The sequence below is a fragment of the Scyliorhinus torazame genome, chromosome 16 (genome assembly GCF_047496885.1).
Source record: "Scyliorhinus torazame isolate Kashiwa2021f chromosome 16, sScyTor2.1, whole genome shotgun sequence".
Lineage (NCBI taxonomy): Eukaryota > Metazoa > Chordata > Chondrichthyes > Carcharhiniformes > Scyliorhinidae > Scyliorhinus > Scyliorhinus torazame.
Window position 1 is genome coordinate 89,934,463 of NC_092722.1, and position 288,358 is coordinate 90,222,820.

At 48.8% G+C, this 288,358-nt stretch overlaps 1 protein-coding gene across 2 annotated transcripts; it reads right to left on the bottom strand.

Annotated features, from left to right (window-relative positions):
- Nucleotides 1–33,553: 33,553 nt before the first annotated feature.
- LOC140392938 (KIF-binding protein-like) lies at nucleotides 33,554–240,252 on the bottom strand. 2 transcript variants are annotated; one of them, XM_072478722.1, is made up of 8 exons: nucleotides 239,852–240,252; nucleotides 238,133–238,264; nucleotides 235,148–235,246; nucleotides 233,371–233,450; nucleotides 188,343–188,526; nucleotides 182,602–182,695; nucleotides 54,860–54,972; nucleotides 33,554–34,524 (listed from the first exon to the last, which is right to left on the bottom strand). In XM_072478722.1, the coding sequence occupies exons 1-8, from the start codon at nucleotides 240,215–240,217 to the stop codon at nucleotides 33,646–33,648; spliced, it is 1,947 nt and encodes a 648-aa protein (XP_072334823.1). In that variant the 5' UTR covers nucleotides 240,218–240,252; the 3' UTR covers nucleotides 33,554–33,645. The 2 variants fall into 2 exon arrangements, with proteins under 2 accessions (XP_072334823.1, XP_072334824.1); XM_072478723.1 differs by lacking the exon at nucleotides 238,133–238,264.
- Between the last annotated feature and the right edge of the window lie 48,106 nt (nucleotides 240,253–288,358).

Below are 288,358 nucleotides of genomic sequence, written 5' to 3' on the forward strand. Positions count from 1 at the left end.
AATTTGCCGATTGGTTTCAGAACGTCTTGCATTGAAGTTTCCTATTTTTTGCTAGACATTCATTGTGGAACAAAAGTGATTTTCTCAGCGAGTTAAGCATTTTGAGTAATTTGCCGCTTGGTTTCAGAACGGCTTGCATTGAAATTCACTATTTTTTGCCAGACATTCATTGTGGAACAAAAGTGATTTTCTCGGCGAGTTAAGCATTTTGAGTAATTTGCGGATTGGTTTCAGAACGGCTTGCATCGAAATTTACTATTTTTTGCCAGACATTCGTTGTGGAACAAAAGTGATTTTCTAGGCGAGTTAAGCATTTTGAGTAATTTGCCGCTTGGTTTCAGAACGGCTTGCATCACAATTAACTATTTTTTGCCAGGCATTCATTGTGGAACAAAAGTGATTTTCTCGGCGAGTTAAGCATTTTGAGTAATTTGCCGATTGGTTTCAGAACGTCTTGCATTGAAGTTTACTATTTTGTGCCAGACATTCATTGTGGAACAAAAGTGATTTTCTCGGCGAGTTAAGCATTTTGAGTAATTTGCCGATTGGTTGCAGAACGACTTGCATTGAAATTCACTATTTTTTGCCAGACATTCATTGTGGGGGGAAAAGTGATTTTCGTGGCAAGTTAAGCATTTTGAGTAATTTGCCGATTGGTTTCAGAACGGCTTGCATCACAATTAACTATTTTTTACCAGGCATTCATTGTGGAACAAAAGTGATTTTCTCGGCGAGATAAGCATTTTGAGTAATTTACCGCTTGGTTTCAGAACGGCTTGCACTGAAATTCACTATTTTTTGCCAGACATTCATTGTGGAACAAAAGTGATTTTCTCGGCGAGTTAAGCATTTTGAGTAATTTGCGGATTGGTTTCAGAACGGCTTGCATCGAAGTTAACTATTTTTTGCCAGCCATTCATTGTGGAACAAAAGTGATTTTCTCGGCGAGTTAAGCATTTTGAGTAATTTGCCGATTGGTTTCAGAACGGCTTGCATCGAAATTAACTATTTTTTGCCGGCCATTCATTGTGGAACAAAAGTGATTTTCTCGGCGAGAAAAGCATTTTGAGTAATTTGCCGATTTGTTTCAGAACGGCTTGCATTGAAATTAACTATTTTTTGCCAACCATTCATTGTGGTAAGAAACTGATTTTCTCGGCGAGTTAAGCATTTTGAGTAATTTGCCGATTGGTTTCAGAACGTCTTGCATTGAAATTTACTATTTTTTGCCAGCCATTCATTGTGGAACAAAAGTGATTTTCTAGGCGAGTTAAGCATTTTGAGTAATTTGCCGATTGGTTTCAGAACGGCTTACATTGAAATTTACCCTTTTTTGCCAGACATTCATTGTGGGGCGGAAAAGTGATTTTCCCGGCAAGTTAAGCATTTTGAGTAATTTGCCGATTGGTTTCAGAACGGCTTGCATCACAATTAACTATTTTTTGCCAGGCATTCATTGTGGAACAAAAGTGATTTTCTCGGCGAGTTGAGCATTTTGAGTAATTTGCCGATTGGTTTCAGAACGTCTTGCATTGAAATTAACTGTTTTTTGCCAACCATTCATTGTGGTAAAAAACTGATTTTCACGGCGAGTTAAGCATTTTGAGTAATTTGCCGATTGGTTTCAGAACGTCTTGCATTGAAGTTTACAATTTTTTGCCAGACATTCATTGTGGAACAATAGTGATTTTCTCGGCGAGTTAAGCATTTTGAGTAATTTGCCGATTGGTTGCAGAACGACTTGCATTGAAATTCACTATTTTTTGCCAGACATTCATTGTGGGGGGGAAAAGTGATTTTCGTGGCAAGTTAAGCATTTTGAGTAATTTGCCGATTGGTTTCAGAACGGCTTGCATCACAATTAACTATTTTTTGCCAGGCATTCATTGTGGAACAAAAGTGATTTTCTCGGCGAGTTAAGCATTTTGAGTAATTTGCCGATTGGTTTCAGAACGTCTTGCATTGAAATTAACTATATTTTGCCAGACATTCATTGTGGAACAAAAGTGATTTTCTCGGCGAGTTAAGCATTTTGCCGATTGATTTCAGAACGTCTTGCATCAAAATTAACTATTTTTTGCCAGACATTCATCGTGGGAAAAAAGTGATTTTCTCGGCGCGTTAAGCATTTTGAGTAATTTGCCGATTGGTTTCAGAACGGCTTGCATCGAAATTAACTATTTTTTGCCAGACATTCATTGTGGAACAAAAGTGATTTTCTCGGCGAGAAAAGCATTTTGAGTAATTTGCCGATTTGTTTCAGAACGGCTTGCATTGAAATTAACTATTTTTTGCCAACCATTCATTGTGGTAAGAAACTGATTTTCTCGGCGAGTTAAGCATTTTGAGTAATTTGCCGATTGGTTTCAGAACGTCTTGCATTGAAATTAACTATTTTTTGCCAGCCATTCATTGTGGAACAAAAGTGATTTTCTAGGCGAGTTAAGCATTTTGAGTAATTTGCCGATTGGTTTCAGAACGGCTTACATTGAAATTTACCCTTTTTTGCCAGACATTCATTGTGGGGCGGAAAAGTGATTTTCCCGGCAAGTTAAGCATTTTGAGTAATTTGCCGATTGGTTTCAGAACGGCTTGCATCACAATTAACTATTTTTTGCCAGGCATTCATTGTGGAACAAAAGTGATTTTCTCGGCGAGTTGAGCATTTTGAGTAATTTGCCGATTGGTTTCAGAACGTCTTGCATTGAAATTAACTGTTTTTTGCCAACCATTCATTGTGGTAAAAAACTGATTTTCACGGCGAGTTAAGCATTTTGAGTAATTTGCCGATTGGTTTCAGAACGTCTTGCATTGAAGTTTACAATTTTTTGCCAGACATTCATTGTGGAACAATAGTGATTTTCTCGGCGAGTTAAGCATTTTGAGTAATTTGCCGATTGGTTGCAGAACGACTTGCATTGAAATTCACTATTTTTTGCCAGACATTCATTGTGGGGGGAAAAGTGATTTTCGTGGCAAGTTAAGCATTTTGAGTAATTTGCCGATTGGTTTCAGAACGGCTTGCATCACAATTAACTATTTTTTGCCAGGCATTCATTGTGGAACAAAAGTGATTTTCTCGGCGAGAAAAGCATTTTGAGTAATTTGCCGATTTGTTTCAGAACGGCTTGCATTGAAATTAACTATTTTTTGCCAACCATTCATTGTGGTAAGAAACTGATTTTCTCGGCGAGTTAAGCATTTTGAGTAATTTGCCGATTGGTTTCAGAACGTCTTGCATTGAAATTAACTATTTTTTGCCAGCCATTCATTGTGGAACAAAAGTGATTTTCTAGGCGAGTTAAGCATTTTGAGTAATTTGCCGATTGGTTTCAGAACGGCTTACATTGAAATTTACCCTTTTTTGCCAGACATTCATTGTGGGGCGGAAAAGTGATTTTCCCGGCAAGTTAAGCATTTTGAGTAATTTGCCGATTGGTTTCAGAACGGCTTGCATCACAATTAACTATTTTTTGCCAGGCATTCATTGTGGAACAAAAGTGATTTTCTCGGCGAGTTGAGCATTTTGAGTAATTTGCCGATTGGTTTCAGAACGTCTTGCATTGAAATTAACTGTTTTTTGCCAACCATTCATTGTGGTAAAAAACAGATTTTCACGGCGAGTTAAGCATTTTGAGTAATTTGCCGATTGGTTTCAGAACGTCTTGCATTGAAGTTTACAATTTTTTGCCAGACATTCATTGTGGAACAATAGTGATTTTCTCGGCGAGTTAAGCATTTTGAGTAATTTGCCGATTGGTTGCAGAACGACTTGCATTGAAATTCACTATTTTTTGCCAGACATTCATTGTGGGGGGAAAAGTGATTTTCGTGGCAAGTTAAGCATTTTGAGTAATTTGCCGATTGGTTTCAGAACGGCTTGCATCACAATTAACTATTTTTTGCCAGGCATTCATTGTGGAACAAAAGTGATTTTCTCGGCGAGTTAAGCATTTTGAGTAATTTGCCGATTGGTTTCAGAACGTCTTGCATTGAAATTAACTATATTTTGCCAGACATTCATTGTGGAACAAAAGTGATTTTCTCGGCGAGTAAAGCATTTTGCCGATTGATTTCAGAACGTCTTGCATCAAAATTAACTATTTTTTGCCAGACATTCATCGTGGGAAAAAAGTGATTTTCTCGGCGCGTTAAGCATTTTGAGTAAATTGCCGATTGGTTTCAGAACGTCTTGCATCAAAATGAACTATTTTTTGCCAGACATTCATTGTGGGAAAAAAGTGATTTTCTCGGCGAGTTAAGCATTTTGAGTAATTTGCCGATTAGTTTCAGAACGGCTTGCATAGAAATTTACTATTTTTTGCCAGACATTCATTGTGGAACAAAAGTGATTTTCTCGGCGAGATAAGCATTTTGAGTAATTTGCCGATTGGTTTCAGAACGGCTTGCATTGAAATTAAATATTTTTTGCCAGACATTCATTGTGAAAAGAAACTGATTTTCTCGGCGAGTTAAGCATTTTGAGTAATTTACCGCTTGGTTTCAGAACGGCTTGCACTGAAATTCACTATTTTTTGCCAGACATTCATTGTGGAACAAAAGTGATTTTCTCGGCGAGTTAAGCATTTTGAGTAATTTGCGGATTGGTTTCAGAACGGCTTGCATCGAAATTAACTATTTTTTGCCAGCCATTCATTGTGGAACAAAAGTGATTTTCTCGGCGAGAAAAGCATTTTGAGTAATTTGCCGATTTGTTTCAGAACGGCTTGCATTGAAATTAACTATTTTTTGCCAACCATTCATTGTGGTCAGAAACTGATTTTCTCGGCGAGTTAAGCATTTTGAGTAATTTGCCGATTGGTTTCAGAACGTCTTGCATTGAAATTTACTATTTTTTGCCAGCCATTCATTGTGGAACAAAAGTGATTTTCTAGGCGAGTTAAGCATTTTGAGTAATTTGCCGATTGGTTTCAGAACGGCTTACATTGAAATTTACCCTTTTTTGCCAGACATTCATTGTGGGGCGGAAAAGTGATTTTCCCGGCAAGTTAAGCATTTTGAGTAATTTGCCGATTGGTTTCAGAACGGCTTGCATCACAATTAACTATTTTTTGCCAGGCATTCATTGTGGAACAAAAGTGATTTTCTCGGCGAGTTGAGCATTTTGAGTAATTTGCCGATTGGTTTCAGAACGTCTTGCATTGAAATTAACTGTTTTTTGCCAACCATTCATTGTGGTAAAAAACTGATTTTCACGGCGAGTTAAGCATTTTGAGTAATTTGCCGATTGGTTTCAGAACGTCTTGCATTGAAGTTTACAATTTTTTGCCAGACATTCATTGTGGAACAATAGTGATTTTCTCGGCGAGTTAAGCATTTTGAGTAATTTGCCGATTGGTTGCAGAACGACTTGCATTGAAATTCACTATTTTTTGCCAGACATTCATTGTGGGGGGAAAAGTGATTTTCGTGGCAAGTTAAGCATTTTGAGTAATTTGCCGATTGGTTTCAGAACGGCTTGCATCACAATTAACTATTTTTTGCCAGGCATTCATTGTGGAACAAAAGTGATTTTCTCGGCGAGTTAAGCATTTTGAGTAATTTGCCGATTGGTTTCAGAACGTCTTGCATTGAAATTAACTATATTTTGCCAGACATTCATTGTGGAACAAAAGTGATTTTCTCGGCGAGATAAGCATTTTGAGTAATTTGCCGATTGGTTTCAGAACGGCTTGCATTGAAATTAAATATTTTTTGCCAGACATTCATTGTGAAAAGAAACTGATTTTCTCGGCGAGTTAAGCATTTTGAGTAATTTACCGATTGGTTTAAGAACGGCTTGCATTGGAATGTACTATTTTTTGCCAGAAATTCATTGTGGAACAAAAGTGATTTTGTCGGCGAGTTAAGCATTTTGAGTAATTTGCCGATTGGTTTCAGAACGTCTTGCATTGAAGTTTCCTATTTTTTGCTAGACATTCATTGTGGAACAAAAGTGATTTTCTCGGCGAGTTAAGCATTTTGAGTAATTTGCCGATTGGTTTCAGAACGGCTGCATTGAAATTTAACATTTTTTGCCAGACATTCATTGCGGGGAAAAACTGATTTTCTCGGCGAGTTAAGCATTTTGAGTAATTTGCCGATTGGTTTCAGAACGGCTTGCATCCAAATTAACTATTTTTTGCCAGACATTCATTGTGGGGAAAACAGTGATTTTCTCGGCTAGTTAAGCAATTTGAGTAATTTACCGATTGGTTTAAGAACGGCTTGCATTGGAATGTACTATTTTTTGCCAGACATTCATTGTGGAACAAAAGTGATTTTGTCGGCGAGTTAAGCATTTTGAGTAATTTGCCGATTGGGTTCAGAACGTCTTGCATTGAAGTTTCCTATTTTTTGCTAGACATTCATTGTGGAACAAAAGTGATTTTCTCGGCGAGTTAAGCATTTTGAGTAATTTGCCGATTGGCTTCAGAACGGCTGCATTGAAATTTAACATTTTTTGCCAGACATTCATTGCGGGGAAAAAGTGATTTTCTCGGCGAGTTAAGCATTTTGAGTAATTTGCCGATTGGTTTCAGAACGGCTTGCATCCAAATTAACTATTTTTTGCCAGACATTCATTGTGGGGAAAACAGTGATTTTCTCGGCTAGTTAAGCATTTTGAGTAATTTGCCGATTGGTTTCAGAACGTCTTGCAACAAAATGAACTATTTTTTGATAGACATTCATTGTGGAACAAAAGTGATTTTCTCGGCGAGTTAAGCATTTTGAGTAATTTGCCGATTTGTTTCAGAACGGCTTGCGTTGAAATTTACTTTTTTTTGCCAGATATTCATTGTGGAACAAAAGTGATTTTCTCGGCTAGTTAAGCGTTTTGACTAATTTGCCGATTGGTTTCAGAACGTCTTGCATCAAAATGAACTATTTTTTGCCAGCCATTCATTGTGGGAAGAAAAGTGATTTTCTCGGCGAGTTAAGCATTTTGAGTAATTTGCCGCTTGGCTTCAGAACGGCTTGCATTGAAATTTACTACTTTTTGCCAGACATTCATTGTGGAACAAAAGTGATTTTCTCGGCGAGATAAGCATTTTGAGTAATTTGCCGATTGGTTTCAGAACGGCTTGCATCCAAATTAACTATTTTTTGACAGACATTCATTGTGGATAAAACAGATTTTTTCGGTGAGTTAAGCATTTTGAGTAATTTGCCGATTGGTTTCAGAACGGCTTGCATTGAAATTTACTATTTTTTGCCGGACATTCATTGTGGGAAAAAAGTGATTTTCTCAGCGAGTTAAGCATTTTGAGTAATTTGCCGATTGGTTTCAGAACGGCTTGCATCAAAATTAACTATTTTTTGCCAACCATTCATTGTGGGAAAAAATGATTTTCTCGGCGAGTTAAGCATTTTGAGTAATTTACCGATTGGATTCAGAACGTCTTGCATCAAAATTAACTATATTTTGACAGACATTCATTGTGGAAAAAACAGATTTTCTCGGCGAGTTAAGCATTTTGCCGATTGATTTCAGAACGTCTTGCATCAAAATTAACTATTTTTTGCCAGACATTCATCGTGGGAAAAAAGTGATTTTCTCGGCGCGTTAAGCATTTTGAGTAATTTGCCGATTGGTTTCAGAACGTCTTGCATCAAAATGAACTATTTTTTGCCAGACATTCATTGTGGGAAAAAAGTGATTTTCTCGGCGAGTTAAGCATTTTGAGTAATTTGCCGATTAGTTTCAGAACGGCTTGCATTGAAATTTACTATTTTTTGCCAGACATTCATTGTGGAACAAAAGTGATTTTCTCGGCGAGATAAGCATTTTGAGTAATTTGCCGATTGGTTTCAGAACGGCTTGCATCCAAATTAACTATTTTTTGCCAGACATTCATTGTGGGGAAAACAGTGATTTTCTCGGCTAGTTAAGCATTTTGAGTAATTCGCCGATTGGTTTCAGAACGTCTTGCAACAAAATGAACTATTTTTTGATAGACATTCATTGTGGAACAAAAGTGATTTTCTCGGCGAGTTAAGCATTTTGAGTAATTTGCCGATTTGTTTCAGAACGGCTTGCGTTGAAATTTACTTTTTTTTGCCAGATATTCATTATGGAACAAAAGTGATTTTCTCGGCGAGTTAAGCATTTTGAGTAATTTGCCGCTTGGCTTCAGAACGGCTTGCATTGAAATTTACTACTTTTTGCCAACCATTCATTGTGGGAAAAAAGTGATTTTCTCGGCGAGTTAAACATTTTGTGTAATTTGCCGATTGGTTTCAGAACGTCTTATATCAAAATTAACTATTTTTTGACAGACATTCATTGTGGAAAAAACAGATTTTTTCGGTGCGTTAAGCATTTTGAGTAATTTGCCGCTTTGTTTCAGAACGGCTTGCATTGAAATTGACTATTTTTTGCCAACCATTCATTGTTGGAAAAAAGTGATTTTCTCGGCGAGTTAAGCATTTTGAGTAATTTGCCGATTAGTTTCAGAACGGCTTGAATTGAAATTTACTATTTTTTGCCAACCATTCATTGTGGGAAAAAAGTGATTTTTCTCGGCGAGTTAAGCATTTTGAATAATTTGCCGATTTGTTTCAGAACGGCTTGCATTGAAATTTACTATTTTTTGCCAGACATTCATTGTGGAACAAAAGTGATTTTCTCGGCGAGATAAGCATTTTGAGTAATTTGCCGATTGGTTTCAGAACGGCTTGCATCCAAATTAACTATTTTTTGCCAGACATTCATTGTGGGGAAAACAGTGATTTTCTCGGCTAGTTAAGCATTTTGACTAATTTGCCGATTGGTTTCAGAACGTCTTGCAACAAAATGAACTATTTTTTGATAGACATTCATTGTGGAACAAAAGTGATTTTCTCGGCGAGTTAAGCATTTTGAGTAATTTGCCGATTTGTTTCAGAACGGCTTGCGTTGAAATTTACTACTTTTTGCCAACCATTCATTGTGGGAAAAAAGTGATTTTCTCGGCGAGTTAAACATTTTGTGTAATTTGCCGATTGGTTTCAGAACGTCTTATATCAAAATTAACTATTTTTTGACAGACATTCATTGTGGAAAAAACAGATTTTTTCGGTGAGTTAAGCATTTTGAGTAATTTGCCGATTGGTTTCAGAACGGCTTGCATTGAAATTTACTATTTTTTGCCGGACATTCATTGTGGGAAAAAAGTGATTTTCTCAGCGAGTTAAGCATTTTGAGTAATTTGCCGATTGGTTTCAGAACGGCTTGCATCAAAATTAACTATTTTTTGCCAACCATTCATTGTGGGAAAAAATGATTTTCTCGGCGAGTTAAGCATTTTGAGTAATTTACCGATTGGATTCAGAACGTCTTGCATCAAAATTAACTATATTTTGACAGACATTCATTGTGGAAAAAACAGATTTTCTCGGCGAGTTAAGCATTTTGCGGATTGATTTCAGAACGTCTTGCATCAAAATTAACTATTTTTTGCCAGACATTCATCGTGGGAAAAAAGTGATTTTCTCGGCGCGTTAAGCATTTTGAGTAATTTGCCGATTGGTTTCAGAACGTCTTGCATCAAAATGAACTATTTTTTGCCAGACATTCATTGTGGGGAAAAAGTGATTTTCTCGGCGAGGTAAGCATTTTGAGTAATTTGCCGATTAGTTTCAGAACGGCTTGCATTGAAATTTACTATTTTTTGCCAGAGATTCATTGTGGAACAAAAGTGATTTTCTCGGCGAAATAAGCATTTTGAGTAATTTGCCGATTGGTATCAGAACGGCTTGCATCAAAATGAACTATTTTTTGCCAACCATTCATTGTGGGAAAAGAGTGATTTTCCCGGCGAGTTAAGCATTTTGAGTAATTTGCCGATTCGTTTCAGAACGTCTTGCATCATAATTAACTATTTTTGCCAGACATTCATCGTGGGAAAAAAGTGATTTTCTCGGCGCGTTAAGCATTTTGAGTAATTTGCCGCTTTGTTTCAGAACGGCTTGCATTGAAATTTACTATTTTTTGCCACACATTCATTGTGAAACAAAAGTGATTTTCTCGGCGAGTTAAGTATTTTGAGTAATTTGCCGATCGGTTTCAGAACGGCTTGCATTGAAATTTACTATTTTTTGCCAACCATTCATTGTTGGAAAAAAGTGATTTTCTCGGCGAGTTAAGCATTTTGAGTAATTTGCCGATTAGTTTCAGAACGGCTTGAATTGAAATTTACTATTTTTTGCCAACCATTCATTGTGGGAAAATGTGATTTTTCTCGGCGAGTTAAGCATTTTGAATAATTTGCCGATTTGTTTCAGAACGGCTTGCATTGAAATTTACTATTTTTTGCCAGACATTCATTGTGGAACAAAAGTGATTTTCTCGGCGAGATAAGCATTTTGAGTAATTTGCCGATTGGTTTCAGAACGGCTTGCATCCAAATTAACTATTTTTTGCCAGACATTCATTGTGGGGAAAACAGTGATTTTCTCGGCTAGTTAAGCATTTTGAGTAATTTGCCGATTGGTTTCAGAACGTCTTGCAACAAAATGAACTATTTTTTGATAGACATTCATTGTGGAACAAAAGTGATTTTCTCGGCGAGTTAAGCATTTTGAGTAATTTGCCGATTTGTTTCAGAACGGCTTGCGTTGAAATTTACTTTTTTTTGCCAGATATTCATTGTGGAACAAAAGTGATTTTCTCGGCTAGTTAAGCGTTTTGACTAATTTGCCGATTGGTTTCAGAACGTCTTGCATCAAAATGAACTATTTTTTGCCAGCCATTCATTGTGGGAAGAAAAGTGATTTTCTCGGCGAGTTAAGCATTTTGAGTAATTTGCCGCTTGGCTTCAGAACGGCTTGCATTGAAATTTACTACTTTTTGCCAACCATTCATTGTGGGAAAAAAGTGATTTTCTCGGCGAGTTAAACATTTTGTGTAATTTGCCGATTGGTTTCAGAACGTCTTATATCAAAATTAACTATTTTTTGACAGACATTCATTGTGGAAAAAACAGATTTTTTCGGTGAGTTAAGCATTTTGAGTAATTTGCCGATTGGTTTCAGAACGGCTTGCATTGAAATTTACTATTTTTTGCCGGACATTCATTGTGGGAAAAAAGTGATTTTCTCAGCGAGTTAAGCATTTTGAGTAATTTGCCGATTGGTTTCAGAACGGCTTGCATCAAAATTAACTATTTTTTGCCAACCATTCATTGTGGGAAAAAATGATTTTCTAGGCGAGTTAAGCATTTTGAGTAATTTACCGATTGGATTCAGAACGTCTTGCATCAAAATTAACTATTTTTTGACAGACATTCATTGTGGAAAAAAACAGATTTTCTCGGCGAGTTAAGCATTTTGCCGATTGATTTCAGAACGTCTTGCATCAAAATTAACTATTTTTTGCCAGACATTCATCGTGGGAAAAAAGTGATTTTCTCGGCGCGGTAAGCATTTTGAGTAATTTGCCGATTGGTTTCAGAACGTCTTGCATCAAAATGAACTATTTTTTGCCAGACATTCATTGTGGAAAAAAGTGATTTTCTCGGCGAGTTAAGCATTTTGAGTAATTTGCCGTTTAGTTTCAGAACGGCTTGCATTGAAATTTACTATTTTTTGCCAGACATTCATTGTGGAACAAAAGTGATTTTCTCGGCGAGATAAGCATTTTGAGTAATTTGCCGATTGGTTTCAGAACGGCTTGCATCAAAATGAACTATTTTTTGCCAACCATTCATTGTGGGAAAAAAGTGATTTTCTCGGCGAGTTAAGCATTTTGAGTAATTTGCCGCTTGGCTTCAGAACGGCTTGCATTGAAATTTACTACTTTTTGCCAACCATTCATTGTGGGAAAAAAGTGATTTTCTCGGCGAGTTAAATATTTTGTGTAATTTGCCGATTGGTTTCAGAACGTCTTATATCAAAATTAACTATTTTTTGACAGACATTCACTGTGGAAAAAACAGATTTTTTCGGTGAGTTAAGCATTTTGAGTAATTTGCCGATTGGTTTCAGAACGGCTTGCATTGAAATTTACTATTTTTTGCCGGACATTCATTGTGGGAAAAAAGTGATTTTCTCAGCGAGTTAAGCATTTTGAGTAATTTGCCGATTGGTTTCAGAACGGCTTGCATCAAAATTAACTATTTTTTGCCAACCATTCATTGTGGGAAAAAATGATTTTCTCGGCGAGTTAAGCATTTTGAGTAATTTACCGATTGGATTCAGAACGTCTTGCATCAAAATTAACTATTTTTTGACAGACATTCATTGTGGAAAAAAACAGATTTTCTCGGCGAGTTAAGCATTTTGCGGATTGATTTCAGAACGTCTTGCATCAAAATTAAGTATTTTTGCCAGACATTCATCGTGGGAAAAAAGTGATTTTCTCGGCGCGTTAAGCATTTTGAGTAATTTGCCGCTTGGTTTCAGAACGGCTTGCATTGAAATTTACTATTTTTTGCCACACATTCATTGTGAAACAAAAGTGATTTTCTCGGCGAGTTAAGTATTTTGAGTAATTTGCCGATCGGTTTCAGAACGGCTTGCATTGAAATTTACTATTTTTTGCCAACCATTCATTGTTGGAAAAAAGTGATTTTCTCGGCGAGTTAAGCATTTTGAGTAATTTGCCGATTAGTTTCAGAACGGCTTGAATTGAAATTTACTATTTTTTGCCAACCATTCATTGTGGGAAAAAAGTGATTTTTCTCGGCGAGTTAAGCATTTTGAGTAATTTGCCGATTTGTTTCAGAACGGCTTGCATTGAAATTTACTATTTTTTGCCAGACATTCATTGTGGAACAAAAGTGATTTTATCGGCGAGATAAGCATTTTGAGTAATTTGCCGATTGGTTTCAGAACGGCTTGCATCCAAATTAACTATTTTTTGCCAGACATTCATTGTGGGGAAAACAGTGATTTTCTCGGCTAGTTAAGCATTTTGAGTAATTTGCCGATTGGTTTCAGAACGTCTTGCAACAAAGAACAAAGAACAAAGAACAAAGAAATGTACAGCACAGGAACAGGCCCTTCGGCCCTCCAAGCCCGTGCCGACCATACTGCCCGACTAAACTACAATCTTCTACACTTCCTGGGTCCGTATCCTTCTATTCCTATCCTATTCATATATTTGTCAAGATGCCCCTTAAATGTCCCTATCGTCCCTGCCTCCACTACCTCCTCCGGTAGTGAGTTCCAGGCACCCACTACCCTCTGCGTAAAAAACTTGCCTCGTACATCTACTCTAAACTTTGCCCCTCTCACCTTAAACCTATGCCCCCTAGTAATTGACCCCTCTACCCTGGGGAAAAGCCTCTGACTATCCACTCTGTCTATGCCCCTCATAATTTTGTATACCTCTATCAGGTCGCCCCTCAACCTCCTTCGTTCCAGTGAGAACAAACCGAGTTTTTTCAATCGCTCCTCATAGCTTATACCAGGCAACATTCTGGTAAATCTCTTCTGCACCCTCTCTAAAGCCTCCACATCATTCTGGTAGTGTGGCGACCAGAATTGAACACTATACTCCAAGTGTGGCCTAACTAAGGTTCTATACAGCTGCAACATGACTTGCCAATTCTTATACTCAATGCCCCGGCCAATGAAGGCAAGCATGCCGTATGCCTTCTTGACTACCTTCTCCACCTGTGTAGCCCCTTTCAGTGATCTGTGGACCTGTACTCCTAGATCTCTTTGACTTTCAATACTCTTGAGGGTTCTACCATTCACTGTATATTCCCTACCTGCATTAGCCCTTCCAAAATGCATTACCTCACATTTGTCCAGGTTAAACTCCATCTGCCATCTCTCCGCCCAAGTCTCCAGACAATCTAAATCCTGCTGTATCCTCAGACAGTCCTCATCGCTATCCGCAATTCCACCAACCTTTGTGTCGTCTGCAAACTTACTAATCAGACCAGTTACATTTTCCTCCAAATCATTTATATATACTACAAAGAGCAAAGGTCCCAGCACTGATCCCTGTGGAACACCACTGGTCACAGCCCTCCAATTAGAAAAGCATCCCTCCATTGCTACCCTCTGCCTTCTATGGCCTAGCCAGTTCTGTATCCACCTTGCCAGTTCACCCCTGATCCCGTGTGACTTCACCTTTTGTACTAGTCTACCATGAGGGACCTTGTCAAAGGCCTTACTGAAGTCCATATAGACAACATCTACTGCCCTACCTGCATCAATCATCTTAGTGACCTCCTCGAAAAACTCTTATCAAGTTAGTGAGACACGACCTCCCCTTCACAAAACCGTGCTGCCTCTCACTAATACGTCCATTTGCTTCCAAATGGGAGTAGATCCTGTCTCGAATAATTCTCTCCAGTAATTTCCCTACCACTGAAGTAAGGCTCACCGGCCTGTAGTTCCCGGGATTATCCCTGCCACCCTTCTTAAACAGAGGAACAACATTGGCTATTCTCCAGTCCTCCGGGACATCCCCTGAAGACAGCGAGGATCCAAAGATTTCTGTCAAGGCCTCAGCAATTTCCTCTCCTGCCTCCTTCAGTATTCTGGGGTAGATCCCATCCGGCCCTGGGGACTTATCTACCTTAATATTTTTTAAGACACCCAACACCTCGTCTTTTTGGATCACAATGTGACCCAGGCTATCTACACCCCCTTCTCCAGACTCAACATCTACCAATTCCTTCTCTTTGGTGAATACTGATGCAAAGTATTCATTTAGTACCTCGCCCATTTCCTCTGGCTCCACACATAGATTCCCTTCCCTGTCCTTCAGTGGGCCAACCCTTTCCCTGGCTACCCTCTTGCTTTTTATGTACGTGTAAAAAGCCTTGGGATTTTCCTTAACCCTATTTGCCAATGACTTTTCGTGACCCCTTCTAGCCCTCCTGACTCCCTGCTTAAGTTCCTTCCTACTTTCCTTATATGCCACACAGGCTTCGTCTGTTCCCAGCCTTTTAGCCCTGACAAATGCCTCCTTTTTCTTTTTGACGAGGCCTACAATATCATTCGTCATCCAAGGTTCCCGAAAATTGCCGTATTTGTCTTTCTTCCTCACAGGAACATGCCTGTCCTGTATTCCTATCAACTGACACTTGAAAGCCTCCCACATGTCAGATGTTGATTTGCCCTCAAACATCCGCCCCCAATCTATGCTCTTCAGTTCCCGCCTAATATTGTTATAATTAGCCTTCCCCCAATTTAGCACATTCATCCTCGGACCACTCTTATCCTTGTCCACCAGTACTTTAAAACTTACTGAATTGTGGTCACTGTTACCGAAATGCTCCCCTACTGAAACATCTACCACCTGGCCGGGCTCATTCCCCAATACCAGGTCCAGTACCGCCTCTTCCCTAGTTGGACTGTTTACATATTGTTTTAAGAAGCCCTCCTGGATGCTCCTTACAAACTCTGCCCCGTCTAAGCCCCTGGCACTAAGTGAGTCCCAGTCAATATTGGGGAAGTTGAAGTCTCCCATCACCACAACCCTGTTGTTTTTACTCTTTTCCAAAATCTGTCTACCTATCTGCTCCTCTATCTCCCGCTGGCTGTTGGGAGGCCTGTAGTATACCCCCAACATTGTGACTGCACCCTTCTTATTCCTGATCTCTACCCATATAGCCTCACTGCCCTCTGAGGTGTCCTCTCGCTGTATAGCTGTGATACTCTCCTGAACAAGTAGCGCAACTCCGCCTCCCCTTTTACATCCCCCTCTATCCCGCCTGAAACATCTAAATCCTGGAACGTTTAGCTGCCAATCCTGCCCTTCCCTCAACCAGGTCTCTGTAATGGCAACAACATCATAGTTCCAAGTAGTAATCCAAGCTCTAAGTTCATCTGCCTTACCCGTAATGCTCCTTGCATTAAAACATATGCACTTCAGGCCACCAGACCCGCTGTGTTCAGCAACTTCTCCCCGTCTGCTCTGCCTCAGAGCCACACTGTCCATATTCCCTAGTTCTCCCTCAACGCTCTCACCTGCTGACCTATTGCTCCCGTGCCCACCCCCCTGCCATACTAGTTTAAACCCTCCCGTGTGACACTAGCAAATCTCGCGGCCAGGATATTTATGCCTCTCCGGTTTAGATGCAACCCGTCCATCTTATACAGGTCACACCTGCCCCGGAAGAGCTCCCAGTGGTCCAGATAACCGAAACCCTCCCTCCTACACCAGCTGTTTAGCCACGTGTTTGTCTGCTCTATCTTCCTATTTCTAGCCTCACTGGCACGTGGCACAGGGAGTAATCCCGAGATTACAACCCTCGAGGTCCTGTCTTTTAACTTTCTGCCTAGCTCCCTGAACTCCTGCTGCAGGACCTCATGCCTCTTCCTGCCTATGTCGTTAGTGAACTATTTTTTGATAGACATTCATTGTGGAACAAAAGTGATTTTCTCGGCGAGTTAAGCATTTTGAGTAATTTGCCGATTTGTTTCAGAACGGCTTGCGTTGAAATTTACTTTTTTTTGCCAGATATTCATTGTGGAACAAAAGTGATTTTCTCGGCTAGTTAAGCGTTTTGAGTAATTTGCCGCTTGGCTTCAGAACGGCTTGCATTGAAATTTACTACTTTTTGCCAACCATTCATTGTGGGAAAAAAGTGATTTTCTCGGCGAGTTAAACATTTTGTGTAATTTGCAGATTGGTTTCAGAACGTCTTATATCAAAATTAACTATTTTTTGACAGACATTCATTGTGGAAAAAACAGATTTTTTCGGTGAGTTAAGCATTTTGAGTAATTTGCCGATTGGTTTCAGAACGGCTTGCATTGAAATTTACTATTTTTTGCCAACCATTCATTGTGGGAAAAAATGATTTTCTCGGCGAGTTAAGCATTTTGAGTAATTTACCGATTGGTTTCAGAACGGCTTGCATTGAAATTTACTATTTTTTGCCGGACATTCATTGTGGGAAAAAAGTGATTTTCTCAGCGAGTTAAGCATTTTGAGTAATTTACCGATTGGATTCAGAACGTCTTGCATCAAAATTAACTATTTTTTGACAGACATTCATTGTGGAAAGAAACAGATTTTCTCGGCGAGTTAAGCATTTTGTCGATTGATTTCAGAACGTCTTGCATCAAAATTAACTATTTTTTGCCAGACATTCATCGTGGGAAAAAAGTGATTTTCTCGGCGCGTTAAGCATTTTGAGTAATTTGCCGATTGGTTTCAGAACGTCTTGCATCAAAATGAACTATTTTTTGCCAGACATTCATTGTGGGAAAAAAGTGATTTTCTCGGCGAGTTAAGCATTTTGAGTAATTTGCCGATTAGTTTCAGAACGGCTTGCATTGAAATTTACTATTTTTTGCCAGACATTCATTGTGGAACAAAAGTGATTTTCTCGGCGAGATAAGCATTTTGAGTAATTTGCCGATTGGTTTCAGAACGGCTTGCATCCAAATTAACTATTTTTTGCCAGACATTCATTGTGGGGAAAACAGTGATTTTCTCGGCTAGTTAAGCATTTTGAGTAATTTGCCGATTGGTTTCAGAACGTCTTGCAACAAAATGAACTATTTTTTGATAAACATTCATTGTGGAACAAAAGTGATTTTCTCGGCGAGTTAAGCATTTTGAGTAATTTGCCGATTTGTTTCAGAACGGCTTGCGTTGAAATTTACTTTTTTTTGCCAGATATTCATTATGGAACAAAAGTGATTTTCTCGGCTAGTTAAGCGTTTTGACTAATTTGCCGATTGGTTTCAGAACGTCTTGCATCAAAATTTACTATTTTTTGCCAGCCATTCATTGTGGGAAAAAAAGTGATTTTCTCGGCGAGTTAAGCATTTTGAGTAATTTGCCGCTTGGCTTCAGAACTGCTTGCATTGAAATTTACTACTTTTTGCCAACCATTCATTGTGGGAAAAAAGTGATTTTCTCGGCGAGTAAAACATTTTGTGTAATTTGCCGATTGGTTTCAGAACGTCTTATATCAAAATTAACTATTTTTTGACAGACATTCATTGTGGAAAAAACAGATTTTCTCGGTGAGTTAAGCATTTTGAGTAATTTGCCGATTGGTTTCAGAACGGCTTGCATTGAAATTTACTATTTTTTGCCGGACATTCATTGTGGGAAAAAAGTGATTTTCTCAGCGAGTTAAGCATTTTGTGTAATTTGCCGATTGGTTTCAGAACGGCTTGCATCAAAATTAACTATTTTTTGCCAACCATTCATCGTGGGAAAAAATGATTTTCTCGGCGAGTTAAGCATTTTGAGTAATTTACCGATTGGATTCAGAACGTCTTGCATCAAAATTAACTATTTTTTGACAGACATTCATTGTGGAAAAAAACAGATTTTCTCGGCGAGTTAAGCATTTTGCCGATTGATTTCAGAACGTCTTGCATCAAAATTAACTATTTTTTGCCAGACATTCATTGTGGGAAAAAAGTGATTTTCTCGGCGCGTTAATAATTTTGAGTAATTTGCCGATTGTTTTCAGAACGGATTGCATTGGAATTTACTATTTTTTGCCGGACATTCATTGTGTGAAAAAAGTGATTTTCTCGGCGAGTTAAGCATTTTGAGTAATTTGCCGATTGGTTTGAGAACGGCTAGAATCAAAATTAACTATTTTTTGCCAGACGATCATTGTTGGAAAAAAATAATTTTCTCGGCGAGTTAAGCATTTTCAGTAATTTGCCGATTGGTTTCAGAACGGCTTGCATTGAAATTTACTATTTTTTGCCAGACATTCATTGTGGAACAAAAGTGATTTTCTCGGCGAGTTAAGCATTTTGAGTAATTTACCGATTGGTTTCAGAACGGCTTGCATTAAAATTTAACATTTTTTGCCAGGCATTCATTGTGGAAAGAAAGTGATTTTCTCGGCGCGTTATGCATTTTGAGTAATTTGCCGATTGGTTTCAGAACGTCTTGCATCAAAATGAACTATTTTTTTGCCAGACATTCATTGTGGGAAAAAAGTGATTTTCTCGGCGAGTTAAGCATTTTGAGTAATTTACCGATTGGTTTCAGAACGGCTTGCATTAAAATTTAACATTTTTTGCCAGGCATTCATTGTGGAAAGAAAGTGATTTTCTCGGCGCGTTATGCATTTTGAGTAATTTGCCGATTGGTTTCAGAACGTCTTGCATCAAAATGAACTATTTTTTTGCCAGACATTCATTGTGGGAAAAAAGTGATTTTCTCGGCGAGTTAAGCATTTTCAGTAATTTGCCGATTGGTTTCAGAACGGCTTGCATTGAAATTTACTATTTTTTGCCAGACATTCATTGTGGAACAAAAGTGATTTTCTCGGCGAGTTCAGCATTTTGAGTAATTTGCCGATTGGTATCAGAGCAGCTTGCATTGAAATTTACTATTTTTTGCCAACCATTCATTGTGGGGAAAAAAGTGATTTTCTCGGCGCGTTATGCATTTTGAGTAATTTGCCGATTGGTTTCAGAACGTCTTGCATTGAAATTTACTATTTTTTGCCAGACTTTCATTGTGGAACAAAAGTGATTTTCTCGGCGAGTTAAGCATTTTGAGTCATTTGCCGATTGGTTTCAGAACGGCTTGCATTCAAATTTACTATTTTTGCCAACCATTCATTGTGGGGACCAACCCTTATAGTCCCCAGGGGCTTCCTGCCTTTTGGGGCGGACCCTGTACCTGGTCCCAAGTGATTGGACTTTGTCCCAATCGCTTGGTTCGATTTTCTCCAATACTGGAGTGGTTCCCTGATTGATGGGCCGTTTTGAGGTGCTCGTTCACCTCCTTTGTGTTGGCTCCTGCTGGTGCCGAGGAGTCTGGCTTTGCTTTGTGTCCAAAATGTTACTTATTGTTCCAGGTGATTGCTCATCAGTATGCAGATGACTTACTTTGTTATGCTGATGGTTGCTCGTATCGATGTTGTCTGGCCTTTGCAGAGGTAAATACACAGCAAACCTGCAGCTGCTGGCGTCTGTCTATGTTGGCTGACTTTCCCATCAGCCTTTGCCGTTCGCCATTTTAAATCGGGAGTTGGCCAATTTAGGTGGCTAAACCCCCTCCTTGTGATCCTAACGCGAAGCATAAAGGATCACATAACTACGTTGCTTTCCATTCCCTGACCTGGGGAGCATTTCTCTCATGGCCTCGACACTGACCATAACTATGCAAGAACATTTTTTAACTGACGCCTTTTTAACTAAGGGGCGCAATGTCAAACAGGGACATGCATTACAAAACAAAAAAGTGGGAACCTCTTAACTACTCTCACTTAAACATTTCATCATTCTAACTTCCTCAACCATACAAACAAAATCATAGCAGTCTATACACATTTTTCCTGGCTTGGCAGTCAAGCTCAGGATCGTACAATTGCTCATGATCATTTCTTTACATTTCTTTATTTACATTAAAACCGCAAATGAATGCTCTTTATTATAGATCGCGGGAGTCAGGGGTCTGGTCGTAGCCAGAAATAGGGCATCAGATCCTATATACCGGGGTGCGAGCGTGGTAGGCTCTCCTTCTCCATTTTCTTAGACGCATAGTCTGCATGATGCAGCAGAGTATTGCCAATACCAACAAGGATTTGATTACGTAGGACAGGGAATACCAGGTTATAAACCTGTCACACCAAGATGGTGCGGTGTCGCTGGTGACTGGGTTCTGGGTACTGGGGGAAGTGAAACATTAACGGCTGGGGGGCTTGAGGTCATGGGGTTCGTGTTCACGCACAACCAAATGTCCATTGTGATGAGGAACCATCATGTTCCTGGGTGAATCATGTTATATGTTCTATAACATTGAGGGCATTTAAATGTTTATTGGATAAACATATGGATGATAATGGCATAGTGTAGGTTAGATGGCTTTTGTTTCGGTGCAACATCGTGGGCCGAAGGGCCTGTACTGTGCTGTATCGTTCTATGTTCATGGTGCTTCTTCTTTCCCTTCTCTTCTCCGGTCCTGGAGCTTCTGGAGTTCTGTGGAAATCAAGCATAGTGTCTGTAACTATCTTGGTTTAACATCTCGTACAATAGTCTGTCTGTCCTTTAGTGCCAATTACTCCCTTTATAATTGGTCAATATGTGTGACTCCCTCATTTTTTTTTCTTTTTTACAAAAACCGTATTTTAGGGCAAGACACACTTTCCCTAACTTGCAGGTGTACCTGAGCTAGCAGACAAGCTGAAGACAAGCATCCAGCAGAGGGCAGTAGAGCGGAGCAGCTGATTGGTGTGGCATACCTCCGTCGTGGTCACCCTAATTTGAAGGTAGTTTGTGGACCCTACCCCCTCCTCTAACCAAAAAAAAAACCAACCACTGTGAAGATCAAGAGGAAGGCTCGAGGTCAGTGACTGGTAAGTAGTGTTTCTGTTTTCTTTTCATTGGTATATTGATATTTTTTTTCTTTGTTGTTTATTTATTTAATTTTTGGGGGTAAATTGTAATTGTTGAAGTTAACCGAAGGTTTAAGACATGGCTGGAGATCTCAGACCCGTGCCATGCTCCTCGTGTGCAATGTGGGAGCTCAGGGACACGTCCACTGTCCCTGACTCCTTCACGTGCAAGAAGTGTGTCCAGTTGCAGCTCCTGTTAGACTGCTTGACGGCTCTGGAGCTGCGGATGGACTCACTTTGGAGCATCCGCGATGCTGAGGACGTCGTGGATAGCACGTTTAGCGAGTTGGTCACACCGCAGGTGAAAGGTACTGAGGGAGATAGAAAATGGGTGACCAAAAGACAGAACCAGAGTAGGAAGGCAGTGCAGGTGTCCTCTGCGGTCATCTCCCTGTAAAACAGATATACCGCTTTGGATACTGTTGAGGGAGATGGCTCACCAGGGGAAGGCAGCAGCAGCCAGGTTCATGGCACCATGGCTGGCTCTGCTGCGCAGCTGGGCAGGAAGAAGAATGGCAGGGCTATAGTGATAGGGGACTCAATTGTAAGGGGAATAGACAGGCGGTTCTGCGGACGCAATCGAGACTCTAGGATGGTATGTTGCCTCCCTGGTGCAAGGGTCAATGTCTCGGAGCGGTTGCAGGACATTCTGGGGGGGGGGGGGGGTGAACAGCCAGCTGTCGTGGTGCACATAGGCACCAACGATATAGGTAAAAAACGGGACAAGGTCCTACAAGCTGAATTTAGGGAGTTAGGATTTAAACTAAAAAGTAGGACCTCAAAGGTAGTAATCTCAGGATTGCTACCAGTACCACGAGCTAGTCAGAGTAGGAATGTCAAGATAGATAGGATCAATGAGTGGCTCGAGAGATGGTGCAAGTAGGAGGGATTCAAATTCCTGGGACATTGGAACCAGTTGATAGGGCTGCATGGTGGGATTTCGGATCCCTCTCATCATTCCGGACAAGTCTGTATGAGTTGTCTTTGTGCCAATAGGTGGTGTCTAGTTGTGTGGGGACGGAATCGGGGTCGTCATGGTCGGTCGGTGGTCGGTGGTGGAATTTGTTTAGGAAAGTGATCATGAAGGGATCACTCGAATCGTAGTCGGATTCGCTGGGTGTGGGTCCTGTTGCATGGGGATAGTAGGGAGGCGTGCTGTGGCTATCGTCCGAGTCGCAGTCGCTGTCTCTGCTGCTGCAGTCGGTGGGCATTCCGGGGCGGAGTGTACATTTCGGGGGTGGAGTCGAGGTCGAGTCCATGGCTGGACTGGACGTGTTGGGGGATGGTAGGGTTACGTTGGCTGTGGGCGGGGTGTGGTGTGCTACGTCGAGCATGACGTGGTGTGCGTAGTTAGACTGTGTTCCGTATGCCTTCAGCTGGTTGATATGGAACCACGCAGTCTTACCGTTGGGATACTTTATCTTGTATACGGAAGGGCTTACTTTGTCCGCAATGGAGTACGGACCCGAGTACTTTGGTGACAGGAATGTGCTGGGGTTGTATACGGAGAGCATGACTTGCTGTCCTATACTGTACTCAGTCGCATGCACTGTCTTGTCGAAACAAGCCTTGCTCTGTTTCTTCCTTGTGCCCAATTTCACTGCGGCTGCTAGCTGAGCCGTTTTAACATTTTCCACTAATTGCTCTTACTGCTTTCTCGTGTGTGAGGGTCGTCACTTTGGGGCTGGTCAAGTCTAAACCTAATAAAAATTCAGTGCCTTTCATGGGGCGTCCGGTCATGAGGGTGTGTGGGGTGTAACCTGTGGAATTTGAAATTGTATTACGCAAAAACATCAGCGCAAAAGGGAGGACTGAGTCCCAAGTGGTGTTGTTTTGCTGGACCATTTTTCTGAGGGTGGATTTTAGGGTCAGATTCATGCGCTCCACGATTCCACTCGACTGTGGGTGGTATGCTATGTGGAATTTTTGGGTGATGCCAAATACCGTGAGTACGTTCTGCAATACACGTCCCGTAAAATGGGAGCCTTGGTCGGATTCAAGGCTGCGGGGATAAAGATGTGGTGGGTCAAAATCTTGGCTGTGGTTTTCGCAGTGTTGAAATGAAATGAAATGAGAAAGAAAATGAAAATCGCTTATTGTCACAAGTAGGCTTCAATGAAGTTACTGTGAAAAGCCCCTAGTCAGCACATTCCGGCGCCTGTTCGGGGAGGCTGGTACTGGTGTTTGTGCGGGTTGGGATGCTTCCACCCATTTTGTAAATGTGTCAATCACCACGAGTACATATTTATAGCCATTCCTGCAAGGGGGCAATGGTCCTATAAAATCAATCTGGAGGTTAGTCCAGGGGCCAATAACGGGTCGGGTGTGGCTGAGTTGAGCCTTTTTGGCATATCTGTCCGGATTATTCTGGGCACCGATAAGACAATTCTCGATGTAGTGATTTACATCATCCTTTAAATTCGGCCACCAACAAAACTGCTTGAGATGGGCTGTAGTGGGATCGATTCCCTGATGTCCCTGACCGTCATGGAATAAACAAATCAGTTGATTCCTGTCCTGTTCAGGAACCACATAAAGGGTGTGTTTTAACACCACACCGTGGTCAGAGCATTTTAAAATCTCTCGTCGGGTGCTGGATACTTTCGTTTTACAATCTCCCTGAGATTGCTGTCCTGCAATAGATCCACTAGATCCTCGATCCTAGTCTGTGAGGCCTGAACTGCATTCACTGGTGCGTTTTCGGGGGGTGTCCAAAAATATCCGTACGTCGGCTTTTACATTTCCAGGGGGGGGAGGAACGGTGGTGACTACGAACTTTGACTGTCCCAAAAGTCCTGTTCTGTGCTCTCTCTAAAATGTGACGGAGCAATGGGGCTGAGTGGAGGGGTTTTCCGTCTGCGGAAACAAATCCTCTTGCTTTCCACAGGGGCAGGAATTCCGTGAGGCTATTGAAGCCATCGAGGGTGTCCGAGTGTATGTCTGCTGGGCTGGGGAAGGAATCTGGGTGTTCCACTATATATGCGATGGCCGCAAGCTCTGCTGCCTGCGCACCTAAATGGCCTGGCAGTTTTATTGATATTTCGAGGGCGCGTCCCTGCACGTCCTCGACATAGATACCGCAACCTGTTATGCGCTTCCCATCCAAGATCCTTATGGGCTCACACCTGTCTGTGTGCTGGGGGCTCTGGGTTGAACTACCTATCTTTCTGGGGGGTGTCTTAGCAATAAAGGGGCCTGTGTTGTAGTGTGGAGAGATAATTTCGCATTCAAGGGGGGTTCCGGGGTATTGTAAGTTGTCGGCTAAAACGGTGTGCGTCTTTGTCCTTTTAACAGTGATGTCCCGTCCCTGCAAGAGAAGGGTCCATCTCGCTGCTCTAATCTGGCTTACTGTACCGTCCTTGAGTCGTCCGGCCAGTAAAGGTTGGGTGAGAATTGTGATGGGGTTCAGTCCGGTAATATATGAAAAATACTGAACTGCCCAAAATACTCTCACAGGCTGAAAATCCCTGCTCCACAGCATCTAAAATTCTGGAGGCGTAAGCTACGGGCCTTAATTGTTCGTGCCGTTCCTGGAGGAGCACGGCCAAAAGGGTCTGTGGTTGCTACCTCTATAGCGTAAGGGGAAAGCGGGTCTGGAACTTGTAGTGCGGGGGCGGCTATGAGTGATTGCTTCAACGCATCCACAGCATCCGTATGCTGCGGAAGCCATTCCCAGGGGGCTCCTTTCTTTAGGAGGTCTGAGAGGGGTGCTGCCTTGCTGGCGAAACCGTCAAAGTGGTTTCGGCAGTAGCCAACCAGTCCTAAAAACGACCGGAGGGCTGAAACATTCTGGGGAAGGGGCAATTTAGCAATCGAGTCAATCCTTTTATGCTCAATCTCGCGTTTACCATGTGTGATAATTGTTCCCAAATATATCACTTTATCTTCCAAAATCTTGGCCTTTTTGGGGTTGACTTTACAACCGATTGAATGTAAGAGTTTGAGGAGTTCGGACAGAAGACTTTCGGGGCGAGAGAATTTGGCTAAACCATTTGCCAGCTGTCGGTGGAAAATGGAGGGGGAGTTGTGGAATCCTTGTGGCAGGCATGTCCACATGTACTGCTGATTTTTAAAGGTGAAGACAAATTCGTACAGGCACGCCTTTGCCAATGGAATGGACCAGAATCCATTACTGACATCCAAAACCGTAAAGAATTGGGAATTGAGGCCCTGCTTGAGCATGGTCTCGGGACTTCATAGAATTTACAGTGCAGAAAGAGGCCATTTGGCCCATCGAGTCTGCACCAGCTCTTAGAAAGAGCACCCTACCCAAGGTCAAACACCTATACCCTATCCCCACAACCCAGCAACCCCACCCAACACTAAGGGCAATTTTGGACACTACGGGCAATTTATCATGGCCAATCCACCTAATATTTGGACTGTGGGAGGAAACCGGAGCACCCGGAGGAAACCCACGCACACACGGGGAGGATGTGCAGACTCCACACAGACAGTGACACAAGCCGGAATTGAACCTAGGACCCTGGAGCTGTGAAGCAATTGTGCTATCCACAATGCCGCCGTGCTGCCCTAAGTCGTGCTTGTAGGTCGCAAATGCTGCCCTGTTCTTTTGCAGAACTGCCCTAACCTGCTGGTCCGTACTAAGCGTGGTCGGGTTGAACCAAAATTCGCCTACTGCGCTAATTTTGTTCGCGTATTCTCCTATGTTGAGCGTTGCGGGGGCTCTTGCAGACTTTGCCATTTTCCAGACACACTGGTTGACTGGATCAAATGATAAGTTGTGGGAATTCATAAAATCGATTCCCAGAATGTGTTCTGCTGTGTGGGGCTGGTCAACTAAAACTACGGGGTGCATGGTGGTGATGGTACCGATTTGAATGGGTACAGGGGCTGTGATGTGTCCCTGTAAAGCCGCTGAGGGTGATGGTGGCTGTAGTGGGCCACGTGTCCTTTTGAAACAGGGTGGAGGAATTTATCGTGGTGCGGGACCCTCCTGTGTCCCATAGAAATTCGATAGGCTGTCCCCGAATTTTCGCTGCAACTACCGGTCGTCTGGACCTATCCCAAAGGGTGTCGCAGACCCAACTGGGGGAGCCCGTACACCGTCAGTCTGTTCTGGTCAGGTCCGTCTGATCTGAACGGGCGCTAACACTATGAATGGGCTCTGTCTTCTTCTTACTCAGAGTCTGCTGGGCTCGCTGGTGCTTTCTAGGGGCATTGCACGCTCTTGCGAAGTGTCCTAAATGTCCACAGTTGTAACACTCCTGTGACTTGGGTGGGGGCTGTTCTTTCCTTCATTTACCCATGTGGGATTCTGGTGTGTTTTTACTGCCTGTATATCTGCGTCGGCCTGCTTTTCCTCTGGACTTTTGACTGCGGGTTTGCTTTGTACAGATTGCTCCCAGGCGCGGGACAATCTTTTTACTACCCACTTCTCGTTATGGCCTCCTCTGAGGGATCATAATTGGCGCAAGCTTTCTGTCCTGTTTATGTGGCATGGGAGATAAGGGTGCGGGTCCATTTGGCCATGTTGTCTGGGGACAAATGGGCACGGTCTAAGTCTCCAAAGATTGCTGCAAAGTGGATCCACAGGTGTCCAGCAAACGCTGTGGGGTGCTCGGCTTTCTTTTGCCTACATTTGTTGAGGCCATCTACGGGGTCACCCCGGTTATACCCGATCGCATCCAGGATCGTGGTATGCATTTCTGCAAGGGTGCCTCCTCCTACATTCTGTGGGTCGGGAAGGGCTGCGGCTACTGAAGGGTCTAAACTTAAAACTGTGAGCTTTACATGCTCTCGCTCATCCAGGCCGTACATTGCCGCCTGATGTTTGACTGTGGCAAAGAAATGGTGGGGGTCTCAGGTGGGGAGGAACGGTGTGATTCTCTCGCACGCGTCCCGTAATTGGGTCACTGTTAAGGGGGTGGAGTATAGAAATTCCGCATCGTCCGATGTGGCTGTGCGGTGGGTGGTGACTGGGCTCATTGGAGCCTGAACTATCTGCTCTGTGGGGGGTTGGGGCGCTTTCCTCTTTTGTGGCTTTCCCTGCGCACATGTTCCCTGAACCTATCTCTGCGCTGTTTCATTCAATTCTTCCCAATCAGGGTCGTGTTCCTGATCTAACTTTGTTCCAAAGGTTTCCGGGAAGCCTTTCTGAACTGAAAGCAGCGATTGCGGCACTTTGCGTGATCTAGCGTGCTTTGTCTTTGTTCTGTGGTGGCAGTATGGAGTGCTCTTAATGCTGCCTTTAGATCGCTACACTGTCTCTGTAATGTTTCTACCTGCTTTTCTGTTTCTTCATGTACCAGGACTGCCCGTTGCGTGTCCTGATAGGCCTTTTCGTATTGAGACTGGAAGCTGCTTAAGTGCACCAGACAAGACTGGTGTGCCCTTTTGGCATCATCCACCTCTTTTGCTGCCAATTTCCTTCTCAATTCTAAATTCTCCTTTTCTACCTCGCTTACATCGACCTTACTCAACCTATTTCCGGAGCGTCCTAACGTCCTCCTCTGTGCCTCGCAATTGTGCCAAGCAGTACACGATTGCTATCGGCCTGCGAGCTTTCCCTAAGCTCTTTTAGTGGATCTCGCTCAGGTTCTCCCACCAAGTATGTCCTATACTCCCGGGGCCTGATTCCTCGTTGTCACAGAATTCATTCCAAAGGGGCCATCCTTTCCCTTTGAGATATTTCCTGATCTCTTCCTCCCAAATGGGACATTGTCCCACTCTACTGCTGCTGGTCGCTGCGACCGCAAATTCCTCTGGGTTCATGAGCCTGCATGGCCATCTTTCCTATCCGAATGCTGCTCTTCAAATTTGGGACAGGGGTATTCAGGCGGTACTGTAAATATGGGTACGGCTTTCGCTACTTTCCGATATACAAACTCCCAACAGTTTTGTCGCAACAAAAAATCTATCAGTTTTACCTTATCGCCCTGTTAGTTACGCATGCATACACACACTTCCGAATTATGAGTATTGATCAGAACAGCTTGAACGCTTGTGGTTTTCTGTTCCCAATTGGATCTCTAATTCAAATTCTTGGGTTCTCCCGGAGTGGTTATGCCATTTCTAGATCGGGTCCCGTTAGGATGTCGCCAAATAATGTTGCTGATTTTCTCCTTGGTTCAATTGCTCTGTTTTATTACCTTTGCTCTCGAGTCGCCAGGTATCTTTATGGTACCGCCACGAGGTTCAAGTCCGAGTAATGATCAATAACCCAATACACCGATTAGTAAGATTTAAATCAAAGCACATTTATTATACACAGTAATCGCTACTCATGCACAAATTCTACGTCTAAGCTACTATAACTAACAGACCTATACTTAACTTAGGACTGGCCCACCAGGTCAGGGGAACAAATGGCCTTTCGTTCGGGTTCTGAGTCTGCGGGATTCGAAGTTGGTACGGATTGGTAGCTAGGAGCGCCTATCCCGTAGCGAGCGTTGAATTAAGACTTACTTCAGTCATCTGCATCGGTCATGGTCAATGTTGGTTCGTGTTGCTGGGTGACCCGGGCAGGAAGAAGAGGTGAAGAGCGCGATTTGAACTTGGGGCTTAACTCTTATAGTCCCCAGGGGCTTCCCGCCTTTCGGGGCAGACCCTGTACCTGGTCCCAAGTGATTGGACTTTGTCCCAATCGCTTGGTTCGATTTTCTCCAATACTGGAGCTGTTCCCTGATCGATGGTGCTCGTTCACCTCCTTTGTGTTGGCTCCTGCTGCCACCGAGGAGTCTGGCTTTGCTTTGCGTGTCCAAAATGTTACTTATTGTTCCCGGGGATTGCTCATTAGTATGCAGATGACTGTTACTTTGTTATGCTGATGGTTGCTGGTATCGATGTTGTCTGGCCTTTGCAGAGGTAAATACACAGCAAACCTGCAGCTGCTGGCGTCTGTCTATGTTGGCTGACTTTCCCATCAGCCTTTGCCATTCGCCATTTTAAATCGGGAGTTGGCCAATTTAGGTGGCTACAAAGGTAGCAGGGATAATCCTGGAAACTATAGGCCGGTGAGCCTCATGTCGGTAGTAGGTACAATAATTATTGGAGCGAATTCTCAGGGAAAGGATTTATACCCATTTGGAAAGAAATGGTTTCATTAGCAATAGACAGCATGATTTTGTGATGGGGAGGTCATGCCTCACTAACTTGATAGAGTTTTCTGAGGAGGTGACAAGTTGATTGATGATGGGAGGGCGGTGGATGTTGTTTACACAGACTTCCGTAAAGCCTTTGAATAGGTGCCTCATGGCAGACGGGATCAGAGGTGAGGTGGCATGATGGATACACAACTGGCTTGGTCACAGAAGGCAGAGGGTAGCAGTAGAAGGGTGTTTTTCTGAATGGAAGGTTGTGATTCATGGTGTTCCACAGGTATCGGTGCTGGGGCCTCTGTTGTTTGCCATATACATAAATGATTTGGAGGAAAATGTAGCTGGTAAATTGGCAGACGATACTAAAGTCGGTGGTGTTGTCGATAGTGTGGAAGGATGTAGCAGGTTACAGAGGGATATAGATAAGCTGCAGAGCTGGGTTGAGAGGTGGCAAATGGAGTTTAATGTAGAGAAGTGTGAGGTGATTCACTTTGGAAGGAATAACAGGAATGCGGAATATTTGGCTGATGGTAAAGTTCTTGAAAGTGTGGATGAGCAGAGGGATCTAGGTGTTCATGTACATAGATCCCTGAAAGTTGCCACCCAGGTTGATAGGGTTGTGAAGAAGGCCTATGGAGTGTTGGCCTTTATTGGTAGAGGGATTGAGTTCCGGAGTCGGGAGGTCATGTTGCAGCTGTACAGAACTCTGGTACGGCCGCATTTGGAGTATTGCGTACAGTTCTGGTCACCGCATTATAGGAAGGACGTGGAGGCTTTGGAGCGGGTGCAGAGGAGATTTACCAGGATGTTGCCTGGTATGGAGGGAAAATCTTATGAGGAAAGGCTGATGGACTTGAGGTTGTTTTCGTTGGAGAGAAGAAGGTTAAGAGGAGACTTAATAGAGGCATACAAAATGATCAGGGGGTTGGATAGGGTGGACAGTGAGAGCCTTCTCCCGCGGATGGAAATGGCTGGCACGAGGGGACATAACTTTAAACTGAGGGGTAATAGATATAGAGGACAGAGGTCAGAGGTAGGTTCTTTACGCAAAGAGTAGTGAGGCCGTGGAATGCCCTACCTGCTACAGTAGTGAACTCGCCAACATTGAGGGCATTTAAAAGTTTATTGGATAAACATATGGATGATAATGGCATAGATGGCTTTTGTCTCGGTGCAACATCGTGGGCCGAAGGGCCTGTACTGCGCTGTATTGTTCTATGTTCTATGGTCTGATTAGTAAGTTCGCGGATAACATCAAGGTTGGTGGAGTGGCAGATAGTGTTGAGGATTGTCAGAGGACACAGCAGGACATAGGTTGGAGACTTTGGGCAGAGAAATGACAGGGGAGGTTGTGGAAGCAGATACATTAACGGCGTTCAAAAGGCATGTTGATAAATACATGATGTGGAGATGCCGGCGTTGGACTGGGGTGAGCACAGTACGAAGTCTTACGACACCAGGTTAAAGTCCAACAGGTTTGTTTCGATGTCACTAGCTTTCGGAGTACCGACAACTGAACAACCAAGAACACTACAGACAGTTACCCGCAGATCCGACCAAGGAACACATCCGCCAACTTAACAGACTGATCAAGACCTTGGATCCAGATCTTCAGAGCACCCTACGTGCTCTCATCCCACGTACTCCCCGCATTGGAGATCTCTACTGCCTCCCGAAAATACATAAGGCCAACACACCAGGCCGCCCTATCGTTTCAGGCAATGGGACCTTGTGTGAGAACCTTTCTGGCTACATCGAGGGCATCTTGAAACCCATCGTACAAGGTACGCCCAGCTTCTGTCGCGACACGATGGACTTCCTACAGAAACTCAGCACCCATGGACCAGTTGAACCAGGAACATTCCTCGTCACAATGGACGTCTCGGCACTCTACACCAGCATCCCCCATGACGACGGCATTGCTGCAACAGCCTCAGTACTCAACACCGACAACTGCCAATCTCCAGACGCAATTCTGCAACTCATCCGCTTCATTCTGGATCACAACGTCTTCACCTTCGACAACAAGTTCTTCATCCAGACGCACGGAACAGCCATGGGGACCAAATTTGCACCCCAATACGCCAATATCTTCATGCACAAGTTTGAACAGGACCTACTCACCGCACAGGACCTTCAACCGACGTTATACACCAGATACATCGATGACATTTTTTTCCTTTGGACCCACGGAGAAGAATCACTGAAACGACTACACGATGACATTAATAAGTTCCATCCAACCATCAGACTCACCATGGACTACTCTCCAAAATCAGTTGCATTCTTGGACACACTCGTCTCCATCAAGGACGGTCACCTCAGCACTTCGCTTTACCGCAAACCCACGGATCAACCTCATGATGCTCCACTTCTCCAGCTTCCACCCTAAACACATTAAAGAAGCCATCCCCTATGGACAAGTGCTCCGTATACACAGGATCTGCTCAGACGAGGAGGAGCGTAACAGCCATCTACAGACGTTGAAAGATGCCCTCGTACGAACGGGATATGGCACTCGACTCATCGATCGACAGTTCCAACGCGCCACAGCGAAAAACCGCACCGACCTCCTCAGAAGACAAACATGGGACACAACCGACAGAATACCCTTCGTCGTCCAGTACTTCCCCGGAGCGGAGAAACTACGTCATCTTCTTCACAGCCTTCAACACATCATTGATGACGATGAACATCTTGCCAAGGTCATCCCCACACCCCCACTACTTGCCTTCAAACAACCGCGCAACCTCAAACGAACCATTGTTTGCAGCAAACTACCCAGTCTTCAGAACAGTGACCACGACACCACACAACCCTGCCATGGCAATCTCTGCAAGACGTGCCAGATCATCGACATGGATACCACTATTACACGTGAGAACACCACCCACCAGGTACGCGGTACATACTCGTGCGACTCGGCCAACGTTGTCTACCTCAAACGCTGCAGGAAAGGATGTCCCGAAGCGTGGTACATTGGCGAGACCATGCAGACGCTGCGACAACGAATGAACGGACATCGCGCAACAATCACCAGGCAGGAATGTTCCCTTCCAGTCGGGGAACACTTCAGCAGTCAAGGGCATTCAGCCTCTGATCTCCGGGTAAGCGTTCTCCAAGGCGGCCTTCAGGACGCGCGACAACGCAGAATCGCCGAGCAGAAACTTATAGCCACGTTCCGCACACATGAGTGCGGCCTCAACCGGGACCTGGGATTCATGTCGCATTACATTCATCCCCCACCATCTGGCCTGCAAAATCCTACCAACTGTCCTGGCTTGATGCAATTCACACCTCTTTAACCTGGGGTCACCCCATCTCTGGATCTGTAAAGATTTAATCACCTGCTAATGGTCGCATTCCAAGCATTGTTTGGCATCTTTGAATTTGTCTATATATGTGTTTCTGGAACATACCTATTCATTCACCTGAGGAAGGAGCAGCGCTCCGAAAGCTAGTGACATCGAAACAAACCTGTTGGACTTTAACCTGGTGTCGTAAGACTTCGTACGATAAATACATGGTTAGGATGGGTATAGAGGAAAACAGCACCAGGAAGTGCTGAGGGTTTTGGCCAAGGGTGATATCATGACCGGTACAGGCTTGGAGGGCCGAAGGGCCTGTTCCTGTGCTGCATTGTTCTTTGCACCCCCCGACTCCCCAAAGGCTGTCCACCATCTACAAGGCACAAGTCAGGAGTGTGATGGAATACTCTCCACTTGCCCGGATGAGTGCAGCTCCAACACGATCAATGCACTATCCAGGACAAAAGAGCTTTGTCAGCAGCCCACACCACTTTTAACATTCAAACTTCAGCACACAGTGGCAGCAGAGTGTAGCATTTACAAGATGCACTCCAGCAACTCATCAAGACTCCTTTGGCAGCATGATTTCTGCCAACAAGAAGAATAACAGTAGCAGATGTGTGGGACCACCACCACCTGCAAGTTACCATCCAAGTCACTCACCATCCTGACTTGAACTATATCGTCGTTCCTTCAATGACGCTGGGTCAAAATCCTGGATCCTGCTGTGGCTACACCACATGAACTGCAGCCGTTAAATAGGAGGCTCACTATCCCCTTCTCAAGAACAATTGTGGATGGGCAATAAATACTGCCTTGCTAGCGATGTTCATTTCCATGAAAGAATAAAACATAAATGGAAGGCTTTTTTCTATTTACATCTGGAGACAAAGCACAATGGCAACTGAGCTGAGTATGTCAGCTATGTTTATTGCACTGGGAAGTTACAGCAATTGGGACAAGGTTATAAAGCATCTCCCCGGAGCAGTTCAGTCATTGCCATTAGACAAATGCCACTAATTTAGCCCGCAGCTTCTCCATTCTTGCTGGCAGTAGGGTGGCCATCTCAGCACAGAGCTCCAGCTCGGGTTCCATCACCTTAGCAGCCTCAGGCTGCCTTTTACAGTAATCCACCACAAAGCGGTAACAATCCACTGACTGCTCCAGGTTGCCCAGCTGTGTCTTGGGGTCAGAAGTGATCATCTTACTGTATAACCAACCAATGCGAAACTTGCAAACCAGTGCTGGCCGCAGAACATCAGCCTCCAGCAGCTCCGGAAATTTCTTTTCCGAGTTCTTCAGTGATTCGAGGAAGAGGTTGTAGTAGGTAATGGCTGACTGTACCAGGTGGTTTATTTTCTTGATGTTATGACTATCTAGCTCATCCAGCCGGTTGGCAATAGAGACCTTTAGCTCCATCATTTCATAGAATGCATCTCCTATCTCAAACTGAAGCTGCCGACAGACCAAGAGGTAATACTGTGGGTTTACCTCTTTGTAGACCGCTTCCAGCATGTCTATGCGTCGTTTATGCATCTTGCAACGTCTCTCTTGGTCCTCTTCAAAAAATGCCAGGGTCTTGAATAGCGCACTGTGATCCTGAACTACCTCAATGTGGTCCGTCACATGGTCATCCAGCTGAAAGAATTCCTTCGCCTCTTGCACATAGTTCTGTCCAACCAAGAACACCTCACGGGCTTTGGTAAAATCCACAGGGTAAGTGCAGCTCACCTTCTCCTCAACAGACTGAATCAAATCAAATGTTTCACTAGATCCAAATAGCACAGCACTTTTCCTCCCCTGCTCTTTTTCCTCCTCTTCTTTTTTAAGTTGGATTTTCAGCTCTTCCTGCCGATCCCAATCCAGTTCACCAACATCGTCCTGTAGGAACATATGAGTTACAATAAATAAACAAAGTGTCTTTACTGTGACAGTGTGTGACTGTTATGGGTCAGAGTTTAGAGAACCCCCAAAGTGCAGCATGGAGTTCAACTGACCCACAACTTTTAATAGATTGTGGTGTGGGGAGCACACGGCGCACTCTACAGGTGTGAGACACCATAAATTTTTAAAACAAAACAATATTTATTCTATCAACTCAAGTTAACCTTTTGAAAACAACCATTGAATATTTTAACACCAATTAATTCAAAGATAACCCCCAAAGACTAAGTAATCGTTTCAGCTGTCCTTTTAACATCCAAAAGACTTAACCAACCTTCAAAACAGGAGCACATTAGGTTACATTCAATATATATAGTGAGAAAAAGTTCAGCCGTGCTGCTGCTTTTGGTTACTTCAGCTACAGCCCTTTGCTTTCTTCACGCAGCTCACTGGAAACACACAGACACACCCAAGCTGCTCTCTCAAACTGAAACTCAAAGAGCAGAAGGGAGCTCAGCTCCCCCACCCTCTGACATCACTTCAGCAATATGATCAGCTCCATTTCTTAAAGGTACATTGCTTAACCATCCATTTCTTAAAGGTACTCTCACATGACAGTGACACACTTACATAGAAGGAGGAAGAGGCTATTCAACCCTTCGAGCCTGCTCCACCATTCATTATCATCATGGCTGATCAAGATGTGGAGATGCTGGGGTTGGACTGGGGTGGGCACAGTCAGAAGTCTTACAACACCAGATTAAAGTCCAACAGGTTTATTTCGATCACTAGCTTTCGGAGCACAGCTCCTTCATCAGGTGAGTGAAGAGGTAGGTTACACAACCACAGCACATAAAGACAAAGTCAATGATGCAAGATGAGCTTGCAAATTTGGAGATAAAACATTTAGTTCACTCGTCCAAATCATTTTTTAAAATAATGACATGTGAGAGTACCTTTAAGACTTGCTTAAGCAATGTGCCTTTAAGAAAACAGTGATGTCAGAGAATGGGTGGAGCTGAGGTCAGGTCAGCCATTTTGCAGTTTAGTTTTGCAGTTTGAAGGTGTAATGACCTCCAATTGGCATTATTGATTGGCGAATTGGAGTATGAGCTCCCTCAATGATAGCTCATTGAAGGGGCCATGTAGGCTTTGTGAGGCAGTCTTAAGTTGACTGGAATGCTAGCATCACTGTTTGGAGCTGCTCTTGTACATAAGTTATTGCAAATAAATACTGATGTGGTGACGGAACCTCTGCCTCCTGTGGATCATTACAGTGGCGATGAGGTAAACAAAGAACCTTGCGGAGGCCAGCTGCCGCACTCGGAGGGTAAGCTTGCTCTTTCAAAAATGCCTCTTTTTGGGAAGTTGGATGCATTCGACCCGACTATTGAGGACTGGTCCCAGTATGTGGAGAGAATGTGTTACTTTTTCCAGGCCAATGAGATAACGGAGGATGGAAGGAAACGGGTTATACTGCTGTCGGCTTGTGGACCCTCAGCCTTCGCCATTATACGTAGTCTAAGTTATCCCGATACACCGGACACGATACCTTTCCAAGAATTAACGAAATTGGTGGAAGAGCACTATGACCCCAAAGCCACCCCTCATTTTGCGTAGATACAGATTCTACTCAACGTAGCGGGAAGACAGAGAGTCAGTCACAAATTTCTTGACCCGCCTGAGAAGGCTGGCGGAAAAATGTGAGTTCGGCCCGACGCTAAATGAAATGCTTCGGGACCGGTTAGTGTGTGGCATAAATGACCTCCAAATACAGAAGCGCCTGTTGGCGGAAACGCAGCTAGACTGCAGGCGGGCGTTACAGCTCGCACTGTCCCTAGAAAAGGCAGCAAGTGGGGTGCAGGAACTACAGGGCACGCCAATGGAGGTAGATACCTGGGAGAGGGACTACCACAATGGGTCCAGCTACTAGATAGCCGCCCTCAAGAAAAGCCTGAGGAACAGAGGGCCAAAGGAAAACCCCAGAACTGCCCCCAAGTCTGCTAGGACTAACTGGAGACAGAGGGAACTACCGGCTGAGGCTCCCCCAACTGAGAAGGACCGTTTCTGGCACCAGACAGAGTGGGGTAACAGCGACAAAAACCCTAGAAGGAGGTGGCAAAAGAGGAATAGCAGGTGGGGACGCAGGGAAGTACACAACCTAGATGCCCCATCCTCCTCCGAAGGGTAACAGTTATATAATATTGTGACAAAGAAAGCAGAACCTATTAAGATTACCCCATGGGTGAACGGTCGGCCGATAATAATGGAAATAGACACGGGTGCGGCCGTATCAGCAATGGGAGTGGCAGCATTTTAAAAAAATCAAAGATGGACTCCAGCCACTAACCCTAACAAAAACATCGACAAAACTGAAAACCTACACTGGGGAGCCCCTGGGAGTTCTAGGCACGACTCATGTACCCGTGGAATTTGACAAACAATTGCTCAGATTACCATTGACGATAGTAGGGGGCTCCGGACCGAACTTAGTAGGACGGAACTGGCTGAAAGACCTAAACTTAGATTGGATGAAAATTTTCCAGAATGGAAGCGGGCATTTGGTGGAGTACTCCAAGAATACCCGGAGGTCTTCCAAGAAGGTTTGGGGGAAATTATAGGCACCAAAGCAACTTTGCACGTGGACCCAGAAGCCCTTCCGAAATTTTGTAAGGTCAGGCCGGTACCTTTTGCATTAAGGAAGAAAGTAGATGTTGAAATAGAAAGGTTACGGCGCGGCTGCATTATCAGACCAGTACAGTTCTCGGAATGGGCAGCGCCGGTGGTACCAATTTTGAAGCCAGACGGCTCGATACGTCTCTGTGGAGATTTCAGACAGACGGTAAACAAATACGCACTGCTGGACAAATACCCGATCCCAAAAATAGACGACCTATATGCCAAATTGGAAGGTGGGCTTTTGTTCACAAAACTGGACATGAGCCACGCCTACCTGCAGTTAAAACTGGACAAGGATTCCCAGAAGTTCGCTACGATCAACACCCTGAAGGGACTTTTTCGTTATACTAGGCTACCCTTCGGAGTGTCATCAGCCTGCGCTATATTCCAGCGCACGATGGAAAATAGTCTGCAGGGACTACCGCAGGTGGCGATTTATTTGGACGATGTCTTAATCACGGGGAGGACAAACAGGGAACACTTCAGGAACCTGGAGGAAGTGCTCAGGCGTTTCGCAAAGGCAGGCGTACGGGTGAAAAGAGAAAAATGTGGACTTCCGGGTGCGGCGATGACCAGCTAAGTCGCACGTTTCGGCAGCTCCCGGTGGAACGGACTTTTGGGCTCTTAATAGGAGCCCCAACGGCAATTTTAACGGCTAAAAACACTGTGGTAAACCAGAAGGGAATCCCCCCTGGACACGGATGGAAAAAGGAGAGGAAAGTCGCCGGATTGCGGTGGATCCTCTAGAGCAGCGGCCAGGAAGGCAGGCACAAAGCAAGATGGCGTCGGAAGGAGGCAGTTTAATATGGGGCCCTGACCAACAAGAGTTCCTGCGGCGTTGCGTGGAAGAACTTAAAAAGGAGATGAAGAAGGAGCTGTTGGCCCCGATATGACAGGCGATTGAAGGGCTAAAGGAGGAGCAAAAGATCCAGGAGCAGGAGCTTCGGGTCATGAAGGCAAAGGCTGCTGAGAATGAGGACGACATACAGGGCCTGGTGGTGAAGACAGAGAAGCACGAGGCACAACACAAAAGGTGTGTGGAAAGGCTGGAGGTGCTGGAGAATGCGAGGAGGAAGAATTTAAGGATTCTTGGTCTTCCCGGAGGTGCAGAAAGGGCGGACGTCGGGGCATATGTGAGCACGATGCTGCACTCGTAAATGGGTTCGGAGGCCCCAACGGGCCCGCTGGAGGTGGAGGGAGCCTATTGAGTTATGGCGCGAAGACCGAGGGCTGGAGAAATTCCTCGAGCCATAGTGGTGAGATTTCTCTGATAGAAGGACAGAGAGATGGTCCTCAGATGGGCAAAGAAAACTCGGAGCAGTAGGTGGGAGAACGCGGTGATCAAGATTGGAGTGCGGAGTGGCGAGAAGGAGGGCAAGCTTTAATCGGGCCAAGGCGGTGCTGCACAAAAGGAAGGTTAAATTTGGAATGCTGCAGCCGGCAAGACTGTGGGTCACACATCAAGGGAAACACCACTACTTTGAAACGGCAGAAAAGGCGTGGACATTTATTGTCGAGGAGAAACTGGAATAAGCGGGCTAGAAAAAGAACGTTTGGGACAAAGTGGTGGGGTGAATATGTGGGGTGAAGGGGGGGGGAAAAGGGGGAAGAGATGATTTCCCAAGTTGTTAATCCTGCGAAACTGTAACTTTTCTCTCTTCCCCATGTCGTGGGGGAGGAGGGGAGGGAGGATGAGGAGCTGGAGGCGCCGGCCATTGGGGGCGGGGCCAAATGGGAAGCGCTGGCTTTGTTCCCGCGCTATGGTAATCATGGCGGAAACAGGGAAGCAGGAAGGAGGGGGCCTCGCACAGTGCGAGCCGAGGTCACGGGGGGAAGCCAAGGTCGCCAGAGTTTGCTGACTTCTGGGAGCAACATGGGGGGTGCAATTACGCTAGTGAGGGATCTAGCGGGCGGGGTGGGGTTAACTGGGTTGCTGCTGCTGGGAGAAGGGGGAGCTGATATGGGGTGGGGTGGTCGGGGCGGGAGGGCGCCGTTGGGGGGAGATACGGCTACGTGGGAACCGGGTGAGGAGCTGAATTGAAAAAGGAGATGGCTAGTCGACAAGGGGGGGGGGGGGGGGGGGGCGGTGTAAAGAGCCCCCCAACCCGGCTGATCCCGTGGAATGTGAGAGGGCTGAACGGGCCGATTAAGAGGGCACGGGTACTCGCACACCTAAAGAAACTTAAGGCAGATGTGGTTATGCTCCAGGAGACGCATCTGAAACTGATAGACCAGGTCAGACTACGCAAAGGATGGGTGGGGCAGGTGTTTCATTCGGGGCTAGACGCAAAAAACAGGGGGGTGGCTATACTAGTGGGGAAGCGGGTAATGTTTGAGGCAAAGACCATAGTGGCGGATAGTGGGGGCAGATACGTGATGGTGAGTGGCAAATTGCAAGGGGAGGCGGTGGTCTTAGTGAACGTATATGCCCCGAACTGGGATGATGCCAACTTTATGAGGCGTATGTTAGGACGTATCCCGGACCTAGAGGTGGGGAAGTTGGTAATGGGTGGAGATTTTAATACGGTGCTGGACCCAGGGCTGGACAGATCGAGGTCCAGGACCGGAAGGAGGCCGGCTGCAGCTAGGGTGCTTAAGGACTTTATGGAGCAGATGGGAGGAGTAGTAAGGAGTTTTCGTTTTTCTCCTATGTCCACAAAGTTTATTCACGAATAGACTTTTTTGTTTTGGGAAGGGCAGTGATCCCGAAGGTGACGGGGACGGAGTACACGGCTATAGCTATTTCGGATCACGCTCCACATTGGGTGGACCTGGAGATAGGGGAGGAAAAACAACAGCGTCCACCCTAGAGAATGGACATGGGATTATTGGCAGATGAGGGGGTGTGTTTAAGGGTGAGGGGGTGTATTGAAAGGTACTTGGAACTCAATGATACTGGGGAGGTTCAGGTGGGAGTGGTCTGGGAGGCGCTGAAGGCAGTGGTTAGAGGGGAGCTGATATCTATTAGGGCACATAAAGGAAAGCAGGAGGGTAGGGAAAGGGAGCGGTTGTTGAAAGAACTTCTGAGGGTGGACAGACAATATGTGGAGGCACCGGAGGAGGGACTGTACAGGGAAAGGCAAAGGCTACATGTAGAATTTGACTTGTTGACTACGGGTAATGCAGAGGCACAATGGAGGAAGTCACAGGGTGTACAGTACGAATATGGGGAGCAGGTTGCTGGCCCACCAACTGAGGAAAAGGGGAAGAGCGAGGGAGATAGGGGGGGTGAGAGACGAGGAGGGAGAGATGGAGCGGGGAGCGGAGAGAGTGAATGGAGTGTTCAAGGCATTTTATGAAAGATTATGTGAAGCTCAGCCCCCGGATGGGAAGGAGAGAATGATGTGCTTTCTGGATCAGCTGGAATTTCCTAAGGTGGAGGAGCAGGAGAGGGCGGGACTGGGAGCACAGATTGAGACGGAGGAAGTAGTGAAAGGGATTGGGAGCATGCAGGCGGGGAAGGCCCCGGGACCAGACGGATTCCCAGTTGAATTCTATAGGAAATATATGGACTTGCTGGCCCCGCTACTGATGAGAACCTTCAATGAGGCGAGGGAAAGGGGGCAGCTGCCCCCGACTATGTCAGAGGCAACGATATCGCTCCTCCTAAAGAAGGAAAAAGACCCGCTGCAATGCGGGTCCTATAGGCCCATTTCCCTCCTGAATGTGGACGCTAAGATTCTGGCCAAGGTAATGGCAACGAGGATAGAGGATTGTGTCCCGGGGGTGGTTCATGAGGACCAAACTGGGTTTGTGAAGGGGAGACAGCTGAATACAAATATACGGAGGCTGCTAGGGGTAATGATGATGCCCCCACCAGAGGGGAAAGCGGAGATAGTGGTGGCGATGGATGCCGAGAAAGCATTTGATTAGAGTGGAGTGGGATTATTTGTGGGAGGTGCTGAGGAGATTTGGCTTTGGAGATGGGTATATCAGATGGGTACAGTTGCTGTATAGGGCCCCGATGGCGAGCATGGTCACGAATGGACGGGGGTCTGATTATTTTCGGCTCCATAGAGGGACGAGGCAGGGATGTCCTCTGTCCCCGTTATTGTTTGCACTGGCGATTGAACCCCTGGCCATAGCATTGAGGGGTTCCAGGAAGTGGAGGGGAGTACTCAGGGAAGGAGAAGAACACCGGATGTCTCTGTATGCGGATGATTTGTTGCTATATGTGGCGGACCCGGCGGAGGGGATGCCAGAGATAATGCGGATACTTGGGGAGTTTGGGGATTTTTCAGGGTATAAACTGACCATGGGGAAAAGTGAGTTGTTTGTGGTGCATCCAGGGGAGCAGAGCAGAGAAATAGAGGATTTACCGTTGAGGAAGGTAACAAGGGACTTTCGGTACTTGGGGATCCAGATAGCCAAGAATTGGGGTACGCTACATAGGCTTAATTTAACGCGGTTGGTGGAACAGATGGAGGAGGACTTTAAGAGATGGGACATGGGTGTGTTTTTCTGGCCCCACAAGTGACGTACCTGGGATATAAAGTAGACGAGTCGGGCTTACACCCATTGGAAGACCGAGTAAGGGCAATAAAAGAAGCCCCAGCTCCCACCACGGTCCAGGAGTCCAACGCAGGGTGCATGATAATAGTCGGCAGCAGAGACATTTCCAGGTGGGGGCACCGGTTTGGGTCAAGAATTATGGGAGGCACGGTAGAGTCCCAAACAGGGCCCAGATCAGAAAAGTTTCGATAGGAGGTAAGGTGCTGAAGAAACACCTAGACCAAATAAGGGCAGCAGAACCACACCCGGAGGCAGTCGAAGCAGGACCGCCTCAAGCTGGGATAGCTCAGACGGGAAAGATACCCACACCCCAGCCCCGAGCAATTTCTCCAGACCCTGTCATCCAGTCGTCAGAGTCGGAGATGGACACGTTCGACGAGGCCGCCGCGACACCTCTCCCCGAGGAGGAGGAAGTACAACTTCCAAGGAGGTCGTCAAGGAAAAGACGGGCACCTATAAGGGCACCCCACCCACGTCGGCGAACGACCCGGCGGACGACACAGAGGTGACAGACCCGGACAGGAGGAGCAGGAAGAAGCTCCGAGGAATGCCAGCTGGCAGGAATTCCTTGGACCTTGGGGGGAGGGGTGTAATGGCCTCCAATTGGCATTATTGGTCGGCCAATTGGAGTATGTGCTCCCTCAATGATAGCTCATTGAGGGCGCCCATTTGTGAGGCAGTATTAAGTTGACTGGAATGCTGGCAGCACTGTTTGGAGCTGCTCTTGTATATAAGTTATTGCAAATAAATACTGGTGTGGTGACGGAACCCCTGCCTTCTGTGGATCATTACAGAAGGAAAAAGAGTTTGGGGAGTGTCTGTGTTTTGCAGTGAGCTGGATCTCTGCCATGAAAGACTATCTCTGGATCATTTGGGTGATTTAAAGTAAAGCCTTTAACCTGATGTGATTTTGTTTAAAGGTGTTAAGTCTCTTGGAAGTTTGAAGGAACATTTTAAGGCATTATTTACTGTTGCAATATTTTCTGAGTTATCTTTGAAGTAAGGGGTGTTAAGGGATCCAATGTTTATTTAAGATGTTAAGTTGAGTTCATGGAATAAACTGTGTTTTGTGTTTTAAAACTCCACGTGTCCATAATTGTAATCCCACACCTAGGGAAAAAGCCGTGTGCTAGGAAAAGCAACAAATACATTAAAGGGTTGAACTCCGTGATACATTTTGGGGTTCTGAAAACACCTCGCCCATAACAATTGGGGGCTCGTCCGGGATAAAAGTTTATCTATTGGATTGGCTTTTGTGAACTTAAAGACAATGAAGGATTGTTGCTTTTCCGGTGTGGTATTTTAGTTTAAGTGGGGAGAGTGCGGTGAACAATGGCTCTTTCAGAGGCTCAGAAGTTTTTTGGGGTGGAGAATATCACACGTAGTACTTTACGGACAGAAACGAAAAGCAGACTAATATATTTGGCAAGAACATTGCAGTTAACATTACCTGACAAAATGCGAAAAGATGAGGTCATTATGGCGATGGTTGAGCATTTAAAGTTGCCTGAGATAGGGTTTGACTCATTGGAAATGGCAAAAAATTCAGTTGCAAATTAAACAAATGGAACACGAGAAATAATTAAAGCGGCTTGAATATGAGAGTGAGAGAGAGGAAAAAGAAAGAGAAAGAGAGAGAGAGGAAAAAGAAAAGGAGAGAGAAGAAAGGAGAAAAGAAAGAATAGCCCTTGCAGAACAAAAAGAAAAAGAAAGGGAGATACAGATCAGGGAAAACGATAAAGATAGGGAGTTTGAACTTCAGAAAATGGCCATGAAACATGACAATCAGTTAAAATTGGCAGACGTAAAAGGAAACGTACAGTTGGATGATAGTGATGAGGATAGTGAGAAAGAGCGTCATTGTCGAAGGCTTGGTGGGAATCTATTTAAATATGTCCAAGCATTGCCGAGGTTTGACAAGAAGGAAGTGAAAGCCTTTTTCATTTCATTTGAGAAGGTAGCTAAACAAATGAAATGGCCACAGGACATGTGGATGTTACTGATTCAAACAAAGCTGGTAGGTAGAGCTAGTGAAGTGTTTGCATCACTACCGGAGGTATCTGGAACGTATGAGGAGGTGAAGAAATCCATCTTAAGTGCATATGAGCTAGTGCCTGAAGCTTATAGACAAAGGTTTAGAAATTTAAGGAAAGAATTTGGTCAAACATACATGGAGTTTGAAAGGCTCAAACAGAGTAATTTTGTGAGGTGGATAAGGGCTTTGAAAATAGACCAAACGTATGAAGCTCTCAGAGAAATTATACTTTTGGAGGAGTTAAAAAATTCAATTCCTGATGTAGTGAGAACTCGTGGAAGAACAGAGGGTTAAAACAGCGAGATTAGCAGCGGAAATGGCAGATGATTATGAATTAGTTCATAAATCAAAGATTGGTTTCCGACATCAGTTTCAGCCGGTGAGGGATAGAAACTGGGGACATGAGAAATACTCAAGTGGTAAAGGTAAAGGTGATGTGATGGGTGACAATAAAGAGAGTGTACCTCAGATTAAAAAAGAAATCCAGGAGGGTGGAAAAGAAATGAAAAGTTTCAGATGTTTTCACTGTAATAAACTAGGCCATGTAAAGTCACAGTGTTGGTGGTTGAAGAAAAGCACTGGGAAGGCTGATGTGGTAAAGCAGGATAATACAGTGGGGTTTGTTAGAGTGGTAAAGAAAAGCCCAAGGGAAGAAAAGGAGGTGCAAACAATTGTACAGCCTGTTCAAGAAGTAATTGTTAAGAAGGTGCCAGATGTCTTAAAAAAATTTACTTGTGTGGGTAAAGTTTACTCATGTGTATCAGGAGGAGCAGGTAAAGAAGTCACAATTTTAAGAGATACAGGGGCTAGTCAATCTTTAATGGTAAGAGATGAGGAATTATGTAGTTTGGGAAGAATGTTGCCAGAAAAGGTGGTGATAAGTGGAATTCAGGGTGAGAGGAGTAGCATTCCATTATATAAGGTAAGGTTGGAAAGTCCAGTGAAGAGTGGTGAAGTGGTAGTAGGAGTAATAGATAAACTATTTTGTCCAGGAATACAGTTTATCTTGGGTAATGATATAGCTGGATCGCAGGTGGGAGTGATGCCTACTATGATTGCTAAGCCAGTGGAAAATCAGTCAACTGAAAGGTTGAAGGACGAATATCCTGGGATTTTTCTGGATTGTGTAGTAACAAGGTCGCACAGTCACAGGTTAAGACAAGAGGAGAAATCAAAGAGTGAAGATGAAGTTGAAGTGCAATTATCAGAAACGATTTTTGATCAGATGGTTGAAAAAGAACAAGAACAGGTGGAGGATGAGGCAAATATTTTTAGTTCCAAGAAAATTGGCGGAGTTACAACAGAAAGATGTAGAAATAAAATGGATATATCAGAAAGCATATACGGAAGAGGAATCTGAGAGTATACCAGTTATTACCGTAAAAATGATGTCTTGATGAGAAAATGGAGCCCTGTACATATGCAGGCGGATGAAAAGTGGGCAGAGGTTCATCAAGTAGTATTGCCGGTAGGGTATAGAAAGGAGGTGTTGCGAGTTGCACATGGGGTACCAGTGGGAGGTCATTTGGGAATAAGGAAAACTCAAGCTAAAATCCAGAAACATATTTATTGGCCTGGACTACATAAAGATGCAGTTTTTTAAATTTTGTCAATCATGTCACACATGCCAAGTGATAGGGAAACCTCAAGCAGTGATAAAACCAGCGCCCTTAATACCCATTCCAGCATTTGAGGAACCTTTTACAAGGGTCCTAATTGATTGCGTAGGACCGCTTCCTCAAACAAAAAGTGGGAATCAATATCTTTTGACTGTAATGGATGTGTCTACTAGGTTTCCAAGTACAGGCCATTCCAGTAAGTAATATTACAGCTAAAAGGATTGTGGAAGAGTTACTTAAATTCTTTACTAGATATGGACTACCCACAGAAATTCAATCGGATCAAGGAACAAATTTTACTTCAAAGTTATTCAAAGAAGTTATGGATAGCTGAGGAATAAAACAATTTAAATCAACTGGTACCATCTAGAATCGCAGGGAGTGTTAGAAAGGTGGCATCAGACATTAAAGACAATGTTGAGGGCGTATTGTCAAGATTATCCAGAGGATTGGGATAAAGGAATCCCATTCGTATGGTTTGCAATTAGGGATGCATCTAATGAGTCTACCAAATTTAGTCCTTTTGAACTAATTTTTGGTCATGAGGTAAGAGGACCATTTAAATTAAGGAAAAATTGGTGGGTGAGAAATCGGAAATTACATTACGTGTCAAATTTAGGGAACGATTAAATAGAGCAGGTGAATTGGCTAAACAACATTTGAAAGTTGCACAAAATGTGATGAAACGGGTAGCGGACAAGAAATCCAAAGTTCGTAGTTTTGCTAGTGGGGATAAAGTTTTAGTGTTGTTACTAGTGGTAGGGGAGCCTTTAAAAGCTAGGTTTTGTGGACCGTATCAGATTGAAGGGAAATTAAGTGAGGTGAATTATGTGATAAAAACACCAGATAGAAGGGAGACTCACCGAGTGTGTCATGTGAATATGCTTAAAAGGTACTTTGAAAGGGAAGGAGAGAAAAAGGAGATTTTAATGATTCTAACTCAAAAGTGACGAACCAAATCCAGACGACTGTGAATTTGACATACCTCAAATTAAATTGGAAAATGAGGATGTTCTTAAAAATTGCGATAAATTGTTAAGTTACCTCCCAGAGGAAAAACAAACTGACCTGAAAGAGTTATTGATATCACATGGGCAAGTTTGTAGAGATAAATTGGGAAGTAGTAAAAGGCTATATCTGATGTAGATGTGGGAAATGCTGTTCCTATCAAACAACATCCATATAGGCTTAATCCTTTAAAATTGGCACAGGTTAACAGAGAGATTGAGAGTATGCTGAAGAATGGCATAATTGAAGTGGGTTGCAGCCAATGGAGCTCACCTATCGTGATGGTACCTAAACCACACAGTACCCAACGGTGGTGTGTGGACTATAGAAAGGTGAATGCAGTTACAAGAACGGACTCTTACCCTGTCCCACCATTGAAGGATTGCATGGAGAAAGAGGGACAATCTGCTTTTATTTCCAACTTCCAGACATGGAAAGAGCATTTAAAACATCGTATGGGGTTCTTCGATTGACTTCAGGAGGCGGGTTTGGTGATGGACCTAGCTGAAAGTGAATTTGGAGAAGCCCAAATCACTTTCCTTGCAGAGTTTCCGATACCCTCAAGGCGAAGGGAAATAATGCGATTTTGTAGAATTAGTGGATTTGATCAAACAGCTGTGCAAACGTTTTGTAGCGTGATTACTCCACTGATGGAATTGCTGAAGAAATGCAAAAAATTTCAATGGACAGCGGACTTTCAACAGGCATTTGACTGCCTGAAAGCGGTGTTAACCAATGTTCCTGTGTTGGAGAATTGCAAGGGACTCTGTGGTCAGATTGAACTAAAGTATATGATTCTAAAGAGAAATGCCGAGGAGTCGAGGAATGGATGGATCGTGCAGAGACTTTGTTCAAAGTCTCTTATGTTACTTATGTAAAGATGAGACATGAAGGTTCAGTTAGGGCGCTCGAGAGTTACAAGTTAGCTAGGAAGGACCTAAAGAGAGAGCTAAGAAGAGCCAGGAGGGTACATAGAACATAGAACATAGAAAAATACAGCACAGAACAGGCCCTTCGGCCCACGATGTTGTGCCGAACCTTCGTCCTAGATTAATCATAGATTATCATTGCGTTTACAGTGCAGAAGGAGGCCATTCGGCCCATTGAGTCTGCACCGGCTCTTGGAAAGAGCACCCTACCCAAAGTCAACACCTCCAACCAATTTTGGACATTAAGGGCAATTTATCAAGGCCAATCCACCTAACCTGCACATCTTTGGACTGTGGGAGGAAACCGGAGCACCCGGAGGAAACCCACGCAGACACAGGGAGGACGTGCAGACTCTGCACAGACAGTGACCCAAGCCGGAATCGAACCTGGAACCCTGGAGCTGTGAAGCAATTGTGCTATCCACAATGCTACCATGCTGCCCTTAAGAACAAATAAATCTACACTATATCATTTTACCGTAATCCATGTACCTATCCAATAGCTGCTGGAAGGTCCCTAATGTTTCCGACTCAACTACTTCCACAGGCAGTGCATTCCATGCCCCCACTACTCTCTGGGTAAAGAACCTACCTCTGACATCCCCCCCTATATCTTCCACCATTCACCTTAAATTTATGTCCCCTTTTAATGGTTTGTTCCACCCGGGGAAAAAGTCTTGGACTGTCTACTCTATCTATTCCCCTGATCATCTTATAAATCTCTATCAAGTCGCCCCTCATCCTTCTCCGTTCTAATGAGAAAAGGCCTAGCACCCTCAACCTTTCCTCGTAAGACCTACTCTCCATTCCAGGCAACATCCTGGTAAATCTCCTTTGCACCTTTTCCAAAGCTTCCACATCCTTCCTAAAATGAGGCGACCAGAACTGTACACAGTACGCCAAATGTGGCCTTACCAAAGTTTTGTACAGCTGCATCATCACCTCACGGCTCTTAAATTCAATCCCTCTGTAAATCCCTCTAGCACACCATAGGCCTTCTTCACAGCTCTATCCATTTGAGTGGCAACTTTCAAAGATGTATGAACATAGACCCCAAGATCTCTCTGCTCCTCCACATTGCCAAGAACTCTACTGTTAACCCTGTATTCCGCATTCATATTTGTCCTTCCAAAATGGACAACCTCACACTTTTCAGGGTTAAACTCCATCTGCCAATTCTCAGCCCAGCTCTGCATCCTATCTATGTCTCTTTGCAGCCGACAACAGCCCTCCTCACGATCCACAACTCCACCAATCTTCGTATCGTCTGCAAATTTACTGACCCACCCTTCAACTCCCTCAGCCAAGTCATTAATGAAAATCACAAACAGCAGAGGACCCAGGACCTGCGGTACGCCACTGGTAACTGGGATCCAGGCTGAATATTTGCCATCCACCACCACTCTCTGACTTCTATCGGTTAGCCAGTTCGTTATCCAACTGACCATGCCTCCTTACTTTCTGCAGAAGCCTACCATGGGGAACCTTATCAAATGCCTTACTAAAATCCATGTACACTACTGCTTTACCTTCATCCACATGCTTGGTCACCTCCTCAAAGAATTCAATAAGACTTGTAAGGCAAGACCTACCCCTCACAAATCCGTGCTGACTATCCCTAATCAAGCAGTGTCTTTCCAGATGCTCAGAAATCCTATCCTTTAGTACCCTTTCCATGACTTTGCCTACCACCGAAGTAAGACTAGTTATCCCTATTCCCTTTCTGGAACAGGGGCACGACATTCGCCACTCTCCAATCCCCTGGTACCACCCATGTTGACAATGAGGAAAAGATCATTGCCAACGGCTCTGCAATTTCATCTCTTGCTTCCCATAGAATCCTTGGATATATCCCGTCAGGCCCGGGGGACTTGTCTATCCTCAAGTTTTTCAAAATGCCCAACACATCTTCCTTCCTAACAAGTATTTCCTCGAGCTTACCAGTCTGTTGCACACTGTCCTCGCCAACAATATGGCCCCTCTCATTTGTAAATACTGAAGAAAAGTACTCGTTCAAGACCTCTCCTATCTCTTCAGACTCAATACACAATCTCCCGCTACTGTCCTTGATCGGACCTACCCTCGCTCTAGTCATTTTCATATTTCTCACATATGTGTAAAAGGCCTTGGGGTTTTCCTTGATCCTACCCGCCAAAGATTGTTCATGCCCTCTCTTAGCTCTCCTAATCCCTTTCTTCAGTTCCCTCCTGGCTATCTTGTATCCCTCCAACGCCCTGTCTGAACCTTGTTTCCTCAGCCTTACAGAAGTCTCCTTTTTCCTCTTAACAAGACATTCAACCTCTCTTGTCAACCATGGTTCCCTCATTCGACCATCTCTTCCCTGCCTGACAGGGACATACATATCATGGACACATAGTACCTGTTTCTTGAACAAGTTCCACATTTCACTTGTGTCCTTCCCTGACAGCCTATGTTACCAACTTATGCACTTCAATTCTTGTTTGACAACATCGTATTTACCCTTCCCCCAATTGTAAACCTTGCCCTGTTGCACGCACCTATCCCTCTCCATTACTAAAGTGAAAGTCACAGAATTGTGGTCACTATCTCCAAAATGCTCCCCCACTAACAAATCTATCACTTGCCCTGGTTCATTACCAAGTACTAAATCCAATATTGCCCCTCCTCTGGTCAGACAATCTACATACTGTGTTAGAAAAGGTTCCTGGACACACTGCACAAACACCACCCCATCCAAACTATTTGATCTAAAGAGTTTCCACTCAATGTTTGGGAAGTTAAAGTCACCCATGACTACTATCCTGTGACTTCTGCACATTTCCAAAATCTGTTTCCCAATCTGTTCCTCCACATCTCTGCTACTATTGGGGGGCCTATAGAAAACTCCTAACAAGGTGACTGCTCCTTTCCTATTTCTGACTTCAACCCATACTACCTCAGTAGGCTGATACTCCTCGAACTGCCTTTCTGCAGCTGTTATGCTATCTCTAATTAACAATGCCACCCCCCCACCTCTTTTACCACCCTCCCTAATCTTATTGAAACATCGATAACCAGGAACCTCCAACAACCATTTCTGCCCCTCTTCTATCCAAGTTTCCGTGATGGCCACCACATCGTAGTCCCAAGTACCGATCCATGCCTTAAGTTCACCCACCTTATTCCTGATGCTTCTTGCGTTGAAGTATACATGCTTCAATCCATCTCCGTGCCTGCAAGTACTCTCCTTTGTCAGTGTTCCCTTCCCCACTGCCTCATTACATGCTTTGGCGTCCTGAATATCGGCTACCTTAGTTGCTGGACTACAAATCCGGTTCCCATTCCCCTGCCAAATTCGTTTAAACCCTCCCGAAGAGTACTAGAAAATCTCCCTCCCAGGATATTGGTGCCCCTCTGGTTCAGATGCAACCCGTCCTGCTTGTACAGGTCCCACCTTCCCCAGAATGCGCTCCAATTATCCAAATACCTGAGAAGTCTTTGGCAGGTAGGATCAAGGATAACCCTAAAGCTTTCTATAGATATGTCAGGAATAAAAGAATGACTAGGGTAAGAGTAGGGCCAGTCAACGACAGTAGTGGGAAGTTGTGCTTGGAGTCCGAGGAGGTAGGAGAGGTGCTAAATGAATATTTTTCGTCAGTATTCACACAGGAAAAAGACAATGTTGTCGAGGAGAATACTGAGATTCAGGCTACTAGACTAGAAGGGCTTGAGGTTCATAAGGAGGAGGTGTTAGCAATTCTGGAAAGTGTGAAAATAGATAAGTCACCTGGGCCGGATGGGATTTATCCTAGGATTCTCTGGGAAGCTAGGGAGGAGATTGCTGAGCATTTGGCCTTGATCTTTAAGTCATCCTTGTCTACAGGAATAGTGCCAGAAGACTGGAGGATAGCAAATGTTGTCCCCTTGTTCAAGAAGGGGAGTAGAGATAACCCCGGTAACTATAGACCAGTGAGCCTTACTTCTGTTGTGGGAAAAAGCTTGGAAAGGTTTATCAGAGATAGGATGTATAATCATCTGGAAAGGAATAATTTGATTAGAGATAGTCAACACGGTTTTGTGAAGGGTAGGTCGTGCCTCACAAACCTTATAAAGTTCTTTGAGAAGGTGACCAAACAGGTGGATGAGGGTAAAGCAGTTGATGTGAATATGGATTTCAGCAAAGCGTTTGATAAGGTTCCCCATGGTAGGCTACTGCAGAAAATACGGAGGCATGGGATTCAAGGTGATTTTGCAGTTTGGATCAGAAATTGGCTAGCCGGAAGAAGACAAAGGGTGGTGGTTGATGGGAAATGTTCAGACTGGAGTCCAGTTACTAGTGGTGTACCACAAGGATCTGTTTTGGGGCCACTGCTGTTTGTCATTTTTATAAATGACCTGGAGGAGGGTGTAGAAGGATGGGTGAGTAAATTTGCAGATGACATTAAAGTCGGTGGAGTTGTGGACAGTGCGGAAGGATGTTACAAGTTACAGAGGGACATAGATAAGCTGCAGCGCTGGGCTGAGAGGTGGAAAATGGAGTTTAATGCAGAAAAGTGTGAGGTGATTCATTTTGGAAGGAATAACAGGAAGACTCAGTACTGGGCTAATGTTAAGATTCTTGGCAGTGTGGGTGAGCAGAGAGATCTCGGTGTCCATGTACATAGATCCCTGAAAGTTGCCACCCAGGTTGAGAGGGTTGTTAAGAAGGCGTAAGGTGTGTTAGCTTTTATTGGTAGAGGGATTGAGTTTAGGAGCCATGAGGTCATGTTGCAGCTGTACATTTAGGAGCCATGAGGTCATGTTGCGGCCGCATTTGGAGTATTGCGTGCAATTCTGGTTGCCGCATTATAGGAAGGATGTGGAAGCATTGGAAAGGGTGCAGAGGAGATTTACCAGAATGTTGTCTGGTATGGAGGGAAGATCTTATGAGGAAAGGCTGACGGACTTGACGCTGTTTTCGTTAGAGAGAAGAAGGTTAAGAGGTGACTTAATTGAGGCATACAAGATGATCAGAGGATTGGATAGGGTGGACAGTGAGAGCCTTTTTCCTCGGATGATGATGTCTAGCACGAGGGGACATACCTTTAAATTGAGGGGAGATGGATATAAGACAGATGTCAGAGGTAGGTTCTTTACTCAGAGAGTAGTAAGGGCGTGGAATGCCCTGCCTACAACAGTAGCGGACTCGCCAACACTAAGGACATTCAAATGGTCATTGGATAGACATATGGACAATAAGGGAATAGTGTAGACGGGCTTTAGAGTGGTTTCACAGGTCGGCACAACATCGAGGGCCTGTACTGCGCTGTAATGTTCTATGTTCTAAGAGACTGGATTTTGGTTGGAGGAAGAAGAACAAAGAAAAATGGACTATATTATTATACCTGTTTGCATGTGTTTTAAAAAAAACAAAAACGTTTATTTACTGTGCACATTTCTGAGTGGATGGTGCAAAAGTGAAAAATGAAACCATCTTGAAGTTGATGGTTTATTTTTTTTTCTTGTGGGGAGGTGTCATGTGAGAGTACCTTTAAGACATGGATGTTTAAGCAATGTACCTTTAAGAAAACAGTGATGTCAGAGAGTGGGTAAAGCTGAGGTCAGGTCAGTCATTTTGAAGTTTGGAGGAAAAAGAGCTTGGGGAGTGTCTGTGTTTTGCAGTGAGCTGGATCTCTGCATGAAAGACTATCTCTGGATCATTTGGGTGATTTAAAGTAAAGCCTTTAACCTGATGTGATTTTGTTTAAAGGTGTTAAGGTGGAAGTTTGAAGGAACATTTTAAGGAATGATTTCCTGTTGCAATATTTTCTGAGTTATCTTTGAAGTAAGGGGTGTTAAGAGATCCAACGTTTATTTAAGATGTTAAGTTGAGTTCATGGAATAATCAGTGTTTTGTGTTTAAAAACCCACGTGTCCATAATTGTAATTCCACACCTAGGGAAAAAGCCGTGTGCTAGGAAAAGCAACAAATACATTAAAGAGAGAGATTGGTTTAACTCCATGATACATTTTGTGGTTCTGAAAATGCCTTGCCCATAACAATAAATTTAAAGTGCCCAATTCTTTCTTTATATCCAATTAAGGGGCAATTTAGCGTGGCCTTTGCACCTACTTTGCACATCTTTGGGTTGTGGGGGTGAGATCCACGCAGACACGGAAGAATGTGCAAACTCCATACGGGCAGTGACCAGGGCCGGGATCGAACCCGGGTCCTCAGCGCCGTCAGGCAGCAGTGCCAACCATTGCGCCACCGCGCCACCCCTTCCAAATCATTAATATATAATGTGAACAGTTGGAGTCCTGGCACAGATCCCTGCTGTACCCCACTGGTCACTGCCTGCCAATCAGAAAAAGACCCATCTATTCCACCTTTTTACTTCCCATCTGGTAACCAGTTTATTATCCATCTCAAGACACTACCTGTAATCCCATGCAATTTAACTTTACAAAGTAATCTGCTATGTGAGACCTTGTCGAAAGCCTTCTGAATGTCTAAATAAACCACATCCATCTTGGTCTACTCTAATAGTTGCATCTTCAAATAATTCTAGTAGATTTGTCGAGTATGATTTTCCTTTTATAAATCCATGCTGACTTTGTCGGATTACACCACTGCTTTCCAATTGCTGTGCTATGAAATCCTTGATAATGGACTCCAGCAACCTCCCTACTCGCAACGTTAGGCTCACTGGTCTATAGTTCCCTGTTTTATCTCTACCTTCCTTTTGAATAGCAGGGTTTACATTCATTACCCTTCAATCTGTAGAAAATATTCCAGAGTTCAAAGAATTTTTGAAACTGACCACCAATGGATCTACTATTTTTCGGGCCACTTCCTTGAGTACTCTGGGATGCAGATTATCAGGCCCTGGAGATTTGTCGCTTTCAATGCCATTAATTTCCCCAAAACCATTTCTTTACTAATTTCCTTCAGCTCCTCACTAAAACCTGTGCTTCTCAGAACTTCCGATGCAATATTCACGTCTTCCTTTGTGAAGACAGAATCAAAGTACAAAATTAGTTCCTCAGCCATTGCTTTGTTCCCTGTTATGAACACATTATGAATATTTAACACAGTCAGACCTCAGTTATACATCAGTGACCAAACACCTCAACTAGATGGTCTACTAAACACCTTGAACATCCTTCATCTGATGACAAAGGATCTGCTGGGCACAATGGTATATTGTCTGAAGGTGTTCAGTTCTACAGCAGTCAGGCAGCCAGCAGAGGCAGTGAGCTTGCATCTTGAAGAACATGCAGGTCTAAAGCAGGAGGCTGTGAGTTCATTCACTGTCATGGGGGCACAATGTAAGAATGGCCACTTGGGCTCCTGAATGAACCACAGTATGATCTACTGTAGCCCAGAGACCTCCCATGATGGAGAGGAAAGGGCTGACACAGATCAGGGCCCTCACTGCCCGCATTTTCTCTCATTCCCTGCCATATTTCTGTACACAATGAAGGGGATTGTTCCCCTCTTGTGCCCGGTTGTTCATCTTGTAGAAGTTCAAGGGGGAGTCACTTGTGACATCTTAAGTGTTTCTGTGTAAGACTGAAAAAGAAACAAACCAGCCCAATGCAGATACCTCGAGTAACTTGCGTGAGTCTTGCAGCAGATTGAGACAATACTTTATCCAACACCGGGCAATTTCTGCCTTCTTCTGCTGAAGCTGGTCACAACGGTCCCTCTCCTCCTCACCTGTGTGCACATAAATTACATGCTGAGTCTATCCTATTGACCCCACCAAAACACAAAGAACAGTACAGCCCAGGAACAGGCCCTGCAGCCCTCCAAGCATGTGCCGACCATGCTGCCCGTCTAAGCTAAAATCTTCTACACTTCCAGGGTCCGTATCCCTCTATTCCCATTCTATTCATGTATTTGTCAAGATGCCCCTTAAACGTCACTATCGTCCCTGCTTCCACCACCTCCTCCGGCAGCGAGTTCCAGGCACCCACTACACTCTGTGTAAAAAACTTGCCTCGTACATCTACTCTAAACCTTGCCCCTCGCACCTTAAACCTATGCCCCCCCAGTAATTGACCCCTCTACCCTGGGGAAAAGCCTCTGACTATCCACTCTGTCTATGCCCCTCATAATATTGTAGACCTCTATCAGGTCGCCCCTCAACCTCCGTCGTTCCAGTGAGAACCTATCCTCATAGCTAATGCCCTCCATACCAGGCAACATCCTGGTAAATCTCTTCTGCACTCTCTCTAAAGCCTCCACATCCTTCTGGTAGTGTGGCCTAACTAAGTTTCTAACTATACTCCAAATGTGGCCTAACTAAGTTTCTATACAGCTGCTACATGACTTGCCAATTTTTATACTCAATGCCCCAGCCAATGAAGGCAAGCATGCCGTATGCCTTCTTGACTACCTTCTCCACCTGTGTTGCCCCTTTCAGTGACCTGTGGACCTGTACTCCTAGATCTCTCTGACTGTCAATACTCTTGAGGGTTCTACCATTCACTGTATATTCTCTACCTGCATTAGACCTTCCAAAATGCATTACCTCACATTTGTCCGGATTAAACTCCATCTGCCATCTCTCCGCCCAAGTCTCCAAACAATCTAAATCCTGCTGTATCCTCTGACAGTCCTCATCGCTATCCGCAATTCCACCAACCTTTGTGTCGTCTGCAAACTTACTAATCAGACCTGTTACATTTTCCTCCAAATCATTTACATATACTACAAACAGCAAAGGTCCCAGCACTGATCCCTGTGGAACACCACTGGTCACAGCTCTCCAATTAGAAAAGCATCCTTCCATTGCTACTCTCTGCCTTCTATGACCTAGCCAGTTCTGTATCCACCTTGCCAGCTCACCCCTGATCCCGTGTGACTTCACCTTTTGTACTAGTCTACCATGAGGGAACTTGTCAAAGGCCTTACTGAAGTCCATATAGACACCATCCACTGCCCTACCTGCATCAATCATCTTGGTGACCTCCTCGAAAAACTCTATCAAGTTAGTGAGACACGACCTCCCCTTCACAAAACCATGCTGCCTCTCACTAATACGTCCATTTGCTTCCAAATGGGAGTAGATCCTGTCTCAAAGAATTCTCTCCAGTAATTTCCCTACCACTGAAGTAAGGCTCACCGACTGTAGTTCCCTGGATTATCCTTGCTACCCTTCTTAAACAGAGGAACAACATTTGCTATTCTCCAGTCCTCCGGGACATCACCTGAAGACAGTGAGGATCCAAAGATTTCTGTCAAGGCCTCAGCAATTTCCTCTCCAGCCTCCTTCAGTATTCTGGGGTAGATCCCATCAGGCCCTGGGGACTTATCTACCATTATCTTATTTCTTAAGACTCCCAACACCTCGTCTTTTTGAATCTCAATGTGACCCAGGCTATCTACACACCCTTCTCCAGACTCAACATCTACCAATTCCTTCTCTTTGGTGAATACTGATGCAAAGTATTCATTTAGTACCTCACCCATTTCCTCTGGCTCCACACATAGATTCCCTTGCCTATCCTTCAGTGGGCCAACCCTTTCCCTGGCTACCCTCTTGCTTTTTATGTACGTGTAAAAAGCCTTGGGATTTTCCTTAACTCTATTTGCCAATGACTTTTCGTGACCCCTTCTAGCCCTCCTGACTCACTGCTTAAGTTCCTTCCTACTTTTCTTATATTCCACACAGGCTTCGTATGTTCCCAGCCTTTTAGCCCTGACAAATGCCTCCTTTTTCTTTTTGACAAGGCCTACAATATCTCTCGTTATCCAAGGTTCCCGAAAATTGCCGTATTTATCCTTCTTCCTCACAGGAACATGCCGGTCCTGAATTCCTTTCAACTGACACTTGAAAGCCTCCCACATGTCAGATGTTGATTTGCCCTCAAACATCCGCCCCCAATCTATGTTCTTCAGTTCCCGCCTAATATTGTTATAATTAGCCTTCTCCCAATTTAGCACATTCATCCTAGGACCACTCTTATACTTGTCCACCAGCACTTTAAAACTTACTGAATTGTGGTCACTGTTCCCGAAATGCTCCCCTACTGAAACATCTACCACCTGGCCGGGCTCATTCCCCAATACCAGGTCCAGTACCGCCCCTTCCCTAGTTGGACTGTCCACATATTGTTTTAAGAAGCCCTCCTGGATGCTCCTTACAAACTCCGCCCCGTCTAAGCCCCTGGCACTAAGTGAGTCCCAGTCAATATTGGGGAAGTTGAAGTCTCCCATCACCACAACCCTGTTGTTTTTACTCTTTCCCAAAATCTGTCTACCTATCTGCTCCTCTATCTCCCGCTGGCTGTTGGGAGGCCTGTAGTAAACCCCCAACATTGTGACTGCACCCTTCTTATTCCTGATCTCTACCCATATAGCCTCACTGCCCCCTGAGGTGTCCTCCCGCAGTACAGCTGTGATATTCTCCCTAACCAGTAGCGCAACTCTGCCACCCCTTTTACATCCCCCTCTATCCCGCCTGAAACATCTAAATCCTGGAATGTTTAGCTGCCAATCCTGCCCTTCCCTCAACCAGGTCTCTGTAATGGCAACAACATCATAGTTCCAAGTACTAATCCAAGCTCTAAGTTCATCTGCCTTACCCGTAATACTTCTTGCATTAAAACATATGCACTTCAGGCCACCAGACCCGCTGTGTTCAGCAACTTCTCCCTGTCTGCTCTGCCTCAGAGCCACACTGTCCCTATTCCCTAGTTCTCCCTCAATGCTCTCACCTTCTGACCTATTGCTCCCGTGCCCACCCCCCTGCCATACTAGTTTAAACCCTCCCGTGTGACACTAGCAAACCTCGCGGCCAGGATATTTATGCCTCTCCAGTTTAGATGCAACCGTCCTTCTTGTATAGGTCACACCTGCCCCGGAAGAGCTCCCAGTGGGTCCAGATAACGGAAACCCTCCCTCCTACACCAGCTGTTTAGCCACATGTTTAGCTGCTCTATCTTCCTATTTCTAGCCTCACTGGCACGTGGCACAGGGAGTAATCCCGAGATTACAACCCTAGAGGTCTGCCTAGCTCCCTGACTCCTGCTGCAGGACCTCATGCCCCTTCCGGCCTATGTCGTTAGTACCAATATGTACAACAACCTCTGCCTGTTTGTCCTCCCCCTTCAGGATGCCCTCTACCCGGTCGGACCCTGGCACCAGGGAGGCAACATACCATCCTGGAGTCTCTTTCACGTCCACAGAAGCGCCTATCTGTGCCCCTGACTATAGAGTCCCCTATTACTATTGCTCTTCTGCGCTTTGACCCTCCCTTCTGAACATCAGAGCCAGCCGTGGTACCACTGCTCTGGCTGCTGCTGTTTTCCCCTGATAGGTTATCCCCCCCGACAGTATCCAAAGGGGTATACCTGTTCGAGAGGGGGACAACCACAGGGGATTCCTGCACTGACTGCCTGCCCTTTCTGGTGGTCACCCATTTCTCTGCCTGCACCTTGGGTGTGACCACATTTACATAACTGCGATCTATGACGCTTTCCACCACCTGCATGCTCCTAAGTGCATCCAATTGCTGCTCCAACCGAACCATGCGGTCTGTGAGGAGCTCCAGTTGGGTGCACTTTCTGCAGATGAAGCCATCCGGGACGCTGGAAGCCTCCCGGACCTGCCACATCTCACAGTCAGAGCACTGCACCCCTCTAACTGACATTGCGTCAATTAATTAAAATTAAAAGTTTAAAAAAAATGTTTTGATATATTTTTTATTTTTTTTAAAGTTACTGTTAACTATCTGTTTCCTAGCACTAGATTTATAATATAACAATCCCTTTTGCTGTTATTCCTACCAAAATGGATAACCTCACATTTGTCAACATTGTACTCCATCTGCCAGACCCTAGCCCATTCAATTAGCCTATCCAAATCCCTCTGCAGACTTCCAGTATCCTCTGCACTTTTTGCTTTACCACTCATCTTAGTGTCGTCTCCAAACTTGGACACATTGCCCTTGGTCCCCAACTCCAAATCATCTATGTAAATTGTGAACAATTGTGGGCCAAACACTGATCCCTGAGGGGCACAACTGGCTACTGATTGCCCACCAGAGAAACACCCATTAATCCCCACTCTTTGCTTTCTATTAATTAGCCAATCCTCTATCCATGCTACTACTTCACCCTTAATGCCATGCATCTTTATCTTATGCAGCAACCTTTTGAGTGGCACCTTGTCAAAGGCTTTCTGGAAATCCAGATATATCACATCCATTGGCTCCCCATTGTTTACCGCACTGGTAATGTCCTCAAAAAGTTTCACGAAATTAGTTAGGCACGACCTGCCCTTTATGAACCCATGCTGCGCCTGCCCAATGGGACAATTTCCATCCAGATGCCTCGCTATTTCTTCCTCGATGATAGATTCCAGCAACGTCCCTACTACTGAAGTTAAGCTCACTGGCCTATAATTACCCGCTTTCAGCCTACCTCCTTTTTTAAACAGTGGTGTCACGTTTGCTAATTTCCAATCCACCCCAGAGTCTAGTGAATTTTGGTAAATTATCAATTTCCTTAGCCATTTCTTTTAGCACTCTGGGATGCATTCCATCAGGGCCAGGAGACTTGTCTACCTTTAGTCCTATTAGCTTGCCCATCACTATCTCCTTAGTGATAACAATCCTCTCAAGGTCCTTCACCTGTCATAGCCTCATTTCTATCAGTCACTGGCATGTTATTTGTGTCTTCCACTGTGCAGACCGACCCAAAAAACCTGTTCAGTTCCTCAGCCATTTCCTCATCTCCCATTATTAAATCTCCTTTCTCATCCTCTAAAGGACCAATATTTACTTTAGCCACTCTTTTTTGTTTTATATATTTGTAGAAACTTTTACTATCTTTGTGAGCAAGTTTACTCTCATAATCTATCTGACTCTTCTTTATAGGTTTTTTAGCAGCTTTCTGTTGCCCACTAAAGATTTCCCAGTCCTCTAGTCTCCCACTAATCTTTGCCAATTTGTGTGCTTTTTCCTTCAATTTGATACTCTCCCTTATTTCCTTAGATATCCACGGTTGATTTTCCCTCTTTCTACCGTCCTTCCTTTTTGTTGGTATAAACCTTTGCTGAGCACTGTGAAAAATCGCTTGGAAGGTTCTCCACTGTTCCTTTCACCATAAAGTCTTTGCTCCCAGTCTACCTTAGCTAGTTCTTCTCTCATCCCATTGTAATCTCCTTTGTTTAAGCACAAAACACTAGTGCTTGATTTTACCTTCTCACCCTCCATCTGTATTTTTAATTCCACCATATTGTGATCGCTCCTTCCGAGAGGATCCCTAACTATGAGATCATGAATCAATTCTGACTCATTACACAGGACCAGATCCAGGACCGCTTGTTCCCTCATAGGTTCCATTACATACTGTTCTCGGAAACTACCGTGGATACATTCTATAAACTCCTCAAGGCTGTCTTGACCGACCTGGTTAAACCAATCGACATGTAGATTAAAATCCCCCATGATAACTGCTGTACCACTTCTACATGCATCCGTTATTTCTTTGTTTGTTGCCTGCCCCACCATAATGTTACTATAGACTACTCCTATCAGTGACTTTTTTGCCTTACTATTCCTGATTTCCACCCAAATGGATTCAACCTTATCCTCCATAGCACCGATGTCATCCCTTACTATTGCCTGGATGTCATCCTTAAATAACAGAGCTACACCACCTCCCTTACCATCCACTCTGTCCTTCCGAATAGTTTGATACTCTTGGATATTTAACTCCCAGTCGTGACCATCTTTTAACCATGTTTCAGTAATGGCCACTAAATCATAGTCATTTACGATGATTTGCGCCATCAACTCATTTACCTTATTCCGAATACTACGAGCATTCAGGTAAAGTACAGTTATGTTGGCTTTTTAACCTCTGTTTTGAAACTTAACACCTCAATCAGTAACCTCTACGAAGTTATATTTCCCCATAACATTGCTCCTAATTTTTCTTGTTGTTGAACTCATATCTTCATGTAACAACCTGCTGCGTCGCAACCATTCATGTTTTTACTTCCCGTTTTATTCCTTTCAGTATTACTGGGCCTATTCACTGAGCTCCCCCCAGTCACTGTACCTTGTACTGTCGCCTTTTTTGATTTTTGACTATGGCATCTCTGCCTTACACTTTCCCCCTTACTGCCTTTTGTTTCCGTCCAGCTTCCTGCATCGGTTCCAATCCCCCTGAACTGCTGCCTCGCTCTGAAAATGGGTACAGCTCCCTAATCCAGGATTAGTGAACTGCTGCCTCCCTCTGAGATTGGGTACAGCTCCCTACTCCAGGATGGGTGAACTGCTGCCTTGCTCTGAAATTGGGTACAGCTCCCTACTCCAGGATGGGTGAACTGCTGCCTTGCTCTGAGAATGGGTACAGCTCCCGAATCCAGGATTAGCGAACTGCTGCCTCGCTCTGAGATTGGGTACAGCTTCCTACGCCAGGATGGGTGAACTGCTGCCTGGCTCGGAGATTGGGTGCAGCTCCCTACTCCTAGATTAGCGAACTGCTGCCACACTCTGAGATTGGGTACAGCTTCCTACTCCAGGATGGGTGAACTGCTGCTTCGCCCTGGGATTCGATACAGCTCACTACTCCAGGATGGGTGAACTGCTGCCTCGCTCAGAGATTGGGTACAGCTCCGTACTCCAGGATGGGTGAAATGCTGCCTCGCTCTGCGATTGTGTACAGTTCCCAACTCTATGTCGGGTGAACTGCTGCATCACTAAGATTGGGCACAGCTCCCTAATCCAAGATGGGTGCACTGGTGCCTCGCTCTGAGCTCCCTAATCCAGGGTGGGTGCACTGCTGCTTCGCTGAGATTGGGTACAGCTCCCTACTCCAGGATGGGTGAACTGCTGCCTCGCTCTGCGATTGTGTACATTTCCCTACTCTATAGCCCATAGAACATTACAGCGTAGTACAGGCCCTTCGGCCCTTGATGTTGCGCCGACCTGGGACGGGTGAACTGCTGCATCACTAAGATTGGGTACAGCTCCCTTAATCCCAGATGGATAAACTACTGCCTCGCTCTGAGGTTGGTTTAAGGTCCCTTCTCCAGGAAGGGCGAACTGCTCCCACTGAGATTGGGTACCGCTCACCAATACATTGATGCAAGAACTGCTTCCTCGCTCTGAGATTGGATACATTTCCCTACTCCAGGATCGTTGAGATTGGGGACAGCTCCCAAGTCAAGGGTGGTTGAACTGCTGCCTCACTGAGATTGGGTACAGCTCCCTACTCCAGGATGGGTGAACTGCTGCCTCGCTCTGAGATTCGGCGCAGTTCCCTAATCAAGACTGGGTGAAAGCTGTCAGACTGAGATTGGATACAGCTCCTTCCTCCAGGATGGGTGAACTGCTGCCTCGCTCTGAGATTGGGTACAGCGCTCTACTTTAGGACGGGTGAACTGCTGGATCACTGAGATTGGGTACAGTTCCCTAATCCACGATGGGTGAACTGCTGCCTCGCTCTGAGAATGGGTACAGCTCCCTAATCCAGGATAGGTGAACTGCTGCCTCGCTCCGCGATTGGGTAAAGCTCCATAATTGGCAAACTGCTCCCATTCTGAGATTGGGTACCGCTCACCAATCCATGATGCAAGAACTGCTTCCTCGCTCTGAGATTGGGTACATTTCCCTATTCCAGGATCGTTGAACAGCTGCCTCGGTCTGAGATTGGGGACAGCTCCCAAGTCAATGGTGGGTGAACTGCTGCCTCACTGAGAATGGGTACAGCTCCATACTCCAGGATGGGTGAACTGCTGCCTCGCTCTGAGATTCGGCGCAGCTCCCTCATCAAGAATGGGTGAACTGCTGTCAGTCTGAGATTGGGTACAGCTCCCTACTTTAGGACGGGTGAACTGCTGGATCGCTGAGTTTGGGTACAGTTCCCTAATCCACAATGGGTGAACTGCTGCCTCGCTCAGAGATTGGGTGCAGCTTCCTACTCCAGAGTGAGTGAACTGCTGCCTCGCTCTGAGATTGGGTACAGCTCCCAACTCAAGGATGGGTGAAATGCTGCCTCGCTATCAGATTAGGTACAGCTCCCTAATCGAGGATGGATGAACTGCTGCCTTGCTCTGAGATTGGGTACTACTTCCGACTACAGAATGGGTGAACTGCTGACTCACTGAGATATTGTACAGCTCCCCAATCCAGGATGGATGAACTGCTACCTTGCTCTGAGATTGGGTATAGCTCCATAATCCAGGATGGGTGAATTGCTGCCTCGCTCTGAGAATGGGTACAGCTCCCTAATCCAGGATAGGTGAACTGCTGCCTCGCTCTTAGATAGGGTACAGCTCCCTAATCAAGGGTTAGGGAACTGCATCTCGCTCTGAGAATGGGTACAGCTCCCTACTACAGGATGGGTGAACTACTGCATCATTGAGATAGGGTACAGCTCCCCAATCCAGGATGGGTGAACTGCTGCCTCATTCTGAGATTGGGAGAAGCTCCCCAGTCGACGATGGGTGAACTGCTGCATCGTTCTGAGATTGGGTACAGCTCCTGACACCAGGGGCGAAATTCTCCGTTATCGCCGCAAAGTCCGCCGATCGGCGCAAAAAACGGCGCAAATCCGACTTGCGTCACGTCGGAAAAATGGGTTGAAGGTCTCCGGCCCGAAATGGGCTAGCAGCGACGTAACGGGATCCACGCTAGCGCACGTGGTTCATGCCGTGCAGCGTCATATGCGCTGCACGGCGTGACGGCTCATAAGGCCGCGCTGCTCCCCCCTCACCCGACCGGAACACCCGACTGGATGGCTGGCCGCCGCTCAGCCCCGAGGTTCGAGTCACGGGATATGGAGGCGCTCCTGGACGCAGTGGAGCAGAGGAGGGACGCCCTGTATCCCGGGCACGGCCGCAGAGTTACCCCACGCCACAGCCGGCGTCTGTGGAGGGAAGTGGCAGAGGCCGTCACCGCTGCGGCCCTGACACCACGGACAGGCACCCAGTGCCACAAGAAGGTGAACGACCTCGTCAGAGCAGGCAGGGTGAGCCTCCCCATATCCCCCCTCCCCCATATCCCCCCTCCCCCATATCCCCAAGTGAATCCAGCCCTAACCTTATCCTCTGCAATGCACGCGCAACCGATGGCGTGCATTCATATACCTGCCTAACAGTGTTGCCTTTTACCCCTGCCACCGCCGCCCCCCCCCCCACAGGAGAAGCGCGCACACAACAATAGGGAGCATGTGAGGACTGGAGGAGGCCCCGCTGATGAGGCCACTGACCGAACACAAGGAAAGGGCCCTGGAACTGGCTGGCGGACCTGACGACCGGGAGGTTGCTGATGCAGAGGTCGGGGGCGTACTAGCAAGTGAGCCACCGACAGCCCGTCCCCATATCCCCCCTCCTCTATATCCCCCTCCCCCATATCACCTGATCACTGCCTGCGTGTCTAACCATGCATGCTTCATTGTGTATCGCAGGAGCAAACGTCCAGGCACCCATCCCCGCAGATGCAGACCGCCCGCAGGATGCCCCTCGGAGGCCACGGGAGACGGAGAGACACGGACCCTCCAGCATGCGACGCCCGCAGGATGCCCCTCGGAGGCCACGGGAGACAGAGAGTCCCGGACCCGCCAGCATGCGACGCCCGCAGGATGCCCCTCGGAGGCACGGGAGACAGAGAGACCCGGACCCTCCAGCATGCGACGCCCGCAGGATGCCCCTCGGAGGCCAGGGGAGACAGAGAGACCCGGACCCTCCAGCATGCGACGCCCGTAGGATGCCCCTCACACACCACTGGAGACGGAGAGACCTGGAGCAACAGGGAGACGACACCCCCGTCACGTGCGGGAGCGACCACCCAGCGACGAGGGGGGCAGCCACAGGCCCCCGTCACATCCGAGCCAGGACACCACTACCCAGGACACCACTACCCAGGACACCACTACCCAGGACACCACTACCCAGGACACCACTACCCGGGACAGCACTGCCCAGGACACCCCTACCCGGGACAGCACTACCCAGGAAGACGAAATACCGGACAGTGACTCAGAGTGGATGGGTGGAGACGAACCCCCACCCCAAAGTGCCATGGACTCAGAGTGGGACGAAGAGCACGACACAACGCCACTGCTGTCACCAACACCCTCCACCATCGCAGAAACACTCACCTCGGTTGGGCACTTTAGTGATGAGGCGTCTGCTACACTCACTGGTGCGCACAACACAGCCGTCCCAGTACAGCAGGTGGAGGTAGGAGCAGCAGAGGGGCCGGGCAGTCGGAGGGCAGCCCAGCCCAAGCGAACATCTGCCGCCCAGATGGATCCCGGGTTCCTGGAGTTACCACACCCACACATAGATCCGATGCAACCACCGACCCGGAGACGAGCGAAGAGGGTGACGGCCGGCTTGCGGCGGCTGCAGTCGCAGGTGGAGGAGTCCACCCGCGTCCAGGAGCTGGAAGTGGTGCCGGTCATACGTGCCATCCAGGCCGACACCGCACCAGTTGCGTCCGCGGTGGAGGCAATGGGTGCGACGGTGTCAGACATAGGGAACGGTTTGTGAGGCCTGGGGCTTTCCGTGCAGGCGGCGTCTGTGGCCCAGGACATGGCTGCCCTCTCACAGGAGGCCATGAGCCAGTGCCAGCGCCAGATGGCAGAGGCGCTCAACACCATAGCCCAGTCTCAGCAGGCCATGGCCCAGTCTCTGCAGGCCATGGCCCAGTCTCTGCAGGCCATCGCTGAGGGCATCGGCGCCAGTGGCCATGTGCGAGCCGGCGTCGCACTGTCACAGACAGGGTTTGCCAACCCCCTGGGCCCCATGGCTGCAAACCTGCAGACCCCTGTCGATATCAGCACTGGCCTCCAGGACTGGCAGCGCCAGATGTCGGGGGGGCGTCGGATGGCCAGTCCGTTCGCATCCCCCACCCATGTAGAGGCCTGGGAGCCATCGGGCACCGCGAGGGAGGAGGAGGTGGTGTGGTCCGTCCCGGCTCCCCCTGTAGGGGAGGTCCCGGAACACCGCGACACCTTGGACTCCCCCCCTTCCGTCCCAGGTGCATCGGGTGGGCAACGGGCAGGACAGGCTGGCAGCTCGCCATCCCAGTCGCCCGGGCCGCAGCCTGGCCCATCTAGGCCAGGACGCCCCAGGAAACGGCCACCAAAGGGATCCAGTGTCAGAGGGCAGGAATCACAGGAGTCCACCTCCAGTTCTGCTGTACCGTCTGGGGAACCACGTAGACGTAGTCAAAGGGCCCGTAAGGCCAAACAATTAGACACTGAGTAAGTTGGCACGGGTGCAGGGCACAGATGAGTTTTAGGGGCTCGTTTGGTTATTAAAGTCAATGTTACACCTACAGAAGCTGCCTTTGTGCTCTGTCCAAAGCGTGCGGGGGTGTCATGTAGGTTGAGCGCAAGTGTGTGTGTGAGGGGTGGTGTTACCTCAGCCCCAGGTGAGTCTGCCCCGTTCCCCCTGGGCCGCCATCACATCCCCCCGGGCAGAGGACGGGATGTCACAGCCGCATGCAGGGATGGTCCGGGTGGATGGTGGTACTGTGGCCATGGGTCAGACATAGTCCAACGATGTGGAGCCAGGAGCTCACCGCAGGGCGGGTTGTCATCATCCTCCATGGCCTGCAATAGACATGCGTCCACCCGCAACGGTGAGAGCCCGGCCCGTTGTGCCGCAGGTGGATCGGCAATGGGGGGGGGGGCTGTGCATGCGGGTGGGGTGGGTGGGGTTGGGGAGGGGGGTGAGGGTGCTGGGTGGGTGGATGGGTGGGGGGTGTGGGTGGTCGGCTGTTGCCATGGTGTGCGGTCTGTGGCCATACTACCCGATTCCCACGCCCATCGAGTCAGTGAAGCGGGCGGCTATCAGTCTGTCCCGTGCCCGCTGGGCCAGCCGGTAACGGTGGACAGCCACCCGCCTGTGTCTACCCAGTCTGCCCTGACCATTACCCCCATCCCCCTCATCTGGGGAGGACTGCGCCTCTTCCTGCTGCTCCTCCACTCCGCCCTCCTCTGCCTGCGGCACATCGCCCCTCTGCTGGGCTATGTTGTGCAGGACGCAGCACACCACAATGATGCGGCCGACCCTATCTGACCGATACTGGAGGGCGCCCCCAAAGAGGTCCAGGCACCTGAAACGCAACTTCAGCACGCCAAAGCACCTCTCTAACACTCCCCTTGTCGCTACATGGGCATCATTGTAGCGGTTCTCCGCCTCATTGCGTGGCCTCTGTATAGGCGTCATCAGCCACGATCGCAATGGGTAGCCCCTGTCGCCCAGCAACCAGCCCCTCAGCCAGGGATGGCGTCCCTCGTACATGCCGGGGATGGATGACCGCGACAACACGTATGAGTCATGTACACTGCCTGGGTAACGGGCGCAGACGTGCAGGATCATCATGCGGTGGTCATCGAATAGGTCCCCTTCCTATTGGTGAACACGGCCCTGTTATCTGCAGGTGGCTGCACGGCGACGTGCATCCCATCAATCGCGTCCTGGACCATGGGGAACCCGGCCACGGCAGAGAAGCCCACGGGCCCGGTCATCTTGGCTGGCCCGGTCCACAGGGAAGCGGATGTAGCGGTGCACCATGGCATCTGTCACTGCCCGGATGCACCGATATCTGCGATATGCCGGACAGGTCCCCACTCGGTGCCTGGAATGACCCCATTGCATAAATGTTCAGGGCCACCGTAACCTTGACGGACACTGGGAGAGGGTGTCCCCCGCCAGTGCCACGCGGTGACAGGTGTGCCAGCAGGTGGCAGATGTGTGCCACGGTTTCCCGCCTCATCCGGAGTCTCCTCCTGCATTCCCGGTCCGTGAGGTCCTGGTATGACTGCCGGGGCGGTACACACGGGGCGCCCTCGGGTGCCTCCATTGCCGTGGGGCCGCGACGTCCTCCTCCCCCTCCTCGTCCTGTCGGTCAGGTGTCCCTCCAGCCTGGGCGGCTGCCGCCTGTCCCTCTGCGGCAGCCTGCGCCGCCTCTCTGGCACGCTCCTCCTCCTCCTCCTCCTCATCCAGGGCAACATAGACATTAGCGGCTGCCGCCACGGCGGCCAACATCGCTGGATGATCGGAAAACATGACGGCCTGGTGGGGGGGGAAGGGGAACGACGACATGTCATCATTGCCCATATCCCCTGCTCCCCCCAGCCAGGAGGCATGGACCGCATGGGTCCAACTGTTGGAGGCTGGCACCTGGCCAGGTGGACCAACTCACTTGCCCTCGCATCCCCCTCCCCGGCACGGACCCCCACCCAACCTCCTCCCCGGCACGGACCCCCCCCAACCTCCTCCCCGGCACGGACCCCAACCTCCTCCCCGGCACGGAACCCCCATCCCCCTCCCCGGCACGGACCCCAACCTCCTCCCCGGCACGGACCCCCCATCCCCCTCCCCGGCACGGACCCCCCGTCCCCGGCACGGACCCCCCAACCTCCTCCCCGGCACGGACCCCCCCAACCTCCTCCCCGGCACGGACCCCAACCTCCTCCCCGGCACGGACCCCCCCAACCTCCTCCCCGGCACGGACCCCCCCAACCTCCTCCCCGGCACGGACCCCAACCTCCTCCCCGGCACGGACCCCCCCAACCTCCTCCCCGTCACGGACCCCCCCCCCAACCTCCTCCCCAGCACGGACCCCAACCTCCTCCCCGGCACGGACCCCCCATCCCCCTCCCCGGCACGGACCCCCCCAACCTCCTCCCCGGCACGGACCCCAACCTCCTCCCCGGCACGGAACCCCCCCCAACCTCCTCCCCGGCACGGACCCCCCCAACCTCCTCCCCGGCACGGACCCCACATCCCCCTCCCCGGCAACCTCCTCCCCAGCACGGACCCCAACCTCCTCCCCAGCACGGACCGCCCATCCCCCCCCCCCCTCCCCGGCACGGACCACCCCCCAACCTCCTCCCCGGCACGGACCCCAACCTCCTCCCCGGCACGGACCCCCCATCCCCCTCCCAGGCACTGACCCCCCCAACCTCCTCCCCAGCACGGACCCCAACCTCCTCCCCGGCACGGACCCCCCATCCCCCTCCTCGGCACGGACCCCCCCAACCTCCTCCCCGGCACGGACCCCAACCTCCTCCCCGGCACAGACCCCCCCAACCTCCTCCCGGGCACGGACCCCCCCAACCTCCTCCCCGGCACGGACCCCACATCCCCCTTCCCGGCAACCTCCTCCCCGGCACGGACCCCAACCTCCTCCCCAGCACGGACCCCAACCTCCTCCCCGGCACGGACCGCCCACCCCCCTCCCCCTCCCCGGCACGGACCCCCCATCCCCCTCCCCGGCACGGACCCCCCATCCCCGGCACGGACCCCCCAACCTCCTCCCCGGCACGGACCCCCCATCCCCCTCCCCGGCACGGACCCCAACCTCCTCCCCGGCACGGACCCCCCCAACCTCCTCCCCGGCACGGACCACAACCTCCTCCCCGGCACGGACCCCCCCAACCTCCTCCCCGGCACGGACCCCCCCAACCTCCTCCCCGGCACGGACCCCAACCTCCTCCCCGGCACGGACCCCCCATCCCCCTCCCCGGCACGGACCCCCCCAACCTCCTCCCCGGCACGGACCCCAACCTCCTCCCCGGCACGGACCCCCCCCAACCTCCTCCCCGGCACGGACCCCCCCAACCTCCTCCCCGGCACGGACCCCACATCCCCCTCCCCGGCAACCTCCTCCCCAGCACGGACCCCAACCTCCTCCCCAGCACGGACCGCCCATCCCCCTCCCCCTCCCCGGCACGGACCCCCCCCCCAACCTCCTCCCCGGCACGGACCCCAACCTCCTCCCCGGCACGGACCCCCCATCCCCCTCCCAGGCACTGACCCCCCCCAACCTCCTCCCCGGCACGGACCCCATCCCCCTCCCCGGCACGGACCCCCCTCCCGGCACTCCCCCGGAGCCCAGCACACTCTAACCACCTCCCCACCCCCCCCCCCCCCCCCGCCGCACACACAACCCGAGACACACCTCTCCTCACACATTCAGACTGCGGCCACGCCATCGCCTGCCCAGACCCAAACCCCCAGGCCGTCACTCACCTCCACGCTGGTGAAAAGGAGGTTTAATTTACGTCGACGTGAACGGTCATCACGTCGACGGGACTTCGGCCCATCCGGAAGGGAGAATATCGGCAGGCCGAAAACCGGCTGCCTTGCGCAGACCCGTTCCATTCTCCGACGGCAGCGGCGCCATTAACGCCCCGCCGACTTTTCTCCCTTCGGAGGCTTCGGCAACCGGCGGGGGCGGGGTTCTCGGTGGCCAACGGCCATTCTGGAGGGTCGGAGAATGACGCCCCAGGATTGGTGAACTGCTGCCACTCAGAGGTTGGGTACAGCTCCCCAATCCAGGATGGATGAACTGCTGGCTGGCTCTGAAATTGAGTACAGCTCACTACTCCAGGAGGGGTGAACTGCTGCCTCGCTCTGAGATTGGGAGCATTTCCCTATTCCAGGATCGTTGAACAGCTGCCCCGGTCTGAGATTGGGGACAGCTCCCAAGTCAAGGGTGGGTGAACTGCTGCCTCACTGAGATTGGGGACAGCTCTCTACGCCAGGATGGGTGAACTGCTATCGCTTTGAGATTGGGTACAGCTCCTCACTCCTCGATTGGTGAACTGTTGTCTTGCTCTGAAATTAAGTATAGCTCCATAATCCAGGATGGGTGAACTGCTGCCTCGTTCTGAGATTGGGAGAAGCTCCCCAGTCCAGGGTGGGTGAACTGCTGGCTGGCTCTGAAATTGAGTACAACTTCCTACTCCAGGATCGGGGAACTGCTGCCTCGCTCCGAGATTCGGTCCAGCTCCCCAATCCAGGATGGATGAACTGCTGGCTGGCTCTGAAATTGAGTACAACTTCCTACTCCGGGATCGGGGAACTGCTGCCTCGCTCCGAGATTGGGTACAACTCCCTAATCCAGGATGAGTAAACTACTGCATCACTGAGATTGGGTACAGCTGCCTAATCCAGGATGGGTGAACTGCTGCCTCACTGAGATTGGGTACCGCTTCCTAGTCCAGGATGGGTGAACTGCTGCCTCGCTCTGAGAATACGTACAGCTCCCTAATCCAGGATTAGTGAACTGCTGCCTCGGTCTGAGATTGGGTACAGCTCCCGACTCCAGGATGGGTGAACTGCTCCCTCGTCTGAGAATGGGTACAGCTCCATAATCCAGGATGGGTGAACTGCTGCCTTGCTCTGAGAATGGGTACAGCTCCCTAATCAAGAATGGGTGAACTGCTGTCAGTCTCAGATTGGGTAAAGCTCCGTCCTCCAGGAGGGGGTGAACTGCTGCCTCGGTCTGAGTTTGAGTCCAGTTCCACAATCCAGGATGGGTGAACTGCTGCCTCTATCTGAGATTGGGTACAGCTCCCTACTTTAGGACGGGTGAACTGCTGGATCACTGAGATTGGGTACAGCTCCCTAATCCACGATGGGTGAAATGCTGCCTCATTCTGAGATTGGGTGCAGCTCCCTACTACAGGGTGGGTGAAGTGCTGTCTCTCTCTGAGATTGGGTACAGCTCCCAATTCCAGGATGGGTGAACTGCTGCCTCGCTCTGAGATTAGGTACAGCTCCCTAATCGAGGATGGCTGAACTGCTGCCTTGCTCTGAGATTGGGTACAACTCCCGACTACAGGATGGGTGAACGGCTGACTCACTGAGATTGGGTACAGCTCCCCAATCCAGGATGGATGAACTGCTTCCTTGCTCTGCGGTTGGGTACAGCTCCCTTAATCCAGGATGGGTGAACTGCTGCCTCGCTCTTAAGATTGGGTGCAGTTCCCTACTACAGAATCGGTGAACTGCTGCCTCGCTCCGCGATTGGGTACAGCTCCCTACTCAAGGATTAGTGAACTGCTGCCTCGCTCTCAGATTGGGTACTGTTCCCTAATCCACGATGGGTGAACTGCTGCCTCGCTCAGAGATTGGGCACAGCTCCTTACTCCTAGGTGAACTGTTATCTTGCTCTAAAATTAAGTACAGCTCCAAAATCCAGGACGTATGAACTGCTGCCTCGCTCTGAGATTCGGCGCAGCTCCCTAATCAAGAATGGGTGAACTGCTGTCAGTCTGAGATTGGGTACAGCTCCTTCCTCCAGGATAGATGAACTGCTGTCTCGCTCTGAGATTGGGTACAGCTCCCTACTTTAGGACGGGTGAATTGCTGGATCACTGAGATTGGGTACTGTTCCCTAATCCACGATGGGTGAACTGCTGCCTCGCTCTGAGATTGGGTGCAGCTCCCTACTCCAGGGTGGGTGAACTGCTGCCTCGCTCAGAGATTGGGTACAGCTTCCTACTGCAGGAAGTGAGAACTGCTGGCGCTCGTAGATTGGGTACAGCTCCCAACTCCAGGATGGGTGAACTGCTGCCTCGCTCTGAGATTAGGTACAGCTCCCTAATCGAGGATGGATGAACTGCTGCCTTGCTCTGAGATTGGGTACAACTTCCAACTACAGAATGGGTGAACTGCTGACTCATTGAGATAGGGTACATCTCCCCAAACCAGGATGGATGAACTGCTGCCTTGCTCTGAGCTTGGGTAGAGCTCCATAATCCAGGATGGGTGAACTGCTGCCTCGCTCTGAGATTGGGTACAGCTCCATAATCTAGGATGGGTGAACTGCTGCCTCGCTCTGAGATTGGGTACAGCTCCCGAATCCATGATAGGTGAACTGCTGCCTCGCTCTTAGATTGGGTACTGTTCCCTACTCCAGAATCGGTGAGCTGCTGCCTCGCTCCGCGATTGGGTAAAGCTCCATAATCCAGGATGGGTGAACTGCTGCCCCGCTCTGAGATTGGGTACAGCTCCCTAATCAAGGGTTAGGGAACTGCACCTCGCTCTGAGAATGGGTACAGCTCCCTACCACAGGATGGATGAACTGCTGCAACTCTGAGATATGGTACTGCTCCCCAATCCAGGATGGATGAACTGCTGCCTTGCTCTGAGATTGGCTACAGCTCCCTTAATCCAGGATGGGTGAACTGCTGCCTCGCTCTTAGATTCGGTCCAGTTCACTAATCCAGAATCGGTGAACTGCTGCCACGCTCCGCGATTGGGTACAGCTCCATAATCTAGGATGGATGTACTGCTGCCTCGCTCTTAGATTGGGTACAGTTCCCGACTCCAGAATCGGTGAACTGCTGCCTCGTTCCGTGATTGGGTAAAGCTCCATAATTCAGGATGGGTGAACTGCTGCCCCGCTCTGAGATTGGGTACAGCTCCCTAATCAAGGGTTAGGGAACTGCATCTCGCTCTGAGAATGGGTACAGCTCCCTACTGCAGGAAGGGTGAACTGCTGGCGCTCGTAGGTTGGGTACAGCTCCCAACTCCAGGATGGGTGAACTGCTGCCTCGCTCTGAGATTAGGTACAGCTCCCTAATCGAGGATGGATGAACTGCTGCCTTGCTCTGAGATTGGGTACAACTTCCTACTACAGAATGGGTGAACTGCTGACTCACGCAGCATGGATGAACTGCTGCCTTGCTCTGAGATTGGGTGCAACTCCGTACTACAGGATGTGTGAACTGCTGACTCACTGAGACTGGGTACAGCTCCCAATCTAGGATGGATGAACTGCTGCCTCGCTCTCAGATTGGGTACAGTTCCCTATTCCAGAATCGGTGAACTGCTGCCTCGCTCCGCGACTGGGTACAGCTCCATAATCCAGGATGGGTGAACTGCTGCCTCGCTCTGAGAATGGGTGTAGCTCCCTAATCCAGGATAGGTGAACTGCTGCCTCGTTCCGCGATTGGGTACAGCTCCCTACTCCAGGTGGCGTTAACTGCTGCCTCGCTCTGAGACTGGGTACAGCTCCATAATCCTGGATGGATGAACTGCTGCCTAGCTCTGAAATTGGGTACAGCTCCCTATTCCAGAAACGGTGAACTGCTGCCTCGCTCTTAGATTGGGTACAGCTTCCTACTCCAGTATGGGTGAACTGCTGCCTCGCTCTGAGATTGGGGACAGCTCCATAATCCTGGGTAAGTGAATAGCTGCCTCGCTCTGAGATTGGATACAGTTCCCTACTCCAGAATCGGTGAACTGCTGCCTCGCTCCGCGATTGAATACAATTCCATAATTAAAAGAGCTGACTCGCTCTTACAATGCGTACAGCTCCTAATCCTGGGTAAGTGAACAGCTGCCTCGCTCTGAGATTAGGTACTGTTCTCTGAGATTGGGTACTGTTCCCTAAACCATTATGGGTGGACTGCTGCCTCGCTCTGAGATTGGGTGCAGTTCCCTACTCCAGAATCGGTGAACTGCTGCCTCGCTCCGCGATTGGGTACAATTCCATAATCCAGGATGGGTGAACCGCTGCCTCACTCTGAGAATGGGTACAGCTCCCTAATCCAGGATTAGTGAACTGCTGCCTCGCTCTGAGATTAGGTACACTCCATAATCCAAGATGGGTGAACTGCTGCCTCGCTCCAAGAATGGGTACAGCTCCCTAATCCTGGGTTAGTGAACTGCTGCCTCGCTCTGAGATTCGGTACAGCTCCCTAATCAGGAATGGGTGAACTGCAGCCTGACTGAGATTGGGTGCAGTGCCCGAATCCTGGATGGGTGAACTGCTGCCATTCTGAGATTGGGTACAGCTCCATCCTCCAGGATGGATGAACTGCTGCCTTGGTCTGAGTTTGGGTCCAGTTCAATAATCCTGGATGGGTGAACTGCTGCCTCGCTCTGAAATTGGGTACAGCTCCCTACGCTAGGACTGGGAACTGCTGGATTCGTGAGATGGTGTACAGTTCCCTAATCCACAATGGGTGAACAACTGCCTCGGTCGGAGATTGGGTACAGGTCCATAATCCAGGATGGGTGTACTGCTGCCTCGCTCTGACAATGGGTACAGCTCCCTAATCCAGGGTGGGTGAACTGCTGCCTCGCTCTGAGAATGGGTACAGTTCCCAAATCCAGGATAGGTGAATAGCTGCCTCGCTCTGAGATTGGGCACAGCTCCCAAATCCTGGGTGGGTGAACTGCTACCTCACTGAGAATGGGTGCTGCTCCCTATCCTGGGTGAGCAAACGGCTGCCTCGCACTGACATTGGGTACAGTTCCCAAATCCAGGATAGGTGAATAGCTGCCTCGCTCTGAGATTGGGCACAGCTCCCTAATCCTGGGTGGGTGAACTGCTGCCTCACTGAGAATGGGTACAGTTCTGAAATCCAGGATGGGTGAGCTGCTGCCTCGCTCAGAGATTGGTTACAGCTTCCCAATCCAGGATGGGTGATCTATTGACTCGCACTGAGAATGGGTACAGCTCCCTACTCCAGGATGGGTGAACTGCTGCATCACTGAGATTGGGTACAGCACCTCATCCTGGGTGAGTGAACTGCTGCCTCGCTCTGAGATTGGGTACCGCTCCCTAATCCAGGATGGGCGAACTGCTGCCTCGCTCCGAGTTTCGGTCCAGCACTTAATCCTGGGTGACTGAACTGCTGCCTCGCTCTGCGATTGGGTACCGTTCCCTAAACCATTATGGGTGAACTGCTGACTTGCTCTCAGATTGGTGCAGTTCCCGAATCCTGGATGGGTGAACTGCTGCCACTCTGAGATTGGGTACTGCTCCCAACTCCAGGGTGGTTGAACTGCTGCCTCGCTCAGAGATTGGGAACAGCTCCCTCCTCCAGGATGGGTGAACTGCTGCCTCGTTCTGAGATTGGGGACAGCTCCATAATCCAGGATGGGTGATCTGCTGTCTCACTCTGAGAATGGGTACAGCTCCTAATCCTGGGTAAGTGAACAGCTGCCTCACTCTCAGATTGGGTACAGTTCCCTAAACCATTATGGGTGAACTGCTGCCTCCCTCTGAGATCGGGTACAGCTCCCTAATCCAGGATGGGTGAACTGCTGCATCACTGAGATTGGGTACAGCACCTCATCCTGGGTGAGTGAACTGCTGCCTCGCTCTGAGATTGGGTACCGCTCCCTAATCCAGGATGGGTGAACTGCTGCCTCGCTCCGAGATTCGGTCCAGCACTTAATCCTGGGTGACTGAACTGCTGCCTCGCTCTGAGATTGGGTACCGTTCCCTAAACCATTATGGGTGAACTGCTGACTTGCTCTCAGATTGGGTGCAGTTCCCGAATCCTGGATGGGTGAACTGCTGCCACTCTGAGATTGGGTACTGCTCCCAACTCCAGGGTGGTTGAACTGCGGCCTCACTCAGAGATTGGGAACAGCTCCCTACTCCAGGATGGGTGAACTGCTGCTGCTCAGAGATTGGGTACAGCTCCCTAATCTAGGATGGGTGAACTGCTGCCTTGATCTGAGATTGGGTACAGCTCCCTACTCCAGGAAGGGTGAACTGCTGCCTCGCTCTGAGATTGGGTACAACTCCCTACTACAGAGGGGTGAACAGCTGACTCAGTGAGATTGGGTCGAGCTCCCCAAATCCAGGATGGGTGAACTGATCCCTCACTCTTAGATTGGGTACAGTTCCCTACTCCAGAATCGGTGAACTGCTACCTCGCTCTGAGATTCGGCACAGCTTCCTACTTCAGGATGAGTGAACTGCTGCCTCGCTCTGAGATTAGGTACACTCCATAATCCAAGATGGGTGAACTACTGCCTCGCTCCAAGAATGGGTACAGCTCCCTAATCCTGGGTTAGTGAACTCCTGCCTCGCTCTGAGATTCGGTACAGCTCCCTAATCAGGAATGGGTGAACTGCAGCCTGACTGAGATTGGGTGCAGTGCCCGAATCCTGGATGGGTGAACTGCTGCCACTCTGAGATTGGGTTCAGCACCCAACTCCAGGGTGGATGAACTGCTGCCTCGGTCTGAGTTTGGGTCCAGTTCCATAATCCAGGATGAGTCAACTGCTGCGGCTCTCAGATTGGGTACAGCTCCCTAATGGAGGATGGGCGAACTGCTGCCATTCTGAGATTGGGTACAGCTCCATCCTCCAGGATGGATGAACTGCTGCCTTGGTCTGAGTTTGGGTCCAGTTCAATAATCCTGGATGGGTGAACTGCTGCCTCGCTCTGAAATTGGGTACAGCTCCCTACGCTAGGACTGGGAACTGCTGGATTTGTGAGATGGTGTACAGTTCCCTAATCCACAATGGGTGAACAACTGCCTCGGTCGGAGATTGGGTACAGGTCCATAATCCAGGATGGGTGTACTGCTGCCTCGCTCTGACAATGGGTACAGCTCCCTAATCCAGGGTGGGTGAACTGCTGCCTCGCTCTGAGAATGGGTACTGCTCCCTATCCTGGGTGAGCGAACTGCTGCCTCGCTCTGACATTGGGTACAGTTCCCAAATCCAGGATAGGTGAATAGCTGCCTCGCTCTGAGATTGGGCACAGCTCCCTAATCCTGGGTGGGTGAACTGCTGCCTCACTGAGAATGGGTACTGCTCCCTATCCTGGGTGAGCAAACGGCTGCCTCGCTCTGACATTGGGTACAGTTCCCAAATCCAGGATAGGTGAATAGCTGCCTCGCTCTGAGATTGGGCACAGCTCCCTAATCCTGGGTGGGTGAACTGCTGCCTTGCTCCGAGTTTCAGTCCAGCACTTAATCCTGGGTGACTGAACTGCTGCCTCGCTCTGAGATTGGGTACCGTTCCCTAAACCATTATGGGTGAACTGCTGACTTGCTCTCAGATTGGGTGCAGTTCCCGAATCCTGGATGGGTGAACTGCTGCCACTCTGAGATTGGGTACTGCTCCCAACTCCAGGGTGGTTGAACTGCTGCCTCGCTCAGAGATTGGGAACAGCTCCCTCCTCCAGGATGGGTGAACTGCTGCCTCGCTCTGAGATTGGGGACAGCTCCATAATCCAGGATGGGTGATCTGCTGTCTCACTCTGAGAATGGGTACAGCTCCTAATCCTGGGTAAGTGAACAGCTGCCTCACTCTCAGATTGGGTACAGTTCCCTAAACCATTATGGGTGAACTGCTGCCTCCCTCTGAGATCGGGTACAGCTCCCTAATCCAGGATGGGTGAACTGCTGCATCACTGAGATTGGGTACAGCACCTCATCCTGGGTGAGTGAACTGCTGCCTCGCTCTGAGATTGGGTACCGCTCCCTAATCCAGGATGGGTGAACTGCTGCCTCGCTCCGAGATTCGGTCCAGCACTTAATCCTGGGTGACTGTACTGCTGCCTCGCTCTGAGATTGGGTACCGTTCCCTAAACCATTATGGGTGAACTGCTGACTTGCTCTCAGATTGGGTGCAGTTCCCGAATCCTGGATGGGTGAACTGCTGCCACTCTGAGATTGGGTACTGCTCCCAACTCCAGGGTGGTTGAACTGCTGCCTCACTCAGAGATTGGGAACAGCTCCCTACTCCAGGATGGGTGAACTGCTGCTGCTCAGAGATTGAGTACAGCTCCCTACTCCAGGAAGGGTGAACTGCTGCTGCTGCCTCGCTCTGAGATTGGGTACAACTCCCTACGACAGAGGGGTGAACAGCTGACTCAGTGAGATTGGGTAGAGCTCCCCAATCCAGGATGGGTGTACTGCTGCCTCGCTCTTAGATTGGGTACAGCTTCCTACTCCAGTATGGGTGAACTGCTGCCTCGCTCTGAGATTGGGGACAGCTCCATAATCCTGGGTAAGTGAACAGCTGCCTCGCTCTGAGATTGGGTACAGTTCCCCAAACCATTATGGGTGAACTGCTGCCTCCCTCTGAGATTGGGTACAGCTCTCTAATCCAGGATGGGTGAACTGCTGCAGAACTGAGATAGGGTACAGCTCCCTAATCCAGGATGGGCGAACATCTGCCTCCCTCTGAGATTGGGTACAGCTCCCTCATCCAGGATGGGTGAACTGCTGCATCACTGAGATTGGGTACAGCTCCCTAATCCAGGATGGGTGAACTGCTGCCTCGCTAGAAGATTGGGTACAGCACCTAATTCTGGGTGAGTGAACTGCGGCCTCGCTCTGAGATTGGGTACAGTTCCCTAAAGCATTATGGGTGAACTGCTGACTTGCTCTCAGATTGGGTACAGCTCCCTTATCCAGGATGGATTAACTGCTGCATCACTGAGACTGGGTACAGCTCCCAAATCCACGATGGTTGAACTGCTACCGCTTTGAGATTGGGTACAGCTCCCTATCCTGGGTGAGCAAACGGCTGCCTCGCTCTGACATTGGGTACAGTTCCCAAATCCAGGACAGGTGAATAGCTGCCTCGCTCTGAGATTGGGCACAGCTCCCTAATATCCTGGGTGGGTGAACTGCTGCCTCGCTCCGAGTTTCGGTCCAGCACTTAATCCTGGGTGACTGAACTGCTGCCTCGCTCTGAGGTTGGGTACCGTTCCCTAAACCATTATGGGTGAACTGCTGACTTGCTCTCAGATTGGGTGCAGTTCCCGAATCCTGGATGGGTGAACTGCTGCCACTCTGAGATTGGGTACTGCTCCCAACTCCAGGGTGGTTGAACTGCTGCCTCGCTCAGAGTTTGGGAACAGCTCCCTCCTCCAGGATGGGTGAACTGCTGCCTCGCTCTGAGATTGGGGACAGCTCCATAATCCAGGATGGGTGATCTGCTGTCTCACTCTGAGAATGGGTACAGCTCCTAATCCTGGGTAAGTGAACAGCTGCCTCACTCTCAGATTGGGTACAGTTCCCTAAACCATTATGGGTGAACTGCTGCCTCCCTCTGAGATCGGGTACAGCTCCCTAATCCAGGATGGGTGAACTGCTGCATCACTGAGATTGGGTACAGCACCTCATCCTGGGTGAGTGAACTGCTGCCTCGCTCTGAGATTGGGTACCGCTCCCTAATCCAGGATGGGTGAACTGCTGCCTCGTTCCGAGATTCGGTCCAGCACTTAATCCTGGGTGACTGAACTGCTGCCTCGCTCTGAGATTGGGTACTGCTCCCAACTCCAGGGTGGTTGAACTGCTGCTGCTCAGAGATTGGGTACAGCTCCCTAATCTAGGATGGGTGAACTGCTGCCTTGATCTGAGATTGGGTACAGCTCCCTACTCCAGGAAGGGTGAACTGCTGCCTCGCTCTGAGATTGGGTACAACTCCCTACTACAGAGGGGTGAACAGCTGACTCAGTGAGATTGGGTAGAGCTCCCCAATCCAGGATGGGTGTACTGCTGCCTCGCTCTGAGATTGGGGACAGCTCCATAATCCTGGGTAAGTGAACAGCTGCCTCGCTCTGAGATTGGGTACAGTTCCCCAAACCATTATGGGTGAACTGCTGCCTCCCTCTGAGATTGGGTACAGCTCCCTAATCCAGGATGGGTGAACTGCTGCAGAACTGAGATTGGGTACAGCTCCCTAATCCAGGATGGGCGAACTTCTGCCTCCCTCTGAGATTGGGTACAGCTCCCTCATCCAGGATGGGTGAACTGCTGCATCACTGAGATTGGGTACAGCTCCCTAATCCAGGATGGGTGAACTGCTGCCTCGCTCTGAGATTGGGTACAGCACCTAATCCTGGGTGAGTGAACTGCGGCCTCGCTCTGAGATTGGGTACAGTTCCCTAAAGCATTATGGGTGAACTGCTGACTTGCTCTCAGATTGGGTACAGCTCCCTTATCCAGGATGGATTAACTGCTGCATCACTGAGACTGGGTACAGCTCCCAAATCCACGATGGGTGAACTGCTACCGCTTTGAGATTGGGTACAGCTCCTTACTCCTAGAAGGTGAACTGTTATCTTGCTCTAAAGGTAAGTACTGCTCCATTATCCAGGATGGGTGAACTGCTGCCTCGCTCTGAGATTGGGGACAGCTCCATAATCCAGGATGGGTGATCTGCTGTCTCACTCTGAGAATGGGTACAGCTCCTAATCCTGGGTAAGTGAACAGCTGCCTCACTCTCAGATTGGGTACAGTTCCCTAAACCATTATGGGTGAACTGCTGCCTCCCTCTGAGATTGGGTACAGCTCCCTAATCCAGGATGGGTGAACTGCTGCATAACTGAGATTGGGTGCAGCTCCCTAATCCAGGATGGGTGAACTGCTGCCGCGCTCTGAGATTGGGTACAGCACCTAATCCTGGGTGAGTGAACTGCGGCCTCGCTCTCAGATTGGGTACAGTTCCCGAAAGCATTATGGGTAAACTGCTGCCTCGCTCGTAGATTGGGTACAGTTCTCTACTCCAGAATCGGTGAACTGCTGCCTCGCACTTAGATTGGGGACAGCTCCATAATCCTGGGTAAGTGAACAGCTGCCTCGCGCTGAGATTGGGTACAGTTCCCTAAACCATTATGGGTGAACTGCTGCCTCCCTCTGAGATTGGGTACAGCTCCCTAATCCAGGATGGGTGAACTGCTGTCTGTCTGAAATTGGGTACAGCTCCTTCATCCAGGATGGGTGAACTGCTGACTCGCTCGGAGATTGGGTACAGCTCCCTACTACAGGACGGGTGAACTGCTGGATCTTTGAGATTGGGTACAGTTCCCTACTCCAGGGTGGGTTAACAGCTGCCACGTTCTGAGATTGGAGACAGCTCCCCAATCCTGGATGGATGAACTGCTGCCTCGCTCTGAGATTGGGTACAGCTCCCTTAATCCAGGATGGATGGCCTACTGCATCGCTCTTAGATTGGGTACAGTTCCCTCCTCCAGAATCGGTGAACTGCTGCATCGCTCCGCGATTGGATACAATTCCATAATTAAAAGAGCTGACTCGTTCTTACAATGCGTACAGCTCCTAATCCTGGGTAAGTGAACAGCTGCCTCGCTCTGAGATTAGGTACTGTTCTCTGAGATTGCGTACTGTTCCCTAAACCATTATGGGTGGACTGCTGCCTCGCTCTGAGATAGGGTACAGCTCCCTACTACAGATGGGTGAACAGCTGACTAACTGAGATTGGGTCGAGCTCCCCAAATCCAGGATGGGTGAACTGATGCCTCACTCTTAGATTGGGTACAGTTCCCTACTCCAGAATCGGTGAACTGCTGCCTCGCTCTGAGATTAGGTACACTCCATAATCCAAGATGGGTGAACTGCTGCCTCGCTCCAAGAATGGGTACAGCTCCCTAATCCTGGGTTAGTGAACTGCTGCCTCGCTCTGAGATTCGGTACAGCTCCCTAATCAGGAATGGGTGAACTGCAGCCTGACTGAGATTGGGTGCAGTGCCCGAATCCTGGATGGGTGAACTGCTGCCACTCTGAGATTGGGTTCAGCGCCCAACTCCAGGGTAGATGAACTGCTGCCTCGGTCTGAGTTTGGGTCCAGTTCCATAATCCAGGATGAGTGAGCTGCTGCGACTCACAGATTGGGTACAGCTCCTTAATCGAGGATGGGCGAACTGCTGCCATTCTGAGATTGGGTACAGCTCCATCCTCCAGGATGGATGAACTGCTGCCTTGGTCTGAGTTTGGGTCCAGTTCAATAATCCTGGATGGGTGAACTGCTGCCTCGCTCTGAAATTGGGTACAGCTCCCTCCGCTAGGACTGGGAACTGCTGGATTAGTGAGATGGTGTACAGTTCCCTAATCCACAATGGGTGAACAACTGCCTCAGTCGGAGATTGGGTTTAGCTCCCTAATCCAGGATTAGTGAACTGCTGCCTCGCTCTGAGATTGGGTACAGCTTCCTACTCCAGGATGGGTGAACTGCTGCCTCACTCTGACAATGGGTACTGCTCCCTAATCCAGGGTGGGTGAACTGCTGCCTCGCTCTGAGAATGGGTACTGCTCCCTATCCTGGGTGAGCGAACTGCTGCCTCGCTCTGACATTGGGTACAGTTCCCAAATCCAGGATAGGTGAATAGCTGCCTCGCTCTGAGATTGGGCACAGCTCCCTAATCCTGGGTGGGTGAACCGCTGCCTCACTGAGAATGGGTACTGCTCCCTATCCTGGGTGAGCAAACTGCTGCCTCGCTCTGACATTGGGTACAGTTCCCAAATCCAGGATAGGTGAATAGCTGCCTCGCTCTGAGATTGGGCACAGCTCCCTAATCCTGTGTGGGTGAACTGCTGCCTCACTGAGAATGGGTACAGTTCTGAAATCCAGGATGGGTGAGCTGCTGCCTCGCTCAGAGATTGGTTACACTTCCCAATCCAGGATGGGTGATCTATTGACTCGCACTGAGAATGGGTACAGCTCCCTACTCCAGGATGGGTGAACTGCTGCATCACTGAGATTGGGTACAGCACCTCATCCTGGGTGAGTGAACTGCTGCCTCGCTCTGAGATTGGGTACCGTTCCCTAAACCATTATGTGTGAACTGCTGACTTGCTCTCAGATTGGGTGCAGTTCCCGAATCCTGGATGGGTGAACTGCTGCCACTCTGAGATTGGGTACTGCTCCCAACTCCAGGGTGGTTGAACTGCTGCCTCGCTCAGAGATTGGGAACAGCTCCCTACTCCAGGATGGGGGAACTGCTGCCTCGCTCTGAGATTGGGGACAGCTCCATAATCCAGGATGGGTGATCTGCTGTCTCACTCTGAGAATGGGTACAGCTCCTAATCCTGGGTAAGTGAACAGCTGCCTCACTCTCAGATTGGGTACAGTTCCCTAAACCATTATGGGTGAACTGCTGCCTCCCTCTGAGATCGGGTACAGCGCCCTAATCCAGGATGGGTGAACTGCTGCATCACTGAGATTGGGTACAGCACCTCATCCTGGGTGAGTGAACTGCTGCCTCGCTCTGAGATTGGGTACCGCTCCCTAATCCAGGATGGGTGAACTGCTGCCTCGCTCCGAGATTCGGTCCAGCACTTAATCCTGGGTGACTGAACTGCTGCCTCGCTCTGAGATTGGGTACTGTTCCCTAAACCATTATGGGTGAACTGCTGCCTCCCTCTGAGATCGGGTACAGCTCCCTAATCCAGGATGGGTGAACTGCTGCATAACTGAGATTGGGTACAGCTCCCTAATCCAGGATGGGTGAACTGCTGCCGCGCTCTGAGATTGGGTACAGCACCTAATCCTGGGTGAGTGAACTGCAGCCTTGCTCTCAGATTGGGTACAGTTCCCGAAAGCATTATGGGTAAACTGCTGCTACCCTCTGAGATTGGGTACAGCTCCCTAATCCAGGATGGGTGAACTGCTGCCTCGCTCTGAGATTGGGTACAGCTCCCGAATCCAGGATGGGTGAACTGCTGCCTCGCTCGTAGATTGGTTACAGTTCTCTACTCCAGAATCGGTGAACTGCTGCCTTGCTCTGAGATTGGGGACAGCGCCATAATCCTGGGTAAGTGAACAGCTGCCTCGCGCTGAGATTGGGTACAGTTCCCTAAACCATTATGGGTGAACTGCTGCCTCCCTCTGAGATTGGGTACAGCTCCCTAATCCAGGATGGGTGAACTGCTGTCTGTCTGAAATTGGGTACAGCTCCTTCATCCAGGATGGGTGAACTGCTGACTCGCTCGGAGATTGGGTACAGTTCCCTACTCCAGGGTGGGTTAACAGCTGCCTCATTCTGAGATTGGAGACAGCTCCCCAATCCTGGATGGATGAACTGCTGCATCGCTCTGAGATTGGGTACAGCTCCCTTAATCCAGGATGGATGACCTACTGCATCGCTCTTAGATTGGGTACAGTTCCCTACTCCAGAATCGGTGAACTGCTGCCTCGCTCCGATTGGGTACAATTCCATAATTAAAAGAGCTGACTCGCTCTTACAATGCGTACAGCTCCTAATCCTGGGTAAGTGAACAGCTGCCTCGCTCTGAGATTAGGTACTGTTCTCTGAGATTGGGTACTGTTCCCTAAACCATTGTGGGTGGACTGCTGCCTCGCTCTGAGATAGGGTACAGCTCCCTACTACAGATGGGTGAACAGCTGACTAACTGAGACTGGGTCGAGCTCCCCAAATCCAGGATGGGTGAACTGCTGCCTCGCTCCGCGATTGGGTACAATTCCATAATCCAGGATGGGTGAACCGCTGCCTCGCTCTGAGAATGGGTACAGCTCCCTAATCCAGGATTAGTGAACTGCTACCTTGCTCTGAGATTCGGCACAGCTTCCTACTTCAGGATGAGTGAACTGCTGCCTCGCTCTGAGATTAGGTACACTCCATAATCCAAGATGGGTGAACTGCTGCCTCGCTCCAAGAATGGGTACAGCTCCCTAATCCTGGGTTAGTGAACTGCTGCCTCGCTCTGAGATTCGGTACAGCTCCCTAATCAGGAATGGGTGAACTGCAGCCTGACTGAGATTGGGTGCAGTGCCCGAATCCTGGATGGGTGAACTGCTGCCACTCTGAGATTGGGTTCAGCGCCCAACTCCAGGGTGGATGAACTGCTGCCTCGGTCTGAGTTTGGGTCCAGTTCCATAATCCAGGATGAGTCAACTGCTGCGACTCTCAGATTGGGTACAGCTCCCTAATCGAGGATGGGCGAACTGCTGCCATTCTGAGATTGGGTACAGCTCCATCCTCCAGGATGGGTCAACTGCTGCCTTGGTGTGAGTTTGGGTCCAGTTCAATAATCCTGGATGGGTGAACTGCTGCCTCGCTCTGAAATTGGGTACAGCTCCCTACGCTAGGACTGGGAACTGCTGGATTAGTGAGATGGTGTACAGTTCCCTAATCCACAATGGGTGAACAACTGCCTTGGTCGGAGATTGGGTTTAGCTCCCTAATCCAGGATTACTGAACTGCTGCCTCGCTCTGAGATTGGGAACAGCTTCCTACTCCAGGATGGGTGAACTGCTGCCTCACTCTGAGATTGGGTACAGGTCCATAATCCAGGATGGGTGTACTGCTGCCTCGCTCTGACAATGGGTACAGCTCCCTAATCCAGGGTGGGTGAACTGCTGCCTCGCTCTGAGAATGGGTACTGCTCCCTATCCTGGGTGAGCGAACTGCTGCCTCGCTCTGACATTGGGTACAGTTCCCAAATCCAGGATAGGTGAATAGCTGCCTCGCTCTGAGACTGGGCACAGCTCCCAACTCCGGGGTGGATTAACTGCTGCCTCGCTCGGAGGTTGAGTACAGCTCCCTACTCCGGGTTGGCCAAACTGCTGCCACTCTCAAGATTGGGTACAGCTCCCTAATCCAGGATGGGCGAACTGCTGCCTCGCCCTGAAATTGGGTACAGCTCCCTACTCTAGGACAGGTGATCTGCTGGATCACTGAGATTGGGTACAGTTCCCTAATCCACGATGGGTGAACCGCTGCCTCGCTCGGAGATTGCGTGCAGCTCCCTACTCCAGGGTGGGTAAACTGCTGCCTTGTTCTGAGAATGGATACAGCTCCCCAGTCCAGGATGGGTGAACTGCTGCCTTGCTCTGAGATTGGGTACAGCTCCCTACTCCAGGAAGGGTGAACTGCTGCCTCGCTCTGAGATTGGGTACAACTCCCTACTACAGATGGGTGAACAGCTGACTCAGTGAGATTGGGTAGAGCTCCCCAATCCAGGATGGGTGTACTGCTGCCTCGCTCTGTGATTGGTTACAGTTCCATAGTGCAGCATCGGTGAACTGCTGCCTCGCACTTAGATTGGGTACAGCTTCCTACTCCAGTATGGGTGAACTGCTGCCTCGCTCTGAGATTGGGGACAGCTCCATAATCCTGGGTAAGTGAACAGCTGCCTCGCTCTGAGATTGGGTACAGTTCCCCAAACCATTATGGGTGAACTGCTGCCTCCCTCTGAGATTGGGTACAGCTCCCTAATCCAGGATGGGTGAACTGCTGCAGAACTGAGATTGGGTACAGCTCCCTAATCCAGGATGGGCGAACTTCTGCCTCCCTCTGAGATTGGGTACAGCTCCCTCATCCAGGATGGGTGAACTGCTGCATCACTGAGATTGGGTACAGCTCCCTAATCCAGGATGGGTGAACTGCTGCCTCGCTCTGAGATTGGGTACAGCACCTAATCCTGGGTGAGTGAACTGCGGCCTCGCTCTGAGATTGGGTACAGTTCCCTAAAGCATTATGGGTGAACTGCTGACTTGCTCTCAGATTGGGTACAGCTCCCTTATCCAGGATGGATTAACTGCTGCATCACTGAGACTGGGTACAGCTCCCAAATCCACGATGGGTGAACTGCTACCGCTTTGAGATTGGGTACAGCTCCTTACTCCTAGAAGGTGAACTGTTATCTTGCTCTAAAGGTAAGTACTGCTCCATTATCCAGGATGGGTGAACTGCTGCCTCGCTCTGAGATTGGGGACAGCTCCATAATCCAGGATGGGTGATCTGCTGTCTCACTCTGAGAATGGGTACAGCTCCTAATCCTGGGTAAGTGAACAGCAGCCTCACTCTCACATTGGGTACAGTTCCCTAAACCATTATGGGTGAACTGCTGCCTCCCTCTGAGATTGGGTACAGCTCCCTAATCCAGGATGGGTGAACTGCTGCATAACTGAGATTGGGTGCAGCTCCCTAATCCAGGATGGGTGAACTGCTGCCGCGCTCTGAGATTGGGTACAGCACCTAATCCTGGGTGAGTGAACTGCGGCCTCGCTCTCAGATTGGGTACAGTTCCCGAAAGCATTATGGGTAAACTGCTGCCTCGCTCGTAGATTGGGTACAGTTCTCTACTCCAGAATCGGTGAACTGCTGCCTCGCACTTAGATTGGGGACAGCTCCATAATCCTGGGTAAGTGAACAGCTGCCTCGCGCTGAGATTGGGTACAGTTCCCTAAACCATTATGGGTGAACTGCTGCCTCCCTCTGAGATTGGGTACAGCTCCCTAATCCAGGATGGGTGAACTGCTGTCTGTCTGAAATTGGGTACAGCTCCTTCATCCAGGATGGGTGAACTGCTGACTCGCTCGGAGATTGGGTACAGCTCCCTACTACAGGACGGGTGAACTGCTGGATCGTTGAGATTGGGTACAGTTCCCTACTCCAGGGTGGGTTAACAGCTGCCACGTTCTGAGATTGGAGACAGCTCCCCAATCCTGGATGGATGAACTGCTGCCTCGCTCTGAGATTGGGTACAGCTCCCTTAATCCAGGATGGATGGCCTACTGCATCGCTCTTAGATTGGGTACAGTTCCCTCCTCCAGAATCGGTGAACTGCTGCATCGCTCCGCGATTGGATACAATTCCATAATTAAAAGAGCTGACTCGCTCTTACAATGCGTACAGCTCCTAATCCTGGGTAAGTGAACAGCTGCCTCGCTCTGAGATTAGGTACTGTTCTCTGAGATTGGGTACTGTTCCCTAAACCATTATGGGTGGACTGCTGCCTCGCTCTGAGATAGGGTACAGCTCCCTACTACAGATGGGTGAACAGCTGACTAACTGAGATTGGGTCGAGCTCCCCAAATCCAGGATGGGTGAACTGCTGCCTCGCTCCAAGAATGGGTACAGCTCCCTAATCCTGGGTTAGTGAACTGCTGCCTCGCTCTGAGATTCGGTACAGCTCCCTAATCAGGAATGGGTGAACTGCAGCCTGACTGAGATTGGGTGCAGTGCCCGAATCCTGGATGGGTGAACTGCTGCCACTCTGAGATTGGGTTCAGCGCCCAACTCCAGGGTAGATGAACTGCTGCCTCGGTCTGAGTTTGGGTCCAGTTCCATAATCCAGGATGAGTGAGCTGCTGCGACTCACAGATTGGGTACAGCTCCTTAATCGAGGATGGGCGAACTGCTGCCATTCTGAGATTGGGTACAGCTCCATCCTCCAGGATGGATGAACTGCTGCCTTGGTCTGAGTTTGGGTCCAGTTCAATAATCCTGGATGGGTGAACTGCTGCCTCGCTCTGAAATTGGGTACAGCTCCCTCCGCTAGGACTGGGAACTGCTGGATTAGTGAGATGGTGTACAGTTCCCTAATCCACAATGGGTGAACAACTGCCTCAGTCGGAGATTGGGTTTAGCTCCCTAATCCAGGATTAGTGAACTGCTGCCTCGCTCTGAGATTGGGTACAGCTTCCTACTCCAGGATGGGTGAACTGCTGCCTCACTCTGACAATGGGTACTGCTCCCTAATCCAGGGTGGGTGAACTGCTGCCTCGCTCTGAGAATGGGTACTGCTCCCTATCCTGGGTGAGCGAACTGCTGCCTCGCTCTGACATTGGGTACAGTTCCCAAATCCAGGATAGGTGAATAGCTGCCTCGCTCTGAGATTGGGCACAGCTCCCTAATCCTGGGTGGGTGAACCGCTGCCTCACTGAGAATGGGTACTGCTCCCTATCCTGGGTGAGCAAACTGCTGCCTCGCTCTGACATTGGGTACAGTTCCCAAATCCAGGATAGGTGAATAGCTGCCTCGCTCTGAGATTGGGCACAGCTCCCTAATCCTGGGTGGGTGAACTGCTGCCTCACTGAGAATGGGTACAGTTCTGAAATCCAGGATGGGTGAGCTGCTGCCTCGCTCAGAGATTGGTTACACTTCCCAATCCAGGATGGGTGATCTATTGACTCGCACTGAGAATGGGTACAGCTCCCTACTCCAGGATGGGTGAACTGCTGCATCACTGAGATTGGGTACAGCACCTCATCCTGGGTGAGTGAACTGCTGCCTCGCTCTGAGATTGGGTACCGTTCCCTAAACCATTATGTGTGAACTGCTGACTTGCTCTCAGATTGGGTGCAGTTCCCGAATCCTGGATGGGTGAACTGCTGCCACTCTGAGATTGGGTACTGCTCCCAACTCCAGGGTGGTTGAACTGCTGCCTCGCTCAGAGATTGGGAACAGCTCCCTACTCCAGGATGGGTGAACTGCTGCCTCGCTCTGAGATTGGGGACAGCTCCATAATCCAGGATGGGTGATCTGCTGTCTCACTCTGAGAATGGGTACAGCTCCTAATCCTGGGTAAGTGAACAGCTGCCTCACTCTCAGATTGGGTACAGTTCCCTAAACCATTATGGGTGAACTGCTGCCTCCCTCTGAGATCGGGTACAGCGCCCTAATCCAGGATGGGTGAACTGCTGCATCACTGAGATTGGGTACAGCACCTCATCCTGGGTGAGTGAACTGCTGCCTCGCTCTGAGATTGGGTACCGCTCCCTAATCCAGGATGGGTGAACTGCTGCCTCGCTCCGAGATTCGGTCCAGCACTTAATCCTGGGTGACTGAACTGCTGCCTCGCTCTGAGATTGGGTACTGTTCCCTAAACCATTATGGGTGAACTGCTGCCTCCCTCTGAGATCGGGTACAGCTCCCTAATCCAGGATGGGTGAACTGCTGCATAACTGAGATTGGGTACAGCTCCCTAATCCAGGATGGGTGAACTGCTGCCGCGCTCTGAGATTGGGTACAGCACCTAATCCTGGGTGAGTGAACTGCAGCCTTGCTCTCAGATTGGGTACAGTTCCCGAAAGCATTATGGGTAAACTGCTGCTACCCTCTGAGATTGGGTACAGCTCCCTAATCCAGGATGGGTGAACTGCTGCCTCGCTCTGAGATTGGGTACAGCTCCCGAATCCAGGATGGGTGAACTGCTGCCTCGCTCGTAGATTGGTTACAGTTCTCTACTCCAGAATCGGTGAACTGCTGCCTCGCTCTTAGATTGGGTACAGCTTCCTACTCCAGTATGGGTGAACTGCTGCCTCGCTCTGAGATTGGGGACAGCGCCATAATCCTGGGTAAGTGAACAGCTGCCTCGCGCTGAGATTGGGTACAGTTCCCTAAACCATTATGGGTGAACTGCTGCCTCCCTCTGAGATTGGGTACAGCTCCCTAATCCAGGATGGGTGAACTGCGGTCTGTCTGAAATTGGGTACAGCTCCTTCATCCAGGATGGGTGAACTGCTGACTCGCTCGGAGATTGGGTACAGTTCCCTACTCCAGGGTGGGTTAACAGCTGCCTCATTCTGAGATTGGAGACAGCTCCCCAATCCTGGATGGATGAACTGCTGCATCGCTCTGAGATTGGGTACAGCTCCCTTAATCCAGGATGGATGACCTACTGCATCGCTCTTAGATTGGGTACAGTTCCCTACTCCAGAATCGGTGAACTGCTGCCTCGCTCCGATTGGGTACAATTCCATAATTAAAAGAGCTGACTCGCTCTTACAATGCGTACAGCTCCTAATCCTGGGTAAGTGAACAGCTGCCTCGCTCTGAGATTAGGTACTGTTCTCTGAGATTGGGTACTGTTCCCTAAACCATTGTGGGTGGACTGCTGCCTCGCTCTGAGATAGGGTACAGCTCCCTACTACAGATGGGTGAACAGCTGACTAACTGAGACTGGGTCGAGCTCCCCAAATCCAGGATGGGTGAACTGCTGCCTCGCTCCGCGATTGGGTACAATTCCATAATCCAGGATGGGTGAACCGCTGCCTCGCTCTGAGAATGGGTACAGCTCCCTAATCCAGGATTAGTGAACTGCTACCTCGCTCTGAGATTCGGCACAGCTTCCTACTTCAGGATGAGTGAACTGCTGCCTCGCTCTGAGATTAGGTACACTCCATAATCCAAGATGGGTGAACTGCTGCCTCGCTCCAAGAATGGGTACAGCTCCCTAATCCTGGGTTAGTGAACTGCTGCCTCGCTCTGAGATTCGGTACAGCTCCCTAATCAGGAATGGGTGAACTGCAGCCTGACTGAGATTGGGTGCAGTGCCCGAATCCTGGATGGGTGAACTGCTGCCACTCTGAGATTGGGTTCAGCGCCCAACTCCAGGGTGGATGAACTGCTGCCTCGGTCTGAGTTTGGGTCCAGTTCCATAATCCAGGATGAGTCAACTGCTGCGACTCTCAGATTGGGTACAGCTCCCTAATCGAGGATGGGCGAACTGCTGCCATTCTGAGATTGGGTACAGCTCCATCCTCCAGGAGGGGTCAACTGCTGCCTTGGTGTGAGTTTGGGTCCAGTTCAATAATCCTGGATGGGTGAACTGCTGCCTCGCTCTGAAATTGGGTACAGCTCCCTACGCTAGGACTGGGAACTGCTGGATTAGTGAGATGGTGTACAGTTCCCTAATCCACAATGGGTGAACAACTGCCTTGGTCGGAGATTGGGTTTAGCTCCCTAATCCAGGATTACTGAACTGCTGCCTCGCTCTGAGATTGGGAACAGCTTCCTACTCCAGGATGGGTGAACTGCTGCCTCACTCTGAGATTGGGTACAGGTCCATAATCCAGGATGGGTGTACTGCTGCCTCGCTCTGACAATGGGTACAGCTCCCTAATCCAGGGTGGGTGAACTGCTGCCTCGCTCTGAGAATGGGTACTGCTCCCTATCCTGGGTGAGCGAACTGCTGCCTCGCTCTGACATTGGGTACAGTTCCCAAATCCAGGATAGGTGAATAGCTGCCTCGCTCTGAGACTGGGCACAGCTCCCAACTCCGGGGTGGATTAACTGCTGCCTCGCTCGGAGGTTGAGTACAGCTCCCTACTCCGGGTTGGCCAAACTGCTGCCACTCTCAAGATTGGGTACAGCTCCCTAATCCAGGATGGGCGAACTGCTGCCTCGCCCTGAAATTGGGTACAGCTCCCTACTCTAGGACAGGTGATCTGCTGGATCACTGAGATTGGGTACAGTTCCCTAATCCACGATGGGTGAACCGCTGCCTCGCTCGGAGATTGCGTGCAGCTCCCTACTCCAGGGTGGGTAAACTGCTGCCTTGTTCTGAGAATGGATACAGCTCCCCAGTCCAGGATGGGTGAACTGCTGCCTTGCTCTGAGATTGGGTACAGCTCCCTACTCCAGGAAGGGTGAACTGCTGCCTCGCTCTGAGATTGGGTACAACTCCCTACTACAGATGGGTGAACAGCTGACTCAGTGAGATTGGGTAGAGCTCCCCAATCCAGGATGGGTGTACTGCTGCCTCGCTCTGTGATTGGTTACAGTTCCATAGTGCAGCATCGGTGAACTGCTGCCTCGCACTTAGATTGGGTACAGCTTCCTACTCCAGTATGGGTGAACTGCTGCCTCGCTCTGAGATTGGGGACAGCTCCATAATCCTGGGTAAGTGAACAGCTGCCTCGCTCAGAGATTGGGTACAGCTCCCTAATCCAGGATGGGTGAACTGCTGCATAACTGAGATTGGGTACAGCTCCCTAATCCAGGATGGGTGAACTGCTGCCGCGCTCTGTGATTGGGTACAGCACCTAATCCTGGGTGAGTGAACTGCAGCCTCGCTCTGAGAATGGGTACAGTTCCCTAAAGCATTATGGGTAAACTGCTGCCTCACTCTGAGATTGGGTACAGCTCCCTAATCCAGGATGGGTGAACTGCTGCAGAACTGAGATTGGGTACAGCTCCCTAATCCAGGATGTGTGAACTGCTGCCTCCCTCTGAGATTGGGTACAGCTCCCTAATCCAGGATGGGTGAACTGCTGCATCACTGAGATTGGGTACAGCACCTAATCCTGGGTGAGTGAACTGCGGCCTCGCTCTGAGATTGGGTACAGTTCCCGAAAGCATTATGGGTGAACTGCTGACTTGCTCTCAGATTGGGTACAGCTCCCTTATCCAGGATGGGTTAACTGCAACGCTTTGAGATTGGGTACAGCTCCTTACTCCTAGAAGGTGAACTGTTATCTTGCTCTAAAGGAAAGCACTGCTCCATAATCCAGGATGGGTGAACTGCTGCCTCGCTCTGAGACTGGGGACAGCTCCATAATCCAGGATGGGTGATCTGCTGTCTCACTCTGAGAATGGGTACAGCTTCTAATCCTGGGTAAGTGAACAGCTGCCTCACTCTCAGATTGGGTACAGTTCCCTAAACCATTATGGGTGAACTGTTGCCTCGCTCAGAGATTGGGTACAGCTCCCGAATCCAGGATGGGTGAACTGCTGACTCGCTCTGAGATTGGGTACAGTACCTAATCCTGGGTGAGTGAACTGCTGACTAGCTCTCAGATTGGGTACAGCTCCCAACTCCAGGGTGGATGCACTGCGGCCTCACTCAGAGATTGGGAACAGCTCCGTACTCCACGATGGGCGAACGGCTGCCACTCTCAGATTGGGTACAGCTTCCTAATCCAGGATGGCCAAACTGCAGTTTGTCTGAAATTGGGTACAGCTCCTTCCTCCAGGATGGGTGAACATAGAACATAGAACGATACAGCGCAGTACTGGCCCTTCGGCCCACCATGTTGCACCGAAACAAAAGCCATCTAACCTACACCATTATTATCCATATGCTTATCCAATAAACTTTTAAATGCCCTCAATGTTGGTGAGTTCACTACTGTTGCAGGTAGGGCATTCCACGGCCTCACCACTCTTTGCGTAAAGAACCTACCTCTGACCTCTGTCCTATATCTATTACCCCTCAGTTTAAAGCTATGTCCCCTCGTGCCAGCCATTTCCATCTGCGGGAGAAGGCTCTCACTGTCCACCCTATCTAACCCCCTGATCATTTTGTATGCCTCTATTAAGTCTCCACTTAACCTTCTTCTCTCCAACGAAAACAACCTCAAGTCCATCAGCCTTTCCTCATAAGATTTTCCCTCCATACCAGGCAACATCCTGGTAAATCTCCTCTGCACCCGCTCCAAAGCCTCCACGTCCTTCCTATAATGCGGTGACCAGAACTGTACGCAATACTCCAAATGCGGCCGTACCAGAGTTTTGTACAGCTGCAACATGACCTCCTGACTCCGGAACTCAATCCCTCTACCAATAAAGGCCAACACTCCATAGGCCTTCTTCACAACGCTATCAACCTGGGTGGCAACTTTCAGGGATCTATGTACATGGCCACCTAGATCCCTCTGCTCATCCACACTTCCAAGAACTTTACCATTAGCCAAATATTCCGCATTCCTGTTTTTCCTTCCAAAGTGAATCACCTCACACATCTCTACATTAAACTCCATTTGCCACCTCTCAGCCCAGCTCTGCAGCTTATCTATGTCCCTCTATAACCTGCTACATCCTTCCACACTGTCGACAACACCACCGACTTTAGTGTCATCTGCAAATTTACTCACCCACCCTTCTGCGCCTTCCTCTAGGTCATTGATAAAAATGACAAACAGCAACGGCCCCAGAACAGATCCTTGTGGTACGCCACTTGTAACTGAACTCCATTCTGAACATTTCCCATCAACCACCACCCTCTGTCTTCTTTCAGCTAGCCAATTTCTGATCCACATCTCTAAATCACCCTCAATCCCCAGCCTCCGTATTTTCTGCAAGAGCCTACCATGGGGAACCTTATCAAACGCTTTACTGAAATCCATATACACCACATCAACTGCTCTACCCTCGTCTACCTGTTCAGTCACCTTCTCAAAGAACTCGATAAGGTTTGTGAGGCATGACCTACCCTTCACAAAGCCATGCTGACTATCCCTGATCATATTATTCCTATCGAGATGATAATAAATCTTGTCTCTTATAATCCCCTCCAAGACTTTACCCACTACAGACGTGAGGCTCACCCGTCTATAGTTGCCGGGGTTGTCTCTGCTCCCCTTTTTGAACAAAGGGACCACATTTGCTATCCTCCAGTCCTCTGGCACTCTTCCTGTAGCCAATGATGACATAAAAATCAAAGCCAAAGGTCCAGCTATCTCTTCCCTGGCCTCCCAGAGAATCATACGATAAATCCCATCAGGCCCCGGGGACTTATCTATTTTCAGCCTGTCCAGAATTGCCAACACCTCTTCCCTATGTACCTCAATGACATCTATTCTAATAGCCTGGGTCTCAGCATTCTCCTCCACAACATTATCTTTTTCCTGAGTGAATACTGATGAAAAATATTCATTTAGTATCTCGCCTATCTCTTCAGACTCCACACAAAACTTCCCATCCCTGTCCTTGACTGGTCCTACTCTTTCCCTAGTCATTCGCTTATTCCTGACATACCTATAGAAAGTTTTTGGGTTTTCCTTGATCCTACCTGCCAAATACTTCTCATGTCCCCTCCTTGCTCATCTTAGCTCTCTCTTTAGATCCTTCCTCGCTACCTTGTAACTATCCATCGCCCCAACTGAAACTTCACACCTCATCTTCACATAGGCCTCCTTCTTCCTCTTAACAAGAGATTCCACTTCTTTGGTAGACCACGGTTCCCTCGCTCTACGCCTTCCTCCCTGCCTGACACCGCGGTACGTACTTATCAAGAACACGCATTAGCTGATCCTTGAACAAGCTCCACTTTTCCAGTGTGCCCAACACTTGCAGCCCACTTCTCCAACCTATCCCCCCCAAGTCACGTCTAATGGCATCATAATTGCCCTTCCCCCAGCAATAACTCTTGCCCTGCGGTGTATACTTATCCCTTTCCATCACTAACGTAAACGTCACCGAATTGTGGTCACTGTCCCCAAAGTGCTCTCCTACCTCCAAATCCAACACCTGGCCTGGTTCATTACCCAAAACCAAATCCAACGTGGCCTCGCCTCTTGTTGGCCTGTCAACATATTGTGTCAGGAAACCCTCCTGCACACACTGTACAAAAAACGACCCATCTAATGTACTCGAACTATATCTTTTCCAGTCAATATTTGGAAAGTTAAAGTCTCCCATAATAACTACCTGGTTACTTTCGCTCTTATCCAGGATCATCCTCGCCATCCTTTCCTCTACATCCCTAGAACTATTTGGAGGCCTATAGAAAACTGAACTGCTGCCTCGGTCTGAGTTTGGGTGCAGTTCCATAATCCAGGATGGGTGACCTGCTGCCTCGATCTGAGATTGGGTACAGCGCCCTAATCGAGGATGGAGGAACTGCTGCCTCGCTCTGACATTGGGTACAGCTCCCTAATCCTGGGTGAGCGAACTGCTGCCTCGCTCTGACATTGGGCACAGCTCCCCAATCCTGGGTGGGTGAACTGCTGCTTTACTGACAATGGGTACAGTTCTGAAATCCACGATAGGTGAACTGCTGCCTCGCTCAGAGATTGGTTACAGCTCCCCAATCCAGGATGGGTGAATTGCTGCCTCACTGAAATTGGGTATAGTTCCCTTAATCCAGGATGGGTGAACTGCTGCCTCGCTCTGAGATTGGGTTCAGATCCCTTAATCCAGGATGGGTGAACTGCTTGCTCAGTCTGAGATTGTGTACAGCATCCTACTCCAGGATGGGTGAACAGCTGCCTCGCTCTGAGATTGGGCACAGCTCCCTAATCCAGGATGAGTGAACTGCTGCCTCGCTCCGAGATTGGGCACAGCTCCCTAATCCAGGATGAGTGAACTACTGCCTCACTCTGAGAATGGGTACAGCTCCCTAATCCTGGGTTAGTGAACTGCTGCCTCGCTCTGAGATTCGATACAGCTCCCTAATCAGGAATGGGTGAACTGCAGCCTGACTGAGATTGGGTGCAGTGCCCGAATCCTGGATGGGTGAACTGCTGCCTCGGTCTGAGTTTGGGTCCAGTTCCATAATCCAGGATGAGTGAACTGCTACTACTCTCAGATTGGGTACAGCTCCCTCATCCAGGATGGGCGAACAGCTGCCATTCTGAGATTGGGTACAGCTCCATCCTCTAGGATGGGTGAACTGCTGTCTCGGTCTGAGTTTTGGTCCAGTTCAATAATCCTGGATGGGTGAACTGCTGGCTCGCTCTGAAATTGGGTACAGCTCCCTACTCTAGGACTGTGAACTGCTGGATTAGTGAGATTGGGTACAGTTCCCGAATCCACGATGGGTGAACAACTGCCTTGGTCGGGGATTGGGTGCAGCTCCCTACTCCAGGGTGGATTAACTGCTGCCTCGATCTGAGATTGGGTACAGCTCCCAGTCCAGGATGGGTGAAATGCTGCCTCGCTCTGAGATTGGGTACAGCTCCCTAATCGAGGATGGATGAACTGCTGCCTCGCTCTGCGATTGGGTACACCCCATAATCCAGGATGGGTGAACTGCTGCCTCGCTCTGAGAATGGGTACAGCTCCCTAATCAAGGATTAGTGAACTGCTGCCTCGCTCTGAGATTGGGTACAGCTCCCTAATCCTGGGTGAGGTAACTACTGACTCGCTCTGAGATTGGGTACAGTTCCGAAGTCCAGGATGGGTGAACTGCTACCGCTTTGAGATTGTGTACAGCTCCTTACTCCAAGAAGGTGAAGTGCTATCTTGCTCGAAAATTAAGTATTGCTCCAAAATCCAGGACGGATGAAATGCTGCCTCGCTCTTAGATTCGGTACAGCTCCCTAATCAAGAATGGGTGAACTGCAGCCTGACTGAGATTGGGTACAGCTCCCAACTCCAGGGTGGATGAACTGCTGCCTCGCTCTGAAATTGGGTACAGCTCCCTACTCTGGGTTGGGCAAACTGCTGCCACTCTCAAGATTGGGTACAGCTCCCTAATCCAGGATGGGCGAACTGCTGCCTCGCTCTGAAATTGGGTACAGCTCCCTACTCTACGACGGGTGATCTGCTGGATCACTGAGATTGGGTACAGTTCCCTAATCCACGACGGGTGAACTGCTGCCTCGCTCGGAGATTGCGTGCAGCTCCCTACTCCATGGTGGGTAAACTGCTGCCTCGTTCTGAGAATGGGTACTGCTCCCTAATCCAGGGTGGGTGAACTGCTGCCTCGCTCAGAGATTGGTTACAGCTCCCCAATCCAGGATGGGTGAATTGCTGCCACACTGAAATTGGGTTCAGCTCCCTTAATCCAGGATGGGTGAACTGCTTGCTCACTCTGAGATTGTGTACAGCATCCTACTCCTGGATGGGTGAACAGCTGCCTCGCTCTGAGATTGGGCACAGCACCCTATTCCAGGATGAGTCACCTGCTGCCTCGCTCCGAGATTGGGCACAGCTCCCTAATCCAGGATGAGTGAACTGCTGCCTCACTCTGAGAATGGGTACAGCTCCCTAATCCTGGGTTAGTGAACTGCTGCCTCGCTCTGAGATTCGGTACAGCTCCCTAATCAGGAATGGGTGAACTGCAGCCTGACTGAGATTGGGTGCAGTGCCCGAATCCTGGATGGGTGAACTGCTGCCACTCTGAGATTGGGTTCAGCGCCCAACTCCAGGGTGGATGAACTGCTGCCTCGGTCTGAGTTTGGGTCCAGTTCCATAATCCAGGATGAGTGAACTGCTGCTACTCTCAGATTGGGTACAGCTCCCTCATCCAGGATGGGCGAACTGCTGCCATTCTGAGATTGGGTACAGCTTCCTACTCCAGGATGGGTGAACTACTGCCTCGCTCTGAGAATGCGTTTAGCTCCCTAATCCAGGATTTGTGAACTGCTGCCTCGCTCTTACAATGGGTACAGCTCCCGAATCCAGGGTGGGTGAACTGCTGCCTCGCTCAGAGATTGGTTACATCTTCCCAATCCAGGATGACTCGCATCTGTTGACTCGCACTGAGAATGGGTACAGCTTCCTACTCCAGGATGGGTGAACTGCTGCATCACTGAGATTGGGTACAGCACCTAATCCTGGGTGAGTGAACTGCTGCCTCGCTCTGAGATTGGGTACAGTTCCCTAAACCATTATGGGTGAACTGCTGCCTCGCTCTGAGATTGGATACCGCTCCTTAATCCAGGTTGGGCGAACTGCTGCCTCGCTCCGAGATTGGGTCCAGCACTTAATCCTGGGCGACTGAACTGCTGCCTCGCTCTGAGATTGGGTACCGTTCCCTAAACCATTTTGGGTGAACTGCTGACTTGCTCTCAGGTTGTGTGCAGTTCCCGAATCCTGGATGGGTGAACTGCTGCCACTCTGAGACTGGGTAATGCTCCCAACTCCAGGGTGGATGAACTGATGCCTCGCTCAGAGATTGGGAACAGCTCCCTACTCCACGATGGGCAAATGGCTGCCACTCTCAGCTTGCGTACAGTTCCCTCATCCAGGATGGGCGAACTACTGTCTGTCCGAAATTGGGTACAGCTCTTTCATCCAGGATGGGTGAACTGCTGCCTCGGTTTGTGTTTGGATCCAGTTCCATAATCCAAGATGGGTGAACTGCTGCCTCGCTCGGAGATTGAGTGCAGCTCCCTACTCTAGGACGGGTGAACTGCTGGATCACTGAGATTGGGTACAGTTCCCTACTCCCGGGTGGGTTAACAGCTGCCTCGTTCTGAGATCGGGTACAGCTCCCCAGTCCAGGATGGGTAAACTGCTGCCTCGTTCGGAGAATGGGTTTAGCTCCCTAATCCAGGAATAGTGAACTGGTGTCTCGCTCTGACATTGGGTACCGTTCCCAAATCCAGGATGGGTGAACAGCTGCCTCGCTCTGAGATTGGGTACAGCTTCCTACTCCAGGATGGGTGAACTACTGCCCCGCTCTGAGATTCGGTACAGCTCCCTAATCAAGAATGGGTGAACTGCAGCCTGACTGAGATTGGGTACAGCTCCCAACTCCAGGGTGGATGAACTGCTGCCTCGCTCGGAGGTTGGGTACAGCTCCCTACCCCGGTTTGGGCAAACTGCTGCCACTTTGAGATTGGGTACAGCTCCATCCTCCAGGATGGGTGAACTGCTGCCTCGGTCTGAAATTGGGTACAGCTCCCGACTCTAGGACGGGTGATCTGCTGGATTACTGAGATTGGGTACAGCTCCCTACTCCAGGGTGGGTAAACTGCTGCCTTGTTCTGAGAATGGGTACAGCTCCCCAGTCCAGGATGGGTGAACTGGTGCCTTGCTCTGAGATTGGGTACAGCTCCCTACTCCAGGAAGGGTGAACTGCTGCTGCTCAGAGATTGGGTACAGCTCCCTAATCGAGGATGGATGAACTGCTGCCTCGCTCTGTGATTGGTTACAGTTCCATAATCCTGGGTGAGTGAACTGCGGCCTCGCTCTGAGGTTGGGTACAGTTCCCTCAAGCATTATGGGTAAACTGCTGCCTCCCTCGGAGATTGGGTACAGCTCCCTAATCCAGGATGGGTGAACTGCTGCAGAACTGAGATTGGGTACAGCTCCCTAATCCAGGATGGGTGAACTACTGCCTCCCTCTGAGATTGGGTACAGCTCCCTAATCCAGGATGGGTGAACTGCTGCATCACTGAGATTGGGTACAGCACCTAATCCTGGGTGGGTGAACTGCGGCCTCGCTCTGAAATTGGGTACAGTTCCCTAAAGCATTATGTGTGAACTGCTGACTTGCCCTCAGATTGGGTACAGTTCCCTTATCCCGGATGGGTTAACTGCTGCATCACTGAGACTGGGTACAGCTCCCAAATCCACGATGGGTGAACTGCTACCACTTTGAGATTGGGTACAGCTCCTTACTCCTAGGATGGAAGCTCAGAACTAGAACAAACAGAGTTGTTATCTCTGGGTTGTTGCCCGTGCCACGTGATAGTGAGATGAGGAATAGGGAGAGAGAGCAATTAAACACGTGGCTACAGGGATGGTGCAGGCGGGAGGGATTCAGATTTCTGGGTAACTGGGGCTCTTTCTGGGGAAGGTGGGACCTCTACAGACAGGATGGTCTACATCTGAACCTGAGGGGCACAAGTATCCTGGGGGGGAGATTTGTTAGTGCTCTTTGGGGGGGTTTAAACTAATGCAGCAGGGGCATGGGAACCTGGATTGTAGTTTTAGGGCAAGGGAGAATGAGAGTATAGAGGTCAGGAGCTCAGATTTGACGTCGCAGGAGGGGGCCAGTGTTCAGGTAGGTGGTTTGAAGTGTGTCTACTTCAATGCCAGGAGTATACGAAATAAGGTAGGGGAACTGGCAGCATGGGTTGGTACCTGGGACTTCGATGTTGTGGCCATTTCGGAGACATGGATAGAGCAGGGACAGGAATGGATGTTGCAGGTTCCGGGGTTTAGGTGTTTTAGTAAGCTCAGAGAAGGAGGCAAAAGAGGGGGAGGTGTGGCGCTGCTAGTCAAGAGCAGTATTACGGTGGCGGAGAGGATGCTAAATGGGGACTCATCTTCCGAGGTAGTATGGGCTGAGGTTAGAAACATGAAAGGAGAGGTCACACTGTTGGGAGTCTTCTACAGGCCTCCAGTTGGTTCTAGGGATGTAGAGGAAAGGATGGCGAGGATGATCCTGGATAAGAGCGAAAGTAACAGGGTAGTTATTATGGGAGACTTTAACTTTCCAAATATTAACTGGAAAAGATATAGTTTGAGTACATTAGATGGGTCGTTTTTTGTACAGTGTGTGCAGGAGGGTTTCCTGACACACTATGTTGTCAGGCCAACAAGAGGCGAGGCCACGTTGGATTTGGTTTTGGGTAATGAACCAGGCCAGGTGTTGGATTTGGAGGTAGGAGAGCACTTTGGGGACAGTGACCACAATTCGGTGACGTTTACGTTAATGATGGAAAGGGATAAGTATACACCGCAGGGCAAGAGTTATAGCTGGGGGAAGGGCAATTATGATGCCATTAGACGTGACTTGGGGGGGGGGGGGAAATAAGGTGATAAGGTGGAGAAGTAGGCTGCAAGTGTTGGGCACACTGGATAAGTGGAGCTTGTTCAAGGATCAGCTACTGCGTGTTCTTGATAAGTATGTACCGGTCAGGCAGGGAGGAAGGCGTCGAGCGAGGGAACCGTGGTTTATCAAAGAAGTGGAATCTCTTGTTAAGAGGAAGAAGGAGGCCTATCTGAAGATGAGGTGTGAAGTTTCAGTTGGGGTGATGGATAGTTACAAGGTAGCAAGGAAGGATCTAAAGAGAGAGCTAAGACGAGCAAGGAGGGGACATGAGAAGTATTTGGCAGGTAGGATCAAGGAAAACCCAAAAGCTTTCTATAGGTATGTCAGGAATAAGCGAATGACTAGGGAAAGAGTAGGACCAGTCAAGGACAGGGATGGGAAGTTGTGTGTGGAGTCTGAAGAGATAGGCGAGATACTAAATGAATATTTTTCGTCAGTATTCACTCAGGAAAAAGAGAATGTTGTGGAGGAGAATGCTGAGACCCAGGCTAATAAAATAGATGGCATTGAGGTACGTAGGGAAGAGGTGTTGGCAATTCTGGACAGGCTGAAAATAGATAAGTCCCCGGGTCCTGATGGGATTTATCCTAGGATTCTCTGGGAGGCCAGGGAAGAGATTGCTGGACCTTTGACTTTGATTTTTATGCCATCATTGGCTACAGGAATAGTGCCAGAGGACTGGAGGATAGCAAATGTGGTCCCTTTGTTCAAAAAGGGAAGCAGAGACAACCCTGGCAAATATAGACGGGTGAGCCTCACGTCTGTAGTGGGTAAAGTCTTGGAGGGGATTATAAGAGACAAGATTTATAATCATCTAGATAGGAATAATATGATCAGGGATAGTCAGCATGGCTTTGTGAAGGGTAGGTCATGCCTCACAAACCTTATCGAGTTCTTTGAGAAGGTGACTGAACAGGTAGACGAGGGTAGAGCAGTTGATGTGGTGTATATGGATTTCAGCAAAGCGTTTGAGAAGGTTCCCCACGGTAGGCTATTGCAGAAAATACGGAGGCTGGGGATTGAGGGTGATTTAGAGATGTGGATCAGAAATTGGCTAGCTGAAAGAAGACAGAGGGTGGTGGTTGATGGGAAATGTTCAGAATGGAGTTCAGTTACAAGTGGAGTACCACAAGGATCTGTTCTGGGGCCGTTGCTGTTTGTCATTTTTATCAATGACCTAGAGGAAGGCGCAGAAGGGTGGGTGAGTAAATTTGCAGACGATACTAAAGTCGGTGGTGTTGTCGATAGTGTGGAAGGATGTAGCAGGTTACAGAGGGATATAGATAAGCTGCAGAGCTGGGCTGAGAGGTGGCAAATGGAGTTTAATGTAGAGAAGTGTCAGGTGATTCACTTTGGAAGGAATAACAGGAATGCGGAATATTTGGCTAATGGTAAAGTTCTTGGAAGTGTGGATGAGCAGAGGGATCTAGGTGTCCATGTACATAGATCCCTGAAAGTTGCCACCCAGGCTGATAGGGTTGTGAAGAAGGCCTATGGAGTGTTGGCCTTTATTGGTAGAGGGATTGAGTTCCGGAGTCAGGAGGTCATGTTGCAGCTGTACAGAACTCTGGTACGGCCACATTTGGAGTATTGCGTACAGTTCTGGTCACCGCATTATAGGAAGGACGTGGAGGCTTTGGAGCGGGTGCAGAGGAGATTTACCAGGATGTTGCCTGGTATGGAGGGAAAATCTTATGAGGAAAGGCTGATGGACTTGAGGTTGTTTTCGTTGGAGAGAAGAAGGTTAAGAGGAGACTTAATAGAGGCATACAAAATGATCAGGGGGTTGGATAGGGTGGACAGTGAGAGCATCGCCCGCGGATGGAAATGGCTGGCACGAGGGGACATAGCTTTAAACTGAGGGGTAATAGATATAGGACAGAGGTCAGAGGTAGGTTCTTTATGCAAAGAGTAGTGAGGCCGTGGAATGCCCTACCTGCTACAGTAGTGAACTCGCCAACATTGAGGGCATTTAAAAGTTTATTGGATAAACATATGGATGATAATGGCATAGTGTAGGTTAGATGGCTTTTGTTTCGGTGCAACATCGTGGGCCGAAGGGCCTGTACTGCGCTGTATCGTTCTATGTTCTATGTTCTAAGGTGAACTGTTATCTTGCTCTAAAGGTAAGGACTGCTCCAAAATCCAGGACGGATGAACTGCTGCCTCGCTCTGAGATTGGGTACAGCTCCGCCAATCGAGGATGGATGTACTGCTGCCTCGCTCTTAGATTGGTTACAGTTCCCTACTCCAGAATCGGTGAACGGCTGCCTCGCTCTTAGATTGGGTACAGCTTCCTACTCCAGTATGGGTGAACTGCTGCCTCGCTCTGAGATTGGGGACAGCTCCATAATCCTGGGTAAGTGAACAGCTGCCTCGCGCTGAGATTGGGTACAGTTCCCTAAACCATTCTGGGTGAACTGCTGCCTCGCTCTGAGATTGGGTCGAACTCCCCAATCCAGGATGGATGTAGTGCTGCCTCGCTTAGATTGGTTACAGTTCTCTACTCCAGAATCGGTGAACTGCTGCCTCGCTCTTAGATTGGGGACAGCTCCATAATCCTGGGTAAGCGAACAGTTGCCTCGCTCTGATATTTGGTACAGTTCCCTAAACCATTATGGGTGAACTGCTGCCTCCCTCTGAGATTGGGTACAGCTCCCTAATCCAGGATGGGTGAACTGCTGCATCACTGAGATTGGGTACAGCTCCCTAATCCAGGATGGGTGAACTGCTGCCTCGCTCTGAGATTGGGTACCACTCCCTAATCCAGGATGGGTGAACTGCTGCCTCGCTCTGAGATTGGGTACAGCACGTAATCCTGGGTGACTGAACTCCGGCCTCGCTCGGAGATTGGGTACAGCTCCCTTATCCAGGTTGGGTTAACTACTGCCTCACTGAGACTGGGTACAGCTCCCAAATCCACGATGGGTGAACTGCTACCGCTTTGAGTCTGGGTACAGCTCCTTACTCCTAGAAGGTGAACTGTTATCTTGCTCTAAAGGTAAGTACTGCTCCAAAATCCAGTACGGATGAACTGCTGCCTCGCTCTGAGATTCGGTACAGCTCCCTAATCAAGAATGGGTGAACAGCCTGACTGAGATTGGGTACATCTCCCAACTGCAGGGTGGATGAACTGCTCCCTCGCTCGGAGATTGGGTAGAGCGCCCTACTCCAGGTTGGGCAAACAGCGGCCACTCTCAGATTGGGTACAGCTCCCTAATCCAGGATGGGCGAACTGCTTGCTCACTCTGAGGTTGTGTACAGCATCCGACTCCAGGATGAGTGAACTGCTGACTCACTCTGAGATTGGGTACAGCTCCATAATCCAGGATGGGTGAACTCCTTACTCGCTCTGAGAATGGTTACAGCTCCCAAATCGAGGATGGATGAACTGCTGCCTTGCTCTGAGATTGTGTACAACTCCCTACTACAGGGTGTGTGAACTACTGACTCACTGAGATTGGGTACAGCTCCCAAATCCACGATGGGTGAACTGCTACCGCTTTGAGTCTGGGTACAGCTCCTTACTCCTAGAAGGTGAACAGTTATCTTGCTCTAAAGGTAAGTACTGCTCCAAAATCCAGTACGGATGAACTGCTGCCTCGCTCTGAGATTCGGTACAGCTCCCTAATCAAGAATGGGTGAACAGCCTGACTGAGATTGGGTACATCTCCCAACTGCAGGGTGGATGAACTGCTCCCTCGCTCGGAGATTGGGTAGAGCGCCCTACTCCAGGTTGGGCAAACAGCGGCCACTCTCAGATTGGGTACAGCTCCCTAATCCAGGATGGGCGAACTGCTTGCTCACTCTGAGATTGTGTACAGCATCCGACTCCAGGATGAGTGAACTGCTGACTCACTCTGAGATTGGGTACAGCTCCATAATCCAGGATGGGTGAACTCCTTACTCGCTCTGAGAATGGGTACAGCTCCCAAATCGAGGATGGATGAACTGCTGCCTTGCTCTGAGATTGTGTACAACTCCCTACTACAGGGTGTGTGAACTACTGACTCACTGAGATTGGGTACAGCTCCCCAATCCAGGATGGATGAACTGCTGCCTTGCTCTGAGATTGGGTACAGCTCCCTTAGTCCAGGATGGGTGAACTGCTGCCTCACTCTTAGATTGGGTGCAGTTCCGACTTCCGGGTGCGGCGATGACCAGCTGAGTCGCACGTTTCGGCAGCTCCCTGTGAAACGGACTTTTGGGCTCTTGATAGGAGCCCCAACGGCAATTTTGACGGCTAAAAACACTGTGCGGTAAACCAGAAGGGAATCCCCCCTGGATACGGATGGAAAAAGGAGGAGAAAGTGGCCAGATTGCAGTGGATCCTTTAGAACAGCGGCAAGGAAGGCAAGCAAAAACCAAGATGGCGTCGGAAGGTGGCAGTTTAACATGGGGCCCTGAACAACAAGAGTTCTTGAAATGCTGTGTGGACGAGATCAAAAAGGAAATGAAGAAAGAGCTGTTGGCCCCGATACTACAGGCGATCGAAGGGTTAAAGGAGGAACAAAAGACCCAGGAGCGGGAGCTTCGGGTCGTGAAGGCAAAGGCAGCTGAGAATGAGGACGACATACAGGGCCTGGTGGTGAAGACGGAGACGCAGGAGGCACATCAGAAACGATGTGTGGAAAGGTTGGAGGCACTGGAAAACAACGCAAGGAGGAACAACCTGAGGATTCTTGGTCTTCCTGAAGGTGTGGAGGGAGCGGACGTCGGGGCATATGTGAGCACGATGCTGCACTCGTTAATGGGAGCGGAGGCCCCGGCGGGCCCGTTGGAGGTGGAGGGAGCATACCGAGTGATGGCGCGAGGACCGAGAGCAGGAGAAATTCCCAGAGCCATAGTGGTGAGATTCCTCCGTTTTAAGGATAGAGAAATGGTCCTTAGATGGGCGAAGAAAACTCGGAGCAGTAAATGGGAGAACGCGGTGATCCGCGTTTATCAAGACTGGAGTGCGGAGGTGGCAAGAAGGAGGGCGAGCTTTAATCGGGCCAAGGCGGTGCTTCATAAAAAGAAGATAAAATTTGGAATGCTGCAACCGGCAAGACTGTGGGTCACATACCGAGGGAGGCACCACTACTTTGAGACGGCGGATGAAGCGTGAACTTTTATTGTGGAAGAAAAACTGGAATGAGCGGGTTATTAAAAAGAACGTTCGAACAAAGTGGTGGGGCGAATGTGGGGGGCAAAGAGGGGTTTTATGTACTAATCCTGCGATGTGGTAACTTTTCTCTCTCCCACAGGTGGTGATGTGGGGAGGAGGGGAGGTGGAGGAGATGGGGCGTTGGCCATTGGGGGCGGGGCCAAGGGAGAAGCGCGGGCTTGGTTCCCGCGCTATGATAATCATGGCGGGAGGGGGGAATTACTGGGTTGCTGCTGCTGGGGAGAGGGGGGTGCTGGTATGGGAGAGGATGGGCGGGGGGGCACCGCCTGGGGGAGATACAGCTGCGTGGGAACCGGGTGAGGAGCTGGAAAAAGGTGATGGCTAATCGACAAGGGGGGGGGGGGGTAGGAAGCCCCCCAACTCGGCAGATCACGTGGAACGTGAGAGGGCTGAATGGGCCGATAAAGAGGGCACGGGTACTCGCACACCTTAAGAAACGTAAGGCAGATGTGGTTATGTTACAGGAAACGCACCTGAAACTGATAGACCAGGTTAGGCTACGCAAAGGATGGGTGGGGCAGGTGTTCCATTCGGGGCTAGATGCGAAAAACAGGGGGGTGGCTATATTAGTGGGGAAGCGGGTAATGTTCGAGGCAAAGACTATAGTGGCGGATAACGGGGGCAGATACGTGATGGTGAGTGGCAAACTACAGGGGGAGACGGTGGTTTTGGTAAACGTATATGCCCCGAACTGGGATGATGCCAATTTTATGAGGCGGATGCTAGGACGCATTCCGGACCTAGAGATGGGAAAGCTGATAATGGGGGGAGATTTTAATATGGTGTTGGAACCAGGGCTGGATAGGTCGAAGTCCAGGACTGGAAGGAGGCCGGCAGCAGCCAAGGTACTTAAAGATTTTATGGAGCAGATGGGAGGTGTAGACCCGTGGAGATTTAGCAGACCTAGGAGTAAGGAGTTCTCGTTTTTCTCCTATGTCCATAAAGTCTACTCGCGAATAGACTTTTTTGTGCTGGGAAGGGCGTTGATCCCGAAGGTGAGGGGAACGGAGTATACGGCTATAGCCATTTCGGATCACGCTCCACACTGGGTAGACTTGGAGATAGGGGAGGAAACAGGAGGGCGCCCACCCCGGAGAATGGACATGGGACTAATAGCAGATGAGGGGGGGTGTCTAAGGGTGAGGGGGTGCATTGAAAAGTACTTGGAACTCAATGATAATGGGGAGGTCCAGGTGGGAGTGGTCTGGGAGGCGTTGAAGGCGGTGGTTAGAGGGGAGCTGATATCAATAAGGGCACATAAAGGGAAGCAGGAGAGTAAGGAACGGGAGCGGTTGCTGCAAGAACCTTTGAGGGTGGACAGACAATATGCGGAAGCACCGGAGGAGGGACTGTACAGGGAAAGGCAAAGGCTACATGTAGAATTTGACTTGCTGACTACAGGCACTGCAGAGGCACAATGGAGGAAGGCACAGGGTGTACAGTACGAATATGGGGAGAAGGCGAGCAGGTTGCTGGCACACCAATTGAGGAAAAGGGGAGCAGCGAGGGAAATAGGGGGAGTGAGGGATGAGGAAGGAGAGATGGAGCGGGGAGCGGAGAGAGTGAATGGAGTGTTCAAGACATTTTATAAAAAATTATATGAAGCTCAACCCCCGGATGGGAGGGAGAGAATGATAGGCTTCTTGGATCGGCTGGAATTTCCCAAGGTGGAAGAGCAGGAAAGGGTGGGACTGGGAGCACAGATCGAGGTAGAAGAAGTGGTGAAAGGAATTAGGAGCATGCAGGCGGGAAAGGCCCCGGGACCGGATGGATTCCCAGTCGAATTCTATAGAAAATATGTGGACTTGCTCGCCCCGGTACTGACGAGGACCTTTAATGAGGCAAAGGAAAGGGGACAACTGCCCCCGACTATGTCTGAAGCAACGATATCGCTTCTCTTAAAGAAGGAAAAGGACCCGCTACAATGCGGGTCCTATAGACCTATTTCCCTCCTAAATGTAGATGCCAAGGTAATGGTAATGAGAATAGAGGAATGTGTCCCGGGGGTGGTCCACGAGGACCAAACTGGGTTTGTGAAGGGGAGACAGCTGAACACGAATATACGGAGGTTGTTAGGGGTAATGATGATGGCCCCACCAGAGGGAGAAACGGAGATAGTAGTGGCGATGGATGCCGAGAAAGCATTTGATAGAGTGGAGTGGGATTATTTGTGGGAGGTGTTGAGGAGATTTGGATTTGGAGAGGGGTATGTTAGATGGGTGCAGTTGTTGTATAGGGCCCCAGTGGCGAGCGTGGTCACGAATGGACGGGGATCTGCATATTTTCGGCTCCATAGAGGGACAAGGCAGGGATGCCCTCTGTCCCCATTATTGTTTGCACTGGCGATTGAGCCCCTGGCGATAGCGTTGAGGGGTTCCAAGAAGTGGAGGGGAGTACTTAGGGGAGGAGAAGAACACCGGGTATCTTTGTATGCGGACGATTTGCTACTATACGTGGCGGACCCGGCGGAGGGGATGCCAGAAATAATGCGGATACTTGGGGAGTTTGGGGATTTTTCAGGGTATAAATTGAACATGGGGAAAAGTGAGTTGTTTGTGGTGCATCCAGGGGAGCAGAGTAGAGAAATAGAGGACCTACCGTTGAGGAAGGTAACAAGGGACTTTCGTTACCTGGGGATCCAGATAGCTAAGAATTGGGGCACATTGCATAGGTTAAATTTAACGCGGTTGGTGGAACAAATGGAGGAGGATTTCAAGAGATGGGATATGGTATCCCTGTCACTGGCAGGGAGGGTGCAGGCGGTTAAGATGGTGGTCCTCCCGAGATTCCTCTTTGTGTTTCAGTGCCTCCCGGTGGTGATCACGAAGGCTTTTTTTAAAAGGATTGAAAAGAGCATCATGGGTTTTGTGTGGGCCGGGAAGACCCCGAGAGTGAGGAAGGGATTCTTACAGCGTAGCAGGGATAGGGGGGGGCTGGCACTACCGAGCCTAAGTGAGTATTATTGGGCCGCTAATATTTCAATGGTGAGTAAGTGGATGGGAGAGGAGGAGGGAGCGGCGTGGAAGAGATTAGAGAGGGCGTCCTGTAGGGGGACTAGCCTACAGGCTATGGTGACAGCCCCATTGCCGTTCTCACCGAGGAACTACACCACAAGCCCGGTGGTGGTGGCTACACTGAAGATTTGGGGACAGTGGAGACGGCATAGGGGAAAGACTGGAGCCTTGGGGGGGTCCCCGATAAGAAACAATCATAGGTTTGCCCCGGGGGGAATGGATGGGGGCTATGGAATGTGGCAAAGAGCAGGAATAACGCAACTGAAAGATCTGTTTGTGGATGGGAAGTTCGCGAGTCTGGGAGCGCTGACCGAGAAATATGGGTTGCCCCAAGGGAATGCATTCAGGTATATGCAACTGAGGGCTTTTGCGAGGCAACAGGTGAGGGAATTCCCGCAGCTCCCGACACAAGAGGTGCAGGACAGAGTGATCTCAAAGGCATGGGTGGGGGATGGTAAGGTGTCAGATATATATAGGGAAATGAGGGACGAAGGGGAGACTATGGTAGATGAACTAAAAGGGAAATGGGAAGAAGAGCTGGGGGAGGAGATCGAGGAGGGGCAGTGGGCAGATGCCCTAAGCAGGGTAAACTCGTCGTCCTCGTGTGCCAGGCTAAGCCTGATTCAGTTTAAGGTATTACACAGGGCACATATGACTGGAGCACGGCTCAGTAAATTTTTTGGGGTGGAGGATAGGTGTGCGAGGTGCTCGAGAAGCCCAGCGAATCATACCCATATGTTTTGGTCATGCCCGGCACTACAGGGGTTTTGGATGGGGGTGACAAAGGTGCTTTCAAAAGTAGTAGGAGTCCGGGTCGAACCAAGCTGGGGGTTGGCTATATTTGGGGTTGCACAAGAGCTGGGAGTGCAGGAGGCGAGAGAGGCCGATGTTTTGGCCTTTGCGTCCCTAGTAGCCCGGCGCAGGATATTGCTAATGTGGAAAGAAGCCAAGCCCCCGGGGGTGGAGACCTGGATAAATGACATGGCGGGGTTTATAAAGCTAGAGCGGATTAAGTTCGTCCTGAGGGGGTCGGCTGAAGGGTTCACCAGGCGGTGGCAACCGTTCGTCGAATACCTCGCAGAAAGATAGACGGAATGGGAAAAAGAAGGCAGCAGCAGCAGCCCAGGATCGGGGGGGGGGGGGGGGGGGGGGGGAGGAGGAACCAGAAGGACTCTCAGGGTTGTTAATATATACTGTATAGTATGTATAGGTCGTTGCTACAGATAATTATATATTGGACTGTTAAGTTATATTTTTGGAGAGTGTTACTTGTGACAAGGCAGTTGCCAATTAGGGCTAGTTTTCATTTTTGTTATTTATTATTTATTCATTTTTTGTTTATAAAATAGGTCATTGTTATTTGTCTTGTTATAATATTGTGTAAAGGATGCACAATGTACTGTGTTGGTGACCAAAAATTTTCAATAAAATATTTAATTAAAAAAAAAAAGATTGGGTGCAGTTCCCTACTCCAGAATCGGTGAACTGCTGCCTCGCTCCGCGATTTGGTACACCCCATAATCCAGGATGGGTGAACTGCTGCCTCGCTCTGAGAATGGGTACAGCTCCCTAATCAAGGATGAGTGAACTGCTGCCTCGCTCTGAGATTGGGTACAGCTCCCTAATCCTGGGTGAGGTAACTACTGACTCGCTCTGAGATTGGGTACAGTTCCGAGATCCAGGGTGGGTGAACTGCTACCGCTTTGAGATTGTGTACATTCCTTACTCCAAGAAGGTGAAGTGCTATCTTGCTCGAAATTTAAGTATTGCTCCAAAATCCAGGACTGATTAACTGCTGCCTCGCTCTGAGATTCGGTACAGCTCCCTAATCAAGAATGGGTGAACTGCAGCCTGACTGAGATTGGGTACAGCTCCCAACTCCAGGGTGGATGAACTGCTACCTCGCTCGGAGGTTGGGTACAGCTCCCTACTCCGGGTTGGGCAAACTGCTGCCTCGTTCTGAGAATGGGTGCAGCTCCACAGTCCAGGATGGGTGAACTGCTGCCTTGCTCTGAGATTGGGTACAGCTCCCTACTCCAGGAAGGGTGAACTGCTGCTGCTCAGAGATTGGGTACAGCTCCCTAATCGAGGATGGATGAACTGCTGCCTCGCTCTAAGATTGGGTACACTCTCTACTACAGATGGGTGAACAGCTGACTCAGTGAGATTGGGTAGAGCTCCCCAATCCAGTATGGGGGAACTGCTGCCTCACTCTGAGATTGGGGACAACTCCATAATCCTGGGTAAGTGAACAGCTGCCTCGCTCTGAGATTGGGTACAGTCCCCCAAACCATTATGGGTGAACTGCTGCCTCCCTCTGAGATTGAGTACAGCTCCCTAATGCAGGATGGGTGAACTGATGCCGCGTTCTGAGATTGGGGACAGCACCTAATCCTGGGTGAGTGAACTGCGGCCTCGCTTTGAGATTGGGTACAGTTCCCTAAAGCATTATGGGTAAACTGCTGCCTCCCTCTGAGATTGGGTACAGCTCCCTAATCCAGGAAGGGTGAACTGCTGCATCACTGAGATTGGGTACAGCACCTATTCCTGGGTGGGTGAACTGCGGCCTCGCTCTGAGATTGGGTACAGTTCCGGAAAGCATTATGGATGAACTGCTGACTTGCTCTCAGATTGGGTACAGCTCCCTTATCCAGGATGGGTTAACTGCTGCATCACTGAGACTGGGTACAGCTCCCAAATCCACGAGGGGTGAACTGCTACCGCTTTGAGATTGGGTACAGCTCCTTACTCCTAGAAGGTGAACTGTTATCTTGCTCTAAAGGTAAGTACTGCTCCAAAATCCAGGACGGATGAACTGCTGCCTCGCTCTGAGATTGGGTACAGCTCCCGAATCCAGGATGGATGTACTGCTGCCTCGCTCTTAGATTGGTTACCATTCCCTACTCCAGAATCGGTGAACTGCTGCCTCGCTCTTAGATTGGGTACAGTTCCCTAAACCATTATGGGCGAACTGCTGCCATCCTCTGAGATTGGGTACAGTCCCCCAAACCATTATGGGTGAACTGCTGCCTCCCTCTGAGATTGAGTACAGCTCCCTAATCCAGGATGGGTGAACTGCTGTATAACTGGGATTGGTTACCGTTCCCTACTCCAGAATCGGTGAACTGCTGCCTCGCTCTTAGATTGGGGACAGCTCCATAACCCTGGGTAAGTGAACAGCTGCCTCGCTCTGAGATTGGGCACAGTTCCCTAAACCATTATGGGTGAACTGCTGCCATCCTCTGAGATTGGGTACAGCTCCCTAATCTAGGATGGGTGAACTGCTGCATCACTGAGATTGGGTACAGCTCCCTAATCCAGGATGGGTGAACTGCTGCCTCGCTCTGAGATTGGGTACCACTCCCTAATCCAGGATGGGTGAACTGCTGCCTCGCTCTGAGTTTGGGTACAGCACCTAATCCTGGGTGACTGAACTGCGGCCTCGCTCTGAGGTTGGGTACAGTTCCCTAAAGTATTATGGGTGAACTGCTGACTTGCTCGCAGATTGGGTACAGCTCCCTTATCCAGGTTGGGTTAACTACTGCCTCACTGAGACTGGGTACAGCTCCCAAATCCACGATGGGTGAACTGCTACCGCTTTGAGTCTGGGTACAGCTCCTTACTCCTAGAAGGTGAACTGTTATCTTGCTCTAAAGGTAAGTACTGCTCCAAAATCCAGGACGGGTGAACTGCTGCCTCGCTCTGAGATTCGGTACAGCTCCCTAATCAAGAATGGGTGAACAACAGCCTGACTGAGATTGGGTACATATCCCAACTCCAGGATGGATGAACTGCTGCCTCGCTTGGAGATTGGGTACAGCTCCCTATTCCAGGTTGGGCAAACAGCTGCCACTCTCAGATTGGGTACAGCTCCATCCTCCAGGACGGGTGAACTGCTGCCTCGCTCGGAGATTGGGTGCAGCTCCTGACTCGAGGGTGGGCCAACTGTTGCCTTGTTCTGAGATAGGGTACAGCTCCCTAATCGAGGATGGATGAACTGCTGCCTCGCTCTGGGATTGGATACAACTCCCTTAATCCAGGATGGGTGAACTGCTTGCTCACTCTGAGATTGTGTACAGCATCCTACACCTGGATGGGTGAACAGCTGCCTCGCTCTGAGATTGGGTACAGTTCCCTACTCCATGATGGGTGAACTGCTGCCTCGCTCCGAGATTGGGCACAGCTCCATAATCCAGGATGGGTGAACTCCTTACTCGCTCGGAGAATGGGTACAGCTCCCAAATCGAGGATGGATGAACTGCTGCCTTGCTCTGAGATTGTGTACAACTCCCTACTACAGGGTGTGTGAACTGCTAACTCACTGAGATTGGGTACAGCTCCCCAATCCAGGATGGATGAACCTTGCTCTGAGATTGGGTGCAGCTGCCTTAGTCCAGGATGGGTGAACTGCGGCCTCGCTCTTAGATTGGGTGCAGCTCCATAATTCAGGATGGGTGAACGGCTGCCTCGCTCTGAGAATGGGTACAGCTCCCTACTCTAGGACAGGTGAACTACTGGATCACTAAGATTGGGTACAGTTCCCTAATCCACGGTGAGTGAACTGCTGCCTCGCTGTGAGATTGGGTACAGCTCCTTACTCCTAGAAGGTGAACTGTTATCTGGCTCTAAAATTAAGTCCTGCACCAAAATCCAGGACGTATGAACTGCTGCCTCGCTCTGAGATTGGGCACAGCTTCCAACACCAGAATGAGTGAACTGCTGCCTCGCTCTGAGATTGGGTACAGCTCCATAATCGAGGATGGGTGAACTGCTGCATCACGGAGATTGGGTACCACTCCCTTATCCAGGATGGGTGAATTGCTGCCTCGCTCTGAGATAGGGTACAGCACCTAATCCTGGGTGAGTGAACTGCTACCTCGCTCTGAGATTGGGTACACCTCCCTCCTACAGATGATTGAACAGCTGACTTACTGAGATTGGGTAGAGTTCCCCAAATCCAGGATTGGTGATCTGCTGCCTCTCTCTGAGATTGGGTACAGCTCCATAATCGAGAATGGATGAACTGCTACATCGCTCTGAGAATGGGTACAGCTCCCCAAACCAGTATCGATGAACTGCTGCCTCGCTCCGAGATTGGGTACAGCTCCATAATCCAGGATGGGTGAACTGCTACCTCACTCGGAGATTGGGTCCAGTTCCATAATCCAGGATTGGTGATCTGCTGCATCTCTCTGAGATTGGGTACAGCTCCATAATCGAGAATGGATGAACTGCTGCATCGCTCTGAGAATGGGTACAGCTCCCCAAACCAGAATTGATGAACTACTGCCTCGCTCCGAGATTGGGTACAGCTCCATAATCCATGATGGGGGAACTGCTGCCTCGTTCTGAGATTGGGTAAAGCTCCCTACTCCAGGATGGGTGAACTGCTGCCTCACTCCAAGATTGGGAACAGCTCCCTAATGCGGGGTAAGTGAGCTGCTGCCTCGCTCTGAGATTGGGTACAGTACCCAAATCCATTATGGGTAAACTGCTGCCTCATTTTGAGGTTGGGTACAGCTCCCCAATCCTGGTTGGGTGAACTGCTGCTGCTCTGAGATTGGTACAGCTCATTACTCCAGGATGGGTGAACTCATGTCCTGCTCTGAGAATGGGTATAGCTCCCTAATCCAGGTTGGGTGAACTGCTGCCTCGCTCTGAGATTCGGTAGGGCTCCCTGATCCAGGATGGATGAACTGCTGCCTCACTGAGATTGGGTACAGTTCCCGAATCCAAGATGGGTGAACTGCTGCCTCGCTCAGAGATTGGTTACAGCTCCCGAATCCAGGATGGGTGAATTGCTGCCTCACTTTGAGATTAGGTACAGCTCCCTAATCCAGGACGGGTGAACTGCTGCATCGCTCTGAGATTCGGTAGGGTGCCCTAATCCAGGATGGATGAACTGCTGCCTCGCTGAGATTGGGTACAGCTCCCGTATCCAGGATGGGTGAACTGCTGCCTCACTGAGATTGGGTATAGTTCCCTACTCCAGGGCAGATGAACTGCTGCCTCGCTCTGAGATTGGGTGCAGCTCCCTGCTCCAGGGTGAATGAAATGCTGCCTCGCTCTGACATTGGGTACTGCTCCATAATCCAGGATGGGTGAACTGCTGCCTCGGTCTGAGATTGGGTAGAGCTCCCTAATACACGATGGGTGAACTGCTGCCTTGCTTTGAGATTGGTTACAACTCCCCAATATAGGATGGGTGAATTGCTGCCTTACTGAGATTGGGTATGGTTCCCGAAACCATCACTAGTCAACTGCTGCAACGCTCTGAGATTGGGTACAGTCCCCCAAACCATTATGGGCGAACTGCTGCCATCCTCTGAGATTGGGTACAGTCCCCCAAACCATTATGGGTGAACTGCTGCCTCCCTCTGAGATTGAGTACAGCTCCCTAATCCAGGATGGGTGAACTGCTGCATCATTGAGATTCGGTGCAGCTCCCTAATCCAGGATGGGTGAACTGCTGCCTCGCTCGGAGATTGGGTACAGCTCCTAATCCTGGGTGAGTGAACTGCTGCCTCGCTCTGAGATTGGGTACAGTTCCCTAAAACATTATGGGTGAACTTCTGCCTCGCTCTGAAATTGGGCACAGCTCACTAATCCAGGATGAGTGAAGTCCTGCCCCGCACTGAGATTAGGTACAGCTCCTAATCCTGGGTGAGTGAACTGCTGCATCACTGAGGTTGGCGGGAGCAGAGTGCAGGGGCCTGTCAGGGGGTGAGTTTTTGATTTAAAAACACTCACCTTACAGGAGCAGTCCTCAGAAACTCGGCGGGAGCAGAGTGCAGAGGCCTGTCGGGAGGTGAGTTTTTGATTTAAAAACACGTACCTTACAGCAGTCCTCAGAATCTCGGCGGGAGCAGAGGGCAGGGGCCTGTCGGGAGGTGAGTTTTGTTTTAAAATCACTTACCTTACAGGAGCAGTCCTCAGAATTTCAGCGGGAGCAGAGTGCAGGGGCCTGTCGGGAGGTGTGTTTTTGATTTAAAAACACTTACCTTACAGGAGCAGTCCTCAGAAGTTTTTGATTTAAAAACACTTACTTTACAGCAGCTGTCCTCAGAATTTCGGCGGGAGCAGAGTGCAGGGGCCTGTCGGTAGGTGAGTTTTTGATTTAAAAACACTTACTTTACAGCAGCAGTCCTCAGAATTTCGGCGGGAGCAGAGTGCAGGGGCCTGTCGGGAGGTGGGTTTTTGATTTAAAAACACATACCTTACAGGAGCAGTCCTCAGAATTTCGGTGGGAGCAGAGTGCAGGGGTCTATCGGGAGGTGAGTTTTTGATTTAAAAACACTTACCTTACAGGACCAGTCCTCAGAATTTTGGCGGGAGCACAGTGCAGGGGCCTGTCGGGAGGTGAGTTTTTGATTTAAAAACACTTACCTTACAGGAGCGGTCCTCAGAATTTCGGCGGGAGCACAGTGCAGGGGCCCGTCGGGAGGAGAATTCATGATTTTAAAACACTTACATTACAGGAGCAGTCCTCAGAATTTTGGCGTGAGCACAGTGCAGGGGCCTGTCGGGAGGTGAGTTTTTGATTTAAAAACACTTACCTTACAGGAGCGGTCCTCAGAATTTCGGCGGGAGCAGAGTGCAGGGGCCTGTCGGGAGGTGAGTTTTTGATTTAAAAACACTTACCTTACAGGAGCAGTCCTCAGAATTTCGGCGGGAGCAGAGTGCAGGGGCCTATCGGGAGGTGGGTTTTTGATCTAAAAACACTTACTTTACAGCAGCAGTCCTCAGAATTTCGGCGGGAGCAGAGTGCAGGGGCCTGTCGGTACGTGAGTTTTTGATTTAAAAACACTTACTTTACAGCAGCAGTCCTCAGAATTTCGGCGGGAGCAGAGTGCAGGGGCCTGTCGGGAGGTGAGTTTTTGATTTAAAAATATTTACCTTACAGGAGCAGTCCTCAGAATTTCGGCGGGAGCAGAGTACAGGGGTATGTCGGGTGGTGAGCTTTTGATTCAAAACCACTTACCTTGCAGGGACAGTCCTCAGAATTTCGGCGGGAGCAGAGTGCAGGGGCCTGTCGGGAGGTGAGCTATTGATTTAAAAACACTTACCTTACAGGAGCAGTCCTTAGAAGTTTTTGATTTAAAAACACTTACTTTACAGCAGCAGTCCTCAGAATTTCAGCAGGAGCTGAGTGCGGGGGCCTATCGGGAGGCGGGTTTTTGATCGCAAAACACTTACTTTACAGCAGCAGTCCTCAGAATTTCAGCAGGAGCAGAGTACAGGGCCCTGTCGGGAGATTGGTTTTTGATCTAAAAACACTTACTTTACAGCAGCAGTCCTCAGAATATTGGCGGGAGCAGAGAGCAGGGGCCTGTCGGGAGGTGAGTTTTTGATTTAAAAACACTTACTTTACAGCAGCAGTCCTCAGAATTTCGGCGGGAGCAGAGTGCAGGGGCCTGTCGGGAGGTGAGTTTTTGATTTAAAAACACTTACCTTACAGGAGCAGTCCTCAGAATTTCGGCGGGAGCAGAGTGCAGGGGCCTGTCGGGAGGTGAGTTTTTAATTTAAAAACACTTACCTTACAGGAGCAGTCCTCAGATTTCGGCTGGAGCAGAGTGAAGGGGCCTGTCGGGAGGTGAGCTTTTCATTTAAAAACACTTACCTTACAGGAGCAGTCCTCAGAATTTCGGCGGGAGCAGAGTGCAGGAACTGTCGGGAGGTGAGCTTTTGATTTAAAAACACTTAGCTTACAGGAGCAGTGCTCTGAATTTCGGCGGGAGCAGAGTGCAGGGGCCTGTCGGGAGGTGAGCTTTTGGTTCAAAAACACTTACCTTACAGAAGCAGTCCTCAGAATTTCAGCGGGAGCAGAGTGCAGGGGCCTGTCGGGAGGTGAGATTTGATTTAAAAACACATACCTTACAGGAGCAGTCCTCAGAATTTCAGCGGGAGCACATTGCAGGGGCCTGTCGGGAGGTGAGTTTTTAATTTAAAAACACTTACCTTACAGGAGCAGTCCTCAGAAGTTCGGCTGGAGCAGAGTGAAGGGGCCTGTCGGGAGGTGAGCTTTTCATTTAAAAACACTTACCTTACAGGAGCAGTCCTCAGAATTTCGGCGGGAGCAGAGCGCAGGAACTGTCGGGTGGTGAGCTTTTGATTTAAAAACACTTACCTTACAGGAGCAGTCCTCAGAATTTCGGCGGGAGCAGAGTGCAGGGGCCTGTCGGGAGGTGAGCTTTTGGTTCAAAAACACTTACCTTACAGAAGCAGTCCTCAGAATTTCAGCGGGAGCAGTGTGCAGGGAGGGGTATGTCGGGTGGAGAGCTTTTGATTTAAAAACACATACCTTACAGGAGCAGTCCTCAGAATTTCAGCGGGAGCAGAGTGCAGGGGCCTGTCGGGAGGTGAGATTTGATTTAAAAACACATACCTTACAGGAGCAGTCCTCAGAATTTCAGCGGGAGCACATTGCAGGGGCCTGTCGGGAGGTGAGTTTTTAATTTAAAAACACTTACCTTACAGGAGCAGTCCTCAGAAGTTCGGCTGGAGCAGGGTGAAGGGGCCTGTCGGGAGGTGAGCTTTTCATTTAAAAACACTTACCTTACAGGAGCAGTCCTCAGAATTTCGGCGGGAGTAGAGCGCAGGAACTGTCGGGTGGTGAGCTTTTGATTTAAAAACACTTACCTTACAGGAGCAGTCCTCAGAATTTCGGCGGGAGCAGAGTGCAGGGGCCTGTCGGGAGGTGAGCTTTTGGTTCAAAAACACTTACCTTACAGAAGCAGTCCTCAGAATTTCAGCGGGAGCAGTGTGCAGGGGTAAGTCGGGTGGAGAGCTTTTGATTTAAAAACACATACCTTACAGGAGCAGTCCTCAGAAGTTTTTGATTTAAAAACACTTACCTTACAGGAGCAGTCCTCAGAATGTCGGCGGGAGCAGAGTGCAGGGGCCTGTCGGTAGGTGAGTTTTTGATTTAAAAACACTTGCTTTACAGCAGCAGTCCTCAGAATTCCGGCGGGAGCAGAGTGCAGGGGCCTGTCAGGAGGTGGGTTTTTGATCTAAAAACACTAACCTTACAGGAGCAGTCCTCAGAATTTCGGCTGGAGCAGTGTGCAGGGGCCTGTCGGTAGGTGAGTTTTTGATTTAAAAACACTTGCTTTGCAGGAGCAGTCCTCAGAAAGTCGGCGGGAGCAGAGTGCAGCTGCCTGTCGGTCGGTGAGTTTTGATTTAAAAACACCTACTTACAGGGGCAGTCCTCAGAATTTCGGCGGGAGCAGAGTGCAGGGGCCTGTCGGGAGGTGAGTTTTTGATTTAAAAACACTTACCTTACAGGAGCAGTCCTCAGAATTTCGGCGGGAGCAGAGTGCAGGGGCCTGTCGGGAGGTGAGTTTTTAATTTAAAAACACTTACCTTACAGGAGCAGTCCTCAGAAGTTCGGCTGGAGCAAAGTGAAGGGGCCTGTCGGGAGGTGAGCTTTTCATTTAAAAACACTTACCTTACAGGAGCAGTCCTCAGAATTTCGGCGGGAGCAGAGCGCAGGGACTGTCGGGTGGTGAGCTTTTTGTTCAAAAACACTTACCTTACAGAAGCAGTCCTCAGAATTTCAGCGGGAGCAGAGTGCAGGGGCCTGTCGGGAGGTGAGCTATTGATTTAAAAACACTTACCTTACAGGAGCAGTCCTCAGAAGTTTTTGATTTAAAAACACTTACTTTACAGCAGCAGTGCTCATAATTTCAGCGGGAGCAGATTGCAGGGGCCTGTCGGGAGGTGAGTTTTGATTTAAAAACACATACCTTACAGGAGCAGTCCTCAGAATTTCAGCGGGAGCAGAGTGCAGGGGCCTGTCGGGAGGTGAGTTTTGATTTAAAAACACATACCTTACAGCAGCAGTCCTCAGAATTTCAGCGGGAGCAGAGTGCAGGGGCCTGTCGGGAGGTGAGTTTTTGATTTAAAAACACTTACCTTACAGGAGGAGTCCTCAATGTCGGCGGGAGCAGAGTGCAGGGGCCTGTCGGGAGGTGAGTTTATGATTTAAAAACACTTACCTTACAGGAGCAGTCCTCAGAATTTCGGCGGGAGCAGAGTGCAGCGGCCTGTCGGTAGGTGAGTTTTTGATTTAAAAACACTTACTTTACAGCAGCAGTCCTCAGAATTTCGGCGGGAGCAGAGTGCAGGGGCCTGTCGGGAGGTGAGTTTTTGATTTAAAAATATTTACCTTACAGGAGCAGTCCTCAGAAGTTCGGCTGGAGCAGAGTGCAGGGGCCTGTCGGGAGGTGAGCTTTTCATTTAAAAACACTTACCTTACAGGAGCAGTCCTCAGAATTTCGGCGGGAGCAGAGTACAGGGGTATGTCGGGTGGTGAGCTTTTGATTCAAAACCACTTACCTTGCAGGAACAGTCCTCAGAATTTCGGCGGGAGCAGAGTGCAGGGGCCTGTCGGGAGGTGAGCTATTGATTTAAAAACACTTACCTTACAGGAGCAGTCCTCAGAAGTTTTTGATTTAAAAACACTTACTTTACAGCAGCAGTCCTCAGAATTTCAGCAGGAGCAGAGTGCAGGGCCCTGTCGGGAGTTGAGTTTTGATTTAAAAACACATACCTTACAGGAGCAGTCCTCAGAACTTCGGCAGGAGCAGAGTGCAGGGGCCTGTCGGGAGGTGGGTTTTTGATCTAAAAACACTTACTTTACAGCAGCAGTCCTCAGAATTTTGGCGGGAGCAGAGTGCAGGGGCCTGTCGGGAGGTGAGTTTTTGATTTAAAAACACTTACTTTACAGCAGCAGTCCTCAGAATTTCGGCGGGAGCAGAGTGCAGGGGCCTGTCGGGAGGTGAGTTTTTGATTTAAAAACACTTACCTTACAGGAGCAGGCGTCAGAATTTCGGCGGGAGCAGAGTGCAGGGGCCTGTCGGGAGGTGAGTTTTTGATTTAAAAACACTTACCTTACAGGAGGAGTCCTCAATGTCGGCGGGAGCAGAGTGCAGGGGCCTGTCGGGAGGTGAGTTTATGATTTAAAAACACTTACCTTACAGGAGCAGTCCTCAGAATTTCGGCGGGAGCAGAGTGCAGCGGCCTGTCGGTAGGTGAGTTTTTGATTTAAAAACACTTACTTTACAGCAGCAGTCCTCAGAATTTCGGCGGGAGCAGAGTGCAGGGGCCTGTCGGGAGGTGAGTTTTTGATTTAAAAATATTTACCTTACAGGAGCAGTCCTCAGAAGTTCGGCTGGAGCAGAGTGCAGGGGCCTGTCGGGAGGTGAGCTTTTCATTTAAAAACACTTACCTTACAGGAGCAGTCCTCAGAATTTCGGCGGGAGCAGAGTACAGGGGTATGTCGGGTGGTGAGCTTTTGATTCAAAACCACTTACCTTGCAGGAACAGTCCTCAGAATTTCGGCGGGAGCAGAGTGCAGGGGCCTGTCGGGAGGTGAGCTATTGATTTAAAAACACTTACCTTACAGGAGCAGTCCTCAGAAGTTTTTGATTTAAAAACACTTACTTTACAGCAGCAGTCCTCAGAATTTCAGCAGGAGCAGAGTGCAGGGCCCTGTCGGGAGTTGAGTTTTGATTTAAAAACACATACCTTACAGGAGCAGTCCTCAGAACTTCGGCAGGAGCAGAGTGCAGGGGCCTGTCGGGAGGTGAGTTTTTGATTTAAAAACACTTACTTTACAGCAGCAGTCCTCAGAATTTCGGCGGGAGCAGAGTGCAGGGGCCTGTCGGGAGGTGAGTTTTTGATTTAAAAACACTTACCTTACAGGAGCAGTCCTCAGAATTTCGGCGGGAGCAGAGTGCAGGGGCCTGTCGGGAGGTGAGTTTTTAATTTAAAAACACTTACCTTACAGGAGCAGTCCTCAGATTTCGGCTGGAGCAGAGTGAAGGGGCCTGTCGGGAGGTGAGCTTTTCATTTAAAACCACTTATCTTACAGGAGCAGTCCTCAGAATTTCGGCGGGAGCAGAGTGCAGGAACTGTCGGGAGGTGAGCTTTTGATTTAAAAACACTTAGCTTACAGGAGCAGTGCTCTGAATTTCGGCGGGAGCAGAGTGCAGGGGCCTGTCGGGAGGTGAGCTTTTGGTTCAAAAACACTTACCTTACAGAAGCAGTCCTCAGAATTTCAGCGGGAGCAGAGTGCAGGGGCCTGTCGGGAGGTGAGATTTGATTTAAAAACACATACCTTACAGGAGCAGTCCTCAGAAGTTTTTGATTTAAAAACACTTACTTTACAGCAGCAGTCCTCAGAATTTCAGCAGGAGCAGAGTGCAGGGCCCTGTCGGGAGTTGAGTTTTGATTTAAAAACACATACCTTACAGGAGCAGTCCTCAGAACTTCGGCGGGAGCAGAGTGCAGCGGCCTGTCGGTAGGTGAGTTTTTGATTTAAAAACACTTACTTTACAGCAGCAGTCCTCAGAATTTCGGCGGGAGCAGAGTGCAGGGGCCTGTCGGGAGGTGAGTTTTTGATTTAAAAATATTTACCTTACAGGAGCAGTCCTCAGAAGTTCGGCTGGAGCAGAGTGCAGGGGCCTGTCGGGAGGTGAGCTTTTCATTTAAAAACACTTACCTTACAGGAGCAGTCCTCAGAATTTCGGCGGGAGCAGAGTACAGGGGTATGTCGGGTGGTGAGCTTTTGATTCAAAACCACTTACCTTGCAGGAACAGTCCTCAGAATTTCGGCGGGAGCAGAGTGCAGGGGCCTGTCGGGAGGTGAGCTATTGATTTAAAAACACTTACCTTACAGGAGCAGTCCTCAGAAGTTTTTGATTTAAAAACACTTACTTTACAGCAGCAGTCCTCAGAATTTCAGCAGGAGCAGAGTGCAGGGCCCTGTCGGGAGTTGAGTTTTGATTTAAAAACACATACCTTACAGGAGCAGTCCTCAGAACTTCGGCAGGAGCAGAGTGCAGGGGCCTGTCGGGAGGTGGGTTTTTGATCTAAAAACACTTACTTTACAGCAGCAGTCCTCAGAATTTTGGCGGGAGCAGAGTGCAGGGGCCTGTCGGGAGGTGAGTTTTTGATTTAAAAACACTTACTTTACAGCAGCAGTCCTCAGAATTTCGGCGGGAGCAGAGTGCAGGGGCCTGTCGGGAGGTGAGTTTTTGATTTAAAAACACTTACCTTACAGGAGCAGGCGTCAGAATTTCGGCGGGAGCAGAGTGCAGGGGCCTGTCGGGAGGTGAGTTTTTGATTTAAAAACACTTACCTTACAGGAGGAGTCCTCAATGTCGGCGGGAGCAGAGTGCAGGGGCCTGTCGGGAGGTGAGTTTATGATTTAAAAACACTTACCTTACAGGAGCAGTCCTCAGAATTTCGGCGGGAGCAGAGTGCAGCGGCCTGTCGGTAGGTGAGTTTTTGATTTAAAAACACTTACTTTACAGCAGCAGTCCTCAGAATTTCGGCGGGAGCAGAGTGCAGGGGCCTGTCGGGAGGTGAGTTTTTGATTTAAAAATATTTACCTTACAGGAGCAGTCCTCAGAAGTTCGGCTGGAGCAGAGTGCAGGGGCCTGTCGGGAGGTGAGCTTTTCATTTAAAAACACTTACCTTACAGGAGCAGTCCTCAGAATTTCGGCGGGAGCAGAGTACAGGGGTATGTCGGGTGGTGAGCTTTTGATTCAAAACCACTTACCTTGCAGGAACAGTCCTCAGAATTTCGGCGGGAGCAGAGTGCAGGGGCCTGTCGGGAGGTGAGCTATTGATTTAAAAACACTTACCTTACAGGAGCAGTCCTCAGAAGTTTTTGATTTAAAAACACTTACTTTACAGCAGCAGTCCTCAGAATTTCAGCAGGAGCAGAGTGCAGGGCCCTGTCGGGAGTTGAGTTTTGATTTAAAAACACATACCTTACAGGAGCAGTCCTCAGAACTTCGGCAGGAGCAGAGTGCAGGGGCCTGTCGGGAGGTGAGTTTTTGATTTAAAAACACTTACTTTACAGCAGCAGTCCTCAGAATTTCGGCGGGAGCAGAGTGCAGGGGCCTGTCGGGAGGTGAGTTTTTGATTTAAAAACACTTACCTTACAGGAGCAGTCCTCAGAATTTCGGCGGGAGCAGAGTGCAGGGGCCTGTCGGGAGGTGAGTTTTTAATTTAAAAACACTTACCTTACAGGAGCAGTCCTCAGATTTCGGCTGGAGCAGAGTGAAGGGGCCTGTCGGGAGGTGAGCTTTTCATTTAAAACCACTTATCTTACAGGAGCAGTCCTCAGAATTTCGGCGGGAGCAGAGTGCAGGAACTGTCGGGAGGTGAGCTTTTGATTTAAAAACACTTAGCTTACAGGAGCAGTGCTCTGAATTTCGGCGGGAGCAGAGTGCAGGGGCCTGTCGGGAGGTGAGCTTTTGGTTCAAAAACACTTACCTTACAGAAGCAGTCCTCAGAATTTCAGCGGGAGCAGAGTGCAGGGGCCTGTCGGGAGGTGAGATTTGATTTAAAAACACATACCTTACAGGAGCAGTCCTCAGAAGTTTTTGATTTAAAAACACTTACTTTACAGCAGCAGTCCTCAGAATTTCAGCGGGAGCAGTGTGCAGGGGTATGTCGGGTGGAGAGCTTTTGATTTAAAAACACATACCTTACAGGAGCAGACCTCAGAATTTCAGCGGGAGCAGAGTGCAGGGGCCTGTCGGGAGGTGAGATTTGATTTAAAAACACATACCTTACAGGAGCAATCCTCAGAATTTCAGCGGGAGCACATTGCAGGGGCCTGTCGGGAGGTGAGTTTTTAATTTAAAAACACTTACCTTACAGGAGCAGTCCTCAGAAGTTCGGCTGGAGCAGAGTGAAGGGGCCTGTCGGGAGGTGAGCTTTTCATTTAAAAACACTTACCTTACAGGAGCAGTCCTCAGAATTTCGGCGGGAGTAGAGCGCAGGAACTGTCGGGTGGTGAGCTTTTGATTTAAAAACACTTACCTTACAGGAGCAGTCCTCAGAATTTCGGCGGGAGCAGAGTGCAGGGGCCTGTCGGGAGGTGAGCTTTTGGTTCAAAAACACTTACCTTACAGAAGCAGTCCTCAGAATTTCAGCGGGAGCAGTGTGCAGGGGTAAGTCGGGTGGAGAGCTTTTGATTTAAAAACACATACCTTACAGGAGCAGTCCTCAGAAGTTTTTGATTAAAAACACTTACCTTACAGGAGCAGTCCTCAGAATGTCGGCGGGAGCAGAGTGCAGGGGCCTGTCGGTAGGTGAGTTTTTGATTTAAAAACACTTGCTTTACAGCAGCAGTCCTCAGAATTCCGGCGGGAGCAGAGTGCAGGGGCCTGTCAGGAGGTGGGTTTTTGATCTAAAAACACTAACCTTACAGGAGCAGTCCTCAGAATTTCGGCTGGAGCAGTGTGCAGGGGCCTGTCGGTAGGTGAGTTTTTGATTTAAAAACACTTGCTTTGCAGGAGCAGTCCTCAGAATGTCGGCGGGAGCAGAGTGCAGCTGCCTGTCGGTCGGTGAGTTTTGATTTAAAAACACCTACCTACAGGGGCAGTCCTCAGAATTTCGGCGGGAGCAGAGTGCAGGGGCCTGTCGGGAGGTGAGTTTTTGATTTAAAAACACTTACCTTACAGGAGCAGTCCTCAGACTTTCGGCGGGAGCAGAGTCCAGGGGCCTGTCGGGAGGTGAGTTTTTAATTTAAAAACACTTACCTTACAGGAGCAGTCCTCAGAAGTTCGGCTGGAGCAAAGTGAAGGGGCCTGTCGGGAGGTGAGCTTTTCATTTAAAAACACTTACCTTACAGGAGCAGTCCTCAGAATTTCGGCGGGAGCAGAGCGCAGGGACTGTCGGGTGGTGAACTTTTTGTTCAAAAACACTTACTTTACAGAAGCAGTCCTCAGAATTTCAGCGGGAGCAGAGTGCAGGGGCCTGTCGGGAGGTGAGCTATTGATTTAAAAACACTTACCTTACAGGAGCAGTCCTCAGAAGTTTTTGATTTAAAAACACTTACTTTACAGCAGCAGTGCTCATAATTTCGGCGGGAGCAGAGTGCAGGGGCCTGTCGGGAGGTGAGTTTTGATTTAAAAACACATACCTTACAGGAGCAGTCCTCAGAATTTCAGCGGGAGCAGAGTGCAGGGGCCTGTCGGGAGGTGAGTTTTGATTTAAAAACACATACCTTACAGCAGCAGTCCTCAGAATTTCAGCGGGAGCAGAGTGCAGGGGCCTGTCGGGAGGTGAGTTTTTGATTTAAAAACACTTACTTTACAGCAGCAGTCCTCAGAATTTCGGCGGGAGCAGAGTGCAGGGGCCTGTCGGGAGGTGAGTTTTTGATTTAAAAACACTTACCTTACAGGAGAAGTCCTCAGAATTTCGGCGGGAGCAGAGTGCAGGGGCCTGTCGGGAGGTGAGTTTTTAATTTAAAAACACTTACCTTACAGGAGCAGTCCTCAGATTTCGGCTGGAGCAGAGTGAAGGGGCCTGTCGGGAGGTGAGCTTTTCATTTAAAAACACTTACCTTACAGGAGCAGTCCTCAGAATTTCGGCGGGAGCAGAGTGCAGGAACTGTCGGGTGGTGAGCTTTTGATTTAAAAACACTTACCTTACAGGAGCAGTCCTCTGAATTTCGGCGGGAGCAGAGTGCAGGGGCCTGTCGGGAGGTGAGCTTTTGGTTCAAAAACACTTACCTTACAGAAGCAGTCCTCAGAATTTCAGCGGGAGCAGAGTGCAGGGGCCTGTCGGGAGGTGAGATTTGATTTAAAAACACATACCTTACAGGAGCAGTCCTCAGAATTTCAGCGGGAGCACATTGCAGGGGCCTGTCGGGAGGTTAGTTTTTAATTTAAAAACACTTACCTTACAGGAGCAGTCCTCAGAAGTTCGGCTGGAACAGAGTGAAGGGGCCTGTCGGGAGGTGAGCTTTTCATTTAAAAACACTTACCTTACAGGAGCAGTCCTCAGAATTTCGGCGGGAGCAGAGCGCAGGAACTGTCGGGTGGTGAGCTTTTGATTTAAAAACACTTACCTTACAGGAGCAGTCCTCAGAATTTCGGCGGGAGCAGAGTGCAGGGGCCTGTCGGGAGGTGAGCTTTTGGTTCAAAAACACTTACCTTACAGAAGCAGTCCTCAGAATTTCAGCGGGAGCAGTGTGCAGGGGCCTGTCGGGAGGTGAGTTTTGATTTAAAAACACATACCTTACAGGAGCAGTCCTCAGAAGTTTTTGATTTAAAAACACTTACTTTACAGCAGCAGTCCTCAGAATTTCAGCGGGAGCAGAGAGCAGGGGCCTGTCGGGAGATGAGTTTTGATTTAAAAACACATACCTTACAGGAGCAGTCCTCAGAATTTCAGCGGGAGCACAGTGCAGGGGCCTGTCGGGAGGTGAGTTTATGATTTAAAAACACTTACCTTACAGGAGCAGTCCTCAGAAGTTTTTGATTTAAAAACACTTACTTTACAGCAGCAGTCCTCAGAATTTCAGCAGGAGCAGAGTGCAGGGCCCTGTCGGGAGTTGAGTTTTGATTTAAAAACACATACCTTACAGGAGCAGTCCTCAGAACTTCGGCAGGAGCAGAGTGCAGGGGCCTGTCGGGAGGTGGGTTTTTGATCTAAAAACACTTACTTTACAGCAACAGTCCTCAGAATTTTGGCGGGAGCAGAGTGCAGGGGCCTGTCGGGAGGTGAGTTTTTGATTTAAAAACACTTACTTTACAGCAGCAGTCCTCAGAATTTCGGCGGGAGCAGAGTGAAGGGGCCTGTCGGGAGGTGAGCTTTTCATTTAAAAACACTTACCTTACAGGAGCAGTCCTCAGAATTTCGGCGGGAGCAGAGTGCAGGAACTGTCGGGTGGTGAGCTTTTGATTTAAAAACACTTACCTTACAGGAGCAGTCCTCTGAATTTCGGCGGGAGCAGAGTGCAGGGGCCTGTCGGGAGGTGAGCTTTTGGTTCAAAAACACTTACCTTACAGAAGCAGTCCTCAGAATTTCAGCGGGAGCAGTGTGCAGGGGCCTGTCGGGAGGTGAGTTTTGATTTAAAAACACATACCTTACAGGAGCAGTCCTCAGAATTTCAGCGGGAGGAGAGTGCAGGGGCCTGTCGGGAGGTGAGCTATTGATTTAAAAACACTTACCTTACAGGAGCAGTCCTCAGAAGTTTTTGATTTAAAAACACTTACTTTACAGCAGCAGTCCTCAGAATTTCAGCGGGAGCAGAGAGCAGGGGCCTGTCGGGAGGTGAGTTTTGATTTAAAAACACATACCTTACAGGAGCAGTCCTCAGAATTTCAGCGGGAGCACAGTGCAGGGGCCTGTCGGGAGGTGAGTTTATGATTTTAAAACACTTACCTTACAGGAGCAGTCCTCAGAATTTCGGCGGGAGCAGAGTGCAGGGGCCTGTCGGGAGGTGGGTTTTTGATTTAAAAACACTTACCTTACAGGAGCAGTCCTCAGAATTTCGGCGGAAGCAGAGTGCAAGGGACTGTCGGGAGGTGAGTTTTTGATTTAAAAACACTTACCTTACAGGAGCAGTCCTCAGAATTTCGGCGGGAGCAGAGTGCAGGGGCCTGTCGGGAGATGAGTTTATGATTTAAAAACACATACCTTACAGGAGGAGTCATCAGAATTTTGGCGGGGGCAGAGTGCAGGGGCCTTTCGGGAGATGAGTTTATGATTTAAAAACACATACCTTACAGGAGCAGTCCTTAGAATTTCGGCGGGAGCAGAGTGCAGGGGCCTGTCGGGAGGTGAGTTTTTGATTTAAAAACACTTACCTTACAGGAGCAGTCCTCAGAATTTCGGCGGGAGCAGAGTGCAGGGGCCTGTCGGGAGGTGAGCTTTTCATTTAAAAACACTTACCTTACAGGAGCAGTCCTCAGAATTTCGGCGGGAGCAGAGTGCAGGGCCTGTCGGGTGGTGAGCTTTTGATTTAAAAACACTTACCTTACAGGAGCAGTCCTCAGAATTTCGGCGGGAGCAGAGTGCAGGGGTATGTCGGGTGGAGAGCTTTTGATTCAAAACCACTTACCTTGCAGGAGCAGTCCTCAGAATTTCGGCGGGAGCAGAGTGCAGGGGCCTGTCGGGAGGTGAGCTATTGATTTAAAAACACATACCTTACAGGAGCAGTCCTCAGAAGTTTTTGATTTAAAAACACTTACCTTACAGGAGCAGTCCTCAGAATGTCGGCGGGAGCAGAGTGCAGGGGCCTGTCGGTAGGTGAGTTTTTTATTTAAAAATACTTGCTTTACAGCAGCAGTCCTCAGAATTCCGGCGGGAGCAGAGTGCAGGGGCCTGTCAGGAGGTGGGTTTTTGATCTAAAAACACTAACCTTACAGGAGCAGTCCTCAGAATTCCGGCTGGAGCAGTGTGCAGGGGCCTGTCGGGAGGTGAGTTTTTGATTTAAAAACACTTGCTTTACAGGAGCAGTCCTCAGAATGTCGGCGGGAGCAGAGTGCAGCTGCCTGTCGGTCGGTGAGTTTTGATTTAAAAACACCTACTTACAGCAGCAGTCCTCAGAATTTCGGCGGGAGCAGAGTGCAGGGGCCTGTCGGGAGGTGAGTTTTTGATTTAAAAACACTTACCTTACAGGAGCAGTCCTCAGAATGTCGGCGGGAGCAGAGTGCAGCTGCCTGTCGGGAGGTGAGATTTTGATGTAAAAACACTTACTTTACAGGAGCAGTCCTCAGAATTTCGGCGGGAGCAGAGTGCAGAGGCCTGTCGGGAGGTGAGCTTTTCAGTTAAAAACACTTACCTTACAGGAGCAGTCCTCAGAATTTTGGCGGGAGCAGAGCGCAGGGACTGTCGGGTGGTGAGCTTTTTGTTCAAAAACACTTACCTTACAGAAGCAGTCCTCAGAATTTCAGCGGGAGCAGAGTGCAGGGGCCTGTCGGGAGGTGAGCTATTTATTTAAAAACACTTACCTTACAGGAGCAGTGCTCAGAAGTTTTTGATTTAAAAACACTTACCTTACAGGAGCAGTCCTCAGAATTTCAGCGGGAGCAGAGTGCAGGGGCCTGTCGGGAGGTGAGTTTTGATTTAAAAACACATACCTTACAGCAGCAGTCCTCAGAATTTCAGCGGGAGCAGAGTGCAGGGGCCTGTCGGGAGGTGAGTTTTTGATTTAAAAACACTTACCTTACGGGAGCAGTCCTCAGAATGTCGGCGGGAGCAGAGTGCAGGGGCCTGTCGGGAGGTGAGTTTATGATTTAAAAACACTTACCTTACAGGAGCAGTCCTCAGAATTTCGGCGGGAGCAGAGTGCAGGGGCCTGTCGGGAGGTGATTTTTTGATTTAAAAACACTTACCTTACAGGAGCAGTCCTCAGAATTTCGGCGGAAGCAGAGTGCAAGGGCCTGTCGGGAGGTGAGTTTTTGATTTAAAAACACTTACCTTACAGGAGCAGTCCTCAGAATTTCGGCGGGGGCAGAGTGCAGGGGCCTGTCGGGATGTGGGTTTTTGATTTAAAAACACTTACCTTACAGGAGCAGTCCTCAGAATTTCGGCGGGAGCAGAGTGCAGGGGCCTGTCGGGAGGTGAGTTTTTGATTTAAAAACACTTACCTTACAGGAGCAGTCCTCAGAATTTCGGCTGGAGCAGAGTGCAGAGGCCTGTCGGGAGGTGAGCTTTTCATTTAAAAACACTTGCTTTACAGCAGCAGTCCTCAGAATTTCGGCGGGAGCAGAGTGCAGGGGCCTGTCGGGAGGTTAGTATTTGATTTAAAAACACTTACCTTACAGGAGCAGACCTCAGAATTTCGGAGGGAGCAGAGTGCAGGGCCTGTCGGGTGGTGAGCTTTTGATTTAAAAACACTTACCTTACAGGAGCAGTCCTCAGAATTTCGGCGGGGGCAGAGTGCAAGGGCCTTTCGGGAAGTGAGCTATTGATTTAAAAACACTTGCCTTACAGGAGCAGTCCTCAGAAGTTTTTGATTTTAAAACACTTACTTTACAGCAGCAGTCCTCAGAATTTCGGCGGGAGCAGATTCCAGGGGCCTGTCGGGAGGTGGGTTTATGATTTAAAAACACTTACCTTACAGGAGCAGTCCTCAGAATTTCGGTGGGAGCAGAGTGCAGGGGCCTGTCGGGAGGTGAGTTTTTGATTTTAAAACACTTCCCTTACAGGAGCAGTCCTCAGAATTTCGGCGGGAGCAGAGTGCAGGGGCCTGTCGGGAGGTGAGTTTTTCATTTATAAACACTTACCTTACAGGAGCAGTCCTCAGAATTTCGGCGGGAGCAGAGTGCAGGGGCCTGTCGGGACGTGAGTATTTGATTTAAAAACACTTGCCTTACAGGAGCAGTCCTCAGAATTTCGGCGGGAGCAGAGTGCAGGGGCCTGTCGGGAGGGGAGTTTTTGATTTAAAAACACTTACCTTACAGTAGCAGTCCTCAGAATTCCGGCGGGAGCAGAGTTCAGGGGCCTGTCGGGAGGTGAGTTTTGATTTAAAAACACTTACCTTACAGGAGCAGTCCTCAGAATTTCGGCGGGAGCAGAGTGCAGGGGCCTGTCGGGAGGTGAGTTTATGATTTAAAAACACTTACCTTACAGGAGCAGTCCTCAGAATTTCGGCGGGAGCAGAGTGCAGGGGCCTGTCGGGAGGTGAGTTTTTGAATTAAAGACACTTACCTTACAGGAGCAGTCCTCAGAATTTCGGCGGGAGCAGAGTGCAAGGGCCTGTCGGGAGGTGAGTTTTTGATTTAAAAACACTTACCTTACAGGTGCAGTCCTCAGAATTTCGGCGGGAGCAGAATGCAGGGGCCTGTCGGGAGGTGAGTTTTTGATTTAAAAACACTTACTTTACAGGAGCAGTCCTCAGAATTAAGGCTGGAGCAGAGTGCAGGGGCCTGTCGGGAGGTGAGCTTTTCATTTAAAAACACTTACCTTACAGGAGCAGTCCTCAGAATTTCGGCGGGAGCAGAGTGCCGGGCCTGTCGGGTGGTGAGCTTTATCCGGCCCGAACACCATCACCCTTCATCCCTTTATTCTTCAAAAAACTATCTATCTTTATCTTAAAAACATTTAATGAAGGAGCCTCTACTGCTTCACTGGGCAAGGAATTCCATAGATTCACAACCCTTTGGGTGAAGAAGTTCCTCCTAAACTCAGTCCTAAATCTACTTCCCCTTATTTTGAGACTATGCCCCCTAGTTCTGCTTTTACCCGCCAGTGGAAACAACCTGCCCGTATCTATCCTATCTATTCCCTTCATAATCTTATATGTTTCTATAAGATCCCCCCTCATCCTTCTAAATTCCAACGAGTACAGTCCCAGTCTACTCAACCTCTCCTCGTAATCCAACCCCTTCAGCTCTGGGATTAACCTAGTGAATCTCCTCTGCACACCCTCCAGTGCCAGTACCTCCTTTCTCAAGTAAGGAGACCAAAACTGAACACAATACTCCAGGTGTGGCCTCACTAACACCTTATACAATTGCAGCATAACCTCTCTAGTCTTAAACTCCATCCCTCTAGTAATGAAGGACAAAATTCCATTTGTCTTCTTAATCACCTGTTGCACCTGAAAACCAACTTTCTGCGACTCATGCACTAGCACACCCAGGTCTCTCTGCACAGCAGCATGTTTTAATATTTTATCATTTAAATAATAATCCCTTTTGCTGTTATTCCTACCAAAATGGATAACCTCACATTTGTCAACATTGTATTCCATCTGCCAGACCCTAGCCCATTCACTTAGCCTATCCAAATCCCTCTGCAGACTTCCAGTATCCTCTGCACTTTTTGCTTTACCACTTATCTTAGTGTCGTCTGCAGACTTGGACACATTGCCCTTGGTCCCCAACTCCAAATCATCTATGTAAATTGTGAACAGTTGTGGGCCCAACACTGATCCCTGAGGGACACCACTAGCTTCTGATCGCCAACCAGAGAAACACCCATTAATCCCCACTCTTTGCTTTCTATTAATTAACCAATCCTCGATCCATGCTACTACTTTCCCCTTAATGCCGTGCATCTTTATCTTATGCAACAACCTTTTGTGTGGCACCTTGTCAAAGACTTTCTGGAAATCCAGATATACCACATCCATTGGCTCCCCGTTATCTATCGCACTGTTAATGTCCTCAAAAAATTCCACTAAATTAGTTAGGCACGACCTGCCCTTTATGAACCCATGCTGCGTCTGTCCAATGGGACAATTTCCATCCAGATGCCTCGCTATTTCATCCTTGATGACAGATTCCAGCATCTTCCCTACTACCGAAGTTAAGCTCAGTGGCCTATAATTACCCACTTTCTGCCTACCTCCTTTTTCAAACAGTGGTGTCACGTTTGCTAATTTCCAATCCGCTGGGACCACCCCAGAGTCTAGTGAATTTTGGTAAATTATCACTAGTGCATTTGCAATTTCCCTAGCCATCTCTTTTCGCACTTTGGGATGCATTCCATCAGGGCCAGGAGACTTGTCTACCTTTAGCCCCATTAGCTTGCCCATCACTACCTCCTTGGTGATATCAATCCTCTCAAGGTCCTCACCTGTCATAGCCTCATTTCCATCAGTCACTGGCATTTTATTTGTGTCTTCCACTGTGAAGACCGACCCAAAAAACCTGTTCAGTTCCTCAGCCATTTCCTCATCTCCCATTATTAAATCTCCCTTCTCATCCTCTAAAGGACCAATATTTACCTTAGCCACTCTTTTTTGTTTTATGTATTTGTAGAAACTTTTACTATCTGTTTTTATATTCTGAGCAAGTTTACTCTCATAATCTATCTTACTCTTCTTTATAGCTTTTTTAGTAGCTTTCTGTTGCCCCCTAAAGATTTCCCAGTCCTCTAGTCTCCCACTAATCTTTGCTACTTTGTATGTTTATTTGTATATAAAAACACTTACCTTACAGGAGCAGTCCTCAGAATTTCGGCGGGAGCAGAGTGCAGGGGCCTGTTGGGAGGTGAGCGGGAGGTGAGTTTTTGATTTAAAAACACTTACCTTCCAGGAGCAGTGCTCAGAGTTTCGGCGGGAGCAGAGTGTAGGGGCCTGTCGGGAGGTGAGTTTTTGATTTAAAAACACTTACCTCACAGGAGCAGTCCTCAGAATTACGGCGGGAGCAGAGTGCAGGGGCCTGTCGGGAGGTGAGTTTTTGATTTAAAAACACTTACCTGGGGTGTCATTCTCCGACCCCCCAGCGGCCGTTGGCCGCCGTGAATCCCGTCCCCGCCGGTTGCCGAAGTCTCCGGTACCGGATATTCGGCGGGGGTGGGAAACGGGGCTCGCCGGTTGGCGGGCCCCCCCACTGGATTCTCCGGCCCGGATGGGCCGAAGTCCCGCCGATAAATTGCCTGTCCCGCCGACGTAAATTATAGTACCTATTTACCGGCGGGACAAGGCGGCGTGGGCGGGCTCCGGGGTCCTGGGGGGGGCGCGGGGCGATCTGACCCCGGCGGCTGCCCCCACGGTGGCCTGGCCCGCGATCGGGGCCCACCGATCCGCAGGGCGGGCCTGTGCCGTGGGGGCACTCTTTCCCTTCTGCCTCCGCCACGGTCTCCACCATGGCGGAGGCGGAAGAGACTCTCCCCACTGCGCATGCGCGGGAAACTGTCAGCAGCCGCTGACGCTCCCGCGTATGCGCCACCCCGACATGTCATTTCCGCGCCAGCTGGCGGGGCAACAAAGGCCGTTTCCGCCAGCTGGCGGGGCGGAAATCCCTCCGGCGTCGGCCTAGCCCCTCAATGTTGGGGCTCGGCCCCCAAAGATGCGGAGCATTCCGCACCTTTGGGGCGGCGCTATGCCCGTCTGATTGGCGCCGTTTTGGGCGCCAGTCGGCGGACATCGCGCCATTTGGGGAGAATTTCGCCCCTGGTCCCGATTCTGGGGCGAAATTATGTTCTATGGGTGAACTGCTGCATCATTGAGAAATCTCCGGGCGAGGCAGCAGTTCATCCACCCAGGATTCGGGAACCCAATCTCCGTCAGGGTGCAGTTCACCCATTCTTGATCAGGGAGCTGTGCCGAATCTCAGAGCGAGGCAGCTGTTCATCCGGCCTAGATTTTGGAGCAGTACTTAATTTTAGAACAAGATAACAGATCATCTTCCAGGAGTAAGGATATGTACCCAATCTCAAAGTGGTAGCAGTTCACCCATCCTGGATTTGGGAGCGGTACCCAATCTCAGTGCGAGGCAGCACTTCACTCATCCTGGATTAGTGAGCTGTGCCCAATTTCAGAGCGAGGCAGAAGTTCACCCATAATGTTTTAGGGAACTGTACCCAATCTCAGAGCGAGGCAGCAGTTCACTCACCCAGGATTAGTGAGCTGTGCCCAATTTCAGAGCGAGGCAGAAGTTCACCCATAATGTTTTAGGGAACTGTACCTAATCTCAGAGCGAGGCAGCAGTTCACTCATCCAGGATTAGGAGCTGTACCCAATCTCAGAGCAAGGCAGCAGTTCACCCATCCTGGATTAGGGAGATGTCTGCTGCCTCGCTCTGGGATTGGGTTCAGCTCCCTTAATACAGGGGCAGCACGGTAGCATAGTGGTTAGCACAATTGCTTCACAGCTCCAGGGTCCCAGGTTCGATTCCGGCTTGGGTCACTGTCTGTGCGGAGTCTGCACATCCTCCCCGTGTGTGCGTGGCTTTCCTCCGGGTGCTCCGGTTTCCTCCCGCAGTCCAAAGATGTGCAGGTTAGGTGGATTGGCCATGATAAATTGCCCTTAGTGTCCAAAATTGCCCTTCGTGTTGGGTGGGGTTACTGGGTTATGGGGATAGGGTGGAGGTGTTGACCTTGGGCGGGGTGCTCTTTCCAAGAGCCGGTGCAGACTCGATGGGCCGAATGGCCTCCTTCTGCACTGTAAATTCTATGATCTATGATCTATGATCTATGGGTGAACTGCTTGCTCACTCTGAGATTCAGTCCAGCTCCTTTAATCCAGGATGAGTGAACTGCTGCCTCGCTCTGAGATTGGGTACATCTCCCTAATTGAGAATGGGTGAACTGCTGCCTCGCTCTGAGAATGGGTACAACTCTCCACTCCAGGATGGGTGAACTGCTGCTCGCTCTGAGATTTGGTACAGCTCCCTACTCCAGGATCAGTGAACAGCTTCCTCGCTCCGAGATTGGGAACAGCTCCCTAATCCAGGATGATTGAACTGCTGCCTCGTTCTGAGTTTGGGTGCAGCTCCAAAAACCAGGATTGGTGAACTGCTGCCTCGCTCTGTGATTGGGTAGAGCTCCCTTATTCAGGATTGGTGAACTGCTGTCTCGCTCTCAGATTGGGCACAGCTCCGTACTCGAGGACGGGTGACCTGCTCGATCACCGAGATTGGGTACAGTTCCCTAATCCACGATGGGTGAACTGCTGCCTCGCTCAGAGATTGGGTACAACTCTCCAATCCAGGATGGTTGAACTGCTGCCTCGCTCAGAGATTGGGTGCAGCTCCCTTAATCCAGGATGGGTGAACTGATGCCTCGCTCAGAGTTTGGGTACAGCTTCCTACTCCAAGATGGGTGGACTGCTGCCTCGCTCTGCGAATGGGTACCGCTCCCTAATCCAGTATGGGTGAACTGCTGCATTACTGAGATTGGGTACAGCTCCCTAATCCAGGATGGGTGAACTGCTGTATCACTGAGATTGGGTACAGTTCCCTAATCCTGGGTTTGCGAACTGCCGCTGCTCTGAGATTGGGTACAGCTCCTAATCCTGGGTGAGTGAACTGCTGCGTCGCTCTGAGATTGGTATAGTTCCCAAAACCATTATGGGTGAACTGTTGCCTCGCTCTGAGATTGGTACAGCTACTTACTCCTTGCTCTAAAATTAAGTACTGCTCCAAAATCCAGGACGTATGAACTGCTGCTTCGCTCTGAGATTCGGTACAGCTCCCTAATCAAGAATGGGTGAACTGCAGCCCAACTGAGATTGGGTGCAGTTCCCGAATCCTGGATGGATGAACTGATGCCACTCTGAGATTGGGTACAGTTCCCCAGTCCTGGATGGGTGAACTGCTGCCTCGCTCAGAGATTGGGGAGAGCTCCCCAGTCCAGGATGGGTGAACTGCTGCCTCGCTCAGAGATTGGGTACAGCTTCATACTCGAGGGTGGTTGAACTGCTGCCTCATTCTGAGAATGGGTACAGCTCCATAATCCAGGATGAGTGAACTGCTGCCTCTTCTGAGATTGGGTACAGCTCCCTACTCCAGGATCGGTGAACAGCTGCCTAGCTGCAAGATTGGGAACAGCTCCCTAATCCAGGATGACTGAACTGCTGCCCCGCTCTGAAAATGGGTACAGCTACAAAATCCAGGATTGGTGAACTGCTGCCTCGCTCTGAGATTGGGCACAGCTCCGTACTCGAGGACGGGTGACCTGCTGGATCACCGAGATTGGGAAAAGTTCCGTAATCCACGATGGGTGAACTGCTGCCTCGATCGGAGATTGGGTACAGCTCCTAATCCTCGGTGAGTGAACTGCTGCCTCACTGTGAGATTGGGTTCAGCTTCCTGCTCCAGGATGGATGAACTGCTGCCTCTCTTTGAGATTAGTGCAGCTCCCTACTCCAGGATGGGTGAACTGCTGCCTCGCTCTGGGATTGGGTTCAGCTCCCTTAATCCAGGATGGGTGAACTGCTGCTGCCTCATTCTGAGATTGGGTACAGCTTCCAACTCCAGGATGGGTGGACTGCTGCCTCGTTCTGCGAATGGGTACAACTCCCTAATCCATTATGGGTGAACTGCTGCCTCGCTCTGAGATTGGGTACAGTTACCTACTCCAGTATGGGTGAACTGCTGCATTACTGAGATTGGGTACAGCTCGCTACTCCAGGATGGGTGAACTGCTGCATCACTGAGACTGGGTACAGTTCCTTATTCCAGGAAGGGTGAACTGATGTCTTGCTCTGAGATTGGGTATAGCTCCCTAAACCAGGACAGGTGAACTGCAGCCTCGCTCTGAGATTGGGTATAGTTCCCTGCTCCAGGATGGTTGAACTGCTAGCTCGCTCTGAGATTGGGTACAATTCCCTAATCCAATATGGGTGAACTGTTGCCTCGCTCTGAGATTGATTACAGTTCCCTGCTCCAGGTTGGTTGAACTGCTGCCTCGCTCTGAGATTGGGTATAACTCCCTAATCCATTCTGGCTGAACTGCTGCCTCGCTCTGAGATTGGTTATAGTTCCCTGCTCCAGGATGGATGAACTGCAGCCTCGCTCTGAGATTGGGTATAGTTCCCTGCTCCAGGATGGTTGAACTGCTACCTCGCTCTGAGATTGGGTACAACTGCCTAATGCAATATGGGTGAACTGCTGCCACACTCTGATATTGGATACAGCTCCCTACTCTAGGATGGGTGAACTGGTGCTCGCTCTGGGATTTGATACAGCTCGCTACTCCAGGATCGGTGAACTGCTGCCTCGCTCCTAGGTTGGATACAGCTTCCGACTCCAGGATGCGTGGACTGCTGCCTTGTTCTGCGAATGGGTACAACTCCCTAATCCATTATGGGTGAACTGCTGCCTCGCTCTGAGATTGGGTACAGTTACCTACTCCAGTATGGGTGAACTGCTGCATTACTGAGATTGGGTACAGCTCGCTACTCCAGGATGGGTGAACTGCTGCATCACTGAGACTGGGTACAGTTCCTTATTCCAGGAAGGGTGAACTGATGTCTTGCTCTGAGATTGGGTATAGCTCCCTAAACCAGGCCAGGTGAACTGCAGCCTCGCTCTGAGATTGGGTATAGTTCCCTGCTCCAGGATGGTTGAACTGCTAGCTCGCTCTGAGATTGGACATAACTCCCTAATCCATTCTGGGTGAACTGCTGCCTGGCTCTGAGATTGGTTATAGTTGCCTGCTCCAGGATGGATGAACTGCAGCCTCGCTCTGAGATTGGGTATAGTTCCCTGCTCCAGGATGGTTGAACTGCTGCCTCGCTCTGAGATTGGGTACAACTGCCTAATGCAATATGGGTGAACTGCTGCCACGCTCTGATATTGGATACAGCTCCCTACTCCATGATGGGTGAACTGGTGCTCGCTCTGGGATTTGGTACAGCTCGCTACTCCAGGATCGGTGAACTGCTGCCTCGCTCCGAGGTTGGGAACAGCTCCCTAATCCAGGATGACTGAAGTGCTGCCTCGTTTTGTGTTTCGGTACAGCTCCAAACTCCAGGATTGGTGAACTGCTGCCTCGCTCTCAGATTGGGTAGAGTTCCCTAATCCAGGATTGGTGAACTGCTGCCTCGCTCTGAGATTGTGTACAGCTCCTTACTCCTCGAAGGTGAACTGTTATCTTGCTCTAAAATTAAGTACTGCTCCAAAATCCAGGACGTATGAAATGCTGCCTCGCTCTGAGATTCGGTACAGCTCCCTAATCAAGAAAGGGTGAACTGCAGCCTGACTGAGATTGGGTGCAGTTCCCAAATCCTGGATGGATGAACTGCTGCCACTCTGAGATTGGGTACAGCTCCCCAGTCCAGGATGGATGAACTGCTGGCTCGTTCTGAGATTGGGTGCAGCTCACTTAATCGTCGATTTCAGCGGGAGCGGAGCAGGTTAGTCAATTTCAGCGGGAGCAGTGCGGAAGTGATTTCTGGAGATAAGTCTCTCCTTTAAAAACACTTGGCTTTGCAGGAGCAGGCCAGTCGATTTCAGCGGGAGCGGAGCAGGTTAGTCAATTTCAGCGGGAGCAGTGCGGAAGTGATTTCTGGGAGGGAAGTATCTCCTTTAATAATCACTTGTCTTTGCAGGAGCAGGCCAGTCGATTTCAGCGGGAGCGGAGCAGGCCAGTCGATTTCAGCGGGAGCGGTGCGCTAGTGATTTCTGGGAGACGTTCACAGGAGCAGGCTAGTCAATTTCAGCGGTAAACACTTACCTGGTCCCGTTTTCGGTCCCTCTTTGCTGTTTTTTTTAAAATTTTTAGTGTTTAAGGCGGGAACAGGAAGTTCGACCCGCCGATAAATTCTGGTGGAGAGGAAACCCGAGACACTACACGTGTAGTGTCTCCCACCCGCCCTCCTCCTCTAACCTAATAATAAAACCCATTGGTGTGAGGTAAGTACCATATTTTATTATTATTATTACTTTTTTAAAAATTTAATTTAGTTGTTAGCCAGATCTTGGTAGAAAGTTAGAGGGATGGCAGGGAAGGGAGTGCAATGTTCCTCCTGCAGGATGTTTGAGGTGAGGGATGCCATTAGTGTCCCTGCTGATTTTACCTGCAGGAAGTGCTGCCATCTCCAGCTCCTCCAAGATCGAGTTAGGGAACTGGAGCTGGAGTTGGAAGAACTTCGGATCATTCGGGAGGCAGAGGGGGTCATAGATAGCAGCTTCAGGGAATTAGTTACACCAAAGATTGGAGATAGATGGGTAACTGTAAGAGGGACTGGGAAAAAGCAGTCAGTGCAGGGATCCCCTGCGGTCGTTCCCCTGAGAAACAAGTATACCGCTTTGGATACTTGTGGGGGGGGGGACTTACCAGGGGTAAACCATGGGGTACGGGCCTCTGGCACGGGGTCTGTCCCTGTTGCTCAGAAGGGAAGGGAGGAGAGGAGCAGAGCATTAGTAATTGGAGACTCGATAGTCAGGGGCACAGATAGGAGATTTTGTGGGAGCGTGAGAGACTCACGTTTGGTATGTTGCCTCCTAGGTGCAAGGGTACGTGATGTCTCGGATCGTGTTTTCCGGGTCCTTAGGGGGGAGGGGGAGCAGCCACAAGTCGTGGTCCACATTGGCACTAACGACATAGGTAGGAAAGGGGACAAGGATGTCAGGCAGGCTTTCAGGGAGCTAGGATGGAAGCTCAGAACTAGGACAAACAGAGTTGTTATCTCTGGGTTGTTGCCCGTGCCACGTGATAGTGAGATGAGGAATAGGGAGAGAGAGCAATTAAACACGTGGCTACAGGGATGGTGCAGGCGGGAGGGATTCAGATTTCTGGATAACTGGGGCTCTTTCTGGGGAAGGTGGGACCTCTACAGACAGGATGGTCTACATCTGAACCTGAGGGGCACAAATATCCTGGGGGTGAGATTTGTTAGTGCTCTTTGGGGGGGGTTTAAACTAATGCAGCAGGGGCATGGGAACCTGGATTGTAGTTTTAGGGTAAGGGAGAATGAGAGTATAGAGGTCAGGAGCACAGATTTGACGTCGCAGGAGGGGGCCAGTGTTCAGGTAGGTGGTTTGAAGTGTGTCTACTTCAATGCCAGGAGTATACGAAATAAGGTAGGGGAACTGGCAGCATGGATTGGTACTGGGACTTCGATGTCGTGGCTATTTCGGAGACATGGATAGAGCAGGGACAGGAATGGATGTTGCAGGTTCCGGGGTTTAGGTGTTTTAGTAAGCTCAGAGAAGGAGGCAAAAGAGGGGGAGGTGTGGCGCTGCTAGTCAAGAGCAGTATTACGGTGGCGGAGAGGATGCTAGATGGGGACTCATCTTCCGAGGTAGTATGGGCTGAGGTTAGAAACATGAAAGGAGAGGTCACACTGTTGGGAGTCTTCTATAGGCCTCCAATTGGTTCTAGGGATGTAGAGGAAAGGATGGCGAGGATGATCCTGGATAAGAGCGAAAGTAACAGGGTAGTTATTATGGGAGACTTTAACTTTCCAAATATTGACTGGAAAAGATATAGTTTGAGTACATTAGATGGGTCGTTTTTTGTACAGTGTGTGCAGGAGGGTTTCCTGACACAATATGTTGTCAGGCCAACAAGAGGCGAGGCCACGTTGGATTTGGTTTTGGGTAATGAACCAGGCCAGGTGTTGGATTTGGAGGTAGGAGAGCACTTTGGGGACAGTGACCACAATTCGGTGACGTTTACGTTAAAGATGGAAAGGGATAAGTATACACCGCAGGGCAAGAGTTATAGCTGGGGGAAGGGCAATTATGATGCCATTAGACGTGACATGGGGGGGATAAGGTGGAGAAGTAGGCTGCAAGTGTTGGGCACACTGGATAAGTGGAGCTTGTTCAAGGATCAGCTACTGCGTGTTCTTGATAAGTATGTACCGGTCAGGCAGGGAGGATGGCGTCGAGCGAGGGAACCGTGGTTTACCAAAGAAGTGGAATCTCTTGTTAAGAGGAAGAAGGAGGCCTATGTGAAGATGAGGTGTGAAGTTTCAGTTGGGGCGATGGATAGTTACAAGGTAGCGAGGAAGGATCTAAAGAGAGAGCTAAGACGAGCAAGGAGGGGACATGAGAAGTATTGGGCAGGTAGGATCAATGAAAACCCAAAAGCTTTCTATAGGTATGTCAGGAATAAGCGAATGACTAGGGAAAGAGTAGGACCAGTCAAGGACAGGGATGGGAAGTTGTGTGTGGAGTCTGAAGAGATAGGCGAGATACTAAATGAATATTTTTCGTCAGTATTCACTCAGGAAAAAGAGAATGTTGTGGAGGAGAATGCTGAGACCCAGGCTAATAGAATAGATGGCATTGAGATACGTAGGGAAGGGGTGTTGGCAATTCTGGACAGGCTGAAAATAGATAAGTCCCCGGGTCCTGATGGGATTTATCCTAGGATTCTCTGGGAGGCCAGGGAAGAGATTGCTGGACCTTTGGCGTTGATTTTTATGTCATCATTGGCTACAGGAATAGTGCCAGAGGACTGGAGGATAGCAAATGTGGTCCCTTTGTTCAAAAAGGGGAGCAGAGACAACCCCGGCAACTATAGCCCGGTGAGCCTCACGCCTGTAGTGGGTAAAGTCTTGGAGGGGATTATAAGAGACAAGATTTATAATCATCTAGATAGGAATAATATGATCAGGGATAGTCAGCATGGCTTTGTGAAGGGTAGGTCATGCCTCACAAACCTTATCGAGTTCTTTGAGAAGGTGACTGAACAGGTAGACGAGGGTAGAGCAGTTGATGTGGTGTATATGGATTTCAGCAAAGCGTTTGATAAGGTTCCCCACGGTAGGCTATTGCAGAAAATACGGAGCCTGGGGATTGAGGGTGATTTAGAGATGTGGATCAGAAATTGGCTAGCTGAAAGAAGACAGAGGGTGGTGGTTGATGGGAAATGTTCAGAATGGAGTTCAGTTACAAGTGGAGTACCACAAGGATCTGTTCTGGGGCCGTTGCTGTTTGTCATTTTTATCAATGACCTCGAGGAAGGCGCAGAAGGGTGGGTGAGTAAATTTGCAGACGATACTAAAGTCGGTGGTGTTGTCGATAGTGTGGAAGGATGTAGCAGGTTACAGAGGGATATAGAAAAGCTGCAGAGCTGGGCTGAGAGGTGGCAAAGGGAGTTTAATGTAGAGAAGTGTGAGGTGATTCACTTTGGAAGGAATAACAGGAATGCGGAATATTTGGCTCATGGTAAAGTTCTTGGAAGTGTGGATGAGCAGAGGGATCTAGGTGTCCATGTACATAGATCCCTGAAAGTTGCCACCCAGGTTGATAGGGTTGTGAAGAAGGCCTATGGAGTGTTGGCCTTTATTGGTAGAGGGATTGAGTTCCGGAGTCATGAGGTAATTTTGCAGCTGTACAAAACTCTGGTACGGCCGCATTTGGAGTATTGCGTACAGTTCTGGTACCCACATTATCGGAAGGACGTGGAGGCTTTGTAGAGGGTGCAGAGGAGATTTACCAGGATGTTGCCTGGTATGGAGGGAAAATCTTATGAGGAAAGGCTGATGGACTTGAGGTTGTTTTCGTTGGAGAGAAGAAGGTTAAGAGGAGACTTAATCGAGGCATACAAAATGATCAGGGGGTTGGATAGGGTGGACAGTGAGAGCCTTCTCCCGCGGATGGAAATGGCTGGCACGAGGGGACATAGCTTTAAACTGAGGGGTAATAGATATAGGACAGAGGTCAGAGGTAGGTTCTTTAGGCAAAGAGTAGTGAGGCCGTGGAATGCCCTACCTGCTACAGTAGTGAACTCGCCAACATTGAGGGCATTTAAAAGTTTATTGGATAAACATATGGATGATAATGGCATAGTGTAGGTTAGATGGCTTTTGTTTCGGTGCAACATCGTGGGCCGAAGGGCATGTACTGCGCCGTATCGTTCTATGTTCTATCAGGGATGGGTGAACTGCTGCCTCGCTCACAGATTGGGTAGAGCTTCCTACTCCAGGATGGTTGAACTGCTGCCTCGCTCTGAGATTGGGTACAGCCTCCTACTCCAGGATGGGTGAACTGCTGTCTCGCTCTGAGATTGGGTATAGCTCCCTAAATCAGGACAGGTGAACTGCAGCCTCGCTCTGAGATTGGGTATAGTTCCCTGCTCCAGGTTCAATGAACTGCTGCCTCACTTGGAAATTGTGTTCAGCTCCCTGCACCAGGATGGATGAACTGCTGCCTCGCTCTGAGATTGGGTTCAGCTCCCTTAATACAGGATGGGTGAACTGCTTGCTCAACTCTGAGATTCGGTCCAGCTCCTTTAATCCAGGATGAGTGAACTGCTGCCTCGCTCTGAGATTGGGTACATCTCCCGAATTGAGCATGGGTGAACTGCTGCCTCGCTCTCAGAATGGGTACAACTCTCCAATCCAGGATGGTTGAACTTCTGCCTCGCTCTGAGATTGGGTGCAGCTTCCTTAATCCAGGATGGATGAACTGCTGCCTCGCTCAGATATTGGGTACAGCTTCCTACTCCAGGATGGGTGGACTGCTGCCTCGCTCTGCGAATGGGTACCGCTCCCTAATCCAGGATGGGTGAACTGCTGCCTCGCTCAGAGAATGGGTACAGCTCCCTAATCCTGGGTGAGTGAACTGCTGCCTCGCTCTGAGATTGGGTCCTGTTACCTACTCCAGTATGGGTGAACTGCTGCATTACTGAGATTGGGTACAGCTCCCGAATCCAGGATTGGTGAAATACTGTATCACTGAGATTGGGTACAGTTCCCTAATCCTGGGTTTGCGAACTGCTGCTGCTCTGAGATTGGGAACAGCTCTTTACTCCAGGATGGGTGAACTGCTGCCTCGCTCTGAGATTGGGTTCAGCTCCTTTAATCCAGGATGAGTGAACTGCTGCCTCGCTCTGAGATTGGGTACAGCTTCCTACACCACAATGGGTGAACTGCTGCCTCGTTCTGAGATTGGTTACAGCTCCCTACTCCAGGATGGGTGAACTGCTGCTCGCTCTGAGATTTGGTACAGCTCCCTACTCCAGGATCAGTGAACAGCTTCCTCGCTCCGAGATTGGGAACAGCTCCCTAATCCAGGATGACTGAACTGCTGCCTCGTTCTGAGTTTGGGTGCAGCTCCAAAAACCAGGATTGGTGAACTGCTGCCTCGCTCTGTGATTGGGTAGAGCTCCCTTATTCAGGATTGGTGAACTGCTGCCTCGCTCTGAGATTGGGCACAGCTCCGTACTCGAGGACGGGTGACCTGCTCGATCACCGAGATTGGGTACAGTTCCATAATCCACGATGGGTGAACTACTGCCTCGCTCAGAGATTGGGTACAACTCTCCAATCCAGGAAGGTTGAACTGCTGCCTCGCTCAGAGATTGGGTACAGCTTCCTACTCCAGGATGGGTGGACTGCTGCCTCGCTCTGCGAATGGGTACTGCTCCCTAATCCAGGGTGGGTGAACTGCTGCCTCGCTCTGAGAATGGGTGCAGCTCCCTAATCCTGGGTGAGTGAACTGCTGCCTCGCTCTGAGATTGGGTACAGTTACCTACTCCAGTATGGGTGAACTGCTGCATTACTGAGATTGGGTACAGCTCCCTAATCCAGGATGGGTGAACTGCTGTATCACTGAGATTGGGTTCAGTTCCCTAATCATGGGTTTGCGAACTGCTGCTGCTCTGAGATTGGGGACAGCTCCTTACTCCAGGATGGGTGAACTGCTGCCTCGCTCTGAGATTGGGTACAGCTTCCTACACCACGATGGGTGAACTGCTGTCTCTTTCTGAGATTGGGTACAGCTCCCTACTCCAGGATCCGTGAACAGCTTCCTCGCTCTGAGATTGGGTACAACTCCCGAATCCATTATGGGTGAACTGCTGCCTCGCTCTGAGATTGGGTACAGTTACCTACTCCAGTATGGGTGAACTGCTGCATTACTGAGATTGGGTACAGCTCCCTACTCCAGGATGGGTGAACTGCTGCATCACTGAGACTGGGTACAGTTCCTTATTCCAGGAAGGGTGAACTGATGTCTTGCTCTGAGATTGGGTATAGCTCCCTAAACCAGGGCGGGTGAACTTTTGCCTAGCTCTGAGACTGAGGAGAGTTACCTGCTCCAGGATTGTTGAACTGCTGCCTCGCTCTGAAATTGGGTTCAGCTCCCTGCTCCAGGATGGATGAACTGCTGCCTCGCTGTGAGATTAGTGCGGCTCCCTACCCCAGGATGGGTGAACTGCTGCTTCGCTCTGGGATTGGGTTAGGCTCCCTTAATCCAGGATGGGTGAACTGCTTGCTCGCTCTGAGATTCGGTCCACCTCCTTTAATCCAGGATGAGTGAACTGCTGCCTTGCTCTGAGATTGGTTATAGTTCCCTGCTCCAGGTTCGATGAACTGTTGCCTCGCTCTGAGATTGGGTTCAGCTCCGTGCTCCAGGATGGTTGAACTGCTGCCTTGCTCTGAGATTGGGTACAACTCCCTAATCCATTATAGGTGAACTGCTGCCTCGCTCTGAGATTGGGTACAACTGCCGAATGCAATAGGGGTGAACTGCTGCCTCGCTCTGAGATTGATTACAGTTCCCTGCTCCAGGATGGGTGAACTGCTTCCTCACTCTGAGATTCGGTCCAGCTCCTTTAATCCAGGATGAGTGAACTGCAGCCTCGCTCTGATATTGGGTACAGCTCCCTACACCACAATGAGTGAACTGCTGCCTCGTTCTGAGATTGGATACAGCTCCCTACTCCAGGATGGGTGAACTGGTGCTCGCTCTGAGATTTGGTACAGCTTGCTACTCCAGGTTCGGTGAATTGCTGCCTCGCTCCGAGGTTGGGAACAGCTCCCTAATTCAGGATGACTGAACTGCTGCCTCGTTCTGTGTTTCGATACAGCTCCAAAATCCAGGATTGGTGAACTGCTGCCTCGCTCTGAGATTGGGTAGAGCTCCCTAATCAAGAATGGGTGAACTGCAGCCCGACTGAGATTGGGTGCAGTTCCCGAATCCTGGATGGATGCCACCCTGAGATTGCGTACAGCTCCCCAGTCCAGGATGGATGAACTCCTGCCTCGCTCTGAGATTGGGTGCAGCTCCCTCAATCCAGGATGGGTGAACTGCTGCCTCGCTCAGAGATTGGGTACAGCTTCCTACTCCAGAATCGGTGAACTGCTGCCTCGCTCCGAGATTGGGTACAGCTCCATAATCCAGGATGAGTGAACTGCTGCCTCGTTCTGAGATTGGGTACAGCTCCATAATCCAGGATGGGTGAACTGCTGCCTCGCTCTGAGATTGGGTACAGCTTCCTACTCCAGAATCGGTGAACTGCTGCCTCGCTCCGAGATTGGGTACAGCTCCATAAACCAGGATGGGTGAACTGCTGCCTCACTCTGAGATTGGGTACAGCTCCCTATTCCAGCGTGGGTGAACTGCTGCATCACTGAGATTGGGTACAGCTCCCAAATCCTGGGTGGGTGAGCTGCTGCCTCGCTCTGAGAATGGGTACAGTTCCCTAATGGTGGGTGAGTGAACTGATGCCTCGCTCTGAGATTTGGTTCTGTTCCCTAATTTAATATGGGTGAACTGCTGCATTACTGAGATTGGGTACAGATCCCTACTCCGGGATGGGTGAACTGCTGCATCACTGAGACTGGGTACAGTTCCTTATTCCAGGAAAGGTGAACTGCTGTCTCGCTCTGAGATTGGGTATAGCTCCCTAAATCAGGACAGGTGAACTGCAGCCTCGCTCTGAGATTGGGTACATCTCCCTAATTGAGAATGGGTGAACTGCTGCCTAGCTCTGAGAATGGGTACAACTCTCCAATCCAGGATGGCTGAACTGCTGCCTCGCTCTGAGATTGGGTGCAGCTTCCTTAATCCAGGATGGGTGAACTGTTGCCTCGCTCAGAGATTGGGTACAGCTTCCTACTCCAGGATGGGTGGACTGCTGCCTCGCTCTGCGTATGGGTACCGCTCCCTAATCCAGGATGGGTGAACTGCTGCCTCGCTCTGAGAATGGGTTCAGCTCCCTAATCCTGGGTGAGTGAACTGCTGCCTCGCTCTGAGATTGGGTACAGTTACCTACTCCAGTATGGGTGAACTGCTGCATTCCTGAGATTGGGTACAGCTCCTTACTCCAGGATGGGTGAACTGCTGCCTCGCTCTGAGATTGGGTTCAGCTCCTTTAATCTTGGATGAGTGAACTGCTGCCTCGCTCTGAGATTGGGTACAGCTTCCAACTCCAGGATGGGTGGACTGATGCCTCGCTCTGCGAATGGGTACAGCTCCTAATCCTGGGTGAGTGAACTGCTGCCTCGTTCTGAGATTGTGTACAGCTCTTTGCTCCTCGAAGGTGAACTGTTATCTTGCTCTAAAATTAAGTACTGCTTCAAAATCCAGGACGTATGAAATGCTGCCTCGCTCTGAGATTCGGTACAGCTCCCTAATCAAGAAAGAGTGAACTGCAGCCTGACTGAGATTGGGTGTAGTTCCCAAATCCTAGATGGATGAACTGCTGCCACTCTGAGATTGGGTACAGCTCCCTAGTCCAGGATGGATGAACTGCTGGTTCGTTCTGAGATTGGGTGCAGCTCACTTAATCAGGGATGGGTGAACTGCTTCCTCGCTCTGAGATTGGGTACAGCCACCTACTCCAGGATGGGTGAACCTCTGTCTCGCTCTGAGATTGGGTACAGCTCCCTAATCAAGAAAGAGTGAACTGCAGCCTGACTGAGATTGGGTGTAGTTCCCAAATCCTGGATGGATGAACTGCTGCCACTCTGAAATTGTGTTCAGCTCCCTGCACCAGGATGGATGAACTGCTGCCTCGCTCTGAGATTAGTGCGGCTCCCTACTCCAGGATGGGTGAACTGCAGCCTCGCTCTGGGTTTGGGTTCAGCTCCCTTAATACAGGATGGGTGAACTGCTTGCATACTCTGAGATTCGGTCCAGCTCCATTAATCTGGGATGAGTGAACTGCTGCCTCGCTCTGAGATTGGGTACATCTCCTAATCCTGGGTGAGTGAACTGCTGCGTCGCTCTGAGATTGGGTACAGTTCCCTCAACCATTCTGGGTGAACTGCTGCCTCGCTCTGAGATTGGGTACAGCTACTTACTCCTCGAAGGTGAACTGTTATCTTGTTCTAAAATGAAGTACTGCTCCAAAATCCAGGACGTATGAACTGCTGCTTCGCTCTGAGATTCGGTACAGCTCCCTAATCAAGAATGGGTGAACTGCAGCCCGACTGAGATTGGGTGCAGTTCCCGAATCCTGGATGGATGAACTGATGCCACCCTGAAATTGGGTACAGCTCCTTAGTCCAGGATGGATGAACTCCTGCCTCGCTCTGAGATTGGGTGCATCTCCCTTAATCCAGGATGGGTGAACTGCTGTCTTGATCTGAGATTGGGTATAGTTCTCTACTACAGAATCGGTGAACAGCTGCCAGGCTCCGAGATTGGGAAAAACTCCCTAATCCAGGATGAGTGAGCTGCGGCCTCGTTCTGAGTTTGGGTACAGCTCCATAATCCAGGATGGGTGAACTGCTGTCTCCCTCTGAGATTGGGTACAGTAACCTACTCTAGTGTGGGTCAACTGCTGCACCACTGAGATTGGGTACAGCTCCCAAATCCTGGGTGGGTGAGCTGCTGCCTCGCTCTGAGAATGGGTACAGTTCCCTAATGGTGGGTGAGTGAACTGATGCCTCGCTCTGAGATTTGGTTCTGTTCCCTAATTTAATATGGGTGAACTGCTGCCTCGCTTTGAGATTGGGTACAGGTCCCTAATTCAGGATGGGTGAACAGCTGCCTCGCTCTGAGATTGCGTACTGCTCCCTACTCCAGAGTCGGTGAACTGCTGCCTCGCTCCGAGATTGGGTACAGCTTCCTACTCCAGGGCGGATGAACTGCTGCCTCGCTCTGAGATTCGGTACATCTCCCTAATCAAGAATGGGTGAACTGCTGCCTTGCTCTCAGACTGGGCACAGCTCCCGACTCTAGGACGGGTGAACTGCTGGATTGGGTACGGTTCCCTAATCCACGATCGGTGAACTGCTGCCTCGCTCTGAGGTTGGGTGCAGCTCCCTACTCCAGAGTGGGTTAACTGCTGCCTTGTTCTGAGATTGGGTACAGCTTCCCAGTCCAGGATGGGTGAACTGCTGCCTCGCACTGAGATCGGGTGCAGCTCCCTTAATCAAGGATGGGTGAACTGCTACCTCGCTCAGAGGTTGGGTACAGCTTCCTACTCCAGGATGGGTGAACTGCTGCCTCGCTCCGAGATTGGGTACAGCTCCATATTCCAGGATGGGTGAACTGCCGCCTCGTTCTGAGAATGAGAAGAGCTCCCTAATCCAGGATTAGTGCAGCTCCCTACTCCAGAGTGGGTTAACTGCTGCCTTGTTCTGAGATTGGGTACAGCTTCCCAGTCCAGGATGGGTGAACTGCTGTCTCGCACTGAGATTGGGTAAAGTTACCGACTCCAGAATCGGTGATCTGCTGCCTCGCTCCGAGATTGGGTACAGCTCCATAATCCAGGATGGGTGAACTGTCGCCTCGTTCTGAGAATTGGTATAGCTCCCTAATCAAGGATTAGAGAACTCCTGCCTCGCCCTGAGATTGGGTGCAGCTCCCTTAATCAAGGATGGGTGAACTGCTGCCTCGCTCAGAGGTTGGGTACAGCTTCCTACTCAAGGATGGGTGAACTGCTGCCTCACTCGGAGATTGGGTACAGCTTCCTACTCCAGGATGGGTTAACTACTGCCTCGCTCTGAGATTGTGTACAGTTACCTACTCCAGAATCGGTGATCTGCTGCCTCGCTCCGAGATTGGGTACAGCTTCCTACTCCAGGATGGGTGAACTGCTGCCTCGTTCTGAGATTGGGTACAGCTCCCTACTCCAGGATGGGTAAACTGCTGCCTCGCTCTGAGATTGGGTACAGCTTCCGAATCCTGGATGGGTGAACTGCTGCCTCGCTGAGATTGGGTACAGCTTCCGAATCCAGGATGGGTGAACTGCTGCCTCGCTCTGGGATTGGGTGCTGTTCCCTACTCCAGGATGGAGGAACTGCTGCCTTGCTCTGAGATTGGGAACAGCTCCCTAATCCTGGATGAATGAACTGATGCCTCGCTCTGAGATTGGGTACAGTTCCCTAATCCAGGATGGGTTAACTGCTGCCTCGCTCTGAGAATGGGTACAGCTCTTACACCAGGATGGGTGAATTGATGTCTTGCTCTGAGATTGGGTATAGCTCCCTAATCCAGGACAGGTGAACTGCAGCCTCGCTCTGAGTTTGTGTATAGTTCCCTGCTCCAGGATGGATGAACTGCTGCCTCGCTCTGAGATTGGGAACAACTCTCTAATACAGGATGGGTGAACTGCTGCCTCGCTCTTAGTTTGGTTATACTTCCCTGCTCCAGGATGGATGAACTGCTGCCCCACTCTGAGATTGGGTACAGCTCCCTGCTCCAGGATGGATGAACTGCTGCCTCGCTCTGAGATTGGTACGGCTCCCTATTCCAGGAAGGGTGAACTGCTGCCTCACTCTGGGATTGGGTTCAGCTCCCTTAATCCAGGATGGGTGAACTGCTTGCTCACTCTGAGATTCGGTCCAGGATCTTAGTAAGAATTGAGCACGTGAAGCAGACACAGCCTGAGTGAGTGAGACACAGACAGAGTGAGAGTTTGAAACTTGGTAATTTGGTGCAGTGAGGTAACCAGGAAAGGTAAGTGATAAATCTAATTCTGCTGTTTTTCAGTTAAAGGTGCAGTGTAGATTAGTGTCTGATTGGCTGAAGCTGCCCCCACCCTATTTGCTGAGAGGCAGTTATCTGGCAGTGACCTGAGGCCTGTTTAGGGGCACAAAGGTACACATTGTATCCTTCTCTTTGAAGTTTTAGTGTGAGTCATCCTAAAGTCTGTATAAAAGACAGACAGAAAGCGCACTTAGTAAGCGTTGCGCAGGTGAAGCAGACACAGCCTGAGTGAGTGAGGCACAGACAGAGTGAGAGTTTGAAACTTGGTAATTTTGTGAATGAGGTAATTCGGTGCAGAGTGGGAGAAGGTGCTTTTTCCGTACTGTTTTGTCCTCTCTCTTTCTTCTGGCCTTTAACTTTTAATCAGCAGGGAGAGAACCTGAGAACATCTGAGACCCTCAATAGGTCAGTAAGTGATTTTTACTAATTTTTACTTTTCTTACCTTTTCAAATTGGGGGCGAAACTGAAGTGACATCACAGAAAAGCTGTGACCTGAGTGGCTGGTTGGGAATCTACACTAAATTTTAAAAATTAAGCATTGGTAACTAATTAAACATAATTACTTAATTATAATTTAGAGGGGTATCTAAGTCAGAGATCGGAGAGTACTATATTTAGCTTTCACATTTATAGTAGAAATCTAGTGCTAAGAAACAGATAATTAACAGTAACTTTTTAATTTTTAAAAAAACTTTTAACTTTAATTTACTAATTAATTGACGCAATGTCAGTTAGAGGGATGCAGTGCTCTGACTGTGAGATCTGGCAGGTCCGGGAGGCTTCCAGCGTCCCGGATGGCTTCATCTGCAGAAAGTGCACCCAACTGGAGTTCCTCACAGACCGCATGGTTCGGTTGGAGCAGCAATTGGATGCACTTAGGAGCATGCAGGTGGCGGAAAGCGTCAGAGAGAGCAGTTATATAAATGTGGTCACACCCAAGGTGCAGGCAGAGAAATGGGTGACCACCAGAAAGGGCAGTCAGTCAGTGCAGGAATACCCTGTGGTTGTCCCCCTCTTGAACAGGTATACCCCTTTGGATACTGTCGGGGGGGGGGGATAGCCTATCAGGGGAAAACAGCAGCAGCCAGAGCAGTGGCACCACGGCTGGCTCTGATGTTCAGAAGGGAGGGTCAAAGCGCAGAAGAGCAATAGTAATAGGGGACTCTATAGTCAGGGGCACAGATAGGCGCTTCTGTGGACGTGAAAGAGACTTCAGGATGGTATGTTGCCTCCCTGGTGCCAGGGTCCAGGATGTCACCGAACGGGTAGAGGGCACCCTGAAGGGGGAGGGCAAACAGGCAGAGGTCGTTGTACATATTGGTACTAACGACATAGGCAGGAAGGGGCATGAGGTCCTGCAGCAGGAGTTCAGGGAGCTAGGCAGAAAGTTAAAAGACAGGACCTCTAGGGTTGTAATCTCGGGATTACTCCCTGTGCCACGTGCCAGTGAGGCTAGAAATTGGAAGATAGAGCAGCTAAACACGTGGCTAAACAGCTGCTGTATGAGGGAGGGTTTCCATTATCTGAACCACTGGGAGCTCTTCCGGGGTAGGTGTGACCGATATAAGAAGGACGGGTTGCATCTAAACTGGAGAGGCATAAATATCCTGGCCGCGAGGTTTGCTAGTGTCACACGGGAGGGTTTAAACTAGTATGGCGGGGGGGTGCACCGGAGCAATAGGCCAGAAGGAGAGAGCATTGAGGGAGAACTAGGGAATAGGGACAGTGTGGCTCTGAGGCAGAGCAGACAGGGAGAAGTTGCTGAACACAGCGGGTCTGGTGGCCTGAAGTGCATATGTTTTAATGCAAGAAGTATCACGGGTAAGGCAGATGAACTTAGAGCTTGGATTAGTACTTGGAACTATGATGTTGTTGCCATTACAGAGACCTGGTTGAGGGAAGGGCAGGATTGGCAGCTAAACGTACCAGGATTTAGATGTTTCAGGCGGGATAGAGGGGGATGTAAAAGGGGTGGCGGAGTTGCGCTACTGGTTAGGGAGGATATCACAGCTGTACTACGGGAGGACACCTCAGAGGGCAGTGAGGCTATATGGGTAGAGATCAGGAATAAGAAGGGTGCAGTCACAATGTTGGGGGTTTACTACAGGCCTCCCAACAGCCAGCGGGAGATAGAGGAGCAGATAGTTAGACAGATTTTGGAAAAGAGTAAAAACAACAGGGTTGTGGTGATGGGAGACTTCAACTTCCCCAATATTGACTGGGACTCACTTACTGCCAGGGGCTTAGACAGGGCAGAGTTTGTAAGGAGCATCCAGGAGGGCTTCTTAAAACAATATGTAGACAGTCCAACTAGGGAAGGGGCGGTACTGGTATTGGGGAATGAGCCCGGCCAGGGTAGAAGTTTCAGTAGGGGAGCATTTCGGGAACAGTGACCACAATTCAGTAAGTTTTAAAATGCTGGTGGACAAGGATAAGAGTGGTCCTAGGGTAAATGTGCTAAATTGGGGGAAGGCTAATTATAACAATATTAGGCGGGAACTGAAGAACATAGATTGGGGGCTGATGTTTGAGGGCAAATCAACATCTGACATGTGGGAGGCTTTCAAGTGTTAGTTGAAAGGAATTCAGGACCGGCATGTTCCTGTGAGGAAGAAGGATAAATACGCCAATTTTCGAGAACCTTGGATAACGAGAGATATTGTAGGCCTCGTCAAAAAGAAAAAGGAGGCATTTGTCAGGGCTAAAAGGCTGGGAACAGACGAAGCCTGTGTGGAATATAAGGAAAGTAGGAAGGAACTTAAGCAAGGAGACAGGAGGGCTAGAAGGGGTCACAAAAAGTCATTGGCAAATAGGGTTAAGGAAAATCCCAAGGCTTTTTACACGTACATAAAAAGCAAGATGGTTGCCAGGGAAAGGGTTGGCTCACTGAAGGATAGGCAAGGGAATCTATGTCTGGAGCCAGAGGAAATGGGTGAGGTACTAAATGAATACTTTGCATCAGTATTCACCAAAGAGAAGGAATTGGTAGATGTTGAGTCTGGAGAAGGGTGTGTAGATAGCCTGGGTCACATTGAGATCCAAAAAGACGAGGTGTTGGGAGTCTTAAAAAATATTAGGGTAGATAAGTCCCCAGGGTCTGATGGGATCTACCCCAGAATACTGAAGGAGGCTGGAGAGGAAATTGCTGAGGCCTTGACAGAAATCTTTGGATCCTCACTGTCTTCAGGGGATGTCCCGGAGGACTGGAGAATAGCCAATGTTGTTCCTCTGTTTAAGAAGGGTAGCAAGGATAATCCCGGGAACTACAGGCCGGTGAACCTTACTTCAGTGGTAGGGAAATTACTGGAGAGAATTCTTCGAGACAGGATCCACTCCCATTTGGAAGCAAATGGACGTATTAGTGAGAGGCAGCATGGTTTTGTGAAGGGGAGGTCATGCTCACTAACTTGATAGAGTTTTTCGAGGAGGTCACAAAGATGATTGATGCAGGTAGGGCAATGGATGTTGTCTATATGGACTTCAGTAAGGCCTTTGACAAGGTCCCTCATGGTAGACTCGTACAAAAGGTGAAGTCACACGGGATCAGGGGTGAGCTGGCATGGTGGATACAGAACTGGCTAGGTCATCGAAGGCTGAGAGTAGCAATGGAAGGATGCTTTTCTAATTGGAGGGCTGTGACCAGTGGTGTTCCGCAGGGATCAGTGCTGGGACCTTTGCTGCTTGTAGTATATATAAATGATTTGGAGGAAAATGTAACTGGTCTGATTAGTAAGTTTGCAGACGACACAAAGGTTAGTGGAATTGCGGATAGCGCTGAGGACTGTCAGTGGATACAGCAGGATTTAGATTGTTTGGAGACTTGGGCGGAGAGATGGCAGATGGAGTTATAATCCGGACAAATGTGAGGTAATGCATTTTGGAAGGTCTAATGCAGGTCGGGAATATACAGTGAATGGTAGAACCCTCAAGAGCATTGAAAGTCAGAGAGATGTAGGTGTACAGGTCCACAGGTCACTGAAAGGGGCAACACAGGTGGAGAAGGTGGTCAAGAAGGCATACGGCATGCTTGCCTTCATTGGCCGGGGCATTGAGTATAAGAATTGACAGGTCATGTTGCAGCTGTATACAACCCTAGTTAGGCCACACTTGGAGTATAGTGTTCAATTCTGGTCGCCACACTACCAGAAGAATGTGGAGGCTTTAGAGAGGGTGCAGAAGAGATTTACCAGAATGTTGCCTGGTATGGAGGGCATTAGCTATGAGGAGCGGTTGAATAAACTCGGTTTGTTCTCACTGGAACGACGGAGGTTGAGGGGCGACCTGTTAGAGGTCTACAAAATTATGAGGGGCATAGACAGAGTGGATAGTCAGAGGCTTTTCCCCAGGGCAGAGGGGTCAATTACTAGGGGGCATAGATTTAAAGTGAGAGGGGCAAGGTTTAGAGTAGATGTACGAGGCAAGTTTTTTTACACAGAGGGTAGTGGGTGCCTGGAACTCGCTACCGGAGGAGGTGGTGGAAGCAGGGACGATAGTGACATTTAAGGGGCATCTTGACAAATACATGAATAGGATGGGAATAGAGGGATACGGACCCAGGAAGTGTAGAAGATTGTTGTTTAGTCGGGCAGCATGGTCGGCATGGGCTTGGAGGGCCGAAGGGCCTGTTCCTGTGCTGTACATTTCTTTGTTCTTTGTTCTATGAGTGAACTGCTGCCTCCCTCTCAGATTGGGTACAGCTTCCTACACCACGATGGGTGAACTGCTGCCTCGCTCCGAGATTAGGAACAGCTCCCTAATCCAGGATTGGTGAACTGCTGCCTCGCTCTGAGATTGGGCACAGCTCCCTACTCTGGGACGGGTGACCTGCTGGATCACTGGGTGAGTGAACTGTTGCCTCGCTCTGAGATTGGTCCAGTTCCCTAAACCATTATGGGTGAACTACTGCCTCGCTCTGAGATTGGATACAGCTCCATACTCCTAGGTGAACTGTTATCTTGCTCTAAAATTAAGTACTGCTCCAAAATTAAGTACTGCTCCAAGTTCTGAAATGTTGGCGGCTGCCGGAGCCTGAAGGGCAGTCGGGACAGCGCAAGGACGGGAGGTAGCGGCTGTCTGAGCAGCAGCTCCGGCTGGGACATGTATAATATCGAGCTGGCGGAGCTGGTGTGGGGGAAGCGCCCGAAAAGCGCCCTGTCCGATCCCGTCTTCCGCAGATGGACCCAAGGATTTGTTTTAAGTCAATCAGAATGGACAGCCTTGGAACAATTTGAAGGGGGTCCCTGTGCAGTAATTGCAGCTGTTCAGGCCTATCTTCTAAAGAATTTCCTGTTCAAATCTGACAAACCAAATTGGCGAGATTGTGCAGATGAAGAAGATAAGAATCTTTTCTGCCTCACTCTGAGTGAAATTCTAGAAACTGTTTGGTAATGTTGGCAAAAGAAAAATCATCAGAGGAACATGCCAGTATTTCTGAAAATGAACCAGAGTCCAGTCAGGAGACTGAAGAGGAACAGCTCTGTAAGAAACCACCGTTTTGGATAAATAATAATATATGATGGTGAATATTTCATTCCTTTTTAAAAAGAAGAGATTTTGCTTGCCTAATGTATGCAGTTTGCATGTCTTCTCAAATCCTTAAAAAATAATAATAGGACTGTTCTGTATTTGTGATTTGCAGAAAGGAAATATTTAATCTTTCAAATGTAAATGTTCCAGAGAAAATATGATGGATCCAGGTTTTGAGAATCAATATTTTTGCTTTGATGTTTGTCATTTAAGTGTAACTTCTTGTGAGATTATAGGGCAGTCCATCTGTGCAATGTTTTGCACTGCCAGGAAAATCTGAAGACCTGAGGAGGGTAGTTTTTGAACACAGACTGATTCAGTGTCATAGAACATAGAACGATACAGCGCAGTACAGGCCCTTCGGCCCACGATGTTGCACCGAAACAAAAGCCATCTAACCTACACTATCCCATTATCATCCATATGCTTATCCAATAAACTTTTAAATGCCCTCAATGTTGGCGAGTTCACTACTGTTGCAGGTAGGGCATTCCACGGCCTCACCACTCTTTGCGTAAAGAACCTACCTCTGAGACTTCCGGGTGCGGCGATGACCAGCTAAGTCGCACGTTTCGGCAGCTCCCGGGGGAACGGACTTTTGGGCTCTTAATAGGAGCCCCAACGACAATTTTAACGGCTAAAAACACTGTGCGGTAAAACAGAAGGGAATCCCTCCTGGATACGGATGGAAAAAGCGGCCGGATTGCGGAGGATCCTCTAGAGCAGCGGCAAGGAAGGCAAGCACAAAGCAAGATGGCGTCGGAAGGTGGCCGTCTAGTATGGGGCCCTGTGAGTTCCTGCAAGAGTTCCTGCGGCGCTGTGTGGAAGAACTGAAAAAGGAGATGAAGGAGGAGCTGCTAGCCCCGATATTACAGGCGATTGAAGGGCTAAAGGAGGAGCAAAAGACCCAGGAGCAGGAGCTTCGGGTCGTGAAGGCAAAGGCCGCTGAAAATGAAGACGAAATACAGGGCCTGGTGGTGAAGACAGAGATGCACGAGGCACAACACAAAAGGTGTGTGGAAAGGCTGGAGGTGCTGGAGAATAATGCGAGGAGGAAGAATTTAAGGATTCTTGGTCTTCCCGAAGGCGCAGAAGGGGTGGACGTCGGGGCATATGTGAGCACGATGCTTCACTCGTTAATGGGATCGGAGGCCCCAACAGGCCCGTTGGAGGTGGAGGGAGCTTTTCGAGTTATGGCGCGAAGACCGCGGGCTGGAGAAATACCTCGAGCCATAGTGGTGAGATTTCTCCGCTATAATGACAGAGAGATGGTCCTCAGATGGGCGAAGAAAACTCGGAGCAGTAGGTGGGAGAACGCGGTGATCCGCGTATATCAAGATTGGAGTGCGGAGGTGGCGAGAAGGAGGGCAAGTTTTAATCGGGCTAAGGCGGTGCTTCACAAAAGGAAGGTCAAATTCGGAATGTTGCAGCCGGCAAGATTGTGGGTCACACACCAAGGGAAGCACCACTACTTTGAGACGGCAGAAGAGGCGTGGACATTTATTGTGGATGAGAAGCTGGAATAGGCGGGCAAGAAAAAGAACGTTTGGGACAAAGTGTTAGGGTGATTACGTAGGGTGAAGGGGGGAAAAAAGGGGGAAGGGGATGATTTTTCAAATTGTTAATCTTGCGACCCTGTAACTTTTCTCTCTTCCCCAAGTTGTGGGGGAGGGGGGGGAGGAACTGTGGGCGCCGGTCATTAGGGGCGGGGTCAAGTGGGAAACGCGGGCTTTGTTCCCGCGCTATGGTAATCATGGCGGAAACAGGGAAGCAGGAAGGAGGGGGCCTCGCACAGTGGGGGGAAGCCGAGGTCAGCCAGAGTTTGCTGACTTCTGGGAGCAACATGGGGGGTGCAACTACGCTAGAAAGGGATCTAGCGGGGGGGGGGTTAACTGGGTTGCTGCTGCTGGGGAGAAGGGGGAGCTGGTACGGGGTGGGGTGGTGGAGGCGGGAGGGCGCCGTCGGGGGGTATTACGGGTACGTGGGAACCGGGTGAGGAGCTGGATTAAAAAAGGGGATGGCTAGTCGACAAGGGGGGGGGGGGGGGGGGTGTAAAGAGCCCCCCAACCCGGCTGATCACGTGGAATGTGAGAGGGCTGAACGGGCCGATTAAAAGGGCACGGGTACTCGCACACCTAAAGAAATTAAAGGCAGATTTGGTTATGTTGCAGGAGACGCATTTGAAACTGATAGACCAGGTCAGACTACGCAAAGGATGGGTGGGGCAGGTGTTTCATTCGGGGTTAGATGCAAAGAACAGGGGGGTGGCTATATTAGTGGGGAAACGGGTACTGTTTGAGGCAAAGACCATAATGGCGGATAGTGGGGGTAGATACGTGATGGTGAGTGGTAGATTGCAAGGGGAGGCGGTGGTTCTAGTGAACGTATATGCCCCGAACTGGGATGATGCAAATTTTATGAGGCGTATGTTGGGACGTATCCCGGGCCTCGAGGCGGGAAAGTTGGTAATGGGGGGAGACTTCAATACGGTGCTGGACCCAGGGCTGGACAGATCGAGGTCCAGGACCGGGAGGAGGCCGGCTGCAGCTAGGGTGCTCAAGGACTTCATGGAGCAGATGGGAGGAGTAGACCCCTGGAGATTTAGCAGGCCTAGGAGTAAGGAGTTCTCGTTTTTCTCCTATGTTCATAAAGTATATTCACGGATTAGACTCTTTTGTTTTGGGAAGGGCATTGATCCCAAAGGTGACAGGGACGGAGTACACGGCCATAGCTATCTCGGACCACGGTCCACATTGGGTGGACCTGGAGATAGGAGAGGAAAAAGAACAGCACCCACCCTGGAGAATGGACAGGGGATTATTGGCGGATGAGGGGGTATGTTTAAGGGTGAGGGGGTGTATTGAAAGGTACTTGGAGCTTAATGACAATGGGGAGGTTCAGGTGGGAGTGGTCTGGGAGGCGTTGAAGGCAGTGGTTAGAGGGGAGCTGATATCTATCAGGGCACATAAAGGAAAGCAGGAGGGTAGGGAAAGGGAGAGGTTGCTGAAAGAACTTTTGAGGGTGGACAGACAATATGTGGAGGCACCGGAGGAGGGACTGTACAGGGAAAGACAAAGGCTACATGTAGAATTTGACTTGTTGACTACGGGTAATGCAGAAGCACAATGGAGGAGGGCACAGGGTGTACAGTACGAATATGGAGAGAAGGCGAGCCGGTTGCTGGCCCACCAACTGAGGAAGAGGGGAGCAGCGAGGGAGATAGGGGGGGGTGAGAGATGAGGAGGGAGAGATGGAGCGGGGAGCGGAGAGAGTGAATGGGGTGTTGAAGGCATTCTACGAAAGATTATATAAAGCTCAGCCCCCGGAAGGGAAGGAGAGAATGATGTGCTTTCTGGATCAGCTGGAATTCCCTAAGGTGGAGGAACAGGAGAGGGCAGGACTGGGAGCACAGATTGAGATGGAGGAGGTAGTGAAAGGGATTGGGAGCATGCAGGCGGGGAAGGCCCCGGGACCAGACGGATTCCCGGTGGAATTTTATAGGAAGTATATGGATTTGCTGGCCCCGCTTCTGACGAGAATCTTTAATGAGGCTAGGGAAAGGGGGCAGCTGCCCCCGACTATGTCAGAGGCAACGATATCGCTCCTCTTAAAGAAGGAAAAAGACCCGCTGCAATGCGGGTCCTATAGGCCCACTTCCCTTTTAAACGTGGATGCTAAGATTCTGGCCAAGGTGATGGCGGCGAGGATAGAGGACTGTGTCCCGGGGGTGGACCATGAGGACCAAACCAGGTTTGTGAGGGGGAGACAGCTGAACACGAACATACGGAGGTTGCTAGGGGTAATGATGATGCCCCCGCGAGAGGGGGAAGCGGAGATAATGGTGGCGATGGATGCCGAGAAAGCATTCGACAGAGTGGAGTAGGATCATCTGTGGGAGGTGCTGAGGAGATTTGGCTTTGGAGATGGGTATATCGGATGGGTACAGTTGCTGTATAGGGCCCCGATGGCGAGTGTGGTCACGAATGGACGGAGGTCTGATTATTTCCGGCTTCACAGAGGGACGAGGCAGGGGTATCCCCTGTCTCCGTTATTGTTTGCATTGGCGATTGAGCCCCTGGCCATAGCACTGAGGGGTTCCAGGAAGTGGAGGGGAGTGTTTAGGGGAGGAGAAGAACACCGGGTATCTTTGTATGCGGATGATTTGTTGTTGTATGTTGCGGACCCAGTGGAGGGGATGCCAGAGATAATGCGGATACTTGGGGAGTTTGGGGATTTTTCGGGGTACAAATTGAACATGGGGAAAAGTGAGTTGTTTGTGGTGCATCCGGGGGAGCAGAGCAGGGAAATAGGGGATTTACCGCTGAGGAAGGTAACAAGAGACTTCCGGTACTTAGGGATTCAGATAGCCAAGAATTGGGGAACTTTACACCGGCTTAATTTAACACGATTGGTGGAACAGATGGAGGAGGATTTCAAGAGATGGGACATGGTGTCCCTGTCACTAGCAGGTAGGGTGCAGGCGGTTAAAATGGTGGTTCTCCCGAGATTCCTCTTTGTGTTTCAGTGCCTCCCGGTGATGGTCACGAAGGCTTTTTTTAAGAGAATTGAGAAAAGTATTATGAGTTTTGTGTGGGCCGGGAAGACCCCGAGAGTGAGGAGGGGGTTCTTGCAGCGTAGTAGAGATAGGGGGGGTAGCACTACCGAGCCCAAACGATTATTACTGGGCCGCCAATATCTCAATGGTGTGTAAGTGGATGGGAGAAGGGGAGGGAGCGGCGTGGAAGAGATTGGAGAGGGCGTCCTGCAAGGGGACCAGCCTACAAGCAATGGTGATGGCACCGTTGCCGTTCTCACCGAAGAAATACACCACAAGCCCAGTGGTGGTGGCAACACTAAAAATTTGGAGGCAGTGGAGACGGCATAGGGGAAGGACGGGAGCCTCGGTGCGGTCCCCGATAAGAAATAACCATGGGTTTGTTCCGGGGAGAATGGATGGGGGATTTGGAGTATGGCAAAGAGCTGGGGTAGTACAACTGAGAGATCTGTTCCTGGATGGGACGTTTGCAAGTATGGGAGCGCTGACGGAAAAGTATGGGTTGCCCCAAGGGAATGCGTTTAGGTATATGCAACTGAGGGCGTTTGCGAGGCAACAGGTGAGGGAATTCCCGCAGCTTCCGACGCAGGAGGTGCAAGATAGAGTGATCTCAGAGACACGGGTGGGGGATGGTAGGGTGTCGGATATATATAGGGAAATGAGGGACGAGGGGGAGATCATGATAGATGAGCTGAAAGGGAAATGGGAGGAAGAGTTGGGGGAAGAGATCGAAGAGGGGCTATGGGCTGATGCCCTACGTAGGGTAAACTCGTCGTCCTCGTGTGCCAGGCTAAACTTGATACAATTTAAGGTTTTACACAGGGCGCATATGACTGGAACACGGCTCAGTAAATTTTTCTGGGTAGAGGATAGGTGTGGGAGATGCTCGAGAAGCCCAGCGAATCACACCCACATGTTCTGGTTATGTCCGGCACTACAGGGGTTCTGGGTGGGGGTGGCGAAGGTGCTTTCGAAGGTGGGGGGGTCTGGGTTGAGCCAAGCTGGGGGTTGGCTATATTCGGGGTCGCAGAAGAGCCGGGAGTACAGGAGGCGAGAGAGGCTGATGTTTTGGCCTTTGCGTCCCTAGTAGCCCGGTGCAGGATATTGCTGATGTGGAAGGAAGCCAAACCCCCGGGCGTGGAGACCTGGATAAACGACATGTCAGGGTTTATAAAGTTAGAACGGATCAAGTTCGTATTAAGGGGTTCGGCTCAAGGGTTCACCAGGCGGTGGCAACCGTTCGTCAACTGCCTCACAGAACGATAGAGGGAATGGAAAAGAAAGAAGGCAACAGCAGCAACCCAGGGGGGGGGGGGGGGGAGAGAGGCGGGGGGGGGGGGGGGGGGGGAAGAGACCCGGGCGGGCTCTCAGGGATGTCATTGTATATGTAGAGGCATTTGTTTTAGGTAATGTATATTGGACTGTTGGATTGTATCTTTGGAAAGTAACTATTTTTGATAAGGCAGTTGCCATTTAGTTTTTGTTTATATATTATTTATTTATTTAAAACTGGCCACTGTTATTTATATTGTTTTATTGTTGTTAAAAAGAAAAACTGTGTACTGTTATGTTTGGCCAAAAAATCTTGAATAAAATATATTTTTAAAAAAAGAACCTACCTCTGACCTATATCTATTACCCCTCAGTTTAAAGCTATGTCCCCTCGTGCCAGCCATTTCCATCCGCGGGAGAAGGCTCTCACTGTCCACCCTATCCAACCCCCTGATCATTTTGTGTGCCTCGATTAAGTCTCCTCTTAACCTTCTTCTCTCCAACGAAAACAACCTCAAGTCCATCAGCCTTTCCTCATAAGATTTTCCCTCCATACCAGGCAACATCCTGGTAAATCTCCTCTGCACCCTCTCCAAAGCCTCCACGTCCTTCCGATAATGTGGTGACCAGAACTGTACGCAATACTCCAAATGCGGCCGTACCAGAGTTTTGTACAGCTGCAAAATGACCTCATGACTACGGAACTCAATCCCTCTACCAATAAAGGCCAACACTCCATAGGCCTTCTTCACAACCCTATCAACCTGGGTGGCAACTTTCAGGGATCTATGTACATGGACACCTAGATCCCTCTGCTCATCCACACTTCCAAGAACTTTACCATTAGCCAAATATTCCGCATTCCTGTTATTCCTTCCAAAGTGAATCACCTCACACTTCTCTACATTTTACTCCATTTGCCACCTCTCAGCCCAGCTCTGCAGCTTATCTATGTCCCTCTGTAACCTGCTACTTCCTTCCACACGGTCGACAACACCACCGACTTTAGTGTCGTCTGCAAATTTACTCACCCACCCTTCTGCGCCCTCCTCTAGGTCATTTATAAAAATGACAAACAGCAACGGCCCCAGAACAGATCCTTGTGGTACGCCACTTGTTACTGAACTCCATTCTGAACATTTCCCATCAACCACCACCCTCTGTCTTCTTTCAGCTAGCCAATTTCTGATCCACATCTCTAAATCACCCTCAATCCCCAGCCTCCGTATTTTCTGCAATAGCCTACCGTGGGGAACCTTATCAAATGCTTTGCTGAAATCCATATACACATCAACTGCTCTACCCTCGTCTACCTGTTCAGTCGCCTTCTCAAAGAACTCGATAAGGTTTGTGAGGCATGACCTACCCTTCACAAAGCCATGCTGACTATCCCTGATCATATTATTCCTATCTAGATGATTATAAATCTTGTCTCTTATAATCCCCTCCAAGACTTTATCCACTACAGACGTGAGGCTCACCGGTCTATAGTTGCTGGGGTTGTCTCTACTCCCCTTTTTGAACAAAGGGACCACATTTGCTATCCTCCAGTCCTCTGGCACTATTCCTGTAGCCAATGATGACGTAAAAATCAAAGCCAAAGGCCCGGCAATCTCTTCCCTGGCCTCCCAGAGAATCCTAGGATAAATCCCATCAGGCCCCGGGGACTTATCTATTTTCAGCCTGTCCAGAATTGCCAACACCTCTTCCCTACGTACCTCAATGCCATCGATTCTAATAGCCTGGGTCTCAGCATTCTCCTCCACAACATTATCTTTTTCCTGAGTGAATACTGATGAAAAATATTCATTTAGTATCTCGCCTATCTCTTCAGACTCCACACACAACTTCCCATCCCTGTCCTTGACTGGCCCTACTCTTACCCTAGTCATTCGCTTATTCCTGACTTACCGATAGAAAGCTTTTGGATTTTCCTTGATCCTACCTGCCAAATACTTCTCATGTCCCCTCCTTGCTCGTCTTAGCTCTCTCTTTAGATCCTTCTTCGCTACCTTGTAACTATCCATCGCCCCAACTGAAACTTCACACCTCATCTTCACATAGGCCTCCTTCTTCTTCTTAACAAGAGATTCCACTTCTTTGGTAAACCATGGTTCCCACGCTCTACGCCTTCCTCCCTGCCTGACCTGTACGTACTTATCAAGAACACGCAGTAGCTGTTCCTTGAACAAGCTCCACTTATCCAGTGTGCACAACACTTGCAGCCTACTTCTCCACCTTATCCCCCCCAAGTCACGTCTAATGGCATCATAATTGCCCTTCCCCCAGCTATAACTCTTGCCCTGCGGTGTATCCCTTTCCATCACTAACGTAAACGTCACCGAATTGTGGTCACTGTCCCCAAAGTGCTCTCCTACCTCCAAATCTAACACCTGGCCTGGTTCATTACACAAAACCAAATCCAACGTGGCCTCGCCTCTTGTTGGCCTGTCAACATATTGTGTCAGGAAACCCTCCTGCACACATTGTACAAAAAACGACCCATCTAATGTACTCGCACTATATCTTTTCCAGTCAATATTTGGAAAGTTAAAGTCTCCCATAATAACTACCCTGTTACTTTCGCTCTTATCCAGGATCATCCTCGCCATCCTTTCCTCTACATCCCTAGAACTATTTGGAGGCCTATAGAAAACTCCCAACAGGGTGACCTCTCCTTTCCTGTTTCTAACCTCAGCCCATACTACCTCGGAAGATGAGTCCCCATCTAGCATCCTCTCCGCCACCGTAATACTGCTCTTGACTAGCAGCGCCACACCTCCCCCTCTTTTGCCTCCTTTTCTGAGCTTACTAAAGCACCTAAACCCCGAAACATGCAACATCCATTCCTGTCCCTGCTCTGTCCATGTCTCCGAAATGGCCACAACATCGAAGTCCCAGTTACCAACCCATGGTGCCAGTTCCCCTACCTTATTTCGTATACTCCTGGCATTGAAGTTGACACACCTGAACACTGGGCCCCTCCTGTCATACCAAAAACTTGTGGAAATCATTTAAATGGTTTACAAACAGTTTGTTTTCATCAAGGGTGGAATCCAAGCATCAATGTCATGTATAACTTAAGTTATTGTTAGGTCTTGATCCCTTTTTAGGATAGCGTGAACTTGTGTGCTACTATGTTGCACTAAGCAGTTGTTTGGAAGATAATTTATTGGCGTGTTCCTTTGGCAAGAATATTGTAAAACAAGGAAACATGAGGGTTATCTACATATTCTGTTGAGTAGACAGTGGATTTAATTTCAAGTTGTGGATGCTCTTTTTTGTAGTGATATGATCTTGATGGATTTGGGTAATTTTATTCTCCATTTCATACCTTGCATTGTGAAATAAGGTTGGCAGTTGTCTTTCAATGGCTGCGGTGACCAAAATCACCTGTAATCATGGCAATACAGTGATTACCTTGCCTTCTAATATGCATTATCACAGATTGGGCAGCACTGTAGCCTTGTGGATAGCACAATTGCTTCACAGCTCCAGGGTCCCAGGTTCAATTCCGGCTTGGGTCTGTGCGGAGTCTGCACATCCTCCCCGTGTGTGCGTGGGTTTCCTCCGGGTGCTCCGGTTTCCTCCCACAGTCCAAAGATGTGCAGGTTAGGTGGGTTGGCCATGATAAATTGCCCTTAGTGTCCAAAATTGCCCTTAGTGTTGGGTGGGGTTACTGGGTTATGGGGATAGAGTGTTGACCTCGGGTAGGGTGCTCTTTCCAAGAGCCGGTGCAGACTCGATGGGCCGAATGGCCTCCTTCTGCACTGTAAATTCTATGCTGAAAATCCAGTACGAATGAACTGCTGCCCCGCTCGGAGATCCCTAATCAAGAATGGGTGAACTGCAGCCTGACTGAGTGATGCACGATCAATTACTGCAAAGACGAGGTTAAAGCATAACTGAAGGCATTAATAGACTAGAACAACAGCAACTCAGGTACAGCATGAGGGCTGCTGGGACGGCACCGACTCTTATACCCCGCCAATCTGGGCGGCACAACATACCATACAGCCATTGGTAAACCCCCAGATTTGACCAATGGAACTTAAGCCTCTCGGGTGCTGCAATACCTGACAATACCACACTGAGATTGGTTGCAGTACCCGATCCTGGATGGATGAACTGCTGCCACTCTGAAATTGGGTACAGCTCCCTAATCGAGGATGGATAAACTGCTGACTCACTGAGATTGGGTGCAGCTCCCTGAATCCAGGATGGGTGAACTGCTGCCTCGCTCAGAGATTGGGTACAGTTCCCTACTCCAGAATCGGTGAACTGCTGCCTCCCTCCGAGATTGGGTACAGCTCCATAATCCAGGATGGGTGAACTGTTGCCTCGCTCTGAGATTGGGTACAGCACCCTAATCCAGGATGGGTGAACTGCTGCCTCGCTCTAAGATTGGGTGCAACTCCCTAGTCCAGGATGGGTGAAATGCTGCCTCGCTCTCAGATTGAGTACAGCTTCCTACTCCAGGATAGATGAACTGCTGCCTCCCTCCGTGATTGGGTGAACTGCAGCCTCGTTCTGGGATCGGGTGCAGTTCCCTACTCCAGGATAGATGAACTACTGCCTCGCTCTGAGATTGGGTACAGCTCCCTACACCAGGATGGATGAACTGCTGCCTGGCTCCGAGATTGGGAACAGCTCCCTAATCCAGGATGAGTGAACTGCTGCCTCGCTCTGAGATTGGGTACAACTCCCTAATCCAGGATGAGTGAACTGCTGCCTCGTTCTGAGATTGGGTACAGCTCCCTACTCCAGGGTAAATGAAATGCTGCCTCACTCTGAGATTGGGTACAGCTTCCTACTCCAGGATGGGTGAAGTGCTGCCTCGCTCTGAGATTAAGTCCAGCTCCCTAATCCTGGGTGAGTGAACTGCTGCCTCGCTCCGAGATTGGGTACAGTTCCCTAAACTATTATGGGTGAACTGCTGACTCGTTCTGAAATTGGGCACAGCTCCAAGTCCAGAATGGGTGAACTGCTACCGCTTTGAGATTGGGTACAGATCCTTACTCCGAGAATATGAACTGTTATCTTGCTCTAAAAGTAAGTACTGCACTAAAATCCCGGACGTATGAACTGCTGCATCGCTCTGAGATTCGGTACAGCTCCCTAATCAAGAATGGATGAACTGCAGCCTGACTGAGATTGGGTGCAGTTCCTGAATCCTGGATGGGTGAACTGCAGCCACTCTGAGATTGTGTACAGCTCCCAACTCCAGGGTGGATGAACTGCTGCCTCACTCGGGGATTGGGTATAGCTCCTACACCAGGATGGGTGAACTGCTGCCTCGGTGTGAGTTTGGTCCAGTTCCATAATCCAGGATGGGTGAACTGCTGCCTAGCTCTGAGATTGGGTACAGCTCCCTACTCTAGGACGGGTGAACTGCTGGATCACTGAGATTGGGTACAGTTCCCTACTCCAGAATCGGTGAACAGCTGCCTCGCTCTGAGATTGGGTGCAGCTCCCTACTCCAGGGTGGGTTAACTGCTGCCTCGTTCTGAGATTGGGTGCAGCTCCCAAACCCAGAATTAGTGAACTGCCCCCTCACTGAGATTGGGTACAGTTCCCGAATCCAGGATGGGTGAATTGCTGCCTCACTGAGATTTGGAATAGTTTCCTACTCCAGAGTAGATGAACTGCTGCCTCGCTCTGAGATTGGGTACAGCTCCCTCCCACAGAATGGGTGACCGGCTGACTCCCTGAGATTGGGGACAGCTCACCAATCCAGGATGAATGAACTACTGCATCGCTCTGAGATTGGGTATAGCTCCCTTAATCCAGGATGGGTGAACTGCTTGCTCACTCTGAGATTGGGTACAGCTCCCTGCTCCAGGATGAGTGAACTGCTGCCTCACTCTGAGATTGGGTACAGCTCCCTCCTCCAGGATGGGTGAACTGCTGCCTCGCTCTGAGATTGGGTACAGCTTCCGAATCCAGGATTGGGTACAGCTCTCTAACTCCAGATTGGGTGAACAGCTGCCTCGCTCTGAGATTGGGTACAGCTTCCGAATCCAGGATGGGTGAACTGCTGACTCGCTCTGACATTGGATACAGCTCCCTAATCCAGGATTGGTGAACTGCTGCCTCGCTCTGAGATTGGGTACAGTTCCCTACTCCAGGATGGGTGAACTGCTGCCTCGATCTGAGATTGGGTACAGTTCTCTACTCCAGATTGGGTGAACACTGCCTCGCTCTGAGATTGGGTACAGCTTCCGAATCCAGGATGGGTGAACTGCTGACCCGCTCTGACATTAGATACAGCTCCCTAATCCAGGATTGGTGAACTGCTGCCTCGCTCTGAGATTGGGTACAGTTCCCTACTCCAGGATGGGTAAACTGCTGCCTGGTTCTGAGATTGGGTACAGTTCCCTACTCCAGGATCGGTGAACTGCTGCCTCGATCCGAGATTGGGTACAGCTCCCTAATCCAGGTTGAGTGAACTGCTGCCTCGCTCTGAGATTGGATACAGCTCCCTACTCCAGGATGGGTGAACTGCTGCCTCGCTCTGAGATTGGGTACAGCTCCCTACTCCAGATTGGGTGAACTGCTGCCTCGCTCTGAGATTGGGTACAGCTCCTAATCCTGGGTGAGTGAACTGCTGCATCACTGAGATTGGGTATACCTCCCTAATCCTGGGTGGATGAACTGTTGCTGCTCTGAGATTGGGTCTAGCTCCCTTATCCAGGATGAGTAAACTGCTGCCTCGCTCTGAGATTGGGTACAGCTCCCAACTCCAGGGTGGAGGAACTGCTGCCTCGCTGAGAGATTGGGTACAGCTCCCAACCCCAGGATGGGCGAACTGCTGCCTCGGTCTGAGTTTGGGTCCATATCATAATCCAGGATGGGTGAACTGCTGCCTCGCTCTGAGATTGGGTACGGCTCCCTACTCTAGGACCGGTGACCTGCTGGCTCACTGAGATCGGGTACAGTTCCCTAACCAAGATGGGTGAACTGCTGCCTCGCTTGGAGATTGGGTGCAGCTCCCTACTCCAGGGTGGGTTAACTGCTGCCTCGTTCTGAGACAGGGTACAGCTCCCCAGTCCAGGATCGATGAACTGCTGCCTCGCTCTGAGATTGGTTGAGCTCCCTAATCCAGGGTGGGTGACCTGCCGCCTCGCTTTGAGATTGGTTACAGCTCCCCAATCCAGGATGGGTGAACTGCTGCCTCACTGAGATTGGGTATAGTTCCCTTCGCCCGGGTAGATGAACTGCTGCCTCGCTCTGAGATTGGGTACAGCTCCCTATTCCTGGGTGAGTGAACTGCTGGCTCGCTCTGAGAATGGGTACAGTTCCCTAAACCATTATGGATGAACTGCTGACTCGCTCTGAAATTGGGCACAGCTCCCAAGTCCAGGATGGGTGAACTGCTACCGCTTTGAGATTGGGTACAGATCCTTACTCCGAGAAGATGAACGGTTATCTTGCTCAAAAGGTAAGTACTGCACCAAAATCCCAGACGTATGAACTGCTGCATCGCTCTGAGATTCGGTACAGCTCCCTAATCAAGAATGGGTGAACTGCAGCCTGACTGAGATTGGGTGCAGTTCCCGAATCCTGGATGTGTGAACTGCTGCCACTCTGAGATTGGGTACAGCTCCCAACTCCAGGGTGGATGAACTGCTGCCTCATTCGGAGATTGGGTACAGCTCCTTACTCCACGATGGGCGAACTGCTGCCACTCAGAGATTGGGTACAGCTCCTACACCAGGATGGGTGAACTGCTGCCTGGGTGTGAGTTTGGGTCCAGTTCCATAATCCAGGATGGGTGAACTGCAGCCTAGCTCTGAGAATGGGTACAGCTCCCTACTCCAGAATCGGTGAACAGCTGCCTCGCTTTGAGATTGGGTGCAGGTCCCTACTCCAGGGTGGGTGAACTGCAGCTTCGCTCTGAGATTGGGTACACCTTCCGACTCCAGGATGGGTGAACCGCTACCTCACTCTGAGATTGGGTACAGCTTCCTACTCCAGGATAGGTGAACTACTGCCTCGATCTGAGATTGGGTACAGTTCCCTACTCCAGAATCGGTGAACTGCTGCCTCGCTCCGAGACTGGGTACAGCTCCATAATCCAGGATGGGTAAACTGCTGCCTCGCTCTGAGATTGGGTACAGCCTCCTACTCCAGAATCGGTGAACTGCTGCCTCACTCTGAGAATGGGTTCAGCTTCCTACTCCAGAATCGGTGAACTGCTGCCTCACTCTGAGAAAGGGTGCAGCTCCCTAATCCAGGATGGGTGAACTGCTGCCTTTCTCTGAGATTCGGTAGAGCTCCCTAATCCAGGATGCATGAACTGCTGCCTTGCTCTGAGATTGGGTACAGTTCCCGAATCCAGGATGGGTGAACTGCTGCCTCGCTCAGAGATTGGTTACAGCTCCCCATCCAGGATGGGTGAATTGCTGCCTCACTGAGATTGGGTATAGTTCCCTACTCCAGGGTAGATGAACTGCTGCATCGCTCTGAGATTGGGTACAGCTCCCTGCTCCGGGGGGAATGAAATGCTGCCTCGCTCTGAGATTGGGTACTGCTCCCTATTCCTGGGTGAGTGAACTGCTGCCTCGCTCCGAGATTGGGTACAGCTCCATAATCCAGGATGGGTGGACTGCTACCTCGCTCTGAGAATGTGTACAGCTCCCTAATCCAGGATGGGTGAACTGCTGCCTCGCTCTGAGATTGGGTACAGCTCCCTACTCTAGGATGGGTGAATTGCTGCATCACTGAGATTGGGTACAGTTCCCTACTCCAGGATGGGTGAACTGCTGCATCATTGAGATTGGGTATACCTCCCTAATCCTGGGTGGATGAACTGCTGCTGCTCTGAGATTGTGTATAGCTCCCTAATCCAGGATGAGTGAACTGCTGCCTCGCTTTGAGATTGGGTACAGCTCCCTACTCTAGGACCGGTGACCTGCTGGATCACTGAGATCGGATACAGTTCCCTAACCAAGATGGGTGAACTGCTGCCTTGCTCTGAGATTGGTTGAGCTCCCCAATCCAGGATGGGTGAACTGCTGCCTCACTGAGATTGGGTATAGTTCCCGCATCCAGGATGGGTGAACTGCTGCCTTGCTCAGAGATTGGTTACAGCTCCCCATCCAGGATGGGTGAATTGCTGCCTCACTGAGATTGGGTATAGTTCCCTACTCCAGGGTAGATGAACTGCTGCCTCGCTCTGAGATTGGGTACAGCTCCCTGCTCCAGGGTAAATGAAATGCTGCCTCACTCTGAGATTGGGTACAGCTCCCTAATCCTGGGTGAGTGAACTGCTGCCTCGCTCCGAGATTGGGTACAGTTCCCTAAACCATTATGGGTGAACTGCTGACTCGTTCTGAAATTGGGCACAGCTCCAAGTCCAGGATGGGTGAACTGCTACCGCTTTGAGATTGGGTACAGATCCTTACTCCGAGAATATGAACTGTTATCTTGCTCTAAAAGTAAGTACTGCACTAAAATCCCGGACGTATGAACTGCTGCATCGCTCTGAGATTCGGTACAGCTCCCTAATCAAGAATGGATGAACTGCAGCCTGACTGAGATTGGGTGCAGTTCCCGAATCCTGGATGGGTGAACTGCAGCCACTCTGAGATTGTGTACAGCTCCCAACTCCAGGGTGGATGAACTGCTGCCTCACTCGGGGATTGGGTATAGCTCCTACACCAGGATGGGTGAACTGCTGCCTCGGTGTGAGTTTGGTCCAGTTCCATAATCCAGGATGGGTGAACTGCTGCCTAGCTCTGAGATTGGGTACAGCTCCCTACTCTAGGACGGGTGAACTGCTGGATCACTGAGATTGGGTACAGTTCCCTACTCCAGAATCGGTGAACAGCTGCCTCGCTCTGAGATTGGGTGCAGCTCCCTACTCCAGGGTGGGTTAACTGCTGCCTCATTCTGAGATTGGGTGCAGCTCCCAAACCCAGAATTAGTGAACTGCTCCCTCACTGAGATTGGGTACAGTTCCCGAATCCAGGATGGATGAATTGCTGCCTCACTGAGATTTGGAATAGTTTCCTACTCCAGAGTAGATGAACTGCTGCCTCGCTCTGAGATTGGGTACAGCTCCCTCCCACAGAATGGGTGACCGGCTGACTCCCTGAGATTGGGTACAGCTTCCGAATCCAGGATGGGTGAACTGCTGACTCGCTCTGACATTGGATACAGCTCCCTAATCCAGGATTGGGTACAGCTCTCTAACTCCAGATTGGGTGAACAGCTGCCTCGCTCTGAGATTGGGTACAGCTTCCGAATCCAGGATGGGTGAACTGCTGCCTCGCTCTGAGATTGGGTACAGTTCCCTACTCCAGGATGGGTGAACTGCTGCCTCGATCTGAGATTGGGTACAGTTCTCTACTCCAGATTGGGTGAACACTGCCTCGCTCTGAGATTGGGGACAGCTTCCGAATCCAGGATGGGTGAACTGCTGACTCGCTCTGACATTAGATACAGCTCCCTAATCCAGGATTGGTGAACTGCTGCCTCGCTCTGAGATTGGGTACAGTTCCCTACTCCAGGATGGGTAAACTGCTGCCTCGTTCTGAGATTGGGTACAGTTCCCTACTCCAGGATCGGTGAACTGCTGCCTTGCTCCGAGATTGGGTACAGCTCCCTAATCCAGGTTGAGTGAACTGCTGCCTCGCTCTGAGATTGGATACAGCTCCCTACTCCAGGATGGGTGAACTGCTGCCTCGCTCTGAGATTGGGTACAGCTCCCTACTCCAGATTGGGTGAACAGCTGCCTCGCTCTGAGATTGGGTACAGCTTCCGAATCCAGGATGGGTGAACTGCTGACTCGGTCTGACATTGGGTACAGCTCCCTAATCCATGATGGGTGAACTGCTGCCTCGCTCTGAGATTGGGTCCAGTTCCCTACTCCAGGATCGGTGAACTGCTGCCTCGCTCCGAGATTGGGTACAGCTCCCTAATCCAGGATGAGTGAATTGCTGCCTCGCTGAGATGGGTACAGCTTCCTAATCCTTTTTTTTTTAAACCCTAAATAACCTCCACTATCCTGAGTAAGTCTTACAACACCAGGTTAAAGTCCAACAGGTTTGTTTCGATGTCACTAGCTTTCGGAGCGTTGCTCCTTCCTCAGGTGAATGAAGAGGTATGTTCCAGAAACATATATATACAGACAAATTGAAAGATGCCAAACAATGCTTGGAATGCGACCAGGACCTGGGATTCATGTTGCATTACATTCATCCCCCACCATCTGGCCTACGAAATCCTATCAACTGTCCTGGCTTGATACAATTCACACCTCTTTAACCTGGGGTTACCCCATCTCTGGATCTGTAAAGATATAATCACCTGCTAATGGTCGCATTCCAAGCATTGTTTGGCATCTTTGAATTTGTCTATATATATGTTTCTGGAACATACCTCTTCATTCACCTGAGGAAGTTGCAGCGCTCCGAAAGCTAGTGACATCGAAATAAACCTGTTGGACTTTTCCCTGGTGTTGTAAGACTTCGTACTGTGCTCACCATCGTCCAACGCCGGCATCTCCATATCCTGACTAAGACCGTGAACACTCCCGCCCAGAATCTGCCCAAGTTTTCACAACCCCACAACATGTGCGCATGATTCGCTGGCCCTCACCCACACCTCTCACACTCATCTGCTACCCCCTATTAGAACCCACTCATTCTCGCCCGAGTCACATGCACCCTGTGCACCACCTTAAACTGTGTCAGGCTCATCCTTGCACAAGGGGAGGTCCCGTTTACCCTTCACAGTGCCTCACTCTATACTCCCCAATTGATCTCCATTCCCAACTCCGCTTCCCATTTCTCCTTGATCTTCACCACCCTGCTCCCCCAGACACATATATCCCCAATTCTTCCCTCCCCTTCCACTTCCGGAAGCAGCAGTCGCTCCAGCAGGGTGTATCCCGGCAATCTAAGGAACCCCTTCCCGACATTTCGTGCAAAGTCACTAACATGTAGATACCTGAACTCACTACCAATCGGCAGCTCTATCCTCTCCCTTATCTCCTCCAGACTGGCGAATCCTTCCTACAAATACAAATCCCTCACCTTAACCAGCCCCACATCCCTCCACCTCCTGTATACACTATCCTCAAACCCATGAGAGTCGCACAGCGGCGTTACCACCGACATCCCTTCCACCCTAAAATGCCTCTTCAGCTGATTCCATATCTTCGCCGTGGACTGCACCACTGGGCTCCCTGAATACCTACTCGGAGCCATTGGCAATGCTGCCGTCGCCATAGCCCTCAAACTAGACTCCTTACAAGACTCCTCCTCCATCCTAACCCACTCTACCCCTTCTCCCTCCCACCACCGCCGCACCTTGTCCACATCGTCACCTGATAATAATGAAGCAAGTTTGGCAACCCTCCCTGCTGCCTCTGTATCAGGGTCCTCCCCACCCTCGCCACCTTCCCCGCCCATAAAAAGTCAGAGATGATTGTGTCGTCTTTCCGAAAAAAGGCCTTTCGTATAAAGTTCGGGAGAGCCTGAAAGATAAATAAGAACCTCGGCAGAATATTCATTTTCACCACTTGGACCCTCCCCGCCAACGTTAAGTGCAGTGTATCCCACCTCTTAAGATCCTCCCTGGCCTCCTCCACCAGCTTCGTGAAGTTCCACTTATGGAGCCCCGTCCATTTCCTCGCTACCTGAATCCCCCAGCACCTAAACCTATCCCTCGCTACCGTAAGTGGCATCCCCCCTAAATTAGCCCGCTGTGCCAGCTCATTCACCGGGAATACCTTTCTTTTCCCTACATTCAGCTTGTATGCCGAGAACCCTCCAAACCTCCCCAACAGGCCCATAATCCTTCCCATACTCTCCAACGGATCCGAAACATACAGCAAGAGGTCATCGGCATAGAGCGACACCCGATGCTTCCTCTGTCCCCTCATTATCCCCTGGCACTCTGCCGACCCCGAGAGCCATCGCCAATGGCTCTATGGCCAGCGCAAACAGCAGCGGTGACAGCGGGCACCCCTGCCTCGTACCCCTGTGTAAGTCAAAGCTTCGTGAGCTCATATCATTCGTCCTCACCCTCGATCTTGGCGCCACATACAGCAACCGCACCCATGCCACAAATCTCGGCCCAAACCCAAATCTTCCGAAAACTTCAAACAAATACCGCCACTCCAGCCGATCAAATGCTTTCTCCGCGTCAATGGACACCACCACCTCCGGTACCAGAGCTCTTGACGGATTCATCACCACATTCAACAGCCGTCTAATATTACTCGCGAGCTGCCTGTCCTTCACGAAGGCTGTTTGATCTTCTGCAATCACCCCCGGGACACAATCCTCCATTCTCCCCGTCAACAACTTAGCCAATACTTTCACACCCGTGTTCAATAGGGATATGGGTCTATACAACCCACATTCCATCGTATCCCCCCTTTTCCAGCTCCCTAATCCTGGGTGAGTGAACTGCTGGCTCACTCTGAGATTGGGTGCAGCTCCCTACTCCAGGATGGGCGAACTGCTGCCTCGCTCTGAGATTGGGTACAACTCCCTACTCCAGGATGGGTGAACTGCTGCCGCGCTCTGAGATTGGTACAGCTTCCTACTCCAGAATGGGTGAACTGCTGCCTCGCCCTGAGATTGGGTACAGCTTCCGAATCCAGGATGGGCGAACTGCTGCCTCGCTCTTAGATTGGGTGCAGTTCCCTACTCCAAGGTGGGTGAACTGCTGCCTCACTCTGAGATTGGGTACAGTTCCTTACTCCAGGATCGGTGAACTGCTGCCTCGCTCCGAGATTGGGTAATGCTCCCTAATCCAGGATGAGTGAACTGCTGCCGCATTCTGACATTGGTACAGCTCCCTACTCCAGGATGGGTGAACTGCTGCCTCCCTCTGAGATTGGGTACAACTCCCTACTCCAGGATGGGTGAACTGCTGCCTCGCTCTGAGATTGGGTACAGTTCCCTTCTTCAGGATGGATGAACTGCTTCCTCACTCCGAGATAGGGTACAACTCCCTACTCCAGGATAGATGAACTGTTGCCTCGCTTTGAGATTGGGTACAGCTTCCTACTCCAGGATTAAACTAATGTGGCAGGGGGATGGGAACCGATGTAGGAAGTCAGTGGGGACAGAAACAAAAGGCAGGAAGGGAGAGTGTGTAAAGCATGACCAGAGAAAGCAGGGCAGAGAGCAAGGAAAGTCTACATTAAACTGCATTTATTTCAATGCAAGGGGCCTGACGGGCAAAGCGGATGAACTCAGGGCATGGACGGGCACATGGGACTGGGATATTATAGCTATGACTGAAACATGGCTGAGGGAGGGGCAGGACTGGCAGCTCAATGTTCCGGGGTACAGATGCTATAGAAAGGATAGAACAGGAGGTAAGAGAGGAGGGGGAGTGGCGTTTTTGATTAGGGAGAACATCACGGCAGTACTTAGAGGGGATATATCCGAGGGTTCGCCCACTGAGTCTATATGGGTGGAACTGAAAAATAAGAAGGGAGAGATCACCTTGGTAGGACTGTACTACAGGCCCCCAAATAGTCAGCGGGAAATTGAGGAGCAAATATGTAAGGAGATTACAGATAGCTGCAAGAATAATAGGGTGGTAGTAGTAGGGGACTTTAACTTTCCCAACATTGACTGGGACAGCCATAGCATTAGGGGCTTGGATGGAGGGAAATTTGTGGAGTGTATTCAGGAGGAATTTCTCATTCAGTATGTGGATGGACCGACTAGAGAGGGGGCAAAACTTGACCTCGTCTTGGAAAATAAGGAAGGGCAAGTGACAGAAGTGCTAGTGAGGGATCACTTTGGGACAAGTGACCATAACTCCATTAGTTTTAAGATAGCTATGGAGAATGATAGGTCTGGCCCAAGAGTTAAAATTCTTAATTGGGGCAAGGCCAATTTTGATGGTATCAGACAGGAACTTGCAGAGGTAGATTGGGGGAGACTGTTGGCAGGCAAAGGGACGGCTGGTAAATGGGAGGCTTTTAAAAATGTGTTAACCATGGTGCAGGGTAAGCACATTCCCTTTAGAGTGAAGGGCAAGGCTAGTAGAAGTAGGGAACCCTGGATGACTCGAGATATTGAGACTCTGGTCAAAAAGAAGAAGGAGGCATATGACGTACATAAGCAACTGGGATCAAGTGGATCCCTTGAAGAGTATAGAGATTGTCGAAATAGAGTTAAGAGGGAAATCAGGAGGGCAAAAAGCGGACATGAAATTGCTTTGGCAAATAATGCAAGGGAGAATCCAAAGAGATTCTACAGATACATAAAGGGGAAAAGAGTAACTAGGGACAGAGTAGGGCCTCTTAAGGATCAACAAGGACATCTATGTGCAGAGCCACAAGAGTTGGGTGAGATCCTGAATGAATACTTCTCATCGGTATTCACGGTGGAGAAAGGCATGGATGTTAGGAAACTAAGGGAAATAAATAGTGATGTCTTGAGAAGTGTGCATATTACAGAGGAGGAGGTGCTGGAAGTCTTAAAGCGCATCAAGGTAGATAAATCCCCGGGACCTGATGAAATGTATCCCAGGATGTTGTGGGAGGCTAGGGAGGAAATTGCGGGTCCCCTAACAGAGATATTTGAATCATCGGCAGCCACAGGTGAGGTGCCTGAAGATTGGAGAGTGGCGAATGTTGTGCCCTTGTTTAAGAAGGGCAGCAGGGAAAAGCCTGGGAACTACAGACCGGTGAGCCTAACGTCTGTAGTAGGTAAGTTGCTAGAAGGTATTCTGAGAGACAGGATCTACAAGCATTTAGAGAGGTAAGGACTGATTCGGGGCAGTCAGCATGGCTTTGTGCGTGGAAAATCATGTCTCACAAATTTGATTGAGTTTTTTGAGGGGGTGACCAAGAAGGTAGATGAGGGCAGTGCAGTAGACGTTGTCTACATGGACTTTAGCAAAGCCTTTGACAAGGTACCGCATGGTAGGTTGTTGCAGAAGGTTAAAGCTCACGGGATCCAGGGTGAGGTTGCCAATTGGATTCAAAATTGGCTGCACGACAGAAGGCAGAGGGTGGTTGTAGAGGGTTGTTTTTCAAATTGGAGGCCTGTGACCAGTGGTGTGCCTCAGGGATCGGTGCTGGGTCCACTGTTATTTGTGATTTATATTAATGATTTGGATGAGAATTTAGGAGGCATGGTTAGTAAGTTTGCAGATGACACCAAGATTGGTGGCACAGTGGATAGTGAAGAAGGTTATCTAGGATTGCAACGGGACCTTGATCAATTAGGCCAGTGGGCCGACGAATGGCAGATGGAGTTTAATTTAGATAAATGTGAGGTGATGCATTTTGGCAGATCGAATCAGGCCAGGACCTACTCAGTTAATGGTATGGCGTTGGGGAGAGTTATAGAACAAAGAGATCTAGGAGTACAGGTTCATAGCTCCTTGAAGGTGGAGTCGCAGCTGGACAGGGTGGTGAAGAAGGCATTCGGCATGCTTGGTTTCATTGGTCAGAACATTGAATACAGGAGTTGGGACGTCTTGTTGAAGTTGTACAAGACATTGGTACGGCCACACTTGGAATACTGTGTGCAGTTCTGGTCGCCCTATTATAGAAAGGATATTATTAAACTAGACAGAGTGCAGAAAAGATTTACTAGGATGTTACCGGGACTTGATGGTTCGAGTTATAAGGAGAGGCTGGATAGACTGGGACTTTTTTCCCTGGAGCGTAGGAGGCTTAGGGGTGATCTTATAGAGGTTTATAAAATAATGAGGGGCATAGATAAGGTAGATAGTCAATATCTTTTCCCAAAGGTAGGGGAGTCTAAAACTAGAGGGCTTGGGTTAAGGTGAGAGGGGAGAGATTCAGAAGGGCCCAGAGGGGCAATTTCTTCACTCAGAGGGTAGTGAGTGTCTGGAATGGGCTGCCAGAGGTAGTAGTAGAGGCGGGTACAATTGTGTCTTTTAAAAAGCATTTAGATAATTACATGGGTAAGATGGGTATAGAGGGTAATGGGCCAAGTGCGGGCAACTGGGACTAGCTTAATGGTAAAAACTGGGCGGCATGGACTGGTTGGGCCGAAGGGCCTGTTTCCATGCTGTAAACTTCTATGATTCTATGAGTGAATTGCTGCCTCGCTCTGAGACTGGGTACAGCTCCCTTAATCCAGGATGGGTGAACTGCTGCCTCGCTTTGAGAATGAGTACAGCTTCCTAATCCAGGATTGGTGAACTGCTGCCTCGCTCTGAGAATGGGTACAGCTCCCTAATCCAGGATTAGTGAACTGCTGCCTGGCTCTGAGATTGGGTACAGCTTCCTACTCCAGGGCGGGTGAACTGCTGCCTCGCTTTGAGAATGAGTACAGTTTCCTAATCCAGGATGGGTGAACTGCTGCATTACTGAGATTGGGTACAGTTCCTAATCCTGGGTGAGCGAACTGCTGCCTTGCTCTGAGATTGGGTACAGTTCCCTAAACCAGTATGGGTGAACTGCTGCCTCGCTCTGAGATTGGGTACAGCTCCCTAATCCAGGATGGGTGAACTGCTGAGGAATGGAGCAAAAGAGCAAGGTTCTCGAAAGAGGATAAGTAGCTATAAGTAGTTAGGTAAAGTAGATACTAATACAGATGATTAGAAGTTTAGGGTAGCGGACTTTTAAACATCTCTCGTTTAGGCTGGAGAAAATAGGTAGCAGTCTAATTGCCTGTAACTGGGATTTCGCAAAGCATGAAGAGGGGGAAGGGCAGCCATTAGGACCATTTCTTTGTTACAAGAGAGACTGGTGAGAGGAGCCTCAGAATTAAGGAATGCGGAGGAAAGCCTATGGGAGCTTTGTATTTGTCACCGTTCCCTTATTTGATCGTGGGTATGTGAAACCCGATGCTGAATCCATGTGTGTGAAACCAGATGCTGTGCTCCCTTTATCTCACTCGCTCTGGAAGTTTCAAGAGACATGGAGTCTCCTGCCTTTTTATCAGAGTGAGTGGAGCTTGCAAGCTATTTGAAATAAAATAAATCAATACCTTCAATCCGACTCAAGGTTTGACTGAGACCAGACTGAGGGCAGAAAGAACTCAATATCGTCACTGCTGCATCACTGAGATTGGGTACAGCTCCCTAATCCAGGATGGGTGAACTGCTGCCTCGCTCTGAGATTGGGTACATTCCCTAATCCAGGATATTTCCATACCTCAATTTTAGACACATTCTGCCAAGATACTGAATAACGTTTCTTACTGTCCTCTGCAGGAGATTCAGAGCATGGTCCTTTCACTTGGTTGAAGATCACACCGGAAGCAGAAAGGCACAAACGACCTTCCATGTAACTCTGCTGCTCAAGAGAAACACAAAGAGTCGCCCTGTTAGTACAATCTTTATAGCCCACACTCTGCAGTCCCACTGCCCACAGGATGCACTCTACACTCCAGTCTGCATAAAATGTATAGTCCATGTGCTGCGCTGTGGTCAGTCGCCATAGTCTGTGGCACACAGTCCACATTCTCGTGATGCAGTCAAGTGAATTAACCAATAATTTGTGTAAAACTTGTGGGTTTTTGTGCCCTCGATTGTTCCAACGATTTACAGGCACCAGATTTGTAAGTAAAACACAAAAGAACTCTTTGTTTATAACAAAAGAGTTGAACATGTAATGGCGATAATAGACAACGGTCTGCAAATGTAATTAACTCCGCAACCACCGCCTCATCCTCCACCACGCACACAAGGCAAACGCACAGTGGGACAGGGAAGGATCAAAATAATGGGGATTAAAAGGCTGTGAGCAATGAGTATCTTCGCTTCAGAGGTTGCGGTCTTTGTAGTCGGCAATCTTCTCGGGATGCGGAGAGTTGAAACCCACCGGTTGTATCTTTCAGTTTGTGCCTTCAATTAAGAATACATAGTCATAGAGTCATAGAATTTACAGTGCAGAAGGAGGCCATTCGGCCCATCGAGTCTGCACTGGCTCTTTGAAAGAGCACCCTACCCAAGCCCACACCCTAGAGGTTCCTCTGGGGTGTCACTTTCACTTGACTGACTTCCACCAGGTTGGCTCTCAGTCTCACTAAGATAATATTAGAATTCTCTGCCTGAGAATTTAAAAGAGAGGTTTCATTGAGTTATAAGGAGAGGCTGGATAGACTGGGACTTTTTTTCCATGGAGCGTAGGAGGCTTAAGGGTGATCTTATAAAGGTCTATAAAATAATGAGGGGCATAGATGAGGTAGATAGTCGACATCTTTTCCCAAAGTTGGGGAGTCTAAAACGAGAACCTCGAAAGCTTGCCTGGCCTTTGAGCAGGTATTATGGCTGCAGGGTAGAGAGAAAGGAAAAGGCTTTTTCTTCCAGACCTTTAGAGGTCTCAAGAGAGAGCTATCAGTACTCAGCCTTGCAAACAGAGGTTAGGCTTTTACAGAGCTGACGACAGAGATTGCTTGCAGTATTTTAATCATAAGTTAAACACCAGCCTTAGCTGATGGAGTCCCCACCTTCTCTCTCCTGGGCTTAACCAGAATTGAACCCCAAAATTGATTCTGCTTTATTTGCCAAAATGTTGTGGAACTCATTTAACCAAGCGAAAACCATCCAGAGGAGCCGATTGGCTGCTAGCCAAGTCCATCAAAATGTGACATCACTGGACTATGCCAGATAGCACACTGCACTGGATGGAGTCCTCGGACCAGTTAATAGCACCTTGTACCGGAGGTGTTTCAGTTCAAAATCAAGGTCTGCAGAATTATGGAATCCAGCATAACAGAACATAAAGGAAATAACACAGAAAAACCAGATTTAAACAGGAAAGGAAGGTTTAAACATGAGGATCCTTATACTGTTCCCGAGGGTCCTTCTCCCACATGCTCCACAAACACTCAATCCCTTCACCACAGGTGAACAGCAGCTGCTGCGTGTACCATCTACAAGATGCACTGCAGGCATTCACCAGAGGTCCTTAGGCAGCACATTCCGAACCACAACCACTACCATATAGAAGGACAAGGAAAACAGATGCCTCGGCACACCAACACCACCTGGAGCATCCCCTCCAAGCCACTCACTATCTTGACTTAGAGTCATAGAAGTCATAGAGTCATAGAGGTTTACAGCATGGAAACAGGCCCATCGGTCCAACTTGTCCATGCCGCCCAGTTTTTACTACTAAGCTAGTCCCAGTTGCCCGCATTTGGCCCAAATCCCTCTAAACCTATTTTACCCATATAACTGTATCAATGCTTTTTAAAAGACAAATTTGCACCCGCCTCTACTACTGCCTCTGAAATGAAATGAAATGAAAATTGCTTATTGTCACAAGTAGGCTTCAAATGAAGTCACTGTGAAAAGCCCCTAGTCGCCACATTCCGGCGCCTGTTCAGGGAGGCTGGTATTGAACCCATGCTGCTGGCCTTGGTCTGCTTTACAAGCCAGCTATTTATCCCACTGTGCTAAACCAGCCTCTGGCAGCTCATTCCAGACACTCACCACACTGTGTGTGAAACAATTCCCCTCTGGACACTTTTGTATCTCTCCCCTTCTACATTAAACCTCTGCCCTCGCATTTTAGACTCCCCAACTTTGGGAAAAGATGTCTAATCAATCTACCTCATCTATGCCCCTCATTATTTTCTAGACCTCTATAAGATCACCCTTAAACCTCCTACGCTCCAGGGAAAAAAATCCCAGTCTATCCAGCCTCTCCTTATAACTCAAACAATCAAGTCCCGGTCGCATCCTAGTAAATCTTTTCTGCACTCTTTCTAGTTTAATAATATCCTTTCCATAATACGGTGACCAGAACTGTACACAGTATTCCAGGTTGCCTTGTACAACTTCAACAAGGCGTCCCAACACCAGTATTCAATGTTCTGATCAATGAAACCAAGCATGCCGAATGCCTTCTTCACCACCCTGTCCACTTGTGACTCCACTTACAAGGAGCTATGAACCTGCACTCCTGGGTCTCTTTGTTCTGTAACTCTCCCCAACACCCTATCATTAACTGAGTAGGTCCTGCCCCGATTTGATCTACCAAAATGCATCACCTCACATTTATCTAAATTAAACTCCATCTGCCATTCATCGGCCCACTGGCCCAATTGATCAAGATCCCGTTGCAATCCTAGATAACCTTCTTCACTATCCACTATGCCACCAATCTTGGTGTCATCTGAAAACTTACTAACCATGCCTCCTAAATTCTCATCCAAATCATTAATGTAAATAACGAATAACAGTGAACCTAGCACTGATCCTTGAGGCACACCACTGGTCACAGGCCTCCAATTTGAAAAATAACCCTCTACAACCACCCTTTGGCTTCGGTCGCCAAGCCAATTTCGGATCCAATAGGCTACCTCACCCTGGATCCCGTGAGATTTAACCTTATGCAGCAACCTACCATGCGGTACCTTATCAAAGGCCTTGCCAAAGTCCATGTAGACAACGTCGACGGCACTGCCCTCACCTATCTTCAAAAAACTCAACCAAATTCGTGAGACATGATTTTCCACTCACAAAGCCAGGCTGACCGTCTCAAATCAGTCCTTGACTCTCTAAATACCTGTAGATCCTGTCTCACAGAATAGCTTTGAACAACTTACCCACCATCTTTGGCTAACAGGGTTAAGGAAAATCCCAAAACCTTGTATTCGTATACAAGGAGCACGAGGGTAACTAGAGAAAGGATTGGCCCACTCAAAGACAAAAAAGGGAATTTATGCATGGAGTCAGAGGAAATGGGCGAGATTCTTAATGAGTACTTTGCATCGGTATTCACCAAGGAGAGGGACATGACGGATGTTGAGGCTAGGGATGGATGTTTAAATACTCTCGGTCAAGTCGGCATAAGGAAGGGGGAAGTTTTGGGTATTCTAAAAGGCATTAAGGTGGACAAGTCCCCAGGTCCGGATGGAATCTATCCCAGGTTACTGAGGGAAGCGAGGGACGAAATAGCTGGAGCCTTAACAGATATATTTGCAGCATCCTTGAGCACGGGTGAGGTCACGGAGGACTGGAGAATTGCTAATGTTGTCCCTTTGATCCTTAGAAAATACTAGCAGGGATAATCCAGGTAATTATAGACTTGTGAACTTGACGTCAGTGGTAGGCAAACTGTTGGAGAAGATACTGAGGGATAGGATCTATTCACATTTGGAAGAAAATAGACTTATCAGTGATCGGCAGTGTGGTTTTGTGCAGGGAAGGTCATGTCTTACAAACCTAATAGAATTATTTGAGGAAGTGACAAAGTTAATTGATGAGGGAAGGGCTGTAGATGTTATATACATGGACATCAGTAAAGCGTTTGATAAAGTTTCCCATGGCAGGTTGATGGAAAAAGTCAAGTCGTATGGGGTTCAGGGTGTACTAGCTAGATGGATAAAGAACTGGCTGGGCACAGGAGACAGAGAGTAGTGGTGGAAGGGAGTGCCTCAAAATGGAGAAAGGTGACTAGTGGTGTTCCACAGGGATCCGTGCTTGGACCACTGTTGTTTGTGATATACATAAATGATCAGGACGAAGGTATAGGTGGTCTGATTAGCAAGTTTGTAGATGATACTAAGATTGGTGGAGTTGCAGATAGCGAGGAGGACTGTCAGAGAATACAGCAAAATATAAATAGATTGGAGAGTTGGGCAGAGAAATGGCAGATGGAGTTCAATCCAGGCAAATGCGAGGTGATGCATTTTGGAAGATCTAATTCAAGGTCAATGGAAGAGTCCTGGGGAAAATGGATGTAGAGAGAGATCTGGGAGTTCAGGTCCATTGTACCCTGAAGGTGGCAACGCAGGTCGATAGAGTGGTCAAGAAGGCATACAGCATGCTTGCCTTCATCGGACGGGGTATTGAGTACAAGAGTCGTCAGGTCGTGTTACAGTTGTATAAGACTTTGGGTTCGGCCACATTTGGAATACTGCGTACAGTTCTGGTCGCCACATTACCAAAAGGATGTAGCTGCTTTGGAGAAGGTGCAGAGGAGGTCCACCAGGATGTCGCCTGGTATGGAGGGCGCTAGCTATGAAGAGAGGTTGAGTAGATTAGGATTGTTTTCATTAGAAAGACAGAGGTTGAGGGGGGACCTCATTGAGGTCTACAAAATCATAAGAAGTATAATCAGGGTGGATAGCAAGAAGCTTTTTCCCCAGAGTGGGGACTCAATTACTAGGGGTCACGAGTTCAAGGTGAGAGGGGAAAAGTTTAAGGGAGATATGCGTGGAAAGTTCTTTACGCAGAGGGCGGTGGGTGCCTGGGACGCATTACCGGCGGAGGTGGTAGAGGCGGGCACGATAGCGTCATTTAAGATGTATCTAGACAGATACATGAATGGGCAGGGAGCAGGGGGATAGATCCTTAGAAAATAGGCGACAGTTTTAGATAGAGGATCTGGATAGGCGCAAGCTTGGAGGGCCGAAGGGCCTGTTCCTGTGCTGTAATTTTTCATTGTTCTTTGTTAGGACTCCAGGGTTTGTGGGGCTGGAACTGACCGCGCACTCACCCAGGGTGTTGTAACAGTAATTGAAGCTAGATCAGTTCTTAATTTTAAATCTGAGATTGATTTTTGTTCAGCAAATATATTGAGGAATATGGGCCAAATGCAGATATATGGAGTTAGGTCACAGATCAGCCATGATCTCATTGAATGACGGGACAGGCTCGAGAGACTTAAATTCCTACTCCTATGTTCCCTTTGTCCCCACTTCATTCCCTGTTTCCCCTGATCCTCCCACTCCCTCTCCCCATGACCCCACTCTTCCAGTCTCCCAATGATCCTTCCTCTATTGAAGCATCTGGTGATTCCCTTGTTGCAGGAATTCCCTTTCTCAAGTCTGAAGGGACAATTTTCCACAGGGGATGGATTACCACACAGAGTGGCTGGGAGCTCAAATTTCAAATCAGCTCTTAAATGTCCACGTCAAGCTGACACACCACATGGCACTGTTTCACGCACTAACTGCTGAAGTGTGTGTGAGCACAGGCACACTTACCTTAGTGATATAATACTGTGACAAGGTAGCAGCATTGATAGCCCACTCCACAGGGTTGTAGCTGGCAAACTGCAACTGGCGTTGCAGAGTAGTGTGGCAGTACCAGGCAGCCTTCTCAATCATATCTAGGTGCTTGTAGACTTGCGCCAAGTAATACAAGGTGTAAGTGTAAACTTTCTCAAACCTGTACGATCAAAATAAAACATTGTGACATTCATAGAAATGGCTGGACAACACATAACTGTAAAACTGGACTTGATGGCAATAAGGGGGAAAACACTGCACTGGTTGGAGTCATACTTGGTACAAAGGAAGATGGTCGTGGTGGTTGGAGGTCAATCATCTCAGCTTCAGGACTTTACTGCAGAAGCTCCGCAGGGTAGTGTCCCAGGCCCAACCATCTTCAGCTGCTTCATCAATGACTTTCCTTCCATCATAAGGTCAGAAATGGGGATGTTCACTGATGATTTCAGTACCATATCCGCATGCAGAAAAGGCTGGACAATATACAGGTTTAGGCTGCTACGTGACAAGTAACATTCATGCCACACATGTGCCAGGCAATGGACATCTCCAACAAGAGATAATCTAACCATTACCTCTTGACATTCAATGGCATTGCCATCGCTGAGTCCCCCACTGGGGGGTGGGGATTACCACTGACCAGAAACTGAACTGGACGAGCCATATACATACTCTGGCTACCAGAGTAGGTCAGAGGCTAGGAATTTTCGAGTGAGTAACTAACCTCATGACTCCCCAAAGCCTGTCCACAATCTACTAGGCACAAGTGAAAGTGAAAAGTGAAAATCGCTTATTGTCACAAGTAGGCTTCAATGAAGTTACTGTGAAAAGCCCCTAGTCGCCATATTCCGGCACCTGTTCGGGGAGGCTGTTACGGGAATCGAACCGTGCTGCTGGCCTGCCTTGGTCTGCTTTAAAAGCCAGCGATTTAGCCCAGTAGGAGTGTAATGGAATACTCTCCAATTGCTTGGAAGAGTTCAGCTCCAAAAACATTCAAGAAGCTTAACACCATCCAGGACAAAGCATAGAACATAGAACATAGAAAAATACAGCACAGAACAGGCCCTTCGGCCCACGATGTTGTGCCGAACCTTTGTCCTAGATTAATCGTAGATTATTATTGAATTCACAGTGCAGAAGGAGGCCACTCGGCCCCTTGAGTCTGCACCGGCTCTTGGAAAGAGCACCCTACCCAAACTCAACACCTCCACCCAACACCAAGGGCAATTTGGACATTAAGGGCAATTTATCATTGGCCAATTCACCTAACCCGCACATCTTTGGACTGTGGGAGGAAACCGGAGCACCCGGAGGAAACCCACGCAGACACGGGGAGGACGTGCAGACTCCTCACAGACAGTGACCCAAGCCGGAATCGAACCTGGGACCCTGGAGCTGTGAAGCATTGTGCTATCCACAATGCTACCGTGCTGCCCTTGAGAACAAATAAATCTACACTATCATTTTACCGTAATCCATGTACCTATCCAATAGCTGCTTGAAGGTCCCTAATGTTTCCGACTCAACTACTTCCACAGGCAGTGCATTCCATGCCCCCACTACTCCCTGGGTAAAGAACCTACCTCTGATATCCCTCCTATATCTTCCACCTTTCACCTTAAATTTATGTCCCCTTGTAATGGTTTGTTCCACCCGGGGAAAAAGTCTCTGACTGTCTACTCTATCTATTCCCCTGATCATCTTATAAACCTCTATCAAGTCGCCCCTCATCCTTCTCCGTTCTAATGAGAAAAGGCCTAGCACCCTCAACCTTTCCTCGTAAGACCTACTCTCCATTCCAGGCAACATCCTGGTAAATCTCCTTTGCACCTTTTCCAAAGCTTCCACATCCTTCCTAAAATGAGGCGACCAGAACTGTACACAGTACTCCAAATGTGGCCTTACCAAAGTTTTGTACAGCTGCATCATCACCTCACGGCTCTTAAATTCAATCCCTCTGTTAATGAACGCGAGCACACCATAGGCCTTCTTCACAGCTCTATCCACTTGAGTGGCAACTTTCAAAGATGTATGAACATAGACCGCAAGATCTCTCTGCTCCTCCACATTGCCAAGAACTCTACCGTTAACCCTGTATTCCGCATTCATATTTGTCCTTCCAAAATGGACAACCTCACACTTTTCAGGGTTAAACTCCATCTGCCACTTCTCAGCCCAGCTCTGCATCCTATCTATGTCTCTTTGCAGCCGACAACAGCCCTCCTTACTATCCACAACTCCACCAATCTTCGTATCGTCTGCAAATTTACTGACCCACCCGTCAACTCCCTCATCCAAGTCATTAATGAAAATCACAAACAGCAGAGGACCCAGAACTGATCCCTGCGGTACGCCACTGGTAACTGGGATCCAGGCTGAATATTTGCCATCCACCACCACTCTCTGACTTCTATCGGTTAGCCAGTTCGTTATCCAACTGGCCAAATTTCCCACTATCCCATGCCTCCTTACTTTCTGCATAAGCCTACCATGGGGAACTTTATCAAATGCCTTACTAAAATCCATGTACACTACATCCACTGCTTTACCTTCATCCACATGCTTGGTCACCTCCTCAAAGAATTCAATAAGATTTGTAAGGCAAGACCTACCCCTCACAAATCCGTGCTGACTATCCCTAATCAAGCAGTGTCTTTCCAGATGCTCAGAAATCCTATCCTTCAGTACCCTTTCCATGACTTTGCCTACCACCGAAGTAAGACTAACTGGCCTGTAATTCCCAGGGTTATCCCTAGTCCCTTTTTTGAACAGGGGCACGGCATTCGCCACTCTCCAATCCCCTGGTACCACCCCTATTGACAGTGAGGACGAAAAGATCATTGCCAACGGCTCTGCAATTTCATCTCTTGCTTCCCATAGAATCCTTGGATATATCCCGTCAGGCCCGGGGGACTTGTCTATCCTCAAGTTTTTCAAAATGCCCAACACATCTTCCTTCCTAACAAGTATTTCCTCGAGCTTACCAATCTGTTTCACACTGTCCTCTCCAACAATATCGCCCCTCTCATTTGTAAATACAGAAGAAAAGTACTCGTTCAAGACCTCTCCTATCTCTTCAGACTCAATACACAATCTCCCGCTACTGTCCTTGATCGGACCTACCCTCGCTCTAGTCATTCTCATATTTCTCACATATGTGTAAAAGGCCTTGGGGTTTTCCTTGATCCTACCCGCCAAAAATTGTTCATGCCCTCTCTTAGCTCTCCTAATCCCTTTCTTCAGTTCCCTCCTGGCTATCTTGTATCCCTCCAATGCCCTGTCTGAACCTTGTTTCCTCAGCCTTACATAAGTCACCTTTTTCCTCTTAACAAGACATTCAACCTCTCTTGTCAACCATGGTTCCCTCACTCGACCATCTCTTCCCTGCCTGACAGGGACATACATATCAAGGACACGTAGCACCTGTTCCTTGAACAAGTTCCACATTTCACTTGTGTCCTTCCCTGCCAGCCTATGTTCCCAACTTATGCACTTCAATTCTTGTCTGACAACATCGTATTTACCCTTCCCCCAATTGTAAACCTTGCCCTGTTGCACGTACCTATCCCTCTCCATTACTAAAGTGAAAGTCACAGAATTGTGGTCACTATCTCCAAAATGCTCCCCCACTAACAAATCTATCACTTGCCCTGGCTCATTACCCAATACTAAATCCAATATTGCCCCTCCTCTGGTCGGACAATCTACATACTGTGTTAGAAAAGCTTCCTGGACACACTGCACAAACACCACCCCATCCAAACTATTTGATCTGAAGAGTTTCCACTCAATTGGCCGCTTGATTGGCACCCCATCCACCACCTTCAGATACACTGGGATAACACCACTATTCAACAAAGGAGGGAGAGAGAAAACAGGGAACTACAGGTCAGTTAGTCTCACATCTGTCATTGGAAAATGCTGGAATCTATTAAAATCATAAGAGTTTTATAACACAGAGGCCCCTCAGCCGATCATGTCTGTGCAGGCCATGAAACACCAACCTATGCTGTTATTCAAAGAGTTTTAACAACACACTTGGAAAATCACAGTATGATCAGACAGTCAATATGGTTTCACAAGAGAAATTGTGTTTGAAATTTTCTTTTTTTTTAAAAATAAATTTAGAGTACCCAATTCATTTCTTCCAATTAAGGGGCAATTTAGTGTGGCCAATTCACCTAGCCTGCACATCTTTAGGTTGTGGGAGCGAAACCCATGCAAACACGGGGAGAATGTGTGTTTGAAATTTTCAATCAGCGTTCTTTGAGGATTCATTTGCAGGTGGTTTTTCATGCTTTCTGTAATGCTGGCGACTAGCCGATTTTCACAGTAACTTCATTGCAGTGTTAATGTAAGCCTACTTGGGACACTAACAAAGACATTATAATTATTGTGACAGATGATCCTGCTTGGTCCTCATGATCTCACTTGCTTTGTCATTCAATGTAACATTTATGTTAAGGACTTCAGCTGATGATTTAAGTTCTTGCTGCATCCTTTGAAGAAAATTATTTCCTTGAACTCACCATGCCTTTGACGTTTTGAGGGTTTTAACTTTCATTTGCCAGTACTTCCCTGCATATAACACACATGGGCTTTGCATCGGCACAATTAATAATGCCATAAAGCAAGAAACCATCTTTCTCCTGCTTTGTTCCCGATTTCAGTTTCTTCTCAATGAGTTGTTCACCATAAGCCCTGGAGTACGGCATACAGCTCACACCATCACTGCTTTGTCCTGCCATGGACTCTCCTGTGAAGCTCTCTCCAACAAATTAATTTGTTAGATCCTGGCCTGTTTGTGTGTCTGGCCCTCTCTTCCTTATTACAAAATGATCCATTTTACGTTCTTCACACAATCCTGTTGCTTGCTTGTTGGATGGTACAAAATGGAGGGATCTCTGCTCCGTGATTTCATATTCAGAGTACATGACATCAGTGTATGGGACGTGTAACGTGCTCTCTGCCGCCACTTCTGGTGGGAATACTCCATTATTCTTTTTAAAAATCTGGTCCTGAGACAGCACACTGACATCAGGAGGCTCCAGGCCTGTTCACTGCTAGATCCGGTTGAGGGGGCATGCTTGCACAGAACAGTTGGAATTCCTGCAAGCCGGTCGCAACGGCATTTATAAAAGCTGGTTGTGACTGCTGGGTCCTTCTTCTCGCAATCGGGAACACCACGAGCAATTACGTTGTGACCTTCCTGACACCCGCCCACGTGTCATGACTCAGAGCTTGAAAATTACTGCCTTATGTGGTGCCCTAAGACTCACTGAATTTTCTCTGAAACCTTGATGAATGCCTTTTTTTCGACATGATGGGCATTCAAATGCTCAGAAAAGGTTGAACTAATTTTAGACCCTTCCAAGGGATGACCCCACATCACTTCCGGGGCAGCTGGGACCTGTTCATCTAAACTGGAGGGGCATAAATATCCTGGCTGTGAGGTTTGCTCGTGCCACATGGGAGGGTTTAAACTCATGTGGCAGGGGGGTAGGAACTGGAGCAATAAGTCAGAAGGTGAAATAACTGAGGGGAAACGAGAGAAAGGGCCAGCAAGACTCAGAGGAAAAGCAGGCAGGGAGATGTTGCTGAACACAGCGGAACTGGTGGTCTGAATTGCATTTGTTTCAATGCAAGATTTTCAACAGGTAAGGCAGGTGAACATAGAGCTTGGATTAGTACTTAGAACTATGATGTTGTTGCCATTATAGAGACTTGGTTGAGGGAGGGACAGGATTTAGGTGTTTCAGACGGGATAGAGAGAAATGAAAAAGGGGGAGTTGCATTAATGGTTAAGGAGAATATCACAACTGTACTGCGGGAGGGCACCTCAAAGAGCTCATGCAGTGAGGCAATATGGGGAGAGCTCAGGAATAGGAATGATGCAGTCACAATATTGGGTGTTTACTACAAGCCTCCCAATAGCCAACAGGAAATAGAGAAGCAGATATGTAGGCAGATTTTATGAAGGTGTAAAAGCAACAGGGTTGTTGTGGTGGGTGATTTTAACTTCCCCTATAATGACTGGAACTCCCTTAGTGCTGGGGTTTAGATGGGGCAGAGTTTGTAACGAGCATCTGTCGAAGTATTACAAGGCAGACACGGGAGCACTCTTTGATCAATCTTTATTGACATGTGCACACGGAGAGCAAACCAGTGGGGTACACTGCTTTACTCCGTCTTAGTCCAGCTCAAGCGTTCTCCAAGGCGGCCTTCAGGACACGCGACAATGCAGAATTGTCGAGCAGAAACTTATAGCTAAGTTCCGCACACATGAGTAGGGCCTCAACCGGGACCTTGGATTCATGTCGCATTACATTCACCCCCCCCCCACCATCTGGTCTGGGCTTGCAAAATCCTACCAACAGTCCTGGCTTGAGACAATTCACACCTCTTTAACCTGTGATTATCCGTCTTTCCAGTTGCTCCGTCTGGATCTGTAAAGACTTAATTACCTGCAAACACTTGCATTTAAAGTATCGTCTTACATTTTTGACTTTGTCTATATACATGTTTCTGGAACCCACCTCTTCATTCACCAGAGGAAGGAGCTATGCTCCGAAAGCTAGTGATTCAAAACAAACTTGTTGGACTTTAACCTGGTGTTTCCAATAATAATATGACAGTTAAACTTTCATTTTAGGCCAATGAAAAGACAGTAATTCTAGCCAATAGTAGACAGGGCAACTGACCTGATCTTTCCATCTTTCTTTTACGTAATCACCTCTCCTTTGCCCTTGGAGGTTACAGTAGTTTAGAGAAAAGTGCATTCCTGAGAAGGCTATTTCCATCGTCCTGTCTCCACAGATTTATGTCATTCACTGAGAAACAGGATATTATGGTTTTCATACTAATTTATGTCCTTCGCTAAGGGACAGGATATCAGGATTCCACACTAACTCATGTCCCTTGCCAAGGAACCGGAAATTATGCATTCCACACATCCAGGAGGGCTTCTTGAAACAATATGTAGGTCGTCCAACTCGGGAAGGAGCCGTACATCTTCTGGTATTGGGAATGAGCCCGGCCAAGTGGTCGATGTTTCAATAGGGGAGCATTTTGGGAACAGTGGCCATAGTTCAGTAGCTTTAAGGTACTGCTGGATAAAGATAAGCGTAGTCCTCGGGTGAAGGTGCTAAATTAGGGGAAGGTTGATTATAACAATATTCGGCAGGAACTTAAGAATCTAGATCGGGGGCGGATGTTTGATAGTAAATCAACCTCTGGCTATGTGGTAGGCTTTCAAATCTCAGTTGAAAGGAATTCAGGACCGGCATGTTCCTGTGGGGAAGGATAAATTTTGGGAACCTTGGAAAACGAGGAATATTGTGATCCTAATCTAAAAGAAAAAGGAAGCATCTGTAAGGTTTAGAAGACTGGGAACAGACAAAGCCCGTGAGGAATATAAGGAAAGTAGGAAGGAACTTAAGCAAGGAGTCAGGTGGGCTAAAAGGGGACACGAAAAGTCATTGGCAAACAGGATTAAGGAAAATCCCAAGGCTTTTTACACGTATAGATACGGAAAGGGTTGGCCCACTCAAGGACAGGGGAGGGAATCTATGCATTGAACCAGAGGAAATGGGCACGGTACTGAAAGAGTACTTTGCATCAGTATTCACTAAAGAGAAAGACTTGGTGGATGATGAGTCTGGGGAAGGGTGTGTAGACAGCCTGGGTCACATTGAGATCAAAAGGGAGGTATTGGACATCTTTAAAAACAACAAGGTAGATAAGTCCCCAGGGCCTGATGGATCTACCCCAGAATACTGAGGGAGGCAAGGGAGGAAATTGCTGGGGCCTTGACAGACATCTTTGTATCCTCACTGTCTACAGGTGAGGTCCCAGAGGACTGGAGAATAGCTAATGTTGTTCTTTTGTTTAAGAAGGGTAGCAAGGATAATCCAGGAACTTACAGGCCAGTGATCCTTACATCAGTGGTCGAGAAATTATTGGGGAGGAATTTTCGGACAGGATTTACTCCCATTTGGAAGCAAATGGACATATTAGGGAGAGGCGGCATAGTTTTGTGAAGGGGAGGTCATGTCTCACTAACTTCGAGTTTTTCGAGGGGGGGACAAAGATGATTGATGAAGGTGGGGCAGTGGTTGTTTACATGGACTTCAGTAAAGCCTTTGACAAGGTCCCTCCTGGCAAACTGGTACAGAAGGTGAAGTCACATAGGATCAGAGGTGGGCTGGCAAGATGGATACAGAACTGGCTTGGTCATAGAAGACAGAGGGTAGCAGTGGAAGGGTGCTTTTCTGAATGGAGGGCTGTGACTACTGGTTTTCCGCAGGGATCAGGACCTTTGCAGTTTGTAGTATACATAAATGATTTAGAGGAAAATGTAACTGGTCTGATTAGTAAGTTTGTGGACGACACAAAGGTTGGTGGAATTGCGGATAGTGATGAGGGCTTTGAGAGGATATGGCAAGATATGGTTCGGTTAGAGACTCTGGCGGAGAATTGCCAGATGGAGTTTAATCCGGACAAACGTGAGGTAACACATTTTAGAATGTCTAATACAGGTGGGAAATATAAAGTAAATGGCAGAACCCTTAAGAATATTGACAGGCAGAGGGATTTGAGTGTGCAGGTCACCAAAAGTGGTAACGCAGGTGGACAAGGTAGTCAAGAAGGGCATGTGTAGATATGTTGGACTGGGATATTATAGCTGTTACTGAAACATGGCTAAAGGAGGGGCTGGACTGGCAGTTCAATGTTCCGGGGTACAGATTGAAGGGGGAGTCCAGAGATGAGACCTCTTAAAACTGAATAATTAGGACAACACTCGAATAGTTCTACATAAGTTAGTTTATTAAGGATTGCGATTAATCATAGAAAGTACACCCAGTAATCATTATTAACCATTAAACCTGTAATCTGGACACAGCAGTGATAATCATTTAAACTCTTGCTACAAGCAGTGGCCACAATTCATGATGGGATTTAAGCTAGCTAACTTGCCCATGTTTTTGAGACGAACAGGATTGTGTAGTAAGCAGATTACAGTCAACTCAGTAAATAGTTCTTATCGGTACCCCCAGTATCCCGTCTCAAACAATCCATGAAGTAAAGAGGAAACCAGCTTTAGATTGCAAGGTGGTTTTAGTGAACGTATATGCCCCGAACTGGGATGATGCCAATTTTATGAGGCGTATGTTGGGACGTATCCCGGACCTAGAGGCGGGAAAGTTGGTAATGGGGGAGACTTCAATACGGTGCTGGACCCAGGGCTGGACAGATCGAGGTCCAGGACCGGGAGAGGCCGGCTGCAGCTAGGGTGCTCAAGGACTTCATGGAGCAGATGGGAGGAGTAGACCCCTGGAGATTTAGCAGGCCTAGGAGTAAGGAGTTTTCGTTTTTCTCCTATGTCCACAAAGTTTATTCACGGATAGACTTTTTTGTTTTGGGAAGGGCACTGATCCCGAAGGTGTCAGGGACGGAGTACACGCTATAGCTATTTCGGACCACTCTCCACATTGGGTGGACCTGGAGATAGGGGAGGAAAAAGAACAGCACCCGCCCTGGAAATTGGACATGGGATTGTTGGCAGATGAGGGGGTATGTTTAAGGGTGAGGGGGTGTATTGAAAGGTACTTGGAGCTCAATGACAATGGGGAGGTTCAGGTGGGAGTGGTCTGGGAGGCGTTCAAGGCAGTGGTTAGAGGGGAACTGATATCTATCAGGGCACATAAAGGAAAGCAGGAGGGTAGGGAAAGGGAGCGGTTGCTGAAAGAACTTTTGAGGGTGGACAGACAATATGCGGAGGCACCGGAGGAGGGACTGTACAGGGAAAGGCAAAGGCTACATGTAGAATTTGACTTGTTGACTACGGGTAATGCAGAGGCACAATGGAGGAAGGCACAGGGTGTACAGTACGAATATGGGGAGAAGGCCCACCAACTGAGGAAAAGGGGAGCAGCGAGGGAGATAGGGGCGGTGAGAGATGAGGAGGAAGAGATGGAGCAGGGAGCGGAGAGAGTGAATGGAGTGTTCAAGGCATTCTATGAAAGATTATATAAAGCTCAGCCCCCAGAAGGGAAGGAGAGAATGATGTGCTTTCTGGATCAGCTGGAATTCCCCAAGGTGGAGGAGCAGGAGAGGGCGGGGCTGGGAGCACAGATTGAGATGGAGGAGGTAGTGAAAGGGATTGGGAGCATGCAGGCGGGGAAGGCCCCGGGACCAGACGGATTCCCGGTGGAATTTTATAGGAAGTATATGGACTTGCTGGCCCCGCTACTGACGAGAACCTTTAATGAGGCTAGGGAAAGGGGGCAGCTGCCCCCGACTATGTCAGAGGCAACGATATCGCTCCTCCTAAAGAAGGAAAAAGACCCGCTGCAATGCGGGTCCTATAGGCCCATTTCCCTTTTGAACGTGGATGCTAAGATTCTGGCCAAGGTAATGGCGACGAGGATAGAGGACTGTGTCCCGGGGGTGGTTCATGAGGACCAAACTGGGTTTGTGAAAGGGAGACAGCTGAACACGAACATACGGAGGTTGCTAGGGGTAATGATGATGCCCCCGCCAGAGGGGGAAGCGGAGATAGTGGTGGCGATGGATGCCGAGAAAGCATTTGATAGCGTGGAGTGGGATTTTCTGTGGGAGGTGCTGAGGAGATTTGGCTTTGGAGATGGGTATATTGGATGGGTACAGTTGCTGTATAGGGCCCTGATGGCGAGCGTGGTCACGAATGGACGGGGGTCTGATTATTTCCGGCTTTATAGAGGGACGAGGCAGAGGTGTCCCCTGTCTCCGTTATTGTTTGCACTGGCGATTGTGCCCCTGGCCATAGCACGGAGGGGTTCCAGGAAGTGGAGGGGAGTGTTTAGGGGAGGAGAAGAACACCGGGTATCTTTGTATGCGGATGATTTGTTGTTGTATGTGGTGGACCCGGTGGAGGGGATGCCAGAGATAATGCGGATACTTGGGGATTTTTCGGGGTATAAATTGAACATGGGGAAAAGTGAGTTGTTTGTGGTGCATCCGGGGGAGCAGAGCAGGGAAATAGAGGATTTACCGCTGAGGAAGGTAACAAGAGACTTCCGGTACTTAGGGATTCAGATAGCCAAGAATTGGGGTACATTATACAGGCTTAATTTAACGCGGTTGGTGGAACAGATGGAGGAGGACTTCAAGAGATGGGACATGGTGTCCCTGTCACTGGCAGGTAGGGTGCAGGCGGTTAAAATGGTGGTCCTCCCGAGATTCCTCTTTGTGTTTCAGTGCCTCCCGGTGATGGTCACGAAGGCGTTTTTTAAGAGAATCGAGAAAAGTATTATGAGTTTTGTGATGGCCGGGAAGACCCCGAGAGTGAGGAGGGGGTTCTTGCAGCGTAGTAGGGATAGGGGGGGGCTGGCACTACCGAGCCGAAACGATTATTACTGTGCCGCCAATATTTCAATGGTGTGTAAGTGGATGGGAGAAGGGGAGGGAGCGGCGTGGAAGAGATTTGAGAGGGCGTCCTGCAAGGGGACCAGCCTACAAGCAATGTGACGGCACCGTTGCCGTTCTCACCGAAGAAATACACCACAAGCCCGGTGGTGGGGACAACATTAAAAATTTTGGGGCAGTGGAGACGGCATAGGGAAAGGACGGGAGCCTCGGTGCGGTCCCGATGAGAAATAACCATAGGTTTGTTCCGGGGAGAATGGATGGGGGATTTGGAGCATGGCAAAGAGCTGGGGTAGTACAATTGAGAGATCTGTTCGTAGATGGGACGTTTGCGAGTCTGGGAGCACTGACGGAAAAATATGGGTTGCCCCAAGGGAATGCATTTCGGTATATGCAACTGAGGGCTTTTGCAAGGCAACAGGTGAGGGAAATCCCGCAGCTCCCGACGCAGGAGGTGCAGGATAGAGTGATCTCAGAGACATGGGTGGGGGATGGTAGGGTGTCGGACATATACAGGGAAATGAGGGACGAGGGGGAGATCATGGTAGATGAGCTGAAAGGGAAATGGGAAGAGGAGCTGGGGGAGGAGATTGAGGAGGGGCTGTGGGCTGATGCCCTACGTAGGGTAAACTCATCGTCCTCGTGTGCCAGGCTAAGCCTGATACAATTTAAGGTTTTACACAGGGCACATATGACTGGAGCACGGCTCAGTAAATTTTTCGGGGTAGAGGATAGGTGTGGGAGATGCTTGAGAAGCCCAGCGAATCACACCCACATGTTCTGGTCATGTCCGTCACTACAGGGGTTCTGGGTGGGGGTGGCAAAGGTGCTTTCGAAGGTGGTGGGGGTCCGGGTCGAACCAAGCTGGGGGTTGGCTGTATTCGGGGTTGCAGAAGAGCCAGGAGTGCAGGAGGCGAGAGAGGCTGATGTTTTGGCCTTTGCGTCCCTAGTAGCCCGGCGCAGGATATTGCTAATGTGGAAGGAAGCTAAGCCCCCGGGTGTGGAGACCTGAATAAACGACATGGCAGGGTTTATAAAGTTAGAACGGATGAAATTCGTATTAAGGGGTTCGGCTCAAGGGTTCACCAGGCAGTGGCAACCGTTCGTCGACTACCTCACAGAACAATAGAGGGAATGGAAAAGAAAGAAGACAACAGCAGCAACCCAGGGGGGAGGGAGGAACCGGGAGGGCTCTCAGGGATGTCATTGTATATGTATAGACATTTGTTATAGGTAATGTATATTGGATTGTTGGATTGTATCTTTGGAGAGTAACTATTTTTGACAAGGCAGTTGCCATTTAGTTTTGTTTTTGTTTCTGTTTATATATTATTTATTTATTTGTTTAAAACTGGCCACTGTTATTTATATTGCTTTATTGTTGTTTAAAAGAAACACTACGTACTGTTATGTTTGGCCAAAAAATCTTGAATAAAATATATTTTTTTTAAAAGAGGAAACCAGCTTTAGATGAACAATGAAGTGGACAGGAACTGACTGCGATACGTAGGATGAGAATGTCAGAAAAACAACTTTAGAATGATCCTGGTAAACAACAGGTGACAAGATGGGGTTAAATCATGAACTGATCACAAGGCATCATTTTGCTGAAAGTAAATTTTACTGGATAATATAGAAGTGGCAGCTCCAAGGATTGGATCAAGTTCAACTGGGGCAGGCTATTGATTTTTGGAAAATCCTATAATTGGTGTGTTTTTATCAGGGTTAGCTAGATTGAGCTTGGCATTTATCCAGGTCGCTCTCTCGTGTACATGCAATCAAGCTTGGGATAATAAAGCCGTCTTATCCAGGTTGCTGTGTGTATGCTGAGCTGTGTATTAAGCTGAGCCATAACTAAAAGGGAAGAACCCCATGTAAAAGCTGGCTCAATACTCAAGACCTTGGAAATGCTCCTACACCGATGCTCCAGGAAACATAGACCAGGAGATAAGAGAGGAGGGGAGTTGCATTTTTGATTAGGGACAACATCAGAGCAGTATAGGGAGAGGTTATATCCAAGGGATCGCCCACCTGAGTCTATATGGGTGGAACTGAAAAATAAGAAGGGTGAGATCACTTTGATAGGACTGTACTATAGACCCCCAAATAGTCACGGGAAATCAACAAGCAAATATGTAAGGAGATTACAGATAGCTACCGGTAAAATAGGGTGGTAATAGTAGAAAACTTTAACTTTCCCAACATTAACTGGGACAGCCATAGGACTAGGGGTTTGGATGAAGCGAAATTTGCCGAGTGTATTCAGGAAGAATTCCTCATTCAATATGCGTATGGTCACGACTAGAGGGGGCAAAACTTGATCCCATCTTGGGGACTAAGGAAGGGCAGGTGCTGGAAGTGAGGGCTCACCATAATTCCATTAGTTTTAAGATAGCTATGGAGAATGATAGCTTTGGCCCAAACGTTAAAATTCGAAATTGAGGCAAGGCCAATTTTCGATGGTATGAGGTGGGAACTCTCAAAAGTTGATTGGGAGGGCAAGGGAGCAGCTAGTAAGTGAGAGGAAAGAGTGTTAACTAGGGTTCAGGATGAGCACATTCCTCTTAAGAGTGAACATAGAACATAGAAAAGTACAGCACAGTACAGGCTCTTCGGTCATGATGTTGTGCCGACCACTTATCCTAATCTAAGTTCAACCTAACCTACACCCTTTCAATTTACTGCCTGCCATGTACCTGTCAAAGAGTCGCTTAAATGTCCCGAATGACCTTGACTCCACCACCTCCACTGGCACTGCATTCTATGCACCCACCACTCTCTGTGTAAAGAACCTACCTTCGAAATCTCCCCTCTACCTTCCTCCAATCACCTTAAAATTATATCCCCACATGACAACCATTTCTGCCCTGGGGAAAAGTCTCTGGCTATCCACTCTATCCATGCCTCCCATCACCTTGTACACCTTTAACAGCAAAAGGGATTATTATTTAAATGATAAAATATTAAAACATGCTGCTCTGCAGAGACCTGTGTGTGCTAGTGCATGAGTCGCAAAAAGTTGGTTTACAGGTGCAACAGGTGATTAAGAAGGCAAATGGAATTTTGGCCTTCATTGCTAGAGGAATGGAGTTTAAGACTTAGGGAGGTTATGCTGCAATTATATACGGTGTCATGTTGCAGCTGTATAGAACCTTAGTTAGGCCACACTTGGAGTATAGTGTTCAATTCTGGTCGCCACACTACCAGAAGGATGTGGAGGCTTTAGAGAGGGTGCAGAAGAGATTTACCAGAACGTTGCCTGGTATGGAGGGCATTAGCTATGAGGAGCGATTGAATAAACTCGGTTTATTCTCACTGGAACGAAGGAGGTTGAGGGGCGACCTGATAGAGGTCTACAAAATTATGAGGGGCATAGACAGAGTGGATAGTCAGAGGCTTTTCCCCAGGGTAGAGGGGTCAATTACTAGGGGGCATAGGTTTAAGGTGAGAGGGGCAAGGTTTAGAGTAGATGTACGAGGCAAGTTTTTTACGCAGAGGGTAGTGTGTGCCTGGAACTCGCTACCGGAGGAGGTGGTGGAAGCAGGGACGATAGTGACATTTAAGGGGCATCTTGACAAATACATGAATAGGATGGGAATAGAGGGATACGGACCCAGGAAGTGTAGAAGATTGTAGTTTAGTCGGGCAGCATGGGCTTGGAGGGCCGAAGGGCCTGTTCCTGTGCTGTACATTTCTTTGTTCTTTGTTCTTGTTCACACCTGGAGTATTGTGTTCAGTTTTGGTCTCCTTAGCTGAGAAAGGACTTACTGGCGCTGGAGGGTGTGCAGAGGGGATTCACTAGGTTAACCCCAGAGTTGAGGGGGTTGGATTACGAGGGGAAGTTGAGTAGACTGGGACTGTACTCATTGGAATTTAGGAGGATACAGGGGATCTTCCAGAAACATATAAAATTATGAAGGGAATAGATAGGATAGATGCGGGGAGGTTGTTTCCACTGGCGGGTGAAAGCAGAATTAGGGGGCATAGCTTCAAAATAATGTGAAGTAGATTGAGGACTAAGTTTAGGAGGAACATCTTCACCCAAAGGGTTGTGAATTTATGGAATTCCCTGCCCAGTGAAGTAGTTGAGGCTCCTTCATTAAATGTTTTCAAGATAAAGTCAGATAGTTTTTTGAAGAATAAAGGAATAAAGGGTTATGGTGTTCGGGCGGGAAAGTGGAGCTGAATCCACAAAAGATCAACCATGATCTCATTGAATGGCGGAGCAGGCTCGAAGGGCCAGATGGCCTACTCATACTCTTAGTTCTTATGTTCTTTCCAAGATCTGCCACCCAATCTGTCCCTCCATCTCTCTGCTGCCATTGGAGGGTCTATAGAAAATTCCCAATAAAGTGACTGCTCCTTTATTGTTTCTGACTTCCACCCACCCATACAGACTCAGTAGACAACCCTCCTCGACTACCCCCTTTTCTGCAGCTGTGATGCACTCTCTCATTAACAGTGCCACTCCCCCTCCTCTTTTACCTACCTCCCTATTCTTCTTAAAACATCTAAACCCCGGAACTTCTAACAACTATTGCTGCCCCTCTGAAGTCAATGTCTCCGTAATGGCCATAACATTGTAGTTCATCTCCCTTATTCCCGACACTCTCGAGGCGCAACATGCCTTCCGGGAGTCTCGTTTGCAACCACAGAATCTCCTATCCGTTCCCCTAACCACTGAGTATCCTATCATTATCGCTTTTCTATTCTCCTCCCTTCCCTTCTGAGCCACAGAGCCAGGCTCAGTTGCAGAGACCTACCCCTCCGCAACAGCATCCAAAATGGGATACTTGTTTTGATGGGAACGGCCACAGGGGATCCTTGCACTGTCTGTAACCCAGCTACTCTTGGCCTGAACCTTGGATGTGGCTACCTCCCAGCAACTTCTCTCTATCATCCCCTCTGCCTCCCGGATGATCCGAAGTTCATCCAGCTCCAGTTCCGTAACGTGGTCTCCGGGGAGCTGGAGTTGGGTGCACTTCCACAGGTGTAGTCAGTGGGGACAAGAGAGATGTCTCTTACCTCCCACATCCTACAGGAGGAGCATGCAACTGTCCTAATTTCCATCCCCTCTGATCTGAATTCCCAAAGAGATTTAAAAAGAAAAAAAAAATTAAACACCCGTTAATAAAAATACTGCTACTGCTAGGGAGTATCACCCTAATGAGGTAGTATGGGTTGAAGTCAGAAATAGGAAAGGAGCAGTCACCTTGTTAGGAGTTTTCTATAGGCCCCCCAATAGTAGCAGAGATGTGGAGGAACAGATTGGGAAACAGATTTTGGAAAGGTGCAGAAGTCACAGGGTAGTAGTCATGGGTGACTTTAACTTCCCAAATATTGAGTGGAAACTCTTTAGATCAAATAGTTTGGATGGGGTGGTGTTTGTGCAGTGTGTCCAGGAAGCTTTTCTAACACAGTATGTAGATTGTCCAACCAGAGGAGGGGCAATATTGGATTTAGTACTTGGTAATGAACCAGGGCAAGTGATAGATTTGTTAGTGGGGGAGCATTTTGGAGATAGTGACCACAATTCTGTGACTTTCACTTTAGTAATGGAGAGGGATAGGTGCGTGCAACAGGGCAAGGTTTACAATTGGGGAAAGGGTAAATACGATGTTGTCAGACAAGAATTGAAGTGCATAAGTTGGTAACATAGGCTGTCAGGGAAGGACACCATTGAAATGTGGAACTTGTTCAAGGGACAGGTACTAGATGTCCTTGATATGTATGTCCCTGTCAGGCAGGGAAGAGATGGTCGAGGGAGGGAACCATGGTTGACAAGAGAGGTTGAATGTCTTGTTAAGAGGAAAAAGGAGACTTATGTAAGGCTGAGGAAACAAGGTTCAGACAGGGCATTGGAGGGATACAAGATGGCCAGGAGGGAACTGAAGAAAGGGATTAGGAGAGCTAAGAGAGGGCATGAACAATCTTTGGCAGGTAGGATCAAGGGAAACCCCAAGGCCTTTTACACATATGTGAGAAATATGAGAATGACTAGAGCGAGGGTAGGTCCGATCAAGGACAGTAGCGGGAGATTGTGTATTGAGTCTGAAGAGATAGGAGAGGTCTTGAACGAGTACTTTTCTTCTGTATTTACAAATGAGAGGGGCGATATTGTTGGAGAGGACAGTGTGAAACAGACTGGTAAGCTTGAGGAAATACTTGTCAGGAAGGAAGATGTGTTGGGCATTTTGAAAAACTTGAGGATAGACAAGTCCCCCGGGCCTGACGGGATATATCCAAGGATTCTATGGGAAGCAAGAGATGAAATTGCAGAGCCGTTGGCAATGATCTTTTCGTCCTCACTGTCAACAGGGGTGGTACCAGTGGATTGGAGAGTGGCGAATGTCGTGCCCCTGTTCAAAAAAGGGACTAGGGATAACCCTGGGAATTACAGGCCAGTTAGTCTTACTTCGGTGGTAGGCAATGTAATGGAAAGGGTACTGAAGGATAGGATTTCTGAGCATCTGGAAAGACACTGCTTGATTAGGGATAGTCAGCACGGATTTGTGAGGGGTAGGTCTTGCCTTACAAATCTTTTTGAATTCTTTGAGGTGACCAAGCATGTGGATGAAGGTAAAGCAGTGGATGGATTTTAGTAAGGCATTTGATAAAGTTCCCCATGGTAGGCTTCTGCAGAAAGTAAGGAGGCATGGGATAGTGGGAAATTTGGTCAGTTGGATAACGAACTGGCTAACCGATAGAAGTCAGAGAGTGGTGGTGGATGGCAAATATTCAGACTGGATCCCAGTTACCAGTGGCGTACCGCAGGGATAAGTTCTGGGTCCTCTGCTGTTTGTGATTTTCATTAATGACTTGGATGAGGGAGTTGAAGGGTGGGTCAGTAAATTTGCAGACGATACGAAGATTGGTGGAGTTGTGGATAGTAAGGAGGGCGTTGTCGGCTGCAAAGAGACATAGATAGGATGCAGAGCTGGGCTGAGAAGTGGCAGATGGAATTTAACCCTGAAAAGTGTGAGGTTGTCCATTTTGGAAGGACAAATATGAATGCGGAATACAGGGTTAACGGTAGAGTTCTTGGCAATGTGGAGGAGCAGAGAGATCTTGGGGTCTATGTTCATACATCTTTGAAAGTTGCCACTCAAGTGGATAGAGCTGTGAAGAAGGCCTATGGTGTGCTCGCGTTCATTAACAAAGGGATTGAATTTAAGAGCCGTGAGGTGATGATGCAGCTGTACAAAACTTTGGTTCGGCCACATTTGGAGTACTGTGTACAGTTCTGGTCACCTCATTTTAGGAAGGATGTGGAAGCTTTGGAAAAGTTGCAAAGAAGATTTACCAGGATGTTACCTGGAATGGAGAGGTCTTACGAGGAAAGGTTGAGGGTGCTCGGCCTTTTCTCATTAGAACGGAGAAGGATGAGGGGCGACTTGATAGAGGTTTATAAGATGATCAGGGGAATAGATAGAGTAGACAGTCAGAGACTTTTCCCCGGGTGGAACAAACCATTACAAGGGGACATAAATTTAAGGTGAAAGGCGGAAGATATAGGAGGGATATCAGAGGTAGGTTCTTTACCCAGAGAGTAGTGGGTGCATGGAATGCACTGCCTGTGGAAGTAGTTGAGTCGGAAACATTAGGGACCTTCAAGCAGCTATTGGATAGGTACATGGATTACGGTAAAATGATATAGTGTAGATTTATTTGTTCTTAAGGGCAGCACGGTAGCATTGTGGATAGCACAATTGCTTCACAGCTCCAGGGTCCCAGGTTCGATTCCGGCTTGGGTCACTGTCTGTGCGGAGTCTGCACGTCCTCCCCGTGTCTGCATGGGTTTCCTCCGGGTGCTCCGGTTTACTCCCACAGTCCAAAGGTGTGCAGGGTAGCTGGATTGGCCATGATAAATTGCCTTTCGTGTCAAAAATTGCCCTTGGTGTTGGGTGGAGGTGTTGAGTTTGGGTAGGGTGCTCTTTCCAAGAGCAGGTGCAGACTCAGGGGGCCGAATGGCCTCCTTCTGCTCTGTAAATTCAATGATAATCTATGATTAATCTAGGACAAAGGTTCGGCACATCGTGGGCCGAAGGGCCTGTTCTGTGCTGTATTTTCTATGTTCTATGTTCTATGCTCTCTCAAGTGAAGCAACTAAAATTGGTGATTCCGCTGAATGATACAAATATAGCTTGCTGCCCATAAAAACTCTTACCTTACAGAATATAGCTGAGATTCTGCCCTGTGAACCTGGGAATGAAAGGGTCCGCACTATGGTTTTCAGCTCCTGCTCTTTTTAAACCTCTCTGCTTACTCTCAGTTCCCGCTCTTATAATTCCACGCCCCAACTCTCAGCTCCCACTTTTAAAATCTCCGCGCGCTCGGCTCCCACTCTTTTAAAATCTCCGCTCTGACTCTCAGCACCCGTTCTTTTCAAATCTCCGCTCTGACTCACGGCTCCCGCTCTGTTAAAATCTCCGCTCTGACTCTCGGCTCACGCTCTTTTAAAATCTCCGCTCTGACTCACAGCTCCCACTCTTTTAAAATCTCCGCTCTGACTCTCAACTCCCACTTTTTAAAATCCCTGCTCTGACTCACAGCTCCCGCTCATTTAAATTCTCTGCTCTGACTCTCAGCTCCCGCTCTTTTAAAATCTCTGCTCTGACTCACAGCTCCCGCTCTTTTCAACTCTCCGCTCTGACTCACGACTCAGCTGGAGCTTAGATTGGACGCCCAAGATCGGGCGATTCAGAAGGTGGTGAAGGCGCTGGCTGAGCAGGAGGAACATCAAACTGCGGTGGAGTTGGAGGTGGGGATGCTCAGAGACCAGCAGAAGAAGTTCCTGGAGAAGGTGGAGGACCTAGAGAATAGGTCCCGCCGGCAGAACCTGAGAATCGTTGGGCTCCCGGAGGGGTCCGAAGGAGCACACGCTGGGGCATTGTCATGTGAGAGTACCTTTAAGAAATGGGTGTTTAAGAAATGTGCCTTTAAGAAATGGAACTGCTCATGTTACTGAAGTGATGTCAGAGTGTGGGGGGAGCTGAGCTATACTTCTGCGTTTTGAGTTTCAGTTTGAGAGAGCAGCTTGGGTGTGTCTGTGTTTCCAATGAGCTCATGAAGAAAACAAAGGGGCTGTCGCTGAAGTAACCAAAAGCAGCAGCACGGTTGAACCCTTTATCACTATATATATTGAATGTAACCTAATGTGCTCCTATTTTTGAAGGTTGGTTAAGTCTTTTGGATGTAAAAAGGACAGCTGAAACGATTACTTAGTCTTGGGGGTTATCTTTGAATTAATGGGTGTTAAGATATTCAATGGTTGTTTTAAAAAGGTTAACTTAAGTTGATAGAATAAACATTGATTTATTTTAAAAAACACTTGTCCATTTATGCCGTATCACACCTGTAGAGTGCACCGTGTGCTCCCCACACCACAATTGATTAAAAGTTGTGGGTCAGTTGAACTCCATGCTACACTTTGGGGTTCTCTAAACTCTGATCCATAACAATTGGGGGCTTGAGGGGGATAAAAGCCTATCTATTGAATTGGCTTAGAGAACTTAAAGACAGTGAGGGGTGAGCATAAAGTGTGGTTGCTTTTCAGGTGTGATATTTTAGTTTACGCGGGGAGTGTGTTGTGGACAATTGCTCTTTCAGAGGCTCAGAAGTTTTTGGGGGTGAACACAGTAACACGCAGCACCTTACGGACAGAGACTAAAAGCAGACAGTCAGATTTGGCAAAAACATTGCAGTTAACATTGCCTGGAAAAATGCGAAAAGATGAGGTACTTGCCGCGGTAGCTGAGCATTTACATTTGCCTGAGATACATTCTGACTCATTAGAAATGGCAAAGCTCCAGTTGCAGATGAAGCAACTTGAACATGATAAAGAATTAAAGCAACTTGAACATGGAAAAGAATTAAAGCAGCTTGAATATGCAATGAGAGAAAAAGAAGGAATAGCCCTGGCAGAACAAAAAGAAATAGAAAGGGAGATACAGATCAGGGAAAAAGATAAAGAGAGAGAGCTTGAACTTCGGAAAATGGCCATGAAACATGACAGTCAATTAAAATTGGCAGACGTAAAGGAAAACGTATGGTTGGAGGAGATTGATGAGGATAGTGAGACAGACCGTCATAGTTGAAGACGTGGTGGGGATCTAATTATGTCCAAACATTGCCAAGGTTTGACGAGAAGGAGGTAGAAGCCTTTTTCATTTCATTTGAGACGACAGCTAAACAAATGAAATGGCCACAGGACATGTGGGTATTACTGATTCAAACAAAGCTGGTAGGTAGAGCAAGTGAAGTGTTTGCATCACTACCGGAGGAGGTATGTGAAACATATGAAGAGCTGAAAAAATCCATCTTAGGTGTAAATGAACTAGTGCCTGAAGCTTACAGACAAAAGTTTAGAAATTTAAGGAAAGAATTTGGTCAAACATACATGGAGTTTGAAAAGCTCAAACAGAGTAATTTTGAGAGGTGGATAAGGACTTTGAAAATAGACCAAACGTATGAAGCTCTCAGAGAAATTATACTTTTGGAGGAGTTTAAAAATTAAATTCCTGATGTAGTGAGAACTCATGTGGAAGAGCAGAAGGTTAAAACTGCAAGATTAGCAGCAGAAATGGCAGATGATTATGAATTAGTTCATAAATTAAAGCTTGGTTTCCGACATCAGTTTCAGCCGGTGAGGGATAGAAACTGGGGACATGAGAAATACTCAAGTGGTAACGGTAAAGGTGATCTGATGGGAGATAATAAAGAGAGTGTACCTCAGATTAAAAAAGAAATCCAGGATGGTGGAAGAGAAATGAAAAGTTTCAAATGTTTTCACTGTAATAAACCAGGCCATGTAAAGTCACAGTGTTGGTGGTTGAAGAAAAGCACTGGGAAGGCTGATGTGGTAAAACAGGATAAGGTTTGTTAGAATGGTAAAGGAAAGCCCAAGGGAAGCGAAGGAGGTGCAAAAGATTGTACAGCCTGATCAAGAGGTGATTGATAACAAGGTGCCAGATCTCTTTAAAGAATTTACTTCTGTGGGTAAAGTTTACTCATGTGTATCAGGAGGAGCAGGTAAAGAAGTCACAATTTTAAGAGATACGGGAGCTAGTCAATCTTTAATGGTAAGAGATGAGGAATTATGTAGTTTGGGAAGAATGTTGCCAGAAAAAGTGGTAATATGTGGAATTCAGGGTGAGAGGAGTAGCGTTCCATTATATAAGGTAAGGTTGGAAAGTTCAGTGAAGAGTGGTGAAGTGGTAGGAGGAACAAAGAACAAAGAAATGTACAGCACAGGAACAGGCCCTTCGGCCTCCAAGCCCGTCCCAACCATGCTGCCCGACTAAACTACAATCTTCTACACTTCCTGGCTCCGTATCCCTCTATTCCCATCCTATTCATGTATTTGTCAAGATGCCCCTTAAATGTCACTATCATCCCTGCTTCCACCACCTCCTCCGGTAGCGGGTTCCAGGCACCCACTACCCTCTGTGTAAAAAACTTGCCTCGTACATCTACTCTAAACCTTGCCCCTCTCATCCTAAACCTATGCCCCCTAGTAATTGACCCCTCTACCCTGGGGAAAAGCCTCTGACTATCCACTCTGTCTATGCCCCTCATAATTTTGTAGACCTCTATCAGGTCACCGCCCAACCTCCGTCGTTCCAGTGAGAACAAACCGAGTTTATTCAACCGCTCCTCATAGCGAATGCCCTCCATAACAGGCAACATTCTGGTAACTCTCTTCTGCACCCTCTCTAAAGCCTCCACATCCTTCTGGTAGTGTGGCGACCTGAATTGAACACTATACTCCAAGTGTGGCCTAACTAAGGTTCTATACAGCTGCAACATGACTTGCCAATTCTTATACTCAAAGCCCCGGCCAATGAAGGATAGCATGCCGTATGCCTTTTTGACTACCTTCTCCACCTGTGTTGCCCCTTTCAGTGACCTGTGGACCTGTACTCCTAGATCTCTCTGACTTTCAATACTCTTGAGGGTTCTACCATTCACTGTATATTCCCTACCTGCATTAGACCTTCCAAAATGCATTACCTCACATTTGTCCGGATTAAACTCCATCTGCCATCTCTCCGCTCAAGTCTCCAAACAATCTAAATCCTGCTGTATCCTCTGACAGTCCTCATCGCTATCCGCAATTCCACTAACCTTTGTGTCGTCTGCAAACTTACTAATCAGACCAGTTACATTTTCCTCCAAATCATTTATATATACTACAAACAGCAAAGGTCCCAGCACTGATCCCTGCGTCACAGCTCTCCAATTAGAAAACCATCCTTCCATTGCTCCTCTCTGCCTTCTATGACCTAGCCAGTTCTGTATCCACCTTGCCAGCTCACCCCTCATCCCGTGTGACTTCACCTTTTGTACTAGTCTACCATGAGGGACCTTGTCAAAGGCCTTACTGAAGTCCATATAGACAACATCCACTGCCCTACCTACATCAATCATCTTTGTGACCTCCTCGAAAAACTCTATCAAGTTAGTGAGACACGACCTCCCCTTCACAAAACCATGCTGCCTCTCACTAATACGTCCATTTGCTTCCAAATGGGAGTAGATCCTGTCTCGAAGAATTCTCTCCAGTAATTTCCCTATCACTGAAGTAAGGCTCACCAGCCTGTAGTTCCCTGGATTATCCTTGCTACCCTTCTTAAACAGAGGAACAACATTTGCTATTCTCCAGTCCTCCGGGACATCACCTGAAGACAGTGAGGATCCAAAGATTTCTGTCAAGGCCTCAGCAATTTCCTCTCCAGCTTCCTTCAGTATTCTGGGGTATATCCCATCAGGCCCTGGGGACTTATCTACCTTAATATTTTTTAAGACGCCCAACACCTCATCTTTTTGGATCTCAATGTGACCCAGGCTATCTACACACCCTTCTCCAGACTCAACATCTACCAATTCCTTCTCTTTGGTGAATACTGATGCAAAGTATTCATTTAGTACCTCGCCCATTTCCTCTGGCTCCACACATAGATTCCCTTGCCTACCCTTCAGTGGGCCAACCCTTTCCATGGCTACCCTCTTGCTTTTTATGTAAGTGTAAAAAGCCTTGGGATTTTCCTTAACCCTATTTGCCAATGACTTTTCGTGACCCCTTTTAGCCCTCCTGACTCCTTGCTTAAGTTCCTTCCTACTTTCCTTATATTCCACACAGGCTTCTTCTGTTCCCTGCCTTTTAGCCCTGACAAATGCCTCCTTATTCTTTTTGACGAGGCCTACAATATCTCTCGTTATCCAAGGTTCCCGAAAATTGCCGTATTTATCCTTCTTCCTCACAGGAACATGCCGGTCCTGAATTCCTTTCAACTGACACTTGAAAGCCTCCCACATGTCAGATGTTGATTTGCCCTCAAACATCCGCCCCCAATCTATGTTCTTCAGTTCCCGCCTAATATTGTTATAATTAGCCTTCCCCCAATTTAGCACATTCACCCTAGGACCACTCTTATCCTTGTCCACCAGCACTTTAAAACTTACTGAATTGTGGTCACTGTTCCCGAAATGCTCCCCTACTGAAACTTCTACCACCTGGCCGGGCTCATTCCCCAATACCAGGTCCAGTACCGCCCCTTCCCTAGTTGGACTGTCTACATATTGTTTTAAGAAGCCCTCCTGGATGCTCCTTACAAACTCTGCCCAGTCTAAGCCCCTGGCACTATGTGAGTCCCAGTCAATATTGGGGAAGTTGAAGTCTCCCATCACCACAACCCTGTTGTTTTTACTCTTTTCCAAAATCTGTCCACCCATCTGCTCCTCTATCTCCCGCTGGCTGTTGGGAGGCCTGTAGTAAACCCCCAACATTGTGACTGCACCCTTCTTATTCCTGATTTCTACCCATATAGCCTCACTGCCCTCTGAGGTGTCCTCCCGTAGTACAGCTGTGATATCCTCCCTAACCAGTAGCGCAACTCCGCCACCCCTTTTACATCCCCCTCTATCCCGCCTGAAACATCTAAATCCTGAAACTTTTACCTGCCATCCTGCCCTTCCCTCAACCAGGTCTCTGTAATGGCAACAACATCATAGTTCCAAGTACTAATCCAAGCTCTAAGTTCATCTGCCTTACCCGTAATACTTCTTGCATTAAAACATATGCACTTCAGGCCACCAGACCCGCTGTGTTCAGCAACTTCTCCCTGTCTGCTCTGCCTCAGAGCCACACTGTCCCTATACCCTAGTTCTCCCTCAATGCTCTCACCTTCTGACCTATTGCTCCCGTTTCCACCCCCCCCTGCCATAACTAGTTAAACCCTCCCGTGTGGCACTAGCAAACCTCGCGGCCAGGATATTTATGCCTCTCCAGTTTAGATGCAACCTGTCCTTCTTATGTAGGTCACACCTGCCCCGGAAGAGCCTCCCCTTAGCAGTTTCTTCCTCCTTGGGATGAATTTATTTTGTGCCTCCCGAATAACTCCCCAAAACTCCTGCCATTGCTGTTCCACTGTCTTCCCTGCGAGGCTCCTTTTCCAATCAACTCTGGCCAGCTCCTCCCTCATGTCTTTGTAGTTACCCTTATTTAATTGTAATACCGTTACATCTAATTGCAGCTTTTCCCTCTCAAATCGCACGGTAAATTCTATCATATTGTGGTGACTTCTCCCTCAAGGTCCCTTCACCTTAAGTTCCCTAATCAAGTCTGCCTCATCACACATCACTGAATCCAGAATTGCCTGTTCCCTAATAGGCTCTGTCACAAGCTGCTCCAAAAAAACATCTCTTAGACATTCCACAAATTCCTTTTCTTAGGATCCACTACCAACCTGATTTTCCCAGTCCACCTGCATATTGAAGTACCCCATGATTATTGTAATATTACCTTTTTTACATGCTTTTCTGTCTCCTGATTTATTTTCTGCCCCACCTCCTGATTCCTGCTGGGGGGCCTGTACATAACTCCCATCAGGATCTTTTTACCTTTGCGATTCCTCAACTCTACCCACAGAGATTCTATGCCTTCTGATCCTATATCGCTCCTTGCTATCGATTTAACTTCATTCCTTACTAACAATGCAACCCCTCCCCCTTTGCCCATCTGCCAGTCCTTTCGATAGAACACATATCCTTGTATATTTAGATCCCAGACCTGATCCCCTTGCAGCCACGTCTCTGTGATGCCCACATCGTACCAATGTGCGCAACAAGCTCATTTACCTTGATCCGTATACTGCGCGCATTTAGGTACAACACCCTCAATCCTGTATTGACCACCTCTTTTCACACTTGTCACATTTTTTGCTCTGCCTGAGGGTGATGTTCTTCTTTTTTGGTTCACTATTTCCCCGTCAGTTGTTACACCTTCTAAGCTCACATTCAGGTTCCCACCACCCTGCTATACTAGTTTAAATCCTCCCAAGTGAATTTAGCAAACCTCCCTGCCAGGATATCAGTGCCCCTCCAGTTTAGATGTAACCCATCCTTCTTGTAGAGATCCCACCTGCCCCACAAGAGATCCCAATGGTCCAAAAATCTGAAACCCTCCCTCTTACACCATCGGTTTAGCCATGTGATTAGCTACACTATCCTCCTATTTCTAGCCTCACTGGCACGTGGCGCAGGGACTAATCCTGAAATTACAACCCTAGAGGTCCTGCTTTTTAGCTAATATGGATGATAATGGCATAGTGTAGGTTAGATGGCTTTTGTTTCGGTGCAACATCGTGGGCCGAAGGGCCTGTACCGCGCTGTATCGTTCTATGTTCTATGTTCTAAGCACATCTTTTGGGACTTGTGGGAGGAAACCGGAGCACCCGGAGGAAACCCACGCAGACATGGGAGAACATACAGACTTCGTAGAGACAGCGACCCAAGCCAGGAATCGAACCCGAGTCCCTGGCACTGTGAAGGAACAATGCTAACCATTATGCTACTGTGCCAGCTTGTTGACCATTCCTTGGGTATTCCTGGGGTCTATTCTCCTGCCCAATTCCTGACATCTGTTTGAGCTACTAAATTTCCTTTGTAATTCTTTTCTCATAGTGATTCTTGCACCCCAGATCTAAACATTGCCAAAATACTGCCAGCATCGAGGGCAGCATGTGGCATAGTGGTTAGCACTGCAGCCTACGGTGCTGAGGACCCGGTTCGAATCTTGGCCCTGCGTCACTGTCTGTGTGGAGTTTGCACATTCTCTCCGTGTCTGCATGGGTTTCAACACCACAACTCAAAGATGTGCAGGTCAGGTGGATTGGCCACGCTAAATTGCCCCTTAATTGGGGGAAAAAAATTGGATACTCTAACTTTTTTTTAAAAAGAAATATTGCCAGCATCTAATCCTCCATCCTTCATATTAATGAATATCCCACTGGAGTCAGGAAGGTGACTGGAAATAAATTCCAACAATTCTTTAAAGCTCACGATGCTGTGCCGAACTTTTGTTCTTAATCTAGGACAAACGTTCGGCACAACATCGTGGGCCAAAGGGCCTGTTCTGTGCTGTATTTTCTATGTTCTTATGTTCTTTAAACATCTGTGACAAAGGTGTAACTCTTTCTGAGAATCAAGACTACAAGCCTATTCATGTTTGATACAATCCAACAATTTGAAGACAAGCATTGAATTAGGAATCTCAACATAGAATTTCTGTGATGTTAAATAATCTGTTAAATTCCATGATATATTCTTCAATGGAATAATAATCCAAAAACACCAGGACAAAGTAGCCCGCTTGATTGGCATGCCAACCATAACCCTCCATTATCAGCACACAGTAGCAGCGGTGTGTAGTGTCTACAAGATGCACTGCAGCAACTCCCAACTCCATTACCAGTGTCCCCTTAGAGGCAGCGTCTTCCAAACTCATGACCACTACCAGCTAGAAGGATAAGGGTAGCAGATAAATGGGAACCCCACCACCTGGAGGTTCCCCTCAAAGTCACTGACCATCCTGATTGGAAATATATCACCGTTCCATCATTGTCGCTGGGTCAAAATCCTGGAACTCCCACCCTAACAGCACTGTGGGTGTACCTACATGTCAGGGACTGCAGCGGTTCAAGAAGGCAGCTCACCACAACCTTTTCAAGGTAAATTGGGGATGGGCTAATTCATTTCTTGAATTAATAAAAAAAGTTTACCAAAATCTGATGAGCCTCATATGCATTTAACAGATCATCGTTATAAACTTTGTCCATTAATTTTAAGAGATGATCCAAACCTTCCTCACTTGATGAGCTCGAGCTCTGAAAATACTTTGCATCTGATGTTATTTCTGATGGAAAGCGAAAGTGTTAAGGCCATACTCTGCTTTTTCTTTGGTAAGAACGTAACCAGAAGTATTTGGCAGGTAGGATCAAGGAAAACCCAAAAGCTTTCTATAGGTATGTCAGGAATAAAAGAATGACTAGGGTAAGAGTAGGGCCAGTCAAGGACAGGGATGGGAAGTTGTGTGTGGAGTCTAAAGAGATAGGCGAGATACTAAATGAATATTTTTCGTCAGTATTCACTCAGGAAAAAGAGAATGTTGTGGAGGAGAATGCTGAGACCCAGGCTATTAGATTAGATGGCATTGAGGTACGTAGGGAAGAGGTGTTGGCAATTCTGGACAGGCTGAAAATAGATAAGTCCCCGGGGCCTGATGGGATTTATCCTAGGATTCTCTGGGAAGCCAGGGAAGAGATTGCTGAGCCTTTGATTTTTATGTCATCATTGGCTACAGGAATAGTGCCAGAGGACTGGAGGATAGCAAATGTGGTCCCTTTGTTCAAGAAGGGGAGCAGAGACAACCCCGGCAACTATAGACCGGTGAGCCTCACGTCTGTTGTGGGTAAAGTCTTGGAGGGGATTATAAGAGAAAAGATTTATAATCATCTAGATGGGAATAATATGATCAGGGACAGTCAGCATGGCTTTGTGAAGGGTAGGTCATGCCTCACAAATCTTATCGAGTTCTTTGAGAAGGTGACTGAACAGGTAGACGAGGGTAGAGCAGTTGATGTGGTGTATATGGATTTCAGTAAAGCGTTTGATAAGGTTCCCCACGGTAGGCTATTGCAGAAAATACGGAGGCTGGGGATTGAGGGTGATTTAGAGATGTGGATCAGAAATTGGCCAGCTGAAAGAAGACAGAGGGTGGTGGTTGATGGGAAATGTTCAGAATGGAGTTCAGTTACAAGTGGCGTACCACAAGGATCTGTTCTGGGGCCGTTGCTGTTTGTCATTTTTATAAATGACCTAGAGGAGGGCGCAGAAGGGTGGGTGAGTAAATTTGCAGACGACACTAAAGTCGGTGGTGTTGTCGACAGTGCGGAAGGATGTTGCAGGTTACAGAGGGACATAGATAAGCTGCAGAGCTGGGCTGAGAGGTGGCAAATGGAGTTTAATGTAGAGAAGGGTGAGGTGATTCACTTTGGAAGGAATAACAGGAATGCAGAATATTTGGCTAATGGTAAAATTCTTGGAAGTGTGGATGAGCAGAGGGATCTCGGTGTCCATGTACATAGATCCCTGAAAGTTGCCACCCAGGTTGATAGGGTTGTGAAGAAGGCCTGTGGAGTGTTGGCCTTTATTGGTAGAGGGATTGAGTTCCGGAGTCATGAGGTCATGTTGCAGCTGTACAAAACTCTGGTACGGCCGCATTTGGAGTATTGCGTACAGTTCTGGTCACCTCATTATAGGAAGGACGTGGAAGCTTTGGAACGGGTGCAGAGGAGATTTACCTTGATGTTGCCTGGTATGGAGGGAAAATCTTGAGGAAAGGCTGATGAACTTGAGGTTGTTTTCGTTAGAGAGAAGAAGGTTAAGAGGAGACTTCATAGAGGCACACAAAATGATCAGGGGGTTAGATAGGGTGGACAGTGAGAGCCTTCTCCCACGGATGGAAATGGCTAGCACGAGGGGACATAGCCTTAAACTGAGGGGTAATAGATATAGGACAGAGGTCAGAGGAAGGTTCTTTACGCAAAGAGTGGTGAGGCCGTGGAATTTCTGGTGGTCACCCATTTCTCTGCCTGCACCTTGGGTGTGACCACATTTATATAACTGCGATCTATGACGCTTTCCGCCACCTGCATGCTCCTAAGTGCATCCAATTGCTGCTCCAACCGAACCATGCGGTCTGTGAGGAGCTCCAGTTGGGTGCACTTTCTGCAGATGAAGCCATCCGGGACGCTGGAAGCCTCCCAGACCTGCCACATCTCACAGTCACAGCACTGCACCCCTCTAACTGACATTGCGTCAATTAATTAGTATATTAAAAAAAATTTTTAAATTTTTTTAAAAGTTAGTTAACTATCTGTTTCCTAGCACTAGATTTCTAATATAAATGTGAACGCTAAATATAGTACTCTCCGATCTCTGGCTTAGATAAATTATAATTAAGTAATTATGTTTAATTAGTTACCAATGCTTAATTTTTTTAAATTTAGTGTAGATTCCCAACCAGCCACTCAGGTCACAGCTTTTTTGTGATGTCACTTCAGTTTCCCCCCCCACACACACACAATTGGAAAAAGGTATAAAAGTAAAAATGAGTAAAAATCACTTACTTACCTTCTGAGTGTCTTAGATGTTCTCAGGTTCTCTCCCTGACAGAGACTGCTCCTCCTCCCCCGAACGGCTCCCGAAACTAGGCCGCGATCTTTTTAAATCTCCGCTCCGACTCGCAGCTCCCGCTCTTTTTAAATCTCCTGCGCTTTTTAAATCTCCCTGCTCCCTCTCCTCTCGCGCTGTTTTCACTGTCCCGGCTCTCTCTCCTCCCGCGCTTTTTAAATCTCCCGGCTCTCTCCCCTCTTGCGCTGTTTTCACTGTCCCGGCTCTCTCTCCTCTCGCGCTGTTTTCAATGTCCCAGCTCTCTCTCTTCCCGCGCTGTTTTCACTGTCCTGGCTCTCTCTCCTCTCGCGCTATTTTCACTGTCCCGGCTCTCTCTCCTCCCGCGCTGTTTTCGCGACCCCCGAGTCTAGTGAATTTTGGTAAATTATCACTCGTGCATTTGCAAATTGCCTAGCCATCTCTTTTAGCGCTCTGGGATGCATTCCATCAGGGCCAGGAGATTTGTCTACCTTTAGCCCCATTAGCTTGCCCATCACTACCTCCTTCGTGTTAACAATCATCTCAAGGTCCTCACCTGTCACAGCCTCATTTCTATCAGTCACTGGCATGTTATTTGTGTCTTCCACTGTGAAGACCGACCCAAAAAACCTGTTCAGTTCTTCAGCCATTTCCTCATCTCCTATTATTAAATCTCCCTTCTCATCGTCTAAAGGACCAATATTTACCTTAGCCACTCTTTTTTGTTTTATATATTTGTAGAAACTTTTACTATGTTTTTATATTCTGAGCAAGTTTACTCTCATAATCTATCTTACTCTTCTTTATAGCTTTTTAGTAGCTTTCTGTTGCCCCCGAAAGATTTCCCAGTCCTCTAGTCTCCCACTAATCTTGCCACTTTGTATGCTTTTTCCTTCAATTTGATACTTTCCCTTATTTCCTTAGATATCCACGGTCGATTTTCCCTCTTTCTACCGTCCTTCCTTTTTGTTGGTATAAACCTTTGCTGAGCACTTTGAAAAATCGCTTGGAAGGTTCTCCACTGTTCCTCAACTGTTTCTCCATAAAGTCTTTGCTCCCAGTCTACCTGAGCTAGCTCTTCTCTCTTCCCATTGTAATCTCCCTCCTTTGTTTCAGCACAAAATACTAGTGTTTGATTTTACCTTCTCACCCTCCATCAGTATTTTAAATTCCACCATATTGTGATCGCTCCTTCCGAGAGGATCCCTAACTATGAGATCATGAATCAATCCTGTCTCATTACACAGGACCAGATCTAGGATCGCTTTTTCCCTCGTAGGTTCCATTACATACTGTTCTAGGAAACTATCGCGGATACATTCTATAAACTCCTCCTCGAGGCTGCCTTGACCGACATGTAGGTTAAAATCCCCCATGATAACTGCTGTACCATTTCTACATGCATCTGTTATTTCTTTGTTTATTACCTGCCCTACCATAATGTTACTATTTGGTGGCCGATAGACTACTTCTATCAGTGACTTTTTTGCCTTACTATTCCTGATTTCCACCCAAATGGATTCAACCTCATCCTCCATAGCACCGATGTCATCCCTTACTTTTGCCCTGATGTCATCCTTAAATAACAGAGCTACACCACCTCCGTTACCGTCCACTCTGTCCTTCCGAATAGTTGGATACCCTCGGATATTTAACTCCGAGTCGTGACTATCCTTTAACCATGTTTCAGTAATGGCCACTAAATCATAGTCATTCACGATGATTTGCGCCATCAACTAATTTACCTTATTCCGAATACTACGAACATTCAGGTAAAGTACACTTTTATACCTCTGTTTTGAATCTTAACACCTCGATCAGTAACCTCTCCTAAGTTATATTTCCTCTTAACCTTTCTCCTAATTTTCCTTGTCGTTGAACCCATATCTTCATGTAACAACCTGCCGCGTCGCTTACCATTTATGTTTTTACTTCCCATTTTATTCCTTTTAGTATTACTGGGCCTATTCACTGAGCTCCCCTCAGTCACTGTACCTTGTACTGTCGCCCTTTTTGATTTTTGACTATGGCTTCTCTGCCTTACACTTTTCCCCCTTACTGCCTTTTGTTTCTGTCCCTGCTTTACTACCTTCCGACTTCCAGCATTGGTTCCCATCCCCCTGCCACATTAATTTAAACCCTCCCCAACAGCTCTAGCAAACACCCCTCCTCGGTTCCAGTCCTGCCCAGGCCAGGTGCAGACCGTCCGGTTTGTACTGGTCCCACCTCCCCTAGAACCGGCTCCAATGCCCCAGGAATTTGATAGCACAATTGCTTCACAGCTCCAGGGTCCCAGGTTCGATTCCGGCTTGGGCCACTGTCTGTGCGGAGTCTGCACGTCCTCCCCGTATGTGCGTGGGTTTCCTCCGGGTGCTCCGGTTTCCTCCCACAGTCCAAAGATGTGCAGGTTAGGTGGATTGGCCGTGATAAATTGCCCTTCGTGTCCAAAATTGCCCTTAGTGTTGGGTGGGGTTGCTGGGTTGTGGCGGTAGGGTGGAGGTGTTGACCTTGGGTAGGGTGCTCTTTCCAGGAGCCGGTGCAGACTCGATGGGTCGGGTGGCCTCCTTCTGCACTGTAAATTCTATGATTCTATGAATCCCTCCCTCTTGCACCATCCCTCGAGTCATGCATTCATCCTATCTATCCTGACATTCCTACTCTGACTAGCTCGTGGCACAGGTAGCAATCCTGATATTAATATCTTTGAGGTCCTACTTTTTAGTTTAACTCCTAACTCCCTGAATTCAGCTTGTAGGACCTCGTCCCATTTTTTACCTATATCGTTGGTGTCCAGGTGCACCACGACAGCTGTTCACCCTCCCCACCAGAATGTCCTGCAGCCGCTCCGAGGCATCCTTGGCCCTTGCACCAGGGAGGCAACAATGTAAAACCTTTTGTCTGTCCTGTGTTCCCTTTTATCCTCACCCTGCTGCCTTTGATCCAGTCTTATGGTTAGATGCTACAACGTTGCTACACCATCTAGGATTTCTGTTCAAACTACAGATTTTAGCGGAGTTCAAATACCCCTATCGTGATGGACCAGGCCAAGACATCCCCTTTAGGCTCTGTGATAGAACCGGTGAGGTCAATGTTATAGACTTGGCAAGCAGTAAATCGGGAAATGTACAATTTGCAGCCTTCTCCTATTGGTTCCTGTGATTGGTTGAGCTAGTCAGAAGGTTCCAGAAGGAAAGCGGGTCTTCTGAAGAGTTCCATTGTGTGTCTGTTGTGTGACGAGATCCAGGCATAAGGCAGTTTTAAATCTCTCTCTCTCTCTGCCTGTTGATTTAGAGAGCATTCTACAGCCTGCAAGTCCTAGTTGAAGACACCATTCGGAGATCACTAGCAAAAAGAGCCACGTTGGCAGCAAAGAACAATCCCATATCTATTGATCCTTTTTCATTTTAAACATTTTCCTTCCATTTCCGGTGGGCGTATGTATGAATGGAGGGTGGGACAGGGTTTTGGGATGAGGTAGATTGTTAGACCATTGTTCTGTTATTTCTTAGCATATTCATCTTTTCCTCTTGTTATTAATAAACAGTTTGTTGACGTTTTTACTTATAAATCTGGTGCCTGTGACTCATTGGAGTAGTCTGGGTCAAAATCTCAACAGGTTTATCAGAATTATTTGTTAATTCACTTATGTTGCGATCCCGGGTCGTGGGACGCTGGAACCAATCACACAGTCGCTCAGGGTGTCGGGATACCACGCACCTGTCCCAGCCCACACACTGTCCCTACCCCACACACCTGGGCCCATGCCCATACATGTCCCTACACCACACACCTGAGCCCATGCCCGTACCTGTCCCTACCCACACGCCTGACCCCAGCCGACGCACCTGTCCCCAGCCCACACACCTGTCCCCAGGCCCCACACCTGTTCAGACACACACCTGTCCCCAGCCCCACACACCTGTTCACAGACCCACACCTGTCCCGAGCTCCAAACACCTGTTCAGACCCACAGCTGTCCCCAGCCCCACACACCTTACCCCAGCACCACACACCTGTCCCCAGCCCCACACCTGTCCCCAGCCCCACACACCTGTCCCCAACCCCACACACACCTGTCCCCAACCCCACACACACCTGTCCCCAACCCCACACACCTGTCCCCAACCCGACACACACCTGTCCCCAGACTCACAGCTGTCCCCAGCCCCACTCAAATGTCCCCAGCGAAACACACCTGTCCACAGCCCGACACACCTGTACACAGCCTCACATACCTGTCCACAGCCCCACACACCTGTCCACAGCCCCACACACACCTGTCCACAGCCCCACTCGCATCTGTCCACAGCCCCGCACACACCTGTTCCCAGCCCCACACATGTATCCCCAGCCCCTCGCATACATACACGAGTGTCCACAACTCCACACACACAACCTGACACCACCACCACAACCACACCTGACCCCAGCCCCACACACCTGTCCACAGCCACACAGATCTCCCCAGACCCCCCCACACACACACACACACATACGTGTCCCCAGCCCCACATACACACCTGACCCAAGCCCCACACCGGTCTCCAGCCCACACACTGGTCCCCAGCCCACGCACCGGTCCCCAGCCCACGCACCGGTCCCCAGCCCACGCACCGGTCCCCAGCCCACGCACCGGTCCCCAGCCCACGCACCGGTCCCCAGCCCACATAAGTTTTTTAAAATTCATTCATGGGATGTGGGCGTAGCTGGTTACGTCAGCATTTATTGCCCATCCCCAATTGTCCTTCAGAATGTGGTAATGAGCTACCTTCTTGAACCACTGCCGTCCCGGAGGTGTAGGTACACCCAGTGCTGTTAGGGAGGGAGGTCCAGGATTTACCCAGTGACAGTGAAGGAACAAAGATATATTTCCAAGTTGGGGTGGTGAGTGACTTGGACAGGAACCTCCAGGTGGTGGGGGTCCCAGTTTCCTGCTGCTCTTGCCCATCCAGATGGTGGTGGTTGTGGGTTTGCAAGGTGCTGTCTAAGGAACCTTGGTGAGTTACTGCAGTGCACCTTGCACTCGTTTTGGGTTTATTGTCACGTGTACTGAGGTACAGTGATAAGTATTGTTCTGCGTACTGTCCAGACAGATCTTTCCATACATGAAAAAACATAGGACATACAATAGCTACACAATGTAAATACATAGACACCAACATTCGGTGAAACATACGGAGTGTAGTACGGCAGAGTAAAGAAGATGGGTGAAGAGATCTGTTCAGTCCATAAGAGGGTCATTCAGGATTCTGGTAACAGCTTCTTCTCTGCAGCTACTAAACAACTCTCTCTCGGACTGATCTATTCCCAGTACGAACACTATTCACGATGCCCTATGCTTCTCGAGCTCATGTATTGCTTGCTTGGCCCTTGTTTCGCACTGTACTAATCACTAATTGTTGATGTACCATTTCTCAATGTACTCTGTCAATTCTTCTTTTGTCTACAATGTACGTACTGTGTACGTTTCCTTGGCCGCAGAAAAATACTGTACTTTGGTACATGTGACAATAAATATCAATTAATCAATCAAGAAACTGTTTTTGAATCTGTTCTCAGACTTGATTTCCTGCCTGATGGAAGAAGTTGGAAGAGAGAGTAACACGGGTGGGAGAGGTCTTTGATTATTCTGCCCGCTTTCCTAGGACAGCGGGAGGTGCAGACAGAGTCAATGGATGGGTGGCGGGTTCGTGTGATCAACTGAGCTGTGCTCACGACTCTAGTTTCTTACGATCTTGGGCCAAGGAGTTGTCATACCAGGGTGTGATGCAGCCAGATAGGATGCTTTCTATGGTGCATCTGTAAAAATTGTTAAGAGTCAATGTGGGCATGCCGAATTTCCTTAAGTTTCCTGAGGAAGTACAGACGCTGTTGTGCTTTCTTGGTCGTAGCGTCGACGTGGGTAAACCAGGACAGATTGTTGATGTGCACACCTAGGGATTTGAAGATGGCAACCATCTCCACCTCGGCACCATTGATGCAGACAGGGGTATGTACGATACAGCGCTTCCTGAAGTCAATGACCATCTCCTTAGTTTTGCTGACGTTGAGGAAGAAATTCCTGACATTACACCACGCCAGTAGTTTCTCTATCTCCTTCCTGTGCTCTGACTCATCCTTGTTCGAGATCTGACTCACTACGGTCATGTCATCAGCAAACTTGTAGATGGAGTTGGAGCCAAATTTTGCCACAGTCATGTGTATATAGGGAGCATCGTCAGGGGCTAAGTACGGAGCCTTGTGGGTTTCACTTCCAAGAAGGCCAGTCTGGATAGAAATTGTCCCATGGGCAGGCGCAGCATGGGTTCATGAAAGGTAGGTCATATTTGACTAATTTAGTGGAATTCTTTGAGAACATTTTGCGCAGTGGACAACCGGTGAATATAGTGTATCTGGATTTCCAGAAGGCATTCGACAAGGTGCCGCACAAAAGGCTGCTGCATAAGATAATGGTGCATGGCATTACGGGTAATTCATCAGGGTGGCTAGAGTGAAATGACAGAAAGCAAAGAGTATGGATAGATGGGTGTTTTTCTGGTTGGTGATCAGTGGCTACTGGCGTATGTTGGGCAGCACGGTAGCATAGTAGTTAGCATAATTGCTTCACAGCTCCAGGGTCCCAGGTTCGATTCCGGCTTGGGTCACTGTCTGTGCGGAGTCTGCACATCCTCCCCGTGTGTGCGTGGGTTTCCTCCAGGTGCTCCGGTTTCTTCCCACAGTCCAAAGATGTGCAGGTTAGGTGGATTGGCCATGCTAAATTGCCCTTGGTGTCCAAAATTGCCCTTAGTGTTGGGTGGCGTTACTGGGTTATGGGGATGGGGGGAGGGAAGTGTATGATTGGGTAGGGTGCTCTTTCCAAGAGCCGGTGCGAACTCAATCGGCCTACTGGCCTCCTTCTGCACTGTAAATTCTATGATCTATGATCACAGAAATCAATGTTGGGTCCACAATTGTTTACAATTTACATAGATGATCTGGAGTTGGGGAACAAGTGTAATGTGCCAAAGTTCGCAGATCACACTAAGATGTGAGGTAGAGCCAAGTGTGCAGAGGATACTGAAAGTCTGCAGAGGGATATACATACGTACATACATAGAATTTACAGTGCAGAAGGAGGTCATTCGGCCCATCGAGTCTGCACCGGCTCTTGGAAAGAGCACCCTACCCAAATCCACACCTCCACCCTATCCCCATAACCCAGTAACCCCGCCCAGCACTAAGGGCAATTTTGGACACTAAGGGGTATTTAGCTTGGCCAATCCACCTAACCTGCACATCTTTGGACTGTGGGAGGAAACCGGAGCACCCGGAGGAAACCCACGCAGACACGGGGGAAACGTGCAGACTCCGCACAGACAGTGACCCAGCGGGAAATCGAACCTGGGACACTGGTGCTGTGAAGCCACAGTGCTAGCCACTTGTGCTACCGTGCTGCCTTTATGAGGAGAGACTGAGTAGACTGGGACTGTACTCATTGGAATTTAGAAAAATGAGGGGGGAATCTTATAGAAACAGAGAAAATCATGAAGGGAATAGATAGGACAGAAGCCGGGAAATTGTTTCCACTGGCAGGTGAAACTAGAACTAGGGGGCACAGCCTCAAAATAAGAGGGAGCAGATTGAAGACTGAGTTGAGGAGGAGCTTCTTCACCCAAAGGGTCCGGAATCTGTGGCATTCCTTGCCAGTGAAGCAGTTGAGGCTACCTCGTTAAATATTTTTAAGGCAAAGATAGATAGATTTTGAACAATAAAGGAATAAAAGGTTACAGTAAGTGGGCGGGTAAGTAGAGCTGAGTCCACAAAAAGATCAGCCATGATCTTATTGAATGGCGGAGTAGGCTCGCGGGGCCACATGGCCTACTCCTGCTCCTAGTTCTTATGTTCTTATTATGACTTTGGAAGCTGTGATGATAGATATGGGTGTGTCTGAGGCTGCTGGGGCAGTTGGTTTTCTGCTTGATTTGGCATGCAATCTTCTACACATCTTGTAGGTGGTACACACGGTTGCCACTGACCCTCCGTGGTGGATGGTTTGAAAGTTTGTGGAAGGGATAGTAATCAAGCGGGCTGCATTGTCCTGGATGGTATTGTGCTTCTTGAGTGTTTTTGGAGCTGTACTCACCCAGGTAAGTGGTGAGTATTCCATTACACTCCTGACTTGTGCCTTGGAGATGGTGGAGAGGCTTTTTTTTTGGGGGGGGGGGGGGGGTCAGGAAGTGTCCCCACATCTATCCCTCCACACACCTGTCCCCACCCCGACACACCAGTCCCCACACTCCACACACCAGTTCTTACCCCAACATATACCCCCACACACTTGACACCACCCCCACACACACCTGTCCTGTCTCAGGCCCACACACCTGACCCCAGACCTACAGACACCTGTCCCAAGCCCCACACACACATGTGCCCAGCCCCACAAACGCCTGTGCTCAGCCCCACACAGCTGTCCCCAGCCCCACACCTGTCCCCAGCCCCACACACACACCTTTCCCCAGCCGCACACACATACCTCTCCCCAGCCGCGCACACACATCTGTCCCCAGCCCAACACACCTGTCCCGAGCCCCACACACACCTGTCCCAAGCCCCACACACCTGTTCACAGACCCACAGCTGTCCCAAGCCCCACACACCTGACCCCAGCCCCACTCACCTGTCCCCAGCCCCACACACACACCTTTCCCCAGCCGCACACACACATCTGTCCCCAGCCCCACACACCTGTCCCGAGCCCCACACACCTGTCCCGAGCCCCACACACACTTGTGCCAAGCCCCACACACCTGTTCACAGACCCACAGCTGTCCACCAGCCCCACACACCTGACCCCAGCCCCATACACACCTGTCCCCAGCCCCACACGCCTGACCCCAGCCCCACACCTGACCCCAGCCCACACACCTGACCCCAGCCCCACACACCTGACCCCAGCCCCACACACCTGACCCCAGCCCCACACGCACCTGTCCCCAGCCCCACACGCACCAGTCCCCAGCCCCACACGCACCAGTCCCCAGCCCCACACCAGTCCCCAGCCCCACACACCAGTCCCCAGCCCCACACACCAGTCCTCAGCCCCACACAGCTGTCCCCAGCCCCACACACAACTGTCCCCAGCCCCACACACAACTGTCCCCAGCCCCACAAACAACTGTCCCAAGCCCCACACACCTGTCCCCAGCCCCACACCTGTCCCCAGCCCCACACCTGTCCCCAGCCCCACACCTGTCCCCAGCCCCACACCTGTCCCCAGCCCCACATACACACCTTTCCCCAGCCGCACACACATACCTCTCCCCAGCCGTGCACACACATCTGTCCCCAGCCCCACACACCTGTCCCGAGCCCCACACACACCTGTCCCAAGCCCCACACACCTGTTCACAGACCCACAGCTGTCCCAAGCCCCACACACCTGACCCCAGCCCCACACACATGTCCCCAGCCGCACACACACACCTTTCCCCAGCCGCACACACACATCTGTCCCCAGCCCCACACCTGTCCCGAGCCCCAGACCTGTCCCGAGCCCCACACATACTTGTGCCAAGCCCCACACACCTGTTCACAGACCCACAGCTGTCCCCAGCCCCACAGCTGTCCCCAGCCCCTCACGCCTGACCCCAGCCCCACACACCTGACCCCAGCCCCACACACCTGACCCCAGCCCCACACACCTGACCCCAGCCCCACACACCTGACCCCAGCCCCACACACCTGACCCCAGCCCCACACCTGACCCCAGCCCCACACACCTGACCCCAGCCCCACACACCTGACCCCAGCCCCACACACCTGACCCCAGCCCCACACCTGACCCCAGCCCCACACACCTGACCCCAGCCCCACACGCACCTGTCCCCAGCACCACACCAAACCCCAGCCCCACACGCACCTGTCCCCAGCCCCATACGCACCTGTCCCCAGCCCCACACCAGTCCCCAGCCCCACACACCAGTCCTCAGCCCCACACACCAGTCCTCAGCCCCACACACCAGTCCCCAGCCCCACACACAACTGTCCCCTGGCCCACACACCAGCCCCACACACCTGACCCCAGCATCACACACAGCTACCTTCAGCCCCACACAGCTGTCCCCAGCCCCACATCTGTCCCCAGCCCCACACACACCTGACAACAGCCCCACACACACCTGACAACAGCCCCACACACAACTGTCCCCAGCCCCACACACAACTGTCCCCAGCCCCACACACAACTGTCCCAAGCCCCACACACCTGTCCCCAGCCCCACACCTGTCCCCAGCCCCACACCTGTCCCCAGCCCCACACCTGTCCCCAGCCCCACATACACACCTTTCCCCAGCCGCACACACATACCTCTCCCCAGCCGTGCACACACATCTGTCCCCAGCCCCACACACCTGTCCCGAGCCCCACACACACCTGTCCCAAGCCCCACACACCTGTTCACAGACCCACAGCTGTCCCAAGCCCCACACACCTGACCCCAGCCCCACACACCTGTCCCCAGCCCCACACACACACCTTTCCCCAGCCGCACACACACATCTGTCCCCAGCCCCACACCTGTCCCGAGCCCCACACACACTTGTGCCAAGCCCCACACACCTGTTCACAGACCCACAGCTGTCCCCAGCCCCACACCTGTCCCCTGCCCCTCACGCCTGACCCCAGCCCCACACACCTGACCCCAGCCCCACACACCTGACCCCAGCCCCACACACCTGACCCCAGCCCCACACCTGACCCCAGCCCCACACACCTGACCCCAGCCCCACACACCTGACCCCAGCCCCACACACCTGACCCCAGCCCCACACACCTGACCCCAGCCCCACACCTGACCCCAGCCCCACACACCTGACCCCAGCCCCACACACCTGACCCCAGCCCCACACGCACCTGTCCCCAGCACCACACCAAACCCCAGCCCCACACGCACCTGTCCCCAGCCCCATACGCACCTGTCCCCAGCCCCACACCAGTCCCCAGCCCCACACACCAGTCCTCAGCCCCACACACCAGTCCTCAGCCCCACACACCAGTCCTCAGCCCCACACACCAGTCCTCAGCCCCACACACAACTGTCCCCTGGCCCACACACCAGCCCCACACACCTGACCCCAGCATCACACACAGCTACCTTCAGCCCCACACAGCTGTCCCCAGCCCCACATCTGTCCCCAGCCCCACACACACCTGACAACAGCCCCACACACACCTGACAACAGCCCCACACACACCTGACAACAGCCCCACACACACCTGACCCCAGCCCCACACACACCTGACCCCAGCCCCACTCACCTGTCCCCAGCTACACACACCTGTCCACAGCCCCACACATACCTGTCTACAGCCCCACACATACATACACATTCCATTACACTCCTGACTTGTGCCTTGGAGATGGTGGAGAGGCTTTGGGGGAGGGGGGGGGTCAGGAAGTGTCCCCACATCTATCCCCCCTCACACCTGTACCCACCCCGACACACCAGTCCCCACACTCCACACACCAGTTCTTACCCCAACATATACCCCCACACACTTGACACCACCCCCACACACACCTGTCCTGTCTCAGACCCACACACCTGAACCCTGACCTACAGACACCTGTCCCCAGCCCCACAAACACCTGTGCTCAGCCCCACACACCTGTCCCCAGCCCCACACACACCTGTCCCCAGCCGCGCACACACACCTGTCCCCAGCCCCACACACCTGTCCCAAGCCCCACACACCTGTCCCAAGCCCCACACACACCTGTCCACAGCCCCACACATACCTGGCTACAGCCCCACACACACATGTTCCCAGCCCCACACACACATAAACGAGTGTCCACAACTCCACACACACACCTGACACCACCACCACAACCCCACACACCTGACCACAGCCACACAGGCCTCCCCAGCCACACACACACACACACAATACACACACACACACACACACACACACATGTCCCCAGCCCCAAATACACACCTGACCCGAGCCCCACAGCTGTCCCCAGGCCCACACCTGTCCACAGCCACACACACACACACACACATGACTCCAGCCCCCCCAGACACACCTGACCCCAGCCCCATACACACACCAGACCCCAGACCCACGCACACACACACCTGACCCCAGCCCCACGCACACACATACCTGATCCCAGCCCCACACACACCTGAGCCCAGCCCCACACAGGTGACCCCAGCCCCATGCACGCACACACGCACACACACACACACACACACACACACACGTGACCCCAGCCCCAAGCACGCACACACCTGTCCCCAGCCGCACAACCACATGTCCCCAGCCCCACACATCTGTCCCCAGCCCCACACACATCTGTCCCCAGCCCCACACACATCTGTCCCCAGCCCCACACACATCTGTCCCCAGCCCCACACACATCTGTCCCCAGCCCCACACATCTGTCCCCAGCCCCACACATCTGTCCCCAGCCCCATATACCTGAACCGAGCCCCATACACCTGAACTCAGCCCCACACACACCTGACCCCAGCTCCACACACACCTGACCCCAGCTCCACACACACCTGTCCGCAGCCTCACACACCTGTCCCCAGCCCCACACACACCTGTCCACAGCCACACACATACACCTGTCCACAGCCACACACACACACACCTGTCCATAGCCACACACACACACCTGTCCATAGCCACACACACACCTGTCCCAATAAGATATGTAGAGGGACAGGTAGTATTGAGGAAGCAAGGGGGCTGCAGAAGGACTTGGTAAAACTAGGAGAGTGGGCAATGAAGTGGCAAATGAAAAGCAATGTGGAAAAGTGTGAGGTTTTGCACTTTGGAAGAAGGAATTTAGGCATAGACTATTTTCTAAATTGGGAAATGCTTCGGAAAGCAGAAACACAAAGGGACTTGGGAGTCCTTGTTCAAAATTCTCTTCAGGTTAATGTGCAGATTCAGTCTGTAGTTAGGAAGGCAATGTTAGCAATGTTAGCAATCATGTCAAGAGGGCTAGAATACAAGACCTGGGATGTGCTTCTGAGGTTGTATAAGACTCTGGTCATATCCCATTTGGAGTATTGTGAGCAGTTTTAGGCCCCTTACCCAAGGAAGGATGTGCTGGCCTTGGAAAGGGTGCAGAGGAGGTTCACAAGAATAATCCCTGGAATGAAGAGCTTGTCATATGAGGAACGGTTGAGGACTCTGTGTCTGTACTCGTTGGAGTTTAGAAGGATGAGGGGGGGATCTTTTTGAAACTTACAGGGTACTGCGTGGCCTGAATAGAGTGGACATGAAAAGAATGATTCCATTTGTAGGAACAACTACAGAAGCAGAGGCCACAATCTCAGACTAATGGACGACCCTTTAAAACAGAGGTGAGGAGGAATTTCTTCAGCCAGAGGGTCGTGAATCTGTGGAACTCTTTGCTGCAGAAAACTGTGGAGGCCAATTCACTGAGTGTCTTTAAGACAGAAATAGATAGGTCCTTGATTAATAAGGGGATCAGGGGTTATGGGGGGATGGCAGGAGAACGGGGATGATAAAATATCAGCCATGATTGAATGGCGGAGCAGACTCGATGGGCCGAGTAGCTCCTATGTCTTATGGTCTCCAGCCCCACACACCTGTCCACAGCCCGCCCCACACACACCTGTCCCCAACCAGCTCCACACACACTTGTCCCCAGCCAGCCCCACACACACCTGCCCCCAGCCCCACACACACACCTGTCCCCAGCCCCACACCCACACAGTGTCCCCAGGCCCACACACACACACCTGTCCCCAACCCCACACACACCTGTCCCCAGCCAGCCCCACACACCTGTCCCCAGCCCCCCCCCCACACACACACACAGTGTCCCCAGGCCCACACGCACACCTGTCCCCAGCACCCCCCCCCCCCACACACACACACACACACACACACACACACACACACAGTGTCCCCAGGCCCACACGCACACCTGTCCCCAGCCCCCCCCCCCTCCCCACACACACAATGTCCCCAGGCCCACACACACACACCTGTCCCCTGGCCCACACACCTCAGCTATTTACAGAAAAACTCCAGGTTTAATTTCTGACAAGTGCAAGTTTAAAAACACCCCACCTTTTATGTCTCTCCTGCTCAGTCAACCTCTCTTCTTCTGCCAGGAAATGCTCATGGGTATCGAATGGTGGAGTCCCAATCTGAACAATGAAATAAATACAGGTTTGATGCAGCTACAGCAGTTTATTCACACCCTGTCTTCCTTTGGAATTACTGCTCATCTTCCTGTCCTTACCTACTTCCACCTCTTCTCTAGAATTCTTCAGCTACAGTCTCACAGCAGCTGCCAAGCAGCCCAGCCAAAGGCCAGTCACTTCAAGCTGGCCCAGGCTAATACCGAATCCCAACGATGGCAACATAACCAGGTTCAATATTGTGCCCACAAGCATATCACCAAGAATGATTAGATGGGGGCTACCACCAGCCCCCCCCCCCCCCCCCGCCCCCCCACCACCACCCCCCAACACCACCAGCCCTCACCACCAGCCACCCTCGCCCACCACCACCACCACCAGCCCCCCTCCCCCCCCCCCCCCACACCCCCCCCCCCACACCCCCCCACCAGCCACCTCCCACCACCACCACCAAAGTCCCTGTTGCAATCAGTGTTACATTTAATTTATTTAACAATCATGAAGCAACAGTGATATCTTGTGAGAATCTAGCCTGAGGAATGCTAGGAATTAACACTCAGATCGGGGGTGGGGGCTCATTTAGGCTTGGGCTGACAAGTGGCAAACAACATTTGTGCCACACAAGTACCAGTCAATATAACCACCGCCCTTGACATTCATGACCATCACTGAATCCCCCGCTGTCAACATCCTGGGGGTTACCATTGATCAGAAACTGAACTGGACTAGCCAAATAAATACTATGACCATGGCCATCAGAGCAGGCTAGGAATCCTACAGGGAGCAAATCACCTCCTGACCCTCCAAAGCCTGCTCACAATCTACAAGACACAAGTCAGGAGTGTAATGGAATACTCTCCACTTGCCTGGATGAGTGGAGCTCCAAAAACTCTCAAGAAGCTCGACACCACCCAGGACCAAGCAGCCAACTTGATTGGCACCCCATCGGCCATCTTAAACATTCACTCTCTCTATCCTCGACGAACAGTGGCAGCCATGTCTACAAGATGCACTGTCGGAACTCACCAATATTCTTTAGGCAGCACTTTCCAAACCCATCTATAAGGACAAACTACCATCTATAAGGACAAGAGCAGCAGATACCTGGGAACCCCACCACCTGGAGGTTCTCCTCCAAGTCACCACCTTGACTTGGAAATTCCTTCACTGTCACTGGGTCAATACCCTGGAATTCCCTCACTAACAGCACTGTGAGTGTACCTAGACCTCAGGGATTGCAGTTCAAGAAAGTAACTCACCACCAGCTTCTCGAGGTAATTAGGGATGGGCAATAAATGCTGGTCTAGCCAGCCCACATCCTGTAAATTAATAAGACTTTAAACTAGGGTAACAAAAGTAGTCGGTGCCAGCTGATGTGAGAGGTCTCCACTCCATGGTCTGATGTGACTTGAATACTGACTTATTCTAGATGTGTGTCAATGCGCAGACATAGAGCCATTCTCTGCACACTTACACATTCACATGGAGCTGTGAATTCCTCAGCATACTCTACCTCACACCGGTCTCACCAGTCACCACACTGCCCAATCGACACTCACCAGTCACCAGCTACCGCACTGACCAATTGACACTCACCAATCACCAGCTACCGCACTATCAATTGACACTCAAATCACCTGTTACTGCATGAACCAATCGACACTCACCAATTAGCAACATCCATTCTATAAATACTACTTTACCTCCTTGGTGTACTGGTTGTAAAGTGATTCTGCATCTTCCAGATAGGTTTGTGCCTTTTCCATTTCTTCCAATCCTGCCCAAAGGATGCCCAGCTGGTTCTGAAATAAAAAGAGTAAATTTGGCACTACGTTTTGTACGTTTCCTGGTGAGACTGGGTCTTGCTTGGGGTTATGTTAACAAACACTGCAAACTGTTGTTTGTCCTCAGGCTCTGTCCTCCTGCCTTCCAAACCTGCCCTCTCCCAAACTCTCTTAGCAAAGTATAACCTATCCAACTCCCTTTTCCCTCCGAAGTTCTTGAACCTGTGTCAAGAAGCTCAACACAATCCAGGACAAAGCAGACGCTTGATTGGTACCCCTTCCACAAACATTCACCCCCTCCACCACTGGCGAACAGCGGACCAGCTACAAGGTGCACTGCAGAAACTCACCAAAGCTCCTTAGGCAGTACCTTCCAAACCCACGACTGCGACCACTACAAGGGCAGCAGCTACTGGGAACCCCACCACCTGGAGGTTTCCCTCCAAGTCACTCACCACCCTGACTTGGAAATATATCGCCATTCCTTCATTCTCACTGGGGCAAAATTCTGGAATTCCCTCCAACAGCACAGTGGGTATACTTACACCTCATGCACTGCAACAGTTCAAGGCGGCAACCCACCACCACTTTCTGAAGGGGAATTAGGAATGGGCAACAAATGCTGGTCTATCCAGCGAAACCCACATCCCACAAGTTACTTTTTAAAAAAACTGACAAATCCATTCCCATCTTTCCCACAACTCCATGTTTGAATCCCAGCAATCAGATTTCTGCTTTTGTCATGTTAAATCGGCTCTGATTGAAGTCACAAATAACATCTTCTGTGATTGTGACAAAGGGATCTATTTCAAGATGGCGCCAGCGACCCACATCTAGAATAAACACCCCTAAAACTATCTCCTCACCCCAGCATACTCAAGGTATGTCCCAAGGTAAAACAAGCCGGACGAGCTGACCGCTAGACTTACCTCTCAGAGGGAAGTAAGAGACTGCCGTGTGCTCTGTTTTCACAGACACAGAGCTCACTCCTGCCTCACCGGACTGTGCCATACAACCCGACGGCTTCTCAATACACCAGATGGACCGCACCATGTCATCGGGTCGAGGGGATTGCCTCCTCATGAACTCCTCCTGGGCCAACTGGATGATAAGTTTGCGAACATCTTCAACCTCTCCCTACTTCGTATGAAGTTCCCACCTGCTTCAAGATGCGCACCATCATGCCGGTGCCAAAGAAGAACCAGGCAACGTGCTCGGACGTTGGGACCCTGGCAAACTACTGCTCTCGGAACCTGGAATACCTGACTGTGAGGTGCCTCCCATACTACCTTTCATGGGAGTTCACTTATGCCATTACCACGGCGATCCACATCCCACCCCAGGCGGAAGTGAAAGAGGTGCTTGATGAATTGTACACCACTACAAATAACAGTGAAACAGAATACCTGGAGGCCTTGTTCATCGTGATCAGGGATCTCAACCAGGCCAACCTCAAGAGTGTACTGCCAAAGTTCCACCAACACATCTCCTGTCCCACCAGGGGCCCCAACATCCTTGACCACTGCTACGCAAACATCAAGGGCGATTACCGATCCATCCTGCCACTGCACTTCGGAAAATTGGACTACAAGAAGGTGTCCTTCTCCCGGCATACAAACAGAAACTTAAGCGGGAGAATCCGGCCAGGAAGGTCATGCAATGCTGGTCCGAGGCCACAGAAGAGCTCCTACGTGACAGCTTGGCTATTCAACAACTCAGCAGCCAACCTAAACGAGTATGCCAGCACTGTCACAGACTTCATTAGTAAGTATGTACTGTGTGCAAAGAAGGTAGTGCGTGTATTCCCCACCAGGAACCATGGTTTAACCGGGAGATCAACTCCCCACTCAAGGTCAGGTCTGAGGCGCACAGTACTAATGTTAGCACTGTTGCTTCACAGCAGCAGGGTCCCAGGTTCGATGCCCGGCTTGGGTCACTGTCTGTGCGGAGTCTGCACATTTTCCCAGTGTCTGCATCGGCTTCCTCCCACAAGTCCCTCTGTGTACCCGAACAGGTGCCGGAATGTGGCGACTAGGGGCTTGTCACAGTAACTTCATTGCAGTGTTAATGTAAGCCTACTTGTGACAATAAAGATTATTATTATTACTGTGAGTCAAGGCATTTTGGGAGTATGGAGTTGATGTGTTTCATGTCCAACCTCTCAAAGCACTCCATAATGATAGATGTCAAAGCCACCGTCGTTGAGTCACGTTGCCTGGTTCTTCTTTGGCACCGGTATGATGGTGCGCATCTGGAAGCAGGTGGGAACCTCATACGAAGTAGGGAGAGGTGGAAGATGTTCGCGAACTCATCATCCAGTTGGCCCATGAGCAGGGACTCTATCAGAACCTGTTGCTTTCCGAGGCATCACTTTCAAGAAGGCCAATTTGACTTTGGAGGCTGTGATGGTAGGTATGGGTGTGTCCGAGGCTGCTGGGGCAGTTGACAATGGTTTAAAAAAGGACTCCTACATCAGACTCCTATTCATTGACTACAGCACCGCTTTCAACACCATACTCCAAACCAAGTTAATATCAAAACTCCAAAATCTAGGACATGGCTCCGGCCTCTGCAACTGGATCTCACCGTCCTGACCCAGACCCCAATCAGTAAGGATAAACAACATCTCCTGCACGATAGTCCTCAATACCGGGGCCCCACAAAACTGCGTACTTAGCCCCTACTATACTCCTTATATATGGCTGTATGACAAAATCTGGCTCCAACTCCAAGTTTGCTGATGACACGACTGCAGTGGGTCGGATCTCGAACAATGATGAGTCAGAGTATTGGAGGGAGATAGAGAACCTAGTGGTGTGGTGTAACGACAACAACTTCTTCCTCAATGTCAGCAAAGATAAGCAGCTGGTCATTGGGCTTGAGGAAGCAAAGTATCATACACACCCTGAACTGCATCAATGCTGCCGAGGTGGAAATGATTGACTGCTTCAAATTCCGAGGTGTGCACATCTTCAACAATCTGTCCTGGTCCACCCACGTCGACGTTACGACTAAGAAAGCACAACAGTGCGTATACTTCCTCAGGAACAAAGAACAAAGAAAAATTCAGCCCTCCAAGATCCTGATCCAGATCCTCTATCTAAAACTGTTGCAAGGAACCTAAGGAAATTCGGCATGTCCACATTGACTCGGGACCAATTTTTACAGAGACCCCATAGAAAGCATCCTATCTGTCTGCATCACAGCCTCGTATGGCAACTGCTCAGCCCAAGACCATAAGAAACTACTGAGAGTCGTAAACACTGCCCAGTCCATCACGCGAACCCACCATCCCATCCATTGACTCTATCTACACCTCCCGCATGCAGCATAATAAAAGACCACACCAATCCGGGTTATTCTCTCTTCCAATCTCTTCCATCGGGAGATACAAATGTCTGAGAACATGCACTAACAGATTCAAAAACAGATTCTTCCCCACTGTTACCAGATTCCTGAATGATCCTCTTATGGACTTAACTGATCTCTCCGTGCATCTTCTCTACTGAGTAGCACTCTGTATGCTTCAGCCAATGTCTATGTATTTACATTGTGTATTTATCATATGTCCTATGTTTTTCATGTAAGGAATGATCTGCCTGGACTATATGCAGAACAAAACCTTTCACTGTACCTCGGAACACGTGACAATAAATCTAAATCTACTCTAACATTCCGTTCTTACCCTGACCCACACTATTCTCCTCGAACACACCGTCACTGTGCTCTTGCTGGCTGTCACCAAACTTATCAAAGTGTTGCCAGAGGATCACCTGCTTGTGTTCCTATTCCTGCGCCTTTACTGTTGGTTCTCTCATCCCACCTACCCTCCCATTCTTCCCTCTCACCCCTCCCTGTCCACCACTGCCCCCCACTGTGACTCACCAAGCACTCAAACGTGTCCGCCACATTTCCTGCACTCACCCTTCCCTCCCAGAACCTTGATGGGGTCCTCTTCTCCTGATCTTCCACCCCACCAAGCCTCTGAATTCAAGAGATTGTTTCTGCCACCTCAAGTGTGATGTCACTATCAATCACATCCTATTTCTGCATCGTGGAAGGTCAGTTCTCACCATGATGCCCTGATTCACTCCACCTTTCCACATAAGCTCAGCCCTTTTCCCTCCTGTCTCAACAAAGGACCTAAACATTCCTTCCAGGTGAAAGAGATTTACTTATGCTTCTTTCAATTTAGTCAACTGTATTTGTTGCTCAGTGTGTGATCTCCTCTACATTGGGCAGCTGAAACACAGACTGGGTGGCTGCTTGGTAGCACACCTTCATTCAGTCTACAAGCATGACCCTGACCTTCCTGTGACCTCTTATTTTAATTCTGCACTTTGTTCCAGTTAAACTGAGGCAAATTTGAGGAGCAGCTTTTTCCCATTCAGGCATTTTACAGCCTTTTGGAACCAATGTCAGTAATGCCCATGCCCATTTTGTTTCCTTTAATTTGCTTGTTTCAGTTTTTCTCTTTTATTTTACTCTGTTAGCAGCACATCCACTCCAGACACATCTTTTGTTGCTTTCTGAACCAATCAGCTGAGCTGGTGTGAACTCTTACTGTGCACTGTATTGGGAGTTGCGATTAGCCAGCTGGTTGCCAGGAGACCAGCTCCTTACCTGGGCCTGAATAAGGATGGACACAACCTGGGGACTGAGTTTGAAGGTGTCCAGGATCTGGACACACCTGGCCAGATGTTCCTCCCCGGCTGACAGCTCCTCAGTCTCGGTGTGGTTCAGGCCGAGCTGCAGCTCCAGCACCGCCGCTTTCTGCAGCCACTCGCCCTCCTGGAGCCGCTCATCCTCCCCCTCCCCGGCCTGGGCCCGCAGGCCCACTGCAGCCTTCATCTCTTTCAGCAGCTGCCGGGCCGCGTACTTGGAGCGGTAGGGCTCCGATTCCGGGTCCCGCTTGGATTCCACTTCCGACAGGTTCAGGGCCCGTGAATATTTCAGCTCTAACTCCCGATCGACTGCCTGGGCCGCCATCTTCACCCGCAGTGACAAGACATCGCAGGAGTCGGAGACAGTGCCACCTAGCGGCGGGGAGGTGACCGTGCCACCCTTCGGCTGAAGAGCAGTTAATAAAGAATAGTGTGGGCGCAGTGGCTAGCACAGCTGCCTCATGGCTCTGAGATCCTAGGTTCAATCCCGGTTCTGGGTCACTGTCCGTGTGGAGTTTGCACATTCTCTCCATGTTTGTGTGGGTTTTGCCCCCACAACCCAAAGAACAAAGAAATGTACAGCATAGGAACAGGCCCTTCGGCCCTCCAAGCCCGTGCCGACCATGCTGCCCGACTAAACTACAATCTTCTACACTTCCTGAGTCCGTATCCCTCTATTCCCATCCTATTCATGTATTTGTCAAGATGCCCCTTAAATGTCACTATCGTCCCTGCTTCCACCACCTCCTCCGGTAGCGGGTTCCAGGCACCCACTACCCTCTGTGAAAAAAACTTGCCTCGTACATCTCCTCTAAACCTTGCCCCTCGCACTTAAACCTATGCCCCGTAGTAATTGACCCCTCTACCCTGGGGAAAAGCCTCTGACTATCCACTCTGTCTATGCCCCTCATAATTTTGTAGACCTCTATCAGGTCGCCCCTCAACCTCCGTCGTTCCATTGAGAACAAACCGAGTTTATTCAACCGCTCCTCATAGCTAATGCCCTCCATACCAGGCAACATTCTGGTAAATCTCTTCTGCACCCTCTCTAAAGCCTCCACATCCTTCTGGTAGTGTGGCGACCAGAATTGAACACTATACTCCAAGTGTGGCCTAACTAAGGTTCTATACAGCTGCAACATGACTTGCCAATTCTTATACTCAATGCCCCAGCCAATGAAGGCAAGCATGCCGTATGCCTTCTTGACTACCTTCTCCACCTGTGTTGCCCCTTTCAGTGACCTGTGGACCTGTACTCCTAGATCTCTCTGACTTTCAATACTCTTGAGGGTTCTACAATTCAATGTATATTCCCTACCTGCATTAGACCTTCCAAAATGCATTACCTCACATTTGTCCGGATTAAACTCCATCTGCCATCTCTCCGCCCAAGTCTCCAGACAATCTAAATCCTGCTGTATCCTCCGACAGTCCTCATCGCTATCCGCAATTCCACCAACCTTTGTGTGGTCTGCAAACTTAGTAATCAGACCAGTTACATTTTCCTCCAAATCATTTATATATACTACAAACAGCAAAGGTCCCAGCACTGATCCCTGTGGAACATCACAGGTCCCAGCACTGATCCCTGTGGAACATCACAGGTCCCAGCACTGATCCCTGTGGAACATCACTGGTCACAGCCCTCCAATTAGAAAAGCATCCTTCCATTGCTACTCTCTACCTTCTATGACCTAGCCAGTTCTGTATCCACCTTGCCAGCTCACCCCTGATCCCGTGTGACTTAACCTTTTGTACTAGTCTACCATGAGGGACCTTGTCAAAGGCCTTACTGAAGTCCATATAGACAACATCCTCTGCCCTACCTGCATCAATCATCTTTGTGACCTCCTCGAAAAACTCTATCAAGTTAGTGAGACACGACCTCCCCTTCACAAAACCATGCTGCCTCTCACTAATACGTCCATTTGCTTCCAAATGGGAGTAGATCCCGTCTCGAAGAATTCTCTCCAGTAATTTCCCTACCACTGAAGTAAGGCTCGACCGGCCTGTAGTTCCGTGGATTATCTTTGCTACCCTTCTTAAACAGAGGAACAACATTGGCTATTCATAATTCAAAGATGTGCAGGGTAGGTGGATTGGCCACGCTAAATTGCCCTTAGTTGGAAAAAATGAACTGGGTAATCTAAATTTAAAAAAAAGTAAAGAATACTGTGTTACGAGCTTTATTAACAGGGGCATTGAGTACAAGAGCTTGGAAGTTAGGCTTTTTGGCCCTTCGAGCCTGCTCTGCCATTCATCACGATCATGGCTGATCATCCAACTCAATAGCCTCAATAGCTTTCTCCCCATAGCCTTTGATCCCATTCTCCCCAAGTGCTATATCCAGCCTCTTGAATATATACAAAGTTTCAGCATCAACTACTTCCGGTGGTAATGAATTCCACAGGCTCACCATTGTGAAGAAGTGTCTCCTTATCTCTGTCCAAAATGGTTTACCCTGAATCCTCGGACTGTGACCCCTGGTTCTGGGCACACCCATCATTGGTAACATCTTCCCTGCATCTACCCTGTCCAGTCCTGTTAAAATTTTATAAGTTTCTATGAGATCCTCCTCATTCTTCTGAACTCCAGCAAGAACAATCCCAACCTAGTCAATTTCTCCTCATGACAGTCCCGCCATCCCTGGCATCAGTCTGGTAAACCTTTGCTGCACTCCCTCGAGAGCAAGAACATTCTTCCTCAGAGAAGGAGACCAAAACTGCACACAATACTCCAGGTGTGGCCTCACCAAGGCCCTGTATAATTGTAGCAACACATCCCTGCTTCTATACTCTAAACCTTTCGCAATGAAGGCCAACATACCATTAGCCTTCTTTACCGCTTGCTGCACCTGCATGCTTACCTTCAGCGACTGGTGCACAAGGACACCCAGGTCCCGCTGCACACTCCCCTCTCCCAATTTACAATCATTCAGGTAGTAATCTGCCTTCCTGTTTTTGCTTCCAAAGTGAATAACCTCACACTTCTCCAAATTACACTGCATCTGCCATTGATTTACCCACTCACCCAACCTGTCCAGATCATGATGTAGGATCCCTGCATCCTCTTCACAATTCAGTCTCCTACCTAACTTGGTATCATCTGCAAACTTTGAGATGTTACATTTGTTCCCTCATCCAAATCATTAATATATTGTGAATAGTTGGGGTCCCAACACCGATCCCTGTGGTACCCCACTAGTTGCTGCCTGCCAATTTGAAAAGGACCTACTCTTTGTTCCTCTCTGCCAACCAGTTTTCTATCTACCTCAATAGATTTCCCCCAATCCCATGCGCTTTAGTTTTGCACAATAATCTCTTATGTGGGACTTTGTCAAAACGCTTTCTGAAAGTCCAAATATACCACATCGACTGGCTCTCCCTTGTTAACTGTACTGGTTACATCTTCAAAGAATTCCAACAGATTTGTCAAGCACGATTTTCTCTTCATAAATCCATGCTGACTCTGACTGATCCTACCACTGCTTTCTAAATGTTCCGCTATAAAGTCCTTGATAATGGATTCAAGCATTTTCCCCACTACTGATGTTAGGCTTACTGGTCTATAATTCCCTTTCTCTCGACCTCCCTTTTTGAATATCTGAGTGACATGAGCTGCCCTCCAATCTGTGGGGACAGTTCCAGAGTCTATAAAATCCTGGAAGGTGACCACCAATGCGTCCACTATTTCTAGAGTCACCTCCTTAAGCACTCTGGGGTGCAGACTCTCAGGCCCTGGGGATTTATCCACCTTCAATCCCATAAATTTTCCCAGCACCATTTCTCTACTAATGTTGATCTCCCTCAGTTCTTTCCTCTCACTAAACCTTTCCTTTTCCAGCATTTCAGGTATCTGATTTGTGTCTATATAAATGTCTTGATGTGTCCAGATACTTCAGTTAGGAGGATAGATTGGAGAGGCTGGGATTATTCTCCTTGGAGAGAAGGCAACAAAGAGCAGATTTGATCAAGGTGTTCAGATCATGAGGGGGCTAGACAGAGAAACTGTTTCCCCTCGTAAAAGAATTGAGAAGGAGAGACCCAGATTTAAAGACTCACCTGATGAAGGAGGGAGCTGTGCTCCGAAAGCTAGTGATTCCAAATAAACCTGTTGGACCTTAACCTGATGTTGTAAGACTTCTTACTGTGCCCACCCCAGTATCTCCACATCACAGATCTGTCATAAGTTACAGCAGGACACTTGGATACATCTCATAGAATACCTCGTGTAGAAGGAGACCATTTGGCCCATTGAGTCTGTACTGACCCTCTGAAAGGCTTAGACCCTCTGAAGGGCTTACTGAAAGGCCCCATCACTGTAATCCCACCCAATCTTGGACACGAAAGGGCAATTTACAGCATGGCAAATCCACCAAACCAGCACATCTTTGACTGAGGGGAACCGCAATACTTGGAGGAAACCCACGCAGACAGAGTGTTATGGGCGAGGTGTTTTCAGAACCCCAAAATGTATCATGGAGTTCAACCAACCTCTCCCTTTAATGGATTTGTTGCTTTTCCGAGCACACGGCTTTTTCCCTCGGTGTGGGATTACAATTATGGACATGTGGGTTTTTAAACACAAACCACTGTTTATTCCATGAACTCAACTTAACATCTGAAATAAACATTGGATCTCTTGACACCCCTTACTTCAAAGATAAGTCAAAATATTGCAACAGTAAATAACTCCTTAAAACGTTCCTTCAAACTTCCAAGAGACTTAACACCTTTAAACAGTATCACTTCAGGTTAAAGGATATATATATTTTCTGTAGAATGGCAGAGACATATTAGCTTGGTTAACTTCAGCTCCAGCACCTTGCTTTCTTCCTGCAAACTCTCTGGACACACACAGCCACACCCAAGCTGCTGTCTCAAAGTGGCTTTCTACTTTTAAACTGCTCTCAGCAAAACCAGCCAGCCACTTTTTAGCTGCTCTCAGCAAAACCAGCCAGGCACTTTTCAAACTGAAACTTCAAAAAGGCTGAACTGAGCTGAGCTCCACCCACTCTGACATCACTGTTTTCTTAAAGGTACACTGCTTAAACATCCATGTCTTAAAGGTACCCTCACATGACACCTCCCCCCCCCCCCCCAAGAAAAAATAAAGCATCAACTTCAAGATGGTTTCATTTTTCATTTTTGCACCATCCACTAAGACATGTACACAGTAAATATACCTTTGTGTTTTTTTTTTTTTAAAAACAACACACACAAACAGGTATAACAATATAGTCCATTTTTCTTTGTTCTTCTTCCTCCAACCGAAATCCTTCTCAATTGACAGTCTCTTTGAACAAAGTCTCTGCACGATCCATCCATTCCTCTACTCGGCATTTCTCTTCAGAATCAGATAATTTAGTTCAATCTGACCACAGAGTCCCTTGCAATTCTCCAATACAGGAGCATTGGTGATCACAGCTTTCAGGCAGTGAAATGCCTGTTGAAAGTCCGCTGTCCATTGAAACTTTTTGGTTTCTTTAGCAAGTCCGTCAGTGGAGTAATCACGCTACAAATCTTTTGCACAAAGGTTCGATCAACTCCACTCATGCTAAGAAATCGCATTATTTCCCTTCATCTTGAGGGTATCGGAAACTCCTCAAGTCAAGTGATTTGGGCTTCTTCAAATTCACTTTCGGCTAGGTTTATCACCAAATCCGCCTCCTGAAGTCGATCGAAGAACTCCATACGATGTTTTAAATGTTCTTTCCATGTCTGGAAGTTGGAAATAAAAGCAGATTGTCCCACTTTCTCCATGCAATCCTTCAATGGTGGGACAGGATAAGAATCTGTTCTTGTAACTGCGTTCACCTTTCTATAGTCCACACACAACCGTTGGGTACCATCTGGCTTAGGTACCATCACTATAGGTGAGCTCCATTGGCTGCAACCCACTTCAATTATGCCATTCTTCAGCATACTCTCAATCTCTCTGTTAACCTGTGACAATTTTAAAGGATTAAGTCTATATGGATATTGTTTGATAGGAACAGCATTTCCTACATCTATCATGTATAACCATTTTTGTACTTCCCGATTTATCTCTACAAACTTGCCCATGTGATATCAATAACTCTTTCAGGTCAGTTCGTTTTTCCTCTGGAAGGTAACTTAACAATTCATCCCAATTTTTAAGAACATCCTCATTTTCCAATTTAATTAGAGGTATGTCAAATTCAGTCATCTGGATTTGGTTCGTCACTTTGAGTTAGAATCATTAAAACCTCCTTTTTCTCTCCTTCCCTTTCAAAGCACCTTTTAAACATATTCACATGACACACTCGGTGAGTCTTCCTTCTATCTGGTGTTTTTATCACATAATTCACCTCACTTAATTTCCTTTCAATCTGATGCTGTCCACAAAACCTAGCTTTTAAAGGCTCCCCTACCACTGGTAACAACACTAAAACTTTATTCCCACTGGCAAAACTATGAATTTTGGATTTCTTGTCCGCTACCCATTTCATCACATTTTGTGCAACTTTCAAATGTTGTCTAGCCAATTCACCTGCTCGATTTAATCATTCCCTAAAATTTGACACGTAATCCAATAGTGTAATTTCCGATTTCTCACCCACCAATTTTTCCTTAATCAATTTAAGTGGTTCCCTTACCTCATGACCAAAAATTAGTTCAAAAGGACTAAATTTGGTAGACTCATTAGGTGAATCCCTAAATGCAAACAATACGAATGGAATTCCTTTATCCCAATCCTCTGGATAATCTTGACAATACGCCCTCAACATTGTCTTTAATGTCTGATGCCACCTTTCTAACGCACACAGCCACACCCTGTGCTGTCTCAAACTGGCTTTCTACTTTTCAACTGCTCTCAGCAAAACCAGCCAGCCACTTTTTAGCTGCTCTCAGCAAAACCAGCCAGGCACTTTTCAAACTGAATCTTCAAAAAGGCTGAACTGAGCTGAGCTCCACCCACTCTATGACATCACTGTTTTCTTAAAGGTACATTGTTTAAACATCCAGTTCTTAAAGGTACTCTTACATGACACAGAGGAAGAACATATAAACTCCATACAGTCACCAAGGCCTGAACGCAGGTCCCTGGCATGGAGGCAACAGTATGGCCATGGTTCCGCCCCCACAGTTTGGTGGTTTTATGTTTTTGTGGAAGGGAAATCATGTTGAACCAATTTATTGGAGTATTTTGTATTCATAGTACAATGGCCAGAGAAAAGGGGGGAAGACAGCCACAGCCAGCTGCACAACGGTCTCCCGAAAAGTAGGTTTTGCCTTCGCTGAAATTGAAGTTTCCCTAGTCAAGGCCACAACCTCTGTTGTAATTATTTGCTGGATTTAGCTCAGTTACATAATTTCGGATGTTGTTTTGGGAACAAAGGAATTTCTGCAGAAGTTCAGGAAACATGGGCATTTGGGAACAAAGGGGTAATTTCATGTAATACTGTGTGTATAGTATGTTGTAGTGTACCATCACTTAGTTTACTTTTCCCTTTTAGGTTAGTAAATATTCTTTATTAATTGCTCACGCTACAACTGGACTATTTCCTGCCTGGTTCACATTTTTCTCACGATATACCATAGTGAAAATATACATCACGAAGAATTGGTATCCCAAGTTACCCTTCTGGGTTTGGGGTTACTCTTCAATTTAACAGCAGCAAGGTTCTCAATATAATTTGGAAGGGGAATGGATTACAAAAGTAAGAATGTTATCCTTCAGTTATATAGGGCACGAGTGAGACCATTGTATTGTGTACAATGTTACAATGTTACTTAAAGGGATGACAGTGGATAGGAAATGGAAAACATGCAAAGCACACATTGAGGAACTGCAACAATTATTTATTTATGTCTGGCACAAAAGTAAAACGGGAAAGGTGGCCAATCCCTGATTTACAAGGGAAATTAGGGATAGTATTTGATCCAAGGAAGTAACATACAAATTGGCCAAGAAAAACAACAGGACTGAGGATTGGGATTTGTACTGCATTCAGCAAAAAAGGACCAAGGGATTGGTTAAGGGGAAAATGGAACATAAAAGGTGACTGTAAAAGTTTGATAAGGTATTGTTGCTGATTTTCTCCTTGGTTCAATTGCTCTGTTTTATTACCTTTGCTCTCGAGTCGCCAGGTATCTTTATGACACCGCCACGAGGTTCAAGTCCGAGCAATGATCAATAATCCAATACACCGATTAGTAAGATTTAAATCAAAGCACATTTATTATACACAGTAATCGCTACTCATGCACAAATTCTACGTCGAGGCTACTTCGACAACTAACAGGCCTATACTTAATTTTGGACTTGCCCACCAGGTCAGGGGAACAAATGGCCTTTCGTTCGGGTTCTGAGCCTGCGGGATTCGAAGTTGGTACGGATTGGTAGCCAGGAGCGCCTATCTCGTAGCGAGAGTTGAATTAAGACTTACAATTGTCGGTCTTCACTGCACTGGTCACGGTCATAGAATTTACAGTGCTGAAGGAGGCCATTCGGCCCATCGAGTCTGCACCGGCTCTTGGAAAGAGCACCCTACCCAAGGTCAACACCTCCACCCTATCCCCATAACCCAGTGACCCCACCCAACATTAAGGGCAATTGTGGTTACTAAGGGCAATTTATCATGGCCAATCCACCTAACCCGCACATCTTTGGACTGTGGGAGGAAACCGGAGCACCCGGAGGAAACCCACGCACACACGGGGAGGATGTGCAGACTCCGCACAGACAGTGACCCAAGCTGGAATCGAACCTGGGACCCTGGAGCTGTGAAGCAATTGTGCTATCCACTATGCTACCGTGCTGTCAATGTTGGTTTGTGTTGCTGGGTGACCCGGGCAGGAAGAAGAGCTGAAGAGGAGCTGCTGAAGAGTGAAGAGCGCAATTTGAACTTGGGGCTTAACTCTTATAGTCCCCAGGGGCTTCCCGCCTTTCGGGGCGGACCCTGTACCTGGTCCCAAGTGATTGGACTTTGTCCCAATCGCTTGGTTCGATTTTCTCCAATACTGGAGCGGTTCCCTGATCGATGGGCGGTCTGGAGATGCTCGTTCACCTCCTTTGTGTTGGCTCCTGCTGGCGCCGAGGAGTCTGGCTTTGCTTTGTGTGTCCAAAATGTTACTTATTGTTCCCGGGGATTGCTCATCAGTATGCAGATGGCTGTTACTTTGTTATGCTGATGGTCGCTGGTATCGATGTTGTCTGTTTTTTTGCAGAGCTAAATACACAGCAAACCTGCAGCCGCTGATTTCTGTCTTGTTGGCTGACTTTCCCATCAGCCTTTGCCGTTCGCCATTTTAAAATCGGGAGTTGGCCACTTTAGGTGGCTACATTCCCTCCTTGTGATCCTAACGCGAAGCGTGAAGGATCACATAACTATGTTGCTTTCCATTCCCTGACCTGTGGGGCACTTCTTTCATGGCCTCTACACTGACCATAACTATGCAAACATTTTTTAACTAACAGTTCTAAGGGGCGTTATGTCAAACAGGGACATGCATTACAAAACAATAAAATGGGAACCTCTAACTATTCTTAATACACGACACTCACTTAAACATTTCATCATTCTAACTTCCTCAACCATACAAACAAAATCATAGCAGTTTATACACATTTTTCCTGGCTTGGCAGTCAAGCTCAGGATCGTACAATTTGCTCATGAACAGTTCTTTACATTTCTTTATTTACAATAAAACCGCAAATGAATGCTCTTTATTATAGATCGTGGGGGTCAGGGGTCTGGTCGTATCCAAAAATAGGGGATCTGATCCTATATACCGGGGTTCGAGCGCGGTAGGCTCTCCTTCTCCATTTCCTTAGATGCATAGTCTGCTTAATGCAGCAGAGTATCGCCAATACTAGTATGGTTTCTATTACATATGACAGAGTACCAGGTTATAAACTTGGCACACCAAGATGGTATATGGTATGGTGTCGCTGGTGACTGGGTTCTGGGTACTGTGGGGAAGTGGAACATTAACGGCTGGGGGGCTTGAAGTCATGGGGTTCGCGTTCACTCGCAACCAAATGTCCATTATTATGATGATGAACCATGTGAAGGAAGTCCTCATGGCTCTTCTCTTTTCTTTTCTTCTCCGGGCCTGGAGCTTTTGGAGTTCTGTGGAAACAAGCATAGTGTAGGTTAGATGGCTTTTGTTTCGGTGCAACATCGTGGGCCGAAGGGCCTGTACTGCGCTGTATTGTTCTATGTTCTATGTTCTATGTCTGTAACTATCTTGGTTTAACATCTCGTACGATAGTCTGTCTGTCCTTTAGTGCCAATTACTCCCTTTATAATTGGTCACTATGTGTGACTCGCTCAGTTTTTTTTCAAAAGCCGAATTTTAGGACAAGACACATTTCCAACTAATGAACCAGTGCAAACCGTCTCGCAGACTGTGCAATTTACCATCCAAATGTCTCAGGATGTAAATAGCATGTGGTTGGCAACATTGAAAACAGCGCGGGAGGAGAGAGAGCAGGGACAGTGAAAACAGCGCGGGAGGAGAGAGAGCTGGGACATTGAAAACAGCGCGAGAGGAGAGGGAGCCGGGACAGTGAAAACAGCGCGGGAGGAGAGAGAGCCGGGAGATTTTAAAAGCACGGGAGGAGGGAGAGCCGGGACAGTGAAAACAGCGCAAGAGGAGAGGGAGCCGGGAGATTTAAAAAGTGTGGGAGCTGCGAGTCGGAGCGGAGATTTAAAAAGATCGCGGCCTAGTTTCGGGAGCCGTTCAGGGGAGGAGGAGCACTCTCTGTCAGGGAGAGAACCTGAGAACATCTAAGACCCTCAGAAGGTAGGTAGGATCAAGGAAAACCCAAAAGCTTTCTACAGGTATGTCAGGAATAAAAGAATGACTAGGGTAAGAGTAGGGCCAGTCAAGGACAGGGATGGGAAGTTGTGTGTGGAGTCTAAAGAGATAGGCGAGATACTAAATGAATATTTTTCGTCAGTATTCACTCAGGAAAAGGAGAATGCTGAGACCCAGGCTATTAGAATAGATGGCATTGAGGTACGTAGGGAAGAGGTGTTGGCAATTCTGGACAGGCTGAAAATAGATAAGTCCCCGGTGCCTGATGGGATTTGTCCTAGGATTCTCTGGGAAGCCAGGGAAGAGATTGCTGAGCCTTTGGCTTTGATTTTTATGTCATCATTGGCTACAGGAATAGTGCCAGAGGACTGGAGGATAGCAAATGTGGTTCCTTTGTTCAAGAAGGGGAGTAGAGACAACCCCGGCAACTATAGACCGGTGAGCCTCACGTCTGTAGTGGGTAAAGTCTTGGAGGGGATTATAAGAGACAAAATTTATAATCATCTAGATAGGAATAATATGATTAGGGATAGTCAGCATGGCTTTGTGAAGGGTAGGTCATGCCTCACAAACCTTATCGAGTTCTTTGAGAAGGTGACTGAACAGGTAGACGAGGGTAGAGCAGTTGATGTGGTGTATATGGATTTCAGTAAAGCGTTTGATAAGGTTCCCCACGGTAGGCTATTGCAGAAAATAGGAAGGCTGGGGATTGAGGGTGATTTAGAGATGTGGATCAGAAATTGGCTAGCTGAAAGAAGACAGAGGGTGGTGGTTGATGGGAAATGTTCAGAATGGAGTTCAGTTACAAGTGGCGTACCACAAGGATCTGTTCTGGGGCCGTTGCGGTTTGTCATTTTTATAAATGACCTAGAGGAGGGCGCAGAAGGGTGGGTGAGTAAATTTGCAGACGACACTAAAGTCGATGGTGTTGTCGACAGTGCGGAAGGACGTTGCAGGTTACAGAGGGACATAGATAAGCTGCAGAGCTGGGCTGAGAGGTGGCAAATGGAGTTTAATGTAGAGAAGTGTGAGGTGATTCACTTTGGAAGGAATAACAGGAATGCGGAATATTTGGCTAATGGTAAAATTCTTGGAAGTGTGGATGAGTCGAGGGATCTCGGTGTCCATGTACCTAGATCCCTGAAAGTTGCCTCCCAGGTTGATAGGGTTGTGAAGAAGGCCTATGGAGTGTTGGCCTTTATTGGTAGAGGGATTGAGTTCCGGAGTCATGTGGTCATGTTGCAGCTGTACAAAACTCTGGTACGGCCGCATTTGGAGTATTGCGTACAGTTCTGGTCACCTCATTATAGGAAGGACGTGGAAGCTTTGGAACGGGTGCAGAGGAGATTTACCAGGATGTTGCCTGGTATGGAGGGAAAATCTTTTGAGGAAAGGCTGATGGACTTGAGGTTGTTTTCGTTAGAGAGAAGAAGGTTAAGAGGCATACAAAATGATCAGGGGGTTAGATAGGGTGGACAGTGAGAGCCTTCTCCCGCGGATGGAAATGGCTAGCACGAGGGGACATAGCCTTAAACTGAGGGGTAATAGATATAGGACAGAGGTCAGAGGTAGGTTCTTTACGCAAAGAGTGGTGAGGCCGTGGAATGCCCTACCTGCAACAGTAGTGAACTCGCCAACATTGAGGGCATTTAAAAGTTTATTGGATAAGCATATGGATGATAATGGCATAGTGTAGGATAGATGGCTTTTGTTTTTTGACTTCCCATGTCGGTGCAACATCGTGGGCCGAAGGGCCTGTACTGCACTGTATCGTTCTATGGTCTAAGGTAAGTAAGTGATTTTTACCCATTTTTACTTTTATACCTTTTTCAAATTGTGTGTGTTGGGGGTAAACTGAAGTGACATCACAGAAAAGCTGTGACCTGAGTGGCTGGTTGGGAATCTACACTAAATTTAAAAAATTAAGCATTGGTAACTAATTAAACATAATTGCTGAATTATAATTTAGAGGGGTATCTAAGCTAGAGATCGGAGAGTACTATATTTAGCTTTCACATTTATATTAGAAATCTAGTGCTAGGAAACAGATAACTTTTTAAAAAAACTTTTAATTTTAATTTACTAATTAATTGACGCAATGTCAGTTAGAGGGGTGCAGTGCTCGGACTGTGAGATGTGGCACGTCCGGGAGGCTTCCAGCGTCCCGGGTGGCTTCATCTGCATGGTTCGGTTGGAGCAGCAATTGGATGCACTTAGGAGCATGCAGGTGGCGGAAAGCGTCATAGATCACAGTTATATAAATGTGGTCACACCCAAGGTGCAGGCAGAGAAATGGGTGACCACCAGAAAGGGCAGGCGGTCAGTGCAGGAATCCCCTGTGGTTGTCCCCATCTCGAACAGGTATACCCCTTTGGATACTGTAGGGGGGGATAGCCTATCAGGGGAAAACAGCAGCAGCCAGAGCAGTGGCACCACGGCTGGCTCTGATGTTCAGAAGGGAGAGTCAATGCGCAGAAGAGCAATAGTAATAGGGGACTCTATAGTCAGGGGCACAAATAGGCGCTTCTGTGGACATGAAAGAGACTCCAGGATGGTATGTTGCCTCCCTGGTGCCAGGGTCCAGGATGTCTCCGAATGGGTAGAGGGCATCCTGAAGGGGGAGGGCAAACAGGCAGAGGTCGTTGTGCATATTGGTACTAACGACATAGGCAGGAAGGGGCATGAGGTCCTGCAGCAGAAGCTCAGGGAGCTAGGCAGAAAGTTAAAAGACAGGACCTCTCGGGTTGTGATCTCGGGATTACTCCCTGTGCCACGAGCCAGTGAGGCTAGAAATAGGAAGATAGAGCATCTAAACACGTGGCTAAACAGCTGGTGTAGGAGGGAGGGTTTCCGTTATCTGGACCTCTGGGAGCTCTTCCGGGGTAGGTGTGACCTATATAAGGACGGGTTGCATCTAAACTGGAGAGGCATAAATATCCTGGCCGCGAGGTTTGCTAGTGTCACACGGGAGGGTTTAAACTAGTATGGCAGGGGTGGGCACGGGAGCAATAGGTCAGAAGGTGAGAGCATTGAGGGAGAACTAGGGAATATGGACAGTGGGGCTCTGAGGCAGAGCAGACAGGGAGAAGTTGCTGAACACAGCGGGTCTGGTGGCCTGAAGTGCATATGTTTTAATGCAAGAAGTATCACGGGTAAGGCAGATGAACTTAGAGCTTGGATTAGTACTTGGAACTATGATGTTGTTGCCATTACAGAGACCTGGTTGAGGGAAGGGCAGGATTGGCAGCTAAACGTTCCAGGATTCAGATGTTTCAGGCGGGATAGAGGGGGATGTAAAAGGGGATGCAGAGTTGCGCTACTGGTTAGGGAGAATATCACAGCTGTACTACGGGAGGACACCTCAGAGGGCAGTGAGGCTATATGGGTAGAGATCAGGAATACGAAGGGTGCAGTCACAATGTTGGGGGTTTACTACAGGCCTCCCAACAGCCAGCGGGAGATAGAGGAGCAGATAGGTAGACAGATTTTGGAAAAGAGTAAAAACAACAGGGTTGTGGTGATGGGAGACTTCAACTTCCCCAGTATTGACTGGGACTCACTTAGTGCCAGGGGCTTAGACAGGGCAGAGTTTGTCAGGAGCATCCAGGAGGGCTTCTTAAAACAATATTCGGGAGGGTTTAAACTAATTTGGCAGGGGAATGGGAACCGGATTTGTAGTCCAGCAACTAAGGTAGCCGATATTCAGGACGCCAAAGCGTGTAATGAGGCAGTGGGGAAGGGAGTACTGACAAAGGGGAGTACTTGCAGGCACGGAGATGGGTTAAAGTGTGTGTACCTCAACGCAAGATGCATCAGGAATAAGGTGGGTGAACTTAAGGCATGGATCGGTACTTGGGACTACGATGTGGTGGCCATCACGGAAACTTGGATAGAAGAGGGGCAGAAATGGTTGTTGGAGGTCCCTGGTTATAGATGTTTCAATAGGATTAGGGAGGGTGGTAAAAGAGGTGGGGGGGTGGCATTATTAATTAGAGATAGTATAACAGCTGCAGAAAGGCAGTTCGAGGAGTATCACCCTATTGAGGTAGTATGGGTTGAAGTCAGAAATAGGAAAGGAGCAGTCACCTTGTTAGGAGTTTTCTATAGGCCCCCCCAATAGTAGCAGAGATGTGGAGGAACAGATTGGGAAACAGATTTTGGAAAGGTGCAGAAGTCATAGGGTAGTAGTCATGGGCGACTTTAACTTCCCAAATATTGAGTGGAAACTCTTTAGATCAAATAGTTTGGATGGGGTGGTGTTTGTGCAGTGTGTCCAGGAAGCTTTTCTAACACAGTATGTAGATTGTCCAACCAGAGGAGGGGCAATATTGGATTTAGTACTTGGTAACGAACCAGGGCAAGTGATAGATTTGTTAGTGGGGGAGCATTTTGGAGATAGTGACCACAATTCTGTGACTTTCACTTTAGTAATGGAGAGGGATAGGTACGTGCAACAGGGCAAGGTTTACAATTGGGGGAAGGGTAAATACGATGTTGTCAGACAAGAATTGAAGTGCATAAGTTGGGAACATAGGCTGGCAGGGAAGGACACAAGTGAAATGTGGAACTTGTTCAAGGAACAGGTGCTACGTGTCCTTGATATGTATGTCCCTGTCAGGCAGGGAAGAGATGGTCGAGTGAGGGAACCATGGTTGACAAGAGAGGTTGAATGTCTTGTTAAGAGGAAAAAGGAGACTTATATAAGGCTGAGGAAACAAGGTTCAGACAGGGCATTGGAGGGATACAAGATAGCCAGGAGGGAACTGAAGAAAGGGATTAGGAGAGCTAAGAGAGGGCATGAACAATCTTTGGCAGGTAGGATCAAGGAAAACCCTAAGGCCTTTTACACAAATGTGAGAAATATGAGAATGACGAGAGCGAGGGTAGGTCCGATCAAGGACAGTGGCGGGAGATTGTGTATTGATTCTGAAGAAATAGGAGAGGTCTTGAACGAGTACTTTTCTTCTGTATTTACAAATGAGAGGGGCGATATTGTTGGAGAGGACAGTGTGAAACAGATTAGTAAGCTCGAGGAAATACTTGTCAGGAAGGAAGATGTGTTGGGCATTTTAAAAAACTTGAGGATAGACAAGTCCCCCGGGCCTGACGGGATATATCCAAGGATTCTATGGGAAGCAAGAGATGAAATTGCAGAGCCGTTGGCAATGATCTTTTCGTCCTCACTGTCAACAGGGGTGGTACCAGGGGATTGGAGAGTGACGAATGTCGTGCCCCTGTTCAAAAAAGGGACTAGGGATAACCCTGGGAATTACAGGCCAGTTAGTCTTACTTCGGTGGTAGGCAAAGTAATGGAAAGGGTACTGAAGGATAGGATTTCTGAGCATCTGGAAAGACACTGCTTGATTAGGGATAGTCAGCACGGATTTGTGAGGGGTAGGTCTTGCCTTACAAGTCTTATTGAATTCTTTGAGGAGGTGACCAAGCATGTGGATGAAGGTAAAGCAGTGGATGTAGCGTACATGGATTTTAGTAAGGCATTTGATAAGGTTCCCCATGGTAGGCTTATGCAGAAAGTAAGGAGGCATGGGATAGTGGGAAATTTGGCCAGTTGGATAACGAATTGGCTAACCAATAGAAGTCAGAGAGTGGTGGTGGATGGCAAATATTCAGCCTGGATCCCAGTTACCAGTGGCGTACCGCAGGGATCAGTTCTGGGTCCTCTGCTGTTTGTGATTTTCATTAATGACTTGGATGAGGGAGTTGAAAGGTGGGTCAGTAAATTTGCAGACGATACGAAGATTGGTGGAGTTGTGGATAGTAAGGAGGGCTGTTGTCAGCTGCAAAGAGACATAGATAGGATGCAGAGCTGGGCTGAGAAGTGGCAGATGGAGTTTAACCCTGAAAAGTGAGGGGTTGTCCATTTTGGAAGGACAAATATGAATGCGGAATACAGGGTTAACGGTAGAGTTCTTGGCAATGTGGAGGAGCAGAGAGATCTTGGGGTCTATGTTCATACATCTTTGAAAGTTGCCACTCAAGTGGATAGAGCTGTGAAGAAGGCCTATGGTGTGCTCGCGTTCATTAACAGAGGGATTGAATTTAAGAGCCGTGAGGTGATGATGCAGCTGTACAAAACTTTGGTAAGGCCACATTTGGAGTACTGTGTACAGTTCTGGTCGCCTCATTTTAGGAAGGATGTGGAAGCTTTGGAAAAGGTGCAAAGAAGATTTACCAGGATGTTGCCTGGAATGGAGAGTAGGTCTTACGAGGAAAGGTTGAGGGTGCTAGGCCTTTTCTCATTAGAACGGAGAAGGATGAGGGGCGACTTGATAGAGGTTTATAAGATGATCAGGGGAATAGATAGAGTAGACAGTCAGAGACTTTTCCCCCGGGTGGAACAAACCATTACAAGGGGACATAAATTTAAGGTGAAAGGTGGAAGATATAGGAGGGATATCAGAGGTAGGTTCTTTACCCAGAGAGTAGTGGGGGCATGGAATGCACTGCCTGTGGAAGTAGTTGAGTCGGAAACATTAGGGACCTTCAGCACGGTAGCATTGTGGATAGCACAACTGCTTCACAGCTCCAGGGTCCCAGGGTCGATTCCGGCTTAGGTCACTGTCTGTGCGGAGTCTGCACGTCCTCCCCGTGTCTGCGTGGGTTTCCTCCGGGTGCTCCGGTTTCCTCCCACAGTCCAAAGATGTGCAGGTTAGGTGAATTGGCCAATGATAAATTGCCCTCAATGTCCAAAATTGTCCTTGGTGTTGGGTGGAGGTGTTGAGTTTGGGTAGGGTGCTCTTTCCAAGAGCCGGTGCAGACTCAAAGGGCCGAATGTCCTCCTTCTGCACTGTAAATTCAATGATAATCTATGATTAATCTAGGACAAAGGTTTGGCACAACATCGTGGGCCGAAGGGCCTGTTCTGTGCTGTATTTTCTATGTTCTATGTTCTTAATATGTAGACAGTCCAACTAAGGAAGGGGCGGTACTGGACCTGGTATTGGGGAATGAGCCCGGCCAGGTGGTAGAAGTTTCAGTAGGGGAGCATTTCGGGAACAGTGACCACAATTCAGTAAGTTTTAAAGTGCTGGTGGACAAGGATAAGAGTGGTCCTAGGATGAATGTGCTAAATTGGGGGAAGTCCAAAAAGACGAGGTGTTGGGTGTCTTAAAAAATATTAAGGTAGATAAGGTAAATAATACTTAAGGTAGATAAGTAGATAAAGTGGATAAGGGCCTGATGGGATCTACCCCAGAATACTGAAGGAGGCTGGAGAGGAAATTGCTGAGGCCTTGACAGAAATCTTTGGATCCTCACTGTCTTCAGGTGATGTCCCGGAGGACTGGAGAATAGCCAATGTTGTTCCTCTGTTTAAGAAGGGTAGCAAGGATAATCCAGGGAACTACAGGCCGGTGAGCCTTACTTCAGTGGTAGGGAAATTACTGGAGAGAATTCTTCGAGACAGGATCTACTCCCATTTGGAAGCAAATGGACGTATTAGTGAGAGGCAGCATGGTTTTGTGAAGGGGAGGCCGTGTCTCACTAACTTGATAGAGTTTTTCGAGGAGGTCACAAAGATGATTGATGCAGGTAGGGTCGTGGATGTTGTCTATATGGACTTCAGTAAGGCCTTTGACAAGGTCCCTCATGGTAGACTAGTACAAAAGGTGAAGTCACACGGGATCAGGGGTGAGCTGGCAAGGTGGATACAGAACTGGCTGGGTCATAGAAGGCAGAGAGTAGCAATGGAAGGATGCTTTTCTAATTGGAGGGCTATGACCAGTGGTGTTCCACAGGGATCAGTGCTGGGACCTTTGCTGTTTGTAGTATATATAAATGATTTGGAGGAAAATGTAACTGGTCTGATTACTAAGTTTGCAGACGACACAAAGGTTGGTGGAATTGCGGATAGCGATGAGGACTGTCAGAGGATACAGCAGGATTTAGATTGTTTGGAGACTTGGGCGGAGAGATGGCAGATGGAGTTTAATCCGGATAAATGTGAGGTCATGCATTTTGGAAGGGCTAATGCAGGTAGGGAATGGTAGAACCCTCAAGAGTATTGAAAGTCAGAGAGATCTAGGAGTACAGGTCCACAGGTCACTGAAAGGGGCAACACAGGTGGAGAAGGTAGTCAAGAAGGCATACGGCATGCTTGCCTTCATTGGCCGGGGCATTGAGTATAAGAATTGGCAAGTCATGTTGCAGCTGTATAGAACCTTAGTTCGGCCACACTTGGAGTATAGTGTTCAATTCTGGTCGCCACACTACCAGAAGGATGTGGAGGCTTTAGAGAGGGTGCAGGAGAGATTTACCAGAATGGTGCCTGGTATGGAGGGCATTAGCTATGAGGAGCGGTTGAATAAACTCGGTTTGTTCTCACTGGAACGACGGAGGTTGAGGGGCGACCTGATAGAGGTCTACAAAATTATGAGGGGCATAGACAGAGTGGATAGTCAGAGGCTGTTCCCCGGGGTAGAGGGATCAATTACTAGGGGGCATAGGTTTAAGGTGAGAGGGGCAAGGTTTAGAGTAGATGTACGAGGCAAGTTTTTTTACACAGAGGGTAGTGGGTGCCTGGAACTCACTACCGGAGGTGGAAGCAGGGACGATAGTGACATTTAAGGGGCATCTTGACAAATACATGAATAGGATGGGAATAGGGGGATACGGACCCAGGAAGTGTAGAAGATTGTAGTTTAGTCGGGCAGTATGGTCGGCACGGGCTTGGAGGGCCGAAGGGCCTGTTCCTGCGCTGTACATTTCTTTGTTCTTACCTAAGGGTTACCTGAAACAAAACAAAACCCTTTGAACTAAAATTGCCAAAATGAGGTGCGTATGGGCCGCGACGGGTAAGAGATGGATGGAGTCCCCGGGTAGGACGGCTACCAATGCAGTGTCTCCCCTACCCGAGCGTAGTATACCAGAGGGGGGGTTCCCAGGCAGGGCGGGTCCCAAGCAGTTTCTCCACTGTCTGAGCAACCGACAAGAATGGGCAAGAAATGTAGTCATCGTGGGGTGGCTGCCGTATTGGTTCCTCACTGTCAACAGACGAGTTCCGCTGAACTGGAGTCTGGGACAGTAGCAAGTGTCTGTGGGCAAGTCCTCAGAGGTTTCGGCCGAAAAGGCGTGGGGCCGTGGAAAAAAATTTTTGCGGTCTGACAAACAACATTTAACAAACTTAGAAACAACAGGTTCCATCAGAAAGGACATCGTAAATCACATTTGGACTGGGGTGTAACTAGCATATGGAGGGAGTGCAGCGTGACCGAAGAAGAGCGGAAGGAGGAGTGAAACAAAAATGAAGTGGCCTTGCTGCGGTATCACTGCCATGAGAAGTGGTGGGTAAGCGCTCACAGTTTGCATGGGGCAGCTCGGACCTTGTAGCTGCTGTGGGTGGTGTGCTCTTTCATATCTGGGGGCTAGTCTAGCTGGTGGGGGTCTCCTGCAATCTCGGGCGAAGTGTCCTGACTGCCCACAGTTGTAACATGACCCCTGGGGCACACAAGGTGGAGCAGGCTGTCTGGTGCATTGTTCCCTTGGGTATGGTTCCCTGGGTGGGGGGGTCGGGGCTGTTGGTGTCCCCGCTGGTTCGGGGGCATTTGTGGGCTGATTCCGTTGCAGTTTCAGGGGGGCTTGACAATCTCGTGCGTAATGTCCTAATTGTCTGCAATTATAACATTCCGGTGGTTTCTGGGGGGGGCTGTTCCTTCCTTTGTTTACCCATGCGGGGTTCTGGTGCGTTTTAACTGGATGCATGACTGCCTGCTCTTCCTCGGGATTTTTAAACTGCGGGTTTGTTTCGTACAGACTGCTCAGGCGCGGGACAATCTTTTTAAAACCCATTTCTCATTGTGGGCTTCCTCGGAGGGGTGATAATTCGTACAGGCTTTTTGTCCTGCCTCTGTGGCATGAGAGCTAAGGGTGCGGGTCAATTTGGCCATGTTGTCTGGGGACAAATGGGCACTTTCTAAATTACCGAAAACTGCTGTGAAATGAATCCACAGGCGTCCAGCAAACGCTGTGGGGTATTCTGTCTTTTCCTGCCTGCACTTATTGAGGCCATCTACGGGGTCACCCTGTTTATACCCGATCGCATCCAGGATCGCGGTATGCATTTCTGCAAGGGTGCCTCCTCCTACATTCTGTGGGTTGGCAAGGGCTGCTGCTACTGAAGGGTCTAAACTTAAAACTGTGAGCTTTACATGCTCTCGCTCATCCAGGCCGTACATGGTCGCCTGATGCTTTACGGTGGCAAAGAAATGGTGGGGGTCTGAGGTGGGGAGGAACGGTGTGATCTTATCGCACGCGTCCCGTAATTGGGTCACTGTTAATGGGGTGGAGTATAGAAATTCCGCATCGTCCACTATGGCTGTGCGGTGGGTGGTTATTGGGTTAATTGGAGCTGGAACTATCTGCTCTGTGGTGGGTTGGGGCGCTTTCCTCTTCTGGGGCTTTCCATGCGCACATGTTCCCTGAACATATCTCTGCGCTGTTTCATTTAATTCTTCCCAATCCGGGCCGTCTTCCTGATATAATTTCGCTCCAAAGGTTTCCTGGAAGCCTTTCTGAACTGAAAGCAGCGATTGCAGCTCTGCAATCTGCTTCCGGCACTTTGCGTGATCTAGCGTGCTTTGTCTTTGTTCTGTGGTGGCAGCATGGAGTGCTCTTAATAAAGAACAAAGAACAAAGAACAAAGAAATGTACAGCACAGGAACAGGCCCTTCGGCCCTCCAAGCCCGTGCCGACCATACTGCCCGACTAAACTACAATCCTCTACACTTCCTGGGTCCGTATCCTTCTATTCCCATCCTATTCATATATTTGTCAAGATGCCCCTTAAATGTCCCTATCGTCCCTGCTTCCACTACCTCCTCCGGTAGTGAGTTCCAGGCACCCACTACCCTCTGCGTAAAAAACTTGCCTCGTACATCTACTCTAAACCTTGCCCCTCTCACCTTAAACCTATGTCCCCTAGTAATTGACCCCTCTACCCTGGGGAAAAGCCTCTGACTATCCACTCTGTCTATGCCCCTCATAATTTTGTATACCTCTATCAGGTCGCCCCTCAACCTCCTTCGTTCCAGTGAGAACAAACCGAGTTTATTCAATCGCTCCTCATAGCTTATGCCCTCCATACCAGGCAACATTCTGGTAAATCTCTTCTGCACCCTCTCTAAAGCCTCCACATCCTTCTGGTAGTGTGGCGACCAGAATTGAACACTATACTCCAAGTGTGGCCTAACTAAGGTTCTATACAGCTGCAACATGACTTGCCAATTCTTATACTCAATGCCCCGGCCAATGAAGGCAAGCATGCCGTATGCCTTCTTGACTACCTTCTCCACCTGTGTTGCCCCTTTCAATGACCTGTGGACCTGTACTCCTAGATCTCTTTGACTTTCAATACTCTTGAGGGTTCTACCATTCACTGTATATTCCCTACCTGCATTAGCCCTTCCAAAATGCATTACCTCACATTTGTCCGGATTAAACTCCATCTGCCATCTCTCCGCCCAAGTCTCCAGACAATCTAAATCCTGCTGTATCCTCAGACAGTCCTCATCGCTATCCGCAATTCCACCAACCTTTGTGTCGTCTGCAAACTTACTAATCAGACCAGTTACATTTTCCTCCAAATCATTTATATATACTACAAAGAGCAAAGGTCCCAGCACTGATCCCTGTGGAACACCACTGGTCACAGCCCTCCAATTAGAAAAGCATCCCTCCATTGCTACCCTCTGCCTTCTATGGCCTAGCCAGTTCTGTATCCACCTTGCCAGTTCACCCCTGATCCCGTGTGACTTCACCTTTTGTACTAGTCTACCATGAGGGACCTTGTCAAAGGCCTTACTGAAGTCCATATAGACAACATCTACTGCCCTACCTGCATCAATCATCTTAGTGACCTCCTCGAAAAACTCTATCAAGTTAGTGAGACACGACCTCCCCTTCACAAAACCGTGCTGCCTCTCACTAATACGTCCATTTGCTTCCAAATGGGAGTAGATCCTGTCTCGAAGAATTCTCTCCAGTAATTTCCCTACCACTGAAGTAAGGCTCACCGGCCTGTAGTTCCCGGGATTATCCTTGCTACCCTTCTTAAACAGAGGAACAACATTGGCTATTCTCCAGTCCTCCGGGACATCCCCTGAAGACAGCGAGGATCCAAAGATTTCTGCCAAGGCCTCAGCAATTTCCTCTCCAGCCTCCTTCAGTATTCTGGGGTAGATCCCATCAGGCCCTGGGGACGTATCTACCTTAATATTTTTTAAGACACCCAACACCTCGTCTTTTTGGATGACAATGTGACCCAGGCTATCTACACCCCCTTCTCCAGACTCAACATCTACCAATTCCTTCTCTTTGGTGAATACTGATGCAAAGTATTCATTTAGTACCTCGCCCATTTCCTCTGGCTCCACACATAGATTCCCTTGCCTATCCTTCAGTGGGCCAACCCTTTCCCTGGCTACCCTCTTGCTTTTTATGTACGTGTAAAAAGCCTTGGGATTTTCCTTAACCCTATTTGCCAATGACTTTTCATGACCCCTTCTAGCCCTCCTGACTCCTTGCTTAAGTTCCTTCCTACTTTCCTTATATGCCACACAGGCTTCGTCTGTTCCCAGCCTTTTAGCCCTGACAAATGCCTCCTTTTTCTTTTTGACGAGGCCTACAATATCACTCGTCATCCAAGGTTCCCGAAAATTGCCGTATTTATCTTTCTTCCTCACAGGAACATGCCTGTCCTGTATTCCTTTCAACTGACACTTGAAAGCCTCCCACATGTCAGATGTTGATTTGCCCTCAAACATCCGCCCCCAATCTATGTTCTTCAGTTCCCGCCTAATATTGTCATAATTAGCCTTCCGCCAATTTAGCACATTCATCCTCGGACCACTCTTATCCTTGTCCACCAGTACTTTAAAACTTACTGAATTGTGGTCACTGTTACCGAAATGCTCCACTACTGAAACATCTACCACCTGGCCGGGCTCATTCCCCAATACCAGGTCCAGTACTGCCCCTTCCCTAGTTGGACTGTTTACATATTGTTTTAAGAAGCCCTCCTGGATGCTCCTTACAAACTCCGCCCCGTCTAAGCCCCTGGCACTAAGTGAGTCCCAGTCAATATTGGGGAAGTTGAAGTCTCCCATCACCACAACCCTGTTGTTTTTACTCTTTTCCAAAATCTGTCTACCTATCTGCTCCTCTATCTCCCGCTGGCTGTTGGGAGGCCTGTAGTATACCCCCAACATTGTGACTGCACCCTTCTTATTCCTGATCTCTACCCATATAGCCTCACTGCCCTCTGAGGTGTCCTCTCGCAGTATAGCTGTGATATTCTCCCGAACAAGTAGCGCAACTCCGCCTCCCCTTTTACATCCCCCTCTATCCCGCCTGAAACATCTAAATCCTGGAACGTTTAGCTGCCAATCCTGCCCTTCCCTCAACCAGGTCTCTGTAATGGCAATAACATCATAGTTCCAAGTAGTAATCCAAGCTCTAAGTTCATCTGCCTTACCCGTAATACTCCTTGCATTAAAACATATGCACTTCAGGCCACCAGACCCGCTGTGTTCAGCAACTTTTCCCCGTCTGCTCTGCCTCAGAGCCACACTGTCCCTATTCCCTAGTTCTCCCTCAATGCTCTCACCTTCTGACCTATTGCTCCCGTACCCACCCCCCTGCCATACTAGTTTAAACCCTCCCGTGTGACACTAGCAAACCTCGCGGCCAGGATATTTATGCCTCTCCGGTTTAGATGCAACCCGTCCATCTTGTACAGGTCACACCTGCCCCGGAAGAGCTCCCAGTGGTCCAGAAAACGGAAACCCTCCCTCCTACACCAGCTGTTTAGCCACGTGTTTGTCTGCTCTATCTTCCTATTTCTAGCCTCACTGGCACGTGGCACAGGGAGTAATCCCGAGATTACAACCCTCGAGGTCCTGTCTTTTAACTTCCTGCCTAGCTCCCTGAACTCCTGCTGCAGGACCTCATGCCCCTTCCTGCCTATGTCGTTAGTACCAATATGTACAACGACCTCTGCCTGTTTGCCCTCCCCCTTCAGGATTCCCTCTACCCGTTCGGAGACATCCTGGACCCTGGCACCAGGGAGGCAACATACCATCCTGGAGTCTCTTTCACGTCCACAGAAGCGCCTATCTGTGCCCCTGACTATAGAGTCCCCTATTACTATTACTCTTCTGCGCTTTGACCCTCCCTTCTGAACATCAGAGCCAGCCGTGGTGCCACTGCTCTGGCTGCTGCTGTTTTCCCCTGATAGGCTATCCCCCCCGACAGTATCCAAAGGGGTATATCTGTTCGAGAGGGGGACAACCACAGGGGATTGCCTTTAGATGCTGCCTTTAGATTGCTACACTGTCTCGGTAATGCTTCAACCTGCTTTTCTGTTTCTTCATGTACCAGGACTGCACGTTGCGTGTCCTGATAGGCCTTTTCATATTGAGACTGGAAGCTGCTCAAGTGCGCCAGACAAGACTGGTGTGCCCTTTTGGCATCCTCCACCTCTCCATCTTTTGCTGCCAACTTCCTTCTCAATTCCAAACTCTCCTTTTCTACCTCGCTTACATCGACCTTACTCATTCGATGTATGCCCTCTACTTCTTTCCGGAGCGTCCTAACGACCTCCTCTGTGCCTCGCAATTGTGCCAAGCAGTACACGATTGCTATCGGCCTGCGAGCTTTCCCTAAGCTCTTTTAGTGGATCTCGCTCAGGTTCTCCCACCAAGTATGTCCTATACTCCCGGGGCCTGATTCCTCGTTGTCACAGAATTCATTCCAAAGGGGCCATCCTTTCCCTTTGAGATATTTCCTGATCTCTTCCTCCCAAATGGGACATTGTCCCACTCTACTGCTGCTGGTCGCTGCGACCGCAAATTCCTCTGGGTTCATGAGCCTGCATGGCCATCTTTCCTATCCGAATGCTGCTCTTCAAATTTGGGACAGGGGTATTCAGGCGGTACTGTAAATATGGGTACGGCTTTCGCTACTTTCCGCAATACAAGCTCCCGACAGTTTTGTCGCAACAAAAAAATCTATCAGTTTTACCTTATCGTCCTGTTAGTTACGCATGCATACACACACTTCCGAATTATGAGTATTGATCAGAACTGCTTGAATGCTTGTGGTTTTCTGTTCCCAATTGGATCTCTAATTCAAATTCTGGGTTCTCCCGGAGTGGTTTTGCCACTTCTAGATCGGGTCCAGTCAGGATGTCGCCAAATAATGTTGCTGATTTTCTCCTTGGTTCAATTGCTCTGTTTTATTACCTTTGCTCTTGAGTCGCCAGGTATCTTTATGATACCGCCACGAGGTTCAAGTCCAAGCAATGATCAATAATCCAATACACCGATTAGTAAGATTTAAATCAAAGCACATTTATTATACACAGTAATCGCTACTCATGCACAAATTCTACGTCTAAGCTACTTCTACAACTAACAGGCCTATACTTAACTTTGGACTGGCCCACCAGGTCAGGGAACCAAATGGCCTTTCGTTCGGGTTCTGAGCCTGCGGGATTCGAAGTTGGTACGGATTGGTAGACAGGCGCGCCTATCTCGTAGCGAGCGTTGAATTAAGGCTTACGATTGTCGGTCTTCACTGCACCGGTCATGGTCAATGTTGGTTCGTGTTGCTGGGTGACCCGGGCAAGAAGAAGCGCTGAAGAGGTGCTGAAGAGTGAAGAACGCAATTTGAACTTGGGACTTAACTCTTACTAGTCCCCAGGGGCTTCCCGCCTTTCGGGGCGGACCCTGAACCTGGTCCCAAGTGATTGGACTTTGTCCCAATCGCTTGGTTCGATTTTCTCCAATACTGGAGCGGTTCTCTGATCGATGGGCGGTCTTGAGGTGCTCGTTCACCTCCTTTGTGTTGGCTCCTGCTGGCGCCGAGGAGTCTGGCTTTGCTTTGTGTGTCCAAAATGTTACTTATTGTTCCCGGGGATTGCTCATCAGTATGCAGATGGCTGTTACTTTGTTGTGCTGATGGTCGCTGGTATCGATGTTTTCTGGGTTTTTTGCAGAGGTAAATACACAGCCAACCTGCAGCCGCTGATTTCTGTCTTGTTGGCTGACTTTCCCATCAGCCTTTGCCGTTTGCCATTTTAAATCAGGAGTTGGCCACTTTAGGTGGCTATAGTATGTGAAGAGAAAAAGATTAGAGAAGACAAATGAAAGTCCCTTACAGTCAGAAACAGAGGAATCAATAACAGGGGAATCAATAACAGTGCTTGGGAAAATAGGACTGAGTCAGCATGACTTTGTCAAAGCGAGGTCGTGTCTGACAAATCAGTTAGAGTTCTTTGATGGCTGAGCAACTAAATACATACTTTGGGTCTGTCTTCACAAATGAGGACACATAAGAGACTAGAAATGTTGGGGAATGCAGGTTTAATGAGGGGGGAACTGAGGGTGATCAATATCAGTAGAGAAATGGTGTTAGGGAAATTGATGAGTTTAAAGGCTGATAAATCAACATCCCAGGGACTGAAGGAGGTGGACCTAGAAATGGATGCATTGGTGGTCATCTATCAGGATTCTATAGTCCGCAGAACATTTGCTGCAGATTGGAGGGTGGCTAATGTAACTCCCCTGTTTAAAAAAGGAGGTAGAGAGAAAGCAGAGAATTACAGACCAGTAAGCCTGACGTCAGGGGAATATTCTAGAATCCATTATCAAAGATTTTAAAGCAGAGTACTTAGAAAACAGTGGCAGGATTATAGCAGAGCACTTAGGAAACAGTGGCAGGATTGGACAGAATCAGCATGGATTTATGAAGGGGAAATCATGCTCGACAAATCTACTGGAATTCTTCGAGAATGTAACTAGAGATGCTGAGGGGGAGCAAGTGGGTGTGGTGTATTTGGACTTTCAGAAGGCTTTTGACAAAGTCCCACATAAAAGGTTAGCGCATGGGATTGGGGTAGTGTGTTGAGACGGATAGAAAACTGGTTGGCAGACAGGAAAGAGAGAGTAGGAATTAACAGGTATTTTTCAAATTGGCAGTCCATGACTGGTGGGGTACCACAGGGATCAGTCCTAGGACCCCAGCTATTCACAATATAAATATATATATATATATATATATATATATATTTATTTTTTTTTTAAATCAATTTCGAGTACCCAATTCATTTTTTCCAATTAAGGGGCAATTTAGCGTGGCCAATCTACCCAACCTGCACATAGAATAGAATTTACAGGGACTTCCGATGGCAACCATGGAGTGAATGGTTGCATATTTAGCAGCTCCCACTCTTAGTGGTCTTTTAACAGCTTTTAAGCTGGATTTCTGTGGGAATGTTTCAATATCAGTGGATAAAAGCGCGAGAAGAAGACGACCTTTAGTTTATGGAGCTGCACCCAAGAAACAAGCATAAAAGAAGATATCAAAAGTTGGTTGTGTCATATGAGAGTACTTTTAGGACATGTATGTTTAAGCAATGTCGCGTTAAGAAAACAGTGATGTCAGAGAGTGGGTGGGGCTGAGGTCAGGTCAGCCAATTTGCAGTTGAGTTTTGCAGGTTTTTAGTTTCAGTTTTTAAAAAGTCTGTGTGTGTGTGTGTGTGTGTGTGTGTGTATTTCCAGAGAGCTGCAAGTTTTGAAAAGAGCTGAGTGGGTGTCTGCGTTTTGCAGGGAACGGAATATCTGCCATGAAAGACTATCTCTGGATCATTTGAGTGATTTAAAGTAAAGTCTTTAACCTGATGTGATTTTGTTTAAAGGTGTTAAGTCTCTTGGAAGTTTGAAGGAACATTTTAAGGAATTATTTACTGTTGCAATATTTTCTGAGTTATCTTTGAAGTAAGGGGTGTTAAGATGTTAAGTTCATGGAATAAACAGTGTTTTGTGTTTAAAAACGCACATGTCCATAATTGTAATCCCACACCTAGGGAAAAGCCATGTGCTAGGAAAAGCAACAAATACATTAAAGGGTGAGGTTGGTTGAACTCCATGATACATTTTGGGGTTCTGAAATGGTCTCGCCCATAACAATTGGGGGCTCGAGGGGGATAAAAGTCTATCGATTGGATTGGCTTTTGTGAACTTAAAGACAGTGAAGGATTGTTGCTTTTCCGGTGTGGTAATTTAGTTTAAGTGGGGAGAGTGTTGTGAACAATGGCTCTTTCAGAGGCTCAGAAGTTTTTAAGGGGTGGAGAATGTCACACGTAGTACTTTACAGACAGAAACGAAACGCAGACTGTTAAATTTGGCAAGAACATTGCAGTTAACATTACCTGACATAATGCGAAAAGATGAGGTAATTATGGCTGTGGTTAAGCATTTAAAGTTGCCTGAGATAGAGTTTGACTCATTGGAAATGGCAAAAATTCAGTTGCAAACTAAACAAATGGAACATGAGAAAGAATTAAAGCGGCTGGAATGAGAGAGTGAGAGAGAGGAAAAAGAGAAAGAGAGAGGAAAAAGAAAGAGAAAGAGAGAGAGAGGAAAAAGAGAAAGAGAGAGAGAGGAAAAAGAAAGAGAAAGAGAGAGAGAGGAAAAAGAAAAGGAGAGAGAAGAAAGGAGAAAAGAAAGAATAACCCTAGCAGAACAAAAATAAATAGAAAGGGAGATACAGATCAGGGAAAAAGATAAAGGGAGGGAGTTTGAACTTCAGAAAATGGCCATGAAACATGACAATCAGTTAAAATTGGCAGACGTAAAGGGAAACGTACAGTTGGATGATAGTGATGAGGATAGTGAGAAAGAGCGTCACAGAGGAAAGGTTGAGGGTGCTAGGCCTTTTCTCATTAGAACGGAGAAGGATGAGGGGCGACTTGATAGAGGTTTATAAGATGATCAGGGGAATAGATAGAGTAGACAGTCAGAGACTTTTTCCCCGGGTGGAACAAACCATTACAAGGGGACATACATTTAAGGTGAAAGGTGGAAGATATAGGAGGGATATCCGAGGTAGGTTCTTTACCCAGAGAGTAGTGGGGTCATGGAATGCACTGCCTGTGGAAGTAGTTAGTATACAGTGAATGGTAGAACCCTCAAGAGTATTGAAAGTCAAAGAGATCTAGGAGTACAAGTCCACAGATCACTGAAAGGGGCTACACAGGTGGAGAAGGTAGTCAAGAAGGCATACGGCATGCTTGCCTTCATTGGCCGGGGCATTGAGTATAAGAATTGGCAAGTCATGTTGCAGCTGTATAGAACCTTAGTTAGGCCACACTTGGAGTATAGTGTTCAATTCTGGTCGCCACACTACCAGAAGGATGTGGAGGCTTTAGAGAGGGTGCAGAAGAGATTTACCAGAATGTTGCCTGGTATGGAGGGCATAAGCTATGAGGAGCGATTGAATAAACTCGGTTTGTTCTCACTGGAACGAAGGAGGTTGAGGGGCGACCTGATAGAGGTATACAAAATTATGAGGGGCATAGACAGAGTGGATAGTCAGAGGCTTTTCCCCAGGGTAGAGGGGTCAATTACTAGGGGGCATAGGTTTAAGGTGAGAGGGGCAAAGTTTAGAGTAGATGTACGAGGCAAGTTTTTTACGCAGAGGGTAGTGGGTGCCTGGAACTCACTACCGGAGGAGGTAGTGGAGGCAGGGATGATAGGGACATTTAAGGGGCATCTTGACAAATATATGAATAGGATGGGAATAGAAGGATATGGACCCAGGAAGTGTAGAAGATTGTAGTTTAGTCGGGCAGTATGGTCGGCACGGGCTTGGAGGGCCGAAGGGCCTGTTCCTGTGCTGTACATTTCTTTGTTCTTTGTCTTTGTTCTAGTTGAGTCGGAAACATTAGGGACCTTCAAGCAGCTATTGGATAGGTACATGGATTACGGTAGAATGATATAGTGTAGATTCATTTGTTCTTAAGGGCAGCACGGTAGCATTGTGGATAGCACAATTGCTTCACAGCTCCAGGGTCCCAGGTTCGATTCCGGCTTGGGTCACTGTCTGTGCGGAGTCTGCACATCCTCCCCGTGCGCGCGTGGGTTCCCTCCGGGTGCTCCGTTTTCCTCCCACAGTCCAAAGATGTGCAGGTTGGGTGGATTGGCCATGATAAATTGCCCTTAGTGTCCAAAATTGCCCTGAGTGTTGGGTGGAGGTGTTGACCTTGGGTAGGGTGCTCTTTCCAAGAGCCGGTGCAGACTCAATGGGCCGAATGGCCTCCTTCTGCACTGTAAATTCTATGATAATCTATGATTAATCTAGGACAAAGGTTTGGCACAACATCATGGACCGAAGGGCCTGTTCTGTGCTGTATTTTTCTAAAAACAAAATAGCCGAAGGCTTGGTGGGAATCTATTTAAATAGGTCCAAGCATTGCCAAGGTTTGACGAGAAGGAAGTGGAAGCCTTTTTCATTTCATTTGAGAAGGTAGCTAAACAAATGAAATGGCCACAGGACATGTGGGTGTTACTGATTCAAATAAAGCTGGTAGGTAGAGCTGGTGAAGTGTTTGCATCACTACCTGAGGAGGTATCTGGAACGTATGAGGAGGTGAAGAAATCCACCTTAAGTGCATATGAGCTAGTGCCTGAAGCTTACAGACAAATGTTTAGAAATTGAAGGTAAGAATTTGGTCAAACATACATGGAGTTTGAAAGGCTCAAACATAGTAATTTTGATAGGTGGATAAGGGCTTTGAAAATAGACCAAACGTATGAAGCTCTCAGAGAAATTATACTTTTGGAGGAGATTAAAAATTCAATTCCTGATGTAGTGAGAACTCATGTGGAAGAACAAAGGGTTAAAACTGCGAGATTAGCAGCGGAAATGGCAGATGATTATGAATTAGTTCATAAATCAAAGATTGGTTTCCGACATCAGTTTCAGCCGGTGAGGGATAGAAACTGGGGACATGAGAAATACTCAAGTGGTAAAGGTAAAGGTGATCTGATGGGAGACAATAAAGAGAGTGTACCTCAGATTAAAAAAGAAATCCAGGAGGGTGGAAAAGAAATGAAAAGTTTTAAATGTTTTCACTGTAATAAACTAGGCCATGTAAAGTCAGTGTTGGTGGTTGAAGAAAAGCACTGGGAAGGCTGATGTGGTAAAACAGAATAAGACAGTGGGGTTTGTTAGAGTGGTGAAGGAAAGCGCAAGGGAAGCGAAGGAGGTGCAAACGATTGTACAGCCTGTTCAAGAAGTAATTGTGCCAGATGTCTTTAAAGAATTTACTTGTGTGGGTAAAGTTTACTCATGTGTATCAGGAGCAGGTAAAGAAGTCACAATTTTAAGAGATACAGGGGCTAGTCAATTTTTAATGGTAAGAGATGAGGAAACATGTAGTTTGGGAAGAATGTTGCCAGAAAAGGTGGTGGTATGTGGAATTCAGGGTGAGAGGAGTAGCGTTCCATTATATCAGGTAAGGTTGTCCAGTGAAGAGTGGTGAAGTGGTAGTCGGAGTAATAGATAAACTATCTTGTCCAGGAATACAGTTTATCTTGGGTAATGATATAGCTGGATCGCAGGTGGGAGTGATGCCTACTGTGGTTGATAAGCCAGTGGAAAATCAGTCAACTGAAGGGTTGAAGGACGAATATCCTGGGATTTTTCCGGATTGTGTAGTAACAAGGTCGCAAAGTCACAGGTTAAGACAAGAGGAGAAAACAAAGAGTGAAGATGAAGTTGAAGTGGAATTATCAGAAATGATTTTTGATCAGATGGTTGAAAAAGAACAAGAACAGGTGGAGGATGAGGCGGTTATTTTTAGTTCAGGAAAATTGGCGGAGTTACAACTGAAAGATGTAGAAATAAAACGGATATATCGGAAAGCATATACGGAAGAGGAATCTCAGCGTATACCAGAGTGTTATTACCGTAAAAGTGATGTCTTGATGAGAAAATGGAGACCTGAACATATGCAGGCGGATGAAAAGTGGGCAGAAGTTCATCAAGTAGTATTGCCGGTAGGGTATAGAAAGGAGGTGTTGCGAGTTGCACATGAGGTACCAGTGGGAGGTCATTTGGGAATAAGGAAAATTCAAGCTAAAATCCAGAAACGTTTTTATTGGCCTGGACTACATAAAGATGTAGTTAAATTTTGTCAATCATGTCACACATGTCAAGTGGTAGGGAAACCTCAAGCAGTGATAAAACCAGCACCCTTAATACCCATTCCAGCATTTGAGGAACCTTTTACAGGGGTGCTAATCAATTGTGTAGGACCGCTCCTAAAACAAAAAGTGGGAATCAATATCTTTTGACTGTAATGGATGTGTCTACTAGGTTTCCAGAGGCCATCCCAGTACATAATATTACAGCTAAAAGGATTGTGGAGGAGTTACTTAAATTCTTTACTAGATATGGACTACCCACAGAAATTCAATCGGATCAAGGAATGAATTTTACTTCAAAGTTATTCAAAGAAGTTATGGATAGCTTAGGAATAAAACAATTTAAATCAGCTGCGTACCATCCAGAATCGCAGGGTGCGTTAGAAAGGTGGCATCACACATTAAAGACAATGTTCAGGGCGTATTGTCAAGATTATTCAGAGGATTGGGATAAAGGAATTCCATTCGTACTGTTTGCAATTAGGGATGCACCTAATGAGTCTACCAAATTTAGTCCATTTGAACTAGTTTTTGGTCATGAGGTAAGAGGACCACTTAAATTGATTACGGAAAAATTGGTGGGTGAGAAATCGGAAATTACACTATTGAATTACGTGTCAAATTTTAGGGAACGATTAAATAGAGCAGGTGAATTGGCTAAACAACATTTGAAAGTTGCACAAAATGTGATGAAACGGGTAGCGGACAAGAAATACAAAGTTCGTAGTTTTGCCAGTGGGGATAAAGTTTTAGTGTTGTTACCGGTGGTAGGGGAGCCTTTAAAAGGTAGGTTTTGTGGACCGTATCAGATTGAAAGGAAATTAAGTGAGGTGAATAATGTGGTTAAAAACACCAGATAGAAGGAAGACTCACCTAGTGTGTCATGTGAATATGTTTAAAAGGTACTTTGAAAAGGAAGGAGAGAAAAAGGAGGTTTTAATGATTCTAACTCAAAGTGACGAACCAAATCCAGATGACTGTGAATTTGACATACCTCAAACTAAATTGGAAAATGAGGATGTTCTGAAAAATTGGGATGAATTGTGAAGTTACCTTTCAGAGAAAAAGCGAACTGACCTGAAGGAATTATTGATATCACACGGGCAAGTTTGTAGAGATAAATTGGGAAGTAGTAAAAGGCTATATCTGATGTAGATGTGGGAAATGCTGTTCCTATCAAACAACATCCATATAGGCTTAATCCTTTAAAATTGGCACAGGTTAACAGAGAGATTGAGAGTATGCTGAAGAATGGCATAATTGAAGTGGGTTGCAGCCAATGGAGCTCACCCATAGTGATGGTACCTAAACCAGACGGTACCCAACGGTTGTGTGTGGACTATAGAAAGACACGGAAAGAACATTTAAAACATTGTATGGAGTTCTTCGATTGACTTCAGGGGGCGGGTTTGGTGATGAACTTAGCCGAAAGTGAATTTGGAGAAGCCCGAATCACTTTCCTTGCAGACTTTCCATTATCTTCAAGACAAAGGGAAATAATTTGATTTCTTAGCGCGAGTGGTTTTGATCGAACAGTTGTGCAAATGTTTTGTGGCGTGATTACTCCGCTGACGGACTTGCTAAAGAAACCTAAAAAAATTTCAATGGACAGCAGACTTTCAACAGGCATTTGACTGCCTGAAAGCTGTGGTAACCAATGTTCCTGTATTGGAGAATTGCAAGGGACTCTGTGGTCAGATTGAACGAAATTATCTGATTCTGAAGAGAAATGCCGAGGAGTAGAGGAATGGATGGATCGTGCAAAGACTTTGTTCAAAGAGACTGTCAATCGAGAAGGATTTCGGTTGAAGGAAGAAGAACAAAGAAAAATGGACTATATTATTATACCTGTTTGCATGTGTTGTTTTTTTTAAAAAACGAAAAGGTATATTTACTGTGTCCATTTCTTAGTGGATGGTGCAAAAGTGAAAAATAAAACCATCTTGAAATTGATGGGGTTTTTTTCTTGGGGGGGAGGTCTCATGTGAGAGTACTTTTAAGACATGGATGTTTAAGCAATGTAGCTTTAAGAAAACAGTGATGTCAGAGAGTGGGTGGGGCTGAGGTCAGGTCAGCCATTTTGCAGTTGAGTTTTGCAGGTTTTTAGTTTCAGTTTAAAAAAAAACGTGTATGTGTATGTGTGTCTGTGTGTTTCCAGAGAGTTGCAAGTTTTGAAAAGAGCTGAGTGGGTGTGTGTGTTTTGCAGGGAACTGGATATCTGCCATGAAAGACTATCTCTGGATCATTTGGGTGATTTAAAGTAAAGCCTTTAACCTGATGTGATTTTGTTTAAAGGTGTTAAGTCTCTTGGGCGTTTGAAGGAACATTTTACGGAATTATTTACTGTTGCAATATTGTCTGAGTTATCTTTGACGTAAGGGGTGTTAAGGGATCCAATGTTTATTTAAGATGTTAAATTGAGTTCAGAGAACTGGATATCTGCCATGAAAGACTATCTCTGTGTTATAACCTGCCTGCTTACCATTGGCTGGGGACTAATGACAATCCCACAATCCTGTGGGAGTATGAGCTTCCCCAATGAGGGGGGCGGATAAATCATTAGCAGACTCACTGTATATAAATAAAGCTGGCCAGCTTGGAACCAGCAGGAAGGAGTAAGCAGCAAGTGAGGTTGCTGCTGTTGTGTATGTTACTGTAAATAAATGTTATTTCTTTGTATCCTTGAAACAAGTGCTGGATTCTTCGTGGCCCTCACAAAACTGGCGATGAGGGTTAAAGTGAATAGCTGTCTACACTGCTGAAGCCACCTCCCTGGATTTCTGTTGGATACAGGTTGGAAGTTGTTTTCTATTACACCGTGCCTCTGTATGGACGTTTGGATGTTTTTGATGCTACGCTGGAAACAGTATGCACAACGGATGCGTTACTATTTCCGGGCAAACAATATCACTGAAAACGAACGCCAGGTGGTCATATTGCTCACCGCCTGCGGCCCGCATACGTTTGGGGAGATTAGGAGCCTTACGTACCCAGCTGCGCCGGACACCAAAACGTTTGATGAACTTGTGAATTTAGTGGGGCAGCATTTTAACCCAACCCCGTCCACGATAGTCCAACGTTACCGGTTTAATACCGCTGAGAGGACCCGAGGAGAATCCCTTGCCGACTTTCTATCCAGGCTACGCAGGATTGCGGAGTACTGTGACTATGGTGAGACCTTGTCAGAAATGTTATTATTAAATATTTTATTGAAAATTTTTGGTCAACCAACACAGTACATTGTGCATCCTTTACACAATATTATAACAACACAAATAACAATGACCTATTTTATAAACAAAAAATGAATAAATAATAAATAACAAAAATGAAAACTAGCCCTAATTGGCAACTGCCTTGTCACAAGTAACACTCTCCAAAAATATAATTTAACAGTCCAATATATAATTATCTGTAGCAACGACCTATACATACTATACAGTATATATTAACAACCCTGAGAGTCCTTCTGGTTCCTCCCCCCCCCCCCCCCCCCGATCCTGGGCTGCTACTGCTGCCTTCTTTTTCCCATTCCGTCTATCTTTCTGCGAGGTATTCGACGAACGGTTGCCACCGCCTGGTGAACCCTTGAGCCGACCCCCTTAGGACGAACTTAATCCGCTCTAGCTTTATAAACCCCGCCATGTCATTTATCCAGGTCTCCACCTCCAGGGGCTTGGCTTCTTTCCACATTAGCAATATCCTGCGCCGGGCTACTAGGGACGCAAAGGCCAAAACATCGGCCTCTCTCGCCTCCTGCACTCCCGGCTCTTGTGCAACCCCAAATATAGCCAACCCCCAGCTTGGTTCGACCCGGACTCCTACTACTTTTGAAAGCACCTTTGTCACCCCCATCCAAAACCCCTGTAGTGCCGGGCATGACCAAAACATATGGGTATGATTCGCTGGGCTTCTCGAGCACCTCGCACACCTATCCGCCACCCCAAAAAATTTACTGAGCCGTGCTCCAGTCATATGTGCCCTGTGTAATACCTTAAACTGAATCAGGCTTAGCCTGGCACACGAGGACAACGAGTTTACCCTGCTTAGGGCATCTGCCCACAGCCCCTCCTCGATCTCCTCCCCCAGCTCTTCTTCCCATTTCCCTTTTAGTTCATCTACCATAGTCTCCCCTTCGTCCCTCATTTCCCTATATATATCTGACACCTTACCATCCCCCACCCATGTCTTTGAGATCACTCTGTCCTGCACCTCTTGTGTCGGGAGCTGCGGGAATTCCCTCACCTGTTGCCTCGCAAAAGCCCTCAGTTGCATATACCTGAATGCATTCCCTTGGGGCAACCCATATTTCTCGGTCAGCGCTCCCAGACTCGCGAACTTCCCATCCACAAACAGATCTTTCAGTTGCGTTATTCCTGCTCTTTGCCACATTCCATATCCCCCATCCATTCCCCCCGGGGCAAACCTATGGTTGTTTCTTATCGGGGACCCCCCCAAGGCTCCAGTCTTTCCCCTATGCCGTCTCCACTGTCCCCAAATCTTCAGTGTAGCCACCACCACCGGGTTTGTGGTGTAGTTCCTCGGTGAGAACGGCAATGGGGCTGTCACCATAGCCTGTAGGCTAGTCCCCCTACAGGACGCCCTCTCTAATCTCTTCCACGCCGCTCCCTCCTCCTCTCCCATCCACTTACTCACCATTGAAATATTAGCGGCCCAATAATACTCACTTAGGCTCGGTAGTGCCAGCCCCCCCCTATCCCTGCTACGCTGTAAGAATCCCTTCCTCACTCTCGGGGTCTTCCCGGCCCACACAAAACCCATGATGCTCTTTTCAATCCTTTTAAAAAAAGCCTTCGTAATCACCACCGGGAGGCACTGAAACACAAAGAGGAATCTCGGGAGGACCACCATCTTAACCGCCTGCACCCTCCCTGCCATTGACAGGGATACCATATCCCATCTCTTGAAATCCTCCTCCATCTGTTCCACCAACCGCGTTAAATTTAACCTATGCAATGTGCCCCAATTCTTAGCTATCTGGATCCCCAGGTAACGAAAGTCCCTTGTTACCTTCCTCAACGGTAGGTCCTCTATTTCTCTACTCTGCTCTGGTCCCCTGGATGCATCACAAACAACTCACTTTTCCCCATGTTCAATTTATACCCTGAAAAATCCCCAAACTCCCCAAGTATCCGCATTATTTCTGGCATCCCCTCCGCCGGGTCCACCACGTATAGTAGCAAATCGTCCGCATACAAAGATACCCGGTGCTCTTCTCCTCCCCTAAGTACTCCCCTCCGCTTCTTGGAACCCCTCAACGCTATCGCCAGGGGCTCAATCGCCAGTGCAAACAATAATGGGGACAGAGGGCATCCCTGCCTTGTCCCTCTGTGGAGCCGAAAATATGCAGATCCCCGTCCATTCGTGACCACGCTCGCCACTGGGGCCCTATACAACAGCTGCACCCATCTAACATACCCCTCTCCAAAACCAAATCTCCTCAACACCTCCCACAAATAATCCCACTCCACTCTATCAAATGCTTTCTCGGCATCCATCGCCACTACTATCTCCGTTTCTCCCTCTGGTGGGGCCATCATCATTACCCCTAACAACCTCCGTATATTCGTGTTTAGCTGTCTCCCCTTCACAAACCCAGTTTGGTCCTCGTGGACCACCCCCGGGACACATTCCTCTATTCTCATTGCCATTACCTTGGCCAGGACCTTGGCATCTACATTTAGGAGGGAAATAGGTCTATAGGACCCGCATTGTAGCGGGTCCTTTTCCTTCTTTAAGAGAAGCGATATCGTTGCTTCAGACATAGTCGGGGGCAGTTGTCCCCTTTCCTTTGCCTCATTAAAGGTTCTCGTCAGTACCGGGGTGAGCAAGTCCACATATTTTCTATAGAATTCGACTGGGAATCCATCCGGTCCCGGGGCCTTTCCCGCCTGCATGCTCCTAATTCCTTTCACCACTTCTTCTACCTCGATCTGTGCTCCCAGTCCCACCCTTTCCTGCTCTTCCACCTTGGGAAATTCCAGCCGATCCAAGAAGCCCATCATTCTCTCCCTGCCATCCGGGGGTTGAGCTTCATATAATTTTTTATAAAATGTCTTGAACACTCCATTCACTCTCTCCGCTCCCCGCTCCATCTCTCCTTCCTCATCCCTCACTCCCCCTATTTCCCTCGCTGCTCCCCTTTTCCTCAATTGGTGTGCCAGCAACCTGCTCGCCTTCTCCCCATATTCGTACTGTACACCCTGTGCCTTCCTCCATTGTGCCTCTGCAGTGCCTGTAGTCAGCAAGTCAAATTCTACATGTAGCCTTTGCCTTTCCCTGTACAGTCCCTCCTCCGGTGCTTCCGCATATTGTCTGTCCACCCTCAAAAGTTCTTGCAGCAACCGCTCCCGTTCCTTACTCTCCTCCTTCCCTTTATGTGCCCTTATTGATATCAGCTCCCCTCTAACCACCACCTTCAACGCCTCCCAGACCACTCCCACCTGGACCTCCCCATTATCATTGAGTTCCAAGTACTTTTCAATGCACCCCCTCACCCTTAGACACACCCCCTCATCTGCCATTAGTCCCATGTCCACCCAGTGTGGAGCGTGATCCGAAATGGCTATAGCCGTATACTCCGTTCCCCTCACCTTCGGGATCAATGCCCTACCCAGCACAAAAAAGTCTATTCGCGAGTAGACTTTATGGACATAGGAGAAAAACGAGAACTCCTTACTCCTAGGTCTGCTAAATCTCCACGGGTCTACACCTCCCATCTGCTCCATAAAATCTTTAAGTACCTTGGCTGCTGCCGGCCTCCTTCCAGTCCTGGACTTCGACATATCCAGCCCTGGTTCCAACACCGTATTAAAATCTCCCCCCATTATCAGCTTTCCCATCTCTAGGTCCGGAATGCGTCCGAGCATCCGCCTCATAAAATTGGCATCATCCCAGTTCGGGGCATATACGTTTACCAAAACCACCGTCTCCCCCTGTAGTTTGCCACTCACCATCACGTATCTGCCCCCGTTATCCGCCACTATAGTCTTTGCCTCGAACATTACCCGCTTCCCCACTAATATAGCCACCCCCCTGTTTTTCGCATCTAGCCCCGAATGGAACACCTGCCCCACCCATCCTTTGCGTAGCCTAACCTGGTCTATCAGTTTCAGGTGCGTTTCCTGTAACATAACCACATCTGCCTTAAGTTTCTTAAGGTGTGCGAGTACCCGTGCCCTCTTTATCGGCCCGTTCAGCCCTCTCACGTTCCACGTGATCAGCCGAGTTGGGGGGCTTCCTACCCCCCCCCTTGTCGATTAGCCATCACCTTTTTCCAGCTCCTCACCCGGTTCCCACGCAGCTGTATCTCCCCCAGGCGGTGCCCCCTCGCCCATCCTCTCCCATACCAGCTCCCCCCTCTCCCCAGCAGCAGCAACCCAGTAATTCCCCCCTCCCACCCCCCCCCGCTAGAACCCCCGCTAGCGTAATTACTCCCCCCATGTTGCTCCCAGAAGTCAGCAAACTCTGGCTGACCTCGGCTTCCCCCCGTGACCTCGGCTCGCACCGTGCGACGCCCCCTCCTTCCTGCTTCTCTATTCCCGCCATGATTATCATAGCGCGGGAACCAAGCCCACGCTTCTCCCTTGGCCCCGCCCCCAATGGCCAACGCCCCATCTCCTCCACCTCCCCTCCTCCCCCCATCACCACCTGTGGGAGAGAGAAAAGTTACCACATCGCAGGATTAGTACATAAAACCCCTCTTTGCCCCCCACATTCGCCTCACCACTTTGTTCGAACGTTCTTTTTAATAACCCGCTCATTCCAGTTTTTCTTCCACAATAAAAGTCCACGCTTCATCCGCCGTCTCAAAGTAGTGGTGCCTCTCTCGATATGTGACCCACAGTCTTGCCGGTTGCAGCATTCCAAATTTTATCTTCTTTTTATGAAGCACCGCCTTGGCCCGATTAAAGCTCGCCCTCCTTCTCGCCACCTCCGCACTCCAGTCTTGATAAACGCGGATCACCGCGTTCTCCCATTTACTACTCCGAGTTTTCTTCGCCCATCTAAGGACCATTTCTCTATCCTTAAAACGGAGGAATCTCACCACTATGGCTCTGGGAATTTCTCCTGCTCTCGGTCCTCGCGCCATCACTCGGTGTGCTCCCTCCACCTCCAACGGACCTGCCGGGGCCTCCGCTCCCATTAATGAGTGCAGCATCGTGCTCACATATGCCCCGACGTCCGCTCCCTCCACACCTTCAGGAAGACCAAGAATCCTCAGGTTGTTCCTCCTTGCGTTGTTTTCCAGTGCCTCCAACCTTTCCACACAACGTTTCTGATGTGCCTCCTGCGTCTCCGTCTTCACCACCAGGCCCTGTATATCGTCCTCATTCTCGGCTGCCTTTGCCTTCACGACCCGAAGCTCCCGCTCCTGGGTCTTTTGTTCCTCCCTTAGCCCTTCGATCGCCTGTAGTATCGGGGCCAACAGCTCTTTCTTCATTTCCTTTTTGATCTCTTCCACACAGCATTTCAAGAACTCTTGTTGTTCAGGGCCCCATGTTAGACTGCCACCTTCCGACGCCATCTTGGTTTTTGCTTGCCTTCCTTGCCGCTGTTCTAAAGGATCCACTGCAATCTGGCCACTTCCCTCTCCTTTTTCCATCCGTATCCAGGGGGGCTTCCCTTCTGGTTTACCGCACAGTGTTTTTAGCCGTCAAAATTGCCGTTGGGGCTCCTATCAAGAGCCCAAAAGTCCGTTTCACAGGGAGCTGCCGAAACGTGCGACTCAGCTGGTCATCGCCGCACCCGGAAGTCGCCCTTGTCAGAAATGTTACGCGACCGTTTGGTTTGCGGTATTAACAATGTGGCCACCCGACTTCCGGGTGCGGCGATGACCAGCTGAGTCGCACGTTTCGGCAGCTCCCGGTGAAACGGACTTTTGGGCTCTTGATAGGAGCCCCAACGGCAATTTTGACGGCTAAAAACACTGTGTGGTAAACCAGAAGGGAATCCCCCCTGGATACGGATGGAAAAAGGAGGAGAAAGTGGCCGGATTGCAGTGGATCCTTTAGAACAGCGCCAAGGAAGGCAAGCAAAAACCAAGATGGCGTCGGAAGGTGGCAGTTTAACATGGGGCCCTGAACAACATGAGTTCTTGAAATGCTGTGTGGAAGAGCTCAAAAAGGAAATGAAGAAAGAGCTGTTGGCCCCGATACTACAGGCGATCGAAGGGCTAAAGGAGGAACAAAAGACCCAGGAGCGGGAGCTTCGGGTCGTGAAGGCAAAGGCAGCCGAGAATGAGGACGACATACAGGGCCTGGTGGTGAAGACGGAGATGCATGAGGCACATCAGAAACGATGTGTGGAAAGGTTGGAGGCACTGGAGAAAAACGCAAGGAGGAACAACCTGAGGATTCTTGGTCTTCCTGAAGGTGCGGAGGGAGCGGACGTCGGGGCATATGTGAGCACGATGCTGCACTCGTTAATGGGAGCGGAGGCCCCGGCGGGTCCGCTGGAGGTGCAGGGAGCATACCGAGTGATGGCGCGAGGACCGAGAGCCGGAGAAATTCCCAGAGCCATAGTGGTGAGATTCCTCCGTTTTAAGGATAGAGAAATGGTCCTTAGATGGACAAAGAAAACTCGGAGCAGTAAATGGGAGAACCCGGTGATCCGCATTTATCAAGACTGGAGTGCGGAGGTGGCGAGAAGGAGGGCGAGCTTTAATCGGGCCAAGGCGGTGCTTCATAAAAAGATAAAATTTGGAATGCTGCAACCGGCAAGACTGTGGGTCACATATCGAGGGAGGCACCACTACTTTGTGACGGCGGATGAAGCGTGGACTTTTATTGTGGAAGAAAAACTGGAATGAGCGGGTTATTAAAAAGAACGTTTGAACAAAGTGGTGGGGCGAATGTGGGGGGCGAAGAGGGGGGTTAAAAAGGGGGAAAGAGGAGTTTTATGTACTAATCCTGCGATGTGGTAACTTTTCTCTCTTCCACAGGTGGTGATGGGGGGAGGAGGGGAGGTGGAGGAGATGGGGCGTTGGCCATTGGGGGCGGTGCCAAGGGAGAAGCGCGGGCTTGGTTCCCGCACTATGATAATCATGGCGGGAATAGAGAAGCAGGAAGGAGGGGGCGTCGCATGGTGCGAGCCGAGGTCACGGGGGGAAGCCGAGGTCGGCCAGAGTTTGCTGACTTCTGGGAGCAACATGGGGGGAGTAGTTACGCGAGCGGGGGATCTAGCTGGGGGGTGGGAGGGGGGAATTACTGGGTTGCTGCTGCTGGGGAGAGGGGGGAGCTGGTATGGGAGGGGATGGGCGGGGGGGGCACCGCCTGGGGGAGATACAGCTGCGTGGGAACCAGGTGAGGAGCTGGAAAAAGGGGATGGCTAATCGACCCCAACCCGGCTGATCACGTGGAACGTGAGAGGGCTGAACGGGCCGATAAAGAGGGCACGGGTACTCGCACACCTTAAGAAACTTAAGGCAGATGTGGTTATGTTACAGGAAACGCACCTGAAACTGATAGACCAGGTTAGGCTACGCAAAGGATGGGTGGGGCAGGTGTTCCATTCGGGGCTAGATGCGAAAAATAGGGGGGTGGCTATATTAGTGGGGAAGCGGGTAATGTTCGAGGCAAAGACTATAGTGGCGGATAACGGGGGCAGATACGTGATGGTGAGTGGCAAACTACAGGGGGAGACGGTGGTTTTGGTAAACGTATATGCCCCGAACTGGGATGATGCCAATTTTATGAGGCGGATGCTAGGACGCATTCCGGACCTCGAGATGGGAAAGCTGATAATGGGGGGAGATTTTAATACGGTGTTGGAACCAGGGCTGGATAGGTCGAAGTCCAGGACTGGAAGGAGGCCGGCAGCAGCCAAGGTACTTAAAGATTTTATGGTGCAGATGGGAGGTGTAGACCCGTGGAGATTTAGCAGACCTAGGAGTCAGGAGTTCTCGTTTTTCTCCTATGTCCATAAAGTCTACTCGCGAATAGACTTTTTGTGCTGGGAAGGGCGTTGATCCCGAAGGTGAGGGGAACGGAGTATACGGCTATAGCCATTTCGGATCACGCTCCACACTGGGTGGACTTGGAGATAGGGGAGGAAACAGGAGGGCGCCCACCCTGGAAGATGGACATGGGACTAATGGCAGATGAGGGGGTGTGTCTAAGGGTGAGGGGGTGCACTGAAAAGTACTTGGAACTCAATGATAATGGGGAGGTCCAGGTGGGAGTGGTCTGGGAGGCGCTGAAGGCGGTGGTTAGAGGGGAGCTGATATCAATAAGGGCACATAAAGGGAAGCAGGAGAGTAAGGAACGGGAGCGGTTGCTGCAAGAACTTGAGAGGGTGGACAGACAATATGCGGAAGCACCGGAGGAGGGACTGTACAGGGAAAGGCAAAGGCTACATGTAGAATTTGACTTGCTGACTACGGGCACAATGGAGGAAGGCACAGGGTGTACAGTACGAATATGGGGAGAAGGTTGCTGGCACACCAATTGAGGAAAAGGGGAGCAGCGAGGGAAATAAGGGGAGTGAGGGATGAGGAAGGAGAGATGGAGCGGGGAGCGGAGAGAGTGAATGGAGTGTTCAAGACATTTTATAAAAAATTATATGAAGCTCAACCCCCGGATGGCAGGGAGAGAATGATGGGCTTTTTGGATCGGCTGGAATTTCCCAAGGTGGAAGAGCAGGAAAGGGTGGGACTGGGAGCACAGATCGAGGTAGAAAAAGTGGTGAAAGGAATTAGGAGCATGCAGGCGGGAAAGGCCCCGGGACCGGATGGATTCCCAGTCGAATTCTATAGAAAATATGTGGACTTGCTCGCCCCGGTATTGACGAGGACCTTTAATGAGGCAAAGGAAAGGGGACAACTGCCCCCGACTATGTCTGAAGCAACGATATCGCTTCTCTTAAAAGAAGGAAAAGGACCCGCTACAATGCGGGTCCTATAGACCTATTTCCCTCCTAAATGTAGATGCCAAGATCCTGGCCAAGGTAATGGCAATGAGAATAGAGGAATGTGTCCCGGGGGTGGTCCACGAGTACCAAACTGGGTTTGTGAAGGGGAGACAGCTGAACACGAATATACGGAGGCTGTTAGGGGTAATGATGGTGCCCCCACCAGAGGGGGAAACGGAGATAGTAGTGGCGATGGATGCCGAGAAAGCATTTGATAGAGTGGAGTGGGATTATTTGTGGGAGGTGTTGAGGAGATTTGGTTTTGGAGAGGGGTATGTTAGATGGGTGCAGCTGTTGTATAGGGCCCCGATGGCGAGCGTGGTCACGAATGGACGGGGATCTGCATATTTTCGGCTCCACAGAGGGACGAGGCAGGGGTTCCCTCTGTCCCCATTATTGTTTGCACTGGCGATTGAGCCCCTGGCGATAGCGTTGAGGGGTTCCAAGAAGTGGAGGGGAGTACTTAGAGGAGGAGAAGAACACCGGGTATCTTTGTATGCGGACGATTTGCTACTATACGTGGCAGACCCGGCGGAGGGGATGCCAGAAATAATGCGGATACTTGGGGAGTTTGGGGATTTTTCAGGGTATAAATTGAACATGGGGAAAAGTGAGTTGTTTGTGGTGCATCCAGGGGAGCAGAGTAGAGAAATAGAGGACCTACCGTTGAGGAAGTTAACAAGGGACTTTCGTTACCTGGGGATCCAGATAGCCAAGAATTGGGGCACATTGCATAGGTTAAATTTAACGCGGCTGCTGGAACAAATGGAGGAGGATTTCAAGAGATGGGATATGGTATCCCTGTCACTGGCAGGGAGGGTGCAGGCGGTTAAGATGGTGGTCCTCCCGAGATTCCTCTTTGTGTTTCAGTGCCTCCTGGTGGTGATCACGAAGGCTTTTTTAAAAAGGATCGAAAAAGAGCATCATGGGTTTTGTGTGGGCCGGGAAGAGTGAGGAAGGGATTCTTACAGCGTAGCAGGGATAGGGGGGGGCTGGCACTACCGAGCCTAAGTGAGTATTATTGGGCCGCTAATATTTCACTGGTGAGTAAGTGGATGGGAGAGGAGGAGGGAGCGGCGTGGATTAGAGAGGGCGTCCTGTAGGGGGACTAGTCTACAGGCTATGGTGACAGCCCCATTGCTGTTCTCACCGAGGAACTACACCACAAGCCCGGTGGTGGTGGCTACACTGAAGATTTGGGGACAGCGGAGACGACATAGGGGAAAGACTGGAGCCTTGGGGTGTCCCCGATAAGAAACAACCATAGGTTTGCCCCGGAGGGAATGGATGGGGGATATGGAATGTGGCAAAGAGCAGGAATAACGCAACTGAAAGATCTGTTTGTAGATGGGAAGTTCGCGAGTCTGGGAGCGCTGACCGAGAAATATGGGTTGCCCCAAGGGAATGCATTCAGGTATATGCAACTGAGGGCTTTTGCGAGGCAACAGGTGAGGGAATTCCTGCAGCTCCCGACACAAGAGGTGCAGGACAGAGTGATCTCAAAGACATGGGTGGGGGATGGTAAGGTGTCAGATATATATAGGGAAATGAGGGACGAAGGGGAGACTATGGTAGATGAACTAAAAGGGAAATGGGAAGAAGAGCTGGGGGAGGAGATCGAGGAGGGGCTGTGGGCAGATGCCCTAAGCAGGGTAAACTCGTCGTCCTCATGTGCCAGGCTAAGCCTGATTCAGTTTAAGGTATTACACAGGGCACATAGGACTGGAGCACGGCTCAGTAAATTTTTTGGGGTGGAGGATAGGTATGCGAGGTGCTCGAGAAGCCCAGCGAATCATACCCATATGTTTTGGTCATGCCCGGCACTACAGGGGTTTTGGATGGGGGTGACAAAGGTGCTTTCAAAAGTAGCGGGGGTCCGGGTCGAACCAAGCTGGGGGTTGGCTATATTTGGGGTTGCACAAGAGCCGGGAGTGCAGGAGGCGAGAGAGGCCGATGCTTTGGCCTTTGCGTCCCTAGTAGCCCGGCGCAGGATATTGCTAACGTGGAAAGAAGCCAAGCCCCCGGGGGTGGAGACCTGGATAAATGACATGGCAGGGTTTATAAAGCTAGAGCGGATTAAGTTCGTTCTAAGGGGGTCGGCTCAAGGGTTCACCAGGCGGTGGCAACCGTTCGTCGAATACCTCGCAGAACGATAGATGGAATGGAAAAAAGAAGGCAGCAGCAGCAGCCCAGGATCGGGGGGGGGGGGGGGGGGGGGGAGGAGGAACCAGAAGGACTCTCAGGGTTGTTGATATATACTGTATAATATGTATAGGTCGTTGCTACAGATAATTATATATTGGACTGTTAAATTATATTTTTGGAGAGTGTTACTTGTGATAAGGCAGTTGCCAATTAGGGTTAGTTTTCATTTTTGTTATTTATTATTTATTCATTTTCTGTTTATAAAATAGGTCATTGTTATTTGTGTTGTTATAATATTATGTAAAGGATGGACAATGTACTGTGTTGGTTGACCAAAAATTTTCAATAAAATATTTTTTAAAAAAAACAATGCGGCCACCCAGAGAAAGTTGTTAGCTCAGCCAACATTGACTTTTCAACAGCCATTCAAATAGTATTGTCCCGAGAGAGCGCAGAACGAGGAGTGCAGGAGATGTGCACGCCTTGGGGCGCAGCCCCTTCCGCCCGAAAACATCCCCCCGCACTCCTGCGGTACCTTGGGTGAGACGACATCCAGATCGACGCCAGTGGCCGTCGGACATTCCTCCCCGAAGGGAGCCTTCTCCAGAACCAATGGATGAGGAGCCATGTCCGTGTCACACTTGTAGGCGCCGACCCCGTCGCGGACGCCGGTCCTGGGGGCACCAGAGGCGCTGTCGTTCCGACCGAAACTGGGACCAGCCAGGGGCCGTACCTTCCATGTGGATGAACCTGCAGCGACTACTCCTGAGGACGTGGAGACGGAACACGACTGCCTGCAGCTGCATTGTGTGGCAGCTCCCCGTGTGGCCCCCATTAAGGTGACAGTACAGGTCAATGGTCACCCGCTTGAGATGGGAGTTGGACACTGGCGCAGCGGTCTCCGTGATCACCCAGAGGACATTCGACTGCATCAAGCAGGGAATACAGACCCTTACATTACCGACACACAGGCCAGGTTGGCCACCTACACGGGGGAACCATTGGACATTGCAGGAACTACGAAGTTGTTTATGGACGCCAGGAGGGGCGTTTCCCACTTATCGTGGTGCGCGGCCATGGGCCCAGCCTGTTGGGTCGGTACTGGTTGCGCCATTTGCGCTTGCAGTGGCAGCACATCCTCCAAACAGTTTCTGGAGGGTTGAACGAGGTGCGAGGGTGATACCCAGATGTATTCCAGACCGGTTTGGGGAAAATAAAAGGGGCTGTAGCCCATATCCAAGTCGAACCAGGAGCCACGCCGTGCTATTTCCGGGCGCACCCGGTGCCTTACGCCTTGCTCGAGAAGGTAGAAGGCGAGCTCACTCGTTTGGAAAATTTGGGTATTATCGCTGACTGGGCAGCACCAATTGTACCTGTAATGAAGCCAGATGCCACAGTTCGCTTGTGAATACGGCTTCCCGACTTGACCGATATCCAATGCTTCGCATCGAGGATCTCAACGCAAAGCTTGCAGGTGAACTCTCGTTCACAAAATTAGATGAGTCATGCCCACCTACACAGTTGGAGCTAGACCCTGCCTCCCGACCATATGTAACGATTAATACACACTGGGGCCTGTACACGTTTTGGAGTATC

Coding starts and splice junctions, on each gene's coding strand:
- LOC140392938 (XM_072478722.1), bottom strand. CDS start 240,217: ATGGCGGCCCAGGCAGTCGATCGGGAGTTAGAGCTGAAATATTCACGG. Junction 238,265..239,851: donor CCATCCTTATTCAGGCCCAG/GTAAGGAGCTGG, acceptor TTCCTGAGGAAG/TATACGCACTGTTGTGCTTT. Junction 34,525..54,859: donor ACTCACGCAAGTTACTCGAG/GTATCTGCATTG, acceptor ATGTTCCTACAG/GACGATGTTGGTGAACTGGA.